Source organism: Diabrotica undecimpunctata, chromosome 10 (genome assembly GCF_040954645.1).
Source record: "Diabrotica undecimpunctata isolate CICGRU chromosome 10, icDiaUnde3, whole genome shotgun sequence".
Taxonomy (NCBI): Eukaryota; Metazoa; Arthropoda; class Insecta; order Coleoptera; family Chrysomelidae; genus Diabrotica; species Diabrotica undecimpunctata.
The window spans coordinates 11,792,811-12,081,168 of NC_092812.1; the positions used below are offsets into that span (position 1 = coordinate 11,792,811).

The 288,358-nt window shown below is 33.2% G+C and overlaps 5 protein-coding genes across 7 annotated transcripts in view; 1 reads left to right on the top strand and 4 right to left on the bottom strand.

The window, feature by feature from the left end:
* Positions 1–893: 893 nt before the first annotated feature.
* LOC140451582 (lysine-specific demethylase 5-like) lies at positions 894–95,576 on the bottom strand. 2 transcript variants are annotated; one of them, XM_072545417.1, is made up of 13 exons: positions 94,755–95,574; positions 83,291–83,368; positions 83,083–83,221; positions 69,873–70,027; positions 65,034–65,186; positions 53,195–53,365; positions 28,230–28,508; positions 22,710–22,958; positions 19,101–19,429; positions 18,813–19,050; positions 11,044–13,248; positions 7,067–7,099; positions 894–5,245 (listed from the first exon to the last, which is right to left on the bottom strand). In XM_072545417.1, exons 1-13 carry the CDS (start codon positions 95,181–95,183, stop codon positions 4,571–4,573), a joined length of 5,133 nt encoding a protein of 1,710 aa, XP_072401518.1. In that variant the 5' UTR covers positions 95,184–95,574; the 3' UTR covers positions 894–4,570. The 2 variants fall into 2 exon arrangements, with proteins under 2 accessions (XP_072401518.1, XP_072401520.1); XM_072545419.1 differs by lacking the exon at positions 53,195–53,365 and having other exon boundaries at positions 94,755–95,576.
* Positions 95,577–118,894: 23,318 nt separating this feature from the next.
* On the bottom strand, positions 118,895–208,082 carry Vdup1 (arrestin family protein Vdup1). Of its 2 annotated transcripts, none has more exons than XM_072546124.1 (6): positions 207,844–208,082; positions 168,034–168,150; positions 153,312–153,529; positions 142,827–142,941; positions 133,223–133,476; positions 118,895–120,165 (listed from the first exon to the last, which is right to left on the bottom strand). In XM_072546124.1, the coding sequence occupies exons 1-6, from the start codon at positions 207,962–207,964 to the stop codon at positions 119,995–119,997; spliced, it is 996 nt and encodes a 331-aa protein (XP_072402225.1). In that variant the 5' UTR covers positions 207,965–208,082; the 3' UTR covers positions 118,895–119,994. The 2 variants fall into 2 exon arrangements, with proteins under 2 accessions (XP_072402225.1, XP_072402224.1); XM_072546123.1 differs by having other exon boundaries at positions 142,827–142,956.
* Positions 208,083–213,150: 5,068 nt separating this feature from the next.
* Positions 213,151–213,909, top strand: LOC140451623 (uncharacterized). The gene has a single exon (XM_072545469.1). It carries the CDS (start codon positions 213,151–213,153, stop codon positions 213,907–213,909), a length of 759 nt encoding a protein of 252 aa, XP_072401570.1.
* Positions 213,910–219,669: 5,760 nt separating this feature from the next.
* LOC140451625 (uncharacterized) lies at positions 219,670–227,776 on the bottom strand. The gene is made up of 3 exons (XM_072545470.1): positions 226,129–227,776; positions 222,824–222,991; positions 219,670–219,959 (listed from the first exon to the last, which is right to left on the bottom strand). Exons 1-3 carry the CDS (start codon positions 227,774–227,776, stop codon positions 219,670–219,672), a joined length of 2,106 nt encoding a protein of 701 aa, XP_072401571.1.
* Positions 227,777–279,251: 51,475 nt separating this feature from the next.
* Positions 279,252–288,358, bottom strand: part of LOC140451626 (uncharacterized) — an 11,081-nt gene continuing 1,974 nt past the window's right edge. The window contains exon 2 of the mRNA XM_072545471.1: positions 279,252–284,583. Within this exon, the coding sequence (XP_072401572.1) occupies positions 279,252–284,583 (5,332 nt within the window). The remainder of the gene's footprint in view (positions 284,584–288,358) is intronic.

A 288,358-nucleotide genomic window follows, 5' to 3' on the forward strand; every position in this document is an offset into this window, starting at 1 on the left:
AGATTTCGTTGTTTCAAAATGTCAATACTGTCGGGTGCTGTAGCGTAAACCCTAGATTTCAATTACCCCCATAGAAAAAAAATCTAATGGTGTGAGGTCCTGTGACCAAGCTGGCCATTCTACTGAACTTCGTCGTCCAATCCATCTACCACGATATTCCTCATCTAGGTAACGTCTTACTGCACCATAATGCAGGAACACCATCTTGTTGAAAAGTTACCGAATTCATCCGGATTATCTTCAAGAATTAATGGCTCAATTGCGTTTTGTAACATCTCCAGATACACTTAACCGGTTAAGTATTAAGAAAAACAGGTCCAACTATGGGATTAAACATTTACTTTTTCTGGACATGTAGTATGTTTTTCACCAAAGACGTGAGGATATTATTAAGATATCTGCTACTTTGTCGGCTGCAGTACGTACCATTCTGCCTATGTAAACATTTAAACGTCTCGTTAAACAATAATCATTAGTATGATTGAATTGGTATTTTCAATATATTTCAAACCAGATATTATTTATACATAGCTATTGCTATAAGGTCTCATTTAACATTATCGGCCAGTGGCTCTATTAACTTGATATATCACTATTACGTCCCCTGTTATGACTAATTGACAAGCCTGCGTCCGTTTATTTCCTCACTCAAAATTTCTCTAGTATAAGTATAACCATTCAAAAGATGCGACGGGAGAGAGGACTATTGGCTAGCACTGTATATTTCGATTTACAAAACATCACAATACACAAATTTTATTTTTTCTGACTGATATGTAAATTCTCTTTATTTAATTAATTTCCGATATAGTTTATTATATTCTGAGATTTTTTTATCTCATATTCCATTACTAATTAATCTGTTTGCAAAAATAATTTTATTCTATTCCACCTTTTCCCAAACCACTTTTCAAACAAAGCACTGTCCATATCTTGATGATAATCTAAACGACAATCACTTACACTCTTAGCAGAGAGTAATAAACCGTCTTCCTCTAGAGGGAAGAACATTGGTGACGCAATTTTTACTACCATCGGGCCAACATTTTTTAACTATATCGTGGGTGTCGAACCAAGTTTCATCCAAATAATACAAGTTTTTCCCTTCACTCCTGTAAGACCTTAGACTCTCCAAATAATCGAACCTCCACTTTATTAAACAGCTGGATTCCATAATTGCCTGCCGTTTATTCACTATTTTAAACATAAAAAAACCATTAGGTTTTAAAAACCTCCAAAAAGTAGTTTTATGATACTCGGGGATTATTTCTTTGTTTCTTAATTCACTGAAAAGTTTATTTAAAGTTGGTAAGTTATTCACTGAGTACATATGATATATTGTTTCCCGTATAGCTGATAAATGAAAATTCGGTAATACTCGATGTACACCAGAATCCTTTCTTTTTTTTTTTCGCAACACTGGACCGTCTTTTATAAGTTCGTACACTGATGTCAAAAATCGTGGATCGTGGCACTTGTGGTTCGAAGCATCACTTTCTAGTTGGTATTGTCTCTAAGAATTTGTTAAGTGCAATTAGCGCTAAGTACGTCTGATATCTGATAACTGCTAAAATTGCATGTTTATTTCTGTCTTTGATTTTTAATTTGTTGAATTGGTACTAAACAAAGTATACAGACAATAAAGAGTTAAAAAAAATGGTAAGATTAATGAGATACATAGAATCCTTGCGCTTAAAAGTGAACCAAACTACTGGGGCGAGAAGGCTGACTTCTGTTCTAAATGAACGACAAAAGAAAAATGAAGTTCTTTTCAAATAAACTTTCTTTTCACAGAAGCCCATTTAGTGATAATTTTATATTAAGTAAACATTATCCTTTTACCTGAATAAAATTCCAAGAAATTTTCTAATCTCTTAGAAACACTGGCTTTACATACCTAGAAATTTGTAATTCTGAATTCAAAGTACAAATGCAATTAACTGATTAAATTTAAATAGGTACACAAAATTATGCTTAAAATTTTATTTACCAATCGTTAACAACTCAAAATTGAAATACGTACCTGGCTACACCTACTTTGTATCATTTACTTTTGGCTAGCATTGTATAATGAATTTCGAACTAAGGTAAGTATTTTTATTAGTGATTTAGTGTTTAAATAAAATAAAAAATGATTAGGGCAATAAAGGCACTTTATGGCAAAACTAGTGATAATTTAAGAGTTTCAAATTACTCTTAACACTCTCGCCGCCAAGTTAATGTGCACTCTGTATTGACACACGTGTAACATTAATGTACACTTACAGCGTTTCACGTTAACAAAATAATATAGTTTTGGCGCACGAAGAAAAAATTTAAAATATCATTGGCAGCGAGAGTGTTAAAGAAAAATTGAAACACCTAGTATTTATGAAAGTTTAGAGATAGGAGAAAGGATAGTGGTAGCGTGGTAGATAATTTGAATCGTAGACAACTTTGGCTGATGCTGAAATAATGGTCAACTGGAAAATATTTTGGGATTTTCAAAGCGATATAACAAGCAATATAATTTTCTTGTCGAAAATTTGGCTTTTAAAAATATTAGCCTAAAACAGAATTCCCTAACAGTTTTGATTCTAACAAATGATTTTTATTCACTGCGACTTTACATATATAGGATACAATATTCCAGTACACGAACATTCGAAATACGCGTTTATGTGCTGTACTTACCAACTTGTTTTTGACACCATTTATTTTCAAACATTTTCGAAACTAGAAATTATGTTATGTTCAAAAATCAACTCAATCTAAATTTGGTAACATTAACCAGTAATAGGCTTATTAAAATATTATGCTCATCAATAAAATTTGACTATGTTCAAGACTCTACCTAATAGAAGTGGTAGGATACCGAAAGCAGCTAAAAGTGAATTTCATATGTTGGATACTCTCAGATGTGATTATAGTAATCATAGGATCCTTCCACAAGAAAAGAGATTTGCTATACCAAAGGGCCAATTAAAATTCAAAAGTGCCGACAATGTATGGTAAATGTAACGCTTGTCTTTGTGTGGGCTATTTCTAGTCCTGGGATCCGTCTAATTGTTCGTACGTGGGTACGTGCGTTTCATTTTTTTTCAACCAGCCTTTCTAAATTTATAACAATAAACTTTAAGCCGTCACCCCCTACCCCGTCGCTACCCAATAAAAACGTCATTTTTTTCGTTTTTATTTTTTGGTGGGTTGCAATAAATTTAATTTTTTTTTAAAAATTCACACGCATATTTGCGGCTCTTACAAACCTTGTATATTTTTTTATAGATCCATAAGATAAATTTCCATAACCAACAAATGAATTTTTTTTTCGAAGAAAGCGTATAACTTTTGTTTGGGGATGGCTGCAGGTCTAGCTTTTTTTCTATTTTGTGTATGTAATTAAAAACTATATTTCTGATTTTTCCGCCAGGTGCGCCACCTTTTTTTAGGGTTTTTTTTCCAGTTTATAGACTTCAAAATGAATCAAATCAGGTTTTTTTATAGTTTATGTTAACTTCGATAAACACTACGGCTGATCTTAGGGAAAGTCTCACTATAGAGGCAAATACAAGTCTCATTATAGAGTTAGCATTTATTGGGGACATATTGAAAAGGAGACCTTAAATATAGAGCAACGAGATCTTAAATATAGAGCAACGGTGACATTTAAAATTAATCTAGAAACGATCAAATGATCCATACTTACGATAAACTATAAAATAATTTATATTTAAACACACTGTTTCCAGCAAATTAAACATACATAACTAAGATCACACAGGTATTAATTAATTAAACATATGAAACAAGATCGTTTTGTGAGCTGAGATTTTTCTTGAAATAATTTATTTATACTGTTTTAAATTTTTGAAAAATACTTTTCCCTTTCAGAAACACATTTTTGCAATTCGTTTTATTGAGGACGGTGTATTACACACCAGAAGGTATGAATGCTTGTCCTTTCTTCTTAAAAGCGTATTTTCGTTTACACTACGGCATGCTCGTAATTTAAGCAGTTGCTACGTAGTTAAGACACAGATTGGTGATAATTTTCTGCACCTAAAGTAAAAGGCGTTGTGTAGCGTAATTATTTTGTTAAGGAGAAAGATTGGTTAAGAATCCTGCCTTTTGTCTCAGAGCCATTCTTTCTATTGAAAAGATCATATATACACCGAAACATATCGTAGTGTAAAGAAAGAAGACAGGCATTCTTAGATACTGGTGAATAATTCAAATAAACAATATGCTTAACATTATTTTACTAAGATTTGGAAATGATCTTGGGATATATGTATCTCAACCAAAACATCATGTTGAACGAGGTAAAAATAATAAGACATGATATTTACATGCCAACCCAATCCAAACAACTAATGGTCTGTGCAAGTTGTTATTAATGAGTTGGTTTTATGTACAATAAAATTAAATTTAAGGCATGATGATAAAAATTCAAACAGAAATATATACATAGTGATACATGACATATTTTACAAATCTTATTATTAAATTATCACAACTTTTGTAAACACTTAAACCTACAGAAATACTTTATTTTGTCGATTAAGGGTGACTTAAAGTGCGAAATTGCGCACTAGGAAATATCCTTTGATGTAGAAGGTTTTGGACTGCATGAACTACTGTCCATGGTTTCATAGGTGGCGTGTTTGGAGCACGTGATGCAAATGTAGTCTTCGTCCTCTTGAATATCCCCTGCAGAAAGTCCAACACAAACCATGTGAAACCATTTGTCACAACCTCCATCACATTGCACCCAGTCTATCTTCTTTTCTTCTGCGGGCTTCTGGCAACCATTGGCAGCACAGATGTCTTCTTCATCGTCGTCATCGTCTTCGTCTTCGCTCTCTGTAGAGGGAGAAGCAGTAGAGGACACTTTGGGTTTTCGACCTCGTTTCTTGCCCTTTCGTTTCCTGCCTGCTGCTTTGGCTCTTTTTAATCTTCTAAGTCTCATTTTAGCCTCTAGGTCCGTTTTCAAAGACTTAGGCACTTTCTTTGTGGTATCAATCTCTTGCTGTTTCTTTTCTGCCTCTAGTTTCAAACCCTTGGACACTTTCTTTGTAGTGACAATCTCTTGTTGTTTCTTATCTGTCTCTAGTTTTCCATTTTTGGACGGTTTCTTCGCAGTGTCAACCTCTGGCTGCTTCTTTTCTGGCTCGACTTTCACAGTCTTGGACAGTTTTTTAGGAAGATCCATTTCTTCAGAAAGACGCCTTCGTTTTTTTTTCGGTCGCATGCTCTTTCTCACAGCCTGTAAGTTAATAAAATTTTGTTAGATTTATGTAGCAATTACATTTGTGTGGGGAAAGAGGTATAAAATAAAGGTGTCTAGGTATAAAACAGTTGGTTTTATAGCTATTTAGGAATTAGTTTTAACAATTAGTACAAAAATAGAAGTGTTTTAAAGACATTAAAGTTTTCATGTCTTCTCATCTCTTTTGATCACTACAAAGTATTTATAAATAAATGACAACAATATGAATATACAGCAAGTACGATACATTTCCTCCTTTGCTAGATGATCGCATTGAATTGGCTCTTTGAGAACTCTTAACCGGACCTGCTGACTAATAGTTGTCTATCTATAGGTAAAACTTCACTTGGCTTATTGTGATGTTAGAATACCCAACAAAATACTTAGTAAGACGCGTTGATCATTTATTATTTGTTTTATTACTTGCTGCCTTAGTCGTTTTCCGATCTTCAGTTGGAAAAATTATATCACGCTTCCTTGGAGGTCGGAATAAAGATTAACATGAACAAGACGCAAATAATGACTAATCTGGCGCTAAATCGAAATATTGCTGTTGATGGAAGAGATATTGAGCAGGCTTCATCGTATAAGTATTTAGGGCATGACATTTGATTGGGCAGAGATAACCAGACATGTGAGCTCCCACGTCGCATAGGATTAGCCTGGACAGCGTTTGGTAAATCAGACCTACCCATATGCCCCAAAAAGAAATCTTTGACCAGTGTGTGTTACCAGAGGATCTGCTGATTGGTTGTCTAGATTGTGCACAATGACTAAAGAAAGTAGTTCCTAGTCTGACACCCTAGCAAGGCTCAAGCTTCCAGACCAAGGACGAGAGCGCTTGCACAACATATGTTTCAGATGAAAATGGGTTGAGGTAGGGGCTGAGCGGATACTAAGCTGATTATGAATCGTTACTAGCTCAAATCTCTACCATGGACCGTTTGGTGAAATAGTCCTTCGGAGAAAGAATGGGAAAAGTCATTTGAGGAGATCAAGAGGCTTAACATGCGTCCATATTTTGGCATAGAAAGAATTAAGTATAGGAAGAGCCATACCGTCAGAGCTGGAGATGGTGTTAGTCCGTTCAAAACGCCAGATTTCCGCCAGTAGTAAAATATGACATAAGAAATTGGAATGTACGAGAACACTTCGTGTTACAATCACGGGCAAATTCGATTTGATCGTGTCACTCCAACTCTGGTGGTATCAAAGTTCGGAAATCCGAGGGAGACAGAGTGGGAAAGCTATAAAGGTATACTCGGAAGCTCTCTCGGGGGATTAATAGGTATCAATAGAGACGTTAAGGGCTCGAATTGGCCGTGGAAATGGTAAGTGAGACCATAACGACGTCTTAACACGAAAGTTACCCAGAGAGATCAAAAAAACAAAAGAAAAATACACCTTGGTTGAATAAACTTTTACAAAAACTTAGGCCTATTTAATAGGACCAAATCGAACTAAGAGTGAGATAACTACAGAGAAAAACTTAAGCAGTACAATAAAAAAATCTGTAAATCCAAAAGGAACTCATGGAGAATTGTTTTTATTGTAAAATTGAATTATCCTCAAATGAAATAATTAAGCATTTCTCAATACTTATTAACTTATAAATTTCTATATACTCTCTAGGCGTGATATTTATCTGTGCAACTATTAATCAGATTGTGCTTGCAGCTAAAACTATGTATACATCCTATGCATAAAACCAAAGAATTGTATATGTAGTCTGAGGTTACAAATGATAAAAAAGAAAAATATAACCAAATTATATTTTAATTTAACTTAAAATAAAAGAATAAAACAATTTGTACTTACTATTAAAGGTTCTTTGGGTTTATCTTTTTTCTTCTAAAATAAAAAAATAAAATAATATAACTGTTAATGAAATAATATAAAAAATAAAAACAAAAAAGAAATCAAAATAATAACTAAATAAATTATTAAACGGTAGATTGTTGCTGTGTATATTAAAATTCCTAAATTTATCATCCTAGAATCGATAAATATCAAAGGAATTAAATAGAATTAGAACTAAAAAAGTCAGTTTAAATATCATCGTCAATATACAGTAATGCTGGATAAATATTAACCTAACCATATTATCAAGGACCGTAGGTTTTCAGGACCGATGTTTTATAGATACATTAGTTTAGAGGGCAATTACTTTTTAACGCCAAAGTTCGCATTTTATTTATGGTTAAACTAAAAAACCCAGATGATGACAAATCTTGTAGTCAGCGAAGATATATGCGGAGGAAAAAGATCCATTTTTCAGTTTCAGATCAAGTAATGGTCTGTAAATACCTAGGTCACGAGATTCGCACAGGCAAAGATAACCAAACCGTTGTCTCCGTCATATAAGAATGACTTGCGCAGCCTTTGGTAAGTTGAACCACATTTTCAAATCGTCCGACATACCAATAAAACAAAATCTTTAATCAGTGTGTTTTGCCAGTATTGACTTACCGAGCGGAAACGTTGACTATGACAAGGAGAACAGTGAAAAAGATCCGTGTGGAACTGTGCAGGTTACGTGGCTCGAATGACAGATAACAGATAGACAAAGCGGATACTAAAATGGAGACAAGAGATGATTCCTACCGAAGCAGAGGTCGTCCACCAACACATTAGACTGACGACCTAAAACGTTGCCATACGAATTGGATGCAACAGGCACAAGATAGAAACAGATGGAAAATTATGAGGGAGACCTATATCCAGCAGTGGACAAGCGAAGATTGAATGATATATTCAATGAATAACTTAAAAGGACGATTTTGAATTGTTATGACCTCTCTAAATATCCACGGAGAGGAGTTTCATCTTCCAATAAGAAACTGTTTCTTCAAAAAAAATCTGGTTGTTGTAGTGTTATATGTTTTCTACAACGACTGATATTTTACAATGCCAAAGACGACAATTTCTCTTCTTTAGTCAAACGAGTTCTTATACTTTTGCTGTTCCAATGTAAACTGAACCACAGCTATTGAGAATACGATAAAGTCTTTGATATTTAGCCGATCTTTGACTATTATAGAATGTCAGTAAATTTGAAAATGGAGTAGATATTATGTGTTGCTAAGAATTTGACCATTCGATCCGTTTGATTGTAAGATAAAGCAAGACAACTTTTGCACGTTGTTAGTCGATATTGTGATTTACCTTTTTGTCGTATAGATCTTTTGAGTTTCAGTGGTACATATTCCTTATGTCCCAACACTTTCTTTAGATATTTAAAATTTTCCCCAAAATATTCTGGTTCACATATTCGGGTAGAACAATCTGTTAATGTTTTTATGACTTCTCTCTTTTGTCTACGATGCTGGCTACGTGTGCATTAGTTTACGGTACACTCTGTGTTCATTGGATTTTGTCTAAAGTTAAAGCAGGAACGCAATACGTTTGTTTTTATCTATTTCCATGGTGATTTAGTGCAAATCAAAGATGATACAAACAAAACCTAAAATTGGTTAAACATCCAGAGAACCGTTGTCCACCCTAGCAATTTCACACTTTCCCAGTATAGGCCAACTAAGTTAGATTTGTACTCGACACAACTGTATAGGTTGAAATGTGCAGTATGAGATAATCCAAAAAGACCCTCATCTAGAGATTCGTAAATTTTTTAGTACTATTTTTAAATAAACAACCCATTTGTTCATGACTTAAAACTTTGAGAATTTAGAGATTTGAAGTCAACAGACACCATTTTCAAAAAAAAAACAAAATACAGATACAGATACAAAAAAATGATATGCTAAATTAAAATCGGTTAATAAAAAAGTTATTGCAAAATCAACAACACAATCCCTGTTTTTGAATATTAATAACTTATTTATTATTTTTTAAAATTTGTTTAAATCTACCTGAACTTGAGGGTCTTATCGTCTTTAAATTGAGTGCAAAAATAGGCCAGGAGCTGAATAGATTTTACGAAATTTATTTTGTTTATAAGATTTTTCGAAAAATGTGCTAATTTCAAGGAGGGTCCAGATAATTTGACTGAATGGATGGCACTTATTTTCTTTATTAAGACGTATACTACTAACCTATGGGAAAAAGTTCTTATAAAAGAAATATGGATACAGAAATCCCTCCCCAATTATTGTAATATTTTAATGCTGTGCACCATACACAAAAAACGAGATATCTTTGAATGCTCTAACCACAGAGGAATTACGTTTCTAAATGCAGTGTATAAAATATTTTCCACAATACTATGTCACCATATGCAGATCGGGTAGTAGGAAAATACCAGGCTGGTTTCAGAGGTGGTAAATCTATTGCAAGCGTGAAACAAATTTTAGAAAAAACACTGGAATATGGCATTGATACTCATCACATATTTATAGACTACAAAGCAGCCTACGACTCTGTGAATAGAAGAGAAATGTTCAAAGTAATGAAAGAGCTAGGAATACCAAACAGTTGGTAAATTTAACAAACCTAACTCTTGAAAAATTTGAATGTACAGCACGAATTAGGGGGAACTATCTGAACCTTTTAAAACAAATAATGGGCTGCGCCAGGGAGACCCTCTCTCCTGCATACTGTTTAATCTGGCTCTGGAAAAAGTAATACGTATGTCACAAATCACAACCACTGGTTAAATATATAATAAATCAGTGCAAATCCTGGCCTATGCTGATGATATCAATATTGTTGGGAGAACAGAAAACGCTGTACGAGAGGCGTATGTAGCATTAAAAAAAATCAGCTACAAAAATGGGTTTAATAATAATTTCCAGATTAATCTAGCTCTGGAAAAAGTAATACGTACGTCACAAATCACAACTACCGGTTCAATATATAACAAATCTGTGCAAATCTTAGCATATGCTGATGATATCAATATTGTTGGGAGAACGGAAAACGCAGCACGAGAGGCGTACGTAGCATTAAAGGAAGCGGCTACAAAAATGGGTTTAATAATAAACCCCAACAAAACAAAATACATGAAAATAGGTACGCAACCACAAACACTACGGCCACTTGTTATAGAAAATGACGTCATCGAAGCAGTTAAAGAATTTGTATACCTGGGAACGCTCGTCAATACTGAAAATGACACTACCGCAGAGATAAACCACAGAATTTGCACGGCTAATAGATGCTATTTTGGGCTTAATCCCCTTTTTAAATCTACAGTTATATCAAGAAATACAAAAGTAAAACTCTACAAAACAATAATACGCCCAGTCCTAACATATGGTTCAGAAACCTGGACTTTAACAAAAAGCAATGAAAACATGTTAGGATGTTTCGAAAGAAAAATACTAAGGCGCATCTATGGAGCGGTAAATGAAAATGGTGTCTGGAGAAGACGATACAACTTCGAACTCTATAGGATATACCAGGAACCAGATATCGTAAAACACATAAAGATAGGACGTCTGAGGTGGGTAGGCCATGTAATGCGGATGGAGCAAACCGACCCAGCTAGAAAAACGCTCCTTGATAGACCTATTGGTCAAAGAAGAAGAGGAAGACCCAGAACAAGATTCCTAGATAACATCGATGAAGACATGAGAAATATGGAAATACGTGCTTGGCGGAGGAAGGCGATGGATAGGGACGACTGGAGAAAAATTCTTGGGGAGGCTAGGACCCACACAGGGTTGTAAAGCCAAAATGAATGAATGAATGAATAATTTCCAGAAGATGAAAAGAATTTAAAAAATATGGTTTGAATATTATATTCAAAAGATAGTTGTAAAAAAATTACTTTTGGCCCTTTCTCCATTATTCATATCCAGCTTTATTCAAATAAATAAAAATAACTAAATACTTACATCAAAATCAATATATATTGGTTCCCGATATGGGTCTCGAGATGCCTGCAGTATTGTCCAAAGGTCGAAAGTCTCGTTTAAAGTAACTTCTAACAGGTCTGCTTCCATAAGTATATCCTGCAAACGTTCTTTAATTTCTGGACTAAGAATTAATCTATAATCGTCCGAATCAACTTTTGGCAAGTTTAAGGAGTAGGCATGTTCTCCCATTCTATCAGAATCATATTCTGAAGAATCTCTAGCTGCGTCATCTGAATCTGTTGTACCACTATAACTACCTACCTTTTCATATGTTTCTTGAGGTTTTGAGGTCAAATCAGGTTTTCTAGTCGCTCGTTCCCTTGAATTTCTTTGTCTGGTAGCTTCTTTTTTTGCTGATTCTGTTTCAGTTGCTTCCGTATATTTTTTAATTAATATTTCCAACTCATTTTTAGCTGACTCTACTTCGGGATGTAGCATGAGCTGATTGGCTCTTTCCTGCAACTGCAGAGCGCGTTCCGAGAGCCACTGCAAAGCCGCTCCTTCACGCATAATAACAGGTAATTCGTCTATACGCACTAGAAGATCTTTGAGTTCCATTAATAGAGGACGTTTTGTTCGTACACAAGTTGAACATAAAAATTTACAGTCTTTAAATCCCATGTGAAGTGCAGCGGTGTTGAACTTTCCTGTAAATTTCGTACTGGCCACTTTGGGAAGTTGGACGCAATTAGAATGAAACCAATCTTTACATAAATCACATTGCATCATTATTCCTGATACTTTTTTTTTACATATGCAGAAGTTGGAATTGTCTTTGGGATCCAAACTTTTAAGCCCGTTCGCTGCTTTCACGTTTCTTATGAAATCCAATTCACGGTTTTCAGATTCCTTAAAGCGAGTTGCAGCTTTACATAAAGAAAGTAATTTATTTTTCGGTGGACTTTCTATTTCACTACTTATTTCTCTTGGCATTAGAGCCTCTAATAAGGTAATAGTGGAATTAGTTTTCAAAAAAAGATTGCTCGTTTCTTCTTTCCACCTTTTGGCTCTATCTAGAATAACATTCAATCGGTCTACTTCCACGAGTTGTAAGGCTAGCGATCTTCCTCTCTTTACCAGTCTGTCGACTTCCTCAAAATAAGGAGAATACTCAGACGATTTCATATCTTCAAAAATCTTTAACCAGTCCCTAGCTTTATCTAGGGACTCTTTCAATGGTGCTTCATTTGGAAGGAAGCACTTTATTGTGGCACGTTCTTTTAAGAGCTGATCTACTTGGATTAAAAGATCATTGTCCGTGCATTTAAACAATTGTTCAGCTTTGTCTTCCCAAGTTTCACTCGCTTGTAAAATCTCTTGTAAGTTAATCATCTCTTTGTAACATTCGTGATGTGGATCTAACTTATTTCCAGTAGTTAAAAAATGTTTAAGCCATTCTATTGTATATAAATCTTCCTTTTCTTTATAACTAAGTACACTCTGATACCACTGACAGTGTTTTATACGGGAAGCTAACAGTCTTACACTCGGTAGCTCCAAACTTCTTAGCCCACTTCCTAGGGTATGACAAACTTCTAGGTCAGTAATTAAACATTCTGCTAGAGGCAAATTCAAAAGACGATTACTATCTTTCTCGAATATTTGTGCTTCGTGTAACAGATCTCTAACACAGTTCGTCTCATCCACATGACAAAATACGTCCTCAAGCTCGCTGGAAAATTCAACTAGTTGGTTAAAAGTCAAAGTTATTTTAGCATCATTCGAATGTCGTGTGCGCATTTTGTTGGGATCTAGTTGTTCAACACCGTTAGCATACTTCTCAGCAAGTTCTAGAGCAGCGGAAAATTTCTGAAGTAGCTCAGACTTGGGAAACTTTTTAACAGTAGCTTCATGAAGAAGTTCTCGGCAAAACGTTAACGTACGCTTTGGTAAGTTTGGGTCTAAAACTTCGTTCACATTAGCAACCCAGGCTTCAAACGATTCTGCTATCACCTTCAAATTTTGCATCATCCGTGGAAGTTCTTCCAAAGTGTACCTATACCTCAAAGTTCTTTTTTCAGGAGAACATTCACAATGATTTTGAAAATGTCTTAGACAGACCAGTTTCTCGGCAGAGCACGAGCATGTCATAGCGGATAAGAAACAAGTCGTTTTGCATATTTCACATTGCCTCTCATCGTCATGAAGTAACTCAAAAGCTTCTCTTTCCGCATTAGTTACGCCCTACAACATTTAATATTGGTCCAGAACTGCTTCTTCTGACATTTTAGTATTTTCAAATATCTCTTTGGGAAAGAACCACGAAGTAAAAAATTAACTTATATTTATAAACTATTTATTGATTTATTTATTCAAATACATGAAGTCAATTAGTGAATATTAAACGAAAACCTATATCATTGTATTAATTAAAGGACAGGTTCCTCCAAACCATTTTAAAAAATCGACATTTTTTTAAAAAATTGCTAGAAAACACTCTTGGATAGAATTAGTTCCGAAGGTCCACGCGACCTTGAAGTAGGTTGAGAAGAGGGGAGAACGGTGCACACCAAGTGGTTAATCCGACCGCTTAAACGAGCCGGCTGACGAGCTGTTTACTTTAGTCAGATTTTCTCGAAACCACGTTTTCAACTCTCACTCGTATTTCCAAACTATTGCGCTCATCAACATCAACTAAACGACTGTTTAGATGTGTTTTTCTGTAAAAATGTTTAACTGTAGTTCCGACCACAGCCAATTCAATAAAACCTGTATCATTGTATTAATTAAACGACAGGTTCCTCCAAACCATTTTAAAAAAATCCACATTTTTTAAAAAAATTGCTAGAAAACACTCTTGGATAGAATTAGTTCCGAAGGCCCACGCAACCTTGAAGTAGGTTGAGAAGAGGGGAGAACGGTGCACACCAAGTGGTTAATCCGACCACTTAAACGGGCCGGCTGACGAGCTGTTTACTTTAGTCAGATTTTCTCGAAACCACGTTTTTCAACTGTCACTCGTATTTCCAAACTATTGCACTCATCAACATCAACTAAACGACTGTGTAGATGTGTTTTTCTGTAAAAATGTTTAACTGTAGTTCCGACCACAGCCAATTCAATACAGATTATGAAACCATTTTGTTTTTTCCTTTCGGGTGATTGTTTTCCAAGAAATGACTACACTCACCAACAAATAGAAGAAGTTTGAGCAACCATTTTCGGAGCCGCCAATTTGAGAAAAAAAAAAGAAAAAAAATTCAAGTAGTGTAATGTACGTACTGTCACCTGTAAAAAGTTTGATTTTGAAATATCTTTTGTACTATACATAAAATTTATTTAAAAAAAAAAACGATTTTTGTAGGAACCTGGCCTTAAGCAATATACAGTAGATGAATATACTATCAACTTTTTGTTTAACAGGAATTTATAATTGAGCTGCACTAAAATACATTTATATGTTTACTTATTTTATCAGGTAGTACGTGGCAATATTCAACTTGACACAATTTTATGACTGTTTTCTCTTTCCATGTTATAAGTCAAGCGGGTTGTATGTCTTTAAAGAAAATTTTTTACTTAAGGATTATAAACGTGTTGAATTACGACTGATAAACTTAGCAGCAGCACTCAATATGAAAGTCACTAGCACCTATTTTGTACACAAAGATGAAAGAACAACGAGTCATATTGATCACATCTTAATACATTCAAAGCATGGAACAGACGTAATAAACTGCAGAAGTTCTAGAGGCGCAAACATAGACTCAGATCATTGCCTAGTGATCTCAACATTGAGGGCTAGAATTTCAAATACTAGTAAATAAAAAAAAATGGATACAAAAAAATGTAATGTGCAAAATCTGAAAGATCCGACAATTGCAGAACGGTACTCGGAAAACATAACCAACAGGCTAAGGAATCAAAATGTAAATGAAGAATGCCAAACAGATATAGAATCCTACTGGACCAGAATAAAGGAAGACATTGAAGCAGCAGCGAAAGAGGAAATAGGAACAGAAATTTGTGCCCATAGAAATCATTGGTTTGACGATGAATGCAAGAATGCAACAAAAGAAAAAAATGAAGCTTACAGAAAGATGCTTACCCGACGAATTAGAACAACTGTAGAGAATTACCAGACAAAGAGAAAAGAGGATACCCAAAAGAAAAAAACGAAACCACCTAAATGAGGAACTTAAATATATAGAAAACCTTAACAGAGAGAAAGAATTCAGAGCATTATATAAGAAAGTTAACATCAACAGAAAAGAATTCAAGGCAACCACAAGACAATGCAGAAGTCAGAATGGCGACTTATTAACAACAAAGAAAGATGTATTGAATAGATGGGTGGATGTTAAAGATACAGTTAAAAAATTAGCCAGAAAAAAATCACCCGGAATAGATAATCTCCCAGCTGAACTATATAAAGAAGGTGGTCATGATACCATAATGGCATTACAGCAGCTTATAAAAGAAATATGGACACAGAAATCCCACCCCAATGATTGGAATATTGGAATACTTTGCACCATACACAAAAAACGAGATATCTTTGAATGCTCTAACCACAGAGGAATTTCGTTTCTAAATGCAACGTATAAAATATTTTCCACAGTACTATGTCATCGTATGGCACCATATGCAGAACGGATAGTAGGAAAATACCAAGCTGGTTTCAGAAGTGGTAAATCGACAATTCATCAGATTGCAACCTCGAAACAAATTTTGGAAAAAACACTGGAATATGACATTGATACTCATCACATATTTATAGACTACAAAGCAGCCTACGACTCTGTGAATAGAAGAGAAATGTTCAAAGCAATTAAATAGCTGGGAATACCAAATCAGTTGGCAACTGAGTTGATCAGTTGGTAACTGAGTTGGTAACTAATCAAAACTAACTCTTGAAAAAGTTGAATGTAGAGTACGAATTCAGGGGGAACTATCTGAACCTTTTAAAAAAAATAACAGGCTGTGCCAGAGAGACCCACTCTCCTGTATACTGTTCAATTTGGCTCTGGAAAAGGTAATATGTATATCACAAATCACAACTACTGGTTCAACATATAATAAATCAGTGCAAATCCTGGCCTATGCTGATGATATCAATATTGTTGGGAGAACGGAAAACGCTGTACGAGAGGCGTATGTAGCATTAAAAGAATCAGCTACAAAAATGGGTTTAATAATAAACACTAACAAAACGAAGTATATGAAAATAAGCACGCAACCACAAATACTACGACCACTTGTTATAGAAAACGACGTCATCGAAGCAGTGAACGAATTTGTATACCTGGGAGCGCTCCTTAACACTGAATATAATACTACCGCAGAGATAAACCGCAGAATTTGCACAGTCAACAGATGCTATTTTGGGCTCAATCTCCTTCTTAAATCCACAATTATATCGAGAAATACAAAAATAAAACTCTTCTTCTTCAGGTGCCATCTCCGCTACGGAGGTTGGCAATCATAGCTACTTTAATTTTTGAGGCAGTAGCTCTAAATAGTTGTTTTGAGATGCATCCAAACCATTCTCTCAGGTTCTTAAGCCATAAAATTCGTCTTCTTCCGATGATTCTTCTGCCATCTATCTTTCTTTGCATTATGAGTCGCAGGATGCCATACTTCTCGCCCCGCATCACATGTCCGAGATACTGTAGCTTTCTTTCTTTAATTGTAAGTTCAACAATTGTAATAAAACTCTACAAAACAATAATACGCCCAGTCCTAACACATGGTTCAGAGACCTGGACTCTAACAAACAATAATGAAAACATGTTAGGATGTTTCGAAAGAAAAGTACTAAGACGAATTTATGGAGCAGTGAATGCCAATGGAGTCTGGAGAAGACGATACAACTTCGAACTTTATACAATATACCAGCAACCTGATATCGTAAAACATATTAAGATAGGACGTCTGAGGTGGATAGGGCATGTAATGCGGATGGAACAAAATGACCCAGCTAGAAAAATGCTCCTTGGTAGACACATTGGTCAGAGAAGAAGAGGAAGACCTAGAACAAGGTTCTTTGATAACATCGATGAAGACATGAGAAATATGAGAATACGTGCTTGGCGGAGAAAGGCGATGGATAGGGACGACTGGAGAGAAATTCTTGAGGAAACTAGGACCCATGTAGGGATGTAAAGCCAGAATGACGATGTATTATAAATATCTTAACGAATCACTCCTACAGGAGAACAGTATCCCTGAATATTTTGATTTGTCCGCATAGTACAAAGGAAAATGAGGTCCAAAAAAAATCTAAACATTTCTGGGCGAACATGAAATTCGCGATATTATCTTGGAAAAACAGAAAACATTTATATGGCATTCTACCTAAAACTACATATGAACATTTCACTAGTGAAACCATCGCCGAATAAAAAAAACTGGCGTCTTTAAGTGTATTCATTGAAAAAAAGAGTAGCATCGGACAAGGATCATAAGGTTTGATGACGTGATAAATGGAAGCAGGTAAATAATAGGATGATTCTTTTATGCACTTTGCAATTTACCAATTTATTAAAAATTCTAAAAGAATAAAAATATTCTAGCTGTACTTTATAGACGAACCAACATGCAGATCGTTGGTGATAGATCTGATATCGTAAAAAGGTGTTGTCGATACACTCAATAAATATTGTAAGTAGGAAGAAAAATCCATATATTTTTCTCCTTACACATTATAATAAAACACGTTATAAGTAGGGAGTATTATAGACAAATTTTCCCCATACCCGCTATTGGTTGTGGTGACTGCTGTAGCCGAAAAACTGGAAGAATATTATTGATATATTTTCTCCATATTTTGTTACACCAAGACCAAGTTAATCGCGTAAACACGATGTCGTCACCTGATTAGTGCAATTCTGGGGCCAATCAGATGACCCCGTTTCTTTGGTCGAACCCATTGCGAACCATTATCGGTCAAAACGATTGGACCAATAGGAAGCTTGACCTCGGAAGTTGCTGACGAGGCACGCGGAATTAGCTATAAATTAGGGCGCATTCTCACTGACCGACAACAGTTGTTTGATGTACCAGACGATCAGCGTTGCTACGTACGGTGGCCGTGCTCCTCCAAGCAAGACCCGTCCAACTTATTGCTTGGTTCTCACAGAGGAATATTTTATCTCCCTTAAATCACGGATTGCTTCCTAAATAATAAATACGTGTTGACGTATGACTTCGAAATTTCTTAAGACACACACTGCTATAAAATTCCTGACTGAGAACAACGTAAAGGTACTAGACTAGCTTGGTACGTCTTTAGACCTTAATATAAAAATATTTTGAAGTTAATGAAAAAGAAATGAAATGCAATGAAATACCTGATAGAACGCTTAATCAAATGTTGGCATAACTATCTGTGAAATAATGCAGCTACAAATGAGATGCACAGACAACATACTAGCATGTTGCCAAGTGGTTATGCATAGAGAAGGTTACGATACTACGAAGTATTTTTGGCATAAGACAGAAGAGAAAATGTCTTCATGTAAAGGCACAAGGTTTTTTCTAAATGTAAACTTTATAATTTATGAATACATAAGAAAACAAAAGCAAACATACATTTTTCACTATAGTTAAAAAATCCCTTAATATTTTGCCCGCTGGCAATATAAATATATTCTGACATTAATTCATAAGAAATATTTGATTTATTAATACACTATCACTATTATTTATAGAAAAATAAAATTTATTTTTATAACTTATGGTTTATTCCCAAGAGATATTAAGAAAGAAACAATAATTAAAGTAAAATAAATATATTAAATTCTTACCGAATCTAGTACAGCTTTTCGTAAATTTTTCTCCATATCCAACATCACCAACATATCATTATAAGTAGCAGCCGCAAGGGTATAATCCAACTGTGAGGAAATTAATGACATTTTGCACACTACTTCATCATGGGAGAAAACACAGTATCTTCTCAAATTAGAATAATGCAAAACACATTCTCGGCCTATACTTAACCAATCTGCCGGAGCAAAATTGACAGCTTCAGCAAAGTTATACCTAAAACAATCATTCTAAGATCTCTAACTTAATAAGGATCTTATAGTTACCCTTGGTTAAATCCTGCATGATACGCTCGAGGAAACGTTACTATAAATTCACCAGCATATTGATTCATTTTGAATACTTGAATACCGTTTTTCATTAATATATTTGGGTTCATGATTGTAACTAATTGGTGAAGTAAATCAGGTTGGGCCTGAAATAATTCTGGTGCTACGGACTTCATCGTTTCTTCAAATTCTTCTGCTTGTGTACCAGGAACTCCGTACCAAGTTTTAGCTTCTCCCCAGTGTAAATAATTGATTGAATAGCTCCAATGATCTTCATTATGCCAACAAAACGTAGAGAAACACATTCCAACATACATCCAAGGCACCTGAAGCAATAAAGTTACTATTATATTTACAAACATAAAAGAGCATTAACAATGGTATTCCATTAGGCTAGTTGTTTATTTTGTAATCAGTCTGAGGTCAATAAAGCAAATTTACCTTATGCTTTATATATAAAGCAAATATGTCTATTATTATCCATAGTGTCATGTGATATGTCGCTATACGTTCAATAATAACTAAGGCTATGTGTAGTGCCCTTTTGTTAGTCTCTTTGTTTGTTTTTTCTATCTAAATATATTCGTTATACTCTCCCCTTTTATTTGCTATGTCGCATGTTAGGATTAGATTAGTTGTTTATTTTGTATACAGCCAGAATCCTTTTTGAAGTCAATAAATCAAAATTTGTCTTAAAGTAAATCTATTTTTATCTATAGTGCCCTATGATATCTCGTATGTTACTATACGTTCATTAATAATATAGATAGTGTGTAGTGCCCTTTTGATAGTATACAAAGATGAACCCACAACACAGGATAATACGAAAATTCGTATACAAAAAGCCTTTGCTAGCATTGGATCTGAAATGTGACAAGACGTTCGACAGTCATTTATTAACCGTATACGACTGTGTCTTGAACATTAACATAATGGGCAACATTTTGAACATTTATTAACATAGTAAATAAGGCATTTGTAAATATAGGTTAGTTATCAGTTAGGTAAATATTATTTTGTTTACTACTAAATACTACTAATTTTTACTATCATACGTTTTATTTAATGTTTGATAATTTGATTTATATTAGGTTAGGTTTATAAAATTATGTTATGTTGTAAAACACGGGGTGTTCCATTAAAAAAAAGAGAAAATTTTATATTTGAAAATAGTGTTAAAAATGACACTACACTAGAAAAACTTTGACATGTCATTTACATTTTTATTTCGAATATTAATATATAGGGTGTTCCATTTACAAAGACACAACTTTGGTTCATTCCGTTGTTTTGTTGTATGTAATTGTTGTAACAATTTTAAATTATATACATACGTCTTTGATATACATTCAATAGTCAGAAATACGTATATACGGTTGCCTTCCATCGATATACCATTTTTGGTTTTCTGTTTTGCGAGACATGCCATTACTTTTTACTTTTATTATTCACTCGCATTATCCTTTTCCATTTGTTTTAAACGTTTCAAAGTTTGGCATTCCTTTCCTCAGGTAGCTGTAGCTTCCTCCGTGGTTGGTGTTAGTTGTTGCCCTGGAAACCATCAGGGTCTTCTAACTCTAATGCCACAAATTGGTTGCATTGTTCCTGTATTGATCCTTTCCCAAGTTAATATGCTCCTTTTCTAACTTGGCTGCACCGTACTGAAGACGACCAATAGTCAGAAATACGTATATACAGTTGCCTTCCATCGATATACCATTTTTGGTTTTCTGTTTTGCGAGACATGCCATTACTTTTTACTTTTATTATTCACTCGCATTATCCTTTTCCATTCTATATATATATATATATATATATATATATATATATATATATATATATATATAAATATATATTTATATATATATATATATATATATATATATATATATATATATATATATATATATATATAAAGAGACAATTAGCATTGTCTCTTTTTTGGATGATTTTCGTGTTAAAACGCGACAAAACAAAAAACGAAATAACTATGTTGTCGTAACCTAATTACAGGGTCTTAAAATCGGGACATTGATACTTGGTAAGCTGTCAAATTGGTTCTCACTCATCACATTACAAAATTGTTCTATCAAAATGGGTGCTCTGTTCAAGCAACGTTACTCGCGCCTTGCTCATTTTACGGTCTCCATAATCAGCCTACTGAGGGGACTCGATTTCTCGTCGCTCACAAGAACTCAGCCTTTCACACACCACTACTTAGCAAATTTTGTTTCGTGACTTACGCCTGGCCCTGTAAAAAATTCAACCGACCCAGGAGCTAAAGGTAAACGACCACATACAACCACGTGTGTTCGCCTATTGGGTTCTGGAAGCAATGAATTGGAAACTAACCCTAATTTTCATCGAAAAATCTTCAGCCATGAGGCCCATTTTGAGATGAATAGGTACGTTAAAAAACAGAATTGTCCAATGTGGGACAAGACCAATCTAGATGAGATCCAAGAGCATCCAATGCATCTCTAAAGTCATTGTTTGGTGTGGATTTTGGGCTGACGGCGTCATCTTTCCATATTTCTTTGAGAAAGACGTTGGTCAGGCCATCACCGTCAACGGCAAGTGCTATAAGTAGATGAGTATCAACTTTTTCTGGCGTGAATTGGATGATATGGACACCAACGGTATTAGGCTTCAATTGGACGGCGCTACGTGCCACACAGCTCATGTCACATCGAAAATTTTGCACATGCTATTTAAGGGGAAAGTCATCTCAAGTGGAGGTGATGTCCACGATTTTTTTTAATGGCTCTATACTTGCTGTTTTGTACAAAATTAGTGAATATCTGATAATGTTTAATGATGACACCACACTTCGCCATGTGTTATTCGTTATGTGCCATATTGCCATGTGTTATTCGTTATGTGCCATATTCGGTCGCATAAAACACACTGTGGAGGACTTGAAAGGACAAGCACGCCGAATGTATGTGGTTGTGGTTATCTCTCTATATATCTTAACATAACTTTAGTGCAATTCTCGTTATTCTTGAACCATTAAGTCGACAAATTTGTGTGTTTATATACAACTATCTTACGTATTACTCTTTGATTTGTGGTGTACATACTGTGAAATGGGGTGGTTACATGAAAAGGTAATGAGATTTCTGGATTTATACCAGATAGAGCCTTGATGACATGGCACAACAAGTATTGGTAAATTGCATTTAAGTAAAAATAAGTTGCAACGAACGTCAATACGTCCACATCCATTTTGGTTCTGCCAAACACGCATGACACAAATATTTGGCATGTTTGGCCAACCGGCACAAGTGTGGAGTAGCATATTTGTTATTTGCTGACATACAAATACTGCCAAACCGCATAACAAATAAGACATAGCGAAGTGTGGTCCGCCATTATGTAAACCACTTCTCGTTTCACTACAAGTATCTTATACACGATTTGCATTTTTTACACAAAATATATTCGTATTGTTTTCATAATTACACTACTTATTAATATCTATAAAATAACGATTTTGATATGAATTACTGTCCAGCAAGTCCGTCAACTTTAAAAGTTCATTTAAAATATAAGAATTCAATTTCTAGTTTTTTATGTCATCATTGTAGTAAAAAGAATACATACTTTCATTCCGGATATGTCTGCGTTGATGTGGCCTAGTACAGATCCTTCTAAAACTGGTAAATTATTCAAATTCCAACCGGATTCCGCATACTTTTTTTCCATTTCAGATAAATTATCAGATTTGTTTGTAGGGAAACCAGATCCATGATCCATGGTATGCAAATCTGCCCCATATTCAACTGTCACATCTTCATCAATTGTTGACACAATTCGCCAAAATTCTCGTTCTACTGTTTCCAGTGGCACTTTCTGTAACAAAAATTATACACGTTAGTTGTTACATATCTTTTGGGAATAAATCTCAAAGTTGTAATATACCTGTTATTAATATTTTTAACTTCTGATATAAAACTGTTTCCAAATACAAATTAAAAAATAAATAAATTATTCTGTTGTGTTGTTTGATGGACTACCTAAGCTCTGACGTCACAATGGGCGGGAATTTTAGAAACCTTTCCAAACATTTCTAATTTGTGCGTATTTGTCCATAAGAAGTTGGAAATATTGGTTTTTTAAATCGTTTGAAGAATAAATAAAGACTTTTGGTTATGAACATTCATTCTGTGCGATTGGTATTATTTGTTGTTCGTGAATTTGTGAGGTAAGAATATCAAAGGATTAAAATATTTACAATGAATGTTCATATTTTAAGGTTATGTTATGGTTTGATTAAAACTTTAATTATTTTTTACTGCATTTCAAGTTGTTTTTATCGGAGTTATTACAAAATTATTCAATAAATCATTTAATTTATTTACGAAGTTAAAAATATTTAAATTAATCTTTTAATATTTTTTAAGTGCTAGTGATTTTATCCCTTAAAAGACTAAATATATTCGTTTTCTCGTAGTTTAAATAGTTAATAGTAGTTTTGTTGGCATAACTGAAAAATTCAATAATACTGGATATCTTCAACACAACAAAAACTACTATAACATTCAAAAAACATTTTTTTAAACACTAATTACGGCAATTTGATAGAACTGTTTCCACATTACAACTTAAACTACGAGAAAACGAATATCTTTAGTATATTAACTATTATTATTCGTCTATATAATATGAATATTTTTCAACTTCGTAAATAAATTCAATGATTTATTGATTTATTTTGAAATAACCCTGATAAAAACATCAACAAAATACCTTAAAATATAGTAAAAAAATAATTCAAGTTTTAATCATATAAACACCTTAAAATATAAACATTCATAGTAAATGTAAATATCTTAATACTTTCATATTCTTACCTCACAAATTCACGAACCACAAATAATACCAATGGCACAGAATGAATGTTCATAGCCAAAAGTCCTTACTTATTCTTCAAACAATTCAAAAAAAAACCAATATTTCCAACTTCTTATGGGAAAAATACACACAAAGTAGAAATGTTTGGAAAGGTTTTAAAACTCCCGTCCAATGTGACGTCAGACTTAGGCAGTCCATTGTCACAAAATCTAGCCAGGCAGACGGCGACGGTGCCGAATTGTGAGAGTAATCTGTAAAAGTGAGTGTGTTAAGAATAGTTTTAAGTTCTAATCTCTAAGATTGTATAAAAGCAAAGTCTTTCGGACCGTTGAGGTGAGAAAGCTTTTAACGCTATCTAAGAGACTTAGAAGGAGAAGTAGGTCAGTTTATATCGTTGGGTAAAGATAAAGGAAATGATGAAAAAGATAAGTGAAAAATTAGATAGTATTGAGGAGAGAGGTATAAGAATGGAACAAAAAATAGATAAAGTGCATAATGATTTCTAGCTAATGAAAGTGGAAATGGCAAAATTAAAAGCCAAAAATGTAGCAATAAAATTAGAAAATAAAGCACACGAAAAAAAAAATAGAAAAGCTACAAAGAGAAATAAGAAAGAAAAATATAGTATACGGTGTAATAGAAAAAGAAGGTGAACAAGAAAATGATATGAAAAATAGAATAAAAATATTGCAATTAAAATCCAAGTTCCACTAGTGGCATTTACCTAAGTAAACATTACTCCAGGAAGATACAAGACTAGAGAAAAATACGTAAACAACACTTAAAGGAAGCAGGAGAAAAGTGTCGGAAGGCATCGCTAAATTATAATAAGCTAAACATATAAGAAAAAACATACTGTAGAAAACTTAGGATATAGGAGACAGCAAACACTAAGCGATACTGTGAATACTACAGCATCTCAAGGAAAACCTACAGGAAGAACATATACTGAAATATCACCAGGTGGTGATGAAAAAAAAATCAGAAAAATAACAAAAATAGCCAAGAGCACAAAAAAACACTGGTGCAAAGAAAAAAACTGGGATTACATGTAAAAGTGGAACATAGGAAAGAACAAACTACTAGTATCACTAAAATAATCCGGCTAACGAATATGGAAAATGTGTCTATGGGATTTAAAAAGAGTGTAGAAAAAAACTTAAGAAAACGATGTTGGAAAAATGATGACGAAACTAGCACTGAAAGACAACAATGAATCAAACATAAGAAAAAGAGATAGAAAAAGAAAAAACAAGAAGAAAATACAGTAAAACTAGGAACCTGCAAAGTTTGTAACGGTAAGCGGCACTTTTCATCTTTTTCTAATCTTTTATCTCCTTAAATGGAGATAGCTTATTTATTTTCGCCTGTTAGATAGACAATTCACAACGCCGCTACCTACACGCATAATTGTCTATATTTGGGAGTTCTGACTGTATCGGAAACCAATACTGATTCACGTAACAGTCAAATTTTGGGGAAGGAAATCGGTTTCTGTTACTATAATTTCGTTAATGTAAGATTTGATTCTTGTCCAGTCATCTGGACAACTTTTTTTATATATATTCCTTTTGCCATTATTTAAATTGTATTTCTGGTAAAATGTCTTAGTTTCACTAATAATCTTCCCATTTAAAAATAAACTTATTTAATATTCAGCTTCCACTTTTACTAAAATATCACAAGTATCTCAAGGTTAACTTGAAACAATATAAAATCAGTTTTTGTCGGAGACGTTTTTTCATTTTTGTCCATTCCTTTTTATTTCAATACCCTATAAAAAGCTTTTTCAAGTGTGAAAAGAACAATAGAGTAAATAAGAGGTTTGTTATTTAGCCGACCAACCCAGGCACTGGAATCAACTTTGTTCAAACATTATTGAGATCAGGGAAAATGGAAGAGGTAGCAAGAGAACTGCAAATATACAGAATCGCCATAATAGCACTACAAGAAGTGGATGGAAGGGAGAAGGAAATATTAAAAAGAAAAATTACACAATATACTACTCGGGAGAAAACAAGCAAGGGAAAGATGGTATAACATGTATGGTCAACAATAAGATAATAGATAAATTATAGAATTCAGAGCTACAAAGTGACGAATGTCATACATAAAAATAGAAAACAAACAAGCCAATATCACAATCATAAACATTGTCATCGCGTGTCTTAGTCTGTGGACCAATGAGCACGTCGATGTGCATCGCCCCGCCTTGAATGCTTTCCTATTGGCCAATCGACCTGAAAATTCCAAAAATATTATGTATAAATGTCAATTTCAGGCCAAAAGTCAGTTCCTTCTCGAGTCTCCTTAAATTCTAGGGCTCTCCTGTCGGGGCTCTGCCCCATTCTACTACTTACAGACTCTGCGGCTGATTCTACTTTGTTACAAATGGTGTTGTTATTTCGTCATGTAAGATATTAAGCAGTCTTTCTCAAGGCTAGCTAATATAATGCACGCATAGTCCTATCTAAAACAGACAGAAGCAAGGGATACTTCACTCATCTATACACAAAGCCCCTTGCAGAGCGTACGAGGCAGAGAGGCGTTGTTAGCAGTTGTTTTTTCTCCCTGAGACGACAACAGAAAATATATGCACCCACAGAAAATAACACCAGAAAATGATAAAATTGAATTATATGAACAACTGGAAGAATTATATGAAAAATTACCCAGAAATGACTTGGCGCTAATGGTTGGCGACTTCAAAGCAAAAGTAAGCAAAGAAATCCAAAATCAGTAAGTAGCAGGGAAAGAAACTATTCATGATAAGACAAACGATGGCGGAAGAAAATTATACTACCTAACAGAATAACAAACGGTTACATTATAAGAACAAACTTCATTCAGAGAAGAGAACATAATGTAACATGGCTAATACTTGACACACCAGATGGTAATCAGATACTAATATCCAAAAAATGGAAAACAATAATGCATCACTTCAGATTATATAGAAGAGCATACGCAGACACAGACCATTTTCTAGTATTGGTCGTAATAAAAATGAAGGTAATTAAAACAGAGAACAAGACAAAAAAAAATGTAACCTGGAAAAATTAAGAATGCAGGAACTAAGAGAGAACATCCATTTTGAATTCAGCTGAGGAAGTGCTAGGACAGAGGGAAATGAAAATAAGGAGAGAACATCATTGAAATGAATACAAATAATAAAAAGAAGTAGCAGACCAATGTTGCAAAAACAAAAAATGCTGTAGATAGAAGAATTGCTGAAGGAGCTAGAAGACAGCGCTAAACTATTTGGATACCTAAAAGCTCAATAAAGAAGGAAAAAGATTTACTGATTAAGAAGGTCACCAGATGGAAGCCAGAAACTGAGAGACCCAGAGAGAGATGGAAGGACCATGAGACATATGAATGAAGGTGATCCTGAAAAGGAGTGAAAGAAAATTATAAGGAAAGCTAAGTCATACAACAACCTTTGATAATACACAAGAAGAATGCTGAGTGATTCACCGCAATAAGCGACTCAGAGAGATCTAAGTAAGAGCGGCAAACATTCAATCAGGAATGAAGGGCCTCGATGCCGATTACTTACATTACTTTACTTCTATTCTGTACATGCTAGCAGACGTAGCAGTGTAGTGATTTGCATGTTGATGTTCTCCCAGAGTTCTGAATGCTATTTCGATTCTTGGCTCTTCATCTTTGTATAGTTTAGGTTCAAACATCATATACACAATTTTTTAGTATACAGGTGACGTCTTCATTTTTAATTTCATTTGCAAATATTATATTTTTAGAAACAGATTTCAGTATGTGTAACCAAATGTCCTACATTCTGCTTACAACAAAATTTGTATCACTTAGTAAAATAAGTCGGGCTGGGCTGTCTTAATTTTCCTCTTTTTTACTGTCAAGTTCTTTGAAAAATACTGTCGTTTATTATATAATTAACGATTATATAAATATATATTCGTTTTACATGATAAACAATATTTAAATCAAACCAAGCATTAGATCTCTTTTAACTTTACAATCAACGCAATAATAAGACAGGGATAAAATAACTTTGCATCGAAAATAACAGAATAGGATCGATTTTTCTATTTTAAAATTGTATTTCGGGAACGATTTTAATATGTAGCAGTCTAGACTTTCTTAAATAATCTTATTTTTAATTTACGTGACAATTTTCACAGAAACTATTCAAAACCGGCAAAGACGTTAGCGAAAACAAATTTAATCTGAAATGAAAGAGGAAAATATAAATAAACACTTATGGCGAAACAAAACGTATATACTTACATGTACAGGCATATTAAAGTAGTCAGACTTAAACTGGTCAGCCATATCTCCAAACTGTTGAAGTGTATACTCTCTCTTTGCTTGCTCGAATCCAAAAGCTTCCATAGGCTTCGAAACTTCTTCGGCCACACATTTCGGACACCTCCAATCACCTGCTGGTATTTCCAGAAGAGGGGGCATTAAACAAAAGGTATGGTAACTGTCATCACAACCGTCGCACAACAGCATGTACTCTTCATCATCTCCACCATTGCAGTTGCGACATATGTATCTTGCTAGCTGTAATATCGAGACAACGCAAATTTAGAAAGATATCTGCAAAATTTGTCCCCTATACTTTCGAACTGTACATAAAAATAAAATTAGTCTAGGTTGTTACACTATTAACAATAAATTATAGGACGTCTAAAAAGTACGTAGAATTATCCTCTTTGTTATAGTTAAGAATCAAATTTGTAGGCAATAATTTCTCAAAAATGTGAATGCGATAAAACGACGGCACCGTTGCCAGTTTGTGATGATACGATATTCTAGCAATTTATATTTTAATCATTCACACGCAGCCAAATTATCATAGATTAATGATCGTTTTGTATTCGTTAAGGTATCTAATAAAATGTATTTAATAACATCAATAATATCAGCTCAAACAGGCCCTAGAGGCCCAAGGCTTCAATGATTTTCTTCATTTCTTTCTATCTTGTGCTAGGTTTCTCCAGTTTTGTACTCCTAACAATCCTAAGTCTTCTTTTAGCGATTCCATCCATTTTTTCGTGGTCGTCCTCTTTTCCTTTTTGTGCCAGCTTCAGTATTTATTAATGTATTGGGAACTCTCCCTTCCTGCATTCTAGCTATGAGTCCGACCCATCTTAGTCTTTGAACTTTCGCAATGTTTGAAATGTTTTTGTTGTCCATATATTTGCATTATTTCATTATTTGTTGTTCTTCTTCAGATATTTCCATCTTTTATACCTGCATATATTCTTCTGAGCAGCTTTCGCCCCCATCTATCTAGCTTCAGTTCCTTGGTTTTGCTTAAGATCCAGGTCTAGCTAGCATAAAGCACCGTTGGGTGGATAACCGTTGTATATATTCTTCTTTTTGCTCCTCTGGATATTTTCTTTGATCTCAGCATCTTATTTAGGGTTCCAGCACTTTTACTACCTTTAGCCATTTTTTTTTAGATTTGTTAAGTCTCTTCATTTCTATTTGTTAACATTAATCCCAAATAATTCATCTGTCCAACTATCTCAAAGTTATATTCCTTGTCTAGGGCAGATACTTTCCAAAACTGTCCTAAATATTCATTATTTCCTATCATTTCCATATATTTTGTTTTCTCTCCATTTACTTCCAGCCCATACTTCCTGGCTGTTCCTTCTAGTCTCTTAAAAATTCCTCTTAATTCTGTTGGTCTTCTTGTTATTAGGGCAAGGTCGTCCGCGTATGCTACGCATTGATGTCTGTGGTGGTAGATTGAGCATTTAGTGTGTATATGGCTTTCCCTTAGAATTCTTTCCAGTATTAGATTAAAAAATTCAGTAGATAGGGTGTCATCTTGTCGCAGGCCTCTAGTGATATTAAAGCTGTTAGAGACATGACTTTCTATCATAACTTTACTTTTGGTTTCATTCAGAAGGGATTTAGTTAATCGTACTATTTTATCCGAACTGTCAAAATATTTTAATGTGTCGATACATTTATGTCCCTTTATTGTGCCATATGCTGTTCGGAAATCAATGAACGATATGTTTAGTAAAAGATTGAATTCATATCAACTAGCCAGGATCTGTTTAATTGTAAAAATTTGGTCTGTTACGGATCTATTTGCTCTAGAACCAGCTTGATATTCACCCAGGTTTTCTTCAATGTTGGCATTAATTCTATTCCTGATCGATATAGTTGGAACTTTATACGTTGTGTCTTGTAATGCTATATCCCTATAGTTTTTACATTCCGTAACATTTCCTTTTTTGTATATTGGGCATAGCAGGGCTTCTCTCCACTATTTTGGTATTTGCTCTTTGGTCCATACTTCACGTACCGACTCCTGTAGGCTTTGGTCACCTTCTTTTAGGAACTCTGCTATGATGCCATTTTCACCGGCTGCCTTATTATTTTTTAAACTCTTTATTATGTCTATTATTTATTTTTTGTTAGTATTTCATCATTGTTAAACCGGTTTATTGTTTTTTCTAGTGGCTCCTGTATTTGATACGATGAAGCTATTGTTCTTCATCGGTGTTTAATACAGTTTTAAAATATCTGGCCCATCTGCCTAGTTTTTCGGCTATTCCTCCTACTAAATGTCCGTCCTCATCTTTATAATATTTCGGTGGGGTTTTATATTGACTTCATTCTCTTTTTATTTCTTGGTTTGTGACTTTGTTATATACGAAATTTTCTTCAATATTATTGAATTTTTCTTCCTGGTACAACTTTCTTTGTTCTACATATTTTCTTTGCCTTCCTTCTCTTTTCAGCATATAGTTATCTATTGTTGAAATTATTCTTCTTTATACTATTGTTTCGGGCTGTATTCCTCTCCTCAAGCGCTCTCTCAAAATCATTATCATACCAATCTTTTTGTCTTCTTAGAGACGGTTTTGGTAATGCTGACTGGGCTGCTTGTTGAATTGTTTCTCTGAGTCGTTCCCACCTACTGTCTATGTCTTGTGTTACTTCCTGCCCTGATAGTTTCCCCTTTACTTGTTCTTGGAATTTTTTCCTAATTTCTTCGTTCTGCAATAGTATACCACGATACCGTATTAGCTGCTGGCTATTCCTCTAGTATATGTGGGCATCATTTGTTCCATTTTTACTTTTACCATATAGTGGTCTGAATTTGCATCCGCTCCTCTATAAAATCTACTGTCTCTAACGGCCTTTATACGTTTCGCTTCAATTAATATATGGTCTATCTGATTAACTGTTTGACCATCTGGTGATATCCAAGTACCTTTATGAATTGCCTTATGATCAAAATATGCGCTCACAATACGCATATTATTTTTAAAAGCAAATTCAATCAATCTTCTGCCATTTAGGTTGCTGTCTCTGTATTTGTTCAATACAAGTAGCTTTGACATAACTTCATATCAAATTTTCCGTACGCCATTGGAAGACCTACAATAGCGCTGAAACGTCACTATTACTTCTAAGAATTTACTGCCAACAATTTCGATTCCCGATTACATTTTATAATTGAACACAAACTGCTTACCAATGAAGACGTTTAGCTTGTTGAATAAACTAATTTTCAATATCAAATAGTTTGTTTTCGAGCTCTATTGACTGTAAATGTAAGTTTTGTGAAAATATAATTATTATTTAGTTTAATCACTTATTCCTAAATAAGCAGCAGTCAGTTCTAAATAAGCAGCTAAACATGATTCACATTTTAAAATATAATTTTTCCAAAAGTATTAGACGCTGTTTAAAATTTAAAGACTATATTAAGGAAAATTGGAAGAATTTTAAATGGCATTTTACTCCTCAAATGCCACTAAAACATTTTGGGGTATCTCTTATCCCCGCTTGGAGGTGAAAGTAGCGGAGTCAAAATACCGTAAAAGAGTGTTCTTTTTCATATACGTATATATTCATATAGGTTACGGACCATGAAATAAAACTCAGTATTATACGAAATTGTGGATGCATTTTAAACAATCTCAAACACTTGGAAAGGCAAATCGGTATCATTTCGCTGTTTCTATTTAACTGAAAATATTCCTCTTTTCTTAATATTTAGTAAAAGTTAGTAGACACAATCCCACTAAAAAACTTCAGTTTATGGATCAATATTTATGCTATCAAAACAATAAAAACTTTTAAAGTCATAAGCTTAGTTTATTTATTTGGTGGATATATATAAGTTAAATTGGATTTGGTCAGCGGCTGCTGCCCTTTCAGATAAAAAGCAGTCGGATTATTGAATATTTGAAGGTGACAATCTAACACCCTTTAATAAATAACGACTGGTTCCTGCTTTTTTCACAATGTTGACACAACTGCTAATAAATACCAGTAAATATACAGAGTGTGGCACGACAAGTTTTGATTAAAAGTAATGGCGGGTACAGTTATGTTAAAAATCTGAAATTACGAAGCTGTGGGTTTTGGATGACGCTGAGTTGAAATAGGCTTTAACGGAAGAACAACAAAATTTGAAAATTTTTGATATTTTGAGTTAATTACGTCACAACCTCTAAAATCTCACTATCTTTGTAGTAGAACATCGACAGAAATGTAATTAATGAAATCGCCGCTAGAGGGTAGATATGTCGTAGTTCATTTTCTGCTTCTTTGAAGTTACTAGTATCTGTCAGGGTCGTTTCAGTCACCGAGAGAATTGCATCGTGTTCATTTAAACAACGCCGTAACTGTTATTCGTGCCACGTGCTAGTGCATTTTGTGCCTCCTTTTAGTAGAACAAAGACGCAAAGAAGAATTGTGCCATTATTACTGCAAATTCATTACACATTTTTGTGTTTAATTATTGGACAAACGTCGTAAGTACATTTTGTGTCATTGTCGCATTGAAATTATTGCTTATTACAGAAGCCTAACTGTCTTTTCTGTTGTTTCTTCAAATATTTTTTATTTTTAAAATTTTTGCAAAATGTCTTTATACAAAACAGTAAAGTTGTAATATAAAGCAATCAATCTTTCTAGGGTCGTTTAAAAGAAAAGAAAAATGAGCCGCAGTAAATTTATGCCGCAGCTAAGGAAAATTTTCAGTGTTCTGAATGAAAATGATCAAATACCTAATACACGCTTGTTTGAAACAGAAGAATACCACATTGTTCAGGACCTTTTATCAACGAAAATAAAACTTCGAAAAATAGAAAAAAAAAGTTGATTGCGGAAAGAATGATTCGGAGGATGAAGGCAATTTATGGGGGAAGACAGTGATGAGTATCTACTGTTAGACGTGACAGACACCTCAAAAAAGGAAAAAAAAAAAACGTATGGGAAAACCAGGGGGTGGAACAAGACTAAAGCAAGATATTAAAAAATGCTGGAAAAGCGTATATCTCTAGCACAGAAAAAGTTGTTAAAGAAAAGACTATGAAACCGCCCTGTTCTTTCAAATTCATCCTTAACCTTTACGCTCCTAGCGTTAAATATATGTAACGCAGAAACCGCTAAAATCTTCAGCCTGAAATTCGGGGAAGTGATTCTAATTTTAACTAATCTATTTACCTATTACTTCTGGCATGAGGGACAAGGGAATAGAGGCGCCGCATATTGATTTTAAATAATTAGCCGGCCAAAAGTCAAATTTCAAAAGTAACGTTAAAAATTAACATCCTAGAGACAAATAATGGTTTTGTCTTACAAGGTTTTGAACAAAAACTTACTGTCCTCACTCCAGAACTGTGCACCGCGCAAGCTTGTACGTGCGAATGCGCGCGCAGGTAGCTGTTCGTAAAGTTTTGTTCTCTAAGCTCAGTAGTCAACTTTTTAAAAAATGTGATATTTTGTAATATTCACCATATTTTTTAAAGGAATTGTGAAGGAATCGAATAATTCAGGTAAGAATCAATATTTCTTGAAATATTTAAAGAATGTTTAAGAAATTTAGTTATGTTCTTGTCTCCTCTCGAGGAACACTGTTGATTGGACAAAAAAGTACTTAATTCTTTTAATTATAATATGCATGAAAATAGTGACCCCCAAAATGTTTTTACGACCAAATGAAGCAACCAAAGATTTTGATATTTTAAAACGACGATGGAAGAGAAGTGGTTAAAAGTCTAACAAAAAAAGCAGTATTTCAACAAACAAATAAAGATTGGTTAGACGGAAAATTTAAACTGGTAGAAAACCAACAAATGCGACCAGGTTGGCCTTTTAAATCATTGGAAGACTCCAGCGAAAGGACGAAAAGAAAAAAAAAAACAGAAGAAACACGTTATTTGCTTGATGGTAAAGTTATCGTTCATGCAGAACAGACATTACAGGCTCGAGGAAAAAGAATTGCTTAAAAAATACTTAAAGAGGTCACAAACTCTCCAACTCGTGCAGGGAAATACAGAGATGCGTACAGGAAGAATTAGATAAAGAAGACATTACTGCTCTTACACCGTTGCAACCCCTAGTAATGTTTGTTAGAACCGATTTAACCAACCGACAATATGAAATTATTAGAATAACAAATAAATCATTTTATCCTCTTGCTACCACTTATTGTTAAAGGAAAAAAAAACAATGCTACCCGCCCACGGATTGCATAAAAGTTACAAGAACTTGCCTATAAAGCAGTTAACAAAGTTGAAGAATATGCCAAGAACTTAACAAGTACCGAAGTTGTTTTGCACGGTAAAACATCCATATTTGAACATGTCTTCAAGATGATGGCAAGGTCTGTAATGCTACAACCCATACAAAATCTACAAGTCGGTGTTATATACGCGGATCGACATCTAAAGGCTTTAACAATCTGACTCAAAAAATAAGTACAAGGTTATCAAATTTGGTCTGTCGGTATTACATGCCAAGATCAGAATGCTTAAAAGCGTTTGGCGTATAAATTACCAATAAAAAAAGGATGTAGAGAAGAGAATTGATGAAGAAAATGAGTTAGTGCTCACTCAAAAGACGTTCAGGGCAGATTCAGAAAAAAAAACTTAATTGTTAGTCGACATGCCAAAAGCCAATTTCGGAAACACTAATCACGGCAACACTAGCCGAAGATTCTTTGAAATCCTGAATTAGCTGCCGATATAACAAAAGCTAAGAATACGCATTTTTGATTATACCGCGAGATTTATGCACGAAGTTCTCGAGGAATGTAAGTCAAACCAGGGCCATTTTTCCCTGAAACAATTCAAAAAGCTGTTACCGGGTGACCCGAATACTGAGTCTGATATGTCAGACACCGATGTTTGAGGTATAAATAAAAACCTGTATATTTTTTGTTCATTTTAAAATTTGATTTTTTCCATGAAAAGTATATGGCAATTTTTAAAAAACAATATTTTCCTTTGATTTGTATGAGTTTTCTTAGAAAATGTGTGTAAAATAATTTTGGCCGCGTAAATCCATTAAATCGACGTATGTGCGCCGTGGAGATTGGATCATGTGTGCTAATGTTCATTGAACAAATAGCTAATACCTATGCTGGTAGCGATATTATCTTCTACTCAATTGTTGAGTCAGCAGAAGAATAGGTAAGATGCAATTAAAATATTTGTTACCTATTTTTTACAAGTTAACTTAAGTTGGTTGAATCTTTTACAATACTTGTTTGTTTTTAGGTTTGTGTTTAGAATGTGTCGATATACAGTACAGAAGTTTCAAATAAAATCGATTACTCACAAGTTTTTAATACATGGTCATACGCTAAATGAAGGCGATGCTGCCCATAGCGTTATAGAAAAAACCATTAAAAAAGCTAAAAATGCGGGACTTATATACGTACCTGATCAGCTGGTATTTTTGATAAGAAATTCAAAGAAGAAAGGAAACCCATTTAAGGTTCAGGAATTGAATTACAGCGATTTTATTGACTTTAAGTCCCTTATAAATGAAATGACTTTCAACATTCACAGAAACATTAATGGAGATTAATTAAAATACCTTCTATAAAACAAATTCGTTTTGAAAAAGGTAGTGATGTATTTTACTACAAATCAAGTCATAAACAAGCAACTTGGGATCAAGCTCCTGTAACGACAGCCAGAAACACATGGTCTTTAGAAGGAACTCGTTAAATGACATTGTTATAAAACCAGCACACTAAACTGTCTATATCGGAAATCAAACAATGAGATTTAAAATCTCTTTTGGTCACTAACATAATAATTCCAAAATCTTACGAAACTTTTTATAATGGTTTATTTTAATCTCTAATTGGCTATAATAAAACTTTTTTGTTTCTTTTCGCATCGTGTTTTGTAACAGGTTTTAGTTTACTTTTTAATTTTAGTTTATTTTTAATAATTAAAACTTCTTTAAGTTTTGATTACCATTATAACTTGTTGCAAAAAAATGAATATCTAGAACCTGTACTGCTTTAATATACGATTTTTTGGTACTACATGTAGTATTTTTAAGTTTATTTTTGTTCTATATTTTTTAAATCAAATTGGTTAATTAAATATCATGGGTGTTCAAAAATCTAATATTACATAAACAATAACAAAAATACCAAAATTTTTAAAACAATTCACTAGAACAATGACGTAATTGGGACTGATTTTTTTACTTATTGCAGCTCTTCAGATTTTTTGTATTTCGTAAAATATTATGAGATACTAAAAACTACAAAAGTCATATTAATATAAAATACCTAAAAACAGTTATAAAGGTTCTAGTAAATACCCAATTTATTATTAACAAGCAAATATATTCACTATAATGCGATTACCGAATAATTATTATTTTGTCATTTAGGTAATTTCGTTCATGTTCTTACGGAGAAGCGACTATGTTGTCCTGAATGTGGCAGTTCTGATTATACCGGAAGTAGACGTCAACTTTGTTATTTTAAATAAAAATTAATATTTTTTATTTTTTTTTCGAATTCTCCATGAAATTGTAGATAAAATTTGTATACTCATATATATATACAGGGTGGTCCTTAAGTAATTGTACAAAAAGAAACGGTAGATTCTACACTTTAAAATATTACGATTTAAGCCAAATTGCTTTAATAAAATGTTGATATTTAGAAAGATACGGGGTGTTAAAGTGCAAAATAAAAGTTTTATTTTTCGCTATAACTTTCATGTTTGTAAACATTTATGTATAAAAATTTACAACTGGGTACTTTTAAATATGAGAAATTATAATTTGATGCACACTTTGATGTAACTGATAGAGGGCGCCACTTATGCCACATATGTGGTATAAATTTGACCTTAACTTTTTTGCTCTTTAAGTTACCTGTATTTGGGATAAAAAATATTAAAGATACATTATTTTAACAAAAAAAAGGTATACTTGTTAATAACTCCAAATCTCAAGAGTTTTCGAGATAATCGCATTTTAAAAATCAGCTGCATAATTCTGATCTAAGGCAATTACTCCAGGCAACGAAGAAAAAATAGACAAAAACATTAATACTTCTGAATTTTGGTAAAAAATACCTTTAACTAAAGTTAATCGTTAACGAAATATTAAATAAAATAAATATATCAGCAGGATAATTAATAATAGGATTTGACAAAATAAAAGAATAATAGGATTTTACATAAATCATTTTACGTTAAATTAAAGTCATAATCAAAACATTTTGTTTACAAACCAAATTAAGAAACAGTTAAACTAAATAACATAACTTTTTGTCAAAGTAAGTGTTCGATATCTCCACCATTTTCTTTAATTAATTTGTCAATATATTCCATAAAAGATCGTCTCATATTAAATAGTATCAATTGTTCTAAAGAAACTGCTGCAGTATTTATTTCTTCCCATAGTTGGTTGCGAATGTTTATGAGATTCTTATAGACACGTTGTTTTAATGCGCCCCATACACCAAAATCAAGCGGATTAAATTCGGGGCTACGTGGTGGCTATAATGTATAATGGATGAATATATCGATGACATTACTTATTTATATGATTATGTTACAGCTTACGAGTAACTATAATTACATCTCGAACAAATGGACTATTATGATTTACTAACGAACTAATATCATGCCGAACTAAATTGCCTGTGTGTTTACTATATTTATAACAATATCGGTTATTAGGACAACGATGATGTTTTTGTAAAATTGCTGAGTCTTTCAGGTTAGATTTGTAGCAAAAGTATTATGAAACAGGACACATATGTGTTATTCAATACCTGTGCTCTAGTTTCTATTTGTCCTAATAAAAATGGGTAAACAATTTACATAATGTACAATAAGTATTCTTATTCAATATCTCACCACATTGCCAAGGAATATGACTACCACGACCAATCCAACGTTCAGAAAAGTTGTATTTAAGTATTTCCTAACTGCCTTCTCTCTAAAATGTGGTTGTGTACCATCTTGCATAAACCACATGTTTTGGGTTTTTAGCATTTTACAATAGAGAAAAAGTAATACAACGTCATTATAGAAACTTAAGAAGCGATAGCAAAGGGAAATCGTAAACATGATGACAGCCAACGTCTGAATACGGATACGGCACCTAAAGAAGAAGATGAAATATCTTTTCTCCAATAAGACATTTAGCACATATAACAAAGCATTTTGTGATGCTACATTACTATCTTCAAGTTGTTTTAATAAGAATAAACTATGAATTATGCTTATCTACAGGTATTCAGTGCTTTACCGCACAAATATCAAACTAAGAATTATCGTGCAGCTGACTTATAAAATACGTTTATCTCGAAAACGGTTGAATTTTTAGGTTACTAACAAGTATACCTTTTCTTTGTAAAAATAATGCATCTTTAATATTTTTTAACACAAATAGAGATAACTTAAAGAGCAAAAAAGTTAAGCGCAAATTTATGCCACATATGTAGCATATGTGCCGCCCTCGATTAGTTACATTAAAGTAAGTATAAAATTATAATGTATCCTACTCAAAAGCATTCAACAGTAAATTTTTGTCCAAAAATACGTACAAACGTAAAAGTTATAGCGAAAAATAAAATTTTAAATTTCCACTTTAACACCCTGTATCTTTCTTAATATCAACATTTTATTAAAGCAAGTTTGCTTAAATCGTAATATTTTAAACTGCAGAATCTACGGTTTCTGTTTGTACAATTACTTAAGGACCACCCTGTATAAGTATTTTGGAGATATTTCGATTTTTTTCAAAAAAATACTAGTCTCTATTCTCTCCCCTCCCTCTCCATCCCCCTCTCCATTACTAACGAGGCCAGTGACGTAAAATTGCCCGTTAAGTCCATATGTCCAACTCATTGATATTTTATACAGGGTGTTTTAAACTTAGCCGCCATCATGAACAATTTAAATAATTTATAAGTTGCTTACTTTAAATATAACACGGTGTATTTTATTTTTAAGCCAATTCGTTTGGTACCGGTATTCCTATACCTCAATCCAACCATTTTTGAGATATTTCATTATCTAAATTAAAAAATTTAATATTAGTAAAGGGTAGTCCATGATTTCCATTATTTAAGGTGATATTTTATTATATATAACCGGAGATATAACCGGAACTGCCACATTCAGGATATTATATTTCAACTTAGCGTCATCCAAAACCTACAGCACCGTAATTTCAGATTTAACATAACTGTATTCGCCATTACTTCAAATCAAAATTTGTCGCGCACCACCCTGTATACAAGTAACATTTACCATTGAACGAGATAACTGCCCTACATCATACCTCACGTTTTCGATTTGTGCAATTAATTCGTAAGAAATTCCAACATAGGAATCATCCGCATAGTAGTGAAGATGTCATGGTACGTAACCAAATAACTGTTTTTATGTAATATCTACTGACAATGAAAAAAAGCAAAAGATGGGCTGCTAGATATAAAAAGATTATATTTTATAGATAACGTATAAAAACAGTTGATAATGTAACTTATTATTATGTGCAAGATTATCACAACATGTACATAACAAAATTACCAACAGATGGCAATAGTGTCGTTTTACGTTACCAAATCAATTGATCCGTTATGCGGAAGAGCGACAGTTTTAATTTAATTCGCAAACGAGACCGTTATTCCAGTCTTAGTTTTAGGAAATATAGTCATAACACAAAAAAAATGTCGATAAGGTACAACACGTGATTTTGTACAAGTACGTCATAAAAAAAATTGGGTCGTTTGAAAACAAATTGAATGTGATATTTGTGTCCTGTAATTTTCAGTAAAAACGTCATATTGATATATATGTCTATTTTTCGTAAGAATGTTTGTGAATTTTAACTATATTTTAGGCTTGCTTTAAATTAATTAGGATTTTGTCGTTTTTTTTTTTATAAAAACAAGTGAGGAGTCAGGAGGAAAAATAATCTTGAGTCCACAAAAACAGTTTGCATTCGAAATCGAAATTGTATGTTTCAAATTAAAACAAATTGTTTTAACTGAACCGTATAAATCGGAAAAAACGTTGACATGTTTACAGAGAAAAAATTAAGAGAAGACAAAAAACAAAAGACAATTTTATTTGCGAAACATGATACAAAAAATTGAGTGTGCCGGCATGGACCATGAACTTTCTTCCCCAGTACTTCAAGCTTCTGCGTCACAAAATGATTCTTTCTCCGAACTTCCCTCCTGCTCAGTACCTTTTAAATCAATGTAGAACTTTCTAAAGTTTTCCAAATATTTGGTCAAGTGGAGAAGATCTTGTAATTTAGCAGCTTTGACCGGAATAGGGCCGTTGTACAAAGCTTCGGGATGATTTTGGCTAGTAACTTCCGGAGTTGTGATATTATGAGCTTTCCTTAAATTTCTTTTCGGGTTTCGTTTAACTTTGCATTCAAACAGCGAGCTTGCAAATAACCCATCATAGGTATTCTTGTGAAAGATAAATTGAGGGCTATTTTTCCTGATTTCCAACACTAGAATAGGTCTTGTAGGCATTGGACATTTCTTGGGATACTTGTTGGAGAAATGCTTAGTGAAATTCAGAAATTTGATATCTTTCCCACAGTCCAACACCTTGATCGGTTTCGGTTTCCCTATGCTCTTGCGGAGGACTTTTCTCCAATCATCCGGAGTTTCCGTATAAGCTTTGTCATTAATTAAACTCATGTCCCGGTAGCACTGTAGAAAGGAATGTCCTCTGATGGGAAAAATTACTTTCATAAACTCAAACCGTCCTTCTGTCTGAACCAGATAATGAATGAATCGAACAACTGTGTAATTTTTATTTTGCCCTATAAAAGTCGCAAAATATTATCAAATTTTGAACCGGAGATGACAGTATGTTATACACAAAGTGATGAATCATCGAACACACATCGTCAGCCGCCTTTTTTGCTACCGATTCGTCATAAGTATAGAAAATAGAGGTAAATTCGGCCAATACATGTACATTAAAGCTTAAAAAATTAAGTTACCGTTTATAGTAGACATCATTTTGGGTCACATTGGGGGTTGGTAAATTTTTTTTGGAATGGCTTATGGTTATGGCTTCTATATCGATTGCTTTTGACGAGAATTTTCAACAAAATTTTTCACTTCTCGCAAGATGAAGTTGTTTCTCGTTGTTTTTTTTTCTTGTAATTTCTATAAGATTTGGGTTTTATATTCATAACTGCTAGCATCTAATTTCTGCGAAAGGGCAGATATTTCCACTTTTATCGTGTCACAGTAGCTACATGTGTCTTTCCTAGCAAAACCGAATGTAATATTAAACTTTATTTAAAAAATTTCGCGAAATTTGTCAAACGATAATTTATTATTCGGATTTTTTTTCTAAGTAAATAGTATGTAACTTAGTTTTGTTGAGTTCTTCAGGATAAGATTTCTTACTTTTTTCCTTGAGTAATGCGATTTTCTTCCTTTCAAGGAACCAATAAATTCTGTCACTTTGACGATAGTATCTTCAGAAATTTTGTGGGGCCTATTTCCGTGTTTTCTTCTAGCGTCTAATGGTATAGTGCCAGTTGAGGCCAGTGATTCTCGAATTCTTTGCACTCGGAAAGCAGAAATTCCATGAATGGATAAGAATGCTTTGAAACATACTTGCACATCACCGAAAGTCCCATCAGGGCCACTCCTAACACGATAGGAATAAGAAGCAAGATTAGGTGTCCAACGCACGGGAACTGGGTAAACGGTTATCAGACCACCTAAATACCGAGTCTGATCGTCGCAGTTAGCAAGTTCATTAAATTGAGTCAAAATGCGTCGCCTTTCGGCTTCATTGACGTTCCCAAAATAACGAAAACGGTGGCACTTGCAATGTGGCCCTACCTCGCAGCGCGTTGACTATGATGGTTCTTCCCCAGTAGACCGTTTCATATAACATTTGTAATAAAAGGACTGTAAATGTTTTCTCTTTTACTCCGTACCATCTGAAAGTAACATGTATTTATCATTAGAAAACTTTGTCATCTCAATTTCGACCAAAAGTGGACTAGTGGATTGTTTTCCCGCTGACACCTCAAGTATTTTTAATAAATTGTGTCTTGCTTCCGATGAGTTCTTTTTTTTCAAAAATAGTGCTCATTTTACGTACAACGCCATTTAATTTACACAGATCCAGATAGTTTACTGAAAGCCTGTTAATTATTTGTAAAATAATAATTATAACAAACTATTATACATATTTTTTAAATTTATATACATAGTGGCAACTTTTTCATTGACCACAAGATATTGCTATTTTGGAAATGGTAACAGTAACAAAGTCGGGTATATTAGAAAAAAAGGCATTTAGAAACAAGTTGAACTTGAAGAAAAATATAGCGAGTCAACAGCAAGCTCTTCTGGTAATGGTAGGAATGACCTTAAAAGTGAAAATTGGTTCTTTCTACGACAAGCATGCTTTTGTAGCAAAATTGTTTTTTTGTTGAAGGATACTATCATTACCACGTTAATATTTGTCCATTGCAATAAAAACTATTCTTTATCTTTATGTACTTAAAGCTATTTACGTTTTTGGTAGGTTCTCTACAGGCTTCGTCCCTGATAAATAAAAAGCTTAGTTCATCGAACCGTCAACTCATCCATCCAATACCGAGCTGTTCTGATAATACTATAGTCTATAATAAAAGTTAGTATCTTCAGATTTTTTTACGGAAAAAAATTATGTCTTTTAAGTGCCAGAAAAACTAATAAACTTTCTGTTTATAATTTATTATCACTTAATTAATTTTTAGGCCACGTTAATCAATCGTCCTCTAATACATTGGACAGCAATAACAATGATTGATGGAAGTTCAGATAGCGACTCTTCATCAACAACTTAAGATGTATTGGCAATGGAGTCGATGAAGACAAAGAAAATACCACAGAAGTTATTGAGGATAAAAAAATTAAGAAAATGTAAAGGTGATAAATCAACATGGAAGAGAAATTTGACGAAAAAGTTAAAAGATCAAGAACAAGCATACGTATCGTCTACTATTAACAAACCTATGAAGGAAAGAACTAAGGGCCCTCCGTGCAAAAATACATGTAAGCTTAAATGCTACTTAAGTAAATATATCAAATAAAATAAGAGAACGGATTTTTCAAGAATACTGGTGTCTTGGAGATATTAATAAACAGTGCGACCTTATATCCTCATGTATTGTTGGCATCAAACCCAAATATCAGTACTATGTCTACGAAAATAAACGTCGAGATAACAATGGATTTTGAGACTAGAATTCGGGTCTGCAAACCATTTATTAAATCTACGTCGGATATCACAGACAGACCAATTCGTACAGTTGTAGAGGCAAACATAAAAACCACCTAAAACTTCATGACAACATTAGGGAAGGACTGAAACTCCATACAAATAGCATTCCTAGGATCGAAAGTCTTTATTTACACGAGTGGGTCTAGTTATGAATGCATAGAAAGTGGTAAGTAGCTTGCTGATTTGTATCGAGATTATGTTGAGGAATGTAAAAAAAAGAACATTCCGTATGGAAAGTATCTTAGTTATCACCCAGTTTTTCACAACTTAATATTTCTTTTTTCACTCCTAAAAAACCAACGTTCGTTGTGTATTTCCATGATAATGCCTCAGACACTCAAAAATTTACAAGCTGTTCTGACAGGTTCCAACAGAAATGTATCTCTTTTCTACTACAAGTCTAAATTAAATGTTGTGAATTTTACCATATATGAAATGAACGGAAACGCAAATTTAGATGAATGTTTCTGTTATGTCTGGGATAAGACAAACGGCAATCGAGCAGCAAATGAGATAGGATCTTGCTTGCTAAGCTATATAGAGCATACATCAAAAAATAGATCTGAATGCGATGCTCTTGAACCTGTTTTTTTCTCAGATAATTGCGCTGGCCAATAAGAAAACAAGTACATAATTGCTATGTATATGCATGCACTAAAAAAGTATCCTAATATTAAATCCATATGGCATAAATAATTCCTGGTAACAGGACATAACGAAGATCGAGGGGGATTGTGCTCATTCTGTAATCGAATGGCAAGTAAAGCATTACATAAAATCAAGCCCGATATACTTACCTAACGAATACACAACTTTAATTCGAACTGAAAAAATTTGGTAAACTATTTCATGTAAAGAAGCTATCTTTTATAGAGATTTTTCGATCTAATAGATTTAAATGGAAGGATTGGAAATTTCATTGGGGGAGAAAAATTAAGCGATATCAGAATTATACAAATTAATAAAAATTATCCATTTACGGATATACTGTTTTACCAAAACAGTTCGCGGCAACAGTAGATCATTGACCCTTTACCCTGCATACAATTCTAAGATAAAATTAGTGAGCGTAAGCAGTCCGATCTTCAAGATTTGCTGGAAAATGCAGGCATTCCCTCATGTTATGTATATTTTAACAATAACTTGAAGTGCCATTTACTGTTCGTATCTTGTTACTATGTTTGTACTTTTTTAATAAAACAAAGAATTTTTTGTTTAGTTTAACTTTATTTTAGTGTCACATTATTATCAAAACAATTTAAATCGTTTTTTTAAAGAAAGTCACAATTTAATATATGACAAAATAGTTTTAACAAAATAATAAAAAAATGCATATTTTTAAAGAAGAGGGACACAAGCAGTTATCATTCAAAAGTTTGTCAATCCAAGAGAAAGTCTCTAATACCAGTTAACTACAGTACTTTGTGTATTTAAACCATAATAAAAGCTTTTAATTTGCTTGCAATGTTAAATTAATATAATCAAGTAAAAAAACAATAATCTTTAAACCATAAAATTGACACAATGTTGATTTTTGAGTTATGAAGTTCTTCTATAAATGGAGCGATATGCAAAAAGCTATGAGTAGTGTGGCTGGTCGAGGGAACCTATCCGGGGACGGTGCTGAGAAGATTGCTGTGGTCCCCATTACCGGGAAGAGGGCTATCGGTCTAACCAGAGTTTTTTTCTAGGGGAAAGTTCTACAGATCTCCAAGTCAGTGAAATAGGAGTGATTCCGAATTATAAAAGGAACACATGTTCCGTGTGAAGGAGCTTCTCTTGCGGTGGTTCCAAGGATAGTAGTGGAGGTATGAGACAAGCTAGGCTCCATGTAGCGGAGTCTTTCGAAAGTCTCAAAACACAATTTTTACTTAACCATATGAGACTGGCCGTCAGTATGATCGTTGGCCTCTGTAGGTTTAGACTACATTTATTTGTATTGGTAGATAATCAAGACGCCGTTTTTGACGAGGAGGAAACCCTTCATGTCCTATATATAATACGAAATATGTATCTGGGTCTCCAGACATGTCGAAGATTGGCCCATCGCATACCCAGTCCGGATTATACGGGATGTTATAATGGACCCGCCAAGAGGTCTAAGTGCCTCAAGGACTCAAAAATGAACGACGCTTTATATGCATCAACCACGGATAAGCAGAAGGTGAAGTTACAAACATTCTACAAATATATTGAAAAAGCCCTGAAAATAACAAAAAGTAGAGCAATTACTGTAGTTATAGGTGATTTCAATGAAAAAGTCGGCAAGGAAAGAACTGGAACAATGGCGGGACGGACTAGGGGAATGTAACGAGAGATGATATCGACTAGTACAATTCTGCCAAGAATAAAGTCTAGTAATCCCAAATATCTTCTTTAAACTACCTATAAGACGGTTATATAAGTTACGCTGGCCAGAGGATAAGCCGGAAAAAGTGGTAAGGAATGTAACCGATTATATAATGATTAAAGAGAGACATTGTAATCCCATTAAATCGGTGAAAACATACCCAGAGATATCGAATCCGACCATAAATTATTAGAAAATTTCAAGAACCCCAAACTAGAGGTTCGAAAACTGAAGGAATGAGGTGTAAAAGACTCCAACAGAAAATATCTGAAAACCTTGATTAAGTAGACACTAACACATGTGAGATCAATAAACAATGGGAAACACTAAAAAACTGTCTCCTCGTTCCATGCCAAGAGATGTTAAAAGAGCCAATAAAAAAAGAAAGACAATTGGATGACCGCCGAGATACTGATGATGAACAGACGGAGACAAGCCAATAACAAAGACAGTCACAAATACACAATCATGGTAAGGATCGTAAAAAAGAAACTACAATACAACTCTTTTAGATAAAAATAGGAACCCCTGATAACGACTAACAAAAAACAAAAACGATGGAAAGAATATATTGAAAAGCTTTTTGGACGAAACAGGAAACCTACAAGACATATCTTTAGAAGAAAAAGAAACAAGTGAAGAGATTAGAAAGGAAAAAATGTGATCAACTACCGATCGACATCCTTAAGATAATTGAACATGAGTACATGGATGTCCTAGTAATGCTATTGAATGAAATTTATGTGTCCCAAAAAAGAAAAACGCTAGAGAATGCAGCGACCACCGCACCATAAGTCTGATGTCTCACACACTTAAAACGTTCTTCAAGATCATTCACAAACGCATTTACCAAAAACTTGATATGGACATTGAAGAAACCCAATTTCGATTTCGTAGAGGCGTAGGTAACCGAGTACACCAAGGAAATAAGGCAAAAAAACACCTTGTTCGGGACATTGAACCAGCCAGGTTGCAAATGGGTATTTTGGGTATTATATACCTAATACATTATAAATACAAAACTGCCCGTCACAGTTCTGAGGCATAAATAGGTATTAACAAATAAGTGTCAAACATTCTTCAGTTTTATTGATTATACAAGGGAATATTCAGGACAGGAGAGGTATAGCAAAGAGAAGAATCTCATGGATACCTAACTTGAGGGAATGGTATGGAAGTACATTAATCGAACTATTCAGAGCAGCCGAATCTAAGATCAGAATAGTAATGATAATAATGATTATCAACCTCCATCATGGAGAATGCACGTAAAGAAGAAGTAATGGCACCAATTGATGTCAAAATAACAGAGGATAGGGAGCGGGAGAGGAAGATAAAATAAGACCTGATAGAGGCTTAGGCGGGATATATCGGTAATGGGAATTGATATTTGTATGACTAAAACTTCAGGAGAAATATAATTAGGGAAGCCGACCCCGCATAGGGATAAAGGCTAAGATATTGATGATCTGTTTTTTATTGATGTTATGGGGGTTTGTTATTAATTTGTGGAAATATCCTATTATTCCCTATCCGATATTGGACAAACTTCTATAACTAATTTGGCAATTTTTTTTGGATCCAATTGTTGCACTGCCATTTTTATTCTTAGTTATTTCACCGCCAGAGGTATTATATTGTATGGTTGTTCATTATGCATTTGCCGTTGTTTGGCCATCTTACCTCGCTACAGCCTAGTATATCTATTTTAAGCATAGTCAATTCGTTGATCAGCTTTGCTGCCTTTCCCGCTTCGTATATACTTATCACGTTCCATATACCTATTCTCTTTTTCAACTTTTTTTGTATCTATACAGTTTGCAAACAACATATTTGTAAAAGTAATATTGTATTTATATGAGATTAAATCACAATTGATTGTAGTAAAAATTACATTTTATTAACGTTTATTTTTGTAAGTTCCACTCCGGAACTCGTTTAAAAAAAAAAGATTATTTTAAATTAGGAAGTTGTTATAACCTATAGATGTCTATTAATTGGCGCTTTTTATTTGACCAACATTTGACAGGTGACTTACTTGGCTTAAATCTTGTAGGCAAATAGCTATGCTTAGTTGAAATTTCTGAGAGTGATGTTTGTACCCTCGGAATGATATAAAATTCTGATTTTTTTGTGTTTATGTATTTGTGAATTATTAACCCAGTCAAATCATCGATTTTACATAAAAATATACAGATTTTTGAAGGTTCTAAAAGGTATACGAGAGATAGCTGATGACAAATCCTTAAAGACGCACAGCTTATTTTGCTTTATCTTTTTAACCAATCATAAAAAGTGAAAAAAATAATTGTTTGCCTCTAAAACGTTTTTATACATTTTTAAGAAAAACGGTTAAAACAAATGTTGTACATCTTAAAAAGTTCTTTAATTTGTGAGTTTTAAATTTAAACATAAACAATTGACCGAGATAATTGCAAAAACCACTTATTTTTCAGTAATTTATAAATGTTAATAACTTTTTTTTAATAATAGCATTTAATATAACTACTTGAAATGATGACAATTAATGAGTTATTGAACTGTGCTAAATTTCAGCTGGATCGACCAAATAGTTTGTAAGTTATTCAATTTGTTTTTCCCGGAGAGCAATTATTTAAACAACTTCACTTGCTCAAAAAGTGACTCTAGAGTTATTATCAGATTGCAAACGATTCTTTGAGGTTTCAATTTTAAGATATATGAAAAAAAAAATTAAACATTTTATCAAAATTGTTATTAAAAAAACCGTTTGTAACAAGGCTGGCTTTTAGTTTATAAACATTTATAATATCTTTGATATTTTTTATGTCACGCGTTTCTATACTGACAAGATGGTAAAAAACATAATATAAAAAAATAACCTTCTATGATCAATAGGAACCAAGATAACATGTTTTTTTCAAATCATATTTTCATTGTTTATTAACATTAAAAGATGAAAAAAGTGAACAGTTAGATTTTATCAACCAATTTATAGATGTCATATACAGAGAAGGTGTAAAAAGTTATAACCCGTTAAAGTGATAGTCCTCGTAAAATATCGCCACGTTAAAGTGGAGGGAAGAACTTTTCGAGATCCGTTTTTTAAAATGGAACTTCAAATTGAAGGGCGCTGGAAAAATTTGCAATATCTCGCCTTCTATGGCACGCAGAATATCCATTGTTGTTTTAAACTGGGGTACCTCGAGAAAATAATAACTGGTCTACTTCCACCTCCCGGAAAAATCGGAAAATGCCGAAAAATTAATAAATTAATTTTTTTCATAAAAAAGTTATCTAATTTTACTATTCTTTCGAAAGATGTACTTAAATTTTCATAACTAATGTAAATTATTTATATAAATATATAATATTAATTATAAATTAATACTTCAAACGTGTTTATTTAAATTAAAATCTGAAACGACTTATTTTTTAAGAAGCTTTTATACTTTAAATATTATGTTTATGTGAGATTAAGCCACAATTATTGGTTGTAACGAAAATTACATTTTTAAATACTAATATTCGACGTTTAGACCTACGCTTCGGAAGTCGTTCTCCAAAAATATTATTTTAAAGAATTCTGAAAAATGTATAACTAAGTTGTTTTTTATTAGGTTATGTCCTTTCCTAATAATAAACTAAACTAATAACAAACAACTTGGTTATACATTTTTGCAGATAATCTTTTTTGAGAACGATTTTCGGAGTGTAGGTCGAAACGTCGAATATTAGTACCTACTTAAAAATTTAATTTGCATTACACCAATAATTGCGACTTAATCCCATATAAACACAATATTTAAATTATATATGGCACAAGAAAGTAGTTTCAGAACCTTGTTAAGTTTTTAATAATGGTTTTACTTAAAATAAATTTTGAAACAAATCTTTTTGTTTTACAAGAAGAATTAATAATTAGTATTATATATTTATATAAATAATACCCATTAACCAATCAAATTCAATGATTTTTTACGAAATAATGGTAAAATTAAACTTTTTTATGGAAATATTTACCTAATTGATTTTTCCGGGATTTTACGATTTTTCCTGGAGGTGAAAATAGCACAGTTCCTATTGTTTTATCGAGTTACCGTAATAAAAAAAAAACAAGCGTGTCTGCGTGTCATAGAAAGCAAGATATTGCACATTTTTCAGCGCGATCCAATTTGAAGTTTCATTCTAAAAAAAAACGGAGCTCGGACAGGCGGTATTTTAAGAGTACCGTCAAAGGTTATACCTGTTTTCTCCTTCTAGGTATATGCCATCTATATGGATCATAAAATTTAGAGCTTCGTTTATAATCTATTCAAGTTTCAGTTCTTACTGTTAATAATAAACAATGGAAATATGATCTTAAGAAAGAAATCGTCTTCTTGGTTCCTATTGGTCATAGAAGGTTCTTTTTTTTAAAGGTTGTGTTTTTTTAATTAAATATTGTGTTTTTTCACCATCTTTTTAGTGAGCCTACTTAAAAGCATGTGACAAAAAAAATATCAAAGTTTTTACAAATGTTATACGCTAAAAATACAGCCCTTTTTCTAACTCTTTTTTTTTTTAATAACAATTTTGATAAAATGTTGAAATTTTTTAATATATCTTAAAATTGAAGCCAAATAATCGACTGTTATCTGCTAAATACCTCTAGGTCACTGTTTATTAAATAATCGCTCTCCAGGATAAAAAAATTATATAACTTACAAATTATCAGGTCGATCCAGCTCAGATTAAGAACATTTCAATAACTTATTAATTGCTATCATTTCAAGTTGTTATATTACATAATTGCATTATGCAAAAAAAAAAACAAAGTTAACATCTATAAATTACAGCAAAAATAAGATTTTTTTGCAGTTATCTCGGTCGATAATTTATGTATTTTAAATTAGAAACTAGCAAATTAAAGAACTTTTTAAAATCTACCTTTTATGTGAACCATTTTTCTCAAAAATGCATAAGAAACTTTTTATAGAAAAATAATGATTTTTTTCACTTTTTATGATTGTGTAAAAGAACAAAGCAATTAACAGCTGTACGTCTTCAAGCGTTTGTCACCAGTTATCCCCCATATACCTGTGATAATCTTCAAAAACCTGTATTTTTTCAGATTTTTTTTTACTGGCTTATATGTATAATTGTAGATGATGTGTCTCTGACTTCTTCTGAATATTGGTAACCAGAGCCTGCAGTCTGTTGATGGGTTTGTTACACATTCTTCTTCTTCCAGTAAGATGAGGGCTGCTCCTTTGATCTAACTCTTTTTGCTGTCTCTTTCTTTTAAGACTATTGATGTATCTTTACATTGTACTTTGTGCTCAGTGTTCCAGGCATGTTTGCATATCTGGGATTTGTCGAAGTCTCTGTTTTTGACGTAGGCTTCATGCTCGTTTTTCCTGACACTTAGTGGTCTTGAGGTTTCTCCCACATAAAAATCGTTGCATTCACAAAGTATTTTATATATACTATGCTTTGATCTCTCCTGCTAGTTGTTGATTTGGTTTTAGACAGAATAGATCTCGGTGTGTTTGCTGTTTCGAATGTTGTTGTATTTATTTCCTATTCTTTTTTAATTTTCCTGATAAGCCCTTTATACATGGTATTGTTGTCTTTAAATCTCTTCTTGTGAGCATTTCTGGATTGCTTATGGTCTTGGTTGTTGTTTCCTTTCTTCCATCTTCTGAAATTCCTTGTTTATAAATGACAATGAATAATAATTTTTTTGTTAAAACCTCTGTTAGCAGGTTTTGTTCTCACTGAAGAAAAAAAACTCTGGAAGAAAAAATCTGCTAACAATAGTTTGAACAAAAAATGATTATCCGTTTTTATTTATAAACAAGGAATTTTAGAAGGTAGAAGAAAGGAAACAAGACCATAAGCAATCCAGAAATCCTCACAAGAAGAGATTTGAACACGACAATAATACCATATTTAAAGGGTTTCTCAGAAAAATTAAAAAGGATAGGAAATAAACACAACATCACATCTACATTCAAAACAACCAAAAACTGAAATCTATTCTATCCAGAACCAAACCAAACAACACGCAGGAGATATCAAAGAATTGCATTTATAAAATAACTTGTGAATGCAACAATTTTTATGTGGAAGAAACCGCACTGTTAGGATAAACGAGCATAAAGCATACATCAAAAACATAGACTTCGAAAAATCCCAGATATGCAAACACGTCTGGAAAATGAGCACAGATACATCAATAGTCATTAAAGAAATAGACAACAAAAAGAGAAAAATCAAAGAGAGCCCTCATCTTACTTGATGAAGAAGAATATGTAGCAAACCGATCAACAGAATGTAGCAAGCTCTGGTTACCAATATTAAAAGAAGAAGTCAACAACAAGAATATACCAACATTAATGGATTAACAGAAGGTCAGAGACACATCATGTATAATTTTCCATAATACACAAACGCATAATACATAAACACACCAAAAATCAGAATTTGATACCATCCTGAGGGTAGAAACATCACTTTCAGAATTTTTAACTAATTTGGGCTATTTGCCCATAACATCGAGGCCAAGTAAGTCAGTTGACAAATTTTGGCCAAATAAAAAGCGCCAATTGATACAACTATAGGCTATAACAACTCCTTAATTTAAAATTATCTTTTTTTGGAAAACGATTTCCTGAGTGGAAATCGAAACGTAAAAAACAAACGTAAAATGTAATTTTTATTACAATCAATTTTGGTTTAATCAAATAAAAACACAATATTAACTTAAACATGCCACAAGAAAACAGTTTTAAAACCTCTTTATATTTGGAAAAATTGTGTAAACGAAAATATTTTAAAAATAATAAAGAAAGATTTAGAGAATGACAATACATTGACAATTAGAACAAAATGAAATGTATCAGCAATAGTGAAACTAAAAATTTGATGCGCATAGAATACTTGTTTACCATAAAAAAAATCATTAACCTTTTTGAACGTTTTAAATAATTAAGAGGATATTGTATGCAAAATTAAACTATATAGACAACAGATTTACCCAATTGTGTGGACATCAAATGGCTCGAATGATGTCCATAGCGACTGATGCTGAGTATTAAGTATATCAAATAAAATAAATTTATATGAAGCTAGAAATTCTATTATTACCTACGTGGCACCGAAATTAACCATATAGCGGAACGACCATTTTTGGACTAAAAAAAATTTTTGAAAAAAAAATAATGATACCGGATTTAATCAAATAATTACATTCACAAAACTACATTTAATTAAATAGACGAAAACAGCTTAAACAACACCATTGCAACATCATTTTAAACAACCAATACAACAAATACTTGGATACTTACGGGGTCTGGTTCATCAACTACGTGACTTTTACTTCTTGGTTTCACTTCTTGGCCATCTTCATACCCCGCCATTTTTGGTCCAGCTCCATAAAATTTTAAACGACGCAATTCTTTCACTGCTGCTTCATCCTCTTCTACTTTTTCTTCTTTGATTTTAACATTTAAGTCGCTCTTAAATAAAGTAAATACCGTTAGAAATTATACAATGTCCACGTGTTGTCCGTGCTTCTGTGTCCCCCAAAAATTGGGATTTTATAGATCTGCCTAAAGGTGGCGCCAGTGTTAAATATTATAATAATCAATTGGATTATTTTAAAATAACATAAATATAATATTAATAAACTGTTCTTATACCTCTTCTTTTTCTCAAAGGAAAATTCCTATAGTCTTGAAACTTGGTACATTTCTTCTTGATATAAGGAAGAACCTTACTGAACTTGTGTTTAACTCATCTTCTCTATTTCATATTCTTATCATTTTCTTCTCTTGTAACTAGTCCTATTATTTAGTACATCTTGATGTAAAAAACCCGACTGAATTTGGGCTCCACATGTATTATTTTCTTCTCCTTTTCATATTTTTTAGCCTGTTCTTTTTCTTGAAAAGTACATAGGTTTCCTTTTGTAAAAGAAAGAATATTATTGACCTTGGGACCTTCCGTATTATTATGCCTTCTCTTGTTTTCGAAAGAAGTCCAGCGTCTAGAAACTTAAGTAGTAGTACTTAATAGTACTTAAGTTCCTGTTGATGTAGGGAAGAATCCTATTTAATCTTTGGTCAACAAGTCTTCTTCATTTTCTTTTCATATTCTCATACATTTTGCCTTTCTTGGAAGGAAAATTCTAGTATTCAAATTTAGTACAAAGGTTCCTCTTTTTATAAGGAAGAACCCTATTGAATTTGGTGCCATATCTTCTTCTTTTCATAATTTCATGCATTTTATTTTTTTTGAAATGAAGGTCTTACCGAGTCCAAAATTCAGTATACAGCTTCTTTTCATATTATTATACCATATTTTTCTGGAATAAAAAGTTTTTTATAGTCTTGAAACATAATTTACGTAGAATGTAAGGAAGAACATTATTGAATTTGCACGCACAGATATTTTCCTCGTATAATTCTATCCCTTTCCTTTTTCTTGAGGGGAAAGTCCTAGAGTCTTGAAACTTGATAAATAGGTTCCACCTGGTAAAGAACTCTGATGAATTAGGGAACTTTTCTCATATTTTTATGCCTTTAAAATAGATAAAGGCACATTTTTAAATATAATATATAGCACGAGCTTAGTTATTCTCAGGGATTTTAGGGTTTTTACAAGAAAATTATACACATGGATAAAAAGATGTTAATTTATTGATGGTTTCACGACAAAATCTTAAAACTAACTAATTGATACTGTGTATAATAATCCTTCGTCTGTGTATCATCTGTCTTCCAAATAACGTAAACATAAACACATATACAGCTCACTTTCGGCGAGATAGCGGTTTGACGATATTATATCATCGTACATACCATAGGGGTCACAGTCATAGAGGGTACGGTTTGTTAGACTCCCCTCCTGGCGTTACTCGTTAAAGGGGTCGCCAGCAGAAGATGCTGGTTGAGTGGCACTACAAGCGTTGGAGCTTCAACAACATTGAGGTTAGCGTGTGTAAGAGAGGATATGTAGAACACACGGGCAGTAGGGATGTCCACTCCATAAAGCTCGTAAATCACAGGCGATACCACTTGACACAGGCTTGATTCTATAGGGCCCATATCTCTTCGGGTAGAATTTAGCTGCCTGACCTTTCAACTGGTACTGAGAACGGTTGAACATAGCTTGAGTTTATGTATTATCTAACCATTGGTATCTCTTCCGGCCAAGTGTTATGGTCAGTTCCTACAAGCATAGCGAGTCTCTGGATAAGCAAATCGTAATAACACCTAGTCAATAAGCATCATAGCACATTCTTGTGCTGATGCTTAAATTAAGGCAAATAACTCCACTCACTTTTATTATTACATATATAATTATATATGATTATATAAAAAAAAACGTTCACCTTTTGATCCTTTAGGTAACGATCCAAATAAATCGATAGCAAGTGTCTCGAAACGTTGCCAATACACAGGAGTTTGTAATAATCCACGTGCTTTCTGGTTGGACGCCTTATATATTTGACAATCTTTGCATTTATCAGTGGGCATCAAAAACAGCGCATGCCTGGAAAGAAGAATTTCTGAGCGATTCTTCTCAAAGTACGTTCAATGGCATAATGGTCAGCAGTTTGCGCATCATGATATTCTTTCATAATGGCCTAGACACTATTTAGCAGCAAAATCATCAAAAAGCATTGCGATCCCTCAAAACACGTTTTTGTCCGAAACTAATGCGCAATCTTAATAAATTTCTACAGCATTCATTTACATCTGAGTCTTTTGTACTTTGACATCAAATGTTCGTCAAGGTCTCTATTTTAGTGGAACGCAAATTATATGAATGGTTTTGCATGCAGTCACCACAAACTGTCCGAATTTAATTCCCGAAATACTTTGTTCTTTTTAGCGGGCGATCTGTCCATTAATTAAATATCGAAGCAGTTAATAAAATTACACTAGCGAAAGACAGTTCGAACTACTGCCGAAGCACTCCTTTCCTCGTAAACCCTTTGAGACTGAGAAATGGCGCGAACAAAATAGGTCACTGTGTTATACCGCTGAATTTTTCATTAAAAACATTAACACGCACTAAAACTTTTATTTATCCATATTAAGATTTCCTGTCACAAGTAGGGTGACAAATATATAGCAGGAACTTAATTATTAGGGATTTTAGGGTTTTTATAAGAAAATTATAAACATGGATAAAAAGATGTGAATTTATTGATGGTTTCACGACAAAATCTTAAAACTAACTATGCCTGATGAAACTGTGCATAGTATATCTTAATCTGTTGCCAAATAACGTTAACATAAACACATTCTTATACACTTCACTTTCGGCAAGGTAGCGATTTGACACATTCCATAGGCGTCACAGTCATAGAGGGTACGGTTTGTTCCAAATAATAATAAAAACAATTTATTTATACTAGATTAAAACACTCAAATTATTATACTTAACATTGGCGCCACATGATAGCAGATCAACAAAGTTTTGTTTTACATTTGTTAATTCATTGTTAAGTATACAATGTTAAATTAGTTTTTGGAAGTGGGATTTTATTTGTAACTGAAATTCGTAAAAATAGAATACAACTTTACAGCAGTAATAAATTCACCAAAAAGTTTTGCTGAAAACTGAGTTTTTTTATTCTTAAATAAATGGTTCCCTTTTAAGGACTCGTTTAAATGCTCAATTTGACCTATGAATCGCTTCGTGGGTCAGGGTACAGTGCTAGTTATATTATTAATTTAATTACTTAGTATGAACAAAAACTAACCAAACTTCTTATTTGTTAAAGGGTTTCGAAAAAGACACGTTTGAAAGAATATTACTTATGACAACAATACCAATGAAGATAATTTTTTTTTTAAATATTTATGTATTGGTACTGCGACCAATAAAATAAAAATAAATAGCAAACCATATAACCAGTACCATATACATTTTTGAAAAAATAAGTGTCTAATTATTATTATTAAGAACAATATTAAGTGTCTACGTTATTTTGGAGAAATGTTATACGAATTATACAGGGTGTTCCGGGGTGTACATTCCGGGGACAAAAATAAATTGATTGAATCCAACTTACCTTGGTAAAAAAATTTACATAAAAAAGTTACAGGCTTTTGAAGTTACAAAATAAAAATTGTTTTTTTGCATTATCTCCTAAACTACTTGACATTTTGTAATAAAAATGGACACGTAACTTTCTTGTTCTGACAGTATTTTTCATACAAAAGAAACAACAAAATCTAAGAGCACAGAAAAATTTTAAGGGGTGTATGCAGCCCTAAATCCCCCCAAACTTTTGAGTACGTTCAAATCAAATGAATTTTGTGGCATCATTAGTTTAACACATTATTTTTAAACCTTTTTTGCCTCTTATCACTTTTTCGAAAAACTAGTTGGCCATAAAATTATAATTAGTTTCTACGGATACAATAATTACAAACAGTTCCATCAATAATAGTCAATAATTTGAAGATATCATTTATTGTGTGAATACGACTAATATTAAAAATTTTGATATTACAATGGCTTACACGTTTCAGGAAATGGCAAATATGCATTTAACTTTGGGTAAGTTGGAACAGACTAAATTATGATTTCAATAAACTATCGGGAATATAGTAGGTGAATGTCAAGGAAATAGTGCAGCAGACGCAAGGCGTTATACAGTAAAATACCCCAATCGGAATACACACAATAGACGATTATTTCTGACCATTGATCGTCTTTTACGAGAAACGGGTACATTCCAACCGCAAGTTGCTGGCAATAGTGGCGGTCCAATAATGGATGCAACTGATGAAGACATTTTAGAAATCATTGTAGAAGTCCCTGGAACAAGTACAAGGTTAATAACTGCTCAACTAAATGTTCCTCACGTAAGGGTTTGGAGGCGTTTGAACGATCAGCTGCTTAAATCCTATCACTTAACAACGGTTCAAGAGTTATCGGTTGAAGATTATCCTAAAAGGATTGGATTTTGCGATTAGTTGTTAATAGAAATGTTAATTTTATTAGAAATATTTTGTTTACCGACGAGGCTATCCTCAGAAGAACTGAAATAACAAACCATCATAACGAGCACATTTGGGCCGACGAAAATCCTCACGCCAAAAAAAACGACTAATCACCAAAGGACTTTCAAAGTTAATGTTTGGACAGGAATTGTGGATAACAATCTAATAGGCCCAGTATTTCTTCCCAACAGTTTAAATGGTGATAATTACTTGCAGTTCCTGGCAAACGATTTACAAGAGTATTTGGAAGAAGTGAATATTGGAATAAGCCAAAATATGTGGTTTCTACAAGATAGCGCTCCACCGCATTACAGTAATGAAGTCCGGGAATACCTTTGCAGGCAGTATCCTGGTCGGTGGAATGGAAGGGGTCGTGACGCACCTATTTCTTGGCCACCCAGAAGTCCAGGTCTTAACCCCATGGACTTTTGCTTTTGCAATTTCGTCAGAAAAATGTGATTTTTCAGCGCATTCGGTTTTCCTTATTAAAACGATACCGAATGTGTATTGAAAAAAATGGGGGCCATTTTGAACATTTATAGAAATATCATATTTATAGAGGTTATAGACATTTTTTGTAGTTGTTAATTCATTTAAGCTATTGATTTAGTTGCACGTAATTTTTTAAGGGTTAATTAATGAAAAGGGTCGTAACCCAATAAAAACTGTTTTTTGAAAAAAGTGATGAGGCAAAAAATTTGAAAAATAATGTGTTAAACTAATGATGCCACAAAGTTCATTTGATTTGAATTTACTCAAAAGTTTGGGAGGATTTAGATCTGCACACCCCCCTTAAATTTTTTCTGTGCGCTTAGATTTTGTTGTTTCTTTTTTATGAAAAATGCTTTCAGAACAAGAAAGTAACGTGTTCATTTTATTACAAAATATCAAGTAGTTTAGGAGATAATGCAAAAAAAAAATTTTTATTTTGTAACTTCAAAGGGCTGTAACTTTTTTTGTGTACACTTTTGTACTAAGGTAAGTTGGATTCAATCAATTTATTTTTGTCCCCGGAATGCGGGATTTAATTTATGACATACCTTTTTGAAACACCCTGTATACTACAGATAGCTTTATTTATTTGATAAAACGTTGGTCTATAACTTTGCCAGAAGCGACATATACAGTGTGTCCGTAAAGTATGGAATAAATTCGATATTTCCTAAATGAAAAGCCTTTTTAAAAAAATCTAAAACATGTCGATTTTTAAATTTAGTGTTCTACATTTTACAATAAAATTTCATTATACAAGGTGATACACATTACAGTGACGACGTCATCGGCTCTTTTTTTAAATGTAACACCCTGTATTTTAAGACATTTTTAGATCGATAAAAATGAGCTGATTTCAAAAAAGTATAATACTCGGGTCTAATGGATATAATTTGAAAGATATGCGCTTAGAAAATAAATTATTTATTATCAATTGCAAAAAGTAGCCTACTACTAGTTTTTAGTGAAATGTAATTATTTTTAGTAACGTTCAATAACAATTAAGTAGTAGAATAATTGTATTAATTCGTGAATGTTCTGTATTATTGCTTAGAATTAATTTTAAGTAGAAATGAATTTGAGTGTAAAGCAAAGAATTGAAATACTCATGATGATTGGGTATGGAGACAAATCGCGAACTCAGATGGAAGTGTGCAATTTATTTAATGATAAATATCCAGAAATACCCATCACGCAATCAACAGTAAGTAAGATTGAAAAAAAATTTCGAGAAACTGGTACGGTTGAAAATGAACGCAAATCAGGTCGTCCCTCTGTAAATTATGTTACAACATTAGATGTTCTACTTGCTTTTGAAGAAGATGCACACACTTCTGTTCGTAAGGTTAGCAGTGATCTCGATGTTTGCAAAACAACTGTACACAAAGTACGTAAAAGTAAGTAAAGTAAGTAAAATGCACAGGTGTACAGGAATTAAACGAGGATGATCCAGATAAAAGAATACAATTTTGCGAAATGATGGATAACAGCCACCGAAACCCTCTCTTGGCTCAAAATATTATTTTTTCTGATGAGGCTACATTCAAATTAAATGGCGAGGTCAACTGTCAGAATTGTAGATACGGGGCAAAAGAAAACTCCAACTGGATGCGGGAACATCATATACAATACCAGCAAAAGGTAAACGTATGGGCTGGCATTGTAAGAAATAAAATCATTGGACCCTACTATTTCGAAGGTAATTTAAACGGGTTAGCATACCTTCAGTTCTTAAGTGGGTATCTCGTACCTACTTTAGTTAATTTATTTCCCAGTACAATTAATCTTGGAGGTTTTGATAAAAGTTTATGGTTTCAACAGGATGGTGCATTATGCTTTAGATGTTCGAAGGTACCTAAACGAAATTTTTCCGAACAGCTGGATTGGAAGACGTGGACATATTGAATGGCCAGCGAGGTCGCCAGATCTCAATCATTTGGATTATTTTATGTGGGGTCATTTAAAGAATGTTGTTTATAAAACGAAACCTGCAAATATTGGAGTCTTAAAAACAAGAATTAGTAAAGAAATAAACAATATTTCTCAAGAAGCATAAACAAGGTCCTACAAGAATTTGTACGTTTGGGTTACTGTCAAATACAAAAAGGGCTACAATTCGAACATTTAAGATTAAGTCATGTATTAATTACTGGATTACTTTCAAGTTATTTATTATAATTTATTAATATTATAAATCAATAAAAATTAATTTTCTAAGCGCATATCTGTCAAATTATATCCGTTAGACTCCCAGTATTGCACTTTTTTGGAATCGGCTCATTTTTATCGATCTAAAAATGTCTTAAAATACAGGGTGTTACATTTAAAAAAAGAGCCGATGACGTTATCACTGTAATGTGTAACACCTTGTATAATGAAATTTTATTGTAAAATGTAGAACATTAAATTTAAAAATCGACGTGTTTTAGGTTTTTTTAAACAGGCTTTTAATTTAGGAAATATCGAATTTATTCCATACTTTACGGACACACTGTATGTAGTTGTTTGTAAAACTGTACAAGTTAATTTTGAAATATATCGATCATTTTGCAAATTAATCTCTTGGAAACAACGCTTGAAGCAACCGTCGATTTGGCATGTCAGTTACGCGCTCGAAATCAATGTTCAATAAAATTTGTATCAGCTGGACAGTAAAAATTCGATATTTTTTTATCCAAATGTCCTATCGACAAAACTCAAGATGCGTTTTAAAGGCAAGGAATTCAGCTTTCGTATGCAGTTTTTGTTTTTCTTTCAAGTATAAACTCAGTTTTAATAAACGTGTTAAATAAATTAACGTGGCGCGATTTTTGCCATTTTATACGATTCTCGTATAAAATGGCCAAGAAAACCAAGTATATGTATTGTACTAGATCAGGCAACCAGATACCTAGACTATTAATTGATGATCTGGAACTGGAAGGTGTGGACACCTTCGTCTACCTGGGCTCTCTGCTGACCAAACATAACAATGTCAGCGAAGAAATTAAAAGAAGAATAGTGCTTGCCAATAAGTGCTATTATGGCTTAAGGAAACAGATGGCCCCAAAACTACCCAAAAAAATTAAAGTTACCATATATAAAACACTAATAAGGCCAGTGTTAACATACAGGTCAGAAACGTGGTCACTTACGCAGAACGACCAAGAATTGCTTAAACGTTTCGAGAGAAAAATTCTAAGGAATATATATGGAGAAGTCCAAGAACAGGGTTAGTGGCGTAGGCGCTACAACTTTGATTTATATAGAAGTTTTGGGGAACCTGACGTTGTACAATGTATTAAATTAGCACGCCCTCGATGAATAGGACATGTAATTAGGCGAGATGAAGATGCAACGATCAGAAAAATTTTCGACCGAAGAGGACCAGTGGGAGGACGAGCCAGAGGAAGACTAAAACTTAGGTATCATAGAGGATGATCTAAAATCCATCGGAATTAAAGCATGGAGAAGAGTTGCCAGAGACAGGGGCGAATGGAAGATTGTTCTGAAGAAGGCTTTGGCTCATAACGAACTGTAATGCCACTGATGATGATACGATTCTCGTGAGATCAATAAAATTGATCACTTTCATTGACCAGATGTAGTAAAATTTCCCTTTTTAGAGATCAGTCTTTAAAACCTATGGCATGAAATTTAAATTTTGAGTTGTGGTAACAAATATGAGGCATTTTAAATATGACTAAAAAACGCAGAATTTAATGTTTTACATTACAAACGATCACACGTCACGGGAAATGCATTTAAGAAGACGGTTTTGGATGTAGTATACTGCAGAAGTTTTGTTCTTTTGAAAAACGTACTAGTGTAATTATTAAAAAAAAGTTTTAAATGTTTTAGATCGTTTGTTGTGTGAAAGTTTAAAACCAGCGTTTTTTAATCATATTTCAAATACCTCAAATTTTTTGCCAAAACTCAAAACTAAAATTTTATGCTATAGGTTTTAAAGGTTAGGCTCCAGTAATCAAAACTTCATAGTGGCCAATCAATGAAGAGGATATTTGCTCCGTGCGTGACTGACGCGACATCTACCGCATTAATCTGAGAGTTTTGGACCTCCCAATTTGAAGTTAAACATATGTTAAGTAGATACGAAATTGACAAGTATTAATAATTAGTTTTTTAATTATATTTTTCAGTTTATGTACCAAATAAATTTAGTATTAAAAACTGGGTTTCTAAAAATTCATCAACTTTATCTTTTCAACCTCAAACAGAAAAGAAAGGAAAAAATCTAGTACTGGCAAATCAAGTTTTTGCATGTGGAAGAGCATGTAATTAAAAACAATAATAGTAAAAATTCAGCCTCATAAAAATGACGTTGCAGGGTTTAAAAGCCGCAGTCAGAGTAGATGGAGAACTGACTCCCCTGTTTAACATCAACATGGGAGTAAGACAGGGAGATGCCTTATCAACCATGCTATTCAACCTAGTTCTTGAGACAGTCATCAGAAAAACCAATATAACCGGCCATATAAACACCAAATCAGTACAAATTACTGCATATGCAGACGATGTAGCCATCATTAGTAGGAATAAGCCACGACTAATGGAAGTGTTCAAACAAATTGATCCTGAAGCAAGAAAAAGAGGTCTCAAAATAAACGAAGCAAAAACGAAGTATATGACAGTCAAAAGAATAACTGACAATGAAAATAATATCACAATAGACAACTATACTATCGAACGAGTGGATGCCTTTACATATCTCCGCACAGAAATCAATCAGAAGAACTCCGTAAGTAGCGAAATTAATGCACGTATTTCCAGCGGGAATCGTACATACTATGCTAATAAAAGATTGATGACATCGAAATTATTAGACAAAAGAACCAAAATGACTATATACAGAACACTGATTAGACCCGTAGTAACCTATGGATGTGAAACTTGGGTAATGACGAAAAAAGATGAAGCCCAACTCAGGACATTCGAGAGAAAAATACTGAGGAAAGTATATGGCCCGGTACAAGAGGAAGATGGCACATGGAGAATCAGGAGAAACGACGAGGTTATTGAGTTAAATGAATGTTATGACATTGTAATATTTGTGAAAAGTCAAAGACTGTCATGGCTGGGACATGTGCAGAGACAAAACGATGCAAACACAACAAAGAAAATGTTACAATGGAAGCCCATAGGAAGGCGAAAAAAAGGAAGGCCCAGAACGAGATGGTTGGATGACGTGGAAGACGACCTGAAAACAATGAACATAAGACAATGGAGAAGAAGGGCACAAGAGAGATCTGAATAGAAGGACATAGCCAGACAGGCAAAGACCCATCCAGGGTTATGAAGCCAAAAGAAGAAGAAGAAGAAGAATAGTAAAAATTATGATATAAAAGCTAGTCATCAGGCAGGCTGCAGTTAGCTTGAAGCCTTATGAAATATCATTTAAGGTAAATTATTTAAATTTTTCCTATTTCAATTGCATAAAAATGAAATTACGTGATATTTACTTTTTCATATTAATAGCACGAATCCACCTTTTTCTTTTCTGTAATTTATATGTAATATTTAGAAAACTATAAAAACTACACTCACTATTTTTGCTATTATTAGCACAATTAAATACGCAACATGTATTTGCACCCATTTTTGATAAAATTTATGCGTAAAACAATCCAAAAGGTCCAATTTTGTCATATTTCGCCGCTACGCACGCTGGCATCGTTTCAAGGTACCCCTACCATGGTCACGCACGGAGCGAATATTGTATTGATCTCGTGAGAATAATAAAAAATGGCAAAGATCGCGCCACGTTTATTTATTTAATACCTGTATAAAATTTGAGTTTATTTGCGCAAAATACAAAAACTGCATAAGAAAGCTGTACTCTTTACCTTTAAAAAGAATCTTGATTTTTGCCGATACGTCACTTGAATCAAAAGATATTGAATTTTTACCGTCGAGCTGATACAAATTTTATTGAATCTTTATTTCGCGCGCGTAGCTGATTGGCAAAATCGACTGTCGCTTCAAGCGTTGTTTCTAAGAGAACGGTTCATTCTGCTTAAAAAATGCTTATAAACAGTTTTGTTTAAAATTATCCCAGCTACATTTTTTATTTGAAACACTTTTATCTACGCTGTACAGATTCTGGGTCAATCGAATTTTTTGCGGTTTTACCCCCTTGCGAGGGGGGTTTTGGGGGAAGCCCGAGGGTAAAAGTGGTAAACTTTTTTGCATCTTTTTTGGGGTCCCAAAATTAATATTCTCTGCAAAATTCAGCTTGTTCGTATGATTTTTAAGAGATTTAGTGGCATTTTCGTCTCTGACGACAGGAGTATTTTCAAATTTATTTTTTCACAAGTCTTGCATGTGTCTTGTGTTACCAACTGAAGATATTAAGTGTTGGTATTTTCTTTACAAGCTTAGTACATATTACAGATAGTAATCCCAGGATTTACCTGACTATGAAATTTACTTACTTTACCTTTACTGGAAAATTTAGTAAATCACTTCCTCGATAAATAAATAACGCTACATATGAGTTATTGTGAAAATGATAGATTTAATTCACGTTTATGATTATGATAGAAGTTAAGAAACATTTAAACAAAAAAACAGTTTTTTTTTACATGGAGTTAAACAGTTTTTACAATGAAATCGTTTATGAAACACTACATTAAATTAAAAGAAAATTAATCACTTGACTATCACTACTTACTTCATCAGTATCAAATCTTTTTGATCTCCTAGGATTTATTTCAGGTGACGGTTTAATTTGCATTCGGCTGGCAATACCATGTGGTTTGTAGTCTTTATCTGTTTTATCGACAGGAGTATCTTTGGAGGTCGATGGAATACTCTCGTCCAATTTCTAAAAATATTGAGCGTATAGTAAGTTGTTTAGTTACGAGTATAACTTAACATAATCTATTCTAATCACACCTAAAGAATAGTAATTAAAAGTAAGTAATAGGATATTTTATCTAAACCTAAAGTGAAGCTGTATGCGAATAAGGATGCCAACGGTATTAAAATAAAAGTATAATTTTTTGCTTATAGAAATAAGAAGAGAACTGCGAGAAGAGCAAAAAGAGTATAGACTGAAATGAAGGAACTCAAGACAAGAAAAGGAAAAGCTCAAACAGGAAAACAGAGAAACCAAACAAAAAGTGGAAGAATTGGAAAATAAAATGGAAAAGGACAAAAGACGAAATAATATAATACTACAGGGAGTAGAAATAGATACATAAGACTAAAATGTAACAAAAGAACATGTACAAGATTTCTTAAGCAATGCCCTAAAAATAAATACAAAGATAAAGAGAGCAAGGAAAGTTGGAAATAAAGCCTGCCTATTGAACTTCTAAACGCAACGGACAAAGAAACAATAAGAAAAATAAAAGTAAACTGGGAGAAATTAAAGGAAAAGAAATATATATTAACAATGACATGGACAAAACTGAATGATACAGTGAAAGATCAGAATGAAGACAAAAGAATCAAAATCAGAGGGAAAAAATGTTGGACGTGTACGAACTCATCACTTTATAGCCCCCCATAAAATTATTAGACCATCCGAGATAGTAAACTGATCACCGGCATCCTTTGGAGATCGGTAAATTCATCACCAGGATTTTTGGCCCAAGGCGCTGGTTTCTAATGCAGAAGATTGCCTGTTAGCTGTTACACTTCTCGTTTATGTGGTAATTTATTAAATTCAGAACTTATTTTAAAGCAAATTGCTTTAACATCGATATTAATATCGGGTGTATCACGGTGTGGCCTATTAGACGTATTTGCCAATCTAAACGGTTTTGAGATCTGAAAATTCAGTTGCATAGGTTTTCGATAGTAAACTTTATAATGAAAAGGTTTTTCAGCATGTGCTGTTTCCGTTTACAACGGAAATAGTCCTCAACTTCATTATTTGATTTGCACTGCACTTTTATATTTCTCATTGAATTCTAGAGATACTTTTTTGAGCATACATTCGGTCCAAGTGATGCCGTTTTGGCGTTATTTGGCTTTCTTGAAAATAATAAGCGATTTTAGACACTTGGTAAATTTAAGATATCTAAAAAAAGAAGCTAAAAACTTAAGTGTGCACATTATTGCATAGAAGAGGAAAGAAACTTAATTTTCTACAAGCGCAAAGCTTTATAGTTTATGCAGGGTGTTTCACTCTACCACCGTTCACGAAACATGTAAATTGTGTCAAGTAAGAAAAATAGCGAAGGTCTCTAGAGTCAAGTGGCTTATCACCAAAAATTATTTTTGGCTATAGAAGATGTTGTATGTGTCATGATTTAGGTTGTTTTCTAAGAGAATCACAATTGAGGAGTCCAAATCCATAACACCACATGTCCAAAAATTTTTTTTTAAATAAGTGATGTTTCTAATTCGTCATTTTAAAATGCATTGCTTGTCATGTTTATTGCCGATCAAAAACCCACATTTCCAGTTGTAATATTAATTTAAAAGTAGGTGTTTAAGGAAAGAAAAATATTACGTAGGATCCTGGCCCAATAAGTGAAAACAACAACTGGCGAATTAGGTACAATAGAGAAATATACGAGCAATATAGCGAACCACCTCTAGCACAACATACTAAACTGCAGAGATTACGATGGGCAGGGCACGTGGTCCGCATGCATGAGAATAGAATCCCCAGAAAATTATTAAATGCAAGAATGCAGGGAAAAAGACCTGTTGGAAGACCTAAAAAGAGATGGGAAGATGAAGTCGATGAGGATGCCAGGAACTGCCTGGGAACGCGTTCATGGAAAAGAACAGCGGTAAATAGAGATGGTTGGAGAAGCCTGTTGAAGGAGGCCAAGGCCCGATTTGGGCTGTAGCGCCATTGGATGGATGGAGGTGTTTAAGGCAAAACCCCACATCTGATGTATGACGGTTATAGCAAAACCCCACATTTTCTATTCAGCCACAGAGGAGTAAGCATTTCAATCACGTAACTTAAATACATGGTTTTGATTTGATTGTTTTTGTTGACAGTACACAATCTAAACAGGTTAGTTTCAGAGAAAAATTATAATTTAATGTTGGTTTCTGCTTAATTGAGTGAAATTATGAGTTTAAATGAAGGTAATTTAAATAATGAATTAGTATTAGTTGGAAGAATAAGTTCTGGATCACGAAAAAGACAAAAGACAGTTACAAAGCGTCAACTTCTTAAGGAAAAGAGATACGCTGCTTCTTCTGGTGGTTGTGTGTTCATAGGTTGCTTACATAAAGGTAAAGCTTTTAAATGTTGTGAAGTTCGGCCTAGTGATGCCAGTGCATTTCGGAAGACACTTTATTCGAAACCCGAAAAACTTTTTCAGGACCAATTAGTTGGGAGGTTCATAATAACAAAAAACGTTCAACGTCGGAGGTCCCAACAATCTTGCTTAGGCCTAGGTTTACAACAAGCAAAATCCAAACCAAAATCGACTTCCGTTACCTACCGATTTCCTCTTACTTCTGGGGGTAGCGTAACTGTGTGTAAATCTTTCTTTTTGCACCTTACTCAGTTTACATCAGAAAGAGTTCGACGACTTGTATCAAAACTAACAACTAACCAAGGACTAGAACACAACAGAGGAGGCGATAGAATAAGCCAAAGATCACTGGTTAAGAAGGAGCAACAAATCAAAAAGATTATATTTAAGTAGTGATCTTTCCATACGAAAACTTCACGATTTATAATGCTAGTGCAGAAAATCCCCAACTCCAAGTAAAGTTATCAATGTTTCGTAAAATATTCTGCTGATAGTTCAATTTTGGTTTCAAATCTCCGGCATCTGACGTCTGTGGGTACTGTGCCATGATGGACTATAAAATTAAAAATGCTACAGGATCTCAAAAATAGACACTTTTTACTAAAAAAAGAATACACAAGAAAAGGGCAAAGTGTTTCTATGACCTAATGAAACAAACCAAAGAAAAAGAGAAAACTTTGTGCTTTGACATGCAGCACTTCCTCGAACGCCTGTTCAACAGGCTTTTTATGCCAGACAATTAAGTCTTTACAATGTTTGTGTAACAGATATTAAAAATGACAACACCCCATACTTTTATATCTGGACCTAACAGCAAGCAAGCAGGGCGCGGTTCAACCGAAGTAGCTTCTGCTCTTCTTAGTTATTTTCAATCAGATGACCTTACAGATGTGATCCACCTGAGATTGTTTTGTAATGGATGTACAGGCCAGAACAAAACAATCATGTGCTTCATACTTTAATGTACTTTTTAGCAGCCCACGAGGCACCTTCACACATATTACTATTAATTTTCCTGCCAGGGGCCATTCTTTTTTACTAGCCGATAGGGTTTATGGAAAAGCCGAGAAATTGTTGCGGAAGAAACCTATTCTTATTGATAAAGAAGAGTACCTTGAAGAATTTAAAAAAGTTGGAACTGTGAAGGTACTTGGAACAGATTGGTCCCTGAAGGATGTAAAGTCACTTGCTAATAATTATTTAAAACACTTACCTAAAATCAGTGACACAAAAAGAATTTTCATTGAAAAAGTTGTGACAAAAACAAAGTACAGGTATGGGTTAAAGCCAATGAATTCTATCGGTTTGAACAAGAGCTACACAAATACAGCCTTCTAAAGCAACACACGACTTGGAAAAAAATTCTGGAAAATACTCTTGAAGAAATTCATTTAGTTCATCCCGTAAGTGAATCAAAAAAGAAGAATGTGAACGAACTGTTAACTATTCTTTTTGATGCAAACTGGCAAGATATTGAAAGCCTTCTTTGGTACAAAAACCTTATTGTTGCTCCAAATGTAGATGGACCTGAAGAAGAAGAGGAAGTTGTTTGTGACTGTTTAGAAGGAGACTGTGCCCATCACTTCTAATACCTAGACTATTATCTAAAGGTTTCACTATAACATAAGGTTTCACTGTAATATTGTGAAAAAGGGTAACTATTTTATTATAATAAATAAAATTTTATGTTTCATATTGTGAAGAACAAATTTTTTACTTTGCTTACTAGTTTGTTCAATACTGAGTCCAACCCTACACTAAAATAAATAATCTTATGCTAAACTATAGTAAATTGATTTGATCAAAACACCACATATCCAAACCCCACATCTAAAAACTTTTATATTATATTTTTAATTTGTTATACCACTTTCTACACAAGTAAGCAGTTTTCTTAGCTCATAAACTAATACTGAACTATAAGTATATTACATAAAATATGTTTTGGTGAAATAATGTAGATGCATCGGATTTTTTGCTCTCCTGAAAAAATAGCCAATGTGGACATGTGGGGTTATGAAAATTACCTCCTCACTTATCTTCTTTTAGTAGAATGTGGTTAAATATTTTGCATAGATAGACAATGGAAATTAGCAGGAAATTAAAAGTTACCAATATGCCCGAATATTAAAAAATGTTAATTATATCCAGTAGCTATAAACATGTGTAACAAAGGTTAGAAAATTCAAGGTATAATTTAAAATAATAACTATGGTTTGAAATGAAATGCTTAATTTAGAAAACTTACTAGATACTAACTAAACTAAAATTTTACTCACCCCCTCAAATGTCTTGCCAGATTTAAATAAATCATATGGGTACAGAAGTCTTTCATAGTGCATTTTCAGTGTAGCTCCAACACCCTTTTTTTGGAAACCCATCGAGTCTGCTACTTCTTTCCACTTTCTTTCTTTAATTACATTTTCAAATCCACCTTAAAGCAAACGAGACAAATACGTAACTTCTTCGTTCCCATTTCCCCTTCACATGGTACTCAAGCACCACTAGATAATATTCAAGATACACTTGAGGTGATTTTTTAGCTTAAAGTGTTAACTTTCAAGACAAAAGGTGTTCTTAAAATAACCGAAATAAAAATTAAACGAATTTTACTTTTAAGGAGTATTCGCATCTGACCTGTCAATATGGAAGAAAATGGAAAGCAACTACAGAAAAACTTTAATACGATTGAACTATAGAACAAGATTTTTAAGAAATGCAGAATGACATTAAATAAAAATAAAATTATGACAGTAGGTAATTTATATTTTTCTTTGCATCAACAACTCCCTTCGTCACCTGAATATATATTTAAATATAACCTACCAAAGCGAGATATTTCTATTAATGTGATATTAAAAAGTCAACAGGGAAATATGCAGCACATCTGCATAAATTAGGAATAGTGAATTCACCAGTTTGCTTTTATGATGTTTATATTAGAGATCTGAATAATATTTTCCTGGAATGCAAAATTAACGAAAGATATACAGGGTGCGGCAGATAAACGGCCAATTAGAAATATCTCGAGAACTAAAGGTAACTGAATCATGAAAATTGGAATGAAGGGGTTTTGAAGAGTGACCTATTTATTGAAAATATTTTCATCTATTTGCTACTATTTATTGAAAATATTTTCATCCATTTGCTACTTCCGGTTATACCGGAACTTATCTTAACTTATTCCTATAACTTCGTTTTTTTTAATGGGACACTCTGTATATTTTTCAATTTCTAGAAATATTTACGTTATTCTTAACATTTTTGTTAATACTTCCCTATATCTATTGTAAACCGTTTTTGATTTTTTTGAATTTGAACGGTTTTTATATGAAAATTACACTTTTGTACCATGTATATAAAGTTTAATATCCCCTGATGTAATTTGAATATAAGTTTAAATTCCTAATAAACTTATTAACCAGATACAGCATTATCGTTTACAGTGTAAAGTTGCCTTTTTTTTGGGTGCTGTCAAAATTGGCATGAAACCGGCATCCTAAATTTTTGCATATCTCCTTTTTTTCAAATTGGACACCCTATATATGATTCATTATTTTGAAAAAAATATGTTTTTCACAATCAATCTGTATTAGTATTTTCTATACCTATCTCTTGCAGTTTTCAAATAAATTACCTTTATGCATTTTTTTCTCGAGATATTTCTAATTGGCCGTCTATTTGCCACACCCTGTATAGACCAATTATATTACAGTCAACAACAAGAACAAGTACCTTCCAATTAGTATAGAGTATTTACTAAGTCCATGATATGAGAATAATTAAATTACTGATTGACTATTTGAAAGAAATAAATATTGCCATTTAAATGAAACAATGATAGATATAAAAAACTAATAGATCATGCTAAAAAATAGAAATCTGAGGCTATCGGACCTGCTTCCAAGCCATATTCTTTCTCTCGCACACACAGTAGGTAAGTAAGAAATATAATATATGTAGAACAAATTAGGTATTTTCAGTAAATGGAAGTAGAAAGAGAAGAGAATAATTTTAATACATAAAAATTAAATTTCTATCATGAAGTGAATAAATTTATAGACGGCAAAAAGACGAAATAAATAAATCGGTGGTTCAAGTCAATTTTAATAGTTACATTCGAAACGAACTTCATCAAAAAGATCAAAAGCGTAAGAAAAAGAGTAAAACAAACAAAAAGAAGAAGACTAAAAATTAAATTACCGCTACAATTAATCGAAAAAAGATAATTAGATTGATGAGCTACTTACAAAGGTAGACAAGTACAAGACCAATGAAACAAACTGACAAGAAGCCAAGAAAAAAAAACAGAAAGGAAGATAATGACAAACATGAGACGGAAACCAAAAAATTAGAAGGAAAATTCGGTAAATAATGTGGTATATTCACATATTTAACAGACATAAACAAACTCCTAAAGAGTGGTAATAAGCTGGATACCAAAAGGTAGAAGATCAGAACAGGAGGGCTAAGCAATAAGGAAACAAACATGAGAAAGACATAACAAATTATGTGAAAAAAATAGCAGCAATAATTGTAAAAGATAACCGATGAACCGCTTTCCCATGAACACCGAATTGCCAGATTTAATTTTGCACTAGAAACCGAAATTAAACACCGAATTAATCAGAGACGTAAAATTGTAGGGTGTGTGAACTCCTTATAGTGGGATCGCAACATTTCCAAAAGGAACAAAAAAAGAATAGGGCAAACCATGGTTGAATCAGATCTTTGTTATGGCTCTGAAGTATGGACAATTAATGCAGACCTGAACAGAAGATTGTTGGCAGTTGAAACGGATTATTTGAGAAGAAGTGCTAGAACATCAAGGCTGGAAAGGAAGACCAACAAATCTATAAGAAATAACATGAATGCTACAGAAACGGTCATTGACAGAATAGAAAGAAGAGGTTTAAAATGGTTTGGACACCTATTGAGAATGCCTGACGAACGTTGGCCTCAAAAACTTGGCTTCCACAGATAGAAGCCCCCTGGAAGAAGAAAAAGAGGTAGACTTCGACGCTGTTTGGAGGAGGAACATGCCTTGGGCCAGGAGGATTGGTGAAGGAGAAGGGGAATACGGCGTGTAATCGGCGGATCCTTTAATATATTATATATATATATATATATATATATATATATATATATATATATATATATATATATATATATATATATATATATATATATATATATAAATCGCCCGCTTACTGTCAAAACCTGACAAGTATCAAATTAGTTATTTTGAGATAACCGCAATTAAAGGTTTTAGATAAGGATATCGATAATATAAAACTATGATTTTTTTTTTGTTTTTTATTTTTACAAAATGTAACTAAGAATCACATAATAATACTTAAAATCAATACATTACGGTTTTGATTAAAAACTTAATTAAACAATTATAGTTTTAGCAAATTGTAAGTTGTTGCGTTTTGTCAGTAGCAAAATCGAGAATTGGATAAGTTGGCGAACGAAATAATTGACTTAGCTCTTTTAATTGTCTAACTAATCTTCATTATCTGAACTGTCTTGTATGGTATGATACTCCTCCGGTATGGTAAGGTTCTTGCATAGTTTCAGCTATGCTGATCTTTCTTTCTTCGCCACGCTTATAGGAAGTGGTTGTTGATAAAGTCTTTTTAAAACCTTTGGCAGTATTGGTGACTCCTTAATATTTGAGTTGTTGGTGAACTTTTTAGTTCTTAGGTTTTTGTAGAGCATGATTTTATGGGATTAATCTCTTTTATTGGTCCTTCAAAAACATTATTGCAATCAAAATTATCCGAAAGGGCATAATTGTAATAAATCCGACCAAAGTTTGCCTGTAGGAGTAAGTGTTACTAGGAAAATCTTATTTCCTTGGACCATTTCTCCTTTAACATTGCAGCGAGTTTTCTCCTCCCTATCTTCTTATAAATCACATTAGTTTAAGTTTGTGTTCCTAAAGATTTCCCAAAACTATATTTGCCTCTAAATTTCCCCCATTCATTTAAATTTAAAAGGAATAAAAAATCCCAATAAATAGTAACAAATTTACTTCTTAAGAAAATTCTAAAGTCATGCGAATTTGATATATAATTAAATTAATATAAGATTCTACTCTACTAGTCCATGGGAGATTTATAATGGGTGATTTGACACTTTTAATATGTGCAAAAAGGCGCAAGAAATAATTATACCATATAGGTCAACTGCAAGTAGTTTACTTGATAAACAAAGGAAATATCATAGTCAATCAACAAGACAAACTGGAGAGGTGGAGGGAATAAATTGAGAAACAGTTTGATGACGAAAGAACAGAAATACAAATCTAAAATATATCGAATGGTCCAAACATAACCTTCGACGAAATGGAAAGAGCTATACAACTATCAAAGAATAGGAAAGCAACCGGATCAGATAAATTTTTCAGTGATTTTCAGATATACTTAGTATCGGAAGGAGTGTAGGTTTTTACTGCCCGTCTTTTATAACGATACATTGGCTTTCAGGTTTATCGGCTATGGTCTGGAATTATTATTGTCTTAATCTGGATCTTAATCAAGATGAACTTAATCAGAATCCAGTCAGTCGCCACCTGGAAGTCAAATGATCTTTGGTAATACCTTTCACAGTCCTAAGCCAGAACCGCATGAAGAAATAATTCCAGGCCAGCGCCTATAAGCCCAAAAACCAATGCATCGCATATCAGGCAGGAGGGGTATGTAATTGAGTAAGTTTTAAAAATATAAAAAAAATGCTTCTTGTTATACCCAATGCGCTATACCCAATGTTGGACGCAGGTCGCTTGTTTGCACATTTAAACAAATCGTTAGTACTTATGGTTAAATAAGTCACAATTTTAGTGAAAAATACTCTATATTTGATATTTAGATTTTCACCTCGGAAATTGTTAAACAAATTATTTTGTTTTAATACTCGGAAATAGAAAAATTCTTGTAATAGTTTAATTTAAAATATATATATATATATATATATACAGTGTCCTATATTTCGGCTATCAAAATAAATACAAATTTGAAGTTTTGCGTAGTTATACAGGTTGAACGTTCACATTTTTAGATAAGATACTCAACTAAAATTTAAATTGTAAACACGACCTACTGCGAATCCATAAACCGGGCAAATTTTCGACATTTTCGAGATATCGGAAAAAGTGATTTACAAAAGTTGTTCAAAATATTATTCTAACCTCACATACCAAACTTCATGACAAAATTAGCACTTTAGTTTTTCATTATTTTGGTCAATACCTACAAAAAATTATTTTTATATTCGATAAATAGTGTGTCATATAAATAATTTGACATGTATCAAATCATTAATGTCAGTCACATTAACTTTCAGTTAATCCGATTGTTTGGAGATTTTGCTTGTAGTAGAAGAGAAGTTCTTACATACATTAAAAGAAGGTGATGAGAACATAAGATTAGATTATTGTTATTGGGCTCAAGGGAATTTTTTTAATGACAGGCATTTTCTGTATAAGATTATGTTTACCGATGAGGCTACATTCATCACTAATGGGATTGTATCATCTCAAAATTGTAGATACTGGGTCAAAGATAATCCCCACTGGGTTATAAATTGTAAAGATCAATATTCCCAGAAAGTTAATGTCTGCTGTGGTAGACCAAATAATAGGTCCTTTTTTCTTTAATGAATCAGTAAATGTTGGTCGCCTAGTTCACTTTTTCGATGGGGAATTATGGGATGCTATAGAAGATCTTCCTCTCAATGTAGGACAGGATATGTATTTTCAGCTAGATGGTGCATCCATCTACAATTAAATGATTGTTCGTCAATGGTTAAACTAAAAATATTTCCCATGCGCGGGATAGCAAGAAACAGTCCTTTGAACCCTGTCCTCCGAGATCCCTTGATATTACATTACTGGATTTTTGAAGTTATACTTCTATACGCGCGGTCGACGTTCGAAATTTGCACGGGAGTAAATCGGTGAAATCATTACACATGTAAGATATGAGTAAGAGAGAGACAGAATATATATTTTCTCTCTCTTTCTCTATCGGGAATAAAAATGTTCCTTTTGTATAATATTATATATATATATATATATATATATATATATATATATATATATATATATATATATATATATATATAATAAGAGAACCGTCCCCTGGCCCCAGTCGTAGTAGTGAACTAGAAGTGACTAGTGAGTGTAGTAGTGTCTGGGGTCTCGGGAGACTGAGACCTCGGAAGCCCTGAAGAAGACATCAGAGAGGATGTCGAAAGCTCGGCAAAATGGATATCGACGCGGTTCAACCCGGAAGACTGGTGAGTTTAATATTAATTTTGATAATAGTATTAATCTTAGCTCTAAGTTTAATTGTACTAACCGCGGAAATCTTTCCGAACATATATATATATATATATATATATATATATATTAATATATATACACACACATTTTTTGAAGTTATACTTCTATATGCGCGTTAGACGTTGGACATTTGTGTGTATTCGTATATATTGAGTGAATCGGCAAAATCATTACATATGTACGATATAGGTAAGAGAGAGACAAAAGATATATTTTCTCTCTCTTTCTCCCTCGAGAATAAAAATGTTCCTTTTGTAAACATATTTAATATTTATTAATATTATTATTTTGTTATTAATATTAGTATCATGATAAATTAAACATGCGTAAGTTATGTATATTGTCATTTTTAAATACTTATGAATATTGCATTTTAATTTGTATTGTATTATAATATTGAATTATGTGGCAGTGTATTGTATTGTATTTTTATATTAATACTAAAATTAACAATGAATTTTACTGCAGAGTACGTGTAAAAAATTTTTTTGCATTCAACTCCTTTTATACATATATGAAATTAAAAATATATATTTTCATGAAAATATTGATTCAATCCTTCATTTACTTATTATACTGCTATTACAGGTCAAATGTTTATATACAGCAAACGATGCACCATATACCTGTATACCTAATTATTTTTCTCCTTCTGCGCTCTCTTACCTATAGCATTACGTATATAATGATTGTGCAGATTGACTCCCATATAAATTTGTAACGACGAATACGTGTATAGAAGTATAACTTCTACCGACAGTCCCACTGGACTGGCACACCCGTTTTTTTATTTTTGGGGAGTAATAAAAAATAAAATTTATAAAACAAGGCCTAGAAATCGAATTGAATTTTGTGTTAAAAATAAGACAACCCTGCCAAGAAATCAGCATCCCAGAACTTAGACGAATATCCAGACATAATCGTAAAATAATTAAAAAATGTATGCGAATAAATGGAGCGAATGAGATTACATTTGATAAATTGTCATTTGTGCTATGAAAATTATTATTTTTTATATGTTTATATTTTTTATGTTTAATAAAAAATTATTCCTTTGTGTAGGTGTTACCTACTTTACTGAAGAATTTAAATTACGTGAATTACACTATTAATTGACCATATTGTACAGATTTTTTTTTCCATGACACACTAGTTTATCAAATATCGACCAAAATAATGAAAAAACTAAAAGTGCAAATTTTGTCATGAAATTTGGTATGTGGGGTTAAAATAATATTTAAAACAACTTTTCCAAATAACTTTTTCCGATATCTCTAACTCGAAGCAAAATATTGAAAATTTACACTGTTTGTGGATTCGCAGTAGCCGCGTTTAAAATTAAAATTTCAGTTGAGTACCTTAAAAAATGTAAACCTTAAATCTGTATGACTGTGAAAAACAAATCTGTATTTATTTTGATAGCCGAAATATAGGGCTGTCTTTATCATATACAGGGTGAGTTTTTAGTGCGACATCGGTCAATAATTCCATTGTGGTACAAGATAACCAAAAATTTTTTTAGAAAAAATGTAGGCAATGATATTCTCCATACTTGGAAAATATGTGGAATTCTACAGGGTGATTAATAACTACGTGGTATATCAAACATACAATTTTTTAAATGGGACACAGTATATATTTTTTCATATTTATATTCCTCTCATAACTCTTGTTTTCATAATATTGGGCTTTGCATTACTATACAGAGTATTTAAAGTTATGACCATTTTTATTTCGAAATCCATATTAAATCAACACCATGTATATAAAGAAGTCATGAATAAACAATTATTTATTTTATATAAGGTAAACAATAAATTGTAGTTTTTAAATTAAGTTTAATTGAAATAATTGACTAAAATTTGTATACAGGTTGAACTACAAAACGAAACTACGATTTTCTTAATTTTTTTAAATGGATCACTCTGTATTTTATTTTTTAGAAATATTGTATTTATGATACTCTTTCATTTTTATATAGCATTACCTATACCTTAACTCATCATTTTCCGATATATTTTTAGTTTTCTTGAAATTTCGGGAATACATTCAATTTTTGTAAGTAGAAATAAGTATTGAGTATTAAGTGATAATTATTTTTATTCAGTAACTAACTAAAAATTTAAACCATAATATGTAATGAATGTAACAATTAATATGATATTAAGGAAATAGGTCTAAAGTAAATGTTCAAAATGTCCACCTTCATACAAGTTTGTAACCGATATTCAAATGACCGAGCCACATTTCATAACATTTGTAAGTCAGTTTTATTAAAAGCTTCTCTTATTCTATTTTTCATATCATCTGGCATTGTTGAAGACTTCTGGTATACAAAGTCTTTTATATAGCCTCACATGAAAAATTTCAATTCAAATCAATTTTTGAGAATTCCGGTGATCGCGGTGGTCAAACAGTTGGTTCTCCTCTGCCTATCTACCTCTCAGGAAAGTTATTATTTAGATGATTGTGAATAGGAGCAGTGTGGTGAACTGAAGCACCGTCGTGTAAAAACCACATTCGTTGTCAAATATTAAATGGTACATTTTGCAGTACTATTGGGAAATGATTATTTAGAAAATCCACATATATGGCACCATTCACACGACCGTCAAAAAAATGTGAAATCGCCAACAATACCACCTCAAACATTTATAGACCACCTAGTTTGACTATGAGTGTTAACATCTCCAAAAAGCACATACTCGAAGAAAAAAATCGGTCTCTTTGCACTTGCTGCGGAGACCATTGCAAAAAGCTAATCTGCGTGCATTTTTGCCGTCGAAGTTTGACTAATGTCATGTTGACGTGAAATTTCACGAGTGCTGATGTAGGGATCTTCAGTAGTAGCTATCAGTAAATCATATTACTTTTCTTCACTTAGAGTTTTGGTTCTCTCATTTTTTTCATATACAACTGACCTAGTGCGAACAAAACGATCCATTAATTTTTTAAAAGCTTTTGCGTTTGGCTTCCTTCGTTCAGGATATCGCTCATGATATATTCTAGATGCAAGTAAACAATTTCTGGAACTTTCTCCTAATACCCAGATCATATCTGTTAACTCTTCTACAGAAAAATTCATTTTGAACAATAAAGACAAGCCACACAGACCAATTAAAAAGATAATATCCAAACTGTTATTTTCAAAGCCCACCGTTTACGGTTTGATAATATGAAAACTGTCATTTTTTCAAAGCCTACTTTTTTACCTTTGTAACTGGCACAAATGGCCTTTTACTTATTAATAACTGGGCGTCACAATCGGCAGTTAGGAATGTTTTATTAAAAATTCTTGGCTTAGAATACTGTTGATATAAACAATCTAAAAATTGTTACATCAATTGTATATTGTCTTGCTTTCTGTTTTTTTTTTCAGTTATTTATTGAAAAAAAATACCCTTGTTATGTTATTATACAAAACATATTATCTTGTAGGAATTTTAGGAATCTTGTGTTTCATTAAGGAAATAGGATATTTCCATAATATTACATTTATTGATACACTCATTGCATATTGTTATGGTTTATATTTTTTGTTAGTTACTTATTGAATAAAAGTAATTTTGTTATATTTATCACTCAATACTCAAAACTTATTTCTACTTTGAAAAATTAAATGTAGAGATAAACAGATATCTTGTGAAATTAAAAAGTCACCGCGCAGAAACAAATTTGAAAGTGGGGGTCTAGCAAAGCCATTCGTACAGTAAACGTTATGCAGTGAGGAGCAGGATATTTTTACACTGCTGCATTGTTTCTTTTACTCGCGGTATTTAAATTTAATTTTAGTGTAATTTTACGTTTTGTATTTGTGTTGTGTTGTATTTTGTTTTGCCCATTTTCTGTAAAAGTTCTTTTCAGAACTCTGTTAATATTAAAAACTGTAAAGGTAAGGAAATAATTGTGATATAAAAAAAGTAGATATACCTAAATTAGTGTTATTTAATATTATAGCATGGAGTTTAAGAGCAAATTATACGGACGGGCTGTTAATAGTCAAAGTCGAGAAATAATTGCTAATGTGTTAGCCTTTATGAAAAAGGAAGCTAAAGAAGGTGTTACAATACCTCATTATTGCATAAAAAAGCGTGTGGCCACAGCGACAGGCGTTTCCGAAAGTACAATTCACAGAGTCTCAGTTGAACAAACGACAATTGAATAATTGAATATGTCTTATAGAAAGTAGAAAAAATACCTTTATCTAACCCCTAACTTTAAATGCATTTTTAAGTTTTGAAACGCCACATTTTTCATAACTGACGTTTTATTACATTACTAGTGATCCGATTAAATTTAGATACGTAACTGCTTAGTCCAGTAGTCAAGAGATTTGATCTCTAAAAATCATACGAACAAACTGCATTATACTGAGAATGTCAATTTTGGGACACAAAAAAAAGATGCAAAAAACTTTACCACTTTTTGTACTGTAGAATAAACCAGAACTTATAACATCTTTTTTGGGGTCCCAAAATTAACAATCTCAGCAAAATTCAGCTTGTTCATATGATTTTTAGAGGTTCAGTGGCATTTTCGTCTCTGACGACTGGAGTAAGTACCTATTTATTTAGTTTATATGATATCCATAGCAAATTATATATGCTAGCACTAATGGAATAAATGTACTTGCAGGGCAGTGCTCCTCGTTCTCCTCTCCAAGAAAACATATTATAAAAGAATAAAAAAAGGAGCAAACTATTGACAACCGACGTTGGCAAAGGGGTGTTAAGGCGTATTATTCAAAATATGCATATAAGCGATGCAGAAGTACCTAAGCTAAAAAATATTCTGTCTAAATTCAGAGATGCTGTAGGCTATCAAGGTCTGCTAAGGTACTCTAGTCGAGAATCTTTAAGATTAATTATAAGACATTGGCTTCCGCTGGAGGAAAACAAAAACGAATCGAAGACTTCTAATGGAAAGATATGACATTCAGAAGCTTCGTATACACTACTTAAGAGCTGTTAATAAATATCGAGAAGGTCGCCCTATAATGTATATGGATGAAACACATTCACTCAACACATACCACACGCAAAAGTTGGAGTGATGATTCTAATGAAGGTATTAAGCAATCAACATCAAAAGGAAATCGTTTGATTATTGTACATGCTGGTGGTAAGTGTGGATTTGTTTAAGGAGCTGCCATAATTTTCAAATCTGGTACTAAAACAGGCGACTATCACGACGATTTATCTTTTGAAAATTATTGTAAGTGGTTCGAAAACAAATTAATACCCAATCTTCCTCCACAAAGTGTTGTAGTATAATTAATTGTTAATCCAATTGAGCTGGTCTGGGCCAGCTTAAAACCGTATGTAGCATCAAAAAATATTACAATAATTATCAATAATGTAAAAGACTTATGCGAACAATTCTTTGCCACTTTTCCTACTACTGAGTGGCAAAGCCGATTTGCAACCATGCAAAAAAATATGAGGAAGAATTTTTGGTTCAGCTAGCAACAATGGAAAATAATATGGAAAAATTTGTCATAACTTTAAGAGACAGTGATTCGGAATGGGATTTTTCTAATGATGAAGAATCAGATACCGAGGATTTCTAACACTCCATGGGTAAAAAAATCTAATTTATTTTATATAACATACAGTATGGCATGCTAAACTAAATAATTACTAAGTATATTTAAAATTTCATTAATAAAATAAATAAATCAATGTTATTTAAAATATGATATAATAAAAACTAATAAAAAAGTTATAAGAAAAACATGTCATAATTATCTATTGTTTGGTAAATATTATATTTTAATCAAAGCATTATTTTTGTTTTTCTTCTAAGCTGAGCTTTTTATCAAGAATAGTTTTTTTTTGTAAAACTTAAGACCAACTTTTCTTCATTTGTATACAATTTTTTGGGACACACTGTATATCATACCTCACCAAAAATCATTTCCTTATCCTTTTAGTCATGTAAATTACTTGAAACTCATTTTTTCAGATATCAAACTAAAAATACCGAATATTACTGTAATCATCCACATATTGACAAATTTGTAAAATTTTTAATATCTACCGAGTGATTATCAAGCCATGCAATGATTGTAATGTTCGGGTAAATTCCATCCTTTTCTGGCCGAATACTTTCTCTCTCTGCGCACTAGAAGCTCCGCCCGTTTCACGAGATTTCTGTTCACCAGTATGTCCGTTTGAAGAAAATTAAAAATATCTCGGAAAGTATGAGTTTAGGTATAGGGAATGCTATATAAAGATGAAAGAGTATCATAAATACAATATTTCCAAAAAAATAAAATATAGGGTGTTTCATTTAATAAAATTGAGAAAATCGTAATTTTGTTTTGTAGTTCATCCTGTATACAAATTTTTGTCAATGATTTCAATTAAACTTAATTTAAAAACTACAATATATTGTTTACTTTATTATATAAAATAAAAATAATTGTTTATGCATTACTTCTTTATATACGTGGTGTTGATTTCATAGGGATTTCGAAATAAAAATGGTCATAACTTGTTAAATACTCTGTAGAGTAATGCAAAACCCAATACTATAAGAATAAGAATTATGAGACGAATACAAATTTGAAAAAATATATAGGGTGTCCCATTTAAAAAATTGTACTGGAGGATAGTTCAACTGCTTACATGAAATCAACTTTAGCTTAAGAATATATGTCAGCAGAAATAATGATAACATGTGATTCATTCTAATTTTTTACAATTTAAAATAAGGTATTTATTAACAGTAACAAAACAAAATAATTTGTTTAATTTTGTACTTATAGAAATATTTCTGAGCGTCATTTCAGGACATATTTCAGGAAATCGAGCGTCAAATATAAAGCATTTATAATTAAAATGGTGGTTTATTCCCATTAAATATAGTGGTTAAATCTTTAGATTCATGTAAACCAAAAATTTTGGAAAATGTAGAACACATGTAGAGTTCTCATATGAGAAATAAATTAAATAAAGGCAATTTAACTTAAGACAATTTAACCTATTAGTTATCTCATATTCTGTAATGCTGCATTCTGCTAATGAATTTGAATGTAATCAGACAGAATTGCATCTTGAGAACCATGCGATGAAAGATTTAAATTAATGGAACTATGTGTACATAACCAAATACTACAGTTTTTTAGTTTGGCTTACCCAACTGCTGCACAATACGATGTAAGTTATATAAATCCAAAGGCCTATTTTCCACCATAGGAAATCTAAACAAAGATCCTTGTAGATCCCAAAATTTGGCTATTTGGTCTAAGAAATTAAAATTGACTCTGGTTATTGCCTACAAACAGATGAATTTAGTTAAAAGCAATAAAAAGGTTTTGTAAAAATTGAAGGAACTGATTCTCACCTCAAGTTCGTTTAGTCGTTGCACTCTGGGAGTGAATGTAAGTTTATCAACATCAACAGCAAATGGTGGTGTCCAGTCCTGTAACATATAATTAAAATACAATTTTAGTTACATTATTTTATTACAGTAGTATTATTGTTCTTTATGCAACGACAGTCATTTATGCAAACAAGTGAAAACACAGATTTTTTCTAGGGGAAATAAAATGATGCCGTGGCAGGATGACAATAGTAGAAGTGTACATAAACCAGGTGGTTATGATGGAAAAAGATTTATTGTGGTTCATGCCGGTTGAGTAAAAGGTTTTATTTCAGACGCCACTTTTTTATTTTGTTCCAAATCCTTGACTGCAGATTATCACGGTGAAATGAATAGTACAATATTTACTTAATGGATAAGTACACAATTACTTTCTAATTTAGAACACCTATCTTTGATTTTCATGAACAACGCACCCTACCCTAGTGAAATCATGAATAAACAACCTTCCACTAATGGTTAAATTCAGACATTATAGATTGGGTGCAGAAATACAATGTTAATTTTGATAAACATCAGTTAAAATCAGAATTGTTACAATTGGCCAAGACGAATCGACAAGAAAATATATATATATATATATATATATATATATATATATATATATATATATATATTGTAGATGAATTGATACATGAACATGGACACGAAGTGCTTACATTGCCACTGTCAAACCAATATTTTCATGCTATTGAATTAGTATGAGCAGATTGCAAGATTTACTATAATTATTAACATTGGACATCACAGTTCAGATTCTGAAGGTGATGAAAATGAAATACGAGAAATGAAAAACGTATGTTCAAAATCTTGCAACAATGTAACAATCTTGCTAGTTTCATTGCTACATTACAAAAATAATAACATTCTACTTATAAAAATATAACCCATATATGGTAAGGGTCAAAATAAAATTTACATAGGGGTGTTATAAAAATATAACTCACATATGTCATGGAGTATAAAAAAATTTGTAAAGGGGTATATTACACATACTACATAGCTGTTTTGTCCTTTCTATTTTTCTCTTTGTGTAGGTTGCACACTGTCTTCCAACCTCTATAATGGACAAATGACCACCTACAGCACCCAATTGCTCGCTTGTTTTTGAAGGTCTTCCGGAAGTTCTTTGTTTGCATGTTTTTTTGTTAATTTTTAACAGATTTATCCATTTCTTTAGCTAAATATGCAAATGCGTCAATAAAATCATTTTTCTTTCTGGTCGTCTCATCCTATATTATTCACATTATATTTACAACTGCTGCCATTGTCTACCTACAGAATATTTTTTCTACCACTTGGCCGATCTCTTTTTCAACTCATATACAATGGATTTTTGATCGGCTAGATCTACTTTCGGCTCTAAGTTAATCATTGTTACAATGCTTAGGAATGTTTTTCCACTACCAGTGACAAATTTTATATCTTTCATTGACAGAGGTAAAATATTTTACAAACTTGAATACAACTCTTCTCACAATTCATATCATACATTTATATCCACTACATTTTGATTCCACAAGATATTTGAATTTTTTGTATGTGACTATCTTAAGCTTCACTTGAAAAACAGCTAGTAGACCAACAATTTGGATTTCGGAATAGCAGATCAACTGAATGTAATATACTAGTGTTTGTGGACTCCTGAGGAAGGCCATGGAGAGGGGCTGTAGCGTACATGCACTATAAACTGATTTCTCCAAGGCTTTTGATTGGGTCAACCATAATATTTTAATAGTTAAACTTAAAAAAATGGGTGTTGACGGGCCACTTCTTAGATGGCTGAGAACATACTTGATTGACAGAGTTCAGATGATGCATATCAGGGATTTTGTTTCCAGTGAGATTAAGGTTCATTCAGTAGTACCCCAGGGTTCTCATTTGGAGACACTGTTATATAACATATTCATCAATGATATACGCCACTGCTTCCAGCACAGTTCACGATCTTTTGCGGACGATCTAAAGTTTTACACAATTATCAATAACACAGAAGATTGTGTTAATTTTCAACACAATCTTTGTCAGAGTTGAGTGTCAGTTTGATCAGTTGAGTGAGTGGTGTGTGTTGAATACCATGGCCCTAGTCCTATAATTATAATAGACAGAACATTCTTGTCGACTGGGTTACCGAAATTCGTGATCTGGGAATTAATTTAGACTTTAAACTTGTATTTGAATAGCATTATATTATGTCAATAATTTCCAAGTCTTTACAAATGCTTCGCTTTATAAAAATATACACTAGAGGCTTTCAGAATATTGAAGCGATCAAATTATTATATTGTTCTTTAGTTAAACCTCATCTATAATATTGTTCTTAGGTCTTCATCCTATAATATTTATTATCAAAAATCGAGACAGTTCAACACAAGTTCTTGAAATTTGTAGCATATAAACAGGGTATACCTTTTTGAATTAAATCAAGTAAATTATGATTAAATTGAAACCCAACTTGGTATTCTCTCATTGCATGACCGACGATTATCTCATGAAAATTGATCAACTTTCCAAGACTTTCTTTCTTTCTCCAGCTACACCTGCAGAAGTACTGTCACTTATAAGTAACACCACATCTAAACATGCTGAAGGTTTAGATGAAATCAATTAATGAATTGGTAAGGTTATAAGATATGTTGTCGGTCACATAAATGTGAACCCTTGTCACATTTAATCAATGAATCTTTTACGACAGGCCAATTACCCAATATAAAGGAATTTCCAATTTTTAAAAATAAAGGTTCTGTAAGTAATATTGAGAATTATCGTTTGATTTGTATACCCAGCCAGATTGCAAAGTTGTTTGAACTGGCATTCTGTGAAATCGTTTGCAAACAATAATATTAGATGGTACACTATCAGACCCAATAAAGTCTTCTGTGCTTGTACCACAAGGTTCAGTTCTTGGTCCTCTCTTCTTTATTGTTTTTATCAACAATATCAACCAAGTTTGCACAACTCCTAATCAAATTATTGAATATGCAGATTATATGAACTTCATTATATTACATCATCAGTTTGATCAGCTTGTTAGCAAGGGCAATACAGCATCTCAGGAATTTATTAAGTATTGCAAAGACAACGGCCTGAAATTAAATATAACAAAACCAGTTTCATGAGATTTTTCCAAAGAATATAGCCCCTGACTATGATCCTTATCTATGTATTGATCACAAGTCAGTTCAAAATGCTGAAGTAATACAATTTTTAGGACTGATGCTAGATTCAACGCTAAGTTGGGAAGATCACATAGATAAAGTAACCTTGACACCAAGTAGTTGTTGTTATGTAATTAGAAATATAAGGGATACTGTATCCTTCCATATATTAAAGCTAATGTACTATGGCTTGGTCAGTCCTTCAGTACTGCTTAATATTTTGGGGCTCATCTCCATATATGAATAGAGCTTTTATATCTCAAAAAAAATACTACAAACTATGTTTAAAGTATCACCAACTACAACATGTAAGCCACTATTTATAAAAGCTAATATCTTAACTCTTCCTAGCCTATATATTTTACAGCTAATAATGTATATAAAAAAACATGAGCAAACATTCCTTAGGAACGCTGATCTTCATCATCATCACTGGCTCGACAACCCTTTTTGGGTCTTGGCCTGTTCTAGGATTCTTCTCCATTCCGATCTGTTTCGTGCTTTTTTCTCCAGTTTTTTATTTTTAAGGTTGTTATATCATTTTCTATTTGTTCTAAGTATCTCAGTTTCGGTCTTCCTCTTGTTCTTTTTCCTACTGGCGTCTGTTTGAATATTTTGTTTGGTATTTCGCCTTCTTCCATTCTTTCTACATGTCCTATCCAACGCAGCCGTCCTATTTTGATGAATGTTATAATATCCGGATCCTGGTATATTTTGTATAGTTCAGAGTTGTATCGTCTTCGCCATATTCCGTTTTCTTTTGTGCCCTTGTATATGTGTCGCAAGATTTTTCTTTCGAAGGTGGCTAACAACGTTTCCTCTCTTTTAGTAAGTGTCCAGGTTTCTGAGCCATATGTGAGTACCGGTCTTATTAGGGTTTTATATATTTGGCATTTTGTCTTTCTTGCGACGTTATCTGATCTTAGGTGTCTAATTAAGCCATGGTAACATTTATTTGCAATAAATATTCGCCTCTTCACTTCCTCCGTAACGTTATTATCAGACGTGACTAGGGATCCCAAGTATATAAAGTTTTTTACCTCCTCTATGTTGTATTCTCCTATTGTTATATTTTGTGGCTGCCTTATTTCTGCGTTTTTTCTTACCTGCATATATTTTGTTTTGGTCTGATTGATTTTAAGACCACTATTTTGTGCAGCTCGTTCTATTTGGTTGTATGCCTCTATCATTTCTCTTCTTGATCTTGCGATTATGTCAACATCATCTGCAAATGCTAGTATTTGCACGCTTTTATTAATGATTGTTCCTCGTGTATTGACTGTTGTGTCCCTCAGTATTTTCTCGAGCACGATGTTGAACAAGATGCATGATAGAGCGTCTCCCTGGCGTAGTCCCTTTTTCACATCTATTGTTTCCGTTAATTCATTTTGTATCCGGATTCTACTTTCTGTAGAAAGTAGGAACGCTGATCTACATCCACATAATACACGCCTAAAGGATAACATACATCAGCCTTTTTCCTGCTTGGGAGTCGCACAGGATGCTCCTAGCTACATTGGGATCAAATGTTTTAATAAGTCCAGTGACATGTTGGTGACACATAAGATGAATTTTGGCACTATTAAATGCTTTGAACAAAATCTAAAAACATTTCTAGTTAGCCATGCTTTTTACAGTATTAAAGAATTTTAAAATTTTTAATGTATGTCTTGTCGTGTATTATTTTTTTTTATGTAATTTTTATAGTACTAAACTTTTAATGTGTGTATACATTTGTATCGCATATAATATTTTTTTTTGACTAGTCAGATACATTTGTGTAATGTTGTATACATTGTATAAATTTCTAGACAAATAAATTCTATCTATCTATCTATTAATTAAAAATGCAAACATGTTTTATGGCATAATTAATTCTACAGTCTTGTACTTGAGCCGTTTTGTCTGCATGTACCTCTTCACAGAACCAACTATGCATATACTAATTTTTTATCTTGAGCATTAAGATGGGCAAATATTCATCCAGATCTAGATTTTTTTGCTCTGAAGGCAGAATTCATTTCTGGTCTCAGGAATGTGTTGATTTGATTTTGATTTGATTATATTCAATCAAACCTCAGAGAGTTTAAGAAAGTCTACAGACAAACACAAAGAGAACCTGTTTGGAGAACCTTCTGTCTGGAAATCGAAGATTTCCCGCAGGCTTACAAGCTACAAAAAGCGCTCTCAAAGGACCCACATCGGCATACTAAAGAAGGAAGATGGAAGCAAAAATTCTAACCTTTGCGGAAGTGCTGAGATCCTGATGAAAACACACTTCCATGGTTCTGCCGCCTTAACAGCACCAAACTGGACGGAAGAAACAATCATACCCTCACTGAACGACTGACATCTTGCCAGAACAATGATGAATGAGGAAAAGGTAAGATGGGTCATATTGTACTTTACCCCTTACAAATCACCAGGGCATGACAGCATATATCCAGCCCTACTGCGATGGGGACTGGATATCCTTCTACCGCACCGTGTAGGAATATTTAGAGCCTCTTTGGCTCTGAGATATATTCCTAGGAAGTAGAGAGATGTATGCGTGGTCTTCATACTAAAACTAGGTATAATTTACAACACCCTACCAAAGGCTTTCCAACGAACTAGCCTAACATTGTTTCTCTTGAAAACGATGGAAAAGCCATTCGAGAGGTACATAAGGGATGAAGTTCTGGTTCATAACCCACTTTACCCAAATCAGCATGCATATACTTTGGGAAGATCTACCGATTCTGCACTGCATCAAGTAGTGGGAAGAATTGAATGATCGCTGGATAATAAAGAATCCACCCTAGGTATATTTATAGACATTGAGGAAGCGTTTGATAAAACCACATTCCCAACCATCACCCAACGGCTCAATGTCAATGGCAAAAATGCCAGTATAGTTCAAACAGAACTGGTTCTTATCTCCATAGCTGCAAGATAACCCAAAAAGGTAGAGCCGGGAAAACTATAACAATCTGCACAGATAGCAGACAAGGGTTACTAACCTTGAATAGACCACATGTAATATCAGGGTTAGTAATCACGAGTCACTAATTCAAGCTTCGGATGGTAATATCATCATCCTGAAATGGGTTAAAGGACACAGTACCATAGAAGGAAGATTAAGATAACAGGTGGGCCTTTACATATGAAGAAGAAATTTACATTATTAAAAGTATTTTAACATGTGCCGATTGGGGATATCCACTAAGCGCAATGGATTTGAGAATGTTTGCAAAAGTTTTTTGGACAAAAAAAAGTATATGTGTACCTAGATTTAAGGAGAATATCTCTGGAATTGACTGGGTAAATAGCTTGTTGAAGAGAAATCTAGGTATTGCTGGTAAAAGATTAACAACTAATATAAAAAAAAGCCTAGAATCATAAGTATCTCCGGAACTGTTTAAAAAATACTTTGATAATTTGAAACAAACAATTGAAAATGTTCCTGTTGAAAATATTTTTAACTATGATGAGTTCAACGTCTCAGATGAGCCCGGAAAAAAATTGTGCATCTACCGAAGAGGTACTAAATATCCAGGTATACTTCTGCCACCTTATGTCATATACAAGTCAGAAAATTTATGGGATACTTGGACAGAAAATGGTCCCAAGGGCAGCCCATGCTGCGAACAGCCATGTTGCTCACCAGGGACACGATACAATCGAACGTCACATTGTTGGATTGATATGTCAACATTCAATAAATGGTATGTCACTGTTTCTTACCACATGCTAGGTGACTTGATGGAAAAAAGGTGATACTAGTGGACAACCTAGCATCGATGATATAATATTTGCATGCTTGCCATTTAACTCTACTAATATTCATCAGCCATTCTTCAGACCCCTAAAAGAAGGTTAGAGAAAAACTTTAAATCATGGAAAATGCAAAATAAACCTCTGACATTTCGAAAAATGAATTTTCTAAGCTGTTAAAGCAAACACTTGAAAACATGAATAAAGTACCACCTAAAAATCAAGACAGAGAGAAACGTGCTATAAAACGAAATTGACTTTCTGGCTTTGACGCATGTGGCATTGCACCATTCAAACCCAATCGAGTTTTGAAAAAGCTACCATAAGATGCTATTGATCAAGTCGAACTTAGATGCTCTCTTGCTAACTTTTTGAAAGACTTGAGGTACAATTCCGGTTCTCAAAAATCTCGACGTAAAAGAAAACTGTTAGCAGCTGAACCAGGTCGAAGTGTTACAGTACCTAAACCATTTGAGGAGTCCAGTGACAAATGAAACAAAACGATGCAAACGAAAATCTTGAATTAGATGACAGTAACAATGATCTTGATATTAACAAAGATGAGGGAGGTTGAATACTTTTTCCTACATCAGAAAACATCACATAGCAAAGATTCCTGCTGGTGAAATTTTTATCTGGTTCTCGGAAAAAGACGGAATTCCGCTGTCTGTGAGGTAAAATAAGTTTTAGAAGGAGAAGAAATCGAAGTTCAATGCCTTAAATTAGCAGGATCGAGGAAGATTTTTAAAATAATCGAAAATGACATATCCACTGTTCCCTTCAAGGAAGTAGTTGCTTTACTACTGCATCATTTTCACAGAGAAATTAATATAAAAGCATGTTTAATCCAATTTTCTTTTTCTTTATAATGTTCTGAATTACATTGTTAGTTCTTAAAAATTCCCTTTGTAAAAATTCAAAAAACCTTTTGACTGAATTAGCCAGGCTTGAAATTAATCATATTCTATTTAAAAGCACTACTGTTTCATGCTATAAAATCATGATCAATCTCACCCCATTCACAGGTCTAAGATTGATCACCCTTGTGATGTTTGAAAAATAAAAAAATAAAGTTAATATTGATCAATCTGACTCCATTTCATGGTACCTCAGTTCAATAGCACAAGTCAAAAAAATTCCAATTTGAGTTATTGCAAGCATGACATTTCTAATACATGTCTACCAATTTCAATACTGAAATAAGTCGTAATTAGCCTTTTAATTTGTAGATGGCGCAATCAATTTATGTAATAACTCTAAATTTATAAATGTTTTAGTTCCAAAGTTCAACAACTTGACTTGGTTACAGTATTGATTATTGAACAAGAATGATTATTCTTTCAATGTGACACGCGGTACTTAGTTGTTAGATCTTTCTCTAAAAATGAGTGAATTTAAATTAAATAATATAAATAAAAAACCTTTTGAGTCCCGTGGTGCATTATTTGCATCTGCATTTGACAAGAACCAGAAAATGGGGTGGTAAGAAATTTTTCATGCAACATAAAAACATAACCCTACTTTTTTGCAGTTTTACTGTTCTGTTTTGTTATAAATTATTATTTAAATTAATAAATGTGCACTGAAGAATATTTGAAATTGTTGGAAAAATCATCAAGACCACCTCTGGATACTGATGGTAATGTACTAATAGAAAAAATGATCAAAACTACTAAAAAAACTAAAAGAAAGATAAACAAAGCTGTTTATTAACAGATCAACGGGAAAGACATAGGTAACAAAAAAGGATCAAAGAAGAAGTACTTCAAAGAATAAGAGACCACATCAATTAATTTCCGAGGAAGAAATCAGATTACTGCTGAGATTGAACAAACAAAGAATATCTAGATGGAAGTCTGAACATTTCTACTATGTATTGCCTTTATGTGGAAAATTGCACTGTAAATAATAAACAGGTTGCCAAAATTTCTATGTATTCAAAAATATTAAATGCAGAGACGAACATTGCTTTTCACATTTCTAAAAAAGACCAAAGCAACTGGTGTACTAGTTACATAAATGGAAATGATGAACAGAAAAATGAACTGAGCAGCAGATATGAAGCGTATTTAAGTAACAAATATTTAAGCCAACAAGAACAGATTCAAAATCTACAATCAGCCGAAAACGTTCAAATGTTGTGTTTCGATCTTCAATCCGTTCTTACTACTCATTGTAGCGAAATTAGTAGTTTCTATTATAAACGGAGACTATCTAGTTACGATTTTACCATGTTTGACATAAAACCGAGGAAGGAATTGCAATATTTTTTTTGAAAATGGAAGCATGCAAAAGAGAACATGTCATTTTCTACTCTGATAACTATTTATATATAACTTTTTTGTTTATTTGTACCTGTTCTATGTGATGCATGTCAACAAAATCAAGACAATTGCACATACATTTTGAGAGAAAGGTCACAAACAAAATGAAGGTGATTATATGTATGCATGCCACCATAGAAAAAGAGAAAAAGCGTGTTAAAAGTGGTGGTCCAATATAATATGATCCCTGCACAATGAGCAAGTACACTCAAATCAGCAAAAATAACTGGGATTCCCTACAATGTGAATGAAATTTGCACTCCAGATATTTATGATTTTAAAGTCACTAAGTAGGGGAATAGGTAAAAATTTCAGTAATTGTTACTCAATCGAACTGAGGTATTGATATGAATAATACATAATGAGATGAACAGAAAAAACAAGGAATTTATAGATGAATATGGTAAAAACTAACAAAAAAAACATGCAAACAAAGAACTTCCGGAAGACCTTCAAAAAAAGCAAGCAATTGGGTGCTGTAGGTGGTCATTTATTTTATCATAGAAGTTGGCAAACAGTGTGCAACCTGCATAAAGAGAAAAATAGAAAAGACAAAACATCTACATAGTATTTTTTTACTCCATGACATATGCAAGTTATATTTTTACATACTTCTATGTAAATTTTATTTTGGTCCATACTATATAAAATATGGGTTATATTTTTATAGGAAGAATGATATTATTTTTGTAATGTAGCAGTGAAAAGTAGATTTTTTTTATTACTATCAGTTTGGAATATAATAAGAATGTTATTATTATATCTGTAAGGTTTTCTGTTCAACTATGTTTTTCTTACGATAATATACAACTGGGGCAAAAATAACCCACCCAAAAATAATATTGGGACTGTCAGGACCCTACAGAGTCTGTAAAGTAGTGAAATATCAAAAATATATCTATTTATTTTTGGTAATTAGTGAAATATATGTGGTTATTAGTGAACTATATTAAAAAGGAGGTTTCAGTAAGGATAAATGCAGGAATAGAGCATTATACTCCCTATTATCATTATTAAGATCTAAGCTTCTAAAAGGAAAATCTAAATCAAGACTGTATATGTCAATTAAGTGTTCACCCAGTTGTTACACATGGACTCTACATCAGTAGGAAATAAATAGGTTATCAGAATGATATTTGAACCTCAAAGAGATGAATTGACAGGAGAGTGGAGAAGGCACCGTAATGCTAAATTGGTGACTCTGTATGGTACTGAAAACAGAACTCGTCAGACATATAAAAGCTAACCAGGCAAGGTAAGCAGGTCATGTGGTAAGATCAAAGGAAGACAGAGTGCTAAACACAGAGTTTTTGAGAGACCAGATGGTGGAAGATCAGTAAGCTGTCCCAGAAAAATATGAAAGGATGATAATAAGGCTGATTTATCTAGGATTGGTATACAACAATAAGAAATGGAAACGCAAGATTGTAGAAAATGAAGGAGTATAGAGGATGCAGTGAAGACTCAACCTGAGTTGTAGGTAAAGTCAGTCAAGAATATATGGGGTGAAACAATCTTGAATGAAATTGAAACTAGTGGTATACTGTAACAACATACAAGTTTCAATGTAACTGAAAGGTTAATTATATAAGACAGCCTTATACTATCTCATATACAATGTTTATACAATAAATAACTTTTATATAAAAGTGAAAAGAACAATTTTTGTGTTGCAAAAATGAGAATAAAAACGAACTGATTAGAAGAAGTCTAAATAATGTGAAGTCAAAATGAGAATGTGTAGTTTGACATGTTCCAGGTTGGAATGAATTATCTATTATAAAGAGTTGCTGAGTGTGGACATAATATAAGCAAAAAACAGAGGAAAACCAAAAAATTGGCAATATTAGCAAATAGGGATTAATGCAAAAAATTTCATAATAATTCAAAAAAGTAAATATGTAAAACCATAAAAATTAAGGACTAAGAATATAGTTTAATATTTTGTGATGTATACATCTGATCTTAAAATTTTCGGAATTATATAAGTAATGTAAAATGTGTCCAATAATAGTAAAGTAAATAAATATGTGTCCTTAATTTTTAACATTTCAAGCATATTTTTCAGGTTCACTTGCCATATAGTGTAAATGAATATAAAATAAAGGATTATATGCAAGTGGAATATCTGAATTTCAGCATTGGATAATCAATTTAATATTTTTTAAAATAAAAAGCTTTACTTACCTCTGGTGGTATTATTTTACATATTCCATAAATTTCCGCTCGGGGTCTTATTGTAGCAATAAAGGCAAGAGGATCCTCAAACTCTTCTCTTGTTGGTCTAAGTACTATAGCTTCTGGAGGCTCTTCAAATACAAAAGTTTCTTCTTTTTGTTGGCTATAACTAGCCGAGGAACTGTTTGAAACAGATCTGGATGTGTTCAGACCAGTCCGGGAAACACTTTGACCATTCTTAGATGTATTTGGACTATTTCTAGAAGTACTGGGAACACTTTTAGATATATTTGGACTATTCCTAGTATTATTTGGACTATTCCTAGTATTATTTGGACCGTTTCTTGTATTTGGACTACTCCGGGCACTACTTGCAGCACTCCTTGTTTTGGTTGGACTGTTACTGCTAGTGGATGATTTATCCCCTTTATCACTCATGTTGAAACTGTTAGTTTAACTATTATTCATCAACTTGGCTTGAATTTTTCTTTTATTTAAATTTTTTCGTGTCTGATTAAATGTTTTTTACAAGCATAACAAGGTACATATGTGATTTTTACATAAAAATGTAATGACCATTTGGGTAAGACCCTTTCTTTCCGGAATGAAGTATTTTTGTTGTATGTCTAAAGGTTTTGATAATTATTGTTTGCACTAAATGTCCTTCACAAATTATTTAGCTGTTGTACTTGCAGAAGAATTGTATAAAAATATTTCACTGTATACATTATGTTTATTTGAACTAGTGATCACCTCCATTACTACCTTCTATCACGGAACTACACGAAATACGAAATTCAACTACAAGAAGCAGCCTACTACCCCCAACAGCTATCGATTCTCAAGACAGTGATGCCGCTGTTATCTTTTTATCCTTAGGCTTACCGATCTACAAGAAATTTGCCTCTGATTTTTTATTTCAATGAAGGTATCTTATATTATTAGAAATATATTTATTAGAAACATTTTGTACTGTTTATTATTCTTCTTTAAAACAACTTTAAAGTTTAATAATTTCAAAACTAGTTATCTGTTATACCTTAATTTTATTATATTTTATAATAATAAAGAGAATAAAACATATAAGAGAAATAATAAGAAAACTGTCAACCTAATTTAATGTATTAGTTGTTTTAAATTCAATGTCAATCAGTATTTATCAAAGAAAAAATTTAGTTCAACTACAAGAAATAAAACATTTGTTGATTTTCTCACATGGTATTAGTTTCTATAGTAATTTTTCCATTTTCCCTAAAATTAACCGATTTTCGGTAATCGAAACTTAGGCAACAAAGCGTTCACAACAAAGATGGTTTATTTTCATGGAACACATATATACACAGAAACGTATGTTCACTGCGCAGTTACAAAACGCTCTAGTACAATATTTTAACAAGAAAGGAACATAGCACGGAACATAGCTAATTTTGTTTTCTATTTACATGACGTCACATTCGGAGGTTCTAATTAATTTATACTATGACATGTGTTGTATGTTGTATAATTTATATAGCACACCTATATAAAAAGTGTAGCAATTCAAAAAACCACTTCTTTGAAAAATTTAATAAAACCTATTATTCTATTCAATACAATAAAAGGTTTAAAAGCTTTTGTAAATCATATTGGAAACGCATTGGGTTAGAAGTATTTTGGTATCACTTGAGTATTAATCTTCCATTATTAACAGAAAAAATTAGATTTTTTTACTTATTACACCTGCGAAGAATGAAAGCCGTCATGATTTAAAAAATATTTTGAATTAATTCAGTTTTGTTGCAATTAAATGTTATTTTATTGAAATAGACAATAGACTTTCAGAAAAAGTAATTAAATCCATATTTTAAGTTCAAAATTATACTACCTATTTATTTTAAACGGAGTATTTTATATGAAACATCTTCAGAAGCAGTAGTTACTTTTACACAATATTGACAATAACATAAAAATATATCCACAATTAAAAAAAACTAAACTGAGATCATAAAAATCAAATCTGAAAATACTTCTCTATTTACTTTAGCTTTCCTTTTTTGTACTACTATGGGTAAACGCGAGAGAACATAATTAGATAATCGTGGGATGAAGCAGCAATGCAGAACGCTATTGAGGCTGTAAAAAGTGGTAGAATGTGATGGTTAAAAGCAAGCAAACTCTTCAATGTCCCCCAAGCGACGTTAAGACGAAGAGCAAAAGACGTAAACAAAAGAGCCAAAGGGCACGCGAAAATTTTGGGACGTTTTTCAACCACGTTCAGTGACGATGAAGAAAAAGAATTTGTTGAGCACATACTGTAAGTAGAGTCTAGATTGTTTAAGATAACTACTACAGACATAAAAAAACCTGCATTTAAATTTGCCACTAAAAATAACTTTTCAACTACTTAGATTTAAAGATCGCAATTCTGGACAAGAGTGGCTGAGAGGATGTCGTATGCGACATCCTGAAATATCCTTGAGGCAATTCGAAGCTGTGTTTGCAGCTAGAGCTACGGCATTTAGTAAACGTCAAATACAAAATTTTTTAATGCGTTGGAAATGATTCTGGAAAAAGAGAAAATTGAAGTTCATCGCATTTATAATATGGACGAAAGCGGTTTGTCAACATTACAGAGGCATCCAAACATTTTTGTAAAAACTGGAAGAAAGCAAGTTAGATCGTTGTTCAGCAGCGAAAGAGGTCAGCATGTAACATGTGTCTGTTGCATGAATAGTATAAGTAATTTCGTACCGCCAGCTTTGATTTTCCATAGGAAAAATAGAAAAGAGTAACTTTCAGATGCTTTACCTCCTGGGTCCTTGGCATTACTTTACGAAATTGGATGGATGACAGCTGATACCTTCGTTTTGGGGTTGGAGCATTTTCAGAATTTGGTTAAGGCATTTCTCGAATCAAAAGTTTTATTGCTTCTGGATGGCCACACTGGCCGTAAATCACTGAAAGCATTGACATTTGCCAAAAAAAATGAAATAATTATTTTATGATTCCCTGCTCATTGCACACATCGTGTCCAGCCGCTTGATGCTTCCTTCTTTGGTCCCCTGAAAACATTTTATAACCAGGAATGTGCACTATGGTTAAAAAATCATCCAGGACGGGTAATAACGCAGAATTAAATCGGTGAACTTTTCAATTCTGCTTACGGAAAAGCAGCAACAATAAAAAATGCTACAAGAGGCTTTTTGAAAACGGGTATTTACCACTCAACCAAAGGATTTTCCCAAACGAGTTTTTTGAACCAGCTGACACCACAAATAGAATATTAGAAACAAGTAGTACAGAAGAAAATACGTCTAGTCTACCAGAAAAGTCGATCATAAAAGAAATAGAAGAAAGTAGTGTTATGGAAAAAATGGCGCAACAAGAGCAAGATAACCCTCAAAATAAAGAAAATGAGAGCAGAGGTGATCAAAAGATACTAATATGAAAGAAAATATACCTTAAAAAAAAAGAATTACACTACGAAATTTCTCCAGTGTCTGTAGCAAGTGAAACTAAAAAAAGAAAGTCTAGACAAACAATCTCCGGAGTTTTAAAAACTAAGTACTCCTAATTTGGAAGAACTCAAGCAGAAGGAAGAAAAGAAAATACTTGAGAATGTTCATCGATTTAAAAGGAACATTTTAAGTAAGCCAAGTTTCACTGCACAAACAGAAAGTGAAGAAGATCTGTTTGCAGCCGAAGATGATTTATTTAGAAATTCTCGATCCAAGGAGTGTTGGATTAGTTGCAGAAAATGCAATAATTGGGCACATTGTGAATGTACCGGGGTGTCTGCAAAAGTAAAAAAGGTTATTTGTGAGCTTTGCCAAGACTGATTTCTTGTTTTGTTAATTTACCTACTTATATTTTTATGTTTTCATATTGTTACCATTTTTACCATTTGTTATGAGCATGTGTCATTTTACACCCCCATGACTGTGTCGTTTTACATGATAGATGTTTGTAAAATGACAGAGTAAGGTTTTAAAAAAATACTTTTTCACAAGTTTTTTTATAGAGATGAGATGTTTTCGTTCAATATTTCGAATGGTGCCTGCAAAAAAATGTCTCAAATAAAAAGTATGTCATTTTAGGACACCTTCCCCAATAGCTTCCAATTTCTATTGCACCACGTTCAGGTACCTTCTGTTTCATTCCAAAAATAATTATTTCTCGCTTTTAAATCACTCACCGTAAAGATTATTTCTCGCTTTTAAATCACTCACCGTAAAGTTGAAGCAGTTTATTTTGGATTTATAAAAGAATGATGAAACTAGGCCTTTAGGAACAGGCATCATTGGTTGTAAATCGTAGGCATACAGACTTTAACATCAGTCCTATTTTTATGGTTTTCTTTCTCTAGTCTTGCCAATTGTTTTTCTCGTAGATGGTTTTCACAGTTTTCGAGTAACTTTTGTTTATCGTTTACTTTAGCACTTTTTATAACTTTCACATAAATCACAAGATCTTTCTAATAAATATAACAAATTGTATGTTAAGTTCTGTGTGAAAATACGATTAAAAGTTGTTTGTGAAGGAAAGGGCAGGTATCTTTTTTACGGGAAAATTTATAGTTTCCTGTTTTGACTTAGACATAGAAACCTATGCCTTACTGAGTTTCGTAACTGTTTTGCTACATTTGTCTTCCAATTCTCAGGTCTTCGAACTCTTTTTTCCTTTCTTTTCTCCACTATTTTCATTGATCGTTCCTATTTCACTATTTTGTACTTCAATATTCGTACACTCAGTTGCACTGTCGGAGTTGTCAGAACTAGTCGATGAACTGCTGCTGATGCTGCTGGATGAAGAATTAGTTGTTGTAGGAATTATTCTGTTCGAGAATAATTTGTTTGTAGAGACATCAAAATTCGCATCAGCATCGGAATTTCGTCGGTAGTAAATTTTCATTTTCAGGGATAAAAGATCTGGTGGATTTTAAAGACTTATCATGTTGACGACTATATTGACTAGATTCCATTGAATTTAATTCTAAAGAATTAGTGGAATCACGCAAAAAAATACTTTGAACTGTTGGAATTTTGGAAAAATCTTTATTAATATTTTTATTTTCGTGCCTTTGTAAAGCCATTTCAACTAATAAGCGGCCATGGCTCGGTATTATATTGAAACAATAACGATAAATAAACTAAATGGAACTAAAGTCAAGCAACTCAAAATTTTTTTTTATTAATTTTAAATGCCAATTCAAAATTCCAAAATCTATGTAATAAAAAAATATCCTTAACGAGGAATCTCAACTTCCAATCTTCAATCTTTAAAATTTACCGGAAATAGGTAACATAAAAAAATGACATCAAGGTAACTTAAAAGACCTGTATGAAAAACATAGGCTTTGGCCCTGGACTTAACTGCGTTTTTCTACAAGAGAAAAACAAAACTCAATATTGCCACAAAAATAATCTAAAAACAATACTTACCAATGCCTTGTTGGTTCAAACACAACTGAATTCGAAATAAAATAAAAATAAAAATAAAAATAAAAAATAAAAATAAAAACATTTATTGCCCTAATAATATATACATATCACACTTAAATCTAACTTAAGATACCTTAACCATCTCTCTTCTTGACGTCCCGCTGTTGCACCGCCTGGTGTTCCTTTCCTTTCGGTTCTTGCATTTTTCTGTTATAGACTCCTCGGCTTCTTCTTTCCTGCTTGAATGTCTTCAGCAACCACCCGGCTAGATCCTGATCAGATGGTCGATCAGTCTGTGGGTTTGTCTAAACATCCTCTGGAGCCGATTTTTCGCGAGGATGTCCCTGGTCTTTAGGAGTCTTCTTGTGGCTTGGTGGAAGAAGTATCTGGTCCTTTTCTCAGCCACCTCCCTCAGTGGTGTATACTGGAGCCTTTCTTTGATGGTTGCCTTAGATATTATTTCTTCCCATGTTGCTCCGTCGATGATCCTGTAGCATGATGTTTCTGTAGCTTCAAGTTTCCTCCAGTTATACTCCGCAATGGAACTCGACACTGGGACAGCCTATAGTATAACCGATCTAACGTATGCCTGGTATAATTGGATCTTCTTGGCCTTCGATAGAGGACTGGACCTAAAAATATAAGGAAGTATTAGTTTTTTAGCAGTATTAGCTTTCACCTTGGTTTTCTGTGTATGCAACTGAAAGTTTATGGCCGAGGCCGTCTGCCGAGGTGGACTCCTAGGTACTTGACTAAATCTCCTGATTGGATCCTGTTTCCTCCTACTGTGATTTCTTGCACTGGTGGACTGGTTTCCTGAGTGAACATGATGAATTTTGTCTTCTCTGCGTTGATTTTTATCTTCCATTTTTCGGTGTATTCCGTGATATTCTTGGATCCGTTGATAAATCTGTAACAACTATGTTATATACAATGGGCGAGAGAATACTGTCCTGTGGCATCTCTTCTTGGATTTCTTGGATCATCGACATCTTTTGGTCACCTGAAACTTGAAAAGTCCTATTAGTAAAATACATGTCACATATATTAACTATATAATGTGGTAGTCCAGCTCTGTCCATCGTGAAGATTAGGGCCTTTTTCCAAACCGTGTCGTATGTTTTTTCTATGTCCAGTATGGCCATTACTGTTCTCTGTCTTCTGTTAAACCCTATCTTTGTGTCGCTTTGTATCTCTTGCTAGTTGAAGTTCGCAGTTTCTTCCTCTTCTAAATCCGAATGGTTCCTCCTGAATGATTCTTCTTCTTTCTGCATGTTTCATTAGTCTTCTGTAGACGATTTTTTCCAGGACTTTTCCAATTGTTTCTAGGAGTGATATTGGCCTGTAGCTTTCCGGTCTTCTTCAATCTTTCCTTGGTTTTAGTAGAGGTATGATTTTGGCGTGTTTACAGTTACTTGGAAAATGTCCTTTTTCCAAGTAGTACTTGATATAGTACAGTTGGACTATAATCTTCTTAGGTAGTTCCTTGAGGACGATGTTGTGTACTCCTTCTGGTCCTGGTGCTCTGTTTCCTTTTAATCTCCTGATAATTTTGGCGACTTCTGTTGCATTGGTGTAGTTTTCTTCCTCTACTAAAAACTCGTTTCTTCTTTTGATCCTTGCCTCGCCGTCTATGATTTAGGGCATATTTTGTTTTCCTCTTCGTTTGGTTTTCAGCAGTTTCCATACGTTTCCACGGCTTTCTTCAGTTTTCCTGATGTTGTCGTGCCATTTGTTCTCAGTAAGACTTCTGAGTCTTACTCTTATTTCTTCCGAGAATATGTCTCCGTATTCCTTGAATTCTTGTCTTCTTGTCCTCTGGAATGCTCTTCTGGTCCTGTTTCTGCCCTTTGTGATGTTCTGTAGTTCCTTTGGGATGACTAGTCCTTTGTTATTCGTCAATCCTTGTGATTTGTTGTCCTCCATAGCTTGTTGGATTTGTTCTTTGATTTTTCTTTCCAGTTCTTCTGTTGGAATTCTCTCTTCATCTGAATTCGAAAATCAGAATATTTGTCAATTTATGTCGACAAACATTAGACGTGGCTACTGCTTCCATAAAAATGGAATGTCTATTTAAAAATAAATTCGAAATATTTTAAGAAATGACAATAAATTTGACGACAAATTTAGCATGTTACATTAATTGTAATAATGGCTTTTGTTGTTTTCTCTTGATACGTTGTTGGATTATTATTAATTGGTCTGTAGTCTGGAGTATTAATAAGATTTGAGAGTTTATTAATGTAAGAAGAAGTGTTTAGGATGACGGTTGCATTTCCTTTATTGGCGGAAGAATGACTAAATTTTTTTTCTTTCAGGGTTTCTCGGATTGACTAATGTTCGGAGTAGGGGGTTTTGAGTTTCTAAGAACTCTAGTAATATCTTGTCTAGTTATTTCAGCACCTTCAGAAGATAAACTGAAGATGGCTTCTTCAGTTTGACAGATGATTGTCTTAATTGGAATGTGATTTGGGTTAACAGAATAATGGACACTTTTTGCTAAAGCTTGAGAGGCATTGGTCGAAATACGGGTATTAGAAAAGTTGTGAACTACTGTAGTGGGTTGCAACGTTGTGGTTTTTGTATAATTATTTTTGTTTTGCCCATTCACATAAAGCTACCCTTCTTTCAAAATCATTCGCGATCAATTATTATTATTATTATTATTTATAATTTATTACTAATAGAAGTCAATAAATTAATTTTCTAAGCGCATATCTTTAAAATTATATCCGTTAGACCCCAGTATTATACTTTTTTGGAATCAGCTCATTTTTATCGATCTAAAAATGTCCTAAAATTCAGAGTGTTACATTTAAAAAAGAGCCGATGACGTCATCACTGTTATGTGTATCACCTTGTATAATGAAATTTTATTGTAAAATGTAGAACATTAAATTTAAAAATTGACGTGTTTTAGATTTTTTTAAAAAGGCTTTTTTTAAAAATGTTATATTATTTGAAATTTTTTTCACTATTACCTAATTTTTACTTTTGCCGGACTATTATTTACAGACTTTTCGGATTTGGCAGTTTGTGACCGCCGATTTGCACACTATCACATAATTTACTCACTGCATATTAACATCATCCTCATCTTCTCTATCATCGCTATCACTTTCATTACTGTCACTGTCATCCGTCACATTTATTACCACAGGATCAATATCGTCCATTAACCCGTCAATAACATAAAATTTTTGCTCTTTCTTAATAGAAATTTTACAATAGTTTTTCCAGTTTTCCACTGTTACTATACCAAATGCATTTTTTATTAATTGTTTTTATGTATATATCTTTTTATGTATTTTTCTTTGTATGTGTTTACAACTTCCATGGGCTCTGATTTTAAATAATCTTCTTTAAAAAAGATATCTTTCTCTAGCAAACCATGTCTTAATTTGATCTTTATTCAAGGCTTGTGTCGGAATCACTTCTTCTCTCCTCGAATGGTACAAAGTGTTGTCCATCACAACAGTTTTCTCTGGAAGATTAGGAAGCAGCTTTTCCTCATACCATTGTTCGAATATAGCACCATCCATCTCATCATGATAGTCCGCTGAATTTTTTTTAGCTAAAAACCAAAAAGCACCACCTTCTACAAAGCCCAATTCGCTACCCGCATGCACTATAACAAATCGGGGGCCTCGTTGTGTCGGCTATTTTAGGCTTGTTGACAACCCCTTAACAAACGCATCCCTGGTTGAAGTCACTGAGAGGTCCTTCCATTCTTTGGAAACACTATGTTCAACATTCACTCAAGTTTGTCCAAATATATGACGGTGTATCCTTGAGAACGAAATTTTTTTATCTCATGCAAATACTGACATTTTAGAATATCGGGCCGTTCAATCATGCTCGACTTTACTCTTCGTTTGACAAAAACAAAGTTCCTTTCATGGAATATTCTCCACATTGTTGTGCGTGACATGTTTGCTAAATCCTATGTCTTTTTTAACCAGTGCTAAAACTTTGTTCAATCTCGGCAGTAAATTTTTAAAGAAAAAACTATGCACGATGGCACATAGCTGCGTACGAACTACTGAATCGTAAGTGAACTTTTTGCTGTTCACTATACTTTTGGTACGTTTTCTATGGGCCTTAGTCCTTCTTCCGCAGCTTCTTTGCGTATTTTAGAAATAGTACTAAAACTTACTCCCGTCATAGCACTTATTTTATCGGTTAAACTTCTAACACTTTCAACACTTCTTAAATTTAGATGATAATTAAATACATTTAAAACAATTTGTTTTGCACGGATGTCCAAGATATTCTCTTGGCTTAATTTTTGAATTTCCATTTTCAATTAACATTTAACTGTAAAGTCAGAATAACTACTAAAGAACCGCAAAGCCTTATTATCATTATGTAGTCCTAGAACGACATACAATCGCTGACATACGCACACCGTATTATTTTAAGTTGCAATTAGTAATTAGGTATATAAAAAGCGGTCCGTTTAATAGCTTATCTTTAATAGCCGGCAAAATGCATGATTTAGCTAAGAAATATTTTCTACTGATTTCCATGATTCATGGCATATGGTATTCTCACCGAAAAATAAATAAACTGTCGTTATTATAATTAAAATAATATAAAATAAAATTATCTTTTGTAAATACTATTTATTTAATTAAAATGATTTTCCCTACATTTCATCTCTTGTTTCGAATGGGCATTTTTGGTCAATTACGTTAAAAAACTAATTTTAATTCATATCTGCGGAAACGAAATTACAAATAATACAACCCTGAATCGTGTTTGTGTTAGCTCTAGAAAGAAATGCATAGCCCTATCTCCGCAATGTTATTTTCTTAACGTGGAACGCTCCACAATTTTTATGTTAATAAGAGTAAAAACGGGCCCCAGACAACGCTGAAGATTGCAGAACATCAAATCGTCTTACCACTATCGAAAAGTGAAGGAGTATTGTCAGAAATTCATGGACAGATAGACGTCTGCAGTCCTCTTTATTAGAGGAAAAGCTTTATGGTAATTAAGGCAACGGTTTAATTGGGTAGGAGACAAAAATGTCGTAAAGGAGTAGCGCCAGGAGAGGAGATATGTAGAATGTTTCATAATAAAGAGTCATAAAAAAACCATCAAGGAACCTAGAAAAAGATACCATTAAGCAAATTAAATATGTTTATACGGATTTAACCCTTAATTGATTGTAATGAAAATTACATTTTTACATACTACGCAAAACATCTCTAATCTAATCAACAACTATTCTGATGAAATAAAAGTTAGAATTAACAAATCACATGATAATTTTTAAAAAATGAAAAAACTTATTTGCAGGATAGATTTGATATTAGTTATATAAATACGATTGACTGAATTTTACGTATACAATTTCCTATACTCTGGAGTTGAATCGTGAATGCTAAAGTGTCGGTAGAAATGAAGAAAGAAACCTAAGTTGAAAGAATAATAAAATAAAGAAAACTGCCATATCATAGACACATAATGAGTTTAGAAAATTACGGTATCTTACGACTCAGAATTTAAGGCAAAACAGGGGACAGAAAGAGTGTTTTCGTAATGCCGTAAGCCAACAATATAAGTTGCTTGTAAAAAGTAATGTGTATGAATATAAAGTTGTGTATTGAAGTAAAAAGCGAAACCAAACCAAAATATCGCACAGGACCACAAAAAATCAAGTGGCGGATGTTAAAAGATGAGAAAGAAGATCTATTCAACGTAAAAATACTAAAAAAATGTCTTCAAACATGAAAGGAAACCCTAATACAATTTGGAGAAAATATTAACTATTGAAATACATGGAAAAACGTCAGGAAAGAAGTTTGAGAATAAAGAGTTCCCTGGTATCAAGTTGATAGCAGGGAAAAAATGACTGTTGGGTGGATCGAGTAGCTTAACAGTCTTTCTTGCCGGTCCCAAGCCCGGATAAAAGAGGTGGGTTAAGCGGAAGGCTAACAACCTGCCCTTATAAAAAACAGTCTGTTATGGAAAAGGACTTTAAATGTTGAAACATGGAATGTTCTAAGTTGGTACCGGACGGAAGCATCTATACATGCAATAAATCAGTTAGAAAAAGTAGGAATGGACATTACGGCAATACAAGAACTAAGGTGGCTAGACAGGGGAAACATAAAAATAGACAAGGCAGTCATTTTCTACAGTGGAAACCAGACAGGAAAACACGAATTTGGCACAGGTTTCGTAGTACGAGAAGAATACCTAAACAGTATTATAAGTTTCAGGCCCATTAGTGAAAGACTTTGTTATATTAGACTGAAAGGAAAATGGTACAATATCTAAATGATATCCGAACATGCTCCGACAGAAGATAAAGACGAACATATTAAAGATTATTTCTATGAACAACTCGAAATAACGCTTGAGAAAATCCCCAAACAAGACATGCAGATAATCTGTGGAGACTTCAACGCAAAAATTGGCAAAGAACCTAACCTAAGACCGACAATAGGACAACACAGCCTCCACAAAATCTCAAACGACAATGGACAAAGGCTCGTAGAGCTAGCATCAGCTAATAATATGCTTGTAAAGTCTACTATGTCCCAACATAAAAATATTCATAAACAGACTTGGGTCTTTAATGACCACTCCACGCCGAACCAAATTGACTACGTAATTATCAATGCTAGACATGGAAGTAACGTGCTGGATGTAAGAAGCCTCAGGGGAACAGATGGAGATACAGACCATCACCTAGTAAGAGCAAAAATCAGGTTGAGAATATCTTCAGAGAAACCTGAGGCTAACGAAGCATTGGGACAGTGGAACATCGAGAAAATGCAAAATGAGGAAATCCGAGAAAATTACAAACAAGAAATTAAACAGCATGTAAATACACTAGACCAGAGCAATGATGTCGAAAGGCTGTGACAACAAATGGAAAAATCAATTACGGAGTCAGCAGAACTAATAATAGGAAAAAGCAGAAAGAGAACAGGGAAGTAGTTTGATAGAGAATGTCAAGAAAAACTACACGACAGACAGATAAAGTGAAACATTATGCTTCAACAAGGAACAGCAGAAAGTAAAAAAAACTATGTAACTTCACGCCAAGAAACAAGAAAATTAATTAGAGAGAAAAAAAGGAAGTACGAACAACAGAAATATGAAGAAATGGAAAGGAATAGGCAATAGTCAAATAGTCGAGCATTTTACAAATCAGTGTCAAACGAAAAGAAAGGCTTCAGACCTAGATGCGTGTCTGTACTCAAAAAAAAAATGATGAAGTAATAATAAATGAAAAAGAACTGCTCCAAACATGGCAAGAATATTTTCAGACTTTATTAAACATACATCAAGAGGAAGAGCATGGAGAAAATATATATTTTGGGGTGGACCTACCGGTAGAGGACCCCAAAATAGATAAAACATTGCAAGCAATTAACAAATTGAAGAACGGAAAAGCTCCAGGCTCTGACAATATACTGGTTGAATTCCTTAAGTAAGGAGGAGAAAGTCTACATAGACAAATACATAAACTAATAACACTTATATGGAACGAAGAGAAAATACCAACAAAATTGCACGAAATTGTAATAATACCCATCCATAAAAAGGGGAACAAAACCAAGTGCTCTAATTATAGAGGCATCTCCCTACTTAATGCGGCATATAAAATCTTATCGAACATTATGTTAAGTAGGCTGACACCGTTTGCAGAAAATTTCATGGGGGAATACCAAGCCGGCTTCAGAAAACATAGATCGACCAGAACTTTCAGTTCCAAAAAAACGTATCCAGCTTGTTAAGTTATGTGTAAATAGCTGTAGATCCAGAGTACGGATGGATAACAAACTCTCAGAATCTTTCGAAATAAGCAGTGGCCTGAAACAATGAGATGCGCTGTCACCTCTCCTCTTTAATATCATCCTGGAGAAAGTAGTAAGAGCAGCACAACTTAAAATAGAATTATTGACAGTAAATGGACTAACATTACACTAGCATACTCAGATGATATTGACATTGTGGGAAACACAGTCACCAATGTGAAGGAGGCTTTTAATAAATTGGAGTTAGAGATAAAAAAAACTGGTTTAAGGGTAAACGAAGAGAAAACCAAATACATGTGCATCAACAGACAAAAGGGACGAGATAGAATAGGGCAAAATGTTACAATAGACCCATATAACTTTGAAAGAGTGGAGAGTTTTAAATATCTCGGAGCAACAATCACTGCAGATAACGATATCGCGGAAGGGATTAAAGGAAGAATTCAGGCAGCAAACAGATGTATGTACAGCCTCCACAATACTATTAAATCTAAAAGCCTAACACGAACATCAAAGATTAGAATAAGTATATAAAACGGTGATTAGACCGGTGCTCATGTATAGGTGTGAGAGTTGGACCCTGACTAAAGAAACTGAAAGAAAACTTAGATGTTTTGAGAGGAAAATCCTCAGAAGAATCTTTGGGCCTTATCACGAAATTAATAGCAATCAATACCGAATGAGAACAAATGCTGAGGTCAAGCAGATGTATAGAGAGAGCGATATAGTCCAAGAGATCAAATCTCAACGTCTAAGATGGGCTGGCCATGTTCATAGACTCCCTAATAACCGCCTTGCCAAGTTAATATGGAAGGAAGCCCCCACAGGAAGAAGGTCCGTAGGACGTCCACAAATGTGATAGAGAGACAATATATGGTCAGATCTAAGAACAATGAGGCTACCCACTGACCCAACTATTATGGACGACCGTTCAAGATGGAAGCAAGTTGTGCAGTCAGCCAAAACCCACCCTGGGTTGTAGTGCTACGAGAAGAAGAAGAAGAAGTGTCAAAAAAGACTTCAAAAAGAGATGGAAAAAGTACTTTAACAGTTTATTAAATGAAGAATTTGACACACGATGAGTTGAGTTAAAGGAGACCGCAACAGCAATGGTAACCAAAATAATAAACCAGGAAGTGATTCAAGCATTTCAAAAAATAAAGAAAGATAAAGCAGTTGGACCAGATGGGGATGAGGAGAGCATTAGGAGATGCGAAAACAAGTTGGCTAACAGGTTTATTTAATAGAAGTATGGAAGTTAGACAAATGTCAGTAGAATGGAGAAGCAGTGTATTAGTACCTGTTAACAAGAACATGGGACATATAAAACAATGTACAGACTACAGGGTCCTAAACTACTTATTCATACCATGAAAATATGGCAGAGAGTAATTATTGATAGACGGATACGTGAAGAGACCGAAATATTCGATGATCATTTTGGCTTTATGCAAGGCAGATCAACAACAGATGCAATTTTTATTATAAGGCAGTCGATGAAAAAATACATGAATAAAGAAACAAATACACTCATATGGTATTCATTGATCTTGAGAAAGCACAATGATATATGATAGAGTTCCTCGAGAGATTATGTGCTGGGCACTCAATAAGAAAGGAGTCCCTGGTGATTATGTAAAGATTGTAAGAGACATGTAAGAAGAGTAACAACAAATGTTAGAAGATATGTAAATAGATGAAGATGCATACAGTACAGTTAGGGTTGGATGGATGAAATGTAAGGAAGCGAGTGATGTGTTGTGTGACAAAAAAACTTCAATACAAATAAAATTAAGAATGAGTGTATTAGAGGAAGAATAGGGGTAGCACCAATTGATGCCAAAATGAGAGAGCATAGGTCAAGGTAGGTGGGTCATGTTCAGCGTCGAGACGTTAATCATCCAATAGGAAGAATTGCTGATCTGCGGATTCCTGGAAGGAGTAGGAGGGGAAGAACAAAGAGCATCTCGGAGAGACACTTAGGTAGTAACTAGGGAAGCCGAACCCGTATAGGATGATAAATGCACTGCACACCCGTCTCGAAAGAGCATCAGCATTTAAGTGAACTCTTCCAGCCGGATATTCGATCTAGTAATCATATTCTTGTAATCGTTTTAACCATCTTTTCATCTGGCCTCCTGGATTACGGAATTGTAGGAGCCATTTTATAGCGGAGTGATCCGTATGAAGAAGAAACTTTCTGCCATACAAGTATTTATGGAAATGCTTGTACGCCTTCACTACGTCTAGCAATTCTCTCGTAGTAACGCAATAGTTTCTTCCTGATTTCGACAAGACTTTGCTAAAGTAAGCGATCACTTTCTAATGCCCATCTTGAATTTCGGAGAGAACAGCTCTTATTGCACTGTTGTTGGCATCGGTGTCCAACACAAAATTTCTTGCCTGTCTCGGGTAGCTTAAGATCAATGTACTGATCAGATCCGTTTGTAGTTGTTCAAAAGCTTTTTGACACTCTTCACTCCATGTATATTCTTTGCCTCCTTCTGTCAACTTTGTTAATGGCCTTGAGATGTTGATAAATCCTTTAAAAAACGTCGGTAATATGTACATAGACCAAGGAAACTTCTAATTTCATGTTTATCTCTTGTTACTGGCAAATCCTTAATTACTGCAAGTTTTTCAGGATCAATTGTTACACTCTGTAATATGTCTAAAGTACTACACTTCAATTTCGCTGCCCGCAATCGTTGAAAGACTTCTGTCATATTGTGAGCATGTTCATCAAAGGATCTTCCAACCACAATCACATCATCCAAATAAACCAGGCATATTTTCCATGTCAGATCTCTTAAAACTGACTCCATTAATCTTTCAAATGTGGCAGGGTCATTACATAAACCCAAGGGCGTAACCTTGAACTGCCAAAGGCCTGATCCTATCGAGAATGCAATTTTCTCCCGATTAGATGGCTCCATGTCTACTTGCCAACATCCACTTTTTAGATCAAGTGTGGATAAACAACGAGAACCGGAGAGAATATCTAATGTATCGTCTATTCTGGGCAAATGATAAATATCTTTCTTAGTTACCGCAATGAACTGGCGGTAGTCAATATAAAAACGCGTTGAAGCATCTTTCTTCTTTACTAGAATTACCGGTGATGTCTATGGACTGTTTGATGGTTTAATTACCACCTGTTTGTTTATATCTTTAATGATGTCTTCGGCTTCATCTCTTTTCGCAAATGAAAGACATCTAGTTTGCTGTTTGATTGGCTGAGCGTCTCCGGTATTAATTTTATGCGTTAATATGCTTGTTTTGTCATTTTCTTTCTTATCAATGGCAAAAACATTTTGAAATTCTATCAGCATAGACTTCACTTTTTCCGTTCGTTCATCAAGATCTTGGCATATGTTAATCACCATCTCAACAAGTTCCTTTGGATACTTAGATTTCGATGATTTCTCATTAGTATTCATAGAACAAATCGAAGCCACGGGAACACACTGCCGATATAAGTTGTTCTTCTACTCAACTTAATAGCAGTTTCCTTTAAATTCAAAAGTTCATATCGGCAAAGTTTTGCCGATAGGAACTCGACATTGTCCACATCTTCGACCATCCGTAAACTTCTCTCTCGGTAGAGACCATCAAGTCTAGTCATCAGAAATTTCTCACTATGACCGAGAATTGTTACGTCAACAGTAGTTAGTAAGCCGATAACATCTTCTTTGTCTTCATTTAACGGCAACTCTTTACCATTAATCTTGAGAACTCCATTTTTTTACATTCAATACAGCTCTAACTTTTCATAGCAAATCCATTTCAAATATGGACTCGTCGGAGATCTCTGCAAATAATACTCTGTGTTTCACTGTGGTCTGGCCAATATGGATACTAACATATTAGCCTCGCCATATGTATTAATTAGCTCACCAGTTGCTGTTTTAAGCCTTACTGTTGCAGACGATAATTTAAGATGGCCTTGTACTACTTCTGGACGTGCAATAGTTCTTGTTGCATCTGTATCTACCAAAAACGATCTACTTTTATTAGTAATAGTACAAGCTATGAATTTCACCGGAGGAAGTAATGTTAACAGTTATTATGGGGGCTGTGTTTCTTGAGGTCGGCAGTTGCCCCTTGATGTCGACCCGTTCTAGTTTTTCGACTCTTCTATCATTTTCTTGCAATTCTCCGAATGTGGGATACGTCACCACAATTCTAACATCTGGGCTCGCGTCTCTTTGGCAGCGCGTTACAAACTACTTTTCGTACCATTTTTTCCAGGCATCGTTTCGTTCGTCGCCTTCTTTAATGGTTCTTACTCGATGGCTCCGTGAAGTTTGACTATCTGTTTCATGTTCCAAGGCAATAACGAGCGCTTCTTCTAGAACTTTCGGTCTTGCTAGTCGTAAGGCTTTCTGTAATTCAATTTCTTTCAATCCATTGATGAAGATATCTACAGCAACTTCTTCCAAAATGTTGTCTGGTACTTCCGGATAAGCCAATTGCACTATCCGAACATCTGCTTCAAACTTTTGCAAATTTTCACTTGCTTGTTGAATTCTACTTCTTAGTTGTGTTTCGTAGACTTGTTGTAGATGGGCATCTCGGTAACGTTTGTCAAATCATGTGAACAAGATCTGGCAACATTTTTCTTGGCCCTTAGGAATCAATCTTAGGATATCCGCAGCATCATCTTGAAAAGCAGCAGTCAAAGAAACAGCCTTTTCTTGTTCTGTCCAATGATTATGGACCAAGAAGACTTCCCTTCAAATGGTGGCAATTTGAATCTCATAAGATGTGTCGTTTCATCTGTGTTTGTTCTTTTACATACTTCTTTAATTATTTGAGAAGTTTCATCGAATCTTTTGGAAACATTTTCAAAATTTCCTCAATCATTTGAGAAACATCTTCAAATTTCTCGTCGAGTCTTCTAGAGACATTTTCGAATTTATCATCATTCTTTCTAGAAGTTTCCTTAATCATTTGATAAACATTTTCAAATTTATTATTTATTTTCGTCAAAATTGCTTCTTCTGCTGATTAAAAATGGAATGTACCTAGGTCATCTTCATTCTTGTTGAGAAGATCCTTCAGTCGTTCTTAAATGATCATCTTGAACCCACTGCAGTCTTCATCTCGTGCTTCAAGTTATTCACGTAACTGTTTTACTGATAGTTCTGCAAGCCGCATCTTTAGTCAGGCACATACGTACTTTTTAAATGTTTTTTCTTACAAAGATCATTACCCAACTACGTGCATGTTTACGACGAACAATACTTTTTAAAAGTTCAAAAGCCTTTTTCAAAAGTCACTGCTAAATTTATTTTTAAATAAATAAATTACCTTACACCGTACACCACTGTGTACGTGTAAGGTAATTATTAATATTGGTATACTATCTGGATTTTTACTACCCATTAAATCCCTCTGTTTGCTATGATGCTTTTTATGTTCCACTGAAGAATTTTTAGTTTTGTTCTAGGGTCCATTTTTTAAAGATTTGGATTAGTTAATATAACTTAAGTCCGAAATTATGAGTTGTTCGAATTCCTACAAAACACGATATAACTTAGAGACTGATATCGTATTTTGTTCTAACTGAAAGATAATGCTAATCCTCATATAAATACTAAAAGAACAGTTTTGTAAATTGTGTGAAGTTGAAGCTAAAAGGATTATAAAAAAGTAAATAAACCTAAAGAGTTGCTCCATCCATATAAGTATCACAAGGAGAGTTACATTACATGCATTATATTAGGGCTAAAAAATATAGAGAGATCATGAAAAAGTCAATCAATCCACAGAATTGCTTCATCCAATTCTAATCACCAAAGAAACAAACGGTAAATTAAGACTGTCTTGATTCAAAAGCGTTAAATGAGGTCATTAGGCGAGAACACTTCCAGATTCCTTCTGTTGATGAAATTGAAGCAAAAAAATTTAAACAAAAGTTGGTTACTCTACTAGACATGAACGATGTTATTGGCAAGTTGAGCTAGATAAGGAAATAGTTGACTTAATACCTTTAAGGGACATCACTTTAATAAACTAGCTTTTGGTATTTTTTCGGCTCCAATAGTATCAAAAAAAAAATATTTGGATATATTGAGGGCATAGTTATTTACATCAATTACCTAATTGTCGTTGGGACTTAGAGAAGCAGAACACACAAAAATTTAAAAAGAGTTAAGTATGCTACCAAGGACAGTATCAAATGTAACAAATCCAAGTTGAAACAAAGTCTTAAGTTTATGGGTAAGATATTTTTGAAAGAAAGGTACTTTTCTTCGGAAGCTGTCTTTTATAAATCAGTTGTACTGCAACCAGTTGCCTTATTGTATATATTCCATTTATTTCCATGCTATTGTCGCCGTATGCTGTTAGATTTGGACCTTTCGGCTCGCATCGTCCCACGTTTTACAATTTAAATAATTGTAATTGGCGATTGTCTTAAAAATGCACATATTATACTGATGTTTTAAAACATATAGATATAAGACATTACTTACTTACCTTTTCAGTTGTCTTCATGGGTTTGTAGCCTTAAGAAACAGACTCCTTTTACTGATTCTGGTTATCTACGACAATTTATGTGTTTAGTTACTATCCAACCTTCTTTGGTCGGAGAATAAGTTGGACGATGGCTTGATGCCGACATTCTCTTTGCAAGAATGAATAATTCGAATTAGCTCCGAAAATACAACTAGGAAATAATAATAACTTGAATAACCTCTAGCAGTTTTTTGTCAGTTCTATATCGAGGCAATAGCTGAAAATTAAATGTAAAAATTTCTTGGAGTAAAGCAAGAGCGAGAAATTCTTACTATCTTAATAGTAAAAATTTCCGCGCTGAGCTACTCATTTGGTGGTGTAAAGTAGACATAAACGGATATAAACAGTCTTCAGCGGAAAGCCAGAACGGTATCTAGGGAGAAGAGGACTTATGGACAAAAGTGAGCAACTGGATAAACATGTTGCTAATCTAAGAACCTATTTTCAAACGTAGGATGAGACATCTACTTTACGTCGTGTAAGTTGCGCAGTAGATGACACAACGCCGCTTAAACTTAGGGAACAAGGAATGAGCACAAACCACCTTTCTTAGTAAGAAAAAATGTGCACCTGGATGAGTAAACCTCTACATGGGCGACAGCTCAATGAGATCAGCCAAGAATATGTCGATAATACAGCGTGGAACTATTGGTTGACATTAGGAAAGATGTTTCCCGAGACTGAGGGTTTCCTACTTGCCATTCAGGATCAGGTTGAGGTACTCAAGTACAAAATGACAATTGCTGATATGGATCACAAGCCCAAGAAACTGTCCAACATCTTACCGGAGCTGCTAGGCGTTTGTAGGTACAGATTATAACGAACGCCATGACTCAGTAGGAAAGATTATTCACCAAGAACTAGCTGACAAACTGTGACTTCTCTAAACCGACCATTTTCCTTATTATCAATAGGCCCCTGACAGAATGCTTGAAAATGACAACTATAAGCATTGTACTCACAGACCAACCAGTGGCACATAATTAGACCGGATCTCATACTAGTTAATACATTTACTGGAAAAACAACACTGATTGATGTGGCGATACCTAACACGAATAATTTGCGTGTTAAATACAATAAAAAGATCGCCAAGTATAGAGATCTAGAAATACAAATTAGGAGATAATGGAGAATGGAAAGTACCCAGACAGTACCTATTTCTATTTACTACTGGTGTTATTTCCAAAAATATTCCACTCGATGATGAACTTTTAAAGCACCTTCGAAGATGAAAATTATTATTCTTCCTAAATGTTAAATCCTCGACATGGTGATACTACCCATTCTAGAATTCTGGAACCCTGTATCGGTTTGTACAAATCTAGTGAATGGGCCCCATATGTTTTTGGAGTCGCTAAAAAGTATGTTTGTCTCCTGCGATCTAGTAACTCATAATGATAAAAAATATGATTCACTATTTTAGGTTCTCTGCTATATAGCCTGAAATAGCATCATTTTATGCAGGTGTCTCTTAACTGCTGCATGTCCAGTTAAAAGACATGCATGTTATGATCCAAGCATGTTATGATTCTGAGCCGATTCTTGCTTATTTTCCGTAGTTTTTGAGCCTTATTAGCACATGTCCGTTCAATACACATTTTGCCATATGATTTCACAGTAGGAGTAATGTTTTATTCGCATCCAGGTTTTTTCCTGGTGACAGACGGCGGTTTTTGGTATTCCTACGGTCGGCATCAGACGAAAGTATTTTGTGGTTAATTCTGTGCTGGAAAATTTATCAGCTCCTTCATTGCCATGTATTCGCCAATGACCTGGAACGCATATCAGTGTGACACTATTATATTCCGTCAGAATATTGAGTTCTCGGTATTCCTAAAAAAGGCTAGAGTGTACTTTAGGCAACATAAGAGCCTCCAAAACCACTTAATTACCTATACATACATGGATCTGATTAAAATTCAAAAGCCCTCATGTTAATTTCTCTTGCATAATTCAAGATTGTATAAATTTTTGTCTGGAATACTGAGGTATATTCTCTTAGCGAATTAAAAATGTTTACATTTCATCATAACTGTGTATTCCTACCTTCAACCCTTCTGCAGTTTTGTAACTGTCGGTGTATCAAGTATAACCCTGCAACCTGTTTTTTGTTTGCTCTGATCTATCTCTATAGTGTGCTGACGTCCTCGTGGAAATGTACTTTAGGCCTGTATATCAGTACATATACACGCCTGTATATGGGTATAAGAAGTCACCATCCATATTGTATGGGTAATTTCATTTATGACGTTACTGGGTCCATTACGTTGCTGAGTTTTTCTCACAGTATATATTATCGCATTTTTGGCTTCCCATTATAACTATGTGCAGAATAATAAGCTTTATTAGGACCTCCATAGCTGATAGTTTAGCTTAGAGCCTCTTTAATTCCAATGCAAGTAAGCCTTTGTAGTTTACTTAATTAGAGGATGGAACTTTTTTCTGCACCTTTGGACACCAAACATGCATGCAATATTGTACACAATATTGTTGGTTTTACCACCATGTAATAAATCCCAGTATATGTCTGGTTTTAAACCTCATAACTCTTTATTAGTTTTAGCTGCTGATTATAAGTAAACCTTGAGGCTAATATTACCCCCAGGCTCTTTCTTCACTCATCAGCTATTGATTTGTACCATTCATGCTTAGAAGATAACCGTTTTAAATTCCTTCTTCGGGTAAATTTCATTATTTTGGATTTATGTTAAGCCCTAAATTTGAAGTTCATTATGTAGCTAGTCAAAACTTGTTGTATTCTATCTCTTACTGTGGCATTAAATTTGGGTTAAATATTGGCTGGACGGAGATGACCAGGTTATCTGGCCCAACCTATAAGACGATGCTTGTCGTTGCTGAGATATTGGGCCATCTATGATCCGTCCTAGATTCAACAAGAGAAAAGGTAAGACTTCTGGCTACCTGTATTGACACTGTATCCTCTAGTAACGTTGGGTATATCACATGGCTCCTCTGCATGCAGTCCATCCATCTGCAGCTTATTTCGTCTATTCCTTTTAGACGAATCGCGATTGTTTTATAGAAAGTTTTTCCGAACACTCCCTATATATCGGGAAATGCACACGGTAACACATCTTGGTTTTCCATAACATCATTTCAGCATTTACAGGAGATGGTGTAGTGCCTGCTCTATACGCATACTGATCCTCTTGTATTGGACCAATACACCATCGCTAATATGCCTATCGAGCGTTTTTTTTAGTGCATCGAGTTTTTAGTGCAGTGTGTTTAAAATAAAACGAGCAGTTCTAGTTTATTTAAAACTATTTATTTATAAGCTTACATTATCTTCTACACGATATTATCTTATCAACTAAGTCACATCACCAAGGTTGGTGATTTGACCTAGTTGTCAAGGTGTCATCATTTTGTCGAGTTGCAGAGATTGAATCAGTTTTGAAGTTTTACTCAAGGAACTAAATTCAAACAATTATTATAGTAGGCACGTTACATTTTGTGTTAAATATGTCAAATTCTTGGATTATTTTGAAAACTAATGAGTAAATTGAACATACCCTTATTTTGAAAGTTCGGTATTATATCGAACTCAGGTGTAAGGCAACAGGTAGTAAAACAACTATGGCCATATCCATACACGTAATCATATTAAACATCATTATTCAAGTCTTCAATATCACTTACTTACATCACAATCATCTTCACTGTCATCCCAATTATCGACTATCTCTTCTGATCTGTTCTTTATCTGATAGAGACCCCTTCATATCGCAGCCAAACATTTACAATAATATCAGAAATACATTGTGTGTCATAAATGATACAAAACAATTATTTACTATACCTATTAAAATAATAGTAGATGCTCAATAAAACTGATACAAGATGACTTGTGGATGTGTAATAACCAGAAAACACAATTTTACACACTCAATTTTCATTTATGACCACCTATATAACTTTGATAAACTCAGCATTATCGTCAACACCACGATTAAGCGTCAACTGATTAATTCGCACGTTTTATAAAATATTAGACGACATTTCAGGTTATAAAATGTGTATATATAATAGAGTGGTATATATATGTAGAATACCTTACATAGTGCTGTTTGGATTTAATTTTATTTCATTGTATTATACGTGTAAATTCTCGGTATATTTTATGTATGATACATTGAGCAGTGTAGGGTTAAAGAACTTTCTTTCGTTCTAAGAGCACTATTGTTCTTCAGTTACAGATATGGACTGATGCTGTTTTGTAAACACAAAACGAAACTTTTTCTCTTTTCCTCTTATCTGACTGATATCTTTAAGAGTTGCAGTATGAGTGGATTTCACCCCAATCCATTGTTCTTCACTGCTTCTTCTATTGATACTTCTTGTTAATTAGTTGTGCCAATAAGACAAACAGCAAAATATAGAATTTATTAATAATAAACTAATAGATTGTTAAAAATGTATTTACAATTGTAAAAAATGTATAAAAATATATGGCATATATAGACATCTTAGTAGCATTAAATAAATGTTAAATTTTTTAATTTCATTGATATTTCTATTGTTACTCATCATAATACATTGTTTTATTCTTTGATATCAAAGTAATAAGACTGTATTTATTTTTTGTATGTAAACTTGACAGTTAGCATGTACTCCAGATTCACACTCAACCATATAATAAATATATACCCAAGTAACAAAAATCTAGAGTTCGATGATTCAATTACACGATGGTTCAATTTTACTAACATCAAATTAAGCAAGAAGGGAAAACGTACTAAAGTATGCATGTATACAAGCAATGCAGTATAGTACTAATAGTAGTTTTATGAAAAGTTGAGCAGATACTTATAAGTCTCATGTAAGCCTAGGATAAGAGCATCAATATCCTCATTAGTATTGCATCTGATAAAAGTGTTAAAAATTCCAATAAAATTGGAAGGTAAATTGTTTAAGACTGCCTTAATACCAACTAAAATATATGACACTGAATGTTGAAGAGTTAAAAACAAAGATCAATGAAAACAAGTAAAAATATTTGTATCTATGGGCGGAGAGACAAAAAATAGTAAAATTAAAATTTTGTAAAGTAGGAAAATGGAATAGGGTATATTAAAATGGTTAGGATACATTATACGTCGAAAGGAGAATTACTTAGTACGAAAAGTTGCCGAGTGAGTTTTGGGAGAGAGTACAAGAAGAAAGCTAAAAAAGACATTAAGATAAAATATGTTCCTTGAAGGGATTAGAATACCTTTCTCTGAAAGAGATGTAGAAAGGAAGGTATAGAGCAAAACAAGAAAGCTGAGAAAGCTAGAAGACCAAAAATACCTGGAGAGAGACCTCTGAAGGTTAAATGATCAAAAATAGAAACGTGGAGAAATTTAATAAGAGTAGCCTGTATCTTGACAAAGCGATAGTCAAATTGAAAATAGAAATATATAATAAAAAACACAAAAATTATTATTTTTCATTTAAGAAATGTTCTAGTAGTAATTTAATCGACTGATGGGATTCTGGTATACATATTATCTGTCTCTAAAATCATGTTGGTTTATCCTCCAACCACGGCCTGAAAATTGGAAGAGTAGATGGGTAGTGGGTTCCTGATTTGTATCCTCCTTCCTCACCATCTGAGCGAAGTGGATAGGTAGCCATCATTATTGGTAACTGCAGTTTAACTTCTTTTTGTAGACTTTTCGGTGCCACAATAAACTGAAAGTTAAAGATTTATTAAATAAAGAAATATCAAATAGTTATAACAACAATAACAATATAAATAAGAAACTTCGTCTTAGTTTATAAACCTTCTACTTAGTAAAGCATTTTGTTTAACTCCTTTTTAGATTTTAATCTTAGTATATAATAGTCTCCCGTTTTATACCGCTGTCGCGGCTTTGGGAGTATAGCAGGGTAGTCTGCTATATCTAGGGCCTACGGTATACAAGGAAGGTAACATGGCCAGTGCTACGCTTCAACCGTCTATTATTACCCCTGGTTTTACCCAAGGTACTCATTTTTATTGAGGCTGAGTCGACCTGGGGCCTATAGACATTTTTAAAATGTCTAGATGTTCTTGCCGGCGGTGGGATTCGAACCCCGGACCACCGGCTTGCGAGTCAAGCATAATCTTAGTATCTTTGGTTTAATATGTATAAGCAATTATTACTTTACAGTACAGGTTCTTATGACCAACAGTGATGCCAAATTTTATTAGAAACAGGTTTGAAGCAAATATGCTTTTTTCTATAGGATACCTATAAATAACTTAGGAATTAATATTATTAGCATTTTGTGGCTGTCAGGGGTTCTAAAACATTTTTTTTTCGAAAAGTAACTTTATGTAAATAAAATAAAAATAATTTTGTATAAAATATTTGTATAATAATGTATTTAAGCGCATAAATATGTTAAACCTTAATACCTAGGTACCTAAATAAATAATTAAAATGTATTTAAACTGTGTATTTTACATTTCTTCTTCTTCTTCTTCTTCAGGTACCATCTCGGCTACGGAGGTTGGCAATCATCATAGCTATTTTCCTCCCCTTTTTCCTCACTTTCACTGCCACTTATTGTCATTAAGGTTTATTATAACTGGGTCGATATTGTCCAGTAAATTATCGATGTTCCAAATATGTTTTTCTATGCTAATTACGTGTTTCAAGTAATTATTCGATTTTTGTGGAGTAACTTAAGAGTACGCTTCATGTATTAGATTTTCTACTTGTTCCTTCTTAAAGTTTGTGTTATGTCTTGCCACGAATCTTTTTATTTTACTCCATACCAGATCTATCGGATTTAGTTTACAGTGATATGGAAGTAATCTTAGCAACTTATCATTCTTACTTTTTGCAATTTTATCTACGATACGCTCATCATACTGCGATTTAAAATGAGCTACAACGTCCATCAGTTCGGAATTTAGGTAATCTTCTTCGAAATAAATATCCTTTGAACGCAACAACTCCTTTATTTCTTCCATATTGTCAGAATTGTTCGGAATTCTTTCCAACTTCCTGGAGTGATACAAAATGATATAAACTAGTCAGTTCGGCTCCATTAATAAAACCATCTTTACTTCCTGCATGCAGTAAAACGAAGTGTGGGCCACGTGCAGTAGGGGTTTCAAGATTGTAGTGAGTCCACGAACAAATGCATCTCTATGTGACGATAGTGAAGTGTCCTTCCATTCATAAGTGACACTTTGATCGATATTTACCCATGATTCGTCCAAATATACAATGTTGTAGTTTTGTTCCCGAAATGTACGAATTTCTCGCAAACATAGATGGCGCCAAGAAATAATTTCGGGTTGTTCTATCAACATTGACTTTCTGTCCCGTTTAGTGTATACAGATCCCATGTCATTAATATGTCTATGCAGTGTAGCTCTAGAAAAATTAGGTAGATGTTAGTCTTTATTTACTACTACTAACAGAGAATGTAATGTTGAGGGTGTATTCTTACGAAAAAAATCATGCACTATTCGACGAATGCTACTCTTTGTTCCTTCATCGTAAGTTTTATCACTCGATAATGAAGTTAGCTTGTTCTTGAATCGTCTCTTTGCTGGTTGTAATCCAAGTGCCGAGAAATTTTCTTTTCCTACAGAGTAAATTGTTTTTTCGAAAATGCCGGTTTCTACTGCCACTGTTTGTGTTATTTTTGAAAGTGAATCATATTCTTGTGATGCGATCAGAGTACTGTTCTCCATTAATAAATTCAATCGTTACAACACAAAAAACCACAATAATAACTATAGTCGATATGAACTTCAACGAATCAAATAAACTAACTAAAAAATGAACTAACTAAAATAAATTTCAAGTTTAGAATTTATACTAAATTTTAATGAGGGTGTTAACATATTAAAATGACATTATATTCAGGTTTTAAATCAGTCGTTAAGAATAACAAAAAACTGCAATTAGGATCTAAATTTTCCAAATAAGCAATCAGTTACTCAATACAATGTTATCAGTAATAATTATAAGCTTATTTATTCTTTGTGATAATTTAATTTAGGTGAACTGACCACCAACAATTATAATTTATTTATTCTCAACTCTACGACAATATAAAACTTTACTTAACTTGACTGGAAGTCAATTTTATATTTTTCTTGACATTACTTCAGAACTGTCTATACTGTCAATACATAAATTAACAACCATAGAACAACATCCACTTTTAATGTTGGATATTCTAACATTCTGTACCAAAAAAAACTTTACTTTACATTTTTAGGACTCTGGTAATGTTCGATTGAAAATTCTTTTGAAGAAAATCGGCATCGCTCGCTAAAATCTCCCATAAGGATTGCATTGCCGTATGTTTGTGTACTGTAAAGTCAAGGAGGGACAGACTATAGTGTCAATTATGGTCACTTTTGGTTTGCACTTTATGGGGACGAGTGCTGTCCTATCCTATGAATCTCTTTTAGGATTTGAAAAATCAAAAGCTATCCAGAAAATTATGTAAGGTTTTTAAATGAAATGAGCGGTTCGAATTTATATAAATATGTTTATTTATAAGTTTACAGTTCGATAGTATCTTAACAACTCCCTAACTCATAACATCGTTACATATATATACCAAAAGTATTATTCTAGAATCATCTAAAGTAGTCCCACCTCTAATTCGCCTACGTCACGCGTTGTTCTCTCTCGCACTCGATATCACCGGAAACTTCTAGTCGCTTTCTTCGAGATGCAACCGTGTATACGGGCCACGCTGAATGCATGTTCGTAACAATTATTATTTAATGAATAATTAATTTGTTGAAGATATTTAATATCTTGCTTGTCAAGTAATTGTATAGAATAGAATAGAAATATGCTTTATTGTCACTGAAAATTGTACAATTTTATGGACAAAGCTTACAAAAAGTCAAAAAAATAACAATTAAAATTTACTAAAATTACATAAATCGTCAATATCACAAAATAAAAGATAATAAAATATAGAATCCATTGCAAAATTTTACTAAAATGCAAATTGCATAATAAAACCTTACGAACTAGTTTACGAATAAGTTTCAGTTGCTGCATGTGATACCCAAATACAATATGTATATATAAAAATACTTTAGTTGCTTGTACATAAACGTACTGTAATTTCTTAGTTATTCGTTAAGAAACTCTTCCACTGAATAATATGGTCTTTCATATAGATAGGCTTTTGTCAATTTACGGAACTTAAGGAAAGAAGTTGTAGATTTAAGTTGCAAAGGGAGATGGTTGTTTAATTTTTTTGCTGAATATAATATAGATTTCTCAGTGGACGGGATCGGTAAATACACATCAAAGGTTGAATTTCTGGTGGAGTAGTCATGATTAGGTCTTGCTGGAAAAACATGTAGGTGTTTACGAATTAAGCAAACATGTTCTATAATATATAAAGAGGAAAGAGTTAAAATCCCGTGATTTTTGAAGTAGCTTCTGCAATGTGTTATTCTACTGAGGCCAAAAAGATATCGTATTGCTCTTTTTTGTAATTTAAATAACATCAGATTGGGCAGCTGGACTAGAAACCCAAAAAGGAAGGCCATATTGAAGATGAGACTCGAATAAAGACAAATATGTTATTTTGGAAGATACTAAATTGGTTTCCTTCGAAATAGATCTTATTGCATAGCAGGCTAAGGCTAGTTTCATACTTAACAAATCGATATGAAGGGACTATTTAAGGTTGCTGTCTATAAAAATACCAAGAAATTTTACAGAATCAACGATATTGATCTGGCAGTTATTAAGAAGCAAGGGTTGAAGAGCTCCTTTATAGGATAATGCAACTGTCTTATCCACTTTCACGTCGGACTAGGTTTTTATTTTAAGTACTGAACCTTGTGGTACTCTACATACAATGCTTTTGTGTGCCAGAGTCAGTATCATTTGCTCTAACTAGTCGTTTCCTATTCCTCAAGTAATATAGTCTAGGCGGGATCTGTTTTGGATTGGACATTTTCCATAGGAAGCTATTTTTTTGCTGGAATCACTTCAGGATGTGCCCAATATCGATAATCATGATATGCGCCAGTCGCAAACCCTGTGCTAAATTTTTTATTTAACAAAATCTGAAAAAAATTGAAAATTTCTCATTTTTTTGCTCCTATTTTCGTTTATAATTCGGAAAATATTGATCCTAGAGAAAAAATTATAACAAGTTAAAAGTTTCGTTATTAAATTTTACACAATATTTCGTTAGCTATAAATTGAAAATTTAATGTTTATTGTTGAAAAAATAGCAATAATTGGAAAAAAAAGTACAAAAAAATGAAGTTAATCCTTTAAATGTTTTCGACTTTCTAAACTTAACATACAAGCTCCATATTGCGCCTAGAAAAACCTTTTAATATGTTTAGAACGTGTGCTAAATTTTGTTAAGATCGGTCGTATAGGTTTTGCATAATAATTTTGCAACCCAGCCTACTGAAAAAAAAATCGCAAATTTTCAAATTTATAGTAGGCCCTAAATAAGGCCCTCAGATAGTTGCAAATTTTTTTACACATAAAAGAAGGCTTAAACTTTCAAACGCTTTTTGTAAAATTTAAATCGGTTCACTAAGAGAGCCTAGAAATTTTTTTAAAGTTTTAAGCATTTTTTAGGCTTATAAACAAATTGAATAACTTTACGAGCTTTAATCATATTAATTTCAAAATTTATACACTTAAAGAACATTAAAAGACGCTTCTTAAAAAAAAAAAGATTCATTCGGCTTACTGGTTGCCGAGATATTAAAGGTCAAAGTTGGTATACATTTGCCGTGTAACCATAAGTGATAGAGGGCTCGTTTTTAAATAAATACTTTCGTCTTGTCAAGTACTTTTTATATGAAAAGTTTTACGTAATGCGCTTTATGGCAACAACCATAAAAAAGACAAATAAAAAAACCGTTTTCGCGTAAAATGTCGGTCGGAATGCATGAGAGGTGGTGGTGGGGGACATTTACTCGAAATGTGAATCGGCGAGTTCAAAATCATAGCGCGAGCTAAAAATTGCATTACCTCGGCTTCTTGTTAACCAATTTTGCTCTTTTTTTTGAGTCGATGTCTCGGACGACAAGGATTTCAAATATCATATTTTCAAATACCATTTTTAATTGCAAAATTGGGAAATTTGCAATAAACAATTGTATGTTAAACAAGTAATTGCATTTTTTCTTCATGCATTTTTTTGAGCTTGCAATTTATTGTGATGATTGGTGTTTAAAGAAAATAATTTATAAATTATATACTAGATAATATTAGATATAAAAAAGTATTTGGTTATTTTAAGAAGTTATATACTAGAGAATTTAATAAAAATTATTTATGTGAGGGCATTTTTAAGAAATTAGCATATAATAATTGTAAAAAGTTGTATTTTAGTAATTATAATGTGGTAGATATATTTAAGTGAGCCATGTGACTAGGCAACCAACTATACATATGAGCCAGTGAAAGCCAGAGTGGTACAAGTCACAAAATTCCATATTTGCCCAAATATCGGCAAAAGATTCATTTTACAGAAATCTATATTCACACAAAATATGAAATAATTATGTTTGCCAATGCACCCAGAGATGGCACAACTAGTTTACCTAGTTAACGAAATGCTAATAGCATTGAAAGGCAGAGTGGTACATGTCCGTAGACGCGTGACTTATACCACTGTGGCATTTAACAGATTTTAGTAGCACGTTTTAAATTAGTTTATTTTGAGATATGAAACATGAGTTCTAGTGAATCTGAAATAGAACCTTTTCCTGGTAGTGACAGTGAATATGAACCGGACAGATTGGATAATTCGAAATCATCATTATCTTCAAGTACAAATAGTTATTGTTTACATTTAACAAAATAAATAACCTCTAAATTATTTTAGATGAGAATGAAAATGTTTTATCTAATGGTTCTCAAAGTAAGCATGAAAGTGGCAATCAAAGGAAACGACTTGGAAAAAAACGCTTTAGAGAACCCGAAGAACATATCAAGGTAATACGTAAGAGAAATAGGAATACAGGACATGAATATTACAGTACATCTGGCAAAAAGGTACCACAAAAAGCATTTTCTAATACTAATTGTAATTGTAGAAAAAAATGTTTTAACCGAATTGATGAGCAAGAGAGAAAAACAGTATTTGAAAACTTTTGGAAAATGGGCGATTTTTCTGCACAAAATGCATTTCTTTCTGGTTTAGTTAAACGAAATGCCATTAAGCGTCGACGTCCTCGTGATCAAAGTAGAACTAATACTAGAAGTAACACAAATATGTATTTTGTTAATACTTTAAATATTTCACAAAATGTTTGTAAACAGTACTTTTTGCAAACGTTTCAAATTTCGAATGGCCGACTTGAAGGAGCAGTTCAAAGTTCACGTGTTTCATCGCCTGGAGAAGATTTGCGAGGTAGGCATAAACCAACAAATAAAACTCCTGAAGAACGTGTAGAATATGTACGTGAACACATTGGCAGTTTCCCCATGTACCAGTCCCATTACACCCGAAGTCATATAATCCGAATAGAAAATACCTCGATACCAGTCTGAACATAAGAATTATGTACAATCTTTATAAAGAAAAATGCTCAACAGAGAATATAAGTCCAGTATCGGAGGCAATGTATCGAAATGTATTCCATTGTGATTTTAATCTATACTTTCATAGTCCATCTAAAGACACATGTGTGAAGTGTGATACATTTAAGGCAAAACTAGCGTGTATCACCAATGAGCAGGAAAATACTGATCTAAAAACACAGCATGCGTTGCATTTGTTGAAGGCTGAAAAAGCAAGAACAAGTCAAGCTAATGACAAGGAATTGTCTATTGTAAATACAGGAAAAATGTACTGTTTTACGTTCGACCTAGAAAAAGCTTTGCCTTTTCCGACATTAACCTGTTCCATTGCGTATTATAAAAGAAACATGTACGTATACAATTTAGGGATACACAAGTCGGCCGAAAAAGAAAAGTCTTTTATTTATGTTTGGGATGAATTCACTGCTTCCAGGGGATCACAAGAAATCGGATCATGCATACGAAAGCATATTATGACAAATGCAAATGCAGCAAAGCATATTATTGCTTGCGGCGGTCAAAACCGCAACTGCAATAGATCATAAGTTTATGGTATCGGGCCATTCATTTTTACCAAATGATCGAGATTTCGGTCAAATTGAACAGTATGCCAAAAATCGTTTAAAATATACGCCTGAACACTGGTATAAAACAATAAGAAAATGTAGGACAAAAAATCCTTTTTCGGTGTACGAAATGAAAAAGGAAGACATTCTCTCCATACCAGCAGTGGAAAACTCCGTAACTCGCCGCAAGAAAAATGAAAATGATTGTACAGTATCTTGGTTGAACACCCAGTGCTTGCATTTTGAGAAAGATCAACGGTACAAAATATTTTATAAGACCACTTTGAATGAAGACTTCAGTTTTGAAACAATTAACATTTTTCCACAAAACAACAAAAAAGGTGCCCCTAAACTAATGAAAAATATGAAACTTACACCACTGTACTCCGCTCCAATTAGAATTGGCGCCAATAAAAAAAAAGGATATGGTGGATCTACTCCAGTTCATACCACCCTATCAACAGGAATATTTTACGGATATTTTGGAAGACCCGTCCATTGAAGATATTGGACCCTTGGGAGAGGAAAAACTTACATGATTTTATGATTTTTTGCTAATAGAATATTAGTTTAAGCTGTAATTATTTTTATTACTTTTATTAGTGTTGTGAAGCAAAGGGGTCTATCACAAATTATTAAAAAACCAAAAGTAAAATTAATATTATCATGCTAATTTTACACCAAAATCTAAGTTAACATGTTTGTAAACTATATTGAATAAAAAAATTATAATAACACGTCTCAGGATTTTTCAGTAGCATCTAAACTTTAAGGCTTTGTATCTCACAATATGCTTAGAGTGACTTGTACCACTCTGGCTTTCAACGGCTCATATGTGAGTGACAGACAGATATACTTACTCTCCAAGTGACATTTTAAATAATTAGGAATATAAAGTGGGGTTATAATAATAATGTTAGTTTAAAATGTTTAATTTATATATATTTACTGATTTAAGTGTTTATTCTGATCTGAAAAGCCTAAATGTCAACAAAATTATCAATAGAAAATTAAAGAAGTCTCCAGAATGCAGAATTTGACCTTTGGAACATTCTGGAATAATTGTTATGTCTGTGGATCGAACATATACTTTTTTCGAGAACATCCATATAGAAGAAATAGAACAAATCGAACATGATCTCTTACCAGATGATTCTGGAACATCCAAAAAGATATAAATACCCGTGATTTGGATTCAATGACAGTTTTTAGTTTTAGTAAGTCAGTCAGGCAGTTTAGTAAGAAAGTAGGTCCAGACCATTCAGTTAGTCAATCAGTTACAAATAGTCCAATTGTGATATAGTGAGTTAAATGTAGATTAAAAATTATGCATATATTTTAATGCACATTTATAATTATACACAAATAATTATTGAAGATTAAAAAAGTATATTAGAAGAATATTGGATGGATATTGGAAGAAATTAAAATTATATTATGATTGGAGATTAGTATAAATCAACTTATAATAATTGGATATTGGTATATTGAAAAGAAGAATAAATATAAATGCTGTTTTGGTGGTTTATAAATGCTGGTGAAGAAAAATATATCTTAAATTGGTAGAAGCTGATAATTGGAAAAAGTAATCTCACAAAAACAAGGATAACCGAAGTACGAAGACATTCAGTGGTGATTAGAATCTATATAGTGGAAAACAGTTCATTTAGGCATTCAGTGAAAGAAAGGTACAAAATTTTGTTAATATAATTTAGTTAGTGTCATAACAATTTCAATTTTGAAGATAGTTTGTTTAAATTTTACATTGTCTATAGAATTTAATTAGTTTCATAGGAATTTCAATTTAAAGATAGTTTATTTTAAATTTACATTGGCTAGGTTAGATATATATGTGTGTTTCATAGTAGATATAATAAAGATAATTTAAAAAAGTACTTACAAACTAATTCTTTGAGAACCGCGATAAAAACCCTATATTATTAAAAAATACTCATTGCTCATCATTCACAAACAATACATCATAACAATTATCATCATTCACAAATAATACAACATAACATTATATATTGAAGTAAATTGTTACTTTTAGTAAACAAATATGTATTTATAAATTGTTAATAAATAATTTAATTTGTTAAAACAAAGACGAACGAAAAAAAATTTTTTTTTTCGTAAATAAACTTTATTTTGACTCAATCTTCAATATATTTTTTTTAAAGTCTTTTTCTTTTTTTGGAAGGACAAGAATCTTCAGGTCTGACCTTGACCTTCAATATCTCCGCAACCAGTAAGCCGAATGTATCGTTTTTTTTAAAGAAGCGTCTTTTAATGTTCTTTAAGTGTATAAATTTTGAAATTGATATGTTTAAAGCTCGTAAAGTTATTCAATTTGTTTATAAGCCTAAAAAAATGTTTAAAACTTTAAATATTTTCTAGGCTCTCCTACTGAACCGATTTGAATTTTACAAAAAGCGTTTCAAAGCTTGAGCCTTCTTTTATATGTAAAAAATTTGCAACTATCTGAGGGCCTTATTGGGCCTACTATAAATTTGAAAATTTGCGATTTTTTTCCAGTAGGCTGGATTGCAAAATTATTATACAAAACCTATCTGACCGATCTTCACAAAATTTAGCACACGTTTTAAACATATTAAAAAGTTTTTCTAGGCAGAATATGGAGCTTTTAAGTCAAGTTTAGAAAGTCGAAAACATTTAAAGGGTTAACTTCATTTTTTGTACTTTTTTTTTCCAATTATTGCTATTTTTTCAACAATAAACATTAAAGTTTCAATTTCTAGCTAACGAAATATTGTGTAAAATTGAATAACGAAACTTTTATCTTCGTATAATTTTTTCTCTAGGATCAATATTTTACGAATTATAAACGAAAATAAGAGCAAAAAAATGAGAAATTTTCAATTGTTTTCAGATTTTGTTAAATAAAAAACTTAGCACAGAGTTTGCGACTGGCGCATATCGAGATTATCGATATTGGGCACATCCTAAAGGGATTCCAGCAAAAAAATAGCTTCCTATGGAAAATGTCCATTATGGTCTGAATTTCTACAGATCCCGCCTAGTCTAATATTGAAACCAATTCAAAGAAATACTTTGAATTCCGTTAAAATTTAGTTTTTTATCAAAATGTCGTGATTTACACAATCAAAAACTGTGGGATAGTCACAAAAAACATAGCATCGCTGGTACATTTATTAGATCAGAAGCCGAACTGACTTCGGCTGAAATATTAACTGGCTTCGTGATAAAATGTTGTTTTCAACGAGAAAGGACATAAGTCGGGCTTTTATAAGTCTCTCAATCATTTTGGATAGGGCCGGTAGTAAGGCAATATGTCTATAGTTGCAGATATTATATTTTTCACCACCCTTATAAAGAGGAATAATAATGGCTGTCTTTAAGCACTCTGGAAATATATCTTTTTCAAAGGAATCGTTAATTAGTGATACCAGTACTAGTACTTCCAACACATTTTTTTGGAGATTTAAGAAAATTTTTATGGATAGTCCATCAGTACTACACTTAGACCATTAAAGCTTATAGACACGCCGTATGCTATACCCCCCGTTTCGAAGAGTGAAGCAAACAAAAAGTGCTTATAGGTATTTGCAGACTTTTTATAAGTGTTAAGTTCCAATTTAAAACTTTTTCAATACATTATTTTTTTAAATTATCATATTATCTTTCAGTGCATTTAATTGTATGCAGCGACACAAAAAGGGACAGATATATTATTTAATGGGTAAAATTTAGCATCCAAAGTGTTTAAAATAGATACATATATGAGAGTCTTATATAATTTTTATTTTATAATTACGTTGAAAACTGAAGGATAAAGTAAATAAATTGTTTTAGCTTTCCTATATAAAGATTCATCATTGCAAAAAAATGAATTATAGCGATGCACCGTGAAAATTTTAAACCATTAAATAGTTCTAAAATTTGCTCCAAGCATTTCACGGCGGATTCGTTTATTACTAGCGGATGGAGTTAAAAAAAAAAACTCAAAAAAGATGCTATACCCAGCATTTTCGATTTTCCAAACCGTTTAATTAAGCAAGTTAAAACTAGTAAATTTTTAGTAAAAAAAGAAACTGTCTCAGACATAACAACAGGCTCTAAAAGTGGAGTATAGACTCCAGTAGAAATTTTAGAGGAAACTACGTTAGGAAAAACCTTCATTGAAAAAACGAAGTCATTATCTCGGTGACTTTGTTGAACAAGAATCGTCTAACAGAGATCAGGAATATAAAGGGTAGTAAACAAATTATTTCAAAAGAAAAACAAATCAAAATGTTGCAACAACAAAATAGAAGGCTTGTTAAAAAAGTTAATACCTTAAAATCTTTACTAGAACATCTTAAAGAAATAATATAAAAACCTAATAAAGATAATTTATTTTCATTATTGCAATTAATGTGAGATTAAGATAACAAATCTATTTTATTTTATAGTCAATAAATAGATTTATATACATAATTTTTTTCCCCTAAAATGAAACTTCCATCCACAAGTAAAATTTCTATCCTTTAAATTTATTTTTCATTATCAAACAAGAAGAGGTAGGTACACTTATTTTAAACATTTATTTTTACAAAATTACTTTAATTAAAAAATATTCATTAATTCCTTTGCTAAATGATTTATCTTCCATATATTTTACAAAATATTGCAGTTTTATTAAAATTCATCTAAAATTAGGTAATTTTATTAGGGCTTTTCCAAAAATCTAACTTTAGAGTTCTTGCCATATTGCCAATGGTCTAAGGTACTACAGGAAGATTTGCTTTTGATACTACTGATTGATGCCTCTAACCGTTTTATGGCATCTTTTGTGAGACTCCAGCTTTGCACTCCACAGAGGAGGACACTAAAGACGTACCTAACATCCAAGAATTCTTATGTGTATAATAATACTTAAAGATAAGTTGCAGGTAATCTTCTTAAGGCCTTTAAAAAAGCTTCTGGCCTTTTCAATACGAGTTTTTATTTCGTAGTTATGATCCCAGTTATTCTTAATATTGAAATATTGAAGCCCTGGTAGCATATTTTCTCTACCTTTTCTAAACGTGTATCGTTTATTGTAATTTGGGCATTTATTTTGGTGTTCTTACTAATGATCATTATTTTTGTCTTAATACAATTTAGTTTTAGGCCGTATTTGTAAAATGTTTCTACAATAATATTGATCATTCCTTGAAGCCACGCGCACATCTGTCAGCAATATGGTATCATCTGCATATCTAATATTGTTTATGAGTTAGTCATTTACTGTAATACTATCTTCTGATTCGTCCAAGGATTCTCTATATATGTCTTCAGATTATATGTTAAAAAGTGTTCGTGACAGTATGCAACACTGTTAAACTCCTCCTCACTGACCGTGAAGATTTCGGAAAATTTATTTTCGGATGGCTCTGTTGCTTTTTGTTGGTGATACAAGTTTGAGATTAGTCTTATAGCCACTATCGTACTACTCACTACTTATACCGATTACCATCCAGTCCTGATGTTTTTAGGATATCGAACAATATTTTACACAAGGTTATTATGATATCTACGACTAATTAAAATAAAAACAGAAATTGGACCTAGGAGAAGAATTTATACTACCGTATTTGGCTGTTAACGTGTTAAGAATAAATAAGAAAAAATACTTACGTAAACATCGTAGTTGATTTTGATCAAATGGCACCCTCGAAGATTAGTTGGGGGTAATGGTGGAATATACAAGTGTTCATTTATCCACTCATCTTTTTCTGCAGGGCGTATTTTGCCCCTTGACAATGAAGCTAATTCCCTCTTTTCCGACTGGACTACTTTCCCTCTTCCCATGTATGTTATAGTTTCTGTAAGACACGCCCTCGTACTTTTGATAGTTATTCTACTTCTATTATAAACACTTGCGGTTATTCCTAAAATAAGAAAAAAATACCAACCCAATTTTAGAAGAGATAGCTTTACTATATAAGTTTTATAACTTCTATAATGAATATATTTTATATACTTAGTATATAGGTTTTAAATATAAAGTATCTTCAGATCTCAAATCGGAGATATCGTACTTCCCAAGATATTAAATTTCTTAATGAACGCGTTAATATGCTATTATTAAAATGACATAAAAATTACTCATTTTCAACGTCTTTATGCCTTTTCTAGTGTCGAGTTGGATCTTAATATTATGAACTTCGTTTTAGGCCCTATGTCTCTTCAAGGATGGGATTTATTGGGTGGAGGTGACCTCAGTTTTTGATCTCGCCGCCTTCTTAGCCCTAGCTCAACTTCTTCTTCTGTTCTTCTGAAGGTTAGTTGTGGGTAGATTATCACCTAGGAGGAGGTATTATTTTGCAATGAGATTGGGAAACCACAGAAAACCAATCTCCCGCTGTCCGCTGTAGGAATGTACGAGAGTGCTCACTTTTCATGTATTTATTAGTTATGTTTATGTGTTTTGGTTTATTTACTTATAATTTATGTAGTATGTTTGGTAGTATTATTTTGGTGTGTTTATATTAAGCTAGTATAGGATTGTTGGAAATTAAGCGTTCTCAGGTTGTTTGGTAAGGTATTTAAAGTCGATCCGCCGGATCTTTGCACAAGTATGACATTATTCACGAATAATTTTTTATATTACGTCTCTTTCCTACTCACAGAAACTAAAACGAATAAATTAAACCGCCTGTATATACACAACACCATGCATTGAACAAAGACAGCCATAGAACGATGATCGTGATATGACAATTGTAAATTTTGTTTTAGCAGAGTTTGTAGTATATTTATAAATTATTTTCGTTTGATTTAAATATTCAATATCTTAATACTTATTATTTCATTCGCATTTCGTATTTATATGTCTATCCCAGCCCTGATTAATATTATATTCGCACAACTATTAAAACTAATCTAAAAAATTATAGAACAAAACATAATTCCTCAAGAATGGAGATCAAGCAACCTAATACCTCTCTTTACAAAGAGAGACAAATCGGATCCGAAAAATTACAGAGGAATTAATTTATTAAACACAACACTAAAATTACCAACCAAAGTGATAATGATAACAGATAAACTGAATGAAATTATAACACTAGCAGAAGAACAACAAAGTTTTAGGTCGGGAAGATCATGCACCGACGCTATATTTATAATGAGGCAAGTGCAAGAGAAATCATTAGAATACAACAAACCGTCATATCTCTGTTTCGTGGACCTTAAGAAGGCATTTGACCGGGTCAAATTAAAGGACGTTATGCACTTATTGTAAGCAAGAGAGATATAATACCTCTAGGAATAATCAAAACGATCGAAAATATCTACCAAAACAACACAATAAAAGTAAAAGTAGGGGAAGAACTAACTGACCCTATTGAAGCTGGAAATGATATAGGAACAGGAAGATTTCCTGAGTCCTCTATTGTTCAACCTGATTATGGATGAAATAATAAAAAAAGTAAGAACTAAAAAAGGATACCAAATGGGAGAAAAACAACTTAAAGTAATCTGCTATGCAGACGACGCAATATTACTCTCCCAAAGTGAAGATGATTTACAACGTATGCTGCACCAATTTAATATAACCTCCAGAAAATTTAACATGGTAATTTCCCCAAAAAAGACAAAATGCATGGTTACAACAGCAAATTTACTAAGATGTAGATTGGAGCTAGAAGGTCAGATAATAGAACAAGTAATGGAGTTTAAATATCTAGGTATAACATTATCTAGATACGAAAAGCTCGAAACTGAAGTGAAAGATCAAGTGAATAAAGCAAACAGAGCCGCAGGCTGCCTAAATGAAACAATATGGAGAAATAAAAATATCGGGAAAGAAATGAAAAGCAGAATTTACAAAACAGTTATCAGACCAATAATGACATATGCGGCAGAAACACAACCTGACACAGAGAGGACAAAAAGGATGTTATAAACAGCAGAGATGAAAACATTGATGGTAAGACACTATAGGATAGAGCAGCGTTTCCCAAACTTATTTTTCCGTGGCCCGGTTATTTTTGTGTTTATCCTTCGTGACCCACTCATTTATTTTGCATACCTTGGTGTGTGTGTGAGTGCAAGAAAACATATTTGAATATTTTTATATTTTAATAAAGAATCATTAGCTCAAACAAAAATGTAATGAGACAAAATAAAAATCAAATCCTTTATTAATGAGAAGTATGCAGTTGTTTCTGGTTAACTAAGAACTTTACGTTTGAAGGAAAATATGTTAATTTTATCCTCAGGCCTGGTTTGAGTTTCAAACGTTTCCTATATTTATTTTTGGAGAAAACCAATGTTTAAAACCCTACCTCACACTTATAGGTCGTAATAAAAGGAATTATACACTTATCGCTTTTTCTGCTATAACTGGTTACTCCTAGCAGCAAGACATCTAAAAATCTATTGTGGTATTTTGTCAAATATGTTTTTGAGTACCCTATCACACGATAGTTCTATTACTGACTCAATATCTAAATCCAGAAGTCCTGTCTCGGATTCTACGTCCATTGTAAATAGATTCCTTATCCATGCTTTTTTGTTGTGGATGGGGGGAAAATATTTCTTCAGATTTGCTTCCAGTCCTAGCAGGTGTTCCTTGAAAGTTCCAGCAATGAATTCACGTTATAGTCTTTTTGTAGTTCTGTTAGCTTTGTAATTTCCTGTTTCCGCGCGACGTGTCCACAAATTAAGTTTTTTTGTTGCAGCTTCCATCTTCTCTTGTACTTTAAATACAGTTACATTGCTACCTTGTAATGGCATATTTAAATTATTCAAGAAGTCAAAAATATCACAAAGATAGGTTACCTTGATTCAATTGACATCATGAAAACTGTCTTTAAATTGAAATGTTGCATCCCTAGCCGTTGGTGGAGTTTGTTCTAAAAATATTGCAATTTTTCTCCCAATTTCTTTGCACAAAACAGAGAATACTCTTGAGTTCAGTGGGCGAGATTTTATGAAGTTTATAAATTTTACATAATCTTGCATAGATTCAGTTAAACTCAGTGGCATTTTTTTGACAGCTAATGCCTCTCTGTGGATGCTACATTGCACCCAAACACATTCTGGTGCTACGGTTTTGGTCCTTGGATAAAGTCCGTGCTCCATCGCTACTTAGTCCCATCGTATTTTACAGTTCAAAATCGTATTTTACAAAACACATTAGATTACAATTATCTGGTATGTTTGTACTTTCATCAAATTGCAAGGAAAAATAGTTACACTCTAAGTGACCTACAGTTTCTTCAATATTATCTGCCATCTCCACAATCCTACGCTTCATTGTGCTATTTGATAGAGCTAGCGAATTAACTTGCTTTTCCTGCTTTTTATCACATATCCGAGATACTACTATTTTCATTGCTGGAACTATTAATTTCTCGGTAATTGTGAGAAAAATTCAAAGACAGTCTTTTTGATAGCTATTAATTCTCTCTTTTTATTTAGAAAAAATCTATTGGCTTACCACTGTATTCCTGATGCTTCAATTCCAAGTGCCGCTTCAATTTTGAAGGTTTCATGGACTCATTTGAAAGTGCAGCATAACGAATAACACATAATGGTTTGTCATCAGTACCCTTTATAAAACCGAACTGTAAGTAATCTTCAGAATATTGTCGGGTATAGGACTCCTTCTTCTTTTTTGTGACAGTTGTAGACTACGCATCGAGTGGCCGTTTGTAATTACCACTCGTGCCTGCCTCTGGATGGACATTAATCGACTGTCTATTATTATTGTCACTCTTAGAACTTGTACCCGGTTGCAGATCACTCGACGGTCTGTTTGTGCAAGTCTTGTACTTTGTTTTATAACAAATTTATCCATCGTCCAATTCAACGTAATTGCACGAAAAATAGGTGCTCTCTGGCTTGACACTAAGCTTAAACTGAATGGAATAAAAGAAGCATCGCTGCAGCGGACGGAAATTTGTAATTTTGTAGATGTGGTAGAGGGAGGTTAAAATAAAAGCGGGGGCGTCAGTCAGACCGCGGCCTTGATAGAGCTAGAAATATAGATATACGACGTAGATGCAAGATGGAGAACATCGAAAACTGGGTAAGAAATAGAAGAAGTAGAATGGAACGATCATATAAGCCGAATGACAACAAATAGAGGAGTAAAGACGGCAAGAGACGGTTCCCCAATAGGAAGACGATCAGTAGGAAGGCAACGAAAACGATGGAATGACAACTTACTGGAGGCACATTGAAAAACAGACAGAGTCATGGAAAATATATTTTATAGTATTTAAAGGTCATAAAAGATCCAGTAAAAACTTCCCAAAACATTTGAAAACCGGGTTTATCGCATAAGATTAAGATGCACATATTTCTCTACGGCTGCAAAATACATCACCTCATGTTTTTGAAGAACATACTTTGAAACGTGTCATTTAATGGCGCATGACGGCAAAAAATTAGAAAAATCCAGCAAAAACACTTGAAAACCGGGTTTTTCGCATGTTTCGAGAATATGGGAAATACATCCTCTCAGATTATTTTAGAAAATTTTTAAAAACATGCTGTTTAGTGATTAATATAGTTTAAACGGGATTCCATTGTGCTATCCCGTGGGCACTTTGTTGCTAAAATATAAGACCCATTTTTTATCTTCTCTAATATCTTTGTAATGCAAAATCACTTGGTCGTCCAAAAATCGTAGTGGGAGGGGAGTGGTGGGGGCATTTAAAAAAATTGCACATTTTAACCATCGTTTTTGGATCTAAAATTTAAGATAATTCAAATTTGCATACCCTGACATAAGAATTTTTTTTATTAATTAATAAAAATACGCCGAACCATTGTTGTATATGGAGCGCCTTCATACAAAATCACTTGTACTGAAAACCCATATTTTTAAAATCGTTTAACTCGCTCTACCTCGAAAAAGATTGGGTCTAGCAAAAAAATGGCTTTTTATAAACGTTAAGACCAAACATCAGAGAAAATGTAGGTTTTTTTTAGAATTTTGATTGGATAATTAGTTTAAGAGAAAATTAAATAAATCGAACATGTGACGACGGACAATGGCGAGCGCGGTGATGCGAGGAAGGGCGAGATTACTATGCCAAAGTCAACCAAAAATCGACGCTACTGATGACGATGTTGTTATTTAGTATCTACTTATTAAGTATTATAGTTAGTATTTTTTTGTATCCTATCTAAAACTGATGCCGTACAACACGTTTTTATTCAAAATGTGTGTATTATTTGTTTGGAGGGAGGAAGACAGGTTAACTCTGAAAAATTGAAAAAAACTTTTATTGAATGCACGAGTGAACGTATGACAAATTTGAACACCTTTTGATTAAAAAAAGTGCGTCTTTTGTCAGAAACGATCACCGAAACAAAAACTATGCCAAGTTATGACTAACAATATGCAAGAAAAAATAAGAGCGATATCACAAAGCAACCATGTGTTCTTTGCGAGAACTGGAGACAACGACTTAATTACCTCAGGAATAAAATATCATGCCGCTTGCATTTCAACTGAGTTACACAATCTCAATAAAAAATCTATTGGAAATACTAATATTAAAAAACAGACAATAAAGCTTTCGGAAAACTTTTGGAGAAAATGGAGGAGGGTTTTGATACAGCACAAAATCAATTGGCAAAACGTATCCTGAAATTAAAAACCATTTTTTGGATGGTGTTGAATCAGTAAGGTCTCCTAGACAAACATGCATAACCATGACAATTCTGGCAATCTTAGTTTCAATTTTGGTGCATCGGAGCAAAACATTCTAGTCAAAATTGCCAAACTATCCGAAGTGAGATAAACAAGATGTCAACTGAGTCCGAATTTAAAAAATGAATTTTAGAGAATACAAAAAGTCTATTCCTTAAAGATTGTATTCTCTTGTTAACGTTATTGCCTATAATGAAAGCAATAATGAAAAGGAGACTGAAACTCAAAGCATTTGCTTTACCTGACATTATTTTTACCTGTTGGAAGGGAAAAATAAAAACTCCAAAGCATATTGGGTTAGGACTTTTAGTTCATCAGGAAACAAAATCGAAAAAACTTATTGAAGCAATACACGCTTGCGGTCATTCAATCTCATACATCGACATTCAATTTCATACATTATTCAGCTAAAACTGCATAATTCAGCATAAGAAATTCAACTTTACTTGGAAAATGATCATGTGAGTATACCGAGACAATTGCTACTCGATAGATTTGTTCAATCTAACGAGTAATCTAAATTTTGTCAATGTTTGCCGCTGACAAACATTGACATTTTGGAAGAGATTTTGGACAATAACCTACTTTACACGTAACCCAAATTGCTGCCTTCCAGAGAGGAGCATTCAATGAAAAAAGAGCTGGATAAATTAAATTTATTCCCTTCACAAAATTTATTTTAACAAATCAAAAAGAAAAGTACCGTCTGAAGAAAATAAACTGATTATTATAGAAAAGGAAGAAAATCTTAATAATAACATTACACTTAAGATATCGTAACATGGCGTGGTGTATTTGCAGAGTGAGGGACTCTGGTAGGGATCAAACCGTTATCCCGTGGTGGTCAGGATTTCATAAACTGACCTTGGAAGATAAATCGCATGTAAGGACTTATGGCCACTTACCTGTACTACCCCATGTCTGGTGAGAATATGATACAGTTTAAACTGTTATGCAAGTGCAGTGAAATTGTCAAGAAGCTAAATAACAGATACACGATACTGGCGTTTGATCAACCGATTTATTATAAAGCTAAAGAGCTTCAGTGGTCCCAGCCAGAAGACACAAAGAATGTAATTATTAGTCTAGGTGGATTCCATATTGTTATGAGTTTTCTCAAATAATTGGTCAGTTTATGACAGATTCTGGACTTGCTCATATATGGTTGGACAGTGATCTCTATGCTCAGTCTACAATTGATGGTATTTAATCTGGTTAAAAATACAATAAAGCTATACGAGCCCATAAGTTGACGTACGAAGCTCTGTCAAGATTATTAATATCTCTTTATAAGAAGTGGCTTTTGGAGTGTGGCAGTCCTTCTGTACATTCTATTAACTTAATTCATCTTTGTACATCGGAAATCATCGATACTCTCGGAGGAAAAGAAAACGTTGTGCAACTCTTCTATAAAATCCCAACTCTAACTCCTGAACTATTGGCAGAGCTTCCAGAGTTAATTGCAGCTCAACTGGCACAAGAAAATACTGGAATATATACTTGAAAATGGTAGATATTCTATTAGAATTTCAGTTTGCCGAAAGAAGCGAAAAACTGAGAAATATAATTGGCTAGAAAGAAATTGGCTGAAAGAAACGTTTAAACGAAAATTTTAACCAACTGTCTGTAGATTAAGCTCTAGAACACATAAATGAAAACTAAAAAGATGCAGAAGGAATCGTGGGATTGATCAAAAATAGCACAGAACTAGATGAATGGTTTTTGAGATACAATATGATTGGTATAATGGTAGATGAATTTTGTGCATTATCAGACCTAAGAAACCATTTATCAAGTCAAAACGTAGAAGGTGGATGAAAATTAATGAAGATTCTGTACAAAAACTGCATGATGAGTTTTTACGATTTAATGTATTTTCCAAAAACAAAGATATCTTCTCGCAATTTCAACTGATGAGATTACATCGCTAAATGTTTAAACATCCTTACTAAATATACAAAAAATTAAAGAAGAGTGGTTAGCAAAATTTATTGATACTGTTGGAACTCTCAATTTTTACAAATCTATAAAGAAGAATAATCTCCCAACACTTTGTCTGTTTGTTTGCATTGTTAAGTAAACAAAAACGTATATAGAAAATCTTCAGCGAAAAGTACGAACACACCTCACAAATGCATAAAAGCACCATCCTTAAAGTGTAGTAGAAAGAACATTACTGCGGTATTTAGGAAGACCAGGACTTATGGATATAACGAAGCAATTAGAAAAGCAGATTACTAATTTAAGAACTTATTTTCAGATGCAGGCGGAGACATCTTCTCTACATCGCGCAATTTGTGCAGTATATGACACAAAACCGATCAAACTGAGGGAACCAGAAATACGCATAAATCATTTTATTATGGAAGAAAAAAAGGGAAACCTGGATGGGTAAACCTCTGAACGGGCAACATCCCAATGAAGTCAGTCAAGACTATGTCGACAATATAGCATTGAACTATTAGTTGGCATCAGAAAAGATGTTTCCTGAAACAGAAGGTTCATTATTCGCCATTCAGGATCAGGTTATACCAACAACTGAAATATATGGTCAAAAACCCTTAAGTTCAAAACAACAGATGCCGATATGGATGTCAAGCACAAGAAATCATCCAACACTTTACCAGGGGCTGCCAGGCATTTGCTACAACTAAATATAAGGAATAGCATGATTCAGTAGAAAAAATTCTTCGTCAAGAGATAGCTATGTAACTGGGACTTCTCCAAATAAACCATCTCCCATATTATCAATACGTCCCAGAGAGTATGTTTGAAAATGACAATTTCAAACTATACTGGGACCGCACTGTGCTTACAGACCAAAGAGTGGCATATAATAGGCCGGATTTCGTACTAGATAATTAACTAACGAGACAAACAATACTAATCGATCTGACCATACCTAACAACAATAATCTGCGTGTTAAATACAACGAAAAGATCGCCAAGTACATAGATCTGGAAATTCTAAATACGAAGACAATGGAGAGTGAAAAGTACTCAGACAGTACCTATTATTTTTTCTACTACTGGAGTTATTCCGAAGAATCTTCTAGAAAACATAAAAAAGCTGGGTCTGAATGAACATCTCTATAAGACCATGCACAAAACTGTACTACTCTCGACGTCCAGATGCGTACGAAAATTGTTGTGAGATAATCCGACGTTATCACGTCCCTAGTTCTCGATAACACGGAAAGAGCCCCACCAGAGCTCAATCCTTTTGATACCGTAGGTATCTGGGATAAGTGAACAGAAAAAAAAAATAAAAATGATGATAAATCACCCTCAAAGATATACAAAAATACGCAAATAAATTGCGCTGAGTCTTATTTTCAATCATATAAAACGTAAAAAAATGAAAAATATTGAATTGTGGGAGTGGGGGCAATTTGCCTATCTTAAAGGCGCGCGGCGAATACTCTTTTATCTATCCTGAAATCTAAAGCTGAAACTTTTAGTGATAATTTTAACTAAAACTTTTAGAGAGATTATTATTTATAGTTATAAATATAAGTACAATATTTAAGTTTTTTCTAAAATTACGAAGTTCAGTGAGTGCCTTACCTATACTTTCTCCTGGTACATATCCACCTCTATCTAAGGTAACTTTACAAACTACAGCTCCAGATCCAACACAGCTCACTCCAAATTTGTGTTCCACTTCGCATCTAAAGGTTTCCTGACCCGAAATGTTCTAGATTAGAAAATGTATAGAGAACGGAAATTAGCGAGGAGGAAAAGAGTGCAAGGCATGCGTAGAGAGTTTAGAAATGTCCTTAATAAAAGTTTATAAAATATGTATACTCAAGAAATAATTTTTAATAGTTTTAGACCTGTTAAATTATAAACTTCTGGAAACCGTTAACGCACTACTTTGTTAAACTTACCAATTAGAAATTAATTGGGAAATACATCGAGGAAATGCTCGATCAAAATGATATTTTAAATTGTTAAATGCTCAATGGTGACAAAAGTCAAAAGCATTAAGTGATCATTTCATTAATTTAACACCAACAACATTAAGTAAAAAATTTAAGTATTCATGGTCGCTGTTTGATTAATTGTTCATTGTTTTACTTAATAAGGCGCATTTATAGGTAGGAAATTTCAAAACAAGTTCATCACCTAGACGAATTTCGCAAGAAGAAAGCACAACTGTTTGTGCTTTTAATTTGATATCAAAACTTTTAAGATTAAAAAAGCAAAGAAAAACGCATGCTCGTACCGTTCAGAACATTACTTTCTTTGTGACTTTTTGGAAGCTATAATGTGTGAAAAAGACATAACCAATTACAGTGGAACTAAGGTTAACCGAAATCGGGTCAACTGAAACCGGGTTACCGAAAGATACCGCGAAGCGAAATTTACAGTAATATGTACACAATGTATGACTCATCGCGGTTGCTAGTAGCCTGACCTTGCCGATTGTGTTTATAGTTACAAAAAAAACTATACCCCCGCCTAACCATATCCCCGCACACGTTCCAGTAACCTAACAGTTTCAACTATTGACAAAGCTGTCCAAGTTAAAGTGTTATTACAAAACAAAGCGTTGTTTTTAGTATAGAGCTCTGAAGTGATTTATATTGCCAACAAATCAGCTGCTATCAAAGAAGTTTAAACGGGGAGTTTACTAAAGACTGTTGCGGCAAATTATTGAGTTGGAGTTTCTACTGTTTCAGACTGGGCAAAATCCGATTCAAGATTTCAAAAGGAAACATTATGAAATTCTAACAGAAAAACATTGAAGACATCAGATTTTAAAAAATTAAACGAGGCTTTGTATCTGTAGTTCACATAACAGAGAAAAAAGGCATGCTGCTGACAGGTTTAATACTGTAGAGAAAACTAAAATGTTAGGGGAGTTGTGAGGTGAGAAAGGAAAAGATTTGTGTGCTAGCTCTGGCTGTTTAGACATATTTAAAAAGCGTTACGGCATTCGACAAGTGAACTTGTGCGTAGAAAAATTATCAGCTGATTCAATCGCGGTACACGTTTTCAAAACAGGGTGTTAAGATTTTACCCAAGGCTACAGTAAGGACCAGATTTATAATGCAGACGAAACAGGAGTAAAAGATGCCTAAAAAATTGCTTCAGCAACTAAAACAGCTGCTCCAGGTCACAAACTGAAAAAACGGATAACTGTAACCCTAATTTAGCGTCTCGATCAAGGCGTTATAGAAATCTAACAATTAAACAGTGAAAACTTTTGTTTTCAACACTTCAACACAATTTATTATAAATTATTATCACTACAGCTGTTTCGACAGAGTGTATTTCTCAAGTAATCTATTTTTGGTATGCGTTTACACTTTATAGTCTTTAACTAAATAAGTTGTGTTGATAATGGATACAACGAACACAGTACACACAGGACCATAATCATTGTTTTAATGATGAATTTCAAATTGTTTACATTTAAAATGAAGGTCTTAAGCTATATTTATTAGAATCTATGGAAATTAACAAATTAAAATATACGAATAACCAACTTGAGACAAACAGTTCTCCCCTCTAAAACCTAATCAGTTAAAGACTATAAAGTGTAAACACATACTACCAAAAGTAGATCACTTGAGAAAGAAACTCTGCCGAAATAGCTGTAGTGATAATAATTTATAATAAATTTTGTGGAAGTAGTAAAAACAGTCTCATCTACATTTTATGAAAACCTGGTTAAAAGTAATGTGCAACTTGCAGTAAACATAACCCACCTACTGTCACTGAATCAGAAATCAATATACGAACTCATATGTAATCACTTACATGCATTCGGATATTTAATATAAATTTATTACAATCAAATTTTAATTCATAAACATAACATAAATCATTCAAAAATCTGTGGCAAATGGACTAGTTTCCATGCCAAACACACTATCATCATCATCATCATCATTATTAAGTTGTTTATAATTTTTTACTCTAAGAAAAGAAGCCGAAAAATCAATTGAAAAATCGAAAAATTACTGGGCGCTATTTTTTAACTGGAATATCTGGGGGAAGTCAAAAGGCGTACGATCTCGTGAGTATCGAAATTTTTATTTCGCCATGGTTTTTATTAACGTTTAAGCAAAAAAGCGACTTTTTTTCACTCATTTCAATATGGAGAAAAAACAAACGCGTTCTAGATAAAAACGTTCAATAGAAGACTGTCTTGAAAATTCTTGTTCTTTAAAATGAGATTTTCTAAATTAAGAAATGTTTATAAACAAAAAAGATATTGCAAATTAAACCCGAAAGTAAGCATTTTTTAAATTGTTTATAACTATTAAAATAAACAATAAAAACATTTTTTTTTTATTTAGAAAATCGCATCGACCAAATGACCATTAGCGAAAAATTAATGGATTACATTAGGTACAATTACTGCATTACAATTTGGTTTATTAAATATTGTGGTACTTATTAATATCTTTCAAGAAATTCAGATTATTGTTAAAGTTACAGTCTGCACCTAGAGCTTCTAGGTTGTTGATTGTAGAGGGGACATTCACATAGTATGTGCATTATCGTTAGTGTTGTACTATACGTTTCACATCGCGGCGGTTCGCACTTTTTAATTAAGTAATCATGCGTTAACCTAGTATGTTCAAGTCTGAGGCACGTTAATGTTAATTATTAATTTCATAATGTTAGTTTTTATCTATTTACTATATTTGCGAAAAATGGGCCCGATCAGTCAAGTAGTTTTTAAACAATTATATTTGTTTATCCCATTTAAGACAAAAAAAGATCATTTTCAAGTGGCTGTACAGGTGCTTTTTCAATACTTAGAATGGTTTTTTGGTCTGATTTTCTTTATAAGGTCTCAAATTTTCATGTTTTTAAAAAAGTATATTAATTTTTATATTGTTGACTCACAAATAATTTGTGCAGAATGAAGTACCATTACCAGTATATTGGCAATATCCCTAACTTATGCCGCACAGTATATTTATATTAAAATTTTCAAATATTCAAATATTCAAATAAATAACCGTTTCTAATTTGGAGTAAAAATAAATATGATTTTTATCACTATTTTAGTTGTATCAAGTTTTCAATGCTTCGTTATATCTTATATCTATAAAGAAAAGAAAGCAAATAAAATTTAAACATAAGTAGTGTTATTTATGTTTAAAATATACTGCTTTATCCATTTCACATTGGATATATGTATCTAGAATGACACGGATAAATCAAGAATTTATCAATCTAATTTGCCTTTTATCCAGCCAATTTGGATAATACGTAAAGTATTAGAGTAAAACTAGTTTAATAAAGTTGTGCTTATGGTGTTAAACCATTCTTTATTTAGTACACCTTCATATTACAATAATAATTACTATCTCTTGTAATTTTGTGTGGTTATTAACATATTTCATGTTTTTTCACAGGTGCCCAAATGCAGAGGAAATCATTATTTGAATTTTGGCGTTTTATACCACCCAAAGGTCAATTAAAGACAGTAAGACAGTTAACTCTGTAAAATGCAAAAAAAATAGTGATATGGGTTCAGAAGCAAAGACGACTGGACTTGTTTTTAAAGGAATACGAAGAGTTGCTTAACAAAGATATGTTGATATTAGCAAATCAATCTCCAAAATCGAGTAGTAAGGTGGTAGACAACTTTTGGTAAAAAACTTGTATGGAAAGATAAAAAAAAACAAAATAGAGCAAACTTCAACTTTTAGTAAACTGCTGCAGTAAAGATCATTTATTGTTTGCTGAACAATTAAATGCCCGAGCGAACGGCAAACTTTATACCGCTAGGTCGATGGAAGAAGTATCGCCAGCCTCATGAAAGCGTTAAGAAAAAGCAAGAAAAAAAATTAGATGTTCAAATGAAACAAAGACCATATAACAAAGTAAAGTGGGAAAATCCTAGAGGTTGGCTGTATACCATAGTTTAAAAAAACTAACAAAAAAGTAAAGACTTCTAAAGGTTTGTTTTTTAACCAGGCGGAGTAAACTAAAAGGACAGATTCACACCCAAGAAAGTTACTAGAAAATTCACCAAATACATCTTCTTTTTTGGTTGATTATCTCGGCCTTGCGGACATCCAGTAATCAGTATCGGACAATGTCACACGTCAATTCTAACCTAACTTTGTTTGTTTATGTTTGAATAATAATTTTTTCCAATTCACTTCCAGTATATATTTTTTTGTTTTTCTAATTAGGTACAATAAAAAAATGTTGGATTATTATAAAGAAGTTAAAGAATTTTTAGAGAGTTTATTTATCACATTGTAGAAGAAAATAAATATCTATTTTATTTCACTTAAAATTTTATTTAAAGTGGGCATTTCATTCTTGAAAAAGAAGCTGTGTACTACCTGTCATACTGATGTTTTAACTGTTTCATCGTATGTTGCAAGGATATAAGGTAGACCGCCAATATTTTTAGGACATCTTATTGTTCCAGTTTGCGTTTGTTTTGTAAATAGTTGAATTCGAAACACCTAAAATTAGCACATTACTTTAGTAAGTCTTGATTTTAACAATAACTATTCTGCAAAACTAACCTGTTGCCTGTTTTATTTTTGCTACCACGTCTGTTATTTTCATTCCAGGATTATCAATTTTTATTTGTTTGTACATATTTATAATGCATTGTTTTTCATTTGATGATAAATGGCCCAAATCTACTCGGCGTTTTTTAGGTGGAGAAGGATAATTACCACTAGTACTTGACATTGAATCCATATTGTCATGTTAATAACACTAATACGTCGCTAAATAGTTATGAAAAGAACTGTTTTTTATATAAATGCAAACTAAAAATCTAAAAATTAAAGGAATAACGCAGAAAATACAAAAAATCGTCGATTTATATTTTGAATTTTAAAATTTTATAGATGTCATTAGTGTCAAAATGTCATAATTTAGTGGATTAAACTTGCCTGCGATTGGACCAGTTACAAACAAGCATTACGGAGCGGTGAATTTGAATTACTACTCCTGGTTAAAAAACAAACCTTAGTGCATAATGGTATATTTTATTTTATTAAAAAATAATTAAAATTTATCCAAAAGGATTGTAATTTTCCAAAACTTTTTCGGTCAAGTTGGACCCTCTTCAGTGAAACAGTTTAAAAGTAGTTGAAATAGGTTTAAAAACCTTGTTAGATCAGTGTTTTTCAATCTAATTTCGCGACCCCTTTACAGATTGAAATATTATAGCGACCCCCTTGTAACATAGAAAGCCAAAGAAATAATTTAATTAAAAGACTACATACGTTAGGTAATGCTTTTTTCCGATTTTGGTACATTTATCTGTTATTCGCGCGAGCCAAACTGCATCGGCGACGGCGACAGTAAGTGACCGGCGCGTGTCACATGCCACAATGTTCTCTAATTATGAATAATTGATGATTAATTCACTAATTAAAAGGACAGAGAGATATTGTTACAATTTCTTTGTACATTGATACATATCCTAAGTAAAATAATAGCAACAATTACCCTCCTAGTATTGCTAAAAAAACACCAACATTTATTAAAAGGTCCGTTTTCTTTAATGTATATTCTGAATTAAAATTATGTATCAAGTTAACCAACGAACCTCCTCAGAAAAGTCCCAAATAACCTCCGGGAAGTAATTCCTAAAAGGAAAACCAAAAAAGAAAAATGTCGAAACCTTTGCCGCTTTGCTATTCTAGTTGTTACAAATCTTTTTCCCAGTCCAATCCAGGATTTGATTCCTTGGTGCGGCTTTAAAAGTCTAAGGCAAGTCTCTGCCTCTTTATACTATCAGTTGCGATTTACTTGGTACCTACCAAGAGTATATTAACACACGCGCTTGAGTAATATCATCAGTGAGTGAACGATAGTTATGACAGTTGACACATAGCCTTTGATAATGTTTGCCGTAGACGTAGACAAAACACCAGGAGGAAATAATTCCAGCCCACGGCTTATTATCTTCAAAACTAATGTATCATTACAGCATTTAAGTAGTCAATAAAGGAGGTATAACACAAGGAGCAGGTATCCATCATTAGGTGACAGTATTGATATCCTTAATTTTTTCATCAATAATTTTTTCTGTAGATATCTTTTCTTTCTCAAAAAACTAATAAATTACATGAGCTATCAAACAACATAAATAAAAAAATATGAGTGTAAAACGTCCAAAAAGGCTATCTGTGGTTTAAAAAAATGAATAATGCGTTAACTTTTTCCAGTAATTTATCAATATTTTATAATTTTTCGCAATAGAAACTACTATAAAAAGGACGATTTTCTAAACACAAAATAATATAATGGTCAAGATTGAAGTTGTGTAGTTCCACCATTCATGCTTAACCGTAACCTAAAGCTATTTTTACACCTAGAAAAAACACAGATACACAAAAAAGCTACAAAAGCATAGGATAAGTTTTGTATAACAGACAAAAAACACAGACTGAAACTTTTTATTTTCTAAAAAGTTACATTATTCTAAAATTTTATATAATATTGATAATAGGACTAAAATTTTTTTTTATTTATTTTAGTTTTATTTTTATAAACCAGCAACACCTATTGTTTGGTCATATATTAAGTCAGCAATCAACAGACCATATAGCACGTCTAGAAAATAGTTGAATATTAAAGAAAATTAATTGTTTTAATTAGTTAAGTAAAATTTAACTCTACCTATAAAAAATTATTATCTTGCTTGTTATACATAAACCATTTAACCTCAAAACATTTGTAAATGCGACGAGGAACGTCCACAAGTAAATTGGTTAAATATGTTTCAGTAGCCTTTTCAGAAGTTGCCATACTTCTGCTAAAAGAGATGTTACTAAATCAACTCCGGTTCGAGACACTGCACTTTCGACATTTATTCTACACTATTATGAGTCATCATTCACTATATGGTTTTAATTGAGCAAGGTACAAAGAAGGAGCCTCCATGAAGATTGCAGTATCAATGAGACCAGCGAAATCGGGCATACCCTTAGCCAGCATAATTAATTAATCGGCTAATACTTCAATCACCAGTTCATCATGGTTTTGTAAAATCGGCCTTTTTCAGTTCCAACTATTCTAACAATGTGAATAAATATTAAGGGTTTATCTAGAGATAAGGAAATTTTACTATTAGACATACGTGCTAAACACAAATGTGATGTGCTTCTAGTGCAAGAAATACATAGAGGACTGAAATCCCCCAAGCCTAGGATATTAGGTATGAAGTTGATCGCTGAAAGACCACATGATAAATATGGAAGTGCTATCTTTGTCCTATCTGGGTTGAATATAACATCATATGATATCAGTGAACTCAAAAATATATAAATGATACTACATGTACACCAAGCTTCTCTGTGACTTTTGTATACAAGCCCCCTGAAGATGATCTTATTTTCACTGAACCTGACAATTTTAACTACCATAATACCAACTTCATCTTTGACGATTTTAATTGTCAAAGTACTACATGGAGATAAAGAGAGACTGACAGTAATGGTAGATCGTTGGAGCTATTGGCGGATCATGGAAAACTACAAGTGATACACGACGCTAAACTTCCTTTCTCTTTTAACAATGCTAGGTGGAAGTGAGGATACAATTTGGACAATATTTTTGTAATTTCTCAACTTGAACACAAACTACTCATTTGTACTATTAGCCTGTAGTAACACAAGAAACGCCACTTAAAAGGAGGTTTAATTAAAAAAAGCAAATTCGGAAAAACTCGCCTTGCCAAACGGGGAAAGAAGCTATTCCTCGCTATCTAAATGATCGAGAGGAACTTTCATCTGGTGGCCATTAGAGACTCTCTAATCATTAGCGATTCCTTAAGTGCATTAAGAGCACTAAAGCAATTGTACCCAAACATCCCGTCCTGCTTTTAATTAAGGTGGAACTCTTAACACGTTAACAAAATCAAGATAAGTTCAGTTCCTCTGGGTACTTTTACATTGCGAGATAAGTTAAATGATACAGCTGACATATTAGTAAAAAATGCAAGTGAGAATCCATTAACAGACATCATAACTATCTGTGTTCATACTGATTTAAAGTAATAGTTTAAGAACAAAATCATAACAAAATGGCAAATAAATTGGAATCATTCAAACTCTATATTAAGAACTATCAAACAAAGTGTGCTGCCTGGGAACTTTCTACTAAGAGAAAAGACCAAGTGATCATATTCAGATTGCGACTTGGACATACAAAGATAACATACATACAAAGTAAACTAACAGTACAACATATATTGTTCTGGAGCTAGTTTCTTGTGGAATTTTAAAGTAATTACTATTTAAATGGGAATAAGCCACAATTAAAGGTTAAATTACGTTTATTGACGTTTCAATTTCCACTGTTTGTATTTTGAGAACGATTTCCGAAGTGGAAATCGAAACGTCAATAAACGTAATGTAACCTTTAATTGTGGCTTATTCCCATTTAAATAGGAATTACTAGTACAACATATATTAATCGACTGTACTCTCTATGTACTAGAACAACAACAACAACAATAGTTACCTAATACCTTTAAAGAATATTTAAGTGAAAATAATAGCCAAGAGTAACCAAATTTACTATTAACTTTTATTCCTCTTTCACATCTCATGTAAATAAAGTGCAATGCTAATAACCCTTTGGGGTTGAAGCAAGTCCCTCCTGTCAAATCTGTCAATCATATTTGACAATCAAACATATTCTCACTGAATGCCATCAACATTCGGCCAGAAGATTACAATACAAACTCAAAAGTGAAGTTCGAGATATCCTAAACAACCCTGACCAAATAAAAGCTGTGCTACAATTCCTTAGAGATGAACACTTATATCAAAAAATATAATTAGATTTTAATTTAGACATTCTGATAATCAGCGGCAAAGGAGATAAGGAAGATAATCAAATAAAGATAAAATGTAAAAACTCAGAATTGGAAATAGTAACAACTTACGAATACCTGGGAAGTATAATAACTAATGATGGAAAAATAGACTAGGAAAAAACAAATAGAGCAAAGAAATCAAACAAGTTATATTATGCGTTAGCCCCAATAATGGGAAAAAGAGAACTTGCACGAGAAACAAGAATAAAAATATATAACACAATAGTGATACCGACTGTGCTCTATGCAAGTGAAAACTGGACAATTCTGGAAAAACATAAGAGCAGGATAAACGCAATGGAGATGAGACATCTAAGAAGGATAGTTGGAAAGACAAAATGGGATAGATTAAGCAACGAGACTATTAGGAGAATGGCCAACCAGGAACCGATAATGAACAAAATAGCAAAGAGACAAATGAACTGGTATGGGCATCTGATGAGGATGCAATCCAATAGAATAACAAGAAAAATTTATGAAGCAAAAAACATCGGAAAAAGAAAAAGAGGCAGACCAAGAAAAAAATGGATACAGCAAGTAGTAGAGGCGGGAAAACTTAAACAAAAATCACTCGAGGAATTGAAAATAATGGCAGGAAACAGAAAAGAATGGAAGAGGTGGGTAAATGGAAATTAAAATAGCTAGCCCAAATCCGACACCCTGTTAGGGTAAAAGGAAGGGGAGAAAGAAAGAAAGAATTTAGACATTGTATAACATATTATTATCATTCCGTATTATTGTAACATATTCTTAATGTAACACTTAATGTTTGTGTAATGAAAATTCATGTTATAGTACTTGTGTAAGTGGCCATAGTAGCCGAGCACGTTAAAGTTGAAATAAAAAAAAATTGTAAATAAAAAAAAAAGTTCCATATTTTTATTTTCTAGACGTACTATTTTAATACCTTTGAAATAAAAATTAACACTTAATATCCATTAACAAGCATTTTCTGGTTATTTACCCCTAAATATATACTATACTAAGTTAATTTTGTTCTTGAATATCTAACCACAAAAATTGTAAAAATACCTAAATCGAGAAACCGTAACTGCAATTGCTTAATGTATATCTAAATTTCTGTATTTCTGATAAATTTAAACGCGTATTTTACAATACGTTTTATACAAATAAACCAATACAAAAATAAACATGCAACAACATACTATTCCATAGTGCAAAAATAGCTTAACACAAATGTATTAATTGGTTATACTCACTCCTAATATGGAAGGCTCTAAATTTAAGTCTATAGGATTCATTACTATAAAAACTTGTTGGTTTTTATGCGTCAGTCCATTGGGCTCCCTTAGGGCTGTTTTACAGTAGTATTGTACCCATCCATGTTTGCCCAGAAAAGTCGAGGGTAATCCAAGTGGTAAGCCAAGTTTGAAGGGAAAACTGTGGATGCCGGGCGACAAAACGGAAGGACCTTGGCCTAATGGAAGGTAGAAAAATAAATATATTAAAATAAGGCCAATTACGCCTGTAAAACGGACGTGCATGATTTGGACGCTAAATTTAAAATTCGACACTGAAAAATAAAATTACCTGTTTCTGCATACATGATTTGGACGCTGGGTGTAATTGAAATGTAAATGGAAAGTCAGGTAATAAAATTCTAGAGATTAAGCTTGATAAGGTTTATTTGTCACTTTGAAATAAATACGACATACATTTTACAAAATGGAATCGATCGATACAGTTAGTTTGATACTCATGTATCCTATTTCTAACGAACATAATTTTTTTTCTACTCTTTGGATCTTTAAGTCTATTACTTTCACTTTTACAGACACTATTAATTTTAATGTAAGTTTCAGTTTGAAAATTTTTTAAAACATCAATAAAATGGAAAATATTTGGATGAGCATGGTAAAAATTATCATTAAAACGCGAGTGGAACGATTCACAAGCATTAGTTGTTAATTGTAAACTCTCACTCATCGCAGCCCACATCTCCGACGGAAATGTTGCGTGGTCGCCAATGTAGTTGTCCAATAAGTAGTCGGAAAACTTTTCAATTTTTGAATCCTGTGGTTGAATAGCCATAAAATCTTATATGAAAGATTCTTCGACTTCTGAGGGATTTAAAAATGGCAGCCCAAAAATATATTTTAGCCATATAGATTTCACTGTCTGCCAATTTATATTCCCGAATTAAGCCACAACCACCGATATTACGATACCAAGCTTGCATAAGATGGAAACGGCACCCTTTAATGTGCACATTTGGAAATTCAAAACGCGCAGCATTGTGGATAGCAATTTCAAAATCGGAGAAAATGATTTTTGGATTGAATTTTAGACCAATTACTTCACATTTGCGTTTCAAAACATTAAATAGTTTTATATAGGTTTGTTCCGATTTGTCGGGAAGTAAACAATAACACAATGGTATATAATGTCCATTGATAAATACATGTATGGTAAAAAATTGCTTGAAATATTGAGCACAGTAACTAAATGTACCGTCCATATAAATCGTTTCACTGCCGCACAGAAAACGCATGTTAGTGTTACACGAGAAGATGATAATGTTAGAACTTAGTTCAACCCCAAATATAAAATTCTCGTCTTTAAGTGTTTTGATATTCATAATATTTACCGCAGCAATAGTTTCTTTACTTTTGGGCAGTTTCGGTTGAGCCATTCGCCGTTCACTGTATATTTGATTTCGTATTAAATTAACGTCTTTAACAGACATGTGGCTCAAGCAATCTACATTTTCTTTCAACGCACTATGTATGATTTTGGACGGCCTTTCGGTCAAATTATCCTTAGCCTTCCTTTTGGCACTGCTACGCACAATCTGTCTATTAAGCGTCTTGATATCACACTTGTGATTATGTTCTAGATTACTTCGGATCACTAACTTTTCTGGCCCTTTCGTGAATATCTTCGCTTTACACGACCGTTTTACGCACCTCCAATACGTTTCTCCCGATTTTAGTACTTTATCTTGAGAAAAAGTAAAACTGTTCACTTTGAGCAAAATTTTACCACGATTACTTACTAACGTTGAAATTTCCATGTTCACCTTTCACTATTCTCTGACAAACTAATAACTAGTAAATTTCAATAACCATCATTTAACCCTAATTATATCTAATATCTGGTACCTGCGATAATCCTTCGGGCAGCGTCCAAAACAAGGGTACTTTTAAGACCCTCATGTACTTCAGCGTCGAAAACATGCCCGCCCTGTAAAACAACTAAAAATAACAAAAAAATAGCTTAAATTACTCTTTACCATTGTTATCCGTTTAAGATTATTTAAGCCTTTTGTAATAATAGTAAACCAGCACTATAATACTTATGAAAAAAAAAAAAAAAATAAAATCGAAAAGAATAGAGGTTGGTCCTCAACAAGGATTATCAAATCCATTATTTGACTTCTGTTTTGAATTTTTATTTTGCTAAAATGTACTATTTACCTTATACTTCCAGTCAATATGTGAAAAAATCATCGATTTCGCATAAAAATCTTAAGCCGGAGATACACATTCCTGTTACTAGCAACTGTGTTTTGTGCTTACCAGTTATGGCATGCCAGTTTTTAAACATTCGCGAATGCGAATATATGCCACCGACATTCGCGAATACGAATACGAATATTCAGTTTTTTTTTTAAATTGGCAGTTTTTAAATTGCGTGAGGCGTGTAGTTATATAAGTTCAGATAAATTTATTAATTCAGCAATTTTCAGAACAATTATTATACAAATCATGTACTGTATTAGTGTACATTATAATATATATCTTGTTCCGAAAATTGCTGAATTAATAAATTTATCTGAACTTATCTAACTGAAGTCGAACTATTGTTCTGAAGCTATTTTCTTGTGGCATTTTAAATTAATTTATATTTAAATGGGAATAAGCCACAATTAAAGGTTAAAATACGTTTATTGACGTTTCAATTTCCACTTCGGAAATCGTTCTCAAAATACAAACATTAGTAAATTAAAAAAAACAAAATTTGTTTAATTTACTAATGTTTGTATTTTGAGAACGATTTCCGAAGTGGAAATTGAAACGTCAATAAACGTATTTTAACCTTTAATTGTGGCTTATTCCCATTTAAATATAAATTGAAGTCGAACTATTTATGTTTGTTTGTTTAAACTCTTTACATAAAAACACATAGACTATTTTTAAGATGATTGTCTAAAATTAAAAACTTTTGGATAATAAAAGTTTCAGAGAATAATTTGTTTTTGTTTGTTTACACTGCATGGTTTTTTTTGTGTTTTCTAATTTTATAGTTTTCTAAGCTTGTAAAATAAAGTGAGTTTTCTTAATAAAAAAACTGAGAAGTGAATGGATTTTTATTTTATTAACCTAATCTTCAAATTATTTTTTTTTCTTATACATATTTATATTCGCAAAACATTCTCACACATTTCGCGAATGCGAATGCGAATATATAAAGCTGATGACAAATCTCTGAGGACGCACAGCTAATTTGCTTTGTTTTTTTTAGAGCGAAAAAATAATGTTTTGCCTACAAAATGTTTCTTATATATTTTGGAAAAAAATAATTCAAATAAAAGTTCTTTTATTTAAAAGTTTCAAAATTAAAATACATAAACAATTGACAGATATAATAATTGCAAAAAACCCTTATTTTGCTGTAAATTATGCATGTTAATAACTTTGTTTTTTTTTTGAATAATGACATGTAATATAACTACTTGAAATTATGGCAATTAATGAGTTATGGAAGTGTGTTAGATCGTAGCTAGATTAACCAAATACTTTGTAAGTTATTCAATTTGTTTATCGAGGAGAGCGATTATTTAAACAACTGTACTGGCCCTAGTAATAACTCTAGAGGGATTTAGCAGATCGTAATAGACTGTTTAGGGTTTCAGTTTTAAAATTTTAAAAAATTTCAACATTTTATCAAAATTGTTATTAAAGAAACCGTTTGAAAAAGGGCGACTTTTTAGCTAATAAACATTTACAACAACTTTGATATTTTTTTTGTTTCGCGCTTGTAAGTTGGCTCATTAAAAATATGATGAAAACATAATCTTTAAAAATAAAATAAGGTTCTATGACCAACAGGGACCAAGATATCATTTTCCATTGTTTGTTAACATTAACAGCTGAAAACTGTATAGATTACAAGTGAAGGTTTAGATTTTATCATACAATTTATAGATGGCATATACAGAGAAGATGTAAAAAGTTATAACCCGTTAACAGTTTTTTAGAATAAAACTTCCCTAAAAAAATTGAAGAGCTGGAAAAATTTGCAATATCTCGCCTTCTATGGCATTGCATGGCACGCAGAATATCGATTTCTTTCGGAGATTTTCTGATTTTTCCGAGAGATAAAAATAGTGCAGTTCTTATTATTTTATTGAGGTATCGCAATTTAAAACAAATCAAGCGTCTGATTGCCATAGAAACCGAGATCTTGCAAATTTTTTCAGCTTGCTCCAATTTGAAGTTCCCTTAAAAAACGGAGATCTGACAGGCAAAATTTGATATCGCATACTATCGATTTATCCACGACCGAACAGTTTAGTCGAATCGCGACGGTATTGCGATTTGTTCTCGGTTAAACTATTTAGTTATGTAGAGTGCGCATACAGTTGATAGTTGCATTGAAGATTTCAGTGTGTCATCATCATTATGTCGTATAAGAAAAAAGTACTTGCTTGTGCATTACTGCATATAAAAGATAATGAAAAAATGAAAAGTAATTTCTGTGTACATCCCATACTAAGTGTTTACGGATGTTTAAGTTAACCTAAACATTCTAGTATTTTATCATCAATTTTACCCATGTATTTAATGGCTTTAAACATGTAAACAGAGAAAGCACGTAGGAAGATGAACAATAAATTAAGGTGGCGATCTTACTACCATTTAGACCGTAATAGACAATGTAATAAATTACAATTCGAAGGACCACCCACTAACGTGGGAATAAAAGAATACAGGCATTAAAAATATATATAACTTAATGACTAACTTGGTTACTACAACTAACTTAAGATCTGGTCAGTTTTTTCATAGAGTTATTATATTTAAACATACGATTCACTGTCTGATTCACACAAGTCCGCGAAGCACAAAACACTATAGCACTGATACAGTTTTAAGGTCACTAACTAGGACATGAACTAAGGATATTTTCTTCAATTTTATTGAACTTAATTAACAATAAGTGTTTGCGAAACGAGCACCTTTTAAACTATAAGCGAGACACACAATAACTATCTAAAATACGCGAGAGTTTTTACTCTAAACTAAAAGGTCCATATCTCGCTAGATTCAAGTTAATACTAATAAATCCACCCTGGGTGTTTTCTAACTTCTTACTGACTACATTCAAATTATAATTGCAATGCCTACCAGGAGGTTGGTGGGGGACAACTTTTTAACAACGAAATTTCTACCAGTTAAGTAAAACCATCTTTTTGAATGTTTGCTACGCGGGATTTTTGAAGTAAAAATTATTTTACTACCTGAATCTTAACAACACTCTTACAGAAATTTATCCAATCACTAATGATAAAATAACAATTCCGAAAACGTTCTGCGATGTAGCCCGATAGGGTTTTTTTATTAATATACCTTTTATAAAGAATTTTTTTAAATACAATTTTTTGTGATTCGTGGTATACAGCCACCTACAGGAATTTATTTTCCTTGTGAGGAGAAAGAGATGTTATTGGGGGGTTTAAATGTCCGTCAGTACCTACTTATCGTCTCCCCAATGGTCTGTCCCGTGGCAATACGAACATGTTTAAAGACTCTTATGATGTATTTTCGGTAATTAACATCCGAATACTCTTCCGAATAACGATCGTCAGACAACTGTTTAGTTGATTGTATGCACGAGGCCATCTAATACCATGGAAATTGAGTTGATTATCGATAGTCGTGCGATTTTTCAGTCAAATGGCCATCGATGAGGTTTTATGACTATTCTCTCGAGCAACCATTTAGACGATAATATGCGAGCCTCCATTTGATACATTAATCTTTTAACAAACAACTAAATAGTTGTACGATTAAAAATTGATAGTACGAGGGGGCCCTAACAGCTTATACGAGTACCTTTTTATTAGTTCTCGGTATATGCCATCTATAAAATGGATCATAAAACTTATATCTTTGTTTATAATCTGTTAAAATTTCAGCTTTTAATATTAATAAACAATGGAAATAGGATTCTAAAAATATTGCCATCTTAGTTCCTATTGGTTATAGAAGGTTCCTTTTTAAAGATTTTCACCATATTTTCAGTGAGCCTTCTTACAAGCGCATGACATAAAAAATATCAGTTACATTATAAATGTTTGTAAGCTAAGAAGTCAGCACTTTTTCAAACGGTTTTTTAACAACAATTTGTGATGGGTAGCTCTTTCGGGGCAACAGACTCAGTAAAACACAGGTTTGAAATAAAAATAACTCTATTAAGTATATATATACAATAAATAAAAAACTAAAAAAAAGAATTCTACGTTGTATACTTATAAAACAAAAATAAAATGAATTCTACGTTTCCGTCTGGGTCCCGCGATGAATGAATTCCCCGCCAAACGTCTATAAAAGAAAAGAAATTAATTAGTACTACTAATATACTCGCTTTCGCTTCAATTCAGCGAAAGCTCCGAATATGCTCGCAAACAAAATATTTAGCTGTGCAGACCCGCGGCAATGTTCAATACACAATGCCGACGGGTTCCGCTTGGCTAAGGACAGAGTATGATCCTCAATACGGAAATCTCTGTCCCGGTTGGTTCTGTGCAGATCCACGGTAATGCTCAATACGCAATACCGATGGGTTCCGCTTGGTTAGGGACAGAGTATGATCCTCAATACGGAACTATCTCTGTCCAGAAGGTCTCGCTGGTTCACTACACCGGCGAGTCAGGGAGCCTAGAGCGCTAGCTACAAGACTGTCTAATCTAATTTCGCTATTCACACGCCTTAAATAGCCGTTCTGAATCTCCCTTCACCGTCACGTTGTAGAAGTGGATGCGCAAATATTGACACTCCTACGGTTCGAACTGTTAAACGATCAGGGCATCGTTACACCCCCTTCTCTTTCAAAAAAAAAAAAAGTAACATACCTTTTTTTTTGTATATATGGTGTCTACAGCCTTGTGATGTCATCTATCCCTCTCGGTATCTTTATCACAATTTTCCTCCCCACGGTTTTAAATCTTTTACATGCGCCGTCATCTGCTTGCGGCTACTACTATCGGCCAATTTCAGTTTTACTATTACTGGTGATATCACTGACGTTACTATGTATGGTCCTGAGTACTTCGGCGCTAGTTTGCTGGTGAAAGCTGCACTAGCCGATGATAGATGGTGTTCCTTTTTCATGACTCGATCTCCTGGATGTGGCTGCCAGTCTCTTCGTCTTAGATCGTAATGTTTCTTCTGGTCCTCGAAAGCGTGTTCCATGTGTACTTTTGCTAGTTCTCTTAACGCTTCTAACTTGTTTAAGTTTTCTGCATACCCCTGTATATCTTGTCCATTTGTCGCCTCTGTTGTGTCTAATTCCCTTCCGAAATTAAGAAGCGCTGGTGAAAATCCTGTTGAATCGTGTCTTGACGAATTTATGGCGTAGCAGAATTCTGGTATGAATTTGTCCCAGTCTTTATGGTTATCCTCCACGTAAGTAGCTATCATCGTTTTCAGTACTTTGTTCATCCGTTCTACTGGATTGCATTGAGGTGAGTACGGCGGTGTTAGAATGTGATTTATGTTATAGGACTTTAGGAACGCCTTAAAATTTCCGCTTGTGAATTGCGCGCCGTTGTCCGAGATGATTTTCTTCGGGATACCGAATTGCATGACTACTTTTGATCGTAGAGTGTCGATGATTGAGTTCGTAGATGCTGCTTTTATTGGCTGAGCGACGACCCATTTGGTAAACCGGTCTTGCACGACTATTAAGAAAATGTTTCCTTTTGCAGATCTTGGGAATGGTCCCATTAAATCAACTGAGACAGTATGCCAAGGCTTTTCTACAGTGGACGGTTGCATTTTCCCGGCTGGTTGCATATGAGACGGTTTATATTGGAGGCACTTCGTACAGGCTCTAACGTAGTCTGCAATTTGTTTAAACATCTTAGGCCAATAGTACTTTTGCGCTATTCGGCAAATTGTTTTTGCAATTCCTAAGTGGCCTGCTGTGGTCGAGTCATGATTTTCCTCCAAAATATCTTTCCTTTTATATCTTGGTACGCATAATTTCCATGGGTTATTAAACTCTGGGTCGGCTAAATTACGGCTGCTCCAAACGTGTTTATATAATTTCCCGTTTGATATTTGTAAATCCGGGAAATCGTCTGGGTTCTGGAGTACATTCCTATATAAATTATCGTACCAACTGCATGATTCCAGTTCTGATGCTAATAATTCCGACTCTGGTTCTTCGCTCTGGTTTTCTTGTGGTTGTCGTGACAAAGCATCTGCTACCTTGTTGAGGACTCCCTTTCTATATATTACCTCGAAATCGTACTGTTGCAGTTCTAAACTCCACCTGGCTAACCGACCTGACGGGATTTTAAGGTTCTTCAGCCATTTGAGGGACTGATGGTCTGATATGACCTTAAAATTGTATCCTTCTATATACGGCCTCATTTGCTTTATCCCGTACACGATGGATAGACATTTTTTTTCCGTTGTGGAATATTTTGTCTCGGCTGGTGTGAGGGTTCGACTAGCATATGCAATTACTTTATCCTGGCCGTCGTATTTCTGTGTTAGTGCAACTCCAAGTCCACAGTTCGACGCATCTGTTTGCAGGTAAAATGTTTTCGAAAAATCGGGGCATGCTAATACTGGGGCCGATGTAAGTTTTGATTTTAGCTCTTCAAACGCGTTTTCCTGCTTATCGGTCCATTTCCATCTTATCTTCTTCTTCAGAAGCATGTTTAGCGGTCCTGCTATTGTCGAATAGTTCTCTATGAATCGGCGGTACCATGATGTTATTCCTAGGAACCGGCGGAGTTGACGCACATTTCTCGGTGCTGTAAGTCCGGCTATAGCGTTGGTTTTCTCCGGGTCAGTTTTTATTCCTTCTGCTCCAACCACATGTCCTAAGTATCTGAGTTCTGACTGGCAAAACGTGCATTTCTCGAAGTTCAGCTGTAATCTGGCTTCTTTCAGTCTTCGGAAAACTTCATGTAGGTGATTTAAATGCTCTTGGAGCGCTTGGCTAAGGACAGAGTATGATCCTCAATACGGAAATCTCTGTCCCGGTTGGTTCTGTGCAGATCCACGGTAATGCTCAATACGCAATACCGATGGGTTCCGCTTGGTTAGGGACAGAGTATGATCCTCAATACGGAACTATCTCTGTCCAGAAGGTCTCGCTGGTTCACTACACCGGCGAGTCAGGGAGCCTAGAGCGCTAGCTACAAGACTGTCTAATCTAATTTCGCTATTCACACGCCTTAAATAGCCGTTCTGAATCTCCCTTCACCGTCACGTTGTAGAAGTGGATGCGCAAATATTGACACTCCTACGGTTCGAACTGTTAAACGATCAGGGCATCGTTACAAATTTTAATAAAATGTTGAGTTTTTTAAATAGTCTATTTTAAATCTAATTTAAATAATTATTTTCAATATCTCTACAGTGGCTGTTAGGGCAAGTACAATTGTTTAAATAATCGCTCCCTGTGATAAATAAATTGAATAACTTACAAAACTATTAGTTGATATAGCTGAGATTTCGCACACTTCAATAACTCATTAATTGCCATCATTTCAAGTAGTTATATGAACCCCTTCCACTCCAGGCCATTTTTTGAGGTAGGTAGGGAGCTGTATATCAGCAAAAGTTTTTGAATGAAAATACATTTTACGATAGTTATGATGTATAATAGAAGAGATATTCACCTATGGGGGCCAAAAAAATGTTTGAAGCAATTTGAATGTATATGACAATTTATAGTGTTTACCAGAATATCCACATAATGATATTTGAGTGTACCGGTATATCCACCACCCTTAGATATCAATTGTACTACCAAAATATCCACATCTGGATATCATCAAAATGTATCTATGTATTTAATTTATAAAGTCACGCCAAATATTGAAAAATAAAACATATATAAAAAGACAGTGAACAATTTAATTATATTCAGAACAAATCAAAAAATAAAAGAACATTACTTTTATTACTTATGAAAACTTTCAAAATGTTCCGCTGGGCAAAGTCCAGGTTTGTCGGGATAAGAAATGCAACATTTTCTCGTTAGTTTACGTACTTCACGTGTTTTACAAATTACACAAACTTTTCGTAGAGCCCTTTTTTTTCCAATTTCTTTTGGAAAATCGGCGATTGTATGAGACGGTTTCCCAGATGTAGTAGGTTTATTTTTTTTATCATTCATTTCTTGATATCCTTTACTATATTTCAGAAGTATCCCCCGGCAGCAGAGTTTTCTATATTTATATATTGAAACTTGTTTTTGTTGGGTTGTCTAGTTCAATAGCATAAGACGTAAAAGGTGCAAACCTATTTTGGTGAACCACGTGTAGGATTTCCGCAAAGGACAAAAAATGATTATTGCCTATCTAATGGAACCAATGTTAATTCTCTTGGAACGCCCCTATGTGGTCGGATAGTACCTGTAAGGAAAGTCTTTTGTGTCAATAGAAATTCGCAAAGAACGGATGTATACCAATTATCTATAATCACTTCACGATTACTGTTCAGTAGGTTTTGGCAAAGATAAACTACTATTTTATCGGAAAAAGGAAGGTTTTCTGTTCTTTAAATGTGCGATATGTCATATATATACTTGCCGATATATATATATATATATATATATATATATATATATATATATATATATAGATATATATATACAGAAATTTCAGGTGTATCCTCGAAGTTCAGACGCAGTGGGACATAAGAAAAATATTTGGATGCCAAATCGACTTCTTTTGCTTTTTATGTACTGTCGCAAATGGAGTCGACCTTTATACAACATTAGTTACTCATGTATTGCGAAAACTGATCCTGGAAGTTTTGAAAATTATCTCTAATAAGGGCCATAAAAATGCCTAGTCTGCTAAGCGGTGCATTACTTTTGACAAGTTCTGGAGGTGAAAATCTAAGGAATTTAAGAATTGCCAAAAAGCGATTTCGGCTCATAACAGATTTATGAAAAACTGGGGGACCAGTGCATATATTATCTGTACTCCAACAATCTGAAATTTGCGGACACTTGGTCAATCCACTGAGAAAATATAGCGAGATAAAAACATACATTTCTTCTGTTGTCACTGGTTTATAAGTAAGACCAAAAACATTCATGGCGGTATGTGAATTATCATTAAAATATTTATCAGCTCTTTGATCGGTCCATTCGCATAGTTTTTTAAAAATATTGCTACTTACAAATGAGTCAAAACAGTTTACAGTTTATAGTTTCCATACAATTTTGAAAGTCAATAGGTGGGTGAAAGTTATAGTCAAAGCGAAATTCAGGTATATCTCTTGGAAGCTTATAATCAAACGGATCCGTACCGGCTATCCAGCCGCTCATTTGTACCTCATCAATGACTTCTTTCTCATCCGTTGATGAATAATTGCTGTCTGAATCGCTCTCGAAGTCACTATTAGACATTTCATAACTCAAATTACTTTCACTCTCGAGATCCGAATCCATTTTTACTAATGTAAAACACAATTACGTACTTAATCGGCAAGAAAAACAACACATGCTCTCTCAGAAAATTCTAAACGTGCACTAAATAAATATTTTGCTACTGCGTTGGGTTGACAACAGACTGAACGTCGACCTTGAGCTGTTTAAATTATTCTGGGAATTAAAAAAATGGCTAACCATGATGTCGCCGTATGGATATCCATGTCCTACTGCGATCCAAATTAATCTACAGAGCCCTACACCACTTTTAGAGAGTGCATTAATATCCTATATGTATATGAATATCCATACGTGGATACGATGGAGCGGAAGGGGTTAAGTACATGACATTATTCAAAGAAAAAGTTATTAACATTTATAAATTAGCACTGTTCTGAAGCTAGGTTTTTGTGGCATCTTAATGAAATTACTATTTTAGTTGGGAATAAGCCACAATATAGTTTAAAATTAGTTTATTTCTATAAAAAATACAGAACATTTTTTAAATAAATTATCGAATATTGAATTTAGTTCAAATAATATTTTAGTAAGTTTTGACAAACATGGTTTATTTACAAATGTGCCATTAGATAAGAGTTTAATAGTAATTAAAACAAAATTAGAGAATGATGATACATTGGCAACTAGAACAAGACTAAATGTATCAGCTATATTGGAGTTGTTGATATTATGTACTGATATTACCTATTTTTAACTAACTAATGAATTATATAAACAAAATTTTGATCTAGCAATGGGCTCTAGTTTATTTACATTACTAGCTAATATATTTATGGAAGATTTTAGAAGAAATATTATTTCTTAACACAATTTAAAACCCACAGTATGGTGGAGATATGATGTATTCTCAATATGGTCTCATGGATTAGAGTTGTTGGACACATTCCTGAATAATATAAACGATAAAAACGAGAGAATAACATTTACCATGGAAAAGGAATATAATAATACACTACCTTTCCTTGATGTTTTAATCTCAAAGAACAATATTGGATATGAGACTGAAGTGTATAGAAAACCAACACACACCTACAGATATCTAAATTACAAATCAAACTACATCAATATTAAAAAATTAAATCATTAAATCCTTATACGATAGAGCCAAAATTACTTGTTCTAACGAAAATTTGTTCTTATTCCTCGCCATGCGATTTTTCTTTTTGGTGATGATAACAGAGCTATCCGATCATATTGTTACGAAAGATTCATCCCGCATAGGAAAAGTCCATTGACGAAAAAGATAGTGAAGTTTGAAACGTAAAAAAAAAAATTATATTATATAGTTGTCAGTTAGTTATATGGTATTGTCATATTGTTGGTGTTGAATAAAGTTAATTTTCAAGAAATGTAACAATATGAATAAAGAGCGTTAAATGTTTTTCTTGTCTTTTGAAGTTTGAAGTTTATGTCTATAACAGAAAATTAACCGAACACGTGAAATTCCAAAGTTTTCTCCTTTTAGTTTTATTGAACTGCTCTATATAATAATTAAATGAATTTATCAAAATATAAGTTGCCTTTAAACTTTCGTTTTGAAGCAAAGCTTCTATACTGGCGTTATATTACTTTTTTTATCGTCACGAAACTAACGCCACAAGATGGCGTCATCACGGGTAGCGTCATAGAATAGCGGTTCTTGACATCGATTCACTACTCTTGATCAATTCGTTTCTAGTCATCATTTATTAATTTATATAATTATTTATTTAATATATTATACAAAAAAAAAATAAAACGAAAATTACTTAATTTAATTTTAAATATTTAATTTTAAAAATACTAGAAGCTCCGCGCTAGTCTACAGTACCGCCTACTGCTCCACTTTTTTTTAAAGTCATTTTTTGTGTCTGAAAAGAAGTATTTTGTTAAGATGCTCTCGTTAAATCGAATATTTTCTTATAAAATAATGCTTGTTAAATTGATTGTATTCCTTTTTGGTGTATTGCTAGCTGCCTTTTTGGGAAAGAAAAGTGTTTTTAATAACAAATAATGATTTACATCAATTCGGATCAATTAGGGCAAGCTGTTGCTGTTCATAATAATGGTCGTTCCATTTGGTATATCGAAGAAATGCTTGGCATTATGTGGAGTACCAAAGTACTCTTATCCTGTTTCTATCTTATCTTATTTTTGGTAATTTTACCCGTCTATCTTTTTGTCTATTTCTATATCTTTTCCAATATCTATTGTCCTGTTCTACCTTTACTTATTTCGTCCGTTGGACCCATTTCCAGTACCAAAAGCTAGTTTCGAACCCACGACTCACTGTCCACCAACCATCTGGCTGCCGTCCGCAGTGTCTCCATTGGTGACCTTTCTATCACCATCCAAAAAAGGATTCCGAGGTAACAATACGGATGTTTGTTTTTACGTCTGATAATTTTTAAATCTAGAAAATTTATGGATTGATTCTGTTTTGTTGCTATTGTGAAGTCAATATGACTATGGAATGAATTAATAGACGATAAGAATTCATCAAGTTGTCTGTTAGTTCTTATAAAACATACCAGTACTTCGTCTACGTATCTCCACCAATACAAAAACTGTTTGAATATGGGATGTTTTGAAATCTTTGTTTCTAGATGGTCCATAAAAATATCTCATAGCAATGGGCTTAGATGATTACCCATTATAAGTCTTGCACTGTTATTTCAAGCAAGATTTACAATGCAATACTTTACAGATGTCGGTATTTGAGTACTAGCCTGGCCTCCTCGAAGTCCAGACCTTAACCCCATAGAGCATTTATGGAACAACTAGGGAAATGCAGGCGAAATTATGACAAATTTAAAACTGTGGTAGCGTTAGAACAGGCACTGGTAAACGAGTGGGAATCAATACCGTAAAACTAGATTGCTCTTTAGATCCAGTTTATTCCAGAGCAAATAATATGGGTTACTTGGCCTGGAGGATAAAATACTCGATTTTAATATAAATATTTTAGAATTATTTTATGATTTCAATTCGACAAATATCTTACTCGGATATAAAAAAAATATATGTAAATTTTTATTTGTTGTTAATCAATATTTTGGCACTTGTTTTTTATTTTATGGTTTTTTTGAACATACAATAATAAATTTTATTGGGATTTACGTTTTTCTAATACTTTTAATTTTACTTAGAATAAGACTCCGGTTAATTTTGCGGGTCAGTGTAATAGTACGTATTGAAATTAACCGATGTTTCAATGAAATCTTTATACTTTACAAATCAAAAATTTTAAATTTTAAATTAAAAACTTTCGTAAGCCTTAGTAACAAACTTTACCTGGCTCTCCCAGCAGTCGCATCCGAAAATCGATATAATTTTCTCGATCGTGCACCCCCTCTTGTCGAGAAGTTCGAACTCGAACTATCCCTTCTCCTACAACGTGAAAATGAAGACCTGTAAAGGAGAAACAAAATTAGAAATCTAGAAATATGTAGGGTAGACAACTTTCCAAAATGTACAGAACTTAATTTCTATATCTACCAGAGGGTGATAGGCACTGAATAATTGTAAAAGGACAAATAAAGTAATTGAGTAAAATGCTGGATTTGTCTGTAAAACACCAAAATTGGTATTTTGTTTTATAGGCCAATTAAGTTAATTTTTTACTCGACACAACTGAATAGACGGGTTTGATAGTTGAAATGTGTAGCATGAGATATTACAAAAATACTCTCATCTAGGGATTCGTAAATTTTTTAGTGGGCATATCTTTAAATTAACAATCAAAACGTCAAACTTCTTATTTTGCCCATAACTTAAAAATTTGTCTATTTAGAAATTTGACGTCAACGGACAAATTTTTCAAAAAAAAAGATACACAAAATGAGATATGCTTAATTAAAATCGGATAATAAACAAAAAAGTTATTGCAAAATGAACAATAAAATCACTGTTTTTGAATATTGTTAACTTTTTTATTATTTAATAAAATTTGTTTAAATGTACCTGAACTTGATGGTCTTATCGTGTTTGGATTGTGTGCAAAAGATGGGTCAGATCGATAGAATAGTTTTTGCAAAATTTAATTTGTTTATAAGATTTCTTAAAAATGAGCTTATTTCTAAGGCTGGTCCTGATAATTTGTCTGAATGGATTTCAATAACCCGAGGCTTATTTTCTTCTTTAACCTCGTTGGACGCCAGGTATCATAATATGATACTACGGTTCAACAAATTATTTTTCACATTCGACGGCAAACGCAGTTATTCTGGCCGTAAGTATCGCGCGTGTTAAGCATCTACTATGCGCAGAAAATTGCGCCGTGGCATACTTCTCGATTGAAATGAGTTAGTCAGACTTTTGTTGTGAGTAAGTAAATACGTCATGGCAGACGCTAAAAAAATCATCAATAATAAAAGTAAGTACATAATATTTAGCATGTTTCTGTGTATGATCAGTGCATTTTAGTGTTAAAAAAAAGGTACTAAATTGAAATTGTGATAAATTGATTATAGGTACAATAGTTCTTTGGCCCTAAACACAAGGTACCATTGATGATACCTTGGGTCTTAAACGGTAGTGTATTTTAAAATATTTTTTTTTATTTTTAGGGCCGCTGACTGCGACTGAACTTCAGGAAATCGCACATAATGTGAATTTAGATGACTCTGATTTGGATCATTCTCTTTCTGACAGTGATGATGATGACAGAAATCAGTGACATATCAGACGACGATTCGGATGATGACATGCTCTTGGCAACCCGGCTTTTAAAGGAGAGTAACGCGACAAATTCTATTCCTAAGAAAGACAGGAAAGAATGGAAGAGAACACATTTTACACCATAATTTGCCCAATATCAACCCTCAGTTGCAACCAACTGTGCAAGATCCCTTGAATCTCGAAAATATTCCAAGACCTATTGACTACTTTAATAAATACATCGACAACAATTATTTTGAATCCATGGCGTTGTACAAAAATATGAAAGAAGTAAAAAAAACTGGAAAGTCTTTGGCGACTTCTGCAGAAGAATTAAAAACGTTTATTGCATGCTGCTTGTATATTATTATTTTTAATTTACAACGAATCCGAATGTTTTGGCAAATGGATACCAGGGTACCAGTAGTTTTAGATAACATTTCAACTCGTTTTTTGCCATTCGAACACGACTCAAAATTGTTGACGATGATTCTGTAACCAAGGAGACTAAAGAAAATGATAGATTCTGGAAAGTAAGACCATTGTTGGATCAAATTCAAAGGGAAAGACATTCTTTAATTTTTTTACATGTATCCTACAAAACAAAATTCATTCTATGCGCATGACAGTGAGTAAATAAAGCTTGCGGTGTAATAGTTTTAACTTTTGCCTGGAGACCGTTCAATTCACCAGACATCACGGCAGCGCCGTCATAAGTTTGCCCTACCAATTTATTTTTGATATCAAAAAATTTTAATCTGTCTTTTAAAACACCAAAAATATATTTTGCCTTATGGCTTTTATTCACGTCTGTAAAACCTAAAAATTTCTCATAAATGTTATCACGTAACGCGTATCGAACAACAATTGATAATTGTGAATAACGTGATATATCGGTAGTTTCATCTACTAGTGAAAAGCAAATGGTTTCTTGAATCTCAGATTCAATAACGTTACTTAAAATGTAATAATTGATTCTATTAATTCATTCTGGATTATTTAAGATACGCCGCTAAATGTCTTCGAATCAGAAATTAAATTAGAAAATTCCAAATCGTATTTCTTAAACATTTTTATTAGTTCTCTATAATTACCTTGATTTAACGAATGCTACGATTCATCGTGTCCCCTAAATGATAATTCCTGACAACTTAAAAAAATTACAATATTAATTAAACTACGTAAAACTGCGTTATTATTTTTTACAATTTCGTTATGTTTAATAGCATTTTCACGTTGGGTATTATCTAATGAAACATAGATATTTTTTTTTCCAAATAAATTTAATTTAATCTGGCTGTATCTATGATCTTTCGAAATGTCATGTTTCTGTAAAGCCCTAAATAATTCCTTTAAATTATCGTAACCAGATTCACACCACAGATTTTGATGTTTGCCCCTAATTGTCGAAAATAAAATGCAAGGCCAACAGAAAAGTTTGTTTTTTATTTCACTCTCGGTAAGCCATGAGTACTTACTCTACCAATTATCTGAAAATGATCTATTACTTCACTTACCCCCCGCATTAATATTTATAAGCCGTGACATTTTAGGCAAAGGACGCCCCTTATTTTTAATAACAATTATTTGTTCTTCGTATGGAATAGATGAAACACCATTTTGCAAAATATAATTTACAATATCAGATTTTTACAGTTTCTTGCTGTAAGCCCAGAGCTTGCATTTTTAGGTTAATTTACCTGAATTTGGTTACACTTTAATAAATAAAACTTCTAATATATCAAAAAACCCTTTAAGTATTTACGGCAGCGGTAACTTATCACAGTATTGGTTTAGAAAATAAAAATAAATCAATACAAAACAAATCGATCGATATAATACCAGAAAAGCCAGTCCGTGCACCACTATAACTTCACTACTTAAGTTCTTAAGTACTTATCCATCCCGAAATAACATTTCATCCTGCGCTCGCAAGGTACAGTTTGCGGCCAATCCAAATGAAGCATTAGCAAATTTAAATTTTCCGTACTTAGCAATTAAATGCCTTTATAAGAATATACACAGGCGGATGTATGTCTCGGATTTCGGATCATTAATTTGAAAAGTATCTTACGCAGGGATCACTTAACGCTCAGATTGGTCGAATTCTTTTAACCATGAATAAAATTTAGTCTTTATCTCACAGATATTTTTTTATTTCACAGAAACAAATAACATCAACTTCTTACCTTCCACAATTAATTATCGAAATATTAAAAAAATCTATAATATCTATAAATGTGTGGGTCGGCACTGCCGACCCTGACCGGCCGCCACCGGAATATAAGCTTAAACTCAAACAAAATTATTATGACTGAATAGGTATTTTCAATACTTTGCAAACGAGGTATCACTTGCCATAATGTCCTATTTAAAATTATCTCTCACAGTGGCGCTGTAACGTCATCTGTCACTATTACGTCACCTGTTACGACTAGTTGAGAAGCCTACGTCTGTTTATTACCTCTCTCAAAATTTCACTATTACAAGTATTATAACCGTTTAAAAGATACGAGGGAGGGAACGGCCTAGCATTGTATAAATATACGATTTTTTGTTCTAAAAATATTTTTTTATTACTAAAAAACTTATTTGTTCAAATTTAATGAATATTAGAAAAATTGTAACAACTTAATACTGTTTATAAAAAATATTTATTTAATATATTATATTTTAAATAAAAAAATTAAAAAATAAGATTAAAAAGCGACTTAAGAAAAGGTTTGTACATCCCATAGTTATTAGCTGCTTTGTTTTGTATAATCTTGCGATGAAAATATGATAAATGTTATTATTTTAACGTCGTAGCCCAGTTTAAAAAAAGAAAGAGCAAATTTAGTCCAGTAGAACCCGAAATAATATGTCATTTTTTTCCGAACTATTTATGTTGAAACTGTGTTGAATTTTTTAAAGAGTGCGACTGGCCCTTAATAGTTGTGTCGAGTAAAAATCTAAGACTTAAATCTGTAAGACTAACTTTAATTAGCATATTATTTTTTTAGGTGCCATTTTCATGCTTTCTCCTAGGTTTCAGATATCTACTAAAATTAAATATCCCTTTGATTTGACTAAAATACATGGTAAGCAGCGTATTTAAAAATATTTTTTAATAGAATGTCCTGCACCTGTTGACTACTACTGGGACATATGTTTAAAAGCCGACGACATTTGGCAATTTACAGTTTATTGATTGTATGAAACAGAATGGCTATGTGAACATTTCACATAGTTTCGTTCTGTAATTTACGTTGTCAGATTAAATAAAACATAGCTTCAATATATTAACATATTTAAACATAGCTGTCAGTTTCAATGAAAGACTAAAATCAGCTTCCATTTTTAAATAACAAGTGTTATACTATCAAAATATATTTGTACAATATACCGTATGATGTAAAAGTATGGAATAAATTCATTATTTCAGAAACAGAACTTTTAAAGAAAATCTTAAAACACGTCAATTTCTATTTTTGAATGGCCATCAATTGCTATATATATATATATATATATATATATATATATATATATATATATATATATATTTTAATATTCATATGACCTTTGAGCTTTTAAGTTATTGAGGTATGCTACTAGTCTTTATGATATTTGTGAAAAAGTGAGCCATCTAATCTGATATTTGCAGCTGTTTATTAAAAATTAGGGGATGTTATTATTAAAACCTGGGGTCTTACTTGGTGTTACATATTTGAGAACTATTGTGACTTCTTAGCTTGTGAAGGGACAAGAGTATTCGTTTTTTTTTCGACTTCCGATTGTAGAGCTTTGAGCTCTCGTTTTACATTCATTATGTGAGACTTATCTTTTCATCATCATCATCACTGGCTCGACAACCCTTTTTGGGTCTTGGCCTGTTCCAGGATTTTTCTCCATTTTGATCTGTTTCGTGCTTTTTTCTCCAGTTTTTTATTTTTAAGGTTGTTATATCATTTTCTATTTGTTCTAAGTATCTCAGAGACTTATCTTCTGGTGCACTAAATTTCGATACTAGATGTGCGGTGATGGTATTGGCATTCATTATTCTTGTATTTCTTGTTATCAGAGTCCCACTTCCTAGTTTTCTCCGTAGTGTCCATGCTTGCCTGCTTAATATTTGTAATTTCATGCTTTTTAACATTTCCGTCCATTTTTGTTGTCTTGCTACATCCAGGCTATGGAGCAGCTCGTCGGGTATTTTTTTATCACAACTTTAAGGGAAGTTTTGGTATAGATTTTTACTGCTGACCAACCAGGATTGTATTCTTTACGATGATAGCCTCTTGTCATGTATTTTTTAGACAGGCTTATTACGGCTCCGACAAATCTTTTGTAGTTTCTACTAGTAGATGGTATCCAGTTTAGAACCTTGTCCAATTCTGGAGAATATTGACTCCATATGACTTTCTTTAGGTTCCACCTTTTGCGGGAGATGGATATTATGCGAATTTGTGTTACTGCCTCTATGATCCCTGGGCGATGCTGGCTGTATGGGAAGTAGTCCATTACCTTTCGTGGGACTGCAAGAGGTTGTCCGTTATTATTAGTCGAGACAAAACATAAATCAGAGTTGTATCTCCCTCTCCATGCTGCGGACATGAAGGTAAGTCGGTCTTTAACATCAAACTTAAGTGGGGATGTTCATCTTCTGCCCACTTCACTAGCGCGTTCCTATTGTCGTTGCAACTACTGGTGATGGTGGCCGTTGTCTTTCACGTGTATAGATAGAGATTGTGTAAGCATAACTTGGGCTGTCCAGAACACAGCTAGTGGTTTGTAGATGATAGTAATGGTAATGCTTCCAATTTTTTAAACCACATAATTTCATCATTAGTAGATATAGGGACAAAGACTGGCACCCAGTAGTTTATAGCCTGGTATTTTCCTTCTTTTTCATAGTTATTCTTCAGTTTCGTAGTCTCCTGTATGGCGGTTAGGTCAATGTCGTTAATTTAGTAAACACTAAAATAAATATAAACACGGGCTGAACCGTTTCAATGGTAGAGGCAGTTAATATTAATCACGAGATAAAATTACTTTGTTTTGTTTTTAACGCAATAAAACAAGATAATTTACCAATTTACAAATTTTATTTTGAAAAACGCTTTGAATCTGGAAATAGATGTATCAACAATAAAGAATTTATTTACAATTTGAGGTTTTGATAAAATTTAAAACAATGTGGAGTTTTACTAACTAAAAAATAGTTCTTGTAATGTTGGTTTTCATATCAACCGAAAACTGAGTTATAAGGTACGTGCACAAAATAAGTCTAATTTTATTATTGACTTAATTACCCACTAGGAATTCGATACCCTCGAAAATATTTCAAACTTGCTATTACAATATCTCGATAGTTATACCGAATATTTCCATCGTTATTTTCCATTTTTATTTTTAAGAGCAATAAGCTCGTAAAGTTGTTTCACATGCACGCTAAGAACTTGAAATTGAATTTTTTTCTTTCGACTTTATGCACCAGACATATTTTTAAGGAAAATTGACTGGGAAAGAAATTTTCCGATGCTGTTTTGTTGGACTTTTTGTGAGACAACATTTGCCATATTACCAATATTTATGTACAGTTAAGAGTATACAGGGTTTTAAAACTTAAATATAAAACCACAGCATGAAAAAATACAAAACATCATCTAGGTCAAATCAAGGTTTCTCTCAAAAGCCCTCAGCCTAATCCATAGAATTCTCTTTTACAAATGAAATAATATCTTGACATGCTGGCCCACTTGTTATAAAATAAGTGAAATTCATCAGTCAAATTATTTCATCGAACTCTTAAGATAAGCATGTTGTGTGCTTTTGCTGCTTGAATGCATGCAGTTAGAAGAAGAAAAGGAAATTGATAGAAAGAGGAACAAATAAATTCAACTTCAAAAGAACTAATTTTTTTTTATAATACTTATATGAATATAAGGGCAATTTTAAACAAAATAAATTAAACAGAGTAGATCTAAAAAGAAAGAAAATTCAAATAGAAAACATTATATATATATATATATATATATATATATATATATATATATATATATATATATATATATATATATATATATATATATACTGCGCGTCACGAAAAAGAGGCCACCTATAATTTTGTAAGAATTTTTCAATAACTTTAAGTTTATACAATTTATTCTATTGTAACTAAATTCCCACAATGCAGAAACACTTTTAGCGTTTTTAGGCACCGACAAACGATGCCGACAGGTCAATTAAGGGTAATAAGTTTGCAGAATTAATATCAGTTTTACGACTTCGAATAATGCACGTGTTGTTTGTACCTTATTTTTCTTGGAATATGGCTATTCTGTTTTTCAAAAACCTTTCACTACTGTACAGTTGTTCGAAGAGTAAACTTGTGCAATTTTTAAATTAAAAACTATGGCTGAGAAATTTGCTAGATCTGTTCAAATTGTTACTTTGATTGGTAATGGAATAAGTCAAAGAGAAGTGGCCAGACAGCTTGGAATCAGTCTTTGTATGGTCCAAAAAAATTTACCAACGATTCGTAGAGACTGGATCTCACGAACGACGACCAGGATCAGGCCCGAGAAGAATCACGACGGCCAGAGAAGACCGTTCTTTACAAAGCACTTATTTGCAAAATCGGTTGTTTATGCCAGGTCAATCCAAAACCGTTTTCAAAATGCTCACGGGTGGACTTTAAGCATTTCTACTGTGAGAAGAAGGTTAAGGGAATTTGGTCTAAGGGTCGCTGTCCAGCAACAGGACCTTTGTTAACAGCAGCACATCGACAACGCCGACTACAGTTTTCTAGAGACCACGAGCATTGGACGATATAAGATTGGAAAAATGTTTTGTTTAGTGATGAGTCCAGGATGGTTCTTTATGGCTCAGATGGTCGCATCAAAACATACAGAAGACGAGTACGTATTGTGTTGCTTTTGGAGGAGGTTCGGTAATGTTTTGGGCAGGCATTTCATTCGAGGGCCGTACTGATCTCGTATTTATTGATAGAGGAGTGTTGAATGCACACCGATACATTACCGAAATTCTAGGCGAGCATGTAATGCCTCTTGCTGGTTTTGTCGGCGAAAACTTTTTATGCAAGACAACGCGCGGTCGCACGTAGCCAGGATGGTAACGCAATACCTGGAAACTGTCGGCGTACCAAAAATGAACTGGCCGGCTCAAAGTCCAGATTTGAAGCAGATTGAACATGTTTGGGACCAACTCAAACGAAGGGTAAGAAACAGAATACCTGCTCCAATAAATCGTGAGCAGCTTCGGTTGGCGCTCATGTAAGAATGGGAAGCTGTTCCTCAAAACTTTATCCAGAATTTGATCAATTCAATGCCAAATCGAATGAGGAGTGTAATTCACAATAGAGGTGGTAATAGACAGTATTAATAATCACGACTTAATTGTAATTTTTTAAAGAAAACAGAAACAATGTACAATATTAATTTTTTTTTAAATTTTTCAATAAAATCATTATTTTGAAAGAAGTTATTTTTTGACATTTGCATACTGCTTTAGAACATATTCTTACAACATTACACAAACATCTAATGACAATCACGTTGTGGCATGATTCGTAAAAATTAAAAAATAGCAAAAATTTTAGGTGGACTCTTTTTAGTGACTCCCATATATATATATATATATATATATATATATATATATATATATATATATATATATATATACATAGATATATATATATATATATATATATATATATATATATATATATTCTAAAGACTACGACCGTCAATTTATATTTCTAAAGTATTCAACTAGTGAATTCAGAGGTTTAATCGGTCATTCAGGTTGGCAAATAAAAAAAGAAGTCAACTACTTCATAAGTTAATCGAAGACGTTTCGCTTTATATTTCTAAAGCTTCATCAGTTCTCTAAAATATAACAAATGACATAGAGTTTATAAGAAATACAGATGTTTATAGTTCATAACTTACAACTCAATATGTAGTATATTTTCGATGTTATCATATATCTACTGTACACTTTACTCATTATTTAAAACTAACTTAACCAAAAAAGAAAAAACAAAAAACAACACACAAACTTTGCCGAAAATAATGTTCATATTCGTAGATATGAATATTTAAAAAATTTTAAACGAACATTTGGCTTCATTTAGATGGTTCTCCGCTGAAGACCAACAAAGTTCTGATTTATTGCAATCTAGCAAACAACTTGACGCGATACCGAAAATTTTTTTATTTAAGGGCCATGTGTCACCAAATTCCAAGGTTTGAGACAATTATGAACTTCTACAGGGGACATTGCATAATTAGTTGGACGGGTGGAATTTGTATGGCGGAAATATTTGATATATTATTTTTAATTTATGTTTTAATGAAACTTGGAAATAGGGGATGATTTTGTTATTATTGTGAATGGAAAATACGCCAACTTTTAACTGAAGAATAATTGGTATCATTTATTTCGTAAGATGAGAGAGTGGTAAACCTGGCTCAAATTGTCGACAATTACCCTTAAATAAAAAAATTTTCGGTATCGCGTCAAGTTGTTTGCTAGATTGCAATAAATCAGAACTTTGTTGGTCTTCAGCGGAGAACCATCTAAATGAAGCCAAATGTTCGTTTAAAATTTTTTAAATATTCATATCTACGAATATGAACATTATTTTCGGCAAAGTTTGTGTGTTGTTTTTTGTTTTTTCTTTTTTGGTTAAGTTAGTTTTAAATAATGAGTAAAGTGTACAGTAGATATATGATAACATCGAAAATATACTACATATTGAGTTGTAAGTTATGAACTATAAACACCTAAACTATAAACATCTGTATTTCTTATAAACTCTATGTCATTTGTTATATTTTAGAGAACTGATGAAGCTTTAGAAATATAAAGCGAAACGTCTTCGATAAACTTATGAAGTAGTTGACTTCTTTTTTTATTTGCCAACCTGAATGACCGATTAAACCTCTGAATTCACTAGTTGAATACTTTAGAAATATATATATATATATATATATATATATATATATATATATATATATATATATATATATATATATATATTATCTCTTCTTCTTCTTATGGCGCTAAATGGTGGGCGAGAGTGGGAAAGTATTTATTGATAAATACCTATAACTTTGGTTTGGATCAACCAATTTTAACGAAATTAGTGTCATTAGAAAGAGTGTGGATGAATTAATTTACATCTACTATAAAATAATTGCAGTTAGTTTTAGTTGTCATAGGTAGAGGGTACTTTCGAATAGAAAAAATTAAAATTTGTTTTTCTTCAAAATATTTAATGGAAACACCTATTTATTGTAAATTATAATGGAACTGGATTAAATTCGTAACAGGCGCAAACTGCATTTAATAGCTTTTGTCGAACTCGAGATATGAATAAAAACGCATAAACATAAGTAAGTATAGTATTGACTCACCCTTTATTATAACTTAAAATTAAATATGTGAAAGATCATACGATATGAAAAATATAATCTTTCGCGCGTAGACATAACAGTTGCTTCAATCTCAGCTGTTGATATACTATTTATTGCGTTTATAATGCGCTGTTTCATGTCGTCTCGCGTGGTTGGTCGAGTTTGGTACACTAAGTCCTTCAATCTTTCCCATAGATAAAAGTCCAGACATGTTAAGTCTGAAGATCTAGCTGGCCATGAAAATATACTTTCCCTTCCAATCCATTTATTTGGATAACTTGCATACAAATAATCTCGAACTTGTCTGGAAAAGTGCGCAGGACACCCGTCATGTTGTAATATCATATCTCTTCTTGTTTGAAAGGAAATATCTTCCAATAAAACAGGCAACTGATTTTCCATAAAATCCAAATATGTTTCGCCATTTAAAGTTCTATCAAAGAAATAATATGAACCTACGATCTTTCCATCAAGTATACCACACCAAACATTAAGACTCCATCTACCTTGAACCTGCACCTCATGTATCCAGTGCGGATTTTCTTCAGCCCAATAAACTATATTATGCAGATTATCACCACCCGCATTTTAAACGTAGCCTCTTCTGTCCACAAAATCTTTGACATGATATGCGGTTGTTCTTCTAGCAGACCTAACATCCAATTGTAGTAATCCAGCCTTGCATCAAAATCTCTCTCATGTAAAGCTTGGTGAAGAACTACATGATAAGGATGCACTCTAAAAAACAGAACAACAAATATTAGTGGAAAAGAAACCACTATATTTACTAAAACTAAAAAAATCTTGAAAAATCCACAATTGTTTCATAAGATAAATCGTGCATAAGTATTTTTAAGAAATGGATAAAAGGATAGCTGTGTTGCCGTTTTTATCGGAATATTAAAATAACAGTGGAATCTAACGTTTAAAGGGAATTCCAAGTTTCTGACCTAAACGTTCACTTTATAATATGAAAAACCAACCTGTGACGTTTTAAAATCCTTAGAACAGTAGTTTTGGGTATGTTTAACTCTATAGAGATTTGCCGACTACTTATATGTGGATTCTGTTGAATTAAAGCAAGAACATTGATTGAATTATCTTCGCTCATACCTCTACTACGTCGTTTAAAACAAGGACGATGAAAACTACCAGTTTCTCTTAATCTTCTTGCCTTTCTTTCAAATACTTCTTTGCCATAATGTCTCCTGTCTGGATATCTTACAGAATATATACGTGAGACAATAGCGGTATTTTCTTGACATTCGAAATAAAATCCACAAGGAAAATAATTCCTGTAGCTGGCTGTATACCACGTATAACAAAAGAGGTTAGTCTTTGTATGTGGGTATATTTTATTTTATAAAAACCCTTAAAAGGGCAACATTACAAGCACGAACGTTTTCGGAACAACTGTTCCATCATCAGGTTAAAATACAGGTTACCATGCCTGAGCCACCAAAATATTTGGGTAAAACCCTTTAAAATGAAAAATGTTACCAAAGATTGTACATAATGTTGATAATATTATATGATGTTTAATATTTTAATTAGATTTTACTTCAGGTAACATACACCCATGCTTAAGTGAGTTCCAGTGTCCGGAGAGTAAACCTCTTCAAACGGACTACGGCTGGTAACTGATTGAGGGATTAAGGGATTTTAAAGGGTTTTTACCCAAATATTTTGGTGGCTCAGGCATGGTAACCTGTATTTTAACCTGATGATGGAACAGTTGTTCCGAAAACGTTCGTGCTTGTAATGTTGCCATTTTAAGGGTTTTTATAAAATAAAATATACCCACATACAAAGACTAACCTCATTCGAAATAAACTCCAATCATATCATAAATTCTGCATTTGATATACTCATCACGAATTATTAATACTGATAATTAATTACTAATATTACCAATATTAATATCTATCGAAAAAAGTGCAATCTTCAATTCGAATTATAATATAACACTTCTTAACAATGTTTTGACTGTTGTCATTAAATAAACAATATGAACTCCCCGTCAATTTCATTATTGTAGCCTGCTTAGTTTCGAAAAAAACTATTTTTAATCATATGAAATAACAATGGTCAAAATAGGTATGAACATTAAGATTCTTCTGCTATAAAAAATTTGAAAGTACCTACTGACTTATTTTTTAATTTAATTTATAATACAGGATGAGTCAATACTATACCTACTTATGTTTATGCGTTTTTATTCATATCTCGAGTTCGACAAAAGCTATTAAATGCGGTTTGCGCCATTTTGTTACGAATTGAATCCAGTTCCATTATAATTTACAATAAATAGGTGTTTCCATTACATATTTTGAAGAAAAACAAATTTTAATTTTTTCTATTCGAAAGTACCCTTTACCTATGACAACTAAAACTAAATGCAATTATTTTATAGTAGATGTAAATTAATTCATCCACACTCTTTCTAATGACACTAATTTCGTTAAAATTGATTGATCCAAACCAAAGTTATAGGTATTTATCCACAAATACTTTCCCACTCTCCCCCACCCTTTATTTGAAAAAATAAAAAAAAGTACTTAACCAGCTTTGTGCAGAATTGAGGCCTCTTTCTAGTTTACTTATTTAACGCTTGGTATAATTGAGCATATTTCCCAAAAAACTGGTTTTCAAAGTTTTCTGCACAGGTTACGCCCCCTAGCGGTTAACCCAGAAACTTGAAAGTTATTTCCAGCGATTTCTCTTGGTCACTTTTACTAAGGAATTTTTTCTCCTAAAGTTATAACATGAATAGTTTCTGATATATAGCCGAGAGATCGGCTTATTGGACCACCCGGTACATGCTATTGAACAACCTGTAGGTTTACAAAAATTGGAAAATCCCGGGCATAAATGTATACCCAGTTTTCAAAATGCAATAAATGAAATAAAAAAAAAGTATAAAAACGTCCATTGTAGTATTAGCAATTTTCTAATTCTTATAACCGACGGAAGTTATTAATTAATTTCTATAATACGAATGATTACAATGTGTAAAGATCCAGCGGATCTACTGTATGTAGTCATTGAAGATTGGTAGAATATTCTCCAGTATACTATTGAAAACTTAATTGCTGTAATGTCAAAGCATGTAAGTGTAGTAACTGGGAACCACAAGGTAGTAACGTTACATTCGATACGTTAATTATATTGCTTTAGATTTTTGAACAATTTTAATTCTAATTACTTTTTCCCTACCTCACTTCTTGTTACTAAAATGATTATTTATTGACTCAAAACAGGATAAAGTTTCCTAAGGTTCTTTGTCAAAAAAAGCAATTTGTAAGTTTTCATTGTAATTTATTCCTATAATATATTTAATTTCCAATACTAGTATTATTTAAGTTATTAAAGTGGTGTGTCGATATTTTTCCTTAGTTTATCTCAAAAACCATAAAAACTAGTAAATAATGTTAAAAATAAAAAATATAGATGATCTATCGGCTTGTAATTTTGCTGAATTTAATAGTTTTTAAGGTTTACTTCATACACTAGAAAATTTCCTCTCACTTCTCACTAAAACCATGCATGTAATATACCTTTCTCAGTTCGTGTAAGGACACCATTATGCGTTTTCTCATTTTCGTAATGTAGGTTATCGACTGTAATATTGAAGATGTATAAACTTTTTAAATAATTATTGACATACCTCGAATAGTGAACCTACATATGACAAAGTGAAATCTCTCACACTATACATAGAATTTTTTTAAACTTGTTTAAGTTTTGTGTTAGTAGTAATTATTGTACACTGTTTGTAACTGTAGTGTTTGTAGCTATTATGTTAACAGCATTAGTTGCCAAGGCAGTACATAGAAAATGTTTGTATGTATTGCAAATATTATAATGACTATATTTATTTTTTTTTTCTATTATTTCACACATATATATATATATATATATATATATATATATATATATATATATATATATATATATATATATTATAATAAACGACATCGGGCAATAAAGCAAATTGTTTAGCCTCATAAATATGACGGCTTGGAGCTAAAAGGGCCAATATCAAAATGTTCATATTTCAGAAAATCGCAATTGAAGTTTTGGTGAAAAATATTTTTAATTACAGCTTAACCGGCGAACAACCTTTATGTACCAGATTTGACTCAATGTATAATATTTTTGAGCAGAATATAATAGTGTTTTTTATTTTTTTCTAAATTCAAAAGTCTTAGCAAAAAAAATGACTTTTGCCCTTATTGCATAAATGTATGACGTGTTTGTTTCATTGTGTATGACATTGGCCATCACAACAAAAAAAGTAACAATAATAATAACAGCATAATTTTAATAATTTATTATGGAGTTACAAAGTTCATTGTAATTCAATGTAAGAAAATTAAAACTAGTAGTAAGAAACTAAAATTGTATCCAAAAATAAAAAAAATATAATTTTTATTATCAAAAAATATCGGCAATACTACTTCCATTATTCTGATACATTCTCCTCTTCTTGAGTTTCATCTGTAAGGTATTCCACTATTTTATTGTCATCTGCAATTATTTGTTCAATGAAATGATTGTAATATGTTCGATTTGTATTAGTTATGTATGGTAAAAGTGCCTTTAAGTCCGTTAGTTTTTCTCTGCTTAAACGAAGTGGTTCGTTGTTAAGTGGTAGAAGTGTAGAAAGATGATCACACTGCCTTGTTTTCGTGTGACTTCTGGATATATCCAACGTTTTGAACTCACCATCAAACGAGTGTTTATACAAGATAGCTAGGGTGTCGGTTGAATATTGCATCCATTTAATTTGCAACCACCGAACTGGTTCATTTAGAGAGTTCTTTTTACGATGCACATAATGAGTATTTAAACATGATTTAAAATTTAAAAACTCCTTTTGTTCTAATTCTATTACTTGTATATGTGGCTTTCTTGGCACCAAACGTATCAAGTTTGCCCAATCTTGAGGCAATTCAATATCCGCAGTAGTACGTTTTTTTGTTTTTTCTATTGCGGCATGAATGCTGTCTGCCTCCATATGAGTATGACCACTCTCAAGAAATTTGTGGTTAATAGTCAAGTTTTTACCTTTAGCTTTCAATTCAGAAACAGTTTGCAGTAACATTGTAGAGAAAAATATATTGCGGTTTTGTCCTCCGCAAGAATCGCTGTACATAGTTACTGTATGAATATTATCATTTTCTTCTGTGAGTTCATGCAGGTAATGGTAAATACAGGAACCAATTTCTTGTCCATCTCTGCCAGCCATTGTTTCATTCCAAACGTAACATATGGAAGATGATTGTTTTCCCATGGTTTGATAGATAGTGAGGTTAAACGTCCACAGTTGGCGTTTATAAAAACTCAAACCACTTCTGAGGTAGGGAGTTGGCAAGCATTTTTGTAAATCGAAGGAAATGGTAACGTAACCTGGATTATTGCATTATTCTTTATCTCTTCGTTTTGACTCGTAGGCGGACTCAGCTAACTGTAAATGGACTGTTTTTTCTTCTTCGATTGACGTTAGTATTGTCTCATTGTTACAACATTTTGACTGCATCTCAAACTTGTCGCATTTTGCACACGTATCATTTTTAGGCTTATGAAAAGAGAGGTTGAATTCCTCAACAAATACTTTTCTATACATCCAGGCATTTTGCGGTTGAATATTTTTGTCTTTACAATAATTGACATACAGTCGGTACATTTCAGCAATAGATAGGTCGGATGACAAGTACTTCTTGTGCGTATGGGAGCGCGAGTAGTGACTTTGGTAAGCCGGGAATTGATTTATGTGTTCTCTTATCAAGAGTTTATCATTTTCTGGAACCTTAGATTGCTTTCTATGTTTTCCATGTCCATCTTCCGGACATAAACCTCCGGTAGACCGTTTCTTTTCAACAATTACTCGCGCTTTCTTCAAACTTATGTCAAATGTATTTAAAAACATGTTTTGACACTTCAATTTTCTTACCACTGTTTTGTGATAAAAAATATTTTCTAGTAAACTTTCGCCTACTTTGATTACCATCATTACGTCTTAATCGTTGGAGCTTCTTTTCCTCTTCTTCTATGGAATTTGCTATTAACTGGTTTTTGTCCAGAGCTACACAACTAATAAAATCCAGTTAAAAGTCTTTGTCGTTCCTCCTGGGTAAATTTTTCACTTCACTTTTTTTTGCATATGCAGGCTGCCTTCAGCTGCTTAGCAGGTATTGTTTTGTTTCCACAGACTGACGTGTACGCTCTACCTTGAGTTTTCAACGATTTTCTTACATTTCTTATCCACTTTGAAGGATTCCGCTTTCGTTTCCTTGTAGCTTCATCTAGTACAGTAGACTCCCACTATAACGAGAACTGAAATGACAGACTAATTACCTCGTTATAAGCCGAGCTCGTTATATCAGACAATCATAATACTGTGCATACATATGAATCTGTAGTTTTCTAAACCATTAACTTCCTATAGTGAAGCCATTCGGAGCAATATAAGATGCTAATAAATATTGTTTGAATGGCGTTTTTGAAAAAAAGTTATTTACTTTTATTGTCAATGAAATATATTAAAACATAAAAGAGTTGTTTACTTTTATTATCAATGATATACGTTAAAACAAAAAGCTGTACTTATATTTTTTTCCAACTACATAATATATAAATCGTATTTTCAAGGATAACATAAACTATTGCTTCTGCAATTTTAAGAACTCTCTTATTTTTAACTGCTTTAAATGGTCCAGTATCATTCTATCATATATTTTCTAAAGATGTGAAACAGTTGTATTTATTCATTGTAAAGAAGTTTATTGCGGGCTGCAGTTAAGTTTATTGAGGGGCTGTTTGAAAAGGTATTTATTTATAGCCACGACCGGACTAAAAACGTAAAAAACACGTTTTTGGATCTTATTTTCTCTCGTTATAACCAAATTTGCCTCGCTATAGACGGTTATAGTTCAATAGAAATTTCACGGGACATCTAATGTATCTCGTTATAAGCGAAACCTCGTAATAACCGTGTTCGTTATAGAGGGAGTATACTGTATTTCTTTCTTTCTTCCTCTGCGTGATTGATTTTCAGCAGGACCACTCAATTGTGGATTGTTATCTACTACAGTTATTTTGTTAACATCTTCAAACTGCCCGACTTGGTTTTCGTCAGTGTCATTATCAGAATCTGTTGGTACATATTCATCACCACTATCTTCAAACGGTTCTGGATCACTTAAATCTATATTTCCTATGATTTCATTATCTCTGACTGAGGTCGACTCTGTAAGAAAACGATAAAGGTTAGTAATATAAGTAATATTCAAATGTAATTTTGGTACAACAATTACTTAAGTAAAATTAACACCGGTCGTATTATTAGCCACGCCACAAAATGTAACCTCAAAATCGCGAGTATTACATTTTAGTGTAATGTTTTAAATTTATCTTATCACTTACCATTACTGTAATCTTCAGTGTTACACATTTTTAAAATCTTTCTTGTCCGTAGATTAACATTCATTTTTTCTTAAAATTCAACTTAAAAACTGAAATTACAATGTACAACTTCTCAACGTGACAATGGCACTCCTGATAATGACAGCCGATAACACGGCGGATGCTAAAATGCAGTTATCTCTATCCTTTCACACTACCTAGAAAGACCAATGTAGACAATCGCCAACTGTTTATTTCACAAAATAATAATACTAAAAAGGCCAAAGTTTGCTTTGGCCCTTTTAGCTTAACGTTATGGGAATTCATTCATCTTAATAATAATACTAAAAGGGCCAAAGTTTACTTTGGCCCTTTTAGCTTAACGTGATGTGAATTCATTCATCTTGACATTGGCCACCATTAAACTTATGGATCGGGTATTGGTTGAAATTGACATTGGCCGTTTTAACATATGAAAGTTGTAAGAAAAGAAAATCGAATGGCATGGTGTACTCAAAATAGCAAAATGTTGACATTGGCCCTTTTAGCTCTAAGTCACAGAACAACTGTTCCTACATTTTAATCATAAATTGATCAGGGCCGGACTGGCTTATAAAAAGGCGCCAACACAAAGTCTTAAACAAGGCGCCAACCTAAATTCTCAACAAATGCGCCAGACTCCATCTCTACCAAACTTTTTACATCAAACTTTTTTAAAATCCTAATACATGTAAATTCAATCATTATTATATGTGAATTTTTTTAAGTTTAATTTTAATTTAAATCCATAAAATAATTTACTATTTTTATTGGGAATAAGCCACAATATTACTTTAAAATAAGTTTATGTTTTATTTATAAAGCTAGCATAGTCATAGCTATATCTCGGTAATGAAAAGAGTTAGATGGTTTATCTTGGCGGCATATTTTATTGCTAATCAATTACTGTTGATTGGTATATTAAGCAATCTCCAAAAACTACCCCATCATCTCCTAGCTCAACACATACCTCTGGAAAAACCAAGATATCGACCAAAAAGCGAATCGCAAGGAATTGATCCAGGTAAGTAAAAACAATATTTACTCAAACGCGGTATTGCGTTTTGCCATTTTTCTTTTAAATTTTATTAACTACAAAACAACACTGCACAAATACCCAATAATAACCGAAATAAAGATAGGAAAGGAAACACATTACCTATTATAAACACACATGACATTGACCTTGACCTTGTACTGCTCATCCAAAAATCGAAAAGAGTTTTATCTTCTCACGAGCGTAATTATTCTAATTATTTGGAGTCGTTAAGATAATCTATTCTTCGTATTTCACGAATGTACTTGTTTACACGGAGCGTTGTTTAAGAAAGCGTGGTTCACGTTCGTGATTCACTACTCACGTCGACGCGGCTTAACACTGCGCCCGGGATTTTGAAAAAGCGTGAAATATACTATAATATATGTTAGTTATTATCTAAATGGTCACATATATTTGCATACAAACTGTAGGGAACAGTAGGTACACGTGTATACAAACTAAATCACTGTAAATACGTCTTACCTCTACCGAGCTTGAGATGCTACTAGTTATTTAATACTTATGATTAATTTAATGCTTTCCAGGAAAAATAAAGTATTTATTAATTAACACCAGTTTATACATGGTTTGATGCAGTTCAACGCCAACAATGCCTTGTATTTTCACCCATTTCCAAAACACTAAAATTATTGTAGCTTCATACTTAAACTACAACACCCATGTTTCTCGTAAGCTACAGTACTCATTGTTTCTTAGAAGAAGGTTAATCAATAAAAGACTTAGAACTACAGCAATAAATTACCAATGAAAGACGTATTGTGTGTATTTATCGTAAAACTACATTGTATATATGTAGTTTCTTTCCATTTTTTTTTTAATTTAAGGGGGTGAGCTCGGTAGCACACGGGGTAAGGGGTGCTTTAAATTACTCGTGTCCGAGCATAGAAGGGGTGAAATTAGATGTTTATCTGCTGATCATCTCCCTTCTGTCAGGGAGGATGTTCAGCAGGAGGGTAGTTGTAAACTGAATGATGATGTTTTTATCTGATGTTAACGTAGACGGACGAATCTCCTCTCAGCAAGAATAGGTTTGAATCTGATGGGTTGTTGGTGTCTCCTGCCTCTTGGGGCATCGAGGTGACCATGCAGGATGTGTACCCTAGGACTACACCATAAATGCAGATGCCGTTGGTTAGGGCATCCGTAAAGTATCCTCACATTCGAACTAGACTAGTAGGTCTATCCCATTTTTTTGGAAATGATACGGCGGAGTAAATTGAATGGAAAGTCCATTTCCCTTAACCTTTCGGCAAGTTTCTCGATGGTTATAGCGGGGTCCATATCAGTTATGACTAAGTGGGAATGTGAAGGCTTTGAAGTGGCGATTCTGGGTGCCTTTGAGCTCTTGGACTCAATTATTATGGGAGTTTCACCAGATCTGTTTTGCAGTTTCTTGGACATACCTCTCATATCGATGGTTTTCGAAGTTTCAAGATATGCCAAGTGGTCTTTAGGGACTATTTTTAGGTTAACCGTGATACCTCTTAGATGTTCCTGGGTATTAACCAGTTCGAACTACTTCCTCTAGGTATAATAGGTTTGTGGAATGTTAGAGATCTTATAAAAGAAACGTTGCGAGTTTTTTTTTCAGAAATTGATGGTTGTGGAATATTGGTTTTTAAGGTTGAAGCAACATCAGAATTGGTTGACTTGGTGGTTGAAGAAATCACATTTTGTGGTGAGTTGGCCCTTTTTGAAGGAGCAGCGGCTTTAGTTCTGGTGGATGCTTTGGTGACTGTTTAGCTGGAATGGGTTCTAGGTCTTGAAATGGCTGGTTTTTTGGAGTTTTTGATGGATGGGGCATCCGAATCCGAATTTGAATCATAGTTTGTGTATTCTCTGATTGCTAGAAGAGAAAGTTTTTTTGGTAACTGAAGTATTTCTTACCGAAAGAGTCATCTTTATTATGAATTGCAGCATTTAGGCTGCGAATTATACTGGCAAATTTATCTGGAAACTCGGTGAGAGCTTCCAGAAGGCTTCAAAATTATGGAGAAAGCAGCGTTCCTCCTCACAAATTGGTTAGCATGATGAAGATAGAGTACAGGTCACTTTTGAGACGATAAAGTCTTCGTCCTAGAAGTGGGATTTTTTGTTAGCTTTCCTTCTAGTCAATGGCACATTCACCAAGAGCGATAACAGTAGAACCCAGTTAGGATTATTAGTCTTCTCCTTGGTAGAAAGAGCAGTAGTGCTCGCTAGCTACTCGACGAACCTTTGAATCCAGTTGGAGTCCCTAACAGTTATTCGTGTCCTTCAGGAACTACCGTCCTCAGCTCTAGCTACACCTGAGTGTGATATGCGAGATGTGTGTATCATTGACCATTGCTTACGGAAGATTGATTTAGTTATTTTTTGATTGTAAAAAGAAGCTACAACCTTGATATTGATAAGTTACTCAATTTGCTTATCCCAAATAACACTTTTTACAATATCAAGTCAGAAAAAATTCACTTACAATGATTCAAGGAGTAGCCTAAGCAAGGTAGAGAGAGAGTTATTTTATCAAAAAAAAAAAATGAAAAAATCCATTTCCGAAAAAATTGCAATGTTTTTGGGATTAAGTTTTTTAATGTTGGAAATAGTTTTTTCTAACTTTTTTTAAATTATTTTGATAGACTAACTCACTCTCTCTTTCTCTCTTGCTCATGCTACCCGTACAATCATTGTAAGTCTATTTTTTTCAGAGATTTTATTGCAAAAAAGTTGTTTGGGATAAGCAAATTGAATTAAACTAATTGATGACTCACTCCGAAATTTGAATCACATTTTGTACTACTTACATAACTTTTCACGCAATGTCCAGGTTGAAAGTTCATTTTTAAAATAGTTATTAACACTTATTTAAAATTAAAAATTATTCTTAGCATTTTACAGTTTTCTAAGCAATAAATTAAGAAATCGACATTCATAAATCTTCATTTTAAAGCTTTGAATGTGTTTTATTAAATAATTAGCTCCAAATTCGTTCAAAATGCTTTACTTTTTACTGGTAGACCAAAGTTATTAAAATGGTACATTTTTGGCTTAACATTATTAATAATTTAAAAAGTTCCCCAAACCCACTGCAGGTCATAGTGGTTTGGGTTATCAAAGTGCATAAAATCCAAAAAAATTGAAAACTGTCAGATATCTGGCTGGATCAGTCACGATACCATATTTCTTTGGAATAAATGACTAGCCACGACGATCAGAAATGTTAGAAAATGATGGCTACACGAAGAAGATAGATTATACCCTGACTTCAATAGGATTGTCAGGGCAGACATTTTGTAGTTCGTTAACACTCGGTGGTAAGCAACTACATATTTATTTCTTTATTAGCACACAAGATTCGCCTTGTTGCGAAATTTATTATTTAAGTAGTACCGCTTGCAGCTTATCCGTGCCATTGAGGTATACCCTGAGTGAAGATATAATAGAGAGACAGGCGGACACCGTTATTTCTTTTCGAAAGTAATATTTTTAATGCAATACGGCAACATTGTGAAAACTCACCCACAAATAACCATTAAAATCAGTATTTCATATAATTCCATTTTAATCGTATTTAATTGGAAATTCCCAGGTATTATATTTGTGTTCTTGGAAATTGCTCAATTTGAATGCTACGTCGTGTTTAGTTTAAAACGCATATTATGTCTGACTAGGGTTTTTCAAAAGGTTAATCTGACAATTCATTTACAGTTTGATGTCTTAATGGTGGAAAATTTTATAAAAGGCAGTGGAAGATATTCTATTGGGAAATGCAAGGCGATACAATAGTTATGAGTTATTCTTACGTTTATTACTAAAAGTTTCGTTTATATTTTTAAGTTCTTTTCTTTCTTGTTTGTTATGAATTTAAGATATTTATAAATGATAGGTTTTGTTTATTACAAATTATTACGAACCAAAAGTATATTCGTAACATTTCCTTATTATAAGGGAAGAAAGCTTTAGATTTAAAATATAATATAATTTAGCACCTCGACACCGTAAGGCATAAGAGGACGGTTTAAGTAAGTAAGTATAATTTAGCATTTGAAATGTAAAATAAACATGTACATATTTCTTAAACTAAAAATAATATAAATGAATGAAAATATTGTGTGTACATCTGGCTTACACAATTAATTGTTAAGACGTAATATTTTGAATATAATATTTTTACCTAACATTTTAACAAAATATATTTAAAAAATTTATTAAAATCCTTTGTAAAAGGTATATATTTAAAAACCCCAACGGGCTATGTTAGACAAAACGTTTTTGGAATCCATATTCCATCATCAGTGTCTAGGAGTACATGAATGTAGCCACTAAATATATGGGTAAAAACCCGTTAAAAATAATTAGTTACATTTGGTTTACAGTATTTCTTATAAAATATTAAGATGTTAAAGTTATCGTTGGATTAGGTAACATGGCGACATATGACTCCACGTGAAGTTGCTAGTCCTGAGACGGTGTGTCTACGAGGACTTTATGGAAGCAACTCATAAAGTCCTATATACCTTTTACAAAGAATTTTAATAAATTTTTTAATATATGGTATACAGCCAACTACAGGAACGTAGATTCCTTGTGGATTAAAATGTATTTAACATAAATTAACAATTTGACCGTTGACGCAAAAATATTTTTATGTGCAAGTTCCCTATTAGTTTCCCTTATTTTAAAAATATACACGCCACCATTGAACTACACGCGTCTCTCATCTCGGACCCCTCGAGGGTCTATCATTTCTAAGCGATAACCTGACTATCCTATTGAATTCCGACTATAGTAAGTTAACTAACGCTATAGTAGAAACCACAGTAAGAATGCAGTGCAGATAAGATAGGCAAAGTATTTCTTACGGGAGAACGGTCGACCTCGTTGCCGGTTTGCCCCGAGCGGTACATCAGGACCGGATTTAAGAATCATAGCACTGGAATATACGCGCACACAACAATTGCTTACGGTTGTATAAAAGACTATCATTATTGTTTCAACTAACGCATGATTCAATGATCGATATATAAATAAGAGAGTTATATTGCCGAAATAAACAATAACACGAAGAAAATACTATAAAAAAAATATATCAAAAACTCATTGTTAATAGCTTATCTCAAAATAGATGACACTTGGATTAAAAAATATCGAATTTTTACTGTCGAGCTGATACAAATTTTATTGAACATTGATTTCGGGCGCGTAACTGACATTCAAAATCGACGGTCGCTACAAGCGGTATTTCTGAGAGAACGGTTCATTCTACACAAAAAGTGTTAATAATCAGTTTTGTTTAAAATTATCTCAGCTACATTTTTTATTTGAAACATTTTGTTCTACAACGTACAGATTCTGAATAAATTGATTTTTTTGCGTTTTTATTCTTGGCAAAATTCAGCTTGTTCGTATGATTTTTAGGGGTCAACTCTCTGACGACTGGACTATATTAGGCCATTTAAAAGATTAAGAGAATGATTGAAAACAACTCAGGTTGGACTAGCATACACAACTTTATCCGTGCAGTGATTAAGAAAAAAGAAGAGGAAGAAAGACAGCTGGACCAACGGCAGAGGTAAGAGTGAAAGATGCTGGAAGTTGAAGCTAGAAAAGTGGGTCAGACTGTATGGATTAGAATGCGTACGTCAGACTGTGGGGAAGGAGGAAATGCCCGTCTAGGAGTGATGCCGTACTAGAAGCGATAAGGGTCTTCTACGCGCTACCTGGAACGAGACAGGGAGCCTCCTTGCTGATGAATGGAGGGTGGATGTGGATGAATGAAGAATGAATGAATGAAGAAGTGATGCCGGTCTTACAGCGGCCATTCCGCTTCCGAATCGCTTGAGGACAGAGGAGGGTCTGGTTTAGCAGGTAGGCGTTCGGCGTAGACTTGGCGACGAGAGGGCATTTTAAATTACCTCGGGAATTATCGCCGGGAGTACGAAGAACGAATCCTGCACTAAGGTGAGTCAGGCAGCGTCCTGGACTGAGATGTCTTTTGAGAATTCCAGACCCCCCTCTATGAAGACGAAAAAAAAGGCCATTTAAAAGAATAAAAAACACAAAAACGCCAAAAAACAGAATACATTTAATGCATTCACAAAGTAGAGATCTTAAGACAAACATTAAAAGGAGATTAAATAAAATTTTATTTTTAATAAAAAATAAATAAACAAACTTTATTTGGTAGGTGTAGTATAAAATAAATAACAACCCCTATTGATAAATAAAAAATAACTACGAGGCAATTGATAGCGAAAAACTGAAGAAGAAAGGTTATTGAGTCTTAACACTCATTGCTTAAAAATGCATAATATTAAATTAAAATACGTACTTATTATTCTATGAACTTTTATATTATAAAATGTACGTAGGCAACTATGATTAGTATTCACAATTTGTATTATCGTATAAAGGAATATATAAATTCTTTAGCCATATGCTGATGCAGTTCATAAGAATTATTGGCAATGACCAATTTAAATTAGTCTTTTATTGGAAACTCGTAGGAAGTATGCGTGTGCGAATTATGAAAGACTTAATTATTAAAAATATTTAAAACAGAGATTTTAGTTGGTTCTATATCTAAAGTAATTAAAAGCAGTCGAATTTCTATATCCATTAATTTATAATATACTACTCGAGAAGAAATATCGAAACAACACTTAAATTATTGATGGATTCGACAGTTCCTTTGCTTTATTTAATTATTAAAGTATATTTTAATAGACCAAATAGTATTGCTGGTTTAAAAGTTACGATAACGAAAGAAATTAACCAAATAACCTCCGAGGTTGTACAAAATGTTGTACGAGAATTCCAAAATCGCCTCGGTTATTGTCAAGAAGTGGATGGTGGTCATTTCGAACATTTAATTTAATTGTAAAGTACATTGAAAAATACTTTTTAAATATCATGTGACATTATTATCTTCATTCAAGTTTCGTGATAGACATTATCAAAATTTTACATCTTAAAAATAAATTTTCTCAATAATGATTGCACCAAACTTAAAAAACTTTATATTGCTAAACAGAGTACTAAAATCCCTTTCTAACATGGTGCCATACGACCCCCCTTATTATTTAAAATTTCGAGGGGGTGCTTATAATTCAAAGGGGGTGCTAGACGGGCATAATATTTTCATACTGAAAATTGTCAATTTAAGAATAAAAGTTACATTGATGAAATTATCCAAGATTTTGTTGTGCCTTATGCTGGTTTTGTTGGAAATGACTTTGTTCTGATGCATGATATTGCCAAGCCTCACAGAGCGAGAATCACTCAACAGTTTTTGAATGAAGTAAACATTGCACCAAACTTAAAAAACTTTATATTGCTAAACAGAGTGCTAAAATCCCTTTCTAACATGGTGCCATACGACCCCCCTTATTATTTAAAATTTCGAGAAGGTGCTTATAATTCAAAGGGGGGGATGAAGGTTTCTGACATGACAGTCCGTAGAAGGCTTTCTGAGCAAGGTTTCAAATCATGTCGCCATACCAAAAAATTAAAGTTGACCATCGCAATGATGAAAAAGAGACTGCAATGGGCCAAAGGATACCAAAATTGAAGATTGGAATAAGGTAAACTACGTCACTTCTAAAGTTTACATCCTCAGCGAGCCACTGAATCCTTCTTTGTTTCCTCATGGTCAAGCCGGCTCTGGAGAAGAGCCTTTCTGTTAGGACGCACGTAGCTGGAATTATTAGGATATCGCTGACCAACCGAGCCATGGTAGGAAATTTATTCTGGTTGTCTTTCAACCAAGATAAGGTGTTCACGTTGTTGTGTTCTTGTTCTTCTGCTAGATATCGATACAGTTCCAGGTGCACCCTTTTGCTGTACAATGACAAAATTTTGAGATCATCCTCGCCACTAAAGGACCCAGAATAAGATCCAACTTCCCTAATGCTTTCAGGTTAAGGTTCTTTTTTATATTTTTTATATAATTTTCTGAGTTTTGTCTCTGTTTCTTTTTTCAAGGAAGGGCCCCATTCCGATAAATTGAAAGCTTCCAATTTGTGGCGGGAATTTATTTATTTTTTTTTATTTAAATTAATGTGTCGCGGCTACAATGGCCATTGACACAAACAATATTGTGTACAATAATTATTACAATAAATACATGTTACTAATTGCTACAGTAAGTTAATCCATAAGCTTAGAGCCTATGACTAAATAATACAACATCACTAAGATATAAGTTAAAGGTAAAATACATGGAAAACAAGGGGTCATAATCTGTTGAACAACTGAATGTCTTTCAAGAAACCAATTAGGTTAAAGACTTGATCGGGCGAGTTTAAAACGTCTTTGATATTTGACTTAAGTTTATGTTGCACTCTGTGTTTTGCGTACCGGGGACACTCGATCAGGATATGTTTCACGGTTAATACACTTGAGCAGATTTGACAATTGGGCTTCGGCTCGGATTTCATTAAATATTCATGTGTGAATCAGGTATGTCCTATTTTTAATCTTCGGATGACAGCTTTTTCGTTTCTAGACATATTTGGAAGTTCAAAGTTTTCAACAGTCTGCCGGATCTCATGTAATGTACTCTCGATTGTGTTCCAGTGGGTTTGCCAAGTATGATATTGTTGTTGCTTGAAAATTTGCTTTAGGTCATTGCGGATTTGAATATGTTGAGCTTTTGAGGATTGACTGTTTACACAAGAAGCTTGCTTGGCTGCTTGGTCTGCTTTTTCATTACCAGGGATGCCGACATGGGATGGTAGCCAGATGATCGTGACATCTACACCTTGAAAAGCGAGTGCATTGTGTGTCCTATGGATTTCTTGAACTAAGGGATGCTGAGAGTATAGGCTTTTTATCGATTGTAGTGACGACAGGGAGTCTGTGCATATTGCTTGGTTTTTATGATCTGTTTTTAGTTTTTTAAAAGCCTCTAGTATCGCATAAAGTTCTCCAGTGTATACGCTGCATATATTCGGTAAAAAAGATAATTTTATTACTTCATCATGTGTGGTAACGGCACATCCAACGCCTGCTTCGCTTTTGGAGGCATCTGTATACAGAATTGTTTGGAATTGGTACTTGCTTATGATTTCTTTGAAGTGTTGTCTTATGAGAAGGTTGAGGTTTCCCGCAAGTAGCGGGAATTGATGACTAGAGAAATACAGTTCACCCAATTTTATTGGAATATTTGAAAATCTTATCTCTTGTTGCTATAAAAGAGTTTTTCAAATTGAATTCCTCGTCATTGTTTTGGTCAGTATTAATTTCTAATATTTTTTTGTCGAGGTAGTCGAGTAATAAATTTATGTATAAAAAAAACTTACTATCAAGTGTAAATTTCTTTTTGCAAATTGGTATAAAATTTATGTATATGACCATACTGGGAAATGTGACATACTTTTTTGTAGTTTATTAAGAAACCTTCTATTGTTAAATTCCATTCTGCTTCTTAGATTCTGAATGATATTGATTTTGAATTACTGACAGAAAATAAAGTAAGGTAAATAAAGTGTTTTTATTTATCACGTTTAGGGATGCGTGCGGGACTTCCCGTCCCGCAATTTGTCACGAAGGACGGGATGGGACAGCGATTTTTGCTGCAGGACGGGACAGCAATTTTTCTGCGGGACCGGACCGGCGCTTTGTCTGGCGGGACGTCTTGAATGTCCCGCAAAAACTGCAATTCTTTTATTACCGGAATTATATGGTAATTAAGCGTTATACAAGTTTCTGCATTATAAAAAAAAAGTTACCAGCTGAAGTCCGTTTGAAGAGGTTTACTCTCCGGACGCTGGAACTCACTTAAAGCATGGGTGTATGTTACCTGAAGTAAAATTTAATTGAAATATTAAACATCAAATAATAATAATAACATTATGTACAATCTTTGGTAACTTTATATATTTTAAAGGGTTTTTACCCTAATATTTTGGTGGCTCAGGCATGGTAACCTGTATTTTTAACCTGATGATGGAATTGTTGTTCCGAAAACGTTCGTGTTTTTGATGTAGCCCTTTTAAGGGTTTTTTATAAAATATACCCATTTACAAAGATTTAACCTCTTTTTTGTGATACGTGGTATACAGCCAGCTGCAGGAATTATTTTCCTTGTGGATTTCTGCATTATGTTTTCAACGTAAACTATTTATACAAATTAAAAGGTTTTCTGTTTTAATAATTCATATTGATGATACATTTAGAATAACAGAAAATTTTAAATTTTTTTTGACCATTCCACCAGATGATGATGCAAAGTTACAGACTTACAAGGAGAGGAAAAGTATGTCACACTTCCTAATGTGGTCATGTACACAAATATATTAGTCGACTACCTCGACAAAAAAGTATTAGAAATTAATACTGACCAAAACAATGACGACAAATTCAATTGGAGCACTTGCATTTTTAAAATAAAAACTTAAAATTTTAATTCTCTTTAAACTTTATTATTATAATAACGGAAATACAAACAAAACAAACTGTTTTAAGTAATTTCTTATAAAACTTAAGTGCTTATACGAAAAAAAAAAAAAAAAAATCCATAAAAAATCAGAAATAAAGAATACCCTATTCTTATCACTTTTAAGAGTGCAAAGCTAGCTGTTGGTATTCCAATGTTATTCTTTTGTTCTTGTTGATGTGAGTAAACTGTAAAGTCGAATAAAGTGAATCAACACAATTTGAAGTTGTGTATTAAATATCCAATAGTACTGTGCACAGTATTTTTACACGTTTCTTGACAACCGGAGCTTACACTAGACGACCTGGAACCGGTCCCCAACGAAGAACTAGTCCTCGTGATGATCGCTTCATACTTTTACAAACTCTACGAGATCGTCGTGCCACGGCTCTACAAATCCAAAATCAACTTCAGTACGTCCGGAATACTAACGTAAGTGAACGAAGAATTAGACGAAGACTTGGAGAAGAAAATTTAAGCAGTCGCACACCTGCAACAGGACTACAACTTCTCAATCGCCATCGAGTTGAGCGGCTTCAGTTTGCCAGAAACCATGCTCATTTTACTGTAAATAATTGGAGGCACGTTTTATTTAACGATGAGTCCAGGTTTACCTTGCGGTCTCCACAGGGCCGTGAGAGCATATGGTGAAGACCACATGAGCGTTTTGCAGAATGTACCTTTAGTCTTAGGGGAGGCTATCAAGGGAGCTCAATTATGGTGTGGGCTGGAATTTCTCTGAAGGCACGTACAGAATTGTACGTTGTTGCGAGAGGCTTCATAACAGCTGCCAGTTACATTGATGAAATTATCCAAGATTTTGTTGTGCCTTATGCTGGTTTTGTTGGAAATGACTTTGTTCTGATGCATGATATTGCCAAGCCTCACAGAGCGAGAATCACTCAACAGTTTTTGAATGAAGTAAACATTCCTGTAATAGATTGGGTAGCATTAAGTCTATTGTTTCGAGTTCAAATCTAATCAAACATGTTTGGTACATTCTTGGGCGATGGATACAAAGTCGTGTTCCTGTCCCTTTAACCTTAAATCATTGGGAATTGGGAACTTATTCCTCAACAGGACATTTCGCATTTGATTTAAGGCATGCCAAGGAAAATTCAGGCAATAATTCGAGCACGCGGAGTAAACGTTCATTATTAAAATGAAATGAAAATATTGTATATCATCATATCTCTATGATGAAAGGTAGACTGTTAGTGATCTAATAATAATACTTTTGCTATTTATGGTGTGTTTACAGTGGTTTGTTACTAATAATAAGAACAATGAACCATAATTCTTGTAGGAGAAAGATTCCTGAAGTACCTACTAAAAAGTTCTGCGAATTCTTCTACTGCATTTACAGGTAAGCTACCTTTTTGCTCATTATTTTTAAATTATTAAAAAACATAACCTCAAAAGGATAATGTAGTGATTTGATACCAACCTTAGACTAGCAATATTATTAAATCTTTTACAACTAATATTATACGCTTGTTTAATTTCAGAATCAAATAATACACCAAGCAATGATGTTTTAAATGAAGAGCATATTATTAGAGATGCCTTGAGTTGTGATAACGAAGATCAGTCTGATATAGAGAAAAGTTCTGATAAACTATTCGTAGTGGAAATGAAATAAGATCTGCATTACTAAAATGGGCAGATACCGTCATTCCTGACAGTAGCATAGAAGAAATCATACTACGGTCTTACAAATGTTACGGCCAGAATAAAAATGTTAGCATTAATACTTGTTTAAAAAAGTAAAAATTATCATCCAGAAGTTTCTACTAAAGAGTAATACCCACATGGAGGCGGACACTGTCCATGCGCTGATAGAGCGAAAGAAAAAACTTAACATTTCTATTTACACGCCCTGGAACTGGCAGCAGTTAGTCAGACAAACCTCAATGAAATATACCATACATACTATGGAACTAGAAGAATATAAAAATTTAAGGTCTTTATATAATGTCAAAACATCTTAAAATCCGCCTTTGATTAATAGAAAAGAGACATTAACAAACAACAAGTTCTTCTGTCAAACTGTGTTTAACTGCAAGTTAAACAAAACAGCATTGGAACTATGTTTTTAAAAAGTAATTTTCAAGACGAAAACTTGGAGATTGACCTTGTTAGGATTCGAAGGCGACACCTTACATTACCAAAAGATTTGCAACTGGTATCACAAAGTCCAATACTTATACCACAACAAAAGTATAACGATCTATTGGCATTACTATCAAATGTTCCAACATTTTGCCATGATTTTTATCAAAACTTAAAGCATACCTACTAGTAATACTAATAGTGACTATCCAGAAGGAGACTTACTTGAGGATGAGTGGTTTGTACATAAAATGCCATTTTTACATACATATTTGTATTTGTAAAGGTAAATTGTGTGGTTAAATAAATTTTGTCAGTAAAAGTCAAATAGGATTGTAGTTGTTATTGTATACCCCATACTAATTCTTACAGTACAATAACTTTATTAGATGGATACAACACCATGTCCGTTAAAAGGGTTTAAAAACACAGGAACAACTTTGTTTTTAATTATAACAAATGTATTATGTAAATAACAATAAACAGAATGTTCTAGTAAAATATTGTTTCGATATCTTAATAAAGAGCTGCAGCAATAATACTTTTTGGTGAAAAAAAGTTTAAAACTGCTCTCCTGTAAAGTTTTAAAAATGAACATAGTGTTGATTCCTTCCGAGGTACAGATATTTGCATTTATTTTTTTTTTCTAACTTGCATAATAACTGCCTTTTTTAGTTTTTCCCTCTCTTTGTAGCAAACACCACTTATTTGGCTTCATTATCACTGTATAGTATATATATCACTGTATGGTAAATACTTAAAGAACTGGTTACACTTCGTAAATACGTATACACAAAAAGTTGTCGATACGACTGCTGACGTCACACACCGTAGCCTCGCTGCAAGGAGCCGTTTTTCTAGCCTCCATCAAAATTAAAATTGAGAATTGATTTATCTTAAAAAATATTATATTTTTAAACAATTTCATGTTTACTATATTTTTATATATTTTATAATCTATTGAATTTAACTACATTTAAAAATTTGTGAACATCCCTATTAACTGTTCATTTAATTGTAACACAGTTATGGTACTCTGAATTCGAGTGGCAACTTTAGTTGCCACTGAGCACTAAACTAATTTATTTTTTCTTTAAGGTCTAAAGATATACGATTACCGTAGATGAGATTATGAAAGCTTATGAAGAAAATTACGGCTCAAGTTTTTTAGAAGAATCCACTCTATAGGAATAGTTCCTCCTACCGAATCTGCTGAAGCTGATACTGACGAAGATTCAAATTTATCAGGTGATGAAACTAAAGGAACTCAGAATCATCTATCAGGTAGAATCCTCAGATCGCAATCAATTGTTGAGTTGGATGAGGACATTGCCGACAATTATTCAAACAGTACAGTCAATATCTGTTTGGATGAGAAAAATATTGATTTGCAACAGCCAGGTACTTTAAAACCTATTGGAAACGAAAAGCTAAAAGTAATTGCTTCTTCAAACTCTGTTCAAACTCTGTTTGGTCTGAACATAAAGAAAACAGTTGGAATCATGAATGTGTTGCTTGTGTGAGTCCATTTCAAAAGGTAAAAGAAATAATAAATTAGACTTATAATCAGTAAGTAATCAGATTGTGAGTAAGTCTAATTTATTATTTCTTTTACCTTTTAAAACAGTTGGAATTTACTTACCATTACTATACGGTAATATACGGTATAAAATTCGGTAAATTCTTCGCTTCAAGCTTTCAAATGCTTTTTAAACCGATACTCTAATGGAACATATAATTACACAAACTAATATTTATGCCGGGCAAAAAGAAATGCATAGCTTAAATGTAAGTTATGATAAAATTTCTGTCTTCTTGGGAATAATCTTATTGTCTGGTTACCACCAACTGCCAAGTAAGCGGATGTATTGGCAAAATGGACCTGACTGCTATGCGGAGACGTCGATTCAAAGATATATTATGATATCTTCATCTAAATGATAACTCAAAAATAAACGCTGACAGGTTTTACAAGGTTTGCCACTGTTTGATTATCTAAATAATTCATTCAAGCAAGTACCAGTTAAAAATTCAGTTGTAATAGATGAGAGAATAGTCCCGTATTAAGGACCTTATCCTACAAAACAATTTATATGGGGCAAACCTATTTGTTTTGGTTTTAAATTGTGAGTTTGAGCAAACCCAAATGAATTTGTATCTCACGCTAAACCATACTGCGGTGCACATACAAAGCTTTCTGATACTGGACTCGGACGAGGAGGAAATGTAGTACTAGGACTTGCTGAATATGGCGACGTTCCTAGCAGAACTTAATTAAATTTTAACAATTTATTTACTTATGTGCCCTTACTCGAAGAACTGTCTAAACATGACTTGAGAGGAACTGTAACGTTGCGAGAAATGTGAGAGAGGGACGACACATTTCACATCTAACGGAAAGCTAACAGATATTAGATGGAATGACAATGCTGTTGCAATAGGATTGTCAAATTGCCACACAAAAGTGCCGTTTAAAAATCTTCAGCGGTTCAGTAAACGTGAATAAAAGAAGGAGATACAGCCTCGGATACCGGACGGAACTATCAGATGACGACACGCTCTATGACAACGGAAAAACGAACTGGTAAATGAAAACCTAAACACCCCATCACAAGAATCGCGTGCTGGAACATAACGTCGTGGAACGGAAGAGACCAGGAGATCATAATAGAAATGAAGAAACACAATATTGACATCTGCGCAATCTCCGAAACAAAGAAAAATAGCCAAGGAACATCAAAATACGGAGAGTTTACACTCATATACAGCGGAAAAGCTAAACAATAAAGAGCACATTGAGGAGTCGGAATTTTGCTGCATGATAAATACACGCAAAGCATTAAAGATATGGAATACATCAACGATAGGTTATTAAGAATCTCTATAGAATTGCGTAACATCACAACACACCTGATAAGCACATATGCCCCAGACATATCTAAGCCCACAGTAGAAACTGAAAATGTCAATCAGCAACTACAAAACACCGTAGATAACATAAATGCTAAACACAAAATTATCGTATTCTGGGATATTAATGCACGGATCGGAAACAATGTCATACCAGGTATAAAACAAAAGTACAACAAAGAAATAATTAATGAAAACGGCGAAGCACTAATAGACTTTTGCGCTAGAAATGAAATGAGAATCAACAACACATACTTTCCTCACAAAGACCAACATAAATACACTTAACAATAATCGAGGCCAGCGATCAATGATAGATTTTATAATCACAAATCGAGTGATAATGCCGTCACAAGTACTTGATGTCAGAGCCCTAACATCTGCTAACCTGGGGACCGATCACAACATTGTTTTATGCAAGATGCTACTAGAACGTCCGCAACGAAACAGAAAACCCCCAATGCTCATCGAAAAACACAAACATCGAAAAACAATATAGAGTCGTTAGCAACAGAAAGTACAAAACTCTTTTATGAGAACAGGATTACCAGCAAACTAAAAGAGATCGAGTTACAATCAGAATGGGGAGTAGAAGATACTTGGCAAAATATCAGGAAATGCATCAACCAAGCAGCAGAAGAAGCAATTGGAAAGCGGAAAATTAACACGAGGGCGATAAACCACACCAAACCGTGATTTTGTCAAGAGGTAAAAGAACTCTCTGAATTAAAACGCAAATGCTACCTGAGATATAAAAGCACACAATCGTAAGAAGCTCTCGCAGAATATGTCCAAGTAAGAAACGAAGTAAACGCAAGAATAAAATCAATCAAAAAAGAACATTGGGCTAAATTCACCAGCGACATGGACTACGACCTACATGGTGCCCAAAAGAAAGTATGGAAAATGGTTCAGAACAGGAAAAAACCAGTTAACGAGTTCGTGCAGACCAAGAGAGTACCTATAGAGACATGGCAACAGCATTTTAAGGAGCTATATGATGCTGAAGAAACGCTGAATATAAACGAAGACGAAGCAGATATAAATGCTACAATCAATGACGAAGAGGCAGAAGCAAAGATCAAGAAGCTAAAAAACAGAAAATCACCTGGAACAGATGGTATACCCAAGGAACTTTTAAAACATGGAGGCCCTGAACTTGCAAGTAAATTGTCACAACTATTTAACTAAATCTTAAACGACACAGAAACACCAGAGGAATGGCATAAGAGCATCACAATCTCCATATTTAAAAAAGGACAAAAAACTTGCCCACAAAACTACAGAGGAATAACCCTCTTAAATACAACGATGAAACTTTTCACGAGTATTCTTAAGGACAAATTGGAAAGGCAAATTACTAATGCTGAAGAACAACAAGGTTTTACAAGAGGGCGGTCTATAACAGATGCAGTATTCATAATAAAACAAAAAAAAAAAGAAAAAGCTATAGAGTTCGGCATACCAGCGTATATTTGATTAATGGAAAATAAAACACCGAACAACATAACAAAGATAGTCCATAACCTAAATAACAACAATGTAACCAAAGTTAGAGCAGGAGACCAATTCACTGAAAATATTCCAACACCGGGAGGAATTAGACAAGGCGACAGTTTGAGCCCCTTCTTGTTTAACTTACTCATGGGCAAAACTATAAACAAAGTAACATCTCTCAATCTCGGATACAGAATGGGTAAGAAAAGAATTGGTATGGTGTGTTACGCAGAGGATACAGCAATTATTGCTGAATCAGAACATGATCTTCAGAGACAGCTCCTTTAGTTATTTCAAATAAGCCGCCAACTCAATATGACCATTTCTACCAACAAAACTAAATGTATGACAATAGCAAAAGATCCGTTCAGATGTAAGTTAGTGGTTGAGAACAACCCCATAGAACAGGTGATGCAATTCAGATATCTGGGCATAGATATATCAAGCACACGACCCAGTAAAGGACCTAAGGAGTTAGATCAACAAAGCATCCGCATTGTCGGGATGTCTGCGGGAGATAGTCTGGTAAATCCGTATATGTGCACAGATAGTAAAATTAGAATCTACAAGACTTGCATACGACCGATCATGACATATGGCATAGAAGTGCGCGAAGATACCAACAAAACGCAACAGATGCTAAGAGTTGCTGAAATGAAAACACTAAGAACAATAGTGGGCAAAACAAGAAGAGACAGGATGAGAAATACAAACGTCAGAGAGCAGTGCAAAATTCAAGATATTGTAAGATGGGGAAGGCAGCGTAAGAGGATGTGGTACAATGATGTAAGACGAATGTATGGGAATAGACTCTCAAAAATTGCCTAGAAAAAACCCGCCCGGTTCAAGACCTCCCGGAAGACCACCTAAAAGATGGAGGGATAGTTAGCAATCTACCTCCCAGGAAATTAACCAGAGGCAGCTTCAGAATTAAACAGATCGAAAGATCTCCAAGAAGTAGAAGAAGAAGAGAAGAATAAAAGAAGGTAATGATTAAAATTCCTGATGCCGTTTTCCACTATAATTCTAATATGGGAGGTGTTGACCTAAATGATCAGTTCACTGCTCAATATAAATGCAAAGTTCGCAATAAAAAATGGCGGTGGTCGCTCTATGCTTGGTCTGTGGATAAATGTTTTGTTTAAGGTTGGCTTCTATATAGGCTTTTAGGTCCCGATTTACCATACTTGCAATTTAGAAGACAAGTAGTATTAGAGCTTCTTACAAAATATGGACGTTCTCCAACTAAACCCGGGCCGCAAACATCCGCTGTTTTAGAAGATTTAAGAACGAAAAAAAATCACATTATCGTGAAAGGAGACTCAAAGTACCGCCGATGCAAAATGTGCCAAAGAATAACAACATACTTGTGTAACAAATATAATGTGTCCCTACATGTGACTTGCTTTGAAACTTTTCATACTATGTAACTAGTATTGTTAAAGCACGATCAGTTTTTAATACATTTTTATTAAACAGAAAATTTTTTCTTATTACCAAACCGTAAGCGCTCCGTAGCAACTAAAGTTGCCACTCATTTTGACAACTTTTTGACAGACCCTGATTTTTGTTTTAGATTTTTTAGTAAATATGTAACACTTTTTGGTAATAAAATCTATAAAAAAATTACAACTTTCAAGCTTTTTTAGTTCCGAGCACTGATGGGTTAACACAAGAAAAAGAACGGAACATAAGCGATATTCAAACATTTTTTTAAAATTAATATCTCCTACTTGAAACTTATACAAGTATTACTCAATAATTCACCACATTTTTTCCCTGCGTTTGAGCATTGCATTACGAATAGACAAGAAATCTATTTATGTTGGACGCAAATTTAAAAAGTAAAGTTAATGGCAATTTAAAACTCAAGCAGAAGTCACTGAATATTAATGAATATTTGATACACATAAAACCAAAGTTCTTTATACGTTGTCTAATTCATATTTGTGTGAATTTGGATTTTGAATATAATAAAAGAGAACATTTGCAAACGATTGGAGGAGAAATGAGAATTCCAGTCAATGGAAAAAGTTAAAAAAACATAAACTTTTAATTTGGTATTTTCTTGTTTCTCTAAAAATGTACATTTTTAACAAAAAACATTACAGGTTTTTATGCCTGACATTCAAAAGCGCAATATATACTAAGGAAGGGGACCATAAAACATTGAACAGTTTGCATCAACTATAGCTGGCCTCACTAATGAAGGATGTAGTGAAAGAAAAAAGAAGCAAATGTACAATGACTCACTGATTTTTTTTAAGATAAAGAATAGTTACAGAATTAGTAGAGGTATAATGTTGGTAATTTGTAGATTAGTTTGGCTTATTATATCGTCGTCAGCCTCATTACTAAGGCTTATGCTAACTTAGTTTCTAATTAGTCATAACTTAATAAGTATTAACGTGTATTGACCCATATAATAATATATACATATGTACATGCAAGTAATATGTATTGGGTATACAGGTATTCCATTTTACAAAAAATCATTTGACTGACCTTCAGTATTTAAAAGAAAAACAAATGAAGACTCAAAATTTAAAAATATGCAGTATATTTACAAAGCTATAAATGCGTTATTTGTAACTAGGTATTTATTATCATACATCTAATAAGAACTGTACCCCTTTAAACTTGTTACAGGTATAAGATATTATTTGCCATTAAACAGTTTAAATATATCTTTTATTTTTAAATTCCTCCCACCCTGTATAGAAAAACGTTACTTCGTAACAGTGTCATGTGAAATGTATATTTGAAGGATACCATTACTAAAAAATATGCTAATCAGGTTAAATATAATTGATTTTGTAAAGAATCTGCAGATAAAAGAAAACATAAACGTGAAAAGCCTTAACTAGCCAAAAACAGCGTATGCCAATGATATGTGAAATAGGCAAGCAAACTCTAAGAGGAACTATTATTTTACACTTGAAATTACATATTTTTGGAAAATACCAGCGCCAATAAATCATGTAATAAATGTTAATACCAACGTGTAATTCATGTAAAGTCATAAACACTATCTACACAACGAAACTAATGAGTAAAAAATATTCACACAACATGATAGAAAGAGATTTAATTAAGTCTTTAAAAACAATGAAAAAATTGATAGTTAAACAATACTAAAAAAACTATATCAAATGATAAGTCAAATAAAGAAGTAATCAGTTGAAATATGGTCCTGTTTCCATGTCTAAGCTTAAAAAATCTTAATTTCTCCTACGGATGCAGCAGTCAACGTGTTAAAAATATATAACAAATCCTCGTACTTTTATAAAAATATATTGTGTGATATAAAACAAACATAAATATAATAGAATTTTAAGTGTTTTTAAAGATCGGTTTAAATATTAGTTGATAAATAAAATATACCTACTAATGGACTATAAAATATGCCTTTCAGTCGTCTTAAGATTTTTCAGGTAAAATGTACATATTTTTACCGCAATTTTTAAAATTCAGTGAATGTTTCAAGGGAGACATGAACACGAGGAACAGATGGTTAATGAGTTTTAAGAAGACTGACAGTCCATATTCACATACTGACAGAACTCATCAAATATTCTTACCAAGTGCAGGTGTATCATCCTGAAGTTCAATAAGAACTCTTCCCGACAAAAATTGACCCGGAAAGTACAATAAGGACGTGTTATCGAATAGAATGAGGAATTTCAGTAATTTTCTTGGCATCTTTTTATTTTATCACTCATTTGTAACGGGCACTATTGTCTACACAGTAATTTAACAACACTTCTTCACCTTGGACATGACTGAATGTTGGGTGTACCAATACTGAATCGGTGTGCCTAATCACTTTCAACAACATACAGGTGAGGGAATGGGTATTTCAAGGCCTACAGGTGACCCCGTGAAAACAATTTCGTTTCTTTAATTTTAACAAAAGCATATTACCAAAATTTAAAGGAATTTTTTACATCAGTTCCGCTAATTTAAACGATATTTAAAGATTTAAGAGAAAAATTAATAACAGATGGTTTAGCGGTCAATTATTAAAAATGATTTTCTTTGCTTAAGTTAGACAACCAACAAAACGAGTAAGTAAAATTATTGTAGAATACCTTTTATTCCATTCTGTAATAAAATAATAGGTTTTAGAATATTTTGAAGCAAATCTTGATTAAAAGGCATATACATAATTTGGTTTACATTTAATTTTTTTCATACTGTTGGGATTTAGTAACATAAATACGGACATCCATTGCCTATAAAATATTATAGTGTAGATAGATCTTTACCCCCTTTAAAACTTAAATTAAGAACACATTTGGCGTTTATTCCGTGTTTTACAATAAAGACTCGATACAGGACAGAAAATCGATAACGATAAAAAAGGAATACCTACTTACATAGAACTTTTGTAAAATATGTAGGTATACCTAATAGATATTTTAGACAGATCACGTGCTGATATATTTTATATCTACGTTATTTGACGTTTTTTTGGGAATTTCAATAGTCATACTAGAAGTCCTCAAACTCTTATGACTTTGTTGATCAGAGTCATTCTAACTAGTCATATCAGTTTTTCTGCAATTCGTAGAGACCTCATTATATCTTACATGCTTCGTGAAATGGAATCATAGACCTTTTTTAAATCAATTAATAGCATTGGTGTAATCCTACTATTCATAACTTGTCAGTTTCCGGTATGCTCCGCTCTTAGAAGACGCGCGTAAGGATCAGTGGTAATGTATCTGGTTAAAGCAGACACATGGTAAATACTTAAAGGCACAGATGGAGACTTATCACTTATTCCCGCTTTAGCTTTGCTCAATATTTTACGAATACTAAATCTGATAGAATGCTTCACTATGTCTTCATCAATACCAAAAATCATTACTTGAAGTATCTGATCCAGACGTTTACAATCAGCATATTTCTTCCTAACATCTTGTTAACGGTCGTGAGTTTCTCTGGCTTGATTTACGGTATCAGCAAATTAAACTTAAATAAGGTGTCATCAGATATTTTCAATATTATTTTCAATATTATTATTATTATATGGAGCTGAGACTTGGACATTACAAAAATGCAATTTAAAAAGAATCGAGGCTTTCGAACTCTGGTTATACCGCAGAGTATTAAAAATATCATGGACTGATAGAATTACAAATAAAGAAGTACTGGAGAGGGTTGGTAAAGAAACAGAACTAATCATCACTATACAAACCAGAAAACTGGAATACCTAGGCCACGTGATGAGGGGACCAAAATATGAAATTTTGAGACTCATCATTGTTAGAATATCCAACATAAAAAGTGGATGTTGTTCTATATGAAGTGACATTGTTGACAGTGCAATGAGTAATGTCATAAATAGGTAATAAACTACTGTCAGTCAAGTTTTGTATTGATCTGTATGTAAGAAGGAATAAAGTATAATTGTTGATGGCCAGACGTTTATTGGTGCATATTTCCTAAAGTACATATTTCCTTGTCTCTTGATGTCTTCAAACTAGAAGGAGGACTTCACCTAACTTAAATTATAACAGGTTTTGGGCCCAGTCCACGTGTGAACTGTGAACAGATTAGGTTCGTACTTCATTCAGTTTTGTTTGTTGTTATTGTCGGTGAATAAAATATGGCGACCAGCAATAACGATTATAAAATTCAAGTTGACAAACTCGAGGGTCCTGAAGACTGGGCAAAGTGGAAATGGCACGTTTCGATGTTATTACGTTCGTATGCACTTGAAGACATTGTAAACGGTATGTGTAAGTGTCCTGAGGTTAGTGAAGATTCAACTTCAGCGGAAATACAGAAGCATCTGCAATGGTTAAAAGACGATGCGAAAGCGGCAAGTTTGTTAGCAGGTACGCTAGGAAAAACTGTTGCCGAGCTCGTGTTGACGTGTACTCACGCTAGTGAAATATGGGACAAATTGCGCGCGAGATTTGAACGTAGCAGTACGCAACGGTTAAACATGTTAATTGAAGCCTTTTTTAGAGTCCAACGTGATGAAAAAGAAGATATTAGTACACATGTTGCCAAGTTGCAGAAACTGTTTGTAGATTTAAATGATGAACTGCAGAAGCATGATGAAAATGTTTTATCCGAAAGAATGTTAAATGGTTGGATCTTATCAACTTTGGGTAAGGACTTTGATAATTTCAAAGATTTGTGGGACACGATACCATCAAAGAATCAAACTTTGAATTTACTGATTGAGAAATTGTGTACCATTGAATTACGTGACCAAAGTACTGTAGAATCTTTTGCGTTCGTTGCACGCAATAGCCCGACAGAAAAATACAATCAGAACCAAAGTATGAAGTCAAAGAAAAATGTACATCGTGCAAAAGAAAAATTTCCATGTCATAAATGCAAGAAATTAGGCCATTGGGCAAAAGAGTGTCCGTTGAAAAAATCAGTTGAGAATTTAGGTAAGAATAAAAGTAATGATACTGCTTTTTTGTCTGTTGTTTTAAGTGCCTCATCTAACAATTGTATTGAAGCTGGAAAATGGTATTGTGACAGTGGAGCCACAAATCATATCACTACAGATAAGCAATATTTCTCATCTTATACAGAATTTGCTGAACCAGAAAGTATATCACTTGGTAAGAAAGATGTATGTATGTTAGCCCATGGACAAGGAACAGTGAAAATTCAAATGCATCTGAATAATAAATGGAAAGGTGCTGACTTGAAGAATGTTTTTTATGTTCCTGAAGCAAGTGCTCATTTGTTTTCTGTGAAAGCTGCTGCACAAAGGGGTTTTATTACAGTACTTGATGAAAAAGGTGTAAATATATATGATAAAAACACTTGTGAATCTGTAATGACTGGGTACTTCAAAAATGGCCTGTATGCACTTGATATACGTGTTATGAAACCGACAAATCCCCTTCAAGTAAACTTAGCAGAGTCAACAGATATGTTGCAAGTGTACCATGAAAGATTTGGTCATCAGCATAAGCAACACGTAAAGAAGGTATTGAAGAAAATGAATATAGACATTGATGGGTGCAAAGAAAGCTTTTGCGATGGATGTGCAATTGGAAAAATGCATAGATTGCCATTCAAATCTAGGATCAATCGACCACAAGTCATTGGTGAGCAGATCCATGCAGATGTGAATGGGCCCATGTCTATAGAATCACTGGGAAAAGCACGTTATTACGTATGTTTTAAAGATGACTTTAGTAAGTTTCGGAAAGTTTTCTTTATGAAACATAAAAGTGAGGTATGTACTTTCTTAGAACAATTTTTAAATGAAGCTAGTACAAATGGTCATGTAGTAAAGCAACTGAGATGCGATGGAGGGAGAGAGTTTGACAATAAGAAGGTATCTGAACTTCTTGTGAAGAGAGGTATAGAGCATTGTATCACTCCACCCTACACACCTCAGCAGAATGGTGTTGCTGAAAGGGAAAACCGCACCATTGTAGAGTGCGCACGTTCCATGTTAAACACATGTAAGTTGTCCAAACAATTGTGGGCAGAAGCATGCAATACTGCAGTGTACATTCTGAATCGTACAGGAAAGTCATCAATTGAAAGTAAAAGTCCCTATGAATTGTGGTATGGAAAGCCAATTGGAAGTTTGAAACATTTAAGAATATTTGGCACTGAATGTTATGTTCACGTTAACAAGAATCTTCGCAGTAAATTTGATGACAAGGCGATACATGGTTATTTAGTTGGTTATGTGAATGACAGGGATGGTTTTAGGATATGGATTCCATCTGAAAGAAGAATCGTATCGAGCCACGACGTACGATTTAAACCTGAGGTTATATGCAATTTGCGAATTGTTGAAGGTAAAGCCAAATCAGTGAACCAACATCAGTCGGAATGTTTTAGTGTGAATGAAAACTCCGAAAAAGTAAAAAGTGGTATCGGTGAAATTGTGGAATCTGAGAATATAAAAAGTGTAGAAGAAAGTGCGAGTGAAAATCAAGAAGTGAATAGAGAAGAAAGAAATAGTGATAGTGTTCAAGAATCTAAGCGTTACCCTACACGTGTTAGAAATAAACCAAAATTGTATAATGATTTTTTGTTAGATAAAGATCTGGAAAATGTACCTGATCTTGCCATGTTTACTATGTCAAATGAATTTGAGCCCACAAGTCTTTCTGAGGCACTGTCAAGTAGTCACAGCCATGAATGGAAATTAGCCATTCAGAATGAATTGACAGCTCTCAGAATGAATAATACTTGGGAATTGGTTGATAAACCTGCAAATACAAATATTGTTCAGAATAAATGGGTGTTTAAAATAAAGAAAAATGAAAAGGGTGAAATAGTAAGGTACAAGGCAAGATTGGTGGCAAAGGGTTTTACACAGAAATATGGGGTTGACTATTCAGAAACGTATTCTCCAGTCATTCGTTTTAGTAATTTTAGGCTTTTGTTAGCGATGGCTGTTGAATTAAATCTAGATACAGTTCATTTAGATGTGGAGACTGCATTCCTGAATGGTGAGATTGATGAAACCATATATATGGCTCAACCTGAAGGTTTTGATGAACCAGACTTGGAAAATAAAGTCTGTCTGCTCAGGAGAGCTATATATGGTCTCAAACAGTCTTCGAGACTGTGGTATAAAAAGGCATACCAAATTTTGTTAAAGTTGAATTTTAAACAATGTGAAATTGAACCATGTATTTTTGTTAAAAATAATGAGAATTCAATCCTTATTGTAGCACTCTATGTAGATGATTTTTTTGTTTTTTTACAATAATCATGATGAGGTTAAAGTTTTGAAAAACGAATTAGATAAAAACTTTCATATTAAGGATTTGGGTCCAATTACACATTGTTTGGGTATGAAGATAGAGAGAAGTAAGTCAGAGTTTGAATTGAAATTAACTCAAGAACAGTATATTGATAAAATACTTCAACGATTTGAAATGACGAATTGTAGCATTGTAAATACTCCTTTAGAACCGAATGTTAAACTTTCTAATGAAGGAATTTTGTATGAATGTCCTTATCAAGAATTGATTGGTTCGATGATGTATTTAGCGGTTTGTTCAAGGCCTGACATAGCTTTCTCTGTCACTTATCTTAGCCAGTTTAATAAGACTCATACGAAAGAACATTGGTTAGCAGCCAAACGTGTTTTGAGATACCTAAAAGGTACAAGAACTGTAGGAATTAATTACAGAAAGTCAAATGTTAGTTTAAGTGGCTTTGTTGACTCAGATTGGGCCAATAACAGTTCAGATAGAAAGTCATTTTATGGATTTATTTTTTCGTTGGCTGGTGGTCCTATCTCATGGGAATGTCAAAAGCAAAGAACTTTTGCTTTAAGTTCAACTGAAGCTGAATATATTGGCATAACTGAGGCAGCAAAAGAATCGTTATACTTAACATATTTATGTAAAGAAATATTTGAAAACAATGTTAATTGTAAGTTTTTGTTTGAAGGTTTTCCGATGGTTATATTTAATGATAATCAAAGTGCCATAAAGTTATCGGAAAATCAAGTATACCATAAGAGAACGAAACATATTCATGTCAAGTATCATTTTATTCGTGAAAAAATAGCTAACAATGATATTCAATTAAAATATATGTCGACGAATGAAATGGTGGCTGATATGTTGACCAAGTCGTTAAATTCAAAGAAATTGCAGTTAATCTGTAAGAATTTGAATTTAAAATAATGTTTATTTTGTTAAGGTCTAGTATTTAGCTTATCTACTTTTCATGTTGAGGGAGAGTGTTAGAATATCCAACATAAAAAGTGGATGTTGTTCTATATGAAGTGACATTGTTGACAGTGCAATGAGTAATGTCATAAATAGGTAATAAACTACTGTCAGTCAAGTTTTGTATTGATCTGTATGTAAGAAGGAATAAAGTATAATTGTTGATGGCCAGACGTTTATTGGTGCATATTTCCTAAAGTACATATTTCCTTGTCTCTTGATGTCTTCAAACTAGAAGGAGGACTTCACCTAACTTAAATTATAACAATCATACAGGGAAAGATTCAAGAAAGAAGATCTGTTGGCCGAACACAGAACTCATGGTTGAAGAATCTACGTGATTGGTATCAATGCAGATCAATTGATTTGTTTGGAGCAGCAAGTTCAAAAATAAAAATAGCCATTATGATTGCCAACCTCCGTAGGGAGACGGAACTTTAAGAAGAAGAAGGTGTCATCTGAGGTACGAAGTTATCACTTTCAACTATAGCTCGAAAATCTCATAGAACATCATCTGGGGTACGTAGTTCCCATCCAAAGGTAAGATAAGCAGGTGTGAAACCAGCAAACTGACAAACAGTAGTATTCATACCAAAACGAATACACGGTAGCTTTCGTTTCAGCTGTTACGGTCAGTTAATAAAAATGATTTTCTTTGCTAAAGTTAGACAACCAACAAAACGAGTAAGTAAATGTAATGAATGCAAAACCTTTATAAACTAGGTTTTAATATACAAGAAATTAGCATCGTTTTGTTTGAATGAATAACATGACAATTATATATGACAGTAACTAAAACTAAGATGATAAATGACAAACACAGTTCACAGACCACAGGACATTCACCCCAACTTTATTTTTGAACAAAGTCTTTAAGGTAAGCAGGAGTGTTTCTTTCCCTGGTACTTCTTCTAATAAGACTGTCTTTATTTTCTTCCTTTAAAACACTTTCAATATTACCTTGATCTTCCAGAACGTTAACAGGAGAAATATTTGGATTTTCCTCGCATATACTCAATCTAGGGCTTGGTGGATCTTTGATAAACTGTTCATTAGAAACCGCAGATTCCGATCCAGTAACACAGTCCAGTAGAGATGCATCTCCTCGTGGTGCAAGTTGTCTTAAGGCTACTGTTGTTTCTTTACCATCTTCACGTCTAACAACAGCATAGTTTGGATTTGCTTCAATTAGCTGTACTTCTTCAACGAGGGGTTCATATTTGGACTGCCTCACATTTTTTTTCATAAATACTTTTCCGGGGGTTATCAACCATGAAGGAAGCGCAGCTCCATTTATAGCTTTTCTGGAATGATGAAACATTCGCTCATGAGGGGTACTGTTTGTAGATGTACACAAAAGAGAACGAATTGAATGAAGAGCTATCTCAACTACTTCTTCCCACTGTTCAGTTTTTAAATGTTTAGATTTTAAAGCAAGAGAAATAGTTTTCCATATAATTCCATTATATCTTTCTGTCTGGCCATTGCCTTCAGGATTGTAAGATGTTGTTTGGCTTGTAGGTATTCCTTGTGAATGGAGAAATGTTTTGACTTCTTGAGACATAAATGCCCCCCCTTGATCTGAATGGATATAACTAGGTATTCCAAATAAAGAGAATAAGTTTGTAAGACACTTCACAACAGTTTTCGCTGAAACATCTTGACATGGATATACAAAGGGGAATCGAGAATATTCGTCAACAATTGTTAGGATATATTTGTTATGAGATCTAGATGGAAGCGGTCCTTTAAAATCCAGAGACAATCTTTCAAAAGGCGAAGTAGCTTTAATTAATCTCCCTTGAGTTTTCAAAAACTTGGGTTTTATTTCTGCACAGATAGGACAGCAATTGGTCATTTCACGGACTTCATCAATAGTATATGGTAAGTTACGTGTCTTTATCCAATGGACCATTCTGGTGATTCCTGGATGACACAAGGATTGATGTAGTTCAAATAGACTTGGTCGAGGATTTATTGAACAGCTCATTCGTGAGAAAGTATCTGGCACTACATTCTCAACTCCCGGTCGGTACTGAATATCGAAACTGTAGCATGATAATTCAAAGCGCCATCTGATAATCTTCTCATTTTTTATCTTACTTGTGTGGCGCATATTGAACATAAAAGAGACAGACTTTTGATCAGTTATAAGTCGAAAATGTTTACCTATCAAGAAATGTCTCCATTTTCTAAGAGCTTCCACTATTGCATAAGCCTCTTTTTCTACTGATGAATGATTTCTTTCACTTTTTGATAAGGTTCTTGAAAAGAAAGCAACAGGCCTTCCGCCTTGGCTAAGAGAAGCAGCAATACAAAAATCTGAAGCATCAGATTCAACGATAAAAGGAATCTTGTCATCAATCGTAGTAACGGCTGAAGAAATAATTTCAGATTTAAGAATTTGGAAAGCTTCAGCTGCTTGTTCTGTTAAAGGAAATGTATTGCAGTTTTTGTATCTTTTCTGAAAATTGTGGGATAAATTTGGAATAATGTGCAAACATTCCGACAGCTCTCTTTAGTGATTGTGAATCGTTTGGTAAGGGTAACTTCTTTAATGGTGCAAGTCTTTCAGGATCAGGTTTTAAGGTCTGATTTTCTATTTGATAACCCAAAAGTTTGACTGAATTTAGTGTATAAGAACTTTTATTTTGATTTATTGTTAGATTGTATTTCTTCGCTACTTCCATAAATTTATTAAGATTTTCATTATGTTGTTGTTGATTTAATCCACAAACCGTAATGTCATCAAGATATGCATATACACCTTTTAAATGTTCGGATTTAATAATACCATCGATAACCCTTTGAAAACAAGCCACTCCGTTGGTTACCCCAAAAGGAATCCGGCAAAATTGGTATAGTTGGCCGTTGGCTTCAAAAGCAGTGTATATTTTCTCTTCATTTTTGATTGGAATTTGATGGTATGCATTTTTAAGATCAATAGTACTGAAGACAGAATATCTTGCTACTTTTCTAACAATATCTTCAACATCTGGGAGAGGATAGGCATCTAAGTAAGTAAATTTATTAATCGTTTGTGAATAATCTACCACCATTCGCTTTTTGTGTGTTTCACTTTTTGTAATAAGTACTTGTGCACGCCAAGGAGAGTTGCTTTCTTCTATGATTCCATTCAATAGCAGATACTGTATGTCGTCAGATATGAATTTTCTATCTTCAGTTGAAAATTTTCTTGATTTAGTTGCCCTCGGTTTGCAATCATTTGATAGATTGGAGAATAATTTGGGTGGCTCTATATTTAAGTATGCCAAACTACAAATGTTATCTATACGATCAATAACTAAAGGCATTTTTGAGCCAGCAAAAGTGATTTCTAGAGAAGAATGTTGTTTAAGCAAGTCATGACCTATAACTACATCAGCACATAAATCTTGAATTATTGATAATTTGACATTTTTATAGGAATGTTCGTTTATTTCTAAATTAACAAAGCAGTGTCCTGAGATAGTCGTTCTGAGTGCTGTTGAAGCCATTATTATGCTTGCATGACTTCTAAATGTTTTCACGTTTATAGACAATGCATAATTCTTACTGATATATGACTCAGAACTACCTGTGTCTATTAAACTTTCAGTTGTATTTCCATTCACCTTTATCTCAGTAACACTTTTAGATAAGCATTGAGGGGCAGCAGCAAGATTTCTAACATTGGAACTAGATGTAGTAGTAGCTAAAACAGCAGCTGATACTGAATTGGGCATCTGAAGCCTACATACCTTGGAAAAATGTCCAACTTTCGAGCATTTCTTACAAACTTTGTCTCTAGCAAGGCATAGGCTACGAGGATGCCTTTCAGTTGATCCACAAAAGTAACATTTCCAACTTTTCACAGCAGCAGAAGTATAATTAGTGTGCTCTCTGGTTTCGGAAGAAATTGCATTAATAATTTGTACAGGAGTTGTATAAGCCTCAGAGTGTTTTGAAGCTGACTCCAGAGACTGGGCTTTCACTATGGCATCTTGCAGAGTAATAGTGTTGTTTTCTAGTAAACGTTGTCTTATGTCATTAGAAAGAAAACCATTAATAAAAGAGTCTCTTATATAATCTTCTCTATTTTGATCTGCAGAAACGGCTAGAAAATTACAGTCTTTGGAAAGCACTTTAAGATGTTGAACGTATTGACCTATATTTTCACCAGTTTGTTGTTTTTTTGTCATTAGGATATGTCTGGCAAAAATTTCATTTTTGGGTTTAACAAAAGCTGCTTCGAGAATACTTTTGGCTTCAGAATACTTTCTACAATCAGAGATGAGTTCATAGATATTGTTGCTCACGTAATTTACCAGTAGTTTGAATTTCTCCTCCTCTGAAACATCAATCACAGAGGAAATAAAGTTTTCAAAGGTAGCTTTCCAATGCATCCATTCTTGAGACGATCTAGGAGAGTTAGGATCTGCATCGAATCTGTCTGGTCGTAGTAGCTTATCCATATTTGATATTTCTTGTATATTAAATTGTAATGAATGCAAAACCTTTATAAACTAGGTTTTAATATACAAGAAATTAGCATCGTTTTGTTTGTATGAATAACATGACAATTATATATGACAGTAACTAAAACTAAGATGATAAATGACAAACACAGTTCACAGACCACAGGACAGTAAAATTATTGTAGAATACCTTTTGTTGCATTCTGTAATAAAATAATCGGTTTCAGAATATTTTGAAGCAGATCTTGATTAAAAGGCAAACATACATAAAATGGTTTACTTTTAATTTTTTTCATACTTTGAGATTTAGAAGATAAAATACGGAAATCCATTACCCATAAAATATAGTGTAGGTAGATCTTTATCTCCTTTTAAAAGTACTTAAAATTAAGAACACATTTAAAAATATGTCTACTTGGCTTGTTTTCTCCATTTCACAATAAAGACTCGAAGGACAGAAAATCGCAAACGTTAAAAAAGGAGAACTTATATAGAACTCTTGTAAAATTTGTAGGTATACCTAATAGATATTTTAAACAAATCACGTCCTAATATATTTTACATCTAGGTTATTTGACGTTTTTTTTGGGGAATTTCGCAAACTGGAAGTCCGACAACTATTGTGATTGTGTTGATCAGAGTCATTCTAACTAGTCATATCAGTTTTTCTGCAATTCGTAGAGACCTCATTATATTTTACATGCTTCGTGATATGGAATCATATACCTTTTTTAAATCAATTAATAGCATTGGTGTAATCCTACTATTAATAACTTGTAAGACTGATAAAAAATAAACTAAGAAATAGTTTACTTCAATTTAAATATATTTTGGTGAGATCTGTTGATTTTGTAACTAACAAATAAATGAGCACTGACAATAAAAGAAAATACAGAATAAAAGAAGAACAACCGGTAAAATAAAAAAAAATACAATTCATTGACATGACTACATTGTTATTGTCTCTTTTTTTTTATCTTAGGTTAAGTTAACTTCCGAACTGTCACTTGTTAGTTTAAAAGCGCGTTCTCCTGGGCATGATACACAAAACAAGCAACAAGGATTTACAAGTCCAAAAAGTGGGCGTGGGCGTTGTAGTAGTCGGACGGAGTGGATCTGCAATTGATACTGAATCCAGACGTTTACTATCAGCATATTTCTTCCTAACATCTTGTTAACGCTCGTGCGTTTCTCTGGCTTGATTTAAGGTATAAGCAATTAAACGTAAATAAGGTGTCTACGAAGTTATCACTTTCAACTATACCTCGAAAATCTCATTGAACATCATCTGGGGTATGTAGTTCCCATCCAAAGTTAAAGTCAATATAATCAATTGGGTTTTCTGGTCATGGTTCTTGCGTTCAACCGAATTTGTAGCAGGGTGATAAACGGGAATCAGACTCTGACTAAATCCTAAAGGTTGAGCTACAGATTGTATGATATCACTGTCGAACTGTACTCCATTATCACTGAGAACTTCCCTAGGAGTTTCAAATCGTAACATAATCTCGTCAATGCAGTATCCGGCGCGAGATTCAACAGTCAAATCTTTAAGTGGAAAGGTCTCCGTCCATCTAGTGGAGGTGTTAACAATAAAAATCCACCTTTCTCCAGTTGACGTCTCGGTAATGGACGAAAAAGGTCAATAGCAATAGTTTCAAAGCGCTGGCTTAGAACTGGGGTTTGAAGTAATCCAGCGGGTTTCAGATTAGATACATTTTAACACATAATCGTTTACATCTTTGCGCATACCTATCCAAAAGTATCGTGGTATAATTTTCTGTAAGGTGCGCTCTACACCATAATGGGCAGCAAGAGGTGAATCATGAGTTTTTGTAATACTTCCTTGATGGAACATTTTGGCACAACTTGCTGAGGTTCCTCTACATCATGGTCAGGGAATAACGATATAGGATGTCATTCATAATAATATATCCCCTCTTACTCCATGTTTTGATTTCAACAGCACAACTTTCAGGAGTCTCAAAAGACTGATAGAGGCCACATATGTGTCAAATGACTGTTTTTCACGAATTTCTCTAGCTTCGGCTGTAGGCAAGTTAACAGTCACAAAACAAATATTACATAAATCTTTCTTGGCAGTTTCATCACAAATAGAGCGAGATAAAGTATCTGCTAAGGATTTTTTTTTTCTGGTAGATATTCAGTTTTTAAATTATATGGTTGTAACCACAAATGGTTGGGGAGTTTAATGACAAGCCAGTGTAAGGGCTGGTGGCTAAAATGATAGAAGATGATTCTATGTATCCAGGAAATTTCGAAAAAGCCCATACCACTGCTAGAGCCTCACGTTCTGTTGTATGGTAATTCTTTTGAGAATCAGTCAGCAAACAACTTGTATATTCCATTGGTCTTTCTGCGGGTCTCACCCCCCGGGGGTAAAGTTGCTTCTACTGCATATGAACCAGCATGAGTCCTAATGATAAATGGCTTCGTAGGGTCAGCCTGACAAAGTATAGGGGAGTGAGTCAATAGCTGTTTCAATTGGGTGAATGCTTTTCTTGGGAGGAGCCCCATTCTCCAGTTGATCTTTTGCGAGTAAGTTGGCTTAAAGCTTGTAAACATCGAACGACGCAGCACAGTGAGTGCCATTGGGTAACAATATAACTACCTCAGAAAGTTGGAAGCCAATAATATAGAACAATAAACCTAACAACTTTCTTTGGGAGCCAATTGTTAGGCCTCGTCTAGCCCACTCTCTCAGAAGGTCTTATCTTAAAAGTAAATCTGAAAGATGAGTATGGCTGGAACAAATAAACTAGGATATTAAATTAAAAAAAAAAAATATAAAAACTCACCTCATCCAAAAGAAGGACAAAAATTGGTATTAGGCCAAAAAATTAGAATAACACACCTTGTGTTAGCACTGTCGTATTTTTTTGAACATTTCCTTGCCATATAAAGCTTACAAATAATTACAAATTTTAAATAGCAAATAGCAAATTGGCAAGAATAAAATGAATATAATTATTAATAAATGAATTAGTTAAATTTTATTAAAGATACTAACTGCATATGGGACGAATTATGAGGTTAAAAGAAACAGGTGTGGAGGGGGTTATGTATGTATAAAAAAGAAATCAAATTATAAAAAGACAGATATAACAGACAGATGATGAACTAAAAATGTACCTACCTCAGAGAAGATTTAACGATATAAATAAATTTTAATTTATTAATAAATTAAACCCAAATGCACAAAGTTTTATGGCCCCCCGTTTACTAGATCCGGAAAGCTGCGAACTGCGATGGTGCGAATTCGGACGAAGGCCGTTATAATGAAATCGAGAGAACTCCGGTTGTCTATTGCCTCAGTATTCTTCCGAACTCTTTGGTGTAATTATAGCTCTACGGAATAATCTTCCTGATTCTGATAAAGAATTTTTCCTTTTTTAACAATCTTCTGTGATTCATCGACGTGTCAGGCAATATAGACGAAGAAGAGAAGTGTGGGTAAATCCTCTTTACGTAAAAAGAAACGAGTTTGGGGAATTTGCTCGTTTGTGGTACGATCTTTAAGTCGACGATGACAACTACTTCTTCTATTTTCGCATGAAAATGGATACATTCTAGTACATTCTTAACAAAATTCATGCTAAACTCGAAAAATTCTGTAATTTTCGAGAAACGATCTCTCCACGTGAACGGCTGGTTGTAACATTAAGGTAAGTGTACCAACAGACAAACATCACGCTCAATTTTTTTTAATAATACAATTATATTATTTTATTTTATACAAGTGATGGATTCGACTGTTACCTGATGGAAATTCATTTTATATAATAATAAAACACTGAAAACTTTGTTTTCAGTGTTTTACTGTATACAATTATTTGTAATATACTATCTGTGTAAATATAGCTTTAACTAATGTTAAATCCCAAACACAAAAACAAAATGTATTTATGTCATTTTTTTTATAAATTAACAAGTTAGATATTACATCCAACATCCAACGAGAAGTCTACAGTCACATTGCTATGGAACCAAAATCATAAATAAAACTCGATGTTGACTGGATGCTGACTGTACGTAGGCTTTGAAAATAAGCTGAGGAGGAATCACCGGAAGAATAATTTGGTGTACTTGAGTTCTTTAGCTGAAGTTCCTCCATAAAAACGTCCATCATCTTTCGGCGCACAATCAATTTTCTTTCTTTTGGTATATCGTGGAGATATATTAACAAACTCATAAAAAATTGATAATTGCCATCTAAAGTTTGTGATGATTTTTGCTCTAAGTACTTCATTTTTTTACTTTAAATTTCAAGGAGTTTTTCATCAAAGGGAGAAAGTTTGTTTTTTGTGCATCTTTCCTCTTAGGTGATCTTTTGAACAATTTCTAGACGCTAGAAGGGGTGGGTGCTTGCAGATGACTATCAAAATTCTCACCATGCGACACTGTAGTTTGAGAAGTTAAACGTAGATCGCCTTGATCAGCTAACTCCTCACCCAAATCATCACTTTTGTTTCCTTCATCGCTGAACGTACACGTATCACCTGATTCAATAAGTGGAACACTTCTGTTCATTCTTCTTGGTTTCACCGTGTCTACCAAAACTGAAAGTTGAATAAAAGGGCCATGATGATGGTTGACATGCATCTGCACCACTGCCAGTTTTGTTTTTTTTCTGTTTCGTTAATTCCTTAAGAAACGTGTCGCGTAGGCCCCTCCATTTCTTCCTAACTTCTTCCTCTGAAGACACACAGTTTCCCGCTCTATATTTTTTCACAGAGTACAGAAAAACCTTTAATTAAATAAATAAAAAAAAACAAATTTAAAATAGTAATTGCTTCTTTAGCTTTTATGGCTCCTGTTTTTTTATTGTTCGTAGTTTGTCTAAAACCCCCTAAACTTCTTGGTCATAAGGATAATACAAAATTATAAAATGAGAACTATTTCACCTAAAGGCACTATGCATCAAATTAATAATTTTCTAATTTTACACCCATTACATGGTTTTCTCTTTACAGGCACAGGTAGTCATGAAACTTGTGCAATTATATGGGAATCATTAAGCAATATATATATGGCATTCCCATCTGACGAAGAAGTTGATGAAATTTCAAAAGAATTTTTCAGAAACCGGAAATTTCAGAATTGTTTGGGATGCATTGATGGAAAGCACATTCGTGTCAAATGCCCATCCAAATCTGGTACAATGTTTTAGAATTATAAACAATTATTTTCTATAGTTCTGCAAGGAGTATTCATTTGCATCGATGTTGGAGCCTATAAAGTGACAGTTGGATATTTGATCTTTCCAACTTAAACAAACACCTTCAGCGTGGTGCCCCTCAGAGTGCACTATGAGAATCAATTATCTGACAGTGATATACGTGCTCCTCACGTGTTAATAGGTGACGAAGATTATTCACTTAAACCATATTTATTGCGTCCTTATTCTAAAAGAAACGCTGCCCCAGAAGAACATACGTTTAACAAACTTTTGTCTCTTGAGAGGCAAACTGTGGAATGTGCATTTGGTATCATGAGCAATAAATAGCAATTACTACTAAAGGCAATAGAGGTAACTTCAGAGCGAGCAGATGTCATTGTAAAATGTATTTGCTTGTTACATAATATAATTATTGATAAGGAGGGGTTTGCATCATTTCAGCCTCAAGTAAGTGATAATGTTTCCGGAAGTAATAGGAACAACAGATCCACTTATGTAGATAACAATAGATGCACTTTAAGAGCGTGTGAAGTGAGTGACACTTTTAAAACTTATTTTGTAAACAACAGTTCACATTAGAAATAGGCGGTAAAAAAATATAACCTCTCTATCTCTTAATTTTTAGAAACAATTAAATTTAAAGATTGTAAACGAACGTTTATATTTTTGACAATTACTAGACCGTAATATCAAAATAATAATGTCATACAATGGCATTAACTAACTACCTACTTCTTTTGTTCTAACATCGATTTAACGAATACGATTACGAGTTTTAATAATAATTGTAAATTACGCAAAAACTGAGACATCTAGATATAGTACATCCTTATACCATTCGAAAAAAATTTTTTTAATATAATAATTTATTAATATACATTAATATAAATTTAAAATAAGCCACATATCACACATGGAATAATTCAATAATGAATCTGTAAATTTTGAACACACTGTTAAACACTGTGAACACACATTATTGGTCAATCCTGGAAATTATTAAACAAATGTCCAACTAATTAGACATGAGAGAAAATTTGATATAATTGCTTAAATAATTTGAGAATGACTCCTCTTTTAAAACTCTACATTTTAAGAAAAGTCCACCTCACAATAAAAGTTGTCAACTACTTTATTGCTTTATTCGAATACGTTTCGCTTTTTCTTTTTAAAAGCATCATCAGTTCACTACAAATAAAAAAGATTTTAGAATATAAGTAAACAAACCAACAGGGTTCATACTTACAAAAACAATTTGTAGGGTTAACAAACTAAACGAGAGAAACGAAACAAAAAATACAAGTAAAACTGTAAGAACATTAGTTCATTTAATTTTAACTGATGGCTTCATTAGAACGTTGGTTTAAGCTCTTTCGAGGGTCAAACCACACTAATCTTTTCGATTGTTTTGGATCAGCTCGTCATAATTTTCACATGTGGCTTGTTTTCGTCCATGTGTTTCTTTGGAATGCATGGTGCAGATTACGATTCTTAAGGAAATTATCAAGCGGAACAGGGACGGACCTTTTAAACAAGAATTCATTTATTCCTTTTTCTTAAAAAAAAAAATAAAACAAACCAACAAAAAAAAAAAAGAAAAAAAAAAGGAGAAATTTGGAAAGAAAAATGGGATTGAAGTTACTGTCTTGTACGGGGTTTATTTTTATTTATTTTGTATGATGAGGGAGTGATATATCTGACTCAAGTTGTCGATGTCGGTTCTCTTATTTAGGGAGGATGGATGTTTAAGAATTTGACACATTTCAAGGATGGATCGCTTATGATGATTTTGTTGTTTGCATAGTATTTTGGTATTCGGGAAGTCGATACTGTGTTTGGTTGAAATGGCATGCTGTGCAAGGGCACAAGATGGTTTAGAAATCCTAATGTCGCTTTTGTGGGACGTTAGTCGACCTTGAAGGGAGCGGCTGGTCTGGCCAATGTAGCAGGAGTTGCACTCTGCACAGGGTACTTGATAGACGACATTAGTTTGTTCTAGAGGGGCCAATGGAGTTTTTGTCTTGGAAAATAACTTACCTAAGGTTCTGGTATTTTTTAAGGCTATTTTAACAGGTAAGTTTTTGAAAAGTTTGTTAAGCTTGGTAGTGATTTGTGGGAAATACGGGAGCGAAGCATATTTAGTGGTTTGTTCAGGAGTGAGGGGGGACTTATTAATCTGTATTTTGTTAGATATGGACGCTAATGTTAGCCCATTGGGTGTTTCGGTAATGGACTGCCCATAGCTTTTGGAATATAGAAATTTATTGATAAAGGATGCCGGATAGGAGTTATCTATGAGAATAGACTTCAGTAGATTGAGAGATTCTTCTTTGTAAAGCGGGTGTGTCAACATGTGTACTCTAAGGCTGAGGGCTTGTACCAGGTTAAGTTTGTATCTGACTGGGTGTGTCGAATGGTAATTTAAGAAACGGTTGCTAGCCATTTCTTTTCTGTACCAGGTAGTGACTAATCTGTTATCAGGTGTGCGAATGATTCGCATATCTAAAAACGGGATACTGTTATCAACCTCAAATTCACATGTAAATTGTAGGTGAGGATCAAAGCAGTTAAAAACTGATAAGGTGTCAACCGCCTTATCAGACGGGGTTGCTAAAATAAGATCGTCGACATACCGTTTTACAAAGGGAACCTGGAAATCTAACTTCTTGATACTGTCATTAATAAGATCATCTAGTACAAAGTTGACTAGAATCGGAGAAATCGTGGATCCCATAGGAGTTCCAAAAATTTGCCGATAATATTTGTCGTTGAAAATTAAATAATTGGTGTCAAAAATCAATTTTAATAATTCGGAAAAAGTTTCCCAAGATATCGGACTGTGGGGTTGGATTTGATTCCAATGGTTACGGAGAGAGGTTAGTACACTGGAAAGTGGAAGATTTGTGAACAAGGATACTACGTCAAAACTTACTAAGACAAAGCCTCTGGGTAGTTGATAATTGTTAATAAATTCACTGAACTGGAAAGAATCTGTTATGTTGAAGTCATTGTCATAATTGTATGCTTGTGACAAAATGTTCGTGAGGAATTGGGCTATATTTGTGTTAGGAGCATTTATTGACGATAATATGGGTCGCATACTTAGTTGTGGCTTATGAATTTTGGGGAGACAGTAAAATCTAGGAGCATAGCCATTGTAATTATGGAGGGATTTGGCTAGTTTCTCGTCAATAATTTTTTTGTTTTTTAGTTCAGTGATATATCGGTTGATTTTGTTGGTGTAGGTTGAAGTGGGATTGCGAAGAAGTGGTTGATAGTATTTGCTATCATCTAGGAGTTGCTGGCTCAGGTTAATATATTGCTCTCTCATCATAAGGACTGTGGCATTACCTTTATCACTAGTTAATACCATTAGGTCAGGGTGTTTTTTTAGAAAAGTGGACGCTTGTTCATAAATAAGATCAAAATCGGTTTTGGCGTTGGAAGGTTTATGCGAGAAGTTAGTGAGAATGTTATTGGCAGATGATCTTAATTTAAGAAGGTCATTGGTTTCAGACTGAGATAGTATGTTTTCTATGTCAGCTACGAAATTACATATGGAGTAGTCCTTGATTGAGGGTTGTAATCCGAACTTTGGTCCGAGAGAAAGGAGTTTGAGGACATTGTTGGGTATTTGAATGTCTGTGAGATTTTTTATCCATTTCTCGTGAAATGGTAAGAGATTGAACGGAGTGGTCCCAAGCTTGTTTAATTTGTTTTGGAGATGAGATAGAGATTTCTGTAGAAAGAAGTTATATTTTTTGCTTAGGGAAGATTCATATTGATCCAAAATGGCGGAGGGAAGAAGATGTTCAAGTTGGATGAATATGTTAGACATTTGTCGATGAATGAATGCTATATCGGAATGTACGGACGAAATATGGAAGTTCAATAATCGTGCTCTCACCTGCATGTTGATGAAATCAGCTCTTCTTATCAATTTGTTAGACAGAGAACCCATCGTAGACTGCATAAGGTGGTCGGTGCGATCACTAATAAAGTGTGGGTATTTCTTTGTCTTCCTGCATTGGACTAAAAAAGTCTTTTTTGCTTCGGTTCTCGCTAACTTCTCGTTCAGTTTGCTCCATCTCTTCAGTAGTATCGTACAGTTTAGGCCATAGTTTCGTCTGATGGTCACGAAAAATCCCTCTGTATATGTAGACATAGTAAAAAATACGACCGTTGATTAAATTTGGAATATATTCAATGGTTGAATAGCAGAGGTTTTATCGGTCAATAATTGGCAAATAAAAGTCGTCAACTACTTTATTGCTTTATTCGAATACGTTTCGCTTTTTCTTTTTAAAAGCATCATCAGTTCACTACAAATAAAAAAGATTTTAGAATATAAGTAAACAAACCAACAGGGTTCATACTTACAAAAACAATTTGTAGGGTTTTTTTAAAGATGTTATAAAAACTCTACGATAACTTAACATTAAAGATTAAAAACTAAACGAGAGAAACGAAACAAAAAATACAAGTAAAACTGTAAGAACATTAGTTCATTTAATTTTAACTGATGGCTTCATTAGAACGTTGGTTTAAGCTCTTTCGAGGGTCAAACCACACTAATCTTTTCGATTGTTTTGGATCAGCTCGTCATAATTTTCACATGTGGCTTGTTTTCGTCCATGTGTTTCTTTGGAATGCATGGTGCAGATTACGATTCTTAAGGAAATTATCAAGCGGAACAGGGACGGACCTTTTAAACAAGAATTCATTTATTCCTTTTTCTTAAAAAAAAAAACAAACCAACAAAAAAAAAGAAAAAAAAAGGAGAAATTTGGAAAGAAAAATGGGATTGAAGTTACTGTCTTGTACGGGGTTTATTTTTATTTATTTTGTATGATGAGGGAGTGATATATCTGACTCAAGTTGTCGATGTCGGTTCTCTTATTTAGGGAGGATGGATGTTTAAGAATTTGACACATTTCAAGGATGGATCGCTTATGATGATTTTGTTGTTTGCAACATACATACATACATATATATATATATATATATATATATATATATATATATATATATATATATATATATATGTATGTTCCTTAACGATTTAACGATTTCTCCATTAATGTTAAGAGTGACATCAAGAATCTAAGCGATATATACCACCTGTTACTTAAATCAGATACCAAGAACAATACTATATCACAGATTACTAACTTGACTGATATATCCATTAACAACTAACATACCTTTATAATTAATTTTCATTAACAAAAAATATATAACATTCCCTTGCTTTTCTTAGATACGTCTCAATAAGATTCAATAATACATGAACAATATAATATAATTAAATAAAGAAAATCAAAATAATATTTCCCTTTACTGGGATTTAAATTCATTCGTTTTTTACCAATGAACCTTAACGACATAAAGATTCATACGAACTAATAATGAAGTTGTCAGCGCTTGCGTTCTGGCTTAAACAGAACCTCACTTTTAACTATCTAAAAATCAAAAATTTAGTTATTGCCGACATTTCAAAGAATTACCTCCTTTTAAATGTAGTTGCATTGGGTTTTTCGATTAACCTTGGGTAAGCCTTTACGTGTCAAGTTCGAAGCTACCATACATTTCAATCCTTATAAAAAACTTTTTTTGCACATAGTAACAAAAAACACCAGTATGTTACTAGCAAAGTTTTTTAATATTCTAACTCTACAATTCTAAGTTACGGTAAGATCAATAATGTTTTAATAGATAATATATGGTAGCTAATTATAATTTATTCTCTTTCAGCCCTGAAGAAGCCAAATTAATTCTCTTTGGCGAAAACGTTCGGCGAAACAATTGATACACATTAGAGTATTTCTTGCAGATTTCCCCAATATTTAAGAGTTTACTATATATATATATATATATATATATATATATATATATATATATATATATATATATATATATATATATATATGTATACTATATATATATATATATATATATATATATATATATATATATATATATATATATATATATATATATATACATTTGCTATACAAGAGTAAAAATATTTAGATCAAAGGACATCATACTGTAGGTATATTTATATACATTAGTGTATTATTGTTGACCATTGCAAGATATTACTATTTCATTGTTTTCTCACTCTAGACAGGAGTTGATAAATTCAGTCTTATTCAAATTCCCAAAATCTGTTATCGATGTTACATTTTGGCAATAATTTATGAAAAGCTTGAATATCAAGGGGATGAATGCTGAGATTTTAGTGTCTTCTATTGTTATGAAATAAATGTTAAGTAACTGGATATTGTTAAAATATCCATTTATTGTGTGTCTCCACCAGGTTCGTTTCCAGGTCAGAAGATACATATATATATATATATATATATATATATATATATATATATATATATATATATATATATAATTATGTAGAGGAGATTTGCCATGTATGGAATACCGTTTTGTATTTGGTTGGTAATTTTTTGGCTCTTAAAACAATAAATACACATCAATGTTTTGTGTATCAGAATTTAATATTAAAAATAAGAGAGTTTATATACCGGAATAGTCAAAAAATCATTTATGAAAAAGGAGAATTTTGTACCTAATATGAAATATGTACATAATGTACATAATATGTACCTAGTGTGGAATACGGTAACATGCATATAAATAGAAAAATAATATTAAAAATAAAACATTACACATTTTAAGACATTCGTTATTTTTGTTTCTTAAATATTAGGTTTTAGATGCTTTCTAACCCTTGCCAAAACATATTAATTGTCTTTGCAAATCTCGCAAATAAAGATATCAGTTTTACATCCGAAAGGTAATAGGTACTGTTCTCGTGCTGAAAACAAAAACAAAAAATTAAGCCATAGCACAAAACATCTATGGGAAAGAAGAACAAAAATGAACTATGAATCTTGAATAAGAGAATTAAAAATGAGGTTAGAGAGGACCTGAGACAGAAAAAACATTTACAAATTAAGAAATGATCAGGCGCAAATCATTCACGATCGCGATCAAATTGTGAACACTAGAGAGAATTTTTTATAACCAACTATACAATGAGCAGCAATGTATCCGGAGTGGATCATTACTAAAAATAATTAATCAGGGATCTGAAATTTTACCGAACATAACACGTAATGAAGTTCGAAGATCAGTGCAAAAAATAAAAAAAAAACAATAAGTCTCCCGGAGGCGATGAAATAGTGGCTGAAAAAAGGTTATTGCAGGTCATTGCCAAACTATTCACTAGATGTCTGCAAGAAGTAGTAACACCGACTCAGTGGCTTAACGCAGAAATTATCCTACTTCATAAAAAAGCGATGCTACCGACCTCAGATACTACATATTTATAAACTATTTACAAAACTAATTACGAAACAATTAAAAAATAAATTAGAGTTTTATCAGCCCATAGAACTGGCTGGTTTTAGAAAAGGTTACAGAACAAACGATCACCTATTGGTAATAAAAAATCTTAAAGAAAGATGTACCGAATATAATAAACTACAAGCTTTTTTTATTTGTGGATTATGAAAAGGTTTTTGACACTATTAATCAACAAAAAATGTTGGAAGCTTTGGCAGAATGCCGAATTGATTATTGGTATATACATATAATTAAACAGATACCAAAACACAACAGCTACTGTTAAAGTGATCGTCAAACACAGAAATTCCCGATACAAAGTGTGGAGTACGTCAGGGAGACATCATATCACCGAAACTGTTCACTACACTTTTGGAATATAGCAAAACTGACCGACAAGGATATAAACATAAACGGAGAAAAGCTTAGTCACCTGAGGTTTCCGGATGATATTGTGCTAATAGCTGATCGGATAGATGAGGCCAAAAAACGTTTAAATTAGCTCTACCCATCCACGCTAGAAGGAGAATTAAAACACAATCATAATTTTTTTTCATGAAAAAGTGTTTTAAGTTTAGTAGGTGTCTTATAGACAATAGGGCGTGTTGATCACGATTTTGTGATTCGTTTTTAGCCAGCACGTCAGGTTTTCAAGGAAAATGTGTTTGAAATTTTTCATAGAATCTTCCAAAAACAAAGAGAAACTAATTTTAATAAAAATTTACACTGCAAAATTAAGTTGTTCATAAAAAAAACAATGTAGTATAATCTACGTTAGACAACTGTTGGAATAAAATCGTTCTCTCTGTTCGTGAAAACTGAGGTTTGTAGTTTTCTTTTTGTGGATTTTTGTGAGTGAGTCCTTTTTCAAGGTCCAGCAGTAATCAGCCATCATTTTATTTCTTTGGTAAAACCTATCCATCTCCTTTATGTCTTGATGGAACCTCTGTCCCTGTTCCTCGCTGACAGCTCCAAGATTTTCGGAAAAATAGTCAAAGTGTGAATCTAGAATATAAAGTTTGACGCTCATATTGCATCCCAGTTTTTTATAATATTCGACCATGTTAGCTACAACTTCTTTAAAGTTTAGAAATTTGTTTTTTCCAAGAAATCTTCTATGACTTTTATGAAACAACTCCATGCTTCAGATTCATCCTGAGTCATTGCATTCTGGAACAATCTGTCCGGTTTTTAGGTTCGAATTTGAGAGCCTACAAAAATTTTTTCTTTATGTATAGTTTCAGAAGGGTGTAGGAAATTTGTGACCATAGGTATTTAGAGAAGTCACCTGGTTTATTTAAACCTTTAACAAACTGCTTTATCAATCCTAACTTTATGTGAAGGAGAGGCAAAAGAACTAATTTTGGGTCAACTTATGCATCACGCTACATAATTTGACATTTTTTATACAAGTCTTTCCCTAAGTCGCCATTCTTTCTCAACGTAATGTAAATTTCGCGATCGACTATCTCACTTGCACAAAAAATATGGATACTTTGTGAATCCAGACTGCTGACCCAAAAGCATGGATATTATTTTGAGGTCTCCACAGAGTTGCCAACAATATTCGCTATACTTTATTTTATTCAACAACAGCTCAAGATTCTCATACGTTTCTTTGACATGTACGGAGTGACCAACAGGCACTGAGGCATAAGTATTACCATCGCGCAACAAGACACCCTTCTGACTTCTCTTAGAAGAATCAATAAATAACCGCCATGATGTGTAATCGTAATTGTCAGCTCCTAGTTTCATGGCTACTTCAGAAATATTATTATAATATACCAGTGAACCCTCTTGAGAGAAATATTTCGCGAACTCTTTTTCATGATGCCTATACGACGAAAATGTGGTTCTTGGAGCCAACAGATTTTTATCTTTTAATCGTGATCCAATTCCCTCACTAAGTCATTTAATTCAGCTTGGATAAACTGTTGAGACTGGTTTATATCAGGATAGAATTCGTCTTCATCGGTTTTTTCGTTTGAACTTTCATCTAATGATTGCTGTTGGATGGTGTAAAGAAAATGGAGATTCCTGGTCCATGAGGTACAGGTTGTTTAGCAGACTCTAAATCAGGATAATGAATTGTATGTTTATTTTTCGAATTGAAACCCTTGATATCGCAGGAGCAAAAGTAACAGTCGTCTCCATGGTTTTTGGTACCTTCCATACCATATGAATGCAGAAGAGTAAAAAGCTATGTGCATCTTTTGTCCATTTTCTTAACAGCTCTATACAGTGAAAGCATACTTTGTGTAGAGCCCAAGGTTTGTCCTGATCCCAAGCTTTACACCGAAGTAAGCTTGATAAGCTTTTTTAATAAATTCTGTTATGCTTCGTTGATGCTTTGCTACTGCTCACCACACACGTAACAAAATATATCAGGACTATTTATACACTTTTTTAATGAGATTATGACGCACTAAACAGAAAACAAAATACAACTCGATGCTATAAAAAACTGACGCTAACTAACTATTTCGTAAACCACTGCCAAGTTGATGACATCGGCAGTATTGCCATTGGAATGAAATAAACATAATATTATATAAAAATAATTATTTCTATCGATGTATCAAGAATTTTAAAGAAATAATTTTAGTGTAATTTACGAAATATCAATAAGGTACTTCTTTGCTCTAGTACAAAATCTCTCACAAGATTTTTTAAATTTTGTGAAAAATCTTGACGTCATGGGCTTAAACCAAATTCATATTTAGAGTCAACGTATTGTTAAGGAGACGTATCAATTTCAAAACACCAAAAATCATGTCGACCTGTGAAATAAATATATCTTAAACCCAGATGATGACAAATCTTCTAGTCAGCAAACATATATGCGTGGAAATAAGATCCATAGACGAGGTAATGGCCTATAAATACCTAGGTCACGAGATTCGCATAAGAAAAGAGAACCAGACCGTTTAGTCCGACATACCAATATGTCTTAAAAGAAAAACTTCTAATCAGCGTGTTTTGCCAGTATTGACTTACGGATCGCAAACGTTGACCATGACAAGGAGAACAGTGCAAAAGATCCGTGTGGCTCAAAGGTCGATGGGATGTGCTATGTGTCATTACGGGCGTTCACTACGAGACAAGATCCCAAACCACCAGCTGCGACGAAAATCAGGAGTGGCTGATGCTGTATAGAATATCAACACTGAAGTGGAACTGGACAAGTCTCGTTTGAATTGATCGAAACAGATTGACAAAGCTAATACTGGAATAGAGATTAAGAGGTGATGCCTCTCGAAGCAGATTTTGTCCACCAACACATTGGACTGACGATCTAAAACGTTGCCATATAAATTGGATGCAAGAGGCACAAGATCGGAACAGATAAAAAATTATGTCTAGCAGTGTACAAGCGAAGATTAAATGATGCGAATTCGACATATTTTCAAATTCTGTTTTAAATATTTTTAATATTAGAGCCATCTGCTCGTAATGAAAAAATATTCCTAGAACTTCAGAAAACTGAATTTCGAGTAATTATAGATGTTTTCACTGCTGAACAGTGATCACTGAAATCATCTTTGTAAAATGCAGATTCTGCGAAAATACAAAGGAAATGGCAGACCATATTTTATTTAACTGGAGCGCTAAATCATTAAATACCCGAAACAGGTCTTTTTGAACCTGACCAGGTATCAAGCGTATCTCTGAAATGGATAGTAAGCTTTTTTTGAAACCTAGATATATTGGACTAAACATATATGTAGAGTATACAGAAAAGATCTTTCAAGTTGCAATGTTAGGAAGATCTACGAATCTACGTGTAGAGTTGCAATTTATGTAAAAGAAAATCTTAAGTATTTTTCTCTTAATCTAAATGGATAATGTAATGTAGAGCAAAGTTCAGAGTTTTATGAAATTTATGTATCATCAATAAAAACCAATATTTTAACTGTATACAGATCGGGTAAGGGTGACTTTGACTTGGTTTTAGTGAATTTTGAGAATGTTATAAAGTCCTTGCTTAGTAAAGCAGACAAACTGATCATACTTGGTGATTTTAATATAAATTTTAAAATTGAATCAGACCCTTCTTTTGATATTCAAAATCTGTTAATATCTTTTGGTTTAAAAGTAACTATAAATGATTATACTATAATAACATTTCAGTCTAGTAGTTACATCGACAACATTATGACAAAAATTTTCTGAAAATATCTACAGAGTGGGCGTCTTTGAACCTTGTTTTTCTGACCATCCAGCTCAATTTTCATTTATTGACTCTGAGTATGAAGTAGTTGACACCAATCAAACATTTAAATGGTTTATTACTTCTTCTGGTTTACAGAAGCTCAAACTTGTTCTAGCTAGTGCCAAAGATGGACTTTTTTTATGATGCCAATAATGATCCTGATTTTTTAACAGTCTTTGTAACCGAAATTTACAGCTTAATATTAAAGCATTTTCTACTAAAAATAGTACGACAAACTGCTGAAAAAATACCTGTGCAATGGTTTAATAACGAATTAAGGTCTTACAGATCTAATCTTTCTCTTATTAAACACATTGCAGATGCCACTAAGGATCCCGATATGTTCAAAGTATATAAACAACAAACATTTGAATATAATTGGCAATTACAAAATGCTCAAAAGTCAGCTTACTGTGATTTTATTACTAATTCCAATTATAAACCTAGAGACTGCTGTGGAAAATAGCAAATTTCAAAAGAAACAATACAAGATCTAGTTTGGTACAACCTGATCTACCTCCAGACGAAATAAATCAATTCTTTATTACAATTGTAGAGAATATAATTACATCTCTTCCCCCTTTTATTACAGATGTGCTCTTCAATTACAGAAATTATCCTTCTCCGAGCAAGTCTGTTTTTTTCGTCCCGTTCTGGAAGAAGAGGTCTCTCAAATAATAAAGTCTCTTAATAATACCAATTGTAGGGACGTTCACGAAATTAATAGCAAGATTTTAAAAGAAACTTACCAAAAAGATTTAACACCTCTCACTCATCTTATTAATTTAATTTTATCAACTGGAGTATTTCCAGAAGTACTAAAATACTCAAAAGTACTACCTATCTATGAAAAAGGTGATTCCTCAAAAACTGACAATTATAGATCCATAAGAATTATTTCTACTTTTGGGAAAGTGATTGAAAAGGTTATCAAACAACAATTTTATTTCTATTTTGAGTCCAATAATTACTTTAGCAACTCACAACATGGGGTCAGAAGTGCTCGTTCCACTACGAACGCGGTATATAATGTTGTGAGCGATGTGATTGAGGAGCTTGTAGGCGGCAATCGCATATTATCTATCTGTAAAACGTGGAGTCCCACAAGGTTTGGTCTTAGGACCTCTTTTGTTTGTTATTTGAAAAAATAAAGATAATTTAAAAATGTTTTACGAGAATGTTTCTGCTAAATCTAGCACATGGTTTACTGTAAACAAACTGAAACCTAATTCGATAAAGCGCAAAACTTTGTTATATCTGCAAGTAATTTCCATAATGATCTAGATAACAAAGAGACTGTTAAAATATTGGGAATAACCATAGATAATCGACTGAACTGGTCGGCTCATATTTCACAACTAAAGAAAAAGACATCAAGTTCATTATTTGTTATTAGCTAACTAGCAGGGGTTGTCAACTTTAAAATACTAAAAAAGACATATTATCCTTTATTTCACTCACACCTTAACTATGGATTAATCATATGGGGCAATTTAACAAATGCACTTTAAATTTTTAGAATGCAAAAAAAGCTATCAGGATTTTAGCAGAGATTAGTTATCTAGAACACTGGTGGCGGAGTGGCGGAGAGAAACGTGTTCAGTGATGTTTGGGTGGAGAAGTAGTGGACTACTAAGGCGCAGGGGGGTCAGAAGGTGGCGTGCCTGTGCAGGCGATGTTTCTGAAGCGCACAAGACGAATTTGGGAGAACTTTGCCAAGCATACCAAGGAGGTACTTTCTGCTTAACAATGTTCTTCCATTCTGCCCTGTCGGATACTTTCCTTCGCCACTGCCTGATGTTCATAGTTTTAAGATCCCTCTCTACGTCGTCTATCCATCTTTTACGGGGCCTTCCTCTTGTTCTGTTTCCTTGGGGCTTCCATTTCTGGACTACTTTTACAGCTCGATTATCTGGCATACTTTCTAGGTGACCAAGCCAGTTTAGTCTTTGTGACTTTACAAATCTGACAATATCTGCGCTCTGCATTAGTTCATCCAGCTCGTGGTTCATTTTATTTCTCCACGAACCATCGCTGCATTGGGTTGGTCCAAATATCTTCCTTAGTATTTTGCGCTCAAATATTCTCAGTTGATTTTCATCAGTGGTTGAGAGGGTCCACGTTTCACATCCATATGTGACCACTGGTTTGATTACTGTTTTGTAGATTCTCAGCTTAGACTCACGATTCAGTAACTTACTTTTCATTAAGTCTTTGTATGCATAAAAACACTTATTACCGATAAGAATCCGTGCTTGTATTTCTTGACAGATGTTGTTGTTGTCATTTATTATTGAGCCTAGGTAGGGAAAAGTGGAGGCATATTTGTAGGTATGGTTGTCTACCTTCAGATTCTCATGTTCATTCGATTTTGTGCACTTCATATATTTTGTTTTGCTTTCATTTATATATAAGACCAAACGTAGCAGCTTCTCGTTTCAGTTCTATAACTTTTTCGCTTAATACCCTTTTGTTGTGGCTTATTATGGCAACATCATCCGCATATGCGCATATTTGCATTGATCTTGTATTAATACAGCCGTTTATATTCAGTTTTCTAACAACAGCTTCTAAAGTTAGATTAAAAAGTGTTGTTGATAAGGCATCACCTTGTCTAACTCCATTTTCAATATCAAAAGCCTGTGTCATATCTCCATCTATTCTCACCATAGCTTTGGAACCCTCCAGAGTCATTCGTATAAGTTTAACCAACTTATTGGGTATCCCTAACATAGATAGTTGCTTTAACATCTTTTGTCGATCTACTCCATCAAACGCCTGTTTGAAATTGATATACAAGTTGTAAATAGGTAGGTTATATTCAACACATTTTTCATGTATACCTCTTAACATATGTATTTGGTCTATAGTTGACCTCTTTGGTCTGAAGCCACATTGGTATTCACCAATAATCTCCTCCGAAATCGATTCCAGGCGGCTGTATATAATTCCTGATAATATCTTGTAGACGACATTTAAAACTGTTATGCCCCTATAATTTGTACAGAGTCGTTTATCTCCCCCTTTGTACACAGGAAATATGATTCCTACTTTCCAATCTTCTGGGATGACTTCTAGTGTCCATATGCGGTCGATTAGTTTATGGATACGCCTCCATAGCGCATGTCCACCATTCTTTATCAGTTCTACAGTTATTCCATGTGTGCCAGGTGCTTTGTTATTTTTTAGATGTTTTATGACGTTTATCGTTTCTTCCAATGTTGGTTGCTCAACTAGTTGTTCTGCTATGTGGTGAATTATCTCTTCATATTCGTTTTGTTCTTTTTCTGGGTTTAACAGCTCTTGAAAATGCTCCTTTCACCTTTTCATTATTTCCTCTTTCTCGCTGGTAATTGCCCCATTTTGGTCCTTGCAAACTGTTGATCTTGTCATGTATACTTGGGTGCATTGCGTGGTTTCTTTGTAAATTTTCTAGTCTCTCTTTTGTTATTATAATCTGTAATTTGTTGTATTTTTCTATTCAACATTTCTCTCTTTTTCCTTCTGCATATTTTCTTTGCATCTTTTCTGAGTTCTTCATATGCCCTTCGATCGGGAATCCCTTTGTAGACATCTTTGTCTAGCTATATTTTTGCTATTTATTACTTGTTGGCAATCTTGGTCAAACCGTTCCTCGTTTTTTTTGCTTGAGGTTTCACCTAATGTTTCCTTTGCCATATTTGTAATTGTCTTTGGATAATATTCCATTCTTTTTCAATGTTGTTTTGTTCTCCTCTTTCATTTAATATAACTTTTATTTTCTGCTGGTACTCATTCTTCTTTTTAGGATTTTTAAACATATATGTATTCCATTTTCTTTGTTTGGCGCCTTTCTGTTTTCTTACCATTGATATTCTTTGTTTATCTTCGATATAATCAAGAAATGGTCCGAATCGCAATTTGCGCCTCTATAAGTTCTAACATCTGTTACGGAGGTTGCCCACCGCTTAGATATTAATATGTGATCAATTTGATTAAATTTGTTAGTACCAGGTATCATCCAGGTTCCTTTATGAATATTTTTATGAGGGAAACACGTACTAACAACTCTTAGTTTGTTTGCCATTGCCAACTGTGCCACTCTTATATCGTTGTTGCTGGTAATACCATGTAACCTACGCTTACCAAAGGATTCTGCATATATTGGCTCTTTTCCCAGCTTCGCGTTCATATCACCCAGGACTATAACTGCATCTTTTTTCTGTGCGTTTTCACATTCTACTTGTAGTTGGTCATAGAATTGATCGGTTACTAGTTCATCTGCTGCTTCTGTTGGGGCATGGATATTAATAATTGTAATATTATGAAATTTTCCCCTTAGACGTATTTTGCATATTCTTTCAATAACTGGAGTAAAACCAAATACTGACCTGCGGCATTTATGGTTTACCATAAAACCCACTCCAAAGTCTCCTTGTCTTTCTGCTCCACAGCAGTACATACTGTATTCTTTTTTATTTATGCAACCATGCCCTTTAAATCTGATTTCTTGGAGAGCTGCTATGTCTACTTCGTACTTCAATAGTTCCTGTGCAATACTTTGCATTTTGCCTGCCTACAGCATGGTTTGGACATTCCAGGTTCCCAGTCGCAAATCCATCATTAAGTCCTTATTCCGTAGCTTTGGTCGTTGTCCGTTGGTCCGTCCGGTTAGTTCATTGTTCGTAGCGTTCGTGATAGCTGAGTTTAAGGTGAACAGGTTATCGGTCTATTGCACCCGAGTCCAGTGTCAGGGCTGCTGGCTATAGCTTCTGAACAAGCTATGCTTTCTCTCTTTCTCGTCCGCCCTGACCCTACCTTCCAATGGGGTTGGTTACCCAATCTCCAATAGGGTTGCTCAGGTTTACCGGGGTTCACCCGTGTGATCAAGATCACACTTCTTGGAGGTGAGGATAGGAATTGAGTAGGAGAGGTTAGAGATGTTATCTGGAAGCAACATCTTGTATTGCGCCTCACTACTCCTTTGAAAAACACAAGATTAATTACCAAAATACTTACATTAAGCGATAATGAAATTGGTCATCTCAACAAAAAATAAATTCTTAACTATCTGGATGGAAACTAACTAAAAAAGTTTAAAAGTAAACAAATATGTATATCGGAAATAAAATAAAAATTTCTGAAAGTAAGTTCCAGAAGAAAGTTAATGTGAGAGATGCCTTCAGATTATTAATCAATAATAATTTTAGTTTTATTTAAATAGTATTAGAATGATATTAGCTAAAGTTACAAATGTAAAGGTGTCCTGTGTTTACGATCGACAGTATATTAAGAAATCAATATCAAGTTTAACCTGTGCCAAGTAAAAAATGTTTGTAGAAATAGTTTCGACAATCAATGAAAGTGATAAAAAGATTTCCCTTAAATAAAATTGTGTTTTTTATTTGAAATCATCGGCCTCTTATGTTTCTTATTCATACCTTTAATATTAAAGGAAATAAAGTATCAGAGCAGCTTTTAAACTTGTATTAAAAGATAATGAATTCCGTGTTTTATCCACCTTGTACACTCAGAATTCATGAGGAACCTTTTTAAGTTGACAAATGACACCTTGCTCCATTGCAAATGGCTTTTCTACTTCAACATAAGAAACTAAAAACCGTTTTGTAAATGTAAATTTACATAAAATGTATAATAGCGTAATTTGATAATCTGTGTGTAAAGTAATATTGAATAACTTCAAGAAAAACATAAAAGACGAAAAAAGCTACACTTTTTGTTATTTTTCCGGCAACAAAGGGTGTATAGTATATAGAAAGACAAGAATGACAGGGTGCTTGGTTCGGCAGTACTCGTGCACTGAATAGTAATGATATTTTCTCCAGGAAGGCGCTACTCAACCAACTTAACGGTTATATATTTTAAGAAGTCAATAATATTTTTTTTCAGCTTTGCATTGCAAACAATTAAAAAATATTCTAAAGATATATAAATAGTACCAAAATCACAATTACCGTTGACATAGTCATATTAAAAGAATTGTCGAATAACTGCCAAAGTTTTTTTTTATTGTATAATGGCTTTGGCATAGCCAATTAGCCAGACTATTTGTGGTAGTTACAATTTTTGATTTTATTACCTAAACCTATTTATAATTTAAATTTACAGGGAGTAATATGTTCGTATACACATTTGTTCAGTTTTTGACATACTCGTATTTACAATTTTTAATTTTATGAGGTACCTAAAACTACTTATACTTAATTTAAATTTACAGGACGTTAAAATATATTCGTAGATACATTTTAATATCTGCTTATTATTTGAAAAAATAATGGTATTTAAATTGACAGGCAATGGTCAATTTAACTCAATTAGTTTTTCATAGATCATTTTGATACTTTGTCTGTACTGTCCACACTACAATATAAGGTGCTGTAGATCACCTACTTTACCACAGGAGCAATATGGGTGATCAGTGATACCTATGCTGTGTTTGTATGCAGGAGTGAGTGCGTGGTTTGATCTTATTCTGTTTATTGTTTTTATAAATAACCTATTTGGCTCATATTTAATCCATCTCTCATTGGGAATTAGTGGTTGGCAAGTTCTAAAGTTTATTCCAGTTGTACTTTGGTTGTATGAACGTTGCCATCTTTGTTTGCAATTGGTTTTACTGATATTATCTAGGTCTGTTACTAGTAGAAGTATGTTGTCAACTTCTTCATTTCCTAATATTCCATATTATTTCAGAGTGTCCTTTTACCCAACAAATAATAATCGAGCTACCTGCGGAAGTAATATCATAATGTAAACTCTTTATTTCTATCTCAATATGGTTTAGATTTTTTGTGGTTTTGATAAAAGTGAGTTTATCCACAATGCTTCTACAATCGGTCAGAATGATATAATTATTCATACCAATAGAGGCTATATATTTTATCGCAAGTAATACAGCTGATAGTTCGGCAGTATATATTGAAGCTTCAAATATTTAAACTGAAATTTTGAAGTGTAAATCTTCTATCCATGCAGCTTCGCTGCTCTCGAGAGTTTATTGAACTGCTTTCGGTTTTTGTAGCGATGTACTTTTATCCAGACGTCGCTGATTGGACTGTGGGAGTTAAGGCTATCGCAGTAGTTTATCCAACTTTGTTTTTTTTTCTGATTTTAAAAGTTTTCTTTGTTAATGCATCCAATTTTTTATATTCAATTAAATTATAAATATTGGGATTTGTTTTATGCTGTTTTACGGTTATTTGCAGCTGTTTCGCAGTTATTATCCCACCATGGTGTTAAAATCTTTTCTGTAGGATATTTTTTATTTTTTGATACTTTTGGAATAGCAATGGTTGAGCATCGGTTTATTTCATTAACTAATTCCTTATAAGTTTGAGGAAGTTTTTCTGAAGGAAAGTTGAATGAATACAAATTCCAATTTGCTTCATTTAGATTCCATCTTTTATGTGTATTGTTACCAAGTGGTATTACTCGTTTGGAATTTTCCAAGGCGATGGTCAAGGGTAGATGGTCAGAGCCATGTAGATCCTGAATAACAGACCAAGTTAATTTAGATATAATGTCCTGGGTGCAAATAGTAGAGGAGTAGAGGCCTTCGAAATGTGGGCTTACCGACGTATATTACGTATATCCTGGACTGAGCACGTTACCAACGAAGAGGTACTACGCCGGATAGGTAAAGAGAGAGAGGTAGGAATAAGTATAAAGAAAAGAAAGTTGGAATACTTGGGTCACGTTATAAGATATAATAAATATAGAGTACTACAACTGATCGTTCAAGGGAAAAGAGACAGCTGAAGGGGTCCAGGGAGGAGAAGACACTCGTGGCTCCAAAACTTGCGGCAATGGTTCGGATTGTCATCTGCTGAACTATTCAGATCTGCCGTAAACAAAGTCAGAATAGCCATGTTGATTGCCAACGTTCGGAACGGACAAGGCACATGAAGAAGAAAGAAAAAGGGTGCAAATTGTTATGTCGATTGCTGATGGACTGAAACTTAGTGCAAGAGTTGGAGAACCATAATTTAAGTATAATAGATTACATTACTCTATGGCCTCTAATAAAACTTAACCATAAGTATCATTAGTTTCGCATCCCCATGCCATGTTGTGAGCGTTGAAGTCCCCTCCAATGATGAATGGGGAGGAATGTATTGAAAAAAAATGGATCCATTCTTCAACTGTTACTCTAATACGTGGTTCTTTGTATTGTAGCATTTACAAATTCTTTGGTATATAAATTCCTTGATATATATATATTGAAATCCCCTCGTATATGTATTAAATTGAAATCCCGTCATATATGTATTGAAATAACGAAGAATGATTTCAGTGTATTTCTCTTTACTTTCATACAAGTTAAAATACGCAAAACGTATTTTCAATTCCTCTTAGCGTCGCAAAGTAATATAAACACATTTTTAGCGTTTGTTTATGTTTTACAGATGTGCACGTCCTCGGTATTCTTTTGCGTTTCATATTCTGCGTTTTAAATAAATATTTCCGTCAAGTGTTTTGTTATTTTAAGTTATGCGAATGAATTTTAAAAGATAATTGCTCATTCTCACTTGGGCCGCTGTAAGAGACAGTCGGCTTAGGTGTGGATCCAAATTTTACATCAAATTTGCAATGTTCCTCGTTGTTCGTCTCTTTTCATGAAAAATATGTAATGTATTGTGGCAGTTAATGGTTCAGTTAAAGTTTTAAGTGATGATTGGAAGAATCATCGTTTCCATCCTCGTTTTGTTTCTCCCTGGTTGTCATCCCAGACTTTTTTGGCAGTTTGGAGATGAATTTGTTCGTGTGTTCGTTACAGAGAGATTGAAGCCCAGTTCTACCCCAGAACCACCAGTCCAGTTACAGAAAATTCAAAGTGTTTTAGTGAAAAAGCCAGGTAACTTTTTGTTTCAAATTTTAAAGTAAAGACAGACATTTTTTTTCTAAAGTAATAATTGCTTTCATTAAAATTTAAAAATTGTAATATTTAACATTGTAAATCTTAGGGCATGGTTAGCTGTCATTTTAATTGTTGTTTTAAATTTAATGTTAACATAAGACAGCTCGCTTTCGTCCTTTTTAAATTGCTAGAGGTATTTCCTGTTTCCTTGTGTTTTGTTTGTCCCAAGAGATTCACGTTAGTACCCCTTTGTTTCATTTTTTGTAGTTGCCCCAATCCGACCCCTTGCCATTTACTTATCCGCGACCCCAGCTCTCCAAACAAACCCTGAGTGCCGTTCGCACAAGTATCGATTATTTTGCTTGCCCTATCTCCTCCCCAATAATTTCTGTCCCTAATTTTCTACCCCTTATAATAATACCCGATGTGGTAGGCAAAATATTTCGTTACAGTATATGGATATTATATGTATAGGTTTATTGATACGAGAAAGTTTAACAGGCATGCATGTATAAGTAAAATTATAATTATCTAATAAATTTATTTCGTCTGTAATTATTTTATCTTTAATTAAAATTGCTGTACCTCCATACCCATCTGGGCGATCAGATCTAAGCCAATTATAACCAGAGAAGTTAAAAATTTTACCTGATTTAAACCATGTTTCTGATAACCTGGCCACATACGCATTATTTTGAATATGTAAGGCTTCTAAATTTGTTTTATTAGAAACTGCTGAGCGTCAGTTCCATTGTAAAAAGTTTATAGGGCTAGTTATATCTGAGAAGATGACGTTTGACCAAGTAAGTCTTCTAGCGAGATCGATGACATACTTAAGTATTTATTAATTTGTTGTACAATCTCTGTTTTTGATGTGTCTAAATTTTCAGTGAGTTTTAATGAACTAATTATATTAAGAACCAATACTAAAAATTACATTATTTAAATCTGATGATACTCCTTGTGTCTGCAAATTTGTTGTATTTCTATTCTCTGTATATTTAGAGGTATTATAAATACCACCTTTTTGCCTAGGGATATTTATTGGAGAAATTATTTCTTTTCTAGCTGATTCCAAAGGATCGGAAGAACTTGGACGTTGTCGCTTTAAATTTGGTTTTTCTGGACTACTGCTGATATTAAAGAACGAACTATTATTTTGTTTGAGTCCATGATTTAATTCCCACGATTCAAATGGTTTTTCTAGATTGGAGTATTCTCTGGAAACGGTAACTGTAGCTTCGTTTATTTGATTTGGTACCCAAGGAGGTGACATTTTGAAGTGGAAATCTATCCATGCAGCTTCGCAGTGTATCGGGAGTTCATTGGACTGTTTTCGGTTTTTGTAGCGATGTAAACATTTTGTGAAATGAACTTTTTTGCAAACGAACCTGATTGATTTGGAGTTACTTGATAGGACTGATCATTGTTATTAGAGTTGGATGGCAAGGAAGAACTATTATGTCTGCCTGCGATATTGGCATATGAGATTTTCGGTATTTGTTTACAGGCATCAAAGAAATTTAGATTTAACGATGAAATAGTATTCTTGATTGGTTTTTGCCTAGAGAACTCAGGGCATACACTTAGGTGTGTCGTAAAATGATTACCTCGACAGCTAAAACAGGTAGGAGTATATATATTTACTGTACAATCTTTTGTGTTATGAAAATCATGACATTTATTGCACCTGGGACGTGCTTTGCATTGAGATCCAAGATGTCCAAAACGAAGACAAGAGAAATATAATAAAACTTTTTGAACATATGGTTTGCCTTCTTTAATAACTTTATTAATTATGATATATTTTGGCAGATTTTGTGCTTTAAAATTTACAATACATGATTTGGTTGGAACCTGGTCTATTACTGTTTTATCTTCGATATGTTTTTCTACCTTTATAGTTATTCTTCTAACCGAAACTATTTCAAACTTACAGTGCATATGGTATTGTTTAATTTTATTTTTGATGCATTCCTCAGAAAATTCAGTATCTATGTCTCTAATTACCTACACCCTGTCTATGGAGTATAAACTTCGGAACGTAAACATCAAAATTGTTGTTTGTAAATAATGAGCAAGTTTTTTGATTGATTAACAAATTGGCTGATTGATAGTCTTTAAATTTAATTCTGACTCTATTCTTGCCGATTGAATCAATACTGGTAATTTTGCTATCTAAATTCGAAACATTTATTTAATTTAAGGCAGGTTCGACCTGAGGGGTATATATATATAGTTATTGGAGAATAATGAACTTACAAAATAATTCTTCTATTATTACAGACACCAACTCTAAAAATCGACAACATAGTTACCTTAGCCAACCGAAATTCCCAACAAAAAATCAACCTATAGTTTTAACTCCCGTAATGGAATAAATCTATAGAATTTATATCTTATATTCATCGAAACAAAAATTAATCCAAAAATTATACTTTTCTCGTCTAGAATATCTAACAATAGAATATGTGTTTATCTATTCAATGTGTCAAAGGTCGATGAATTCATGAACACTGATAATGGAATAATTACAGTAAATTCAGAATAAATTCAAACTTGCAGAGTTATTACTACAAGCCAACGCTTATTATTATCTAACAAGAACTTAGAGAACAAGCCTATAACTCAGTATCTCCTTTAAATTTTCTTAGAATTGGAGCAATCAACCCTGAGTACAAACACATTCTTACTTTTCGACGCTACATCTATATCTCACCTTCCAATAATACGGTCCCAGATTTCATGGTACTATCTCATGATAACAGATCATATCGTATTTTTGTCTCATGAAAGCCAGATGTGTTTAAAGCGTATTCAAACAGGACATTTCTTAAACAATTGCTTAACCCGGCATTACACTCGCCAAAAAACGTTGTAACCCGCTCACGGTCAAATCCACCGTATACATAGTTTTGGTTTTAATTAATAAGTAGAACTTAAATATAAACCAAAAATATTTTATTTTAAACTAATGTCGAATCCTGGAGTATTGTTATTTTTGTCAGCAATAATATGGCAATTTATTCCAGATATATTCAAGGAAGTAAAAAATAATGTTAGAAGCCATCGGCAACTTTTCGTGACACAGAGTAAGTTCGTTTTAGCTAATCAATGGTATCAACACCTCCCTTTGTTGCATTATAAAATTTAATCATTGTTAGCTTGTATGCATCGCCACTTTCTGGATCAATCTTGTCTTTGTAATGCATTGTTGACAATAATGTAACTATTTTGTTTTGCTTGGGCTTGTAGGATACCAAAGTCATATATTCAGTGAAACCAAACATGATCGAAGTAACTTTACGCTAATTTGCGGTAAAAATCTAAGGAATTTCTTTTTTTATTTTTGCGAATTGTGCCCGTAACAGTAAGTTTGTATTTTTTTTAGCAAATCTAAGGCTAAAGGTATCGACGTAAACCAATTATCGAAAGTTACATTTCTTTCAGTTCTATAAATTGGTTTAATTAATCTTTGTACGACTGAAGAGGCGCTATCGTCAACTTTATAGGGCAAATCTGGTTGAGTCCCAGCATACACCTCTAGATTATAGGTGTAATATGACGTGGAATCAAAAAGCGCTAATATTTTGAGTCCATATTTTGCAGGTTTATTCGGTATATATTGCCGAAATCCACATTTGCCGCGAAATGACTCAAGCATTTCATCAATTGTCACAAATTCACTTAGATCATAATTGGCTTTACATCGCTAAACAAATCCATCAAAAAATTCTATTAAAGGAGATATCTTATAGTATTGTTTCCGTTCTTCTCTATCATCAAGATCGTCAAAGCGAAGCACTAGCAACAAAAATTGAAATCGATTAATTCCCATTGTTAGACGAAAAATCTCTACGCTGGTTCCGCCCTGTGCCCACAGATATCTCAAATGTAGGTGTGATGACTGTAAGACTCCAGCAAAATACAGAAGACCAATAAGTGCTTTAATTTCTTCCATATTTGTACAGGTGGCATCTCTTTTTCTACTGTAATTTGTCCGATGCTTTAGAATATATTTGTTTATGTGTTCAACTATTTCGCTGATGACGGAGTCTGAAAAAAATAATTGCCAAGCATCAATAATCGTTTTTGCTTCTCTTGCTTCTCCAATTGCTCCAGGAGCGTTGAGTCACAATGTTTCTGCACCGGTTCTCTTTTTTGAAGCAGCTTCGGGAAATTTATTCCACAACTGTTAATATCGTGCGATGCATATCTATTTAATTTATAAATAACACCGCTTAATCCCGGATGAGCGTCGCGGCATGACGTCATAGGTCAAAAATATTATATTTCATTAACCCTATCATGCAATACGATCGGACTAATAGGCGTGAAAATGCCTTTATTGCATGATGTTTGATTTTTCTTTGTCCTGTCATATCCTGTCATATAACACGTCGTACCTATCTGTACGTTAATGCGTTTAGATTATATAAGCTTAAGGCCTTTATGGCGTAACGCCATGTTTCTTCTTTCTAAATCTTGTAATATGATATCTCGCATAGCATGAGTGGCTCAAAAGTAGCAAATGTACGTACATGTACATAGCAACATGTTCTTCTAGTTGTATAGCGCTAGCGCGGCTTTGCGATTACACCAGGGTATTTTGCTATCTCTTGGGCCTACGGTATACAAGGAAGGTACCAGTGCTGCGCTTCAACCGCCCATTGTTACCCCTGTTTTTACCCAAGGTACTCATTTTATTCAAGTTGAGTCGACCTGGTGCCTGTAGATTTTTAGAAATATTTAGATATTCTCGACGGCGCCGGTGGTGGGATTCAATCCCCAGTCTTGTGCGTGGAAGTCAGATTTTAATGTGCCGTTTCTAAGTTTTCATGTTTCTTCTACAAGGTTAAGAGTCTCTTCCATCATCCAACTTTTTACCTATCTACTTTTCTTTCGAGTTTATGTTGTTGATGGCTTCAGTGTTACCACGTTTTGTCAGGGTCTCCGGTAGTCACTGGTAGATCAGATTTTGCTAATGCGTCTCTAAAATTTTCTGGGTATTTTGGAATAACTTTTTGTATCTTATTTGTAATTGCCTTACTGTGTAGTTGAATTCGGAATTCTGCTTGTAACATTTTGTGACCGGAACCACAGTCTGCAGCTGGTTTTGTCTTCACATTGATTACTGACCTCCTCCATCATTTATTATCAAAAATATAATCTATTTGGTTGTTTTTTCGTCCTCCAAGCAAAGTCCATGTTGATAATCTTCGCGAATGATGTTTCAACATTGTTTTCATTATACTAAGGCTCATGTCGATGGCGAACTGAAGAAGACGTTCACCTCTGTCATCTATTCTTCTTTTCAAACAGTCATGTACTTACGTTTTTCATATTTTTGCATTTCTATCTCTTATTATCATCATTGGTTTTTTCTTAGGATTATTGGAGATGGTTTCATATATCAGATGGTACTTTTCTTCTACTATATTTTCTGCCATGTAACGTGCTTGTTGGCTGGTTTCGCATTAGGGTTATTTTTATTATTTCTTCTTCTTGATGTGCCTATCAGTGACGAATGTTGGCGATCGTCATGGCAATCTTTATATTATCGGCAGCAGTGCAGAAAACTGCACAGATGTTGCGTTGAACCAGGTTCTTTATTCAGTATGTTCTTCTTTTTCCTGAACCTGGTTTTCCAAATATTTTTTTTTGTAGGGTAACTTGTAGGTGGAGAATCCGGATTCATTTCGCATAATAGGTCCAAAGTGTTGTAACTTTCGAGATTTAATAATGGTCAGTACTTCTTGCTTCCTTTTCATTCTTTTGAGCACCTCTTTATTTGTGACTCGGTCAGTCCACAAGATCTTAAGTATTCTCCGATAGAGCCACGTGTCAAATGCCTCCAATTTTCTGCACATATCTTCGTTCAAGGTTTAAGCCTTAACACCATAAAAAAGGATAGAGAAGACATTGCATCGGAGAATTCTTACTTTTATACCAATAGAAAGGTTGTGTCTCTTGAAAATGGCCCCCATCCGGCTGAAGATGGATCTAGCTTTTCCGATGCGCGCTCTTATTTCCTTGTTGTTGCTCTATTCTTCATTTATTATGATGCCGAGGTAGTTGTAGTACGTCACTCTTTCTTCTGTGGTTTGGTTGACGTAGAGTTTACCTTCTGTTATCTTTTCCTTGCTAAATATCATCAGCTTGGTCTTCTTTACGTTTATATTGAGTCCATATGGTTAATAGTAATACGTAAGTTTGTTCATAAGGTCTTGTAGGTCTTCTACGTTGGCGCAAATACTATGGTATTATCTGTATATCTGATGATGTTTAGCCGGTACCCATTTAGAAAAATAACTTTTTCGGTTTCGTGCAAAGCTTCGATTAATATTTTTTCAGTAAAAATTAAAGATTAGAGGAGATAAAACTTGTCTCACTCCTCGCACGATTTTAACATATTCGGTATGTTTACCTTCAAGTATGAAATTGGCGGCCTGATTACAATAAAGAGTTCTAATTATTTTTAGATCTTGGTTATTATTTCTTGCTTCTTTTAGTATTTTCTTCATCTTGGCCTGCCGTACTCGATCAAACGCTTTCTCATAATCAACCAGACAAGCGTATACGTCGCAGTTGACGTATCTGCATCTTTGAAATACGACTTGTATTAAGAACAAACCCTATCTCGTTTCAACAGCATTCATGAACCCGAACTTGTTGGGGGAAATTAGACTTTCACACAGCTTGTAAATTCTCTTAAGGATTATCTTTAGGAAAAATTTTGGGAGATTACTCATAAGTACAGTATTCTTCGCATCTTTTGGCGTCTGGTTTTTTGGGACTGAAATAAACTCAAACTTCAGCCATTCTGTTGGTATTTCATCAGAGTTGTATATGTTATTGAGTATCTTTGTTATTATTGCGATTGATTCATTGTCCATTAGTTTAAGTAGTTTTGCTTTTATATTATCGGAGCCTGCTGTTTTGTCGTCCTTTAGCTATGTTATTGCAGAATAAACTTTCTGTTCTAATATTCTTGGTCCATGATTAACGTTTTCTTCTAACTCAAAGGTGTTATCTCTTTGGTTTTCTAACGGTTTCTCTAGGTATTCTTTTCACGTTTTTATTTTACTTTGTTTGCCCATGATGATATTTCCGTTAGAATCAGTTAGATTTTCTTTTTGTCTCTGTCTTAGTTTACCTGTGACTTCTTTAACTTTTCTATGTACATTGTGACTGTAGTACTTTTATTATAGTCCCAATTTCTTCGCATCTTTCCGTTGCTACTTTTTTTTGCCTATCTGCTTCGATTATTTACTGGAAAGTATTTATGTATATATTTTACCCAATGTTTTTGAATTAATATTACTACGCTTTTTGTCTTGATTTATTAGCTCTTGACATAAAAAACTTTGTAGTTTGGTATACCCAGTGTGCCTAAGATATTCCACAGACATCTATATTCTCCTGGATCAGTTTATTTTTTAATATATACAATTTCCCTGGCTCTAGCAGCCTCCTAACATTCCACGTTGCGATGCGGTGTTTTCTACGTAATGCTTAAGTTTGATCTTCCAGTATCCTGTGATATTATTCCTAATATAGTCATAATTTTACCTTTCTTATTGTGTAATTGGAATTGTTTTTAATCAAGATTAGGGGACGCCCTAACTGGGTTAAGTTTAATAAATACAAAACTTTAGCAAACACATCATTTTTGCATAGTTGCAAGTAATCCAATGTAATTTGTGGTGGCCTTGCTTAGATATACACAACATTGTTTGATCACGTGGTCATGCAAGGACGAATATAAAAACGGTACACAATGAATTGAGAGTTGAGTTGTAGAGTTGGGTGGTATAGTTGGGTTGTTAAATTGGACTAATAAGTAGGGCCGATAACTTTAAGGTCAAGATGTAGTTCTCTTCGACTTCAAATAAGTACTATTTTAAATGTTAACAATTGGTATGTACAAGTGTAAACCATTTGTTTTATAAATAAAGATGGAAGTGCTGAGCAAAGAAATCTTTATTATATGGTGATCCTGTCCAACCATGTATTACAAGACAAAAAATTTTTGTATTATAATCATAAATGGTTTCCCGTTACCTCTGTTGTCTAAAGTGTTATTCAATATTTTATAGTTCATCATCATCCAGCCCCATTTTCACATCCATTGTTGGATATAGGCCTCCTCCAAACGTCTCCAGTTCTCTCTATCTCTAGCTGCTGCAATCCAGTTTGTTTCTATTCTCCTTAGGTCGTCGGTCCATCGGGAGGGTGGTCTGCCTCGACTTCGCTTGTCAGCTCTTGGTCTCCACTCCAATAATCTCTTCGTCCATCTTCCGTCTTCCATTCTAGCAACATGTCCAGCCTACCTCCACTTTTGTTTATTGATTCGCAGTATAATATCGTCTACGCCAGTTCGTCGGCGTATGTCCTCATTTCTCACGGGATCTTTCAAAGTCAGGCCCAGCATTGATCTCTTCATTCGCCTTTGTGTTACCCTCAGTTTTTCGGAAGTAGCTTTCGTTAAAGTTAGGGTCTCCGCTGCGTAGGTCAAGACTGGTAAGATGCATTGGTTAAATGCCTTCCTTTTCAGGTGCATTGGGGTATTTGTTTTAAAAATGTCTCTCATCCTTCCATATGCCGCCCATCCCAACGTGATTGGTCTATTTAGCTCGCAGGTTTGGTTGTCTCTGGTTATTCTAATTTCATGACCCAAGTATGTGTATTTATCGATTAATTCTACCTTGTTGTTATTGATCTGTATCTCTTCGCTGGGAACCATATTGGTCATCATTTTGGTTTTCTCGAAATTTATCTTCAGCCCAGTTTCTTGTAGTATGTCATTCAGTTCTTCGAGCATGTCTTTGATCTCTCCCAGATTATCTGATAGAAGCACGATATCGTCCGCAAAACGTAGATGGTTTAATCTTTCTCCATCGATGGATATTCCTTTCTGTTGCCATGTTAGTCTTTTAAATGCATACTCAAGAACGGTAATGAACAGCTTTGGTGACATGGTATCATAGGTGACATGGTATCATTTATAGTTATTCAGTAAAAAACTATTAAATTTTTAGCAGGAAATATATATATACATTAAATTTTTTCGAGCTTCTCTATTATTTTATAAATACAATTCTTTCCTGGAATAAATCCGATTAGGTTTATTTGTCATAGGGAATGGAAATTCGGGAGAATCGTTTTGAAATACATAATGAATTTGTTTATAGTGATCAATACGTAATTCGAGTGCCTACCCTTTAATTTTATAGTTAATGGACAACTAATTAATAAATTGCATTATTGGTCGTTTTATAGTCACACATGGTAATAATCTCAAACAATAGAACTAATGATGATTATAGCAATTGATTGATTACTAATTTAATTAAATGATATTTAGATTTATTTTGTTATTGATAATACACTAGATAATAGTTTTGTATAAGTTAAATATAACTAATATAAAAAGTACACAAATATGTGATAATAGAACAAAAAATAACAAATTCAAATTCAGATATGAAAAGAGCCACGCGAAAGTTGGTCATATATCAAGTAAAAAATATTTACTATCGAAAATGAATTTAATATTTTTCTATGGCCTTAAACTCAAATCAGTTATAAAAATTCAAAAGTTACTTACTTGAGCCCTTCTTTGAAAACCTTTGAGAATTATTTTATACAGGTAATTTACCTTCGATGGTTAGTATTCCTATATTATATGAACATCTCTCCGAAAATATTAAACTCAAAACTTACGGTTTATTGTTTTTCAAATTCATCAAAAATCAATCACTTTCAACAAAACCTAGAAGAAGCTCTTTCTTTAGACCAAGTAGATAGTGACCCTGAGAGCACTTGGATCTATCTTGAAGATAAGATAATCGAGGCTGCAAAAGACTGTGAGGCAACGGTTTCCACGGGCCGTAAGTCATGGATATCCGATAATACGTGGACAGTGATTCAACGCAGAAAAGAACATAAAACTAGATACGGAACAAACGATGAATACAGAGCGTTATCTAAATAAATCAGAAAACAGTATCGCAAAGACAAAGCTGATTACATCTCTCAAATATGCAGAGAGATAGATGAACATGGTTGTCGAAACGAACCGAGAGATTTATTTCAGAAGATCAAATTCCTTACCAGAGAATTTAAATCTCAAACGTGGTCTGCAATAGATAAGGAAGGTAATCTAAAGACCGATACTGACGAAATATTGGAAACATGGCGAAACTACTGTGGCGAGGTTCATAAAAATAACGAGGTACCAGCAGAAAATCAGTGGCCCTCTGACTACCCTAGAGAACCTACTGTCTTACTCGCTGAAGTGAAAGATGCGATTAAATCGCTAAAGAGAAATAAATCCCCAGGCATTGATTCAATACCAGGTGAAATACTACAGTTACTAGGTATCAAAGGATTACATATCATCAATTCTATCTGTGTAGCAGTTTGGAATTTAAGAAATGGCCATCTGATTTGTGTACCTCAATTTATAACCCGCTACACAAAAAAGGAACTACTACCAGATGTAAAAACTACCGCACACTGTCACTAATAACACATGCTAGTAAAATCTTATCATCAAAACCAGAATAAAAGCCTATTTACACAACCAAACTCATTGAAAAGTCTACAGAATTTCAAGTACCTATGATTATATACTTCGTTGACTACCAAAAGACATTTTATTGTGTAAGCTGGATTAATATGTGGTCCATTCTAATAGAAATGGGCACACCAATGCACCTGGTGACCCTTATTAAAAATCTGTACCAGTCCAATATAGTAACAGTACCACTAAATCATAAGTTTTCAAACCAATTCAAGACCAAGGGAGGTGTTAGACAAGGATGCATGTTGTCACCTAACTTATTCAACTTTTATGGTGAAAATGTCATGAGGATGACTTTAGATGGATGGGCCGGTGGAGTAACAGTAGCTGGTAGGAAAATATCCAATTTAATATTTGCTGATGATACTACACTTATAGCAGCAAATGAGCAAGAAATGTTTAATCTCCTGCGAAGAGTTGAGTATGAAAGCAATAAAGTTGGTCTGAAAATCAATAAAGCTAAGACAAAAATAATGGTGGTCGACAGATTCCACACTATTCAACTGACTTACATGTTACAGGAATACCAAATAGTGGACAGTTTCTCATAGGACAAACGTTTCCATTCTAAACCGACTCGAGATTAAAAAAAAATCGGTTGCCTGTAAAGTCGGTTTTACGGGCGAAGATTTTACGTGACAACGTCTTTTTCTCGGTAGAATATTTATTGATATGAATATTATTAAATTGCACAATAGGAACAAGGAATTGAATGAAAATAAGAATTGCACAAATTTTAACTATAAAAATATATTTTGTTTACTAAAACATTGTACATGTAAACTTAAACTTAACTAATTTCTATTTGAGTGATTTTGTTGAGGATAGGACGATGATAGGAGAAATATGAAATGAAAGGAAGTGTTTCTGCTGTAATGTGTCTTGCGAAAGTCAAGTCGATGGTTGTTCCTTTTAACGTAGTTGACTTAGAAACGTTTGATACGCAATCAAGATTATACGTACATTTCATGAAATTTAGAAACGAGTTGTCTGACTTTATAAACTCAGTTTCTCAACTTTTGTGTCAATCTAACAATTAATCAGTTGAACATTTGAAAATATATTAATTTCTAAAACTTGTAAATTAAAATAATTCATTTTAAATTAAAAATGATAATAATATCATTAATATTAATTTAATATTTTTTATTTTATTTAATATTTATTTTATATATTATTTTATATTTTTTATATATTATTTTATATATTATATATTATTTTATATATTATTTATTTTATATTATATTATTGATCTTATTATTTTCTACAAAATTTATTTGAAAATTTTTTCGATATATCAATTAGTTGCGGAGATATCGATCATTGAAGTTATTGTTTGCTACCAGTATTTTATATATTTATTTTTTTCAGTTATAAAAAATTACTATTTCCAATTGTGTCTACCAAGTATGGTCACATGTATTTGCCTACATATTAAATAATAATAAGTACAGATAATGTTATGTGACGTTCACTTCTGATTATATATATTTTAATATTTTTAATTTTAAAGAATCAATTTGAAAATCAAAACACTTATTCAGATCGAAGGTTCAAATTTTTGCTAAATAAATTTGAAATTAATTAAAATTTGTAAATGTAAATGGTAAAGTTGAAAATTAAAACATTTACTAAAATTGGAATTTGAAATTCTTGCTAAACACAGTTAAATTCTAACTCCGCTCGTGGTGATTGGTCGGTTTAGTTCGTTTGTTTGGTCGCCCTGTTTTGACAGGTTAGAAGTTATAATTTGTTATTTTAAATGTTTGACTAGCAATACGCGCTGTTTCTTCTCAATCGACTGAATTACGATTGATTGCAGAGTGATTTAAACTAATAATTTACTTAACACTATCAACATTTTTCAATAGTATGACATAACCTATAAACTCAGTTTCTCAACTTTTGTGTCAATCTAACAATTAACCAATCAATCATAGTTTACGATAATGAAATATTAGTGTACAATTATTTACCTTTATTGTTGTAGTTGTTGTAAATGACGAATCTAAGCACTCCACATTTTCACTACAGACACAGCTGACGATACTTTCAACGATTTTCAACTTTAGCGATTCAACGCGCCTAATTCTCTAGTGCCGCGCGCAGCGGACCGATCATGTTTGAGTGGGAGAGAGACGCAAGGCATTCGCCGGTCCGGCGGGCCTCTCTCTCGTTCGGCGACTCACTGTAACAGACGTGAGCGGGCGTTACACTTTTTCTTAAATGACTCCGAGCCACAACCTAATTTAAGACGTTGTCACGTCAAAAAGGCTGTCCACATATGTATATAACGTATTCTGCAATTTTTCGGTTACGTGGTTCGCAGAGGTGGCGATAGTTTGGAGAAAATAATTGTTTCTGGAAACGTAGCAGGGAGAAGATTAAGAGCACGATCACCAACTAGATGGTCCGACCAAATTAAGAATTCAGCTGGAAACTAATTCTGCGAAGCTCTCTGAGCAACTTAAGATAGAGACTAATGGAGAAAAATTGTTAGAAATATTGGAAGAAATCACGATTCCCAGTAATTGGGAAACGATAAGAGAGATTAGAATAAGGAGTATACTATAAACAACACTGGAAGATATAATTGGTAAATAACAGGTGGGCTTAGACAAGGAAGCAGCACAACACAACACTTTCTTGATGAAGGCTATCATAGGGGAGAACTATCAATATGAATATTACAACTATCACTACGGATAACAGAAAAAAAGTAAAAGTAAACATGAAATCTCAAATAATTTACTCGCAAATGAAGGAGTAAGGCAAGACACTTTCATCTATTCTCTTTGGTCTTCTCCTGAAAACCGTGATGCGGAAATCGAATTAAAATACAAAAGGTATTATATATCAAAAGAAGCATAATAGGCTACAAACCTATGGGGCATTTTTAAGTACTCATTTGACCCAGCATGAATCACATATAACTCAATTCTACAATATGTAATAACAACTTTAGAAACTTCGGTACAGGTGGCTAAAGAACTTACCCCTAAAGGATGAAGGGGGTTTTTTGGTCAAATATTTTTTACGGCATTTATAATTCAGGTTGATAATACAAAAATAATGACCTTCGACCTAATGACGCACAAAAATATTGGTACCAGTAGTATATATATATATATATATATATATATATATATATATATATATATATATATATATATATATATATATATATATATATATATATATATATATATATATATATATATATATATATAGTTTCTGATCGTTATTTAGATTGGCTGGTACAAGAGTAAGAAATCTAGGGCACATCACTTGATTTTAACCCCATTCGTTGAGGTTAATGAAAAATGTACGACATCAATTCCAAAGTATTGCTTAATTCATAACAGAATTTTGGCAACTATGCCGTCTAAAAGTGATGGTTTTTGCAAATGTTTATAAATAGTTGTCTGTATAAAGCAAACATATTGATGAATTTATTGAAGGGGAATATAAAATTTGCATTCCACGAGCTGTCATTCACCACGGAAATAATATCCTTTGTGAATTGAAGACCTTGGGACCAGAAGGGGACACGGCACAATTTCGTCAAAAACGAGTTAAAGTAGAAATCGCATACTTTAAAACCATATTAATGTCCCAAACAGAAAATTTTAGTTGTTTTCTCCATCTGTGTTCTGCCATCTTTAGATGGCGCCGCTATAGTAAGTCCCGTTGTATCACCACTAGTTAACAGAAGGAGATAAACCACAGTAGTAATCAAAATGGCAGCGGAACATTATTGTGCATGTAAACGAAAAATAGACTTTCCTGAGTTTATTTCTGAACACAGTGTGGCTTGTCCACTTTATGTTATATTTTTTAAACCTAAAAATATTAGGATTGTGCTAAAGGTTTTTTGTGGCTTATCTCTTTTTAGTAAAATACCTATTTTATTGCAGGAAAATGAAGAGGTTTATACCCCACAGACTTCTCGAGGTGTCTTTCCAACTCCAGAAAGGTAGGTGCCTTATATATGGAGACACAAGAATACCCAACGACATAAAAAAATTAAGTGCAAGACTAAAAGAAATTCTAAATTGTGAATATATAAATACAAAAGGAAAGAAAATAGAACCAAAAAAATTAGGTGCACCTTTTGCGGTTGCACAAAACAGTGTAGACAGCTTTTGGCGGGCAAGGAAAATAATATATTTAATGCCTTTTGGAATCTGGGTAATTATGACAAATATTTAGACTTATTAAGCAAAATATTTATTCTCAACTATGAAAGTAATTCCAAAGAAGAGAAGTTACCTAAAGAAAACAAAACGAGTTCATTTATCCAGAAATGTTTCAATTACATATAGAGTCAAAATAAATGGAGATAAAGTTAAAATTTGTAAGAAAAAGTTTCTTATCATACACGGCATCTCAAAAAAAAACGTATTAAAAGACTGGTTGACCAAAATAAAGTAGGTGCTTCTACTCCAAAGTCAGATGAAAGAGGCAGGCATGACCCCAACAAGAAGAAAATACCAGAAGAACACTGTGAGAATGTTAGACAGCATATTAATTTAATACCAAAATACACAAGTCATTACAGCAGGCAAAAAAACCCAACAAAAGTCTACCTAGATTCCGATCTGTCGATTTCCAGTTTATACTATAATTATTATCTTAAGTGGTGCCGCCAAAATAATTTTGTGAGAGTAACCCAAGATAAATATAGACGCATATTCTGCTCTGAGTTAAATATAGGCTTTAAGTTACCTAAGAGCGATACCTGTAAAGTATGTGATGCATTGAATATAAAAATTAATAATGAAGCTGACAAAGAAATTGCAAAGATATTGAAAATTGATTGGGAGTTACATCAAAGACGTGCCCAGGCCATGCAGGATCTAATGAAACAGGACACAGAGACAGGACACAGAGAAGGCTAAAGCTACGGGAAATGCAATGGTTATCAGCGTTGACCTACAACAGAGTGCCAAATTTAATAGTGGAAACAACGTTCTATTTAAAAAACGTATAGGTTTATAAAAATAGTATAGGTTTATTAAAAATTCAGTGGGTTCAAAGAATTACCAATGCTGAGGTACTACGACGTCTAAATAAGGAGTTAGAAATTATGAACAGCATAAAAAGAAGAAAACTAGAATATTTGGGTCACATAACCAGAGGAGAAAAATATGAGCTGCTGAGAATTATTATGCAAGGAAGGATCCAAGGAAGAAGAAGCATAGGAAGAAGACGCATCTCCTGGCTGAAAAACCTTAGAGAATGGTTTAACTGTAGTTCACTACAACTTTTCAGAGCAGCAGCTAACAAAGTGACCATAGCCGTTATGATATCCAACCTCCGATAGGAGATGGAACTTTAAGAAGAAGATAGGTTTATAACCTCGAAATCCATGACTGTATTAGTGGAAAGGCCTACATGTACATGTGGCCAGAAAATATTGCCAAGCGAGGTAGCGATGAAATTGCCAGCATTTTATATACATATTTTCGAACTAATAGACCCACTGCTGATAAGCTTATAGTGTACACAGAAAACTGGAGCGGCCAAAACAAAAATTGGTCTCTAATTTGTTTATGGCAACAGCTTTCTATAGAAGGCATTTTAACTTCTATTGAGCACAAATACTTGGCAGTAGAACATACAAGATTACCATGTGATCGTGATTTCGCAGCAATTAAAAAGTATAAACGTCATCGATTAAAACAAGTGTATACTCCAGACGAAAGTGTACACTGGTACCAAGCAGTGAGAAAATATAAAAGAAAAAACTGCTTTGAGGTGATTGTATTGAAACAATCTTATTTTTTTTTATTTAAAGAATTAAAAAGCGAGATTACGAAAAAAAGCCATACAGATGACAAAGAAAAACAGACTTTTCCAAAATATCAAGCCTCAAGTTTTCGTCTGAACAACCTAGCATAATGTATATCAAACATCTTGTAAATGAAGGCTACAAGGCATTTAATATTGGGAAGAAATGTTTGAAGAAGTCAATATTCCACTAAACAGAAAAAAAAATTAAAAATATTTCCCAGCTGTCACAGTTTATTCCGCCAGCTTTTCTAAAATTTTATGAAGAAATTGGTGCTTGCCAACAAATTCTACCAGATGCTGATAATGAACCATTGGAAGACATTGAATATATGGACTACTTTTCAAATATTGTAAATATTGACAACTGAATTTTTTATTGTTACATTTTATGTTCATTTTTTAGAATATTTTTCTTTTATACAAAAGGGGATAAGCCTCATATTTTTTCGAAAAATGTTTAAAAACTCTAAAACCTGTAAATAAACCTTTGTGTTACTTTTATTGTGTATTTAATAACATAATTCCAAACGATTGTGAACCGTATTTCCGAGAAAAATGTAAAAATTGGATTTCAGGATTTGAAAATAAGTTTAAAATGATTTTTTCTCCAAAATATTGTTTGGTAGCATGTCCCCTTCTGGTCCCAAGGTCTTCAATTATTTTCTAATACTCCGAATATAAGTAAATAAACACATCAGAAAGAGGTTTGAGATTTAATTTCAATGCAGGGCCCCTACCATCACTTTATATGATACTTCAATATTCGCATTATTCAGACACATCCACAAGGTAAATAAACTCCACACATAATATACAAATATACATTTAATATAAAAAACAATTGTTTATTTAATTGATATAAGGTTGAATGATCGAATAAATGAATTTTAATCAAATAAAAGGCATTTTATGTATAAAATATTATATGATTATTGATTATAATATATCTGTAAAACAAATGAAAATTTGTATAAACTTAGTAAACCCAATGCTGATAATAATAATATATAATTAACGAAGTGGCTAATGTGACCAACATTTTACGATCTGTTTTTATAGTGTTGACATTTCTTTTGTCTTAATTTTGCCATGAACGACATATTATTCCATTTTGAAAGATCCATGTTTTATTCATGAGTGAAAACAAACTTACACAAATATGCTTCCCTCTCTGCAATATAATTTGTAAAAATAAAGTTCTCTTTACTACAAGATTAGGAAGTTCCATAAGTCCACCCAATTCCTATAATAACCTCCATAATGTTGTAATGGAACCTGCTTCTTCTAAGCTGTCTCTTAATAATTTTAAAGTTCCATGTTTTTTTACAAAGAAAACACTATAATTAATAAACATTTTTTCTTAAGAACAATCATTCTGTCTACATTCGTTAATTTGCCAAAGTTCTTACTTATTTTGTACATGTAATACTAATAGCTGAAAATTGAAAGGATTCTAAATGGTGATCTGAATTTATGATTCAACTCATAGATGGATATACAGTAAAGGAGTAAAAAGTTATAACCCGTTAAAATGATGGTAGCCGTTAAATATCGTCACAGAAAAGTGGAGGACAGAACTATTCGAGATCCGTTTTTTAGATGAGAACTTCAAATTGAAGCGCCCTGTCAAAGTTCGCAATATCTCGGCTTCTATGGCACGTAGAACCTTCATTTCTGTTAAACTGGGATAGCTCAACAAAATAATAGGAATTGTGCTATATTCACCACACGCAAAATTCGGGAAAAATAAATTAATTAAATTTTTCCATAAAAACGATATTAAATTTTACTAATATTTCTTAAGAAATGAATCCAGATATGCTCTCCTTCAAGCCATCTTGCAAGGAAAAGTATTTGGGAAACGAGGTCCAGGAAGAAGAAGACCATCTTTATTAAAGAACCTCAGAATCTGGTTCAATAAAACATCTGTGCAGCTTTTCCGCGCTGCTGCAGATAAGATAAAGATTGCCATGATGATCGCCAACATTCGTAACCGATAGGCACATCAAGAAGAAGAAGAAGAATTTCTTGAGAAATATTTAAATTTTATTGATAAGTGTATATTATTTATAAAAATAATTGTAAAGTAATAAAATAAATTAATTCTTTTATTTAATTTTATAGTTTTTTTTTCAACAAAATAATTCACTTTATAATAATTGCATTTAATTAAGATAAGTAGCTAATAAATTTAAATAATATTTTTGTAGTTCTCCTCTCCACTTTTCTGTGGCGGTATTTTACGAGTACCATGATTTTAACAGGTTATAACTGTTTACTCCTCGGTATATACATTTATAAATTGGATTATAAAATCTAGATCTTCGTTCATAATCTGTTCAATATTCAGCTCTTAATGTTAACAAATATTGGGAATATAGTTTTAAGAAAAAAAATTCTATCTTTTTTCCTATTGGTCACAGGTTTTGTTTTTTTTAGAAACTATGTTTTTCACCAGCTTTTCATTTAACCTACTTACAAGCGTGTGACATAAAAAATTTAAAAGTTAGTTTAAATATTTTTTTTATTTAATATCCGTCCCATTAACTACTAATGGTTATTAGCGACATGTTGTATTTAGGTACAATATGTAATTAATTTACAATAGATGAAAAAGTTGAGTTTCTTTAAGAAAATTTACAATATTATTTATGTTACAGTTTTCATCTAATAATGCTTTTAGATCGTTGGAAAGATTGTTGTTGAATTTCTCTTGAATATATTTTGTACAGTTTAACAAGTGTTTTACATTTAGAGTTGTCTTACATCTATCACATACCGGTTGATTCTTTCCATCAAATAAAAATGTATGCGTTTTACGTGTATGACCTAAACGTAATCGATCAATTCTAACCTGGCTGGCCCTGCTTGTGTTTTGTTTCCTACACGTTTTTATATAGACGGTTTAATTTCTTTTAATTTCGATTGGGAGTTATCCCATTAACTTTGCCACTTACACTGGATTTTTGGATTTAATCACTGTTTTACTATCACTAGCAACCACTTCACTCACTATTGTTGAATTATCGTTGTTTGCTGCATCTCTAGCACAGGATTTCTGCTTCTTTGTTTCCTCGAATACAGACATGCGATGGGACCCAAAAGTATTACGATGTCGGTATTTTTCTGGTGTAAAATATCTTATTCAGTTTTCACAAGGTATTGGATGTTTTGGATACAGCTGCTGTATTGTCAGAATGAAGCTTAAACAGTGAGTGATAACTACTGCCTTACTATAGTTGTTCTTCTTTATAATTATTAACGCGTGTCATCATCATCATTTTGGCTTTACAACCCTGTGTGGGTCCTAGCCTCCCCAAGAATTTTTTCCAGTCGTCCCCATCCATCGCCTTCCTCCGCCAAGCACGTATTTCCATATTTCTCATATCTTGATCTATGTTACCTAGGAATCTTGTTCTGGGTCTTCCTCTTCTTCTTTGACCAATAGGTCTATCAAGGAGCATTTTTCTAGCTGGGTTGGTGTGCTCCATCCGAATTACATGGCCTACCCACCTCAGACGTCCTATCTTAATGTGTTTTACGATATTTGGTTTCTGGTATATTCTATAGAGTTCGAAGTTGTATCGTCTTCTCCAGACACCATTTTCATTTACTGCTCCATAGATTCGCATTAGTATTTTTCTTTCGAAACATCCTAACATGTTTTCATTGCTTTTTGTTAAAGTCCAGGTTTCTGAACCATATGTTAGGACTGGGCGTATTATTGTTTTGTAGAGTTTTACTTTTATATTTCTTGATATAACTGTAGATTTAAAAAGGAGATTAAGCTCAAAAATATTAACGCGTGTAGGATGGCATAAATCTCAGCCGTGTGAACAGTATTCAATTATATATGACAGAATTATTATTTGAATTCTAGAGAACTCTTGTAGCATAAGATAGACTAAGATATATTCTTCTTAAATGGAGCGGTAACTCTCCTGTTAGACATTGGAGATTTTTTACAGGCGATGTTCTAAAAGCTCCTGTAACAATTCTCAATGCGGTATTTTAAATTATCTCGATTTGTTTTAATAGGGTGTGGCTGGTTGATGTATACACAGTGAAACCATAATCGATTTTTGTTCTGATTAGTGATTTGTAATGTTTAATAATGATGTATAATCTGCTCCCCAATTGTAGCTGGCTATTGTTTTTAATAAATTTAAATAAGTTTGACAATTTCTTTTTACATATTGAATATGATTTCTTCATGTAAGTCTTTTGTCGAAGAACATTCCTAAGAAATTTACATCGTTTACGAAATCTAAGGAATTTCCATTATGTATAGTCTCGGTGTCGGTAGATTCTGTTTTATTGAAAACAACATACACTTCGTTTTAGACTCAGAAAATTTTAATCCGTTTGACGACCAACTCTATAAATTATTTAAGCTATGTTGATATATTTCTGAACTAATAGGACATTTTTTCCCTTTGTTTATAGTACCAAGTCGTCGGGGTATAATCTTACTTTAACTAGTTGGGAATTGTTTCTTAGTATGGCGTTAATAGCTATTAAAAATAAAGTTGCACTAATCGTTGACCTTTGTGAAATTCCATTCTTTTGCAACCTTTTAGATGATAAATATCTCGTTATCTAGACGAACACCCTATATACTTTTGCTAATAAAATGTTTTATGAAATGTAATATGTTACTTTTTAAACTCAGTGATGTAGATTTTCAAGAATTTTGTGTCTCCATACCGTATCATATAATTTAGTAATATCGATAAACACTGCGATACTTGTTTGTTGATTCGCAAATCCTTAATTGATTTCAGATTCAAAGTCATTTAAGTTATCGGTAGTGCATCTGTATTGACGGAAACCACTTTGTTCAGAAGCTAGTAGTTTATTTTGCTCAAGGTATCAGAGAAATCTACGGTTTATCATTTTTTCCCTAATTTTACATATGACATTTGTTAGCGATATTGGTTTATATGAGTCTGATTTGTTTAGTTTTAGTAAAGGTATTATTATAGCTTCATGCCAACTACTAGGAAATACATTATTGATCCATATGTAATTATACAAAATTAGCAGATACTCTTTATCTGGATAAACTGTTTTTTTGTTGTCATTTGTTCCATAAGCCCTCCTCATCATATTCTTTAACTCCTGTATGTCATTCGTCTGAGTGACCATTAGAATCTCTTGTCGATTGGCATTTACCGTTTGAGCATATGTAGATCTTTGTGTTGTACTTATAATTGTTGTAGCCAGTGGTAGCTGTTGGTACTATAGTTGATTCTTTCTTTCTTAAGGTTGGAAATCTTGCTTGCTGCAGTTGTTTATGTACACTGCATCATCTGTAATTCACTGGGTGGTCATTACCGCAAAGTACAGATTTTACTAGATCAGATGGCATTTTTTTAGGGCAGTCGGCTGTTGGGTGATGTAGAGCATATTTTACACACCTGTATTGATGATATCAGAAATTTTTTGTGTGACCGCATCTTTAGTATCTAGTACATTGTACTAACTATCTTTTTAGCCCTATTTTTAAATCAATAAAAAATAGAGGTGTCGTACATTCGTTATTTGTAGAACAATATGTCCTTGTCTCTCTGTTTTTTTAAACTCTTATATATCCACTGTGGAATAAATACAACGAATCACCACTCTAAAGGGTTTGTTTTGCTTCTTGCGATATGTATGATGTTCGTTTTTTTTCTCAAGTACTTTTACTATACTGTTGTATATTTCAATTGTTTGGGCCTGTACCTTGACTTGTTCTTCATTCAGTACTCTGATTAAATGTTTGTCTTTGGTCACAGTGTTTAATAGTTAGTTTAATGGTTGGATATTTTTAACACCAGCAGTAAATATCGGTAGGGATTTCTCTTCTTGTTTTTTTGCCTCTTCAGTCTCTGCTTCTTCAATAATTAATACATTAAATTTATTTGTCGTTGGTGTGTTTAGATATTAGTTATCTATTTTGGTTTGTTTAAATTTGAGACGTTGTTCCGGACTATTTCTCACCCGTGTTGTATTTTGAACTGTTTGCCATTCTTCATCATTTGTTTTAGATGTGCTTGGTGACTGATAGTGCGGTAATGTACTTTGGACTGATTAGTGGTATTGAGGGTTGAAGTAACTGCATTAACAGGTTTGGCTGGCGTGGAGCGAAATTTTGTTGAATTTGTGATGCAGGATGTGGTCCCATTTGAATTTGTTGTAGAAAATATCCTAGTTGCTGAACTGGTAAGTTTTGGTCGCCGAGGTTGATTTGGCTTGAAGTTGGACATTGAGAGTATGGAAATGGAGGTAGATACTGATTATATCTGTTATACATGTTGTTTTAAAAATAAATATTAAATATTAATATTAGGTATTACCTTTGATTTCTGGATTCCAACAGCACATTTTTGATACAATCGCCCTCACTAATACTATTATATTTTATTTTTTTATTATTTAATTGGTTTTAACATAATTAAAAAGTTTGATTTAAAATCTAAGTCTCTATTTCGCATCACAACACCAGATTTATTTTTATCAATTCAAATCCATTAAGACATAATTAGGTTTTAATGGAAAATTAATAACAGTAATTATTTAGCAGAAATAAGTGTTTTACATACATCCGTCCTCGATAAAGTGTGGACGACTACTATATACATTATATACGACTACTATATTACATAATAAACAAGATTTGGCGCCTTGGTAGTAATTAAATATAAAAAAAATATTTAATGCTTATTTCTGCACGTTAAATGGATATCCTGTTTTTCGCCACTGGATGAGTAGCTACTCCCAATGCGAATAAGCCTTTTTCGGCCGATCGCTATTCCAGTCCGGGTGCTTGCCAGCATTTAACCGGGAACAGCTTCAATGAGATAAGTTACTAGCACTATCAATTGCTGAATTTTAAATTTCTTTCTGTAGTTCACTAAGTCTTAAAATAAAATTAACTCAACTGACCAAAAATAACAGCCATGGGAAGATTTACTATAAATATTGAATATTATTTTCCTAAAATAAATGAGAAATGATTATTTTATAGTGAAATATGCAATAAGAATAAAGAGGACTGTAATCAATGTAAATATTAATCAATATATTTTAAAAGAATTAAAAAAAAATGTATAATAGAAACTATACTTATTTGACTAAATAATTTAACTTTAAATAATCTCTAAACTAAGTTTCTCCGGATATTGCAGTCATAGTCTAAGTGAAATACGTCCATTGTACATTGATACACAACCCATCAACAATGAAAAAACGTTATTGATACAATTACCTCTATCTTATGTATTTTACTGTGCTGAGTCTAAAAATCATATTAAAAATGCTGTACCACCCACCATTCTTTCACAATTTAAAATTTAAAATTGCATAATTACATTTTATTTTGTTTAACGAGCAAGTAATCTAATGTTACTTGGTTAGTAGCACTATTAATGAATTGTACATTGTACAACACTCTGTGTTCTTCTTTCTCTTCATTAACAACTGTATAGTTCCTTTATTTTAACAAAAATAACCTCACACTTCAGTGTTTGACTCATACGGTTCTAAGTATGACTAGGTGCGGTTGTAAAAACTGTCCAAATACATTTTGTTAGATATGTGGTGATTTTGTTATTAAAAAACATCAGACAAACATTCCTGACTGAAAAAAAGGTGTATTTTGCATATTTTTCTGTAAAAATTGGTGCCCAAGATAAAGTTTGGGATCCTCACAATGTATGTTATCTTTGCATTGAGGATTTAAGGAAGTGGTCGAAGAAAGAAAAAAATCTTTTAGATTAGCAGTGCCTACGATATGGAGAGAGCAAAAAATCATTCAAATGATTGTTGTTTTTGTACTTTCGATGTTTCTGGATAAGGAACTCCAAAAATAAGAAATTGATTATTTATCCTGACCTCCTGTCTGCTATCCGTCCGGTAGACCTGACCGGTAGGCATGGACCTGAACTGCCAGTCCCTCATATGGTCTTCTCTATACTCTTTCACGGCTGTCTGGAGACCGCATAGTAAATTTGGATTCATCGGTAAATAAAACGTGCCTCCACTTATTTACAGTAAAATGAGCATGGTTTCTGGCAAATGAAGCCGCGCAACTCGATGGTGCCTGAGAAGTTGTAGGCCTGTTGCAGGTCTACGACTGCTTAAATTTGCTTCTCCAAGCCTTCGTCTAATTATTCGTTCACTTACGTTTGTATTCCGGATGTACTGAAATTGATTTCGGATTTGTCTAGCCGTGGGACGATGCGATCATCACGGGCACTAGTCCTTCGTTGGGGACCGGTTACAGGTCGTCTAGTGTAAGCTCCGGATGCCAAGAAACGTATAAAAATACGGTGCACAGTAGTATTGGATATTGTAACGAAATATTTTGCCTACCACATAGGGTGTTACTATGAGGGTTGAAAATTGGGACAGAAGTTACTGGGGGTGGACTTAGGGCAAGCAAAATAAACGAAACTTATGCGAACGACACTCAGAGTTTATTTAGAGTAGCTGGGTCGTGAATAAATAAATAGCAAGGGGGTTGTATTGGGGCAACTAAAAAAATGAAACATAGGGGTACTTACATGAATCTCTTGGAACAAATGGACAAACAAAACAACAGGAAAGACCTCTAGCAATTTAAAATGGACGCCGCTTCGAGGTGCCAAATTATAACGATTACAACAACGAGTTGTAACTATTAAAATAATTATCAGAAATAAAAAATATATATTTTTAAATGAAACTCAAAAAAGAAGTTAGAGAGTTAGTTAAAAGAAGTAAACAAAATGGTTTAGGAAAAAAATTAAACTTTTATTGTTGTCTCACCACAAACAGTTACAAAAATAGACAATACAAAAATAAGTACGATATAAATAGTTATAAGGATTTATACCAAAATAATAAAGAAAAACTTTCATATGTCCTATTCGTTTACAAACTCTGTTTACAAGATGCTACAAAATTTACAAAAAATTGTTACTGCATGGAGGTTAACCTTCTTTGAAAAAAAAAAACAAAGCAAACTAATCTTAAATATGATTAGATAGTACAATATTAATTATTACAAATTCTTTTTGTTATAAAAGCAAATTATTATTATTAAAAAAAATGTCTATCGTTACTTTAAAATTTAAAACAAAAAAAGTTACCTTGATTTCACTAAAATGCACTAAAACTTCTGGGGGTAGAACTGGAATTCAAACTCTGACACCTGCATCTGTGGTCTGGAAAGACTGTGGACGACCAGGGACAAATAAGTGAGGTTGAAATGGCACTAAACGACTTGGCTTCTTACAAAACAGGCATAGGTACAACTGGATACAATTGCAACATGTGGTTATCTTTCAAAACCTCATAACTTAAAACTGTAACTACACGTACTGCACAATTAACTGCAAAACTACTAATCTTCCATAAGATAATACGAAAAACAAAGAAACATTACAAATTTGTCTTTTATTATTTACACTGTTTGGCTAGATGTTGACTCTTTGCTTCTCGTATTTTACGTCGAATTTCTTTTTGTAAGCTGTTATAAAGTGTTTCGTTGTTTTTCGCTAGTCGCCCTTGTTCCATCAAATCCAATATGTCATCTGTCATCCAAGCCTGCTTTTTTAGCTTTGACCTGCCTTGTAAATTTCTCACACAGATTTCTTTTACTGTTGTTACGATTTTATTTAAGCCCTCATCGACATTTTCACCAATATTTTCCCACATTAAATTTTCGTTCAGTTGTCTGTGAATTGATTACTTAACTTTCTCATCTTGTAATTGGGCTGTATCAATATTTTTGCGAGACTTCTTTTTGATCGCCTTTTTTAATTTTAATTGGGTTACAGCTACTATGGGATTGTGATCAGACCCAATATCAGCACCTGGAAAAGTTTTAACTGATTTGATGCAGTTTTTTTTCTATAGATTGAGAATAAAGAAAAAACAAAAGCGTTATTGTAAAACTATGAGAAAAAAAACCTTTATTTTTGTTCGTACAAAAGGGTTGTAGGTACTTTTGAACAGATTCTACAGTCATTCGAATTCGAGACATTTTTATACCCCAAAATCACTATTATTACGATCATTCAATTGTTTTGAAATTTCCAAACAAATAAATAATTATCCTCATATCAGGTGGTCGCGGTATTTTTTTTGTGAATTGTGAATGAAAAAAAAAACAAAAGCATTATTTCAAAAGTACAAAAAAGGTCTTTACTTTTGTTTTTTAAAAAGCTTTGTAGGTATTTTTGAACACATTCTACAGTGATTTTGTGTCTCGATATTTTTACACTCCAAAATCACTATTATTTCGCCCATGAAATTTTTGAAATCTCACAAAAAAGGAACGATTACCCTCGTTCTGGATGGCAGCACTATTTTTCCTTAAGTTTTAAGTACTTAGGAATTTTAAAAAATTGGTCCCAATAATTTGTATCTCTCTTTACTTTTCCTTTGTTGATTTATATTCAATTTAATATTATATTTTCACTCCATTTCTTACTATTTTCAATGTTGGTTTCCCGGTTGCCACTATTATTAAATCATCCCCATGTCCCATTAATAATAATATCCACTACTACTATATAAAACGATTATATTCTACAGAAGACATTTTCCTCTATCGATCAGATTATGCTTAAAATACTAATTACAGTAATAAAGATGCCTGATAATTTTTAATTATAAATTTCGACCGAAGAAAGTCATCCGGGTGCTCAACTTCAGAATAATGTTGATAAATATCACAATGTCCATATCATGACATTTAAAGGTCACTTGTTTCCATGTCGTTGCTGATAGCACTAACTATTAATAATTTTAAAGTTGACGTATACTGAGTGTCTATGAATTTATTCTATTAACGAGCGATCCACAATTATTTTCATCAAAGATATCCTAGCAAAAAATTACGTATGTCTTATTTTAATCTTAATTTGTATCATTGGTTTATAAATTAATTTTGATTATCAATGTAAGGCATAAAACAATCAGCCAAAACCTTTAACACCGAACTTTAATCAAAAATCAAAAAAATTAACAAAATTATAACTAAGGATAATAAATAAAATAAAAGAAGATGCTGTATATGTACATCACCAACATCTCTACATAACGTAACTCTTCTTCTCATTGAGTCAACATTGTTTAGGACCCACGGAGTAATATTTAATTCTTCAATATTTTTTTATTAACCAAACCGCATTAGCCAAATAGGCTATTAGCGAAACAATAGTAGCGAACAATAATTTGTATTACATTTATATGTTTAGATAGCGTTTAGAATGTTACTTGAAGTTAAGAAATTTTTTAGGTTTGACATATGGCACTGTAGACCTAAAATATCACTTAATTTGTTGGGTATATTGTACAACTTATTTAAAATCGAGTGGCAAGCTTTCCACAAAATGCAAACAATAGAATATCTATGACCAGACCCATGCAGTAGCGTTGCAATATTAAACAAATTAAATTATTTGAAATCGCACTAATTACAAAATTATTACTCACTTAAATAATAAATGGAGTTTGATTGTACAGAGATTGTTTTATAGATATCAAACTTTTTGTTTGTTATAATACCATCTTTAATAACTGATACTCTATAAAGTTTGGTAAAAGTTAATTTCTAATTTAGTATCAGTAACCTTAAAACTGTAATTATAAAGCCATTATTAATGACTCATTAAGGACGTACAAAGAACTGATAAGAATTATTTCCGAGAATTTCTAGTCACTGGATTTCAAACTAGTTCGTAATTTAGTCTCATTATGTTGTCGAGTCTCAACAAGAAAGGTGCTACCATGTGTATTATTTTGTAGAATGGAGATGGTTAAGTCTAGTACGAGTAAACAGATCAGATTGACACCAGAATCCAAAGGAATAGTTTACAATGTATTTAAATATATGCAAATACTATTTCCTGAAGATAATCGAACCAGTATTAAACAACGTGTGAGTGAAGCTATTGGAGTATCTTTACGTACAGTAGAAAGGATCATTCAACAAGCGAGTATGTTAACAAACGCAGAGTCAAAATACAATAAAATTTCCAGCTAAAACACTTAATAAAAGGAAAACAACCGTGACAGACTTGAGGGAGTATGACAAAAAGTTCATTAGAAATACCATTCATCGTTTTCATGAGACTGAACATTGTCGTGTATCATTGAAGCTTTTGCAGAAAAGGCTTGAAGAGGTGTAGGAGTGGACTAGAAGTGTGAGTTCTCTTTACACAATTGTGAAAGATTTGGGATTTAAATGGAAGAAAACGAAAGATAATCGACGTTTATTAATTAAACGAAATGATATTCGTGCTCTACGCATTAAATATTTGGACACAATTAAATATTACAGAAGAGAAGGTAATCAATTGTATATGTTGATGAAACCTATGTATATGCAGGACACACTACGCCAAATAGCTGGACAGATGACAATGGCAAAGGATTGTTCAAAAACATTTCAAAAGGAAGTAGGTTGGTTATCGTACATGGTGGTGGGGAAATCCGTTTCTTACATAATGCCCTTTTGATTTTTAAGTCAGGAGCTAAGACAGGATATTATCATGATGATATAAATTCAGAAAATTATGAAAAATGGATGAAAGAACAGTTAATCCCCAATTTGCCTGTTGGATCTGCTGTTCTTACTGATAATGCGTCACATCATAATGTACAAAATAATAAAGCACCCACCAGTAATTCTAAAAAAATAGATATGATATCTTGGGTGACAGAAAAAAATTTACCATTTGTAACGTCAATGTTAAAACCGCAATTGTATAAAATCTTCAAACGACACAAACAATATTATATTCAATATAAATTTCATCCAGACTTGAACCCTATAGAAATTGTTTGTTGAAATAAAAGATGAAGTTGCAAAACAAAACGTTTATTTTAAGTTAGAAGACATAAAAGTGGAACAGGGATTTGCTAGAGTAACTGTAGATAACTGGAAGAAAATGTGTGAACATGTTGTCAAGGTTGAGTATTTGGAAAGTGAACGTCGCATAGATGTAATTACTGAATAATTAAGGATTGATTAAAATGATTCTAGTGACGACGACAGTGTATCTGATTATGAAAGTGAATAATACTTATAATTTAACATTACGATGTACCTATGCAACCTATGTGAATATAAGATTTCCAAACTGTTCTGTATGTATGTATTATTTTTTTACTTTATTACAATCATTTCGTATATTCTTCTATTTAACTTTGTGACGTTTAAGTGAGTAATAATATAAATAATAAAGGTTTTAAAGTTAAAAGAATCGTTGTAATTAATATTTATTAATACTGTAATCTATAATATCTATGGTTTTACATACAGACAATATATGTATGTGATATATTATAATAATATGTATTAAAATGTAGTACAATATTGCTAAAAATATAATGTAATATCATTGTTTAATAAATTGTGTGTATCTATCTTTAACAATTTGATTTAAATCATAAGTATTTTTGGAACGCCACTGCTTTGTTTGGTGAGGCTTTACTGTTCCTAAAAATTTCCGCCACTACAGTCGAAATATATTCTACAACATGCACTTTGGCGTTAATGCTGAACATTTATCTAATATATGTTTGATTGTTAACTTTTCTTCACAGTTTTCAAATCTTGGTTCTTGCTTGTTGGAAAACACATGGCTATTAGTTAATCGCGTATTAGTAGAAGTCGCGTTAATATGACCTGATCTCTCCGACTTGTTGGTAATGTTGGCCAGGGTTTTATCGATGTTTTACTATCGCTTAGCTTGGCCGATGACTCTTTCCACTTTTTTTCCCACATATATCGCACTTTACATTTGACCGCCGCTTTCACGTCCGCATTCGTAAATGTTTCAGTACACTCCGCACAATCACTAGTTGCAGCTTCTTTTGCAGCGTTGTCTGCCTCTTCACTTCGTTGAATTCCAATATGGTATGGTATCCAGAAGAATATAATAATTTTTTTATTCAGTTGAGCGGTATGAACTTCTTGTTTTATCTTAACGATCAAAGGATTAGTTGGGCAGACATATTGGATTTACTGTACGAAACTTAGAGAGTATATGAGTATAATATAATTGGTATTATTGGATGCGTTGATAACAAGGGTCGCCTGGTATAGAGCTTATAGTTCAGCAGAGTAAATGGAGTACTCTGAAGGGTGTTTGTAGTTTTTTGTCGATGTTGGGATTATGACTGCAGTACCAGTGAAAGAGCGTGTCGTGAAAGATTTTGAGAACTTCACGTATAAATTTATTAAACAAACACTATAAACAACAAACTAACTGTACAACAATAACTTAAGTAAATATAATTTAAAAATATCTTCATCCAAGCAGGGGTGTCGTCATTCTCTGTTCATCATGGCGTAAGCAACCCTTTGTGGATGGAGCGCGTTCGGTTCGATCAGGTTGGATCGCGACGCAGGCGCACAATTAGTAGGGTTTTAACTACGATGTGCGTGAGCAGGTCCGTACTTAACAACCAGTACTTTCATTTATTTTTAAATTTATATTTAAACGTATCTGTGTATATATGTAATCAAAACCTAAATTTCGAAATACGCTACAGAATGGTCAAGTGCTACATATGGTCCATCTTGTTTATGGCATGGAAACGTGGACTTTGAAAAAAACATCTATCAACAAACTTGAAGCATTTGAAATGTGGTCATTGAGAAGAATTATGCGCATACCTTGGGTGGATAGAGTTCGAAACGATGACGTCCTTAAGAGAGCCGGCGTGGAAAGAGAACTCTTTGAATTAATTAAAAAGCGCAAGATTGGTTACCTTGGGCACATATTGAGAGGAGCAAAATATGAAATACCACAGTTAATCCTACAAGGGAAGATCGAAGGTAGGAGAGGAGCCGGCCGCAAACAATTATCCTGGTTAAGGAATATTAAAGAATGGACAGGAATACACAATACAGGCGAGCTGTGTCACGCCGCCAAGAACAGAATTCTAGTAATGAGATAGTCGCCTACGCACTTTGGTGTATGGCATGTTAAGAAGAAGAAGTGTATATATGTGTATAATCCTTGTAGTTGTGAAGCATATCATTGAAGGCGGATTTGATTAACTGTGGGTTTGTTGAATCTTTGTCGAAACAAATGAGGCGGATTAGGCACTGAGGGTTCTTTATTTGCCATGGAGAAGTTGAGGACGAGTGGGAGGGAAAGCATTCTGGAAACGTGTAGTTTAATTGAATTAAGTAGCTTCTTATCCTTGCGTAGAATAGTTTGGCCGTTCTTGGCTTATTTATGAAGAGATTTGGGAACTTTTCTGTATAATAATTTTAAATGGTAGGGTTTTTTTAATTTAGACCTGATTTTTGCGGCGTGTGCTACACTTAAAAAAGTCATGTCTTCTAGGGGCGGTTCGCCAACCTCACAGTAAATACTTTCGATGGGTGTTGTGCGAAAAGCTCCAGATATTATACGTTCTGGCCATATGAAAAATCTACCTGTCGGTGTAAATGCTGAATTGATGTGGTTGATTTTCAATAACTGTTTTGACCAGTTCGATGTAAAGGCCCACTTTAGGCCTATCTGCCCCTTAGTTGTGAGTTATGGTTCCCGTTTCTCTATAAACATCTACAACACGACGAATAGTTCTGCAAAGAACGTCATAATAAACCACAAAATTGGATAATTCTTTAACAAAACCTTTAAAAGCATCTCCGTTGGGGTAAACCCATTCTCCGTTAATTTTTTGGCCATTTCTAAAATACATTTCGAGCATAGATCGCTTTTATTAATTCGGAAAAACCATTTTTAATAACAATTTTGTTTACTAAGACATGAAAACTCAAAGTTGACGTAAACTGATAAGTATATCTGAATTAATAATATACATATGCTGTATAGCTATCTCTGTTCTTCATATCACTATGATGATAAATCTCAAATATGCAAACATGCCAGAGATAACGAGCACAGAGTACAGTGAAAAGATGCATCAATAATCATGGAAAAACAGACATGAAAAAGAGAAAAATCAAAGAAGCAGCTCTCATCCTACTTAATGAAGAAATATGTGTAGCAAACTAATAAGCAGAATGTAGATTGCTAATTGAGGATAGAAATCGATGCCAAGTAAGTCAACAGTCAGTTTTAAAAAAACATAATCCAACTTAACAACTTTTTGGTTATTCTTCTACTTTTCGCACAATTCTTTAAATATCTTTTTTGAAAACGATTTCCGTAGTGGAAAATGAAAACCTGAAATGTTATTAACGAAGTAATTTTCATTACAACCAATTAGGCTTAACCCCATATAAACATAATATTTAATTTAAACGTGCCATAAGAAAACAATAATCAGAAAACACAACAAAAAAACTCTGGCGAGAGGGTACGCTTTTCTTTTTTAGGTTTTTAGGTTTTTAGGTAATTATAAGTCCAATATACACCGGGGTATGTGAGAGCATTATACACTTGTGGAAGTCCACAAAAAAAATGTGTTAAATAACGTAAATTCATATTGATATATTCATACTTTTCATTAAACCGTTTAACGTAAATTTACCTTATATAGCAAATATAGAAGGGGCCCGTCAGGCCTTCTATATACCGCTCCGCGGACTAGGCCTTTAAGGCAGATCGAATGAGATCTACTCGCGAAATCCGAGCACTGAGGTCATGTGCGGCATACATGGGCTTGGTGGCCGGACCCCTCTCGGGTGCTCAGCCGGCGAGGAGAACAAAATTTATTTTGCCAAATCGGCGGCTGAGTGACCGAGCACACACTCTTTTCCGGACATAGAGTCATCAGCTCAGGCTGATGGCTGTATGGTCGGAACACACGCTCTTTTTTCTTTTTTTTAGGGACTCAAGTCCCGACGTAAAGTAGAGTGAAATCAATAGAGTCAGTAAAGTAAATAGGGAGAAAAGCCTAGATGTGGCTACCCCTACAGTTAGGTGGCATAACCACATTCACTAAAAACCGAGGATGTCCTATTACCCAGGGCATCTTAAGTAAATTTTAGATCATAAGCCTCCTCACGTAAGTGGCACGATGAGGAGGGGTGGTGGAAAAGCCTGGGGGTCAGATAGGTACCACTTCGACTAGCGAAGTGTGACCGGTTTGATCTTCGGACATGTGGATCCCATTCTTACATTGGTATACACATGTTCCTAGGGGCAGGGTTGATCACTGCGCGTGTGTGTGTGTGTGTGTAAGAAAACAACTTCAGAATGTTTCTTAGTTTATGCTTTCATTTTTATACTTTTGCAAAGTATTCGTTAATACGGTAAAACCAGTTATATCTGAAAAACCTATAATGCATTAAGAAAGCCTAATACTTCCTTACTTTATTTAAGTGCTGTCATTTTATTTTCTGTTATATTACTGACATCTTCGTATCACTTTCGTTTGACCACACATCTTCATATTGTTGTTTAGAAATACGTAATATTGTTGTGAATCTTTCGGTAATCCTAAGTAATCCAGTAAAATAAACTGACAATATGAGAGGAGCTGGTTTTATTGAATATTCAAATTGATAAACGAAAACAAGAAATATATACCACATGTTTTACGAAAATATACTCCACTTAAGAGTCAATATACAAATATATATTTTTTATATCAAACAGAAAATAAGAAAAATTGGTGGTATAATCTTAAGTATAAAATAATTTCACCACAAAATTATTCTCCAATGGGAAGTTCTTGGTTATTGAATTTTCCCATTCCGTTGACTTCGTGATATGAATATATGCGAATTTAAAGACAATAGCAATCCAATGATATCACGCCATTCAAACCATTAATTTCACAACGGCATTAAATCGAACAGTCTATATTTACAAGTGAGGAGGGTTGAAATAAAAACATCTTTATTCAATTAACATCCTGTACAAATGTAATACGTACACGACGCTATTCGTACAATAATGCAGTGCGGATATTAACACCCTAAATCTGGATGAATTTCCATATACAAAAGACTGACAGGCATGCAGACAGCCGTCAATCCAAACTTCTCCCCTCAGGACAGAAACTGCACGTCCTCATTTGAACGGCGCGCCGGGTAACCGGTATCCAACAGGCCACACACTGTGTTCTTAACGTAGATTGTCTATGCAATGCTGCCAACACTATTAGGTGCTTTTTAAAGCTCTTACCTCAACATCACACGAATAATGAGAAGTTGTAACTGTCAGTCGACATGCGATATGAAAACAGTTAAAAATACACTAGTGTATAAAGCTTAGCCAATGAACCTTGCTAATATACAATTAGAGTACGAACAGGTATTATGTTCGTAGCTAAACTTAATTTAGACTTTACTGCTTTTCCAGAGCTGGTTCACTAATTATGATAAATAACTACAACGTTGATATACTACAAAATTCTATTACACACAGTACAGTAGCATTAAACAAAATTCCTTATCTACGGAGGCTGGTAATACAATTTTTAGAGCGTCATTGCGTAAACGAAGATAAAACCCCATACGGTACTCACTCGACCCCTGATAGTTGGTGACTGACAAAAAATGTGTTCTCCTCGAGGCGTGCGGGGGAAGTATCTTCGTTTTTAACAGGTCAAAAAGAGATATAGACATAGCAGATAACATACGGGGGGCAGTTGAAAAACAATGTACATTTCATTAAAATAATTTTAACTGTTGTAAGTTACAACATCCTGCCCACACGTTGAAGGGTTCCCTTCAAAATTAAGAGGATTTAACAAAATTACAGAAAGAAAAATAATATATACGTAATAATATAAACTAAGAAAGAGGGTTGTTCCATCATAAGTTCGAAAAGTAAGACGACACTACAAGCACTAACCGCACTCGCGAACAAACACTACCTTAAAAACTATTCTTATACTAATTAACATTAATGTTTATAATCTGGTAAGGGACATAGTTTTGCAATTGAGCGAGTAAAGATTCCATCCTTAGTTTGTACCTTGACAACTCTAACTCTCTTATTGTTTCCTGGAAAAACTTCAATCACTCTTGCCAGGGGCCACTTCAAAGGAGGATTATTCTCATCCTTTAAGAGAACCAAATCGTTCAATTGCAAATTTTCCTTAGTTGAGGTCCATTTGGGCCTATTCTGTAGTCTATTTAAATAGTCAACAGTCCAGCGTTTCCAAAACAACTGTTGAATTTTTGTACTCCTTTGCCAAATTGACAATCTATTTTCGGATATATCAGAAACATCCCTTTCAGGAAAAGAAGTGAGAGGCTTACCGATTAAAAAGTGTCCTGGAGTTAAACAAGAGAGATCTGAAGGATCGTTAGATAAAGAACATAGAGGACGTGAGTTCAGAACAGCTTCAATTTGAGCGAGTACGGTACTGAACTCTTCAAATGTCAGTTGAGAATTTCCTATCAGTCTAAAAATATGATATTTTGTGCTTTTAATGGCGGCTTCCCATAATCCGCCATGATGAGGAGAGCGAGGGGGTATAAATTTCCAACTTATTTCAGAAGCAGCAAGAAAATTTTGGATTGAGTTAGACGTTTCCTTATTTTTTAAAAATGTGGAGAACTCCTTGAGTTGGTTCTTAGCACCAAAGAAGTTTGAAGCATTATCACTGTAAATTATTTTTGGATTGCCACGCCTACTAATGAACCGTTTGAGTGTGAGTATGAATGCCTCTGTGGAGAGTCCTGACACAAGTTCTATATGGACCGCACGGGTAACCATACATACGAATATGGCAATATAACATTTTGTTACTGGAGCCTTACGAAGTCTTGAACTCTTTATAAAAAAAGGTCCACCAAAGTCTGTACCTACATTGGTAAATGGGTGTGAGACAACTAGGCGTTCTTTGGGTAAGTCTGCCATTAGTTGAGAGGCAGGTTGAGCCCTAAATCGAAAGCAAGTGATACAAGAGTGGATAATTTTCTTTATTGTTCTTAATCCATTTAAGGGCCAATACTTGAGACGAAAATTGGAAAGGGTGGTCTGGGCACCTGAATGACATAATCTAATATGTTCTCTTTTCAACATAAGTTGGACGATGTGATGTTTGGAGGGCAAAAGAAGTGGATATTTCTGATCAAAGGGAACGTGAGCATGCTTGAGTCTACCACCAACTCTTAACATCTCCTTATCATCAAGAAAAACATTTAGTGAAAGAAGAGATTTGTTGGAAAGAGGTTTTCCCGACTTAAGCTCTGAAATTTCTTGAGAAAAGTAAACAAGTTGCAAAAATGTAATTATTTTTTGCTCAGAGGAATGCAACTCTGATACTGAAAGGGGGCCGTACCTTCTGACAGAAGAGATAGTAGCATTGTGTATGAATCTAAAACAATAAGCCAGGGTTCTTTGAAAGGTTGAGAAGTTTGAAAACTTATTTGACATGGAACAACAAAAATTTTCTATAGGGTATTGTTGAGTTTGCATATGAGATAATCTTCTTTCCTCGGGTGGATTAGAACATGTCATCCCCTTGTCACAACTATCTAGAGTTAGATCATATTTACCAAGCCATTGTGGTCCATGCCACCATAAATGAGAATTTACAAGTTCGGATGGTATGAGTCCACGAGAGAGAATATCTGCTGGATTTTCCTTTGATTTGACATATCGCCAATGAAAATCAGAGGATATTTCTTGAATTTGTGCTACACGGTTTGCTACAAATTGTGACCATCGAGAAGGGTGGGATTTAAGCCATGCCAGCACAATTTCTGAATCGGACCATAAGTTAATAGAGTTGATGTGCATACTAGTTGAGTTTAGGGTAGTAATTAAACGTTGAGTGAGCTTGGAGCATAAAACTGCGCCCATAAGTTCCAATCGTGGAAGAGTTAGGGTTTTGAGAGGAGCTACACGACTTTTGGAAGCTACAAGAGTACAACTAACCTTTTTAGATTGATCCATAACTCGTATATATACACATGTAGCATAGGCTCTTATGCTAGCATCCGAGAAAGCGTGAATTTCAATTTTTATAATTTTATCTGGATCAGTTCTGAATAGTGGTCTAGGAATATTAATATTTTTGAGGAACGGGATATTAGAAACAAATACAATCCATTCTGATTGTAACTCAGAAGTAAGAGCATCATCCCAATTTACCTTTGACAACCAAATCTTTTGCATTATTATCTTTGCGATAATAGTAACAGGAGCTATGAGACCCTGAGGATCAAATATTTGCGCTATTGTGGAGAGTACTTCACGTTTTGTAAAAGAAGTTTTAACCATAATTTTAGGTATAGAAATTGAGAAACTGTCTGTTTGGGCATCCCAACGTAAACCTAAGACCTTGTTGGATGCAATCTTTTCTGGAGAAATTGTATAACTAGCAATTTGAGATTTGTTAGTGATATTTGTTAAAAATTCCTTAGAGTTAGAGCACCATTTGTGTAGTGAGATACATGCCTTTTTAAGAAGTTCAGATATTTCATTATGAGCCTTAAAGAGACCATCCAGAGTTTCGGAGCCAAAGAGAATGTCATCTACATAACATGAATTTAACAAAGCATCACTAGCGAGAGGATATGAATTCTTGTGAACATGGGCTAATTCCATTAAGCAACGGGTACTTAGAAAGGGGGCCGATTTCGTTCCATAAGTTACTGTTTGTAATTCTAAACATTGCAATTCCTCTTGCGGTGAATCACGCCATAAAATATTTAGTAGGAAAGTTTGATCGGGATTAATTTTAATTTGCCTGAACATTTTTTGAATGTCAGCTGTAAGGGCAAATTTATAAGTCCTAAAACGAATAAGAATATCAAATAATTCTGGCTGTGTCCTGTAACCCTTTAGCATTAAATCATTTAATGATACCTGTGTAGTAGTTTTCATTGACCCATCAAAAACTACTCGTAACTTAGTGGTTAAACTATCTTCCTTAAGTACACAATGATGAGGAAGAAAATATTTTTTACCTGAGTCTGAATTTAAAAGAGAGAGAGGAACTACCCTTGCATGAGAAAGAGATATATATTCACTTATGAAATTTTTGTATTGCGTGTAGAGTTCATTGTTCTTGACGAGTTTGTTTTCTAAGGATAAAAATCTTTTCTTTGCCATATAAAAGGAATCCCCTAATTGTGTAGGTGCATCCTTAGAAATTAAAGGAATGTCCACTTGAAATCTACCGTCCGGAAGAATTTGAGTTGTATTTTTAAATATTTGCTCTGCTAGATTTTCTTGAGGAGTTAAAATGGTTTTATCTGGAATCTCTTCAATTTCCCAGAATTTTTGAAGTTTATTATCAAGAGAGTCATCTGACAAGGATTGGGTAAAGAGAGAAACGTGCTGCGAGTTAGAGGTTGAGAGGATTTGCGACTTATCATGCAAAGTACATAAATTTAGATTATTTTTAGAGTGAGGGCGAACTGGAACCTGTCCAAACATAACATAACCGAAATGTGTATTTTGTAGTGTGGGAAGACCATCTCCAAGTTGTATAAGATCATTTAATAAGAGTTTTCCATAAACATCTGAACCTAACAACATGTCAATTTTTCCGGGAACTGAGTATGATGGATCAGCCAATTGTACCCACTCCGGAAGCTTGATTTTAGTTCTATCAATCGGCACTTGAGGGAGTCTGCATGTTATATTCTTGAGAACAGCACACGAGGTCATGAACCCCTTTTTACAGTCATAAAGAGAGAAGATTTTTAAATCTACCATTTTATTAGACACTGAACAATTTTGGGAGAGCGTTGAAATTTCTAATGTTCTAGTATAAGGAGAGAGTTTAAGTTTATTAACAAGCTCTTGTGTAATAAACGAGGTCTGACTAGCGTTGTCTAGTAGACAACGGGCTCTTATGGGTTGATGTTCTTTTGTATATAATGTGACTAAAGCTGTTGCTAAGAGAACTTCATTTTTTATAGAGAGGGCAGTAAACGTTTGGGTTGTATCTGACATACAAGAGGTTTGAGGCTGTAAACTATGAGCACTCCTTTGTGATACACTAGGCATGTGATTATCACTACTTGTACCTTGAGAAGGTTGAGAGTTTTGAGCATGAGAATTAGATGAAGGAACTTGAGAACGAGAGATGCTTGAAACCATAGAAGTGTTGGCACTGTGCAAGAGAGAGTGATGCTTCTTATTGCATATATTACATGTTCTTTGAGAAGTACAGTTTGCTACAAAATGTTTACTTCCAAGACAATTCTTACACAAATGCTTTAACTTAACGAAATTATTCCTATCTGAAAGAGAACTGGCTTTAAATTTTTCACATTGATAAATGTTGTGCATCGAATGATTACAAAAACTACAATTCAATTTATTAGAATTAACCTTGTTATCTGAGCTTGAAAAATGTGTCACCTTTTGTGAATATTTGAAACCTTTCTGTTGGGTTTCAGAACAGTTAAGTTTTTCTAAAATATTGCATCTATTTTCTAAAAACTCAAAGAATTGTTTTAGCGTAGGTAAACTTTTTGTACCTACCTCGTATTCAAAAGCCTTATGTGTGTTATAGTCTAGTTTTTCTAAAAATATCTCAATTAAAATGAGATCCCAATATTGAGTTGGAACCTCCAGATTATTTAGAGCCATAATGTTTTGTTTTGCTTGAGTAATAAAGTTTCTCAGAGTTTGTGAGGTACATTTTGCTAGAGATGAAACCTTTAATAACCTTTTTATGAGTAATGATACAATTCGAGGTTTATTATCATACCTTTCCTTAAGCGTGTCCAAAGCAATTTGAAAATTGTCATTTACCACTTCAATATTTTTGATTAATTCTAATGGTTCACGCCTCAGAAAAGATTTGAGATAAATAAATCTCTGCAAATCATTTAACTGTGAGTTATCAATCACTAAAGTACAGAATAGTTGAAAAAACGAATTCCAATCCTCAAAATTACCTTCAAAGGTTTGCATAGAGATTTCGGGCAATTTAACTGTGCCTTTTGAGATATGTTCTATTGGAGTATTTTTACTATAATCTAAAATGTTATTACTTAAAGCTTTTATCTGTATTTTAATATTTACTAGAGTATTCGTATATTTTTCTTCGAATTCAATTGACTCCTGTGAATCTAATTCAGAGTCATCGAGACCTTCAATTTGTTGTTGAATTTTTTCATATTCAGAGAAATGTAACGCTAATTGACTTTGTTTTTCCAGTAACAAATCAATACTTTCACAATCTTTATTTATACTAAACCAATTAGAAATTCTAGTAAGTCTAGCCTTTAGAGATTTACGAGATTTTTTCAACTCCTCCATACTAAGAGAATAATTAAGTGTAAACTTATTTAAACAAATTCAAACTAATCAAAATACAGATTATGATTCAAGCAAATCATCCAATATAATCAAGTAGTTGATACCGTGATTTATTACTCAATTAAATGTCAATAATTATCAATAGATCAGAACGGACTCACCAATTGTCATGAACCAAAATTTCCGTTTGCGCAGGCGACTCCTACTGTTACGACACTACCACAGGGTGGAACTTTTTCAATGAGTGAGACAGCGTTTATCTTCGTCTAACCGAGACACCAAATATCTTGCAGAAGAGTGAGCGAACAATACCACTTTCTATAGAGAGAGAGCGAGTGAGAGAGAACTAGCTATGTGTAAACCTTATGTATTTACCAGCCGGCACTAATTACACAGGAATTTTCCACTTTAAGACCACGTTTTATCTTACTTTTTTCTTCACTGATGTAACCAAACATTATAATATATCCGTGCTCGAGTAGGACCAAATTGTATAAAGCTTAGCCAATGAACCTTGCTAATATACAATTAGAGTACGAACAGGTATTATGTTCGTAGCTAAACTTAATTTAGACTTTACTGCTTTTCCAGAGCTGGTTCACTAATTATGATAAATAACTACAACGTTGATATACTACAAAATTCTATTACACACAGTACAGTAGCATTAAACAAAATTCCTTATCTACGGAGGCTGGTAATACAATTTTTAGAGCGTCATTGCGTAAACGAAGATAAAACCCCATACGGTAACTCACTCGACCCCTGATAGTTGGTGACTGACAAAAATGTGTTCTCCTCGAGGCGTCGGGGGGAAGTATCTTCGTTTTTAACAGGTCAAAAAGAGATATAGACATAGCAGATAACATACGGGGGGCAGTTGAAAAACAATGTACATTTCATTAAAATAATTTTAACTGTTGTAAGTTACAACAACTAGTGCTCCCGGCTACTTTTTACTTTTTCTTTTACTTTTAAGATTTTTCCTTTACTATTTGTTATCTTAAAAGTGATGATATTTATTATACCGCTGACGAAAAAACGCGGACACTTAAATTATTGTCACTACCTGCAATTGCTAAAGATATAAGGATTGACCTTGTGTAAAAAGTATTCTAAAAAGGAAAACATAACGTGTTTATTAAAAAATTGTATATTTTCTCGAGAACGTATGGAAATAGAAGAGAGTTAAAGAGTCAAAATTAAAAATTAACGTAAATAACTCATGTTAAGTCTGAGTAATATTATACTCGTATGTTTACCTCATTTAAATAATTCCTTACTGTATTTGCGACTGTGAAGGGTGGTGTCATGAATAACTTTAAAGTTTATACTTATGAAAGCGGAATATATAAAGCGGATATAAATGAGAAAAAATTAAACAGATTAAAGATAGTTTGATAAAGAAAAACAAGAAACATGGAATACAGCTAAACTGGAAAACAAAATAGGCGCCCAATTCAGTTTTAACCCGAAATTCATGAAGGAACTCAAAATTATATAAATTAAACAGACATTTCTCTCAAAGACATTAGAAAAACACTCGTAAGAAAACATATCAAATAATTATCATAAAAATCATAAAGATTAACATATTTACCCAAAAGCTGTAAAAAAGACTACTTACATTTTCAATAAGATACTTCAACAGGTTTATATCGTCTCTACAAAAATAAAATAATAAATCTCAAAAAATTGTTTATTAATACTCCAAAAAATTAGCCAACATGTAGGTTATTTAATAATCCAAAAAGCACCATTTACATATGACTATATTGACATCCATAAACTTATAAAATAAAAAGATTGGAGCTTGGAGCTCTGTACAAATAAACTCAATTGAACATAAGTAAATTTCACAAATAAATAAATGAAAATAACTAAAATATGAGCTATTATAATCTCGTATCTGACAGTATTCTTTATATGACATCTAGTAGCTCCCTACTAAAGTCTCTAAACACGATTCAAAATACATCCTACGACTATGCCTCGGTGTTTTCAAATCAAGCCCCGCTGAAAGTCTGTGCGTTGATCTTCAGAGCCACCACTCCATCTAAGAAGGCAGCAAGCTTCTACTTTCATACTTTGTAAGAATATCAGCAAACCCAAGTAACCCGGAAATAAATCTAATCAATTCCCATAGAACCTCCCCCAGTAAACGCTTCCAATCAGTCTCTCACATTACCACAAATATTATCTCCTTTATTAGATTCCATCAACCTCTCCAATACTACTTCTATTTATATCCCCAAGACACCTCCATGGATGCACAATCTTCCAATTTTCATACTGATTTATGCAGATTCGACAAAACAGAAACCCCAAACTTAATCCTTAGAAAATCCTTCCAAAACATCCTTAACTTAACACAATTTGATGAAATTTTATACACCGATGCGTCCAAGAATGAAGACTGTTGTGGCTCCGATGTGTCCACACTGACGACGACAATAAGCTCTGTGCGATTGCCTAAAGTTGTAGTATCTATACCGCAGAATTATATGGAATACTCCAAGCATTAAAGACTTCAATCCGGTCCTACTTCAAATGAAAGCATAAAAATCGCCATTTGCACTGATTCTCTGTTCCTCGATTTATTCAATAAGATGCATTTTTCTCGAAAACCCACTAGTCCAGGAAATCCACACTATCTGTAACCAACTATATTCTGCTAACATAAAAGTCATAATGATCTGGACTCCATCTCATGTTGGTATATTGGGAAACGAAAAAAGCAGACCAAGCCGTTAAAGCAGCATATTCTTCTGACATAGCCTTCCAAGAGGTCCAAATCCATACGGATCTTAAAATATTGGTAAAACAAAAAATCCTCAGCTCATGGGCGACCTGTGGAGTAAAACAAAAACTAAGCTGCATAAAGTTCGCCCAACTTATCTCGCGTCAATATCTCCTCTATGAACAGGAAAGAAAAATCAGTTATTCACCGACTACGAATAGGGCATACACGTCTCACACATGGATACCTTATGGCATCAGAAAAACCTCCATATGCCACTACTGTAATAACGTCCTTACCATCAAACACGTGATAGTGGACTGCTGCCAGTATGACTCTTCCAGAAACAAGCACAGCCTAAAAGGAAATCTAAAAGACATTCTCAGTGTTCCCAAACCGTTTTGACAGTGTTCCTAGATTTTTAAAAGAAACAAGTTTATTTCAGCTAATATAAACAGTGCATAGTGATAAGCTTTATTGTTCTAACCTTTCTATAAAAAAAATGTTCAATAATTAAATTCTTGTACCTATACCTATATAAAATATGTATAATGTTGTAAACTACTGTACCCGTGTTAATGACCATAAGCTGTCGAGACACGTTAATTTTAAATAAAAAAAAAATCTCGTATCGTTTTGTTTATACTAAAATTAAACAAAAAATATATAGTAAATTATATAATGAAACTATATGTAATTTTTTCTAAAAAATTCCATACTAAACATAAATGCAAAAAGTGGTCAATAGACTTAATAAAAACTAACATTAAAAGTTCAGTGCCTCGTAGAATCACAGCTGCTAAATCAAAGAAATAGGTGGATTTCGGTAGTATTTAAAGGAACCGACGGTTGGTGTTCCCTCTGGTGTTCTGTTTAAAATTCCTTCATTAGTTGGCAAATAACCAGGTGGTAGGAAGTGTATTGCCTCTCGGCATAAATCAGATAGTGAAAAAAGGTCTGGGAGTGCGTAGCAGCAAAAAGTGAATTGCCAGTCGGACTCTATAAATATACGAAAAAAGGATCTCTTAATATTGCA

What these genes read in the sequence shown, in the direction of transcription:
- LOC140451582 (XM_072545417.1), bottom strand. Translation starts at nt 95,183, where the DNA reads ATGAGTGATAAAGGGGATAAATCATCCACTAGCAGTAACAGTCCAACC. An exon ending in CATGCAGGATTTAACCAAGG is followed by an intron (nt 19,051 to 19,100) that starts GTAACTATAAGA and finishes TGATTGTTTTAG; the next exon opens with GTATAACTTTGCTGAAGCTG. An exon ending in CAATATATATTGATTTTGAT is followed by an intron (nt 7,100 to 11,043) that starts GTAAGTATTTAG and finishes TTTTTATTTTAG; the next exon opens with AAGAAAAAAGATAAACCCAA.
- Vdup1 (XM_072546123.1), bottom strand. Translation starts at nt 207,964, where the DNA reads ATGCCAAGAAAATTACTGAAATTCCTCATTCTATTCGATAACACGTCC. An exon ending in GGATGATACACCTGCACTTG is followed by an intron (nt 168,151 to 207,843) that starts GTAAGAATATTT and finishes TCTCCTTTACAG; the next exon opens with GTCTTCATTTTCACGTTGTA. An exon ending in TAGAGCCTTCCATATTAGGA is followed by an intron (nt 142,957 to 153,311) that starts GTGAGTATAACC and finishes TTTCTAATCTAG; the next exon opens with AACATTTCGGGTCAGGAAAC.
- LOC140451623 (XM_072545469.1), top strand. Translation starts at nt 213,151, where the DNA reads ATGACGAATTGTAGCATTGTAAATACTCCTTTAGAACCGAATGTTAAA.
- LOC140451625 (XM_072545470.1), bottom strand. Translation starts at nt 227,776, where the DNA reads ATGTCTACATATACAGAGGGATTTTTCGTGACCATCAGACGAAACTAT. An exon ending in TGAATTTGAGGTTGATAACA is followed by an intron (nt 222,992 to 226,128) that starts GTATCCCGTTTT and finishes TTCAACTTTCAG; the next exon opens with TTTTGGTAGACACGGTGAAA. An exon ending in TCAAACTACAGTGTCGCATG is followed by an intron (nt 219,960 to 222,823) that starts GTGAGAATTTTG and finishes TTCCACTTAAAG; the next exon opens with ATTTGACTGTTGAATCTCGC.